This window comes from Myotis yumanensis, unplaced genomic scaffold (assembly GCF_028538775.1).
Source record: "Myotis yumanensis isolate MYYU_CA2020_CCGP unplaced genomic scaffold, mMyoYum1.0.hap1 SCAF_6, whole genome shotgun sequence".
Lineage (NCBI taxonomy): Eukaryota > Metazoa > Chordata > Mammalia > Chiroptera > Vespertilionidae > Myotis > Myotis yumanensis.
Window position 1 is genome coordinate 37,910,295 of NW_027223757.1, and position 288,358 is coordinate 38,198,652.

The window sequence follows — 288,358 nt, forward strand, 5'->3', positions numbered from 1 at the left end:
TGATGTGTGTGAAAGTACATTGTAAAAACTCGATGTTGTTTTTATAATTATCATTTTTAATGAGCCCAAGAAAGAACTTAGGGGGTGAGAAAAAGGGAAAGGAGCCAAAAGCATTCAGAGCAGGAAGAGATGAGAGGCGGCGGGAGAACCAAGTATTAATCCACAGAAGCCAGAGGAGAGAGGGTGTGGCTGAGGGGGCAACGTGCTGAAAGCTTCTGAGCAGCAGCAGGCCACAGAGCACAGGTTCTGGTCTAGACGTGATTCCCAGCTGAGTTACCTCGGGTCTTCATTTCCTCATGGGAAGCGGGAATGATCACACCTCCCTCAGAATTGCTGTGGATGAAACGATAGGGTAGGAGCAAGCGCTTTGTACAGAAGAAATCGTGCCCTAGCTGGTTTGGCTCAGTGGATAGAGTGTCGGCCTGCGGACTGAAGGGTCCCGGGGTTGATTCCAGTCAAGGGCATGTACCTCGGTTGCAGGCTCCCAGCCCTGGTGGGGGGCATGCGGGAGGCAATCGATGTGCTTCTCTCACATCAGTGTTTCTCTTTGTCTCTCCCTCTCCCGTCCACTCTCTCTAAAAATCAATGGAAAAATATCCTCAGGTGAGGATTTAAAAAAAAGAAAGAAAGAAATCGCTGCTGGTTTAGCTATTCTGCAGTCCGTGGGGGTGAAGACACGCAGGAGAGCCTAGGGAAGGAGGAGAAGCAGAGGAAGGAAGGAGAGGACCAGGCACGGGGAGGCAGCAGGGAGGTCAGCGGGATGCCAGAGTGTGCTGGGCCCCAGACCCTGAGCAGCAGCCTCTGCTCCGGGGGAAGCAGTGCTTTGGTGCGGAGTCAGGATACCCAACTAGGCCCAAGCCTATGTACTTACTGGTTGTGTGGTCATGACCAAGGCCTCCAGTTCGGTGGTTATTAACATCAGAATCCCATGCAGCATTAGCAAGTACTGATCCTGGGGCCCCACATCTGACCAGTTGCATCTGACTCGACCAGGGTGGGAGCGAGGCCTGGGAATGGTGCAGCTTTGAGAGCCCTGTGTGGTTCTTGGACTTTTTTTCTGTCAGTTTGTCCCACCGACCACAAGATGGGGCCCTCTTTCTGCAAAATCTTTGACGCTCACCGAACAGGAACAATCCATTTTCCCTATCATCCTGAAAGAATGGATTTGAATTTCAGTCTTCACAGCATCTCGTTAAGCCAGAATCCGGCCCCTTGGTGTCCAGCCACTTCATGTGAATGCTCCCTTCTGTGAGGAGCCGTACTGGGTTGGGATTCGTCGTCTACCCTTTTGGGTTCCTCAGGGGTTCTAACGCAAAGCAGAAGTGGGTCTTCGCTGTTGCTTTATGACCACAATCATTAGCATCAATAACAACTGTGCATTTATCTTTCACCATTTGCAAAGTGCTTTTCACCAACTATCCTCAGAATAACTCTATGAAATGGGTATTGTTCTCATTTATAGATGAGAAAAGGGAGCCTCAGAGCACTAGTTCAAGGTCACAAGTAAAAATTGGCAGAACCAGATCCCGAGCCCTTCCCATGCGCTCAGTGCGAAGAGTAGGCGCCATCAGGGGACCAGCGGCAGTCACCCGTGGGGACCTGGAAGGACAGCCCCGAGGGAGGAAACTTCTAGGACAGCCTCCGGCTGGCTTCCTACGCAAGCAAGAAAGATGAACAGCCGTCCTCCTGGAGTCTCACGCCATCTGAGACAACAGGTCAGCAGACACGTCTGACTGGGCTGAGTGACCGCTGAGGTAACCTATGTGAGGTTTCTAGTGCAAAGCTATACAGAATCAGCAGTCACTCAACAAGTGGACAGATTTTAATATTTTTAATTTTCTATTCCAGGAAAATGAACTGCTATGCCAATGGGAGAAGCGAATCTTAATTCCGCCTTAAGAAAAAGCTGTACACTCATCTCCAAAGAAAATCCTTTTCTATACCAGCAAGGGGTGTCTTGTGAGGTTAGTGGGCCTGATAAAGGTCATTTACAAGATCACTTATACACTTTCTGCCAGACAGGTTCCCAGTCAATCAGGAACCCAAATGTCAGGGCCCAGAGCCCCAACCCCCCATTTCCATCCATCGGCTGTCCATTTGTCTGTGTCCATCACTGTCCTTTTCTGAAGACACAGCACAATTGCCACAGAAAAGCCAAACGCTAAGACTGAAAGGAGAAAGTTAAACATTTTATATTTATTGAGTTAAAAGCAATAGTTCTATTGCAAACTCACCTTTACTGAGTTAAAATAATCAGTATTAAAAATGTCTCCTTTTTTATAGAGGTCATGTGGTAGAAGACATAATAGTTTTGTAAACGGAATCTCAGGTCAAGCCTCAATCTCCTTATATATAAACAGCAATGATTATATTAATTCCTTAGGATTAATTTTTTTCTCTGAGATCATGTAAATGTCTAACAATAAATTTGGCAATTATTTCCCATCCTTTCTCCTGCTTAATCTATTTAACCTCTTTTTGAACTCACTGTTTCAAGTCAATAAAAATATTTTTAGCCAGTTAAGTTTCTCTATACTTGGTACCTCTCTATTGGCTTGGCTTGGGTTAATGTTCAAAACAGACTAATGTGGATAGATTAGTAACTTCTAAGTTAAGTAGGTTCAAAGAGCTTACTTATGTTGATGACTGTACTCACTTATTTGAACGGACTCACCTGCACCTACCTCCAAAAAATATTTGATTTCCACCGGACTGGGGATCTCATTTTTTTTTTTCTTTTAAGGGGAATTTAGACTTTTGCAACAGCCTCAACTAAGAGTCTTTCTGTAACAAGTTAGCAAAGCCAGACTGTACTGGAATGAATCAAAGAGTGACCTTGATGCAGGATAAATCGAGTTTTATTTAAGTAGATTCGTCAAGTGTTCATTCCTATTTCCATCAGCCACTCTCGCAGTAGCAGCAGAGGCAGGGGTGGGGAGTGGCGTTCTGCAACCAGAGCCAATGCGCATGAGCAGTGGGAGGAGCGCTGTCCTTAGGGGTCCAGCTGGCCTCAGGTGGGCAGGAGACCACTCTGCTGCTTGGTGTGTCCAGGACTCGGCCCCTCTGGACACTCTCACAGGTCCCCATTCCTGGTACCTGTCCTCTACAGAGTTGGGGAGCCTGCCTGTTGGTTAGAATTTGACATCCTTGCGCCTTATCCCATGGTGTCATAATCCTCAATCTCTTCAGACAACTCTGTGTCCACTGCAGGTCACATCCCGCCTGCCAAGCTTGACCTCAGGGTAAAAAATAGATTCTCTGCTGTGAGAAAACCTGAAGACCTGGGAGATTTAGTACAATTCCTAGCCCCCCAATCACATATGGAAGCCCATATTGCAAAGTATTATTCCCTGTAGTTTATAGGAAGATCAGAATGCTTTCTTTGCTTTCAGTTGAAACGTAGGGTTTTTCCTCCTCTCACACAAGATGTGTTTCTATTGTGCGGCTGCCACACAGCCAAAGCTCGGACGTGTCTAGACACCCTGCCTTTACCGCGTGTGTGTACTCAAGGTTCACTCAGGTGGCTTCCTATGGAGCCAAAAGTCTGGTCATACCTTAACCTCAGCAGTGCTGGTTTTATTTTTGTGGTGCAGAAGTAAGGCCAAATAAATAGGCACAAAGTAGACTTATAGAAATGGCTTTAACTTACTAATCCACTACATCTTTGATAGCAATTTTAGATATAAGTGGTCCAGAGGACAAAGTGCATAATTAATGATGAGAAAATGATTTCTTCAAGTCTCATAATAAAGAGCTCTCCCTGTGGGAATCATCTGTCCAGTGTTTCATTCATGCTTAAGTGACGGTTACAGCGTGCTTCTGTCGCCTTCATTCCAGTACTGTTCAGTCTGCATTTCTGTGAGTCGGGAAATTGTGCGCTGAAATGCAAAGATTTCCTCTTCTCCGGTAAACATGGAGAGACCTGCTGAGTCCTGGTGACGAAAAAAAACAAAACAATAACCCATCACCAATTAAAACCACTTCAGTGAGAACTTACAGAACTAAGTGCAGGTTTAAAAAAAAAAAAACCTTCCAGGTTTGTGTGTTTGAATTATAAAATGTTCTCTAAATCTTTTCATGGACAATCTCTTAAATTAGACTAGAGAAACAACTAATTTAAATCAATAATCAATCAATAGAACAAATTACCAGGGAAAAAACAGAATAATTAAAGCTAAAAGGACACCCCAAAATACAAATATGAAAATTTTTGCTCAAAGTTCTCTGCAAATTCTAAAGGAAGGACATTCCAGATAGAGAAGGAGTTCTTCCGCCAAAACTGCACCCCAGAAGTAAGAAACAGCAAAAAGACAGTAGTTCTGGCAAATCAGGAAAAGGCTGGTGCTCTCCTCCAAAGCTTGACAGACAGGGCTGGCCTCAGGAGGGGAGGCCCTGAGGACGAACCCTGGAGTCTCCTCCAAGCTGGATGGCGGAGAGGTCCCGTGGGGCCTGGAGGCTGAGCTGGGGCTTACTTTGGGAAGGCCTGAGCTGCTTCTGGGCTTGAGTTGCTGGGAAACTTGGTCCTCCCATCTAGGGTGAGGTGGGGAGCGTCTGTGAGGCCAGTAAACAGCCTACGATGGTGATACCAACACGGACTCGCCACTAAGTGGGTGTTGAGTTTTTGTCTCTTACTTTGGGGGTTTCTCTTTCAGAGGAAAGTTCTGGCCTGCGAAGTCCATGCTGCCCACGGACCCCTGTAAAATGCAGGACCACGTGGTCACGTGTCCTAACTACTCCATTTATTATTAGGCCCAAGTGCTGCGCTTACTTTGCCTTATATCTGAACCCTGATCCTCTGGGGGAGGCAGGGTGGAATTCAAAAGCCAGTGATTTGAAGGACTTTAGAAACAGAAATGATGTTGCTCCTCAAGTGTGTTCTTTCAAACTGTCACACATCATTTAGACGTAAGTATTGCTCTTGGAGAAACCATCATTTCAAAAGGTGACAGCACATGGCTTTATAAGCAGCTCTTTATTTCTACGTGTAGGTTTAAGTGATCATATTTTCAAAGTTTGCTTTTTAAAGAATTACTGGCTTCATTTTCCCAAACTCCTGAGAACACATAATTCCTGCTCGGGTCAATAGAGAACTGTTTCCTCAGGCCAAACGGCCTTTACTCTGGGGTTGGAAGAATGGGGCTCCCCTCTTTTGGGAGGTGAGTGTTTATAGCTGGCTTTAAAATTTTGGCAATTCCTTTTTTCTTAAACTGATTGGGTAACACTGGTTAATGACAGCATATATATTTCCCGTGTACAACTTTATCATACACTCCACTGTGCGCTCACCACCCGAAGGCTAGTCTTCAGTCACCATCTGTGACCCCTTTACCCTCTTCCTCTTTCCCCCACCCCCACCCCCACCCCCCTCCTCCTCTGGTAACCACCATACTGCTGTCTGTGTCTGTGAGTTTGTTTTGTTTGCTCATTTGCTGCTTTTTGTTTTCTATCCTATATCTGAGTGAAATCATACAACTCCTGTCCTTTTCCATCTGACTTATTTCGCTTAATATAACACTCTCAAGACCCATCCATGTTGTCACAAATGGCAATGTTTCATCTTTTTATGGCTGAGTAGTATTCCATTGTACATATGTACCATATCTTCTTTATCCAATCATCCATCGAAGGACACTTAGGTTGTTTCTATGTCTTGGCTAATTGTGAATGAGGCTGCAATCAATGTAAGGGTACATGTATCTTTTTTTTTTAACCAACAGGAATTTATTTCCTCACAGATCCAGAGGCTAGAAGTCCAAGATTAAGGTGCCAGTAGAAGGGTACATATAGCTTTATAAATAAGTGTTTTCAAATTTTGGGGGTAGATACCCAGAGGAGACATTACTGAGTCTTATGACAGCTCTATTCTTATTTTTTTTTAGGAAACTCTATAGTGTATTCCATATGGCTGCACCAATTTACATTCTCCACAACCACTCTAACACTTATTTCTTTGACAATAGCCATTCCAATAGGTGTGATGTACATTTCCACTGTAAGTAGTGAGGTTGAACATCTTTTCATCTATCTGTTGGCCATTTGTGTGTGTGTCTTCCTTGGAAAACTATCTATTCAGATCCTCTGTCCATTTTTTAATCAAATTGTTTTTTTAAGTTGTATAAGATCTTTATACATTTTGGATATTATAGCTTTATTGGAGGTATCATTTACAACTATCTTCTCCTGAGGGTTGGCTGCCTTTTTGTATCCTTGATGGCTTCTTTTGCTGTGCAGACACTTTTTAGTTTGATGCAGTCCATTCATTTTTTCTTTTACTTGACTTGCCTTTGGGGTCAAGTTCACAAAAACCCCTTTCAGACCAAGGTCTCTACGTTTAGTGCCTATGTTTTCTCCTATGTATTTTTATTATTTTAGGCCTTATATTCAATTCTTCAATCCATTTTGAGTTAATTTGTGGATTGTGTAAGCACCGACTAATACTTCAATTATCTACAGTTGAGAAATATAACCTGACACACTTATTTATGTTAATACAGAAGAAGGAAATGCAGTCACTTCTGGGTGGCCTTGGGTGAATCACCAAACCCCAAGCACCAGGAGAAGGAAGCTGGCATTGGCTGGTTCCCCACAGGGTGTCCCCGGAGCCTGGCACCCACAGGCACTCCACACAGAGAAGAATCATGGGTTTCTTTGCAAGCCAAGGGCCTTGCTAAGCACTCCATGGTCCTGGAATAGCCGGCCCACATGCTTGGATGCTATATTATGCACTCTACAAACCCAGCAGACATGAACAGGAATGTCCAGAAAAGGCAGCACGTGGCCAGGCATCCAGCTCTGGGCTGTCATTAGTCAGAGGTATGACCACATGCCCATTAGTCAACCAATCTGTACTTTGGTTTTGTCATTAGCAAATACAATCACTAAGATTTCTTCCACTCTAAGACTGTAATTCTCTACATTTAGTGATATTGGAAGGAACTCTGCTATACCAGCTCAAGAAGCAGCGAATCAACAGTTAAATATATACTACATTCCTTCTGCAAAATGTAGCCATGTATCAAACCAAAAACAATTAAGCTGTTTTATAATAAAATGAGATTATGTTAATATAAGCTACCTGGCTCAGCCCCAAATCATCCATCATTATTCTGTTTTGCTCCAACTCACTGTCATGAGGCTGATGCAGAAATAAGCCTGATAAAGGAGCCGATGCAGAGCAAATTATGCGCACCTGAAAGAGAAGGAAACAAGTAGATGGTGTTACTCCTCACACTTCACGAGTTGAAGGCAAGAACAAATCAGAAAATAAATTCTGTTTGTCATAACATAGAGCTTAGATTTTGCTTTTAAAATGTCCATACTTTTCCTAATAGTTTGTATCTGTCTGAAGTGTGATTTCTAAACTGCATGGTACTTGTCAAAATATTTCCACACAGCCTATACCAACCTGTGAAAAAGGGAGCAAAGGTTTTATTGGGTAACTTCAAGCCTGGAGAGGCCTCAGCTTGTGATGCCGGGCCAGACCTTCCGGCTCTGAGCCCAAGGGTCTTCCCATTGCACATGAGGTGACGTGTATACCTGGCTGTGGAGCTGTCCCTGTGCATCAGAGACACTCCCCAGACGCACTGTACAGAGGTCACCATTGTGCTGGGTGGGTGACTGCTGAGCTCAGCGCAATGCTCCTCCAATTGCACCCTGAGTTTCCAGAACCTACATTTATATCGACATCCTGCCAAGACATTCTTCCAAAAGACTAAGTTTTACATGAATATTTCTTGATTGCGTAAGTGTTTGAGCGAGTGGGCATAGGTGAGAATCATGTTGGAAAGAGTTTTTATATCTCTACAAATATTGCGTCCACTAGGTTAAATACAAAACATACTCTCCTTGGTGTTTAAAGTCCTGAATTTGTTCTCAGGATTCACAGCAATCCTTTGAAAATCATCTATATATATAAAAAGCCAGTGACCAGAACGCTATAACAACTGGAAAGACTGGTGGCTATGATGCCCACTGCGGCCATCGAACCGGCCTGATTGGGAGGGGAGGGGCCCAGGGCAGCCGGCCAACCTCTTGCAGCCCTTCCCCCTGGCTGGCCCTGCCCCTGAGGAGCCCCCACCACCCCAATCAGCCTGTGGCCCCCTCCCCCCAGCCAGCTCTGCTCCCGATCAGCCCCCCCACACACACCAATTGGGGGTGGGGCTGGCTGGCCAACCTCCCATGGCCCCTCCCCCGGCCACTGACCCCCGATTGGCCCCCCCCACCCCATTGGGGGGGGGGGGGAGGCCGGCTGGCCCACTGCCCACAGACCCTCCCCATGGCCAGCCCCGTCCCCAATCGGCCTCCCCAATTGAGGGTGGGGCCTACTGGCCACTCACCCTTGGCCCCTCCCCCGAGCCAACCCGGCCCTAATCGGCCAATTGGGGTGGGCCACCAGCCAACCTCCCACCGTCTCCTCCTCCCAACAGTCCTGGCCCTGATCCATCCCGATTGGGGCCAGGCTGGCTGGACCCCACCCGTGCAATGGGCCTCTAGTTATTTAAATAAATATGGCAATACTTTAAAATAATGTATTCACATGTGGGGCTAGTTTTCCCATATCCAAATGGCTTTCCACCTCTTTTTATAAATTATTTTAATCACAAATGACACCTTTTTCATTATTTAGATGGGAATACCCTTATTTCACAAATTCCCATGAATACATTCTAGAATAATGTGTTTAATGCTCCCAATTTTGAAGTAAGATCATTTTGATGATTTTAAATGTGCGATTTAGTTGATGTAAATGTTAGGAGAGTCCATCATATTGCCAGATAAATCCTTTTTCTCTAATTAAGAGATGAAACAGTGGGGGAGAGGGAGAGTTAGGGGGTGGGGACCATAAGCTTTCTTCATTCTTTTTCTTTTTTTGAAACATCAATGTGAGAGAGGCACACTGATCAGTTGCATCCTGCACTCACCCTGACCAGGGCCAGGGATCAGCCTGCAACTGAGGTATGTGGCCTTGACCGGAATCAAACCCCGGACCTTTCAGTCCGAGGGCTGATGCTCTATCCATTGAACTAAACTGGCCAGGGCTAAGCTTTCTTTAAGGTATTCCTAGCTGCAGTATATGTTTTTTAAAAAAGTTTATCAATTCTACACTCTAAGAACCACCTCCTCATGCCCCTGCATCACCCCTTGTTGCAGCACTGGTCCTGTAAGAGCTGAGGGCTGCCTCCAGGCTCACTCCCTTCACTCCGGCCTCTGCGATCCTTTCAGAGCACTCTCTGATGAGTGACCAGGAGAACACTAAGGATGGTTGGAACTTGATCCCCTAGCTCTGGAGTCCTCAGCTTCAGGCCTCTCCTGGCTCCCCGATCACATGCACGCTGGCCCCCGGGGAGTGGGCAGCCGTGTGTGGGGTGGGCTCCGCAGCCCTGCACCAGAGCCAGGCGGGCTGCCCTTCGTGCTCAGGCGCGTTGCAGGGCTTTTGCTGCAAACTCCCCCCGGAGGCCCTTTTCCCCTGCCCTGGAGCTCAGCCATCTCTTCCCAGCATTTTAAGAAGCACTGGAGGAGTTCATGAACACGCAGGTTCCGGGCGCCATCCTCTGCCAGGTGGGGTGGGCTCTGGAATCCAGATCTTAGGTAGCCCAGGTGATTCTGAGGCAGGTGGTCCTCTGCCGGACTTCCATGTGTCCACCCCCGCCCCCAATGAAGATCAGTCTACTCTCCCCTAGACTCCCACGGCACCATGTTTCCAAGAGACCATCCCACAGCGGGGACTCACACTTAGTTCAGTGGACATTTGATTACTGCTTCTCTGACACTAAGGTGTGAACTCCGCGAAGGCAGGCACCACACCTGGCTTTGCTTGTCACTGAACTTCCAGCGCTCAGCACTGTGCTCGGCATGACGGAGGTTGGTGGGAGAATGAATGAGTGAAACGTTAAAGTCTCCCAGAAGATTCTGGCCTTTCCTCCTCCCACTAAAGTCCTTTCAATGTTAACATCACTGCTCTATTTCTGTATAAGAAATAGGGAGCAAAATTGTATCTAACAGTAAAATAGTATTTAATTAACTCCAATTTGAAATTGTACTAATACTTTTACTGAAAATATACAGTGGCAGGTGTAGACTATTAGTAGTGGCTCACTAAAAGCTTACACAGCCCCCTAATGTTCTAAGTGCTTTATATGCTCACTTAACGCTCACGACAGCCATGTGAGACGAGTACCATTGTTCCTGAGTTTTTCCACTGAAGGCAACTGCATCTCAAGAGGTTAAGCTGGTCTCGAGGTAGACAGCCTGACCCCGGGGCCCACTCCTTAACCAGGAGGCTGCACCACCTCTGATGAACGGACAATGGCTCAGCAATTCACGCTAAAACACAAGGCTGGAAAACAACAACAATAAGATGGTGCAATACTATTACTAGGTTTCTGGGTCATAGGGAGACAGAGAGCCAATACTGAGGAGGTTCTTTAGATATTCATTCATTTGTTCATTCAAATATTTATTGCACACTCAGTCTAGGCAAGGAACTGCGTTGAACATCGTCATAGATAGAGCACAGGATGTGTCTAGTTGAATGAGGGAATCATTAAGATAGCAGAGGGTCTTATGATGGGAGTTTTATTATACTACCACTACTCCTAGTACTATTACTACTATTTACACGGCACTCATTTTTTTTTTCCAAACATTTTTTTTAAATGCTTTACACAGATTAGCTTATTTTGTCCTCACAATTCTCTGGAGTAAAACATATTATTATCCCAATTTACAGATGAAGAAACTGAGGCACACTGAAGTAAACTAGGTGGTAGACCAGGATTCCAGCCTAGGCGAAGTAGCTCTACAGTCTAAAAGGTTCAGTTTTGAGAAAATACACATTTCATCCTTACCTTGAAATCATAGAGGGTATCAATGAGAGTTATGAATCTTCGAGCTTGACTCCTTTTTGACAGTGTAAATTGGGGAATGTTTCGCAAAATTACTGTATCAAAATTCTTTGATAGTTCCAAATAGTCACTGGCTCCAAGCGGCTGTAATTAAAATGAAATAAAGGATAGAAAATGAAAAGAAGCCAATTCTGGTTGCTCTTGGATTAATGTCATTGGAAAACACCTTTTTCTTGTCATGATGTGACCCAGGCGGTCGCTTGGGGGTAAGTTGACCAAACGGGGCAGTGTGTTCAGAATAGGCTCAGGATGGTATTCCACACTGTCATCGTGATGTAAAGGGGGCAGAAAAGAAGACAAGAGTATGGAGGGGAGTGAAAGAATACCTCTAGCCCCTTGGTTGGTAACTAGCAGGTCCCCATCCTAAACCTAGTCTTCACTCTTTATATTTATATGACACTAGAGGCCCAGTGCATGAGTGGGGTCCCTCAGCCTGGCCAGCGATTGGGGCTAATCGAGGCCATCTCGCTGATAGGGGCCGATCGGGGCCAGCTGGCTGGGGGGTTGGAGGGGGGGAGTATGGGGGACCGAAGGACCGTGGGAGGTTGGCTGTGGAAGCGCACTGACCACCAGGGGGCAGCTCCTGCATTGAGAATCTGCCCCCGGTGGTCAGCGCACATCATAGTGACCAGTCAACTGGTCATAACGGTTGCTTAGGCTTTTATATGTATAGATAGATAATTTTAAACAAATGCTTCCTAGGACTCAACCACAAACAGCACTGCTGTCAAATGGAGCTATGTTACAATGACATGCTGACTATCATGTCACCACATTAAAACTCATCAGAAAACATTTTTCACATAAGTTGAAGTACAATTATTCAGGTGAAATATAGGAAACATTGCTACCCTCTATAGGGAGGTAGCAGGGGAGTTTAATGACCAAAAGTACACTGAGACCTTAGCATAATTTGGCATGGCAGGCCACCTCTTGATTTGGGGGGGTTATAGACCTCAAGATACACCAAATTATTCACAGAGATGCCACCTATAGATATAAAGTGCTTATTCCTGAAACATGACTTTAACTCACAAAAATTATGAGACCGTCTGCAAACATGTTATTTGGAGTTAGGAATCTTCCCAGGAAACGTTACCTCTCCTCATTTTAAGTTGTGTGTGGACGACTGTACCTGAGAGCAGAAACTGTGAGCAGGGTTCAGGGGAGTGTTTCTGGCCCCACTAGAGGGTGGAGGGGACCAGAGGTCGAGTGGGCCGGGATCTCCGCTGAGGTCCCGAAGCTCCTAGGTCACCCTGGCCCACTCCCGGTGCCGGGACGCAGGCACTAAGCCTCCTCAATTTCTGGCAGGATCCGTCAATATCTCCTTGTCCAGAAATGTCCCCTCCCTGGGGGAGTCATTGCATTAAAACTTCCTTCAGGAATGCAGACCGGGCTGTGTTCCTGGGAGAACCGGGGAACTGTGAGGAGGGGAGTCATGCCCACCTTAGAGCCGGTCATTTAAGCCCAGCACTGTCCTAACAACCCGCTCAGAAGAAGGCTGGCTGCTCAGGAGGCCTGGGAGGTAGGAGAGAACTTGAGGGTTACGTTCTGGAGAAGTGGCTCTCTCAAGAGAGAGCCAGTCTGAGGAGGAGGCAGCAATTTGGAGACCTGGGGCAAAGGGGCAGAAAACCAGAGAGGAGCACAGAGAATGACCTGACTCCTCTGGGATCAGCTTAGAGACTTCCCCACCTCCTCTCACCAACAGGTAACAAACAGGGAAGAAGGAGACAACCGTGCCTTTCCCATTTCCCTCCCTTGCTAGAGAGCGTTTACCTCCAAACCCAGTGCCTGACCTTCCCTCGGACTCCCCTGTCACCTCACCACACAGGGGTGCGTGCGTGCGTGTGTGCGTGTGCGTGTGCGTGTGTGTGTGTTTAACCCTGACTCTCTTACAAGGAAACCTTGCTGTCAAACCTGATCTGGACCAGGAGCGCATGTTAACAGAGTAGCCAGGAACAGGCCTCTAGACTGCCTGGGTTTGAACCCTCAGTTGGTTACTTATAAACTGTGTGCTTTTGGCAAGTTATGTATCTTTCTGTTCCTTAGTTTTCCCATCAGCGATGTGGAAATTTGATTCCTATCTCCTAGGATTGTGAGGATTAAATGGAATCATACATGTGAAGCATTTAGCACAGTGCCTGGGGCATACATTAGCAATCAAACAATTCCGGCTGCTTTTAATTTTAACTATGTTGAGCTTAAATGACTGGGCTCTGTACAAATCAGCTGAGGATGTAAAGAAGTGTCATTTGCAATAGTGAGTTTGCTCCACCGCCCTAAACCCTAACGCAGCCTTTGTATACCTCCCCGCCCTCAGTCACAACAAGGACCAGAGGGGACTGTGGAGGCCCCATATAATGAAAACAGCTCCCAGAACGGGGGGTGGGGTAAGATATAGTGAAGATATAGTGTCTTCTTGCAAAACAGGATAACATGCAATAAAACTCTCATGCTCTGAGGGTGACACACACGACTTTTTTGAGATGAGTTAGAATTAGTGTCTCCTCTTTTGTAAGTAAGAAAGTATATGTAAAACCTCATCATCATACGTAGTTATGTATAATTAAGCTCACTCTTTATGCATGGATGTGATTTCTATCAGTATAACTACAAGCCCAAGGAAAATCATCATCAGAAGTGCACTGAAGTGCCTCGGGCAACTGAAAATCAGAATTCTGCCCACTCAGCTATTTTTACAAATTATATACCTTTGTCAGTAGGTTCTGCATTTGTCATTATATTAACAAATATCCCTTTTCTTCATATCCCTGAAACAATTATGTGCTCATTCATGAAAGAAAACTAAGCTTATTAAAGGTATCTATCTCCTTTAAAAACAATAGTCCTTGGGGAGAATGGGGAGGTAGTGTTCAGTGGGTACTGAGTTTTAGTCGGGGATGATGAAAAAGTTCTACAGATGGATAGTGATGACGGTGGCACAACAGTGCGAATGTACTTAATCCACAGAAACGTACATTTAAAACTGGTAAAAATGGCAAATTTTATGTTATGTGTTATTTTACCACAATTTAAAAAGCTATTAAAACAAGGAAAGGTTAATTGCCAAAGAAATTCCAATCCAGTCCACAGAGAGATAGCAATATATGAGAAAGAAGAATAAAATATACTAATTAAGGAAGTCTTTTCCCAAAAGAAAACAGCTCCACTAAGATGAAAATTTTAAATATTAAACAAAAGATTTTTTTTTTTTTTAGTAAATATTTAAAGAGTGTATTTTCTTGTCCTGGCTTCGATGTTAAAGTGTCCAAGAAGTAAAACTCAAAAAAACTTTCAGGCCCTGACTGGTTCGGCTCAGTGAATAGAGCGTCAGCCTACAGACTGAAGGGTCCCAGGTTCGATTCCGGCCAAGGGCATGTACCTTGGTTGCAGGCACATCCCCAGTAGGGAGTGTGCAGGAGGCAGCTGATTGATGTTTCTCTTTCATCGATGTTTCTAACTTTCTATCCCTCTCCCTTCTTCTCTTAAAAAATAAATAACATATATTTTTTTAAAAACTTTCAGGATTGAATTTGGTGACTGATGGGGATTTCTTATTAATCAGAAATGCTGTTTTCCATTAATTAATGAGGTTAAACAGTTGTGGGGAAAAACACAGTAGAGGCTTTGGTCCATCACTTCTTCATGTGACTTCGAGTAAGTCTCTCTGAATTTATGTGTCCCCAACTTGTAGGGGAAAGCCGGAGGCCCACATAATGAAGAGCCCCTAAGCCAATACATGACACATAGAAAGTGGTTAATATTTATTGAATTAGTGAGTCCATGTATGAATAAAACACAACATAGCCTGGGGAGCAGGCCTATTCCTTCTTTTAAACCCATTTGTCTCAAAAACATTTGAAACACTTACAAAAAAAAAAAAATCACACCCTTTCTTATCTGTCCCAAATTCTCTACCCCCAGGACACTGTTGAATGTCAGAGTATATTTGCAGGAAGAAGTCTAGAAAGATATAGACCAAAATATTAACAGTGATTATCTTTGGGTAGTAGAATAAAAGATGAATTTTGTTGCTTTGTTATACTTTTTTGACCCTCCCCCCTTGCCTCCAGTGAACTTGTGTTACTTTTAAACAGCAAATACAATAATGGTTGTTTTGAGAGGTCATTCTATAATGGGAATCTTACCATTTATGTCTCATCTGTGTGAAGTCATAATATCAGTTTTGACATGGACCTTTTGTTTTCTTGGTGTGTTTTTTTTTTAATGTGTTTTTTAAAATATGTTTTTATTGATTTCAGAGAAAGGAAGAGAGAGGAAGAGAGAATTACTGATCGGCTGCCTCTTGTATGCCCTGTATTGGGAATCCAGACCACAACCGGGGCATGTGCCCCGACAGGGAATCAAACTGTGACCTCCTGCTTCATGGATTGAGGCTCAACCACTGATCCATACCAGCCAGGCTGTCTTCCCGGTTTTTTATTCTACAGAATTAGAATTTTTTTCCCCCAGGGACATTTAAAAAGAAAATAATGTAAGCTGAAGACACATTTTCTCCTTTAAAGTTTGACAAAAGAATAAAGGATTTGATATTTGGGATGAAATCTGACTTCAGTTATTTGGTAACAGTCAACTAATGATTCTTTACACTAGAGCAATTCATGGAACAAAAAAATATAAAATTTCCAAGAGGCTAATAAACAAATGAAAAATATATGCTCAATATTAACCAATGAAAGACAAAAAAGAACGTATTTTTCATATAGCAATTTTGCAAAGAAAAATAAATTATACTACTCAATGCTGGCAAGCATGTAATGCTTGCATTAAGAGCCCTAAAAGAAGTCATAAACTTGACCCAATCACTTTACTTCTAGAAATCAATCTAAGGAAATGATGAGAAATTCAACAAAAGGTGCCATTGCCATCATGGCTTAGTGGTTAGAGCACCAGCCCACACACCAAAGGGTTGCAGGTTTGATCTCCTCCGTCGGGGCTCCTGCAAGAAACAACCAATCAATGTGAGACACACTGATGTTTCTCTCTCTCTCTCTCTCTCTCTCTCTCTCTCTCTCTCTCTCCCTCCCTCCCTCCCTTTCACTTTCTCTAAAAATCAATGAAAAAATAGCCTCGGGTGAGGACTACCAAAAAAAATGAGAAAGAAATTCAACCAAAGGCTATATACAGGGACTATTTATAATTATGTGAACCAAAACACAACTTTAAAATGGAATAATATGCTACCAACAAATAATGAGATTTATGAAAAAAAAATTTATGTAAACATGCTTATGATAAAAAGCTAGAAAAAGAATGCAAAATTACAATTAAGGTATCTGTTTTGCTCAAATATGTATGTAGGAAAAAAACTAAGTAACTATATAAAACATGCTAACAACTATTATCTTTCAATGGTCTGAGTGACAGACTTGGAGGTATTTTTATGATCTTTATTTTTTATATTTTTCTATACTTTCCAAAGGGGAGAGAAACAAAATATTTTATGACAAAGAAAGAGTGAAAACAGAATGATGCAGTGAACAATAATGAAGATCAGTGGATTCCAAATAAAGTATACTCTTTTGTTTTTGGCTATTTAGTCCCCTGCACTTTGCCTAATAATGAGAAGTGAATGCATAAAATATTCAACATACATGCATGTATTAAAGAGCTTGAAGAGTCACAAATCTGTTTAAATTTGCAGTTGCCTCCCTCACTTACTCCAGTGTACAAGACCGAGTCCCAGGTGGGTCAGTACTCTGTCCCTAGCATCTAGCACAGACCATGAAATGGAGTCTTGCATAAGACAAGATTGGTGAATAAATGAATGTACTATCACCAAGTCTTCTTCAAAATCAATTACAACTACTGAATGCTTAATAAATACAAGGCATTGTGCTAAATCCTACAAGAACTTCGCAAAACACAGAGAAGACACACTTCATTCCTTTGACCTCACTAATATACCACCAACTTACATGCACATGGTATCTATTGCAGTTGCAAGCATTTATACTTTTGTTTTGCACTAGTTCCGTGGTCGGCAAACCGCGGCTCATGAGCCACATGTGGTTCTTTGGCCCCTTGAGTGTGGCTCTTCCACAAAATACCACATGCGGGCGCGCACGTACAGTGCGATTGAAACTTCGTGGCTCATGCGCAGAAGTCGGTATTTTGTGGAAGAGCCGGTATTTTGTGGAAGTGCCACACTCGACGGGCCAAAAAGCCGCATGTGGCTCAAGAGCCGAGGTTTGCCCAGCCACAGTTTGCCAACCACTGCACTACTTGATCCTCCTATGTAAGTAAACCATAGCATAGGACACTTTTTGAAAGCATAATTAGTATTGTAAATTCATGCCTTGTGTCCTATGAATAATTAAAGCATGTGATTATTTTTGAGTACTAACTGGCACTTCAGTTAGTAGCATTCTTGAGTATGTTATTCTAGCTCAAAATTCAAGTAGCATTATTTAATGCGGACTCTTCTTATGACAGATAATGATGACATTCTCCATCTTTCTACCTGAGCAATTAAAAAGTTTAATAGTCTTTGATGTGGCTGGTTATCGGAATAATTTTCTAAGCAGGAACAATTAAAATCCACTTATTTGGTGGTGTGTGTCTTCTCAACTATTGTTTGAAACTCTTTGTTTTTGGAAAACGTAAAAGAACTTTAAGTCTATAATGAGTTTTCAAAGAGCATTTGTTTTCCTTAATTACCGAAAGTATACAGCTGGATTATATGCAGCACAGTTTCTCTAACAAACTTAGAGGAATAAAGAGCTTGCCTACTGTCTCCTTTCTCCTGTATGAGAAACGGCACAGCTGTCTGCTTTGGTCTGACCCTGGCGCCAGGAGTGGGGATTTTCTCAATGCCACGCCAAGGTGAAATGCACGCACTTTACCACCAGGCTGCTTTCTGCCCTGCAACGGGCGTTGATCCACTTCAGCACACACAAATGAGCTGTCAGCTTGAATGTCTTTTTTTCCGCTGCCTGGCTAACGCTTGTTCTGCAACCATTATTTCAGCTCAAGTAGGATGATGATTATTTCAAGCACTGTCTAGATTATACTGTCCTCAGGGTTACTCTTTATCTGTATAGACTCCTCTTTATAAATTCCTTGTAGTGATACCCTGATAGCTCCTCATTAAGCAAAGTATGTGTGGCATCTTGCGTTGTTTGCATAGAAATGACAATACCTCCTATCTTAAAGAGAAGTACCTTTCAATAGAAAAACATATGCTTGAATGGAATTAGAATGAATATGTCCCTTTCAAAACAAACTAAAAATATATCAATTGATGTTAACACAATTTATATGCACCAAGTTAATAAAGATAATAATTAGAAAAAAACAGAGCATGAAATGTGTATGTTTGTAAATCATTTCCCAAGATTGGTCATATGGCACTTTAATATGAGCAATCTCATTAAATGGAGTCTATAGCACCCAGCTGGGAAATACCTTGCCATTCCAGAAAATTCTACCAACTCTTGCACATTCTATTTCAGAAGGTGTTCCTTGGTGTGCTGAGGAAGGTTTTACTGGTTGACTTATATACTCTCATTGGCAGGAGGCTAGTTCTACCCAAATCTACCAGATCTTTGCTAAACTCTCTATCCCCTCTGTGGCTGCATAATAATGGTTAATACACTACTCTTAGTGGGGGCGGGGGAGAGTCATCTTTTTATTTTAACAGTGAGTTTGTAGAAACACACAACAACAACAACAAAATCAACATGGCAAACCAGAGGCAACTGCACCCTTTCCCTACCCCCATTTGACCAGCTCTGTACATGTAATAGATCTCCAAATTCTGGAAATATCTAATTCTGGAGATTCTGGAACTGGCAACCATCACAAAACATAAGCCGCATCCAACCAGATCTATTGAGTGCTTACTATGTGAAAAGCCCTAAGCTGGGTTTATTCCGGGAAACACTTCCAGTTCATTTGGGGAATAGAAAACCCCAACAACTGGCATAAAAACATTTGACGTGTAGCCTGTAGCATAGAAATCCAAAATGAAAAATGTGGAGAAAGGTTGAAAACATAGCATTAAAAGAATATAAAGAATTAGGAAATCATTATCATTAGTACCATCATTATACATAAGCATCATTGAATGTAAGCATCAACACAACTCCAAAGCACTGGTAAAAACTGCAAAATGGTGATGGAAGGAGACTTGACTTGGGATGGTGCACACACAATACAGTGTACAGATGGTGTGTGTAGAATTGTGCACCTGAAAACTGTATGATTTTATTAACCAGAGTCACCCCAATAAATTCAATTTTTAAAACTTCAAAAGAGTCTTTATGAGATGGTAAAAATTAGTGGAATGGGTTATACTAACCACCTGGGATTGAGTAAACCAGACTATAATTTGTTTAGCAATTAGCTGGCATCTGACAAGGAATGCAGTGTTCAATTGTTTAATAGATATGTAAGATTTGAGGGGAGTGAAGAACTTCTCTTTCTGGAAATGGGATAACCTAGGTTCAACCATACCAATAGAATCAACAGTGAATAAGTTAGTGTAGCTCAGAGCCCATTACTCAGAAAGACTCCAAATACTTCTGGAAGAGAAAGCCCTGCCTAAGTAGTTTATTTAGCCTAAATTTTCAACTTAACTATAATAGGATAGTCAGAAACTAGCTTAAAGTCTATGAAAAAGAGGACTGCTTCTTTGATTTGTAAGGCTGAGAAATATGGGCCCTCATAGTCATCCACTCAGACATTGGCTAATCACGTTCTGGAATTTATTCTCACCACGAGATTATTCAAACTGGCTACACCCACTTAGTTCTCATAGTGTCTACAGTTTCTGAATTAAGGTAATTAGAGGCTTAAGCTTTAGATTTTAATTAATCCTCATCCAAGGATTTTTTTTCCCCATTGATTTTTAGAGAGAGCATAGAAGGGAGGGAGGGGAAAAGGGAGGAAGGAAAGGAGAGAGGGAGGGAGGGAGGGAGGGAGGGAGGAGGAGGAGGAGGAGGAGGAGGAGGAGGAGAAGAAGAAGAAGAAGAAGAAGAAGAAGAAGAAGAAGAAGAAGAAAAAGAGAGAGAGAGAGAGAGAGAGAGAGAGAGACATTGATGTGAGAGAGAGAGAGAGCTATCCTGCAACCCAAATACGTGCCCTTGCTGGGAATCCTTTGTTGTTTGGGCGGGTGCTCTAACCATTGAGTGCACCAGCTAGGGCTAAGCTCTAAATTTTATAAGAAGCCATGGGGACGTTTTGGATTGCTAGGTTTTCTCAGGGCTCCCTTGCTAAAAAATATTTTTAGTGTCAAGCCAATCTAAGCAAACCAAGTTCTAGAGAATGGGAACAACACAAATGAGCTGAGCAGTGCATTATACTGAGCATTTAGCCCACCAATTTTCAACCTTTTTCATCTCACAATCTCACAGTACACATAAACAAATAACTAAAATTCTGTGGCACACCCAAAAATACATTTTTTGCAGATCTGACCAAGAAATAGGTATAATTTTGATCCATTCACACCGGACAGCTATTGCTGTGTTGGCTATTGTCGTTTTTTAAATTTGACAATATAAGGGAAAAGAGGTCAGTGGCCCTGATTAAACAGTCAGGTATTGCATGTTTTAAAAATTCTTGCAGCACACCAGTGTGCCTCTTGCAGCAACTGACTGAAAATCGCTGGTTTAGCCTAATAAGGGAACTGATATTCTTCATACCCATGAACACAGATTGTATGACACTTTTCAAAAACATGCCATATACTAGTATTAACCATGTGTAACTAACCGTTTAAAATAATAAAGAATATGCCCTAACCGGTTTGGCTCAGTGGATAGAGCACTGGCCTGCGGACTCAAGGGTCCCAGGTTCGATTCTGGTCAATGCCAGAAGCTGGTCCATCCTTGCTGCTTGACACAGTCGCTGCAGGAAACAAACATCTGCACAGCATGTTTCAAGGGACCTGGCATATATAGCATATTGTTCTTAATATATTTGCTCTCCTTAGTGCCATGTGTTTTAACCAAGGTCACCTCTCCGAGAAAGGTTGTTTCCCCAGGTGGGGATCTTTCCCTGAGGTTAGGGAGGGGATACAACCCCTTAATTAAGTGCCAGGCGGGTAGTTAAGCTACATAATCTTTACTCCCTGGAATGGAGATAAGAAACGCCCTAACCTTTGTAATAGAAATTGACAGGATTAAAATCAGCTGGTATAAATACGGATGTAACAAGACAATAAACATCAGATCCTCATCAGATCCTCATCAGTTCCTAACCAGAATTCCGACCAGAACTTTGGCTGGAGATCCTGGCTAGAGGTCCTGACTAGGCTGCTGATCAACTGAAGGCTGTCTCCGTGTCATTCCTTCTTCGCCGACTCTGTCCACACCTTTGGGGACCCCTGGACTCACTGGGATTGGACTTCAGCAGGTCAAGGGCATGTACCTTGGTTGCGGGCATATACCCAGCAGGGGATGTGCAGGAGGCAGCTGATCGATTTTTCTCTCTCATCAATGTTTCTAACTCTCTATCCCTCTCTCTTCCTCTCTGTAAAAAATCAATAAAATATATTAAAATAAAATAAAATAATAAAGAATATGCTCTAGCCGGTTTGGCTTAATGGACAGAACATTTGGCCTGTGGACTGAAGGGTCCCAGGTTCAATTCCAGTCAAGGGCACATGCCCAGGTTGCAGGCTTGATCCCCAGTAGGGGGCCGTGCAGGAGGCAGCCAATCAATGATTCTCATCATTGATGTTTCTATCTCTCCCTCTCCCTTCCTCTCTTAAGTCAATAAAAATATATTTTATTAAAGAAATAAAGAATAAGAAAATTTTATTTTAGCTGCATAACAACTAGTTCTTTAACAAGACTAATTTAGATATTAGCAATCCAGCTTATACTGAAAAAAAAAAATATTGGCAGGGGAAAAAATAGTCCATCTATTGCTAGAATTATTTCACAAACTCATGTACTAACTAACACAATGCTATAACAACCCCCTTCTTATTTCCACTGGAAAGGGGATTTTCTTAGCTAGTTCAAAACAAATGGACATTTAAACATTATGATTAGTGCCTCAGACATTATGATCTCTGTACAGACTACAGAAGGAAATAATGTGGCCACGCATTTGATATTTTTTGAATATGATTTCAATAAGAATGTATGTGTTAATTATGAAGTAATTAGTAACAACATGATTCTACCAAAAATCACTGAAACCAGGAACTAGCACTTGATCATTAACATAATCAAGCCATGCTGAGCATCCACTAGGTAGAGGGCAGTATTTGCTACACCTCCATGGGAGGAAAGACATGAATGTGTCTGGCTTTGAGATCTCTCCGGAGGAAGTTTTAAAGATTACCCACATGGTGCCAGATGAAGTCCTACACCAGTGATGGCGAACCTATGACATGTGTGTCAGAGGTGACACGCGAACTCATTTTTTTTGGTTGATTTTTCTTTGTTAAATGGCATTTAAATATATAAAATAAATATCAAAAATATAAGTCTTTGTTTTACTATGGTTGCAAATATCAAAAAATTTCTATATGTGACTCGGCACCAGAGTTAAGTTAGGGTTTTTCAAAATGCTGACACGCTGAGCTCAAAAGGTTCGCCATCACTGTCCTATACCCTTGGCTACTGGTCCTACATGTGCATTTGAAATGAAAGGTCAATCGATTTCCTTTTCCTTGGGAAATCAGAGCTATGAGGCATGAAAAGTGACATTTGGGACACTACAAAGAGAGGAAAGACTTTAGAATAGCAAAGAACTTATTTTAAGTTTCAGAATGAGGCCCTCTGAACATGTAAAAGTCTTACAAATGCAGAGATTTTGTTATTTTTGTTTTGCTTTTCCTTGTCAGAATTCTTCAGGGACAAACGAAATTCTTTTAGATATTTGAAAAAGCTAATCAGAGATGGAAAAGAAGTAGATATCAGAGAGTTATTCTTCTTCTCTTCTGCTTTCCAAATCATGAAAATACTGTGTGAAAATGCTAATTCATAATTCAAAAGATATTAAAAAGTGAATCAGTGCAAGGCTGAATGCCTCTGTCTGCCGCTGGATAAACAAAGGGCCAAATCCTTCAAACTGAATAAAACCAATAGAATTCTTTATTCCATCTTCCTGCCAAAAAGATGACCAAGAATTATATGCTGCCCAACTTTTTATTAAAAGATTCACCATTCGTTGCCCTGACCGGTTTGGCTCAGCGGATAGAGCATCGGCCTGCGGACTCAAGGGTCCCGGGTTCGATTCCGGTCAAGGGCATGTACCTTGGTTGCGGGCACATCCCTAGTGGGGAGTGTGCAGGAGGCAGCTGATCGATGTTTCTCTCTCGTCGATGTTTCTAACTCTCTATCCCTCTCCCTTCCTCTCTGTAAAAAGTCAATAAAATATATTTAAAAAAAAAAAAAAAAAGATTCACCATTCGTGAAGGGATTGAATATGAGTTTATCCAATTTCTAACATCTTTAAACTATTTCTCTGGATCAAACCAATGAGAAAAGCTTACTTTGTATAGCACTTTTTTCACCTCTCTAGTACGTGACTCATTGGACTGTACTTTGCCATTATACCCCCAGCTTGGATATAGAATCTGTTCAGTACAAAACGTATGAGCAGCAGGAATGGCGCTGACAAAACTGCCTGCCGGCACCTTCGGGAAGTCCCTTTATGAAAGGCCCAAGGGAATCTTTCCTTGTTTCTACTGTATCTTTGATTCGACTGCACTAGGACCTTGGCTCTGTTTCCTCCCACTGAGCTTTTCCAACCCCACCCTCATCTCTTCCTTTTTTATGTCAGTTCCCGTGATTTTGTTGATGCCTTTAGACTCCAAACTAACACATCTCTATAAATGACTGCCAGATCTGTACCTGCAGTCCTAAATTTCTAACCTTCATTCCTAGATAGCTGGAAGCTCCCTTCTCCAACCTCACGTATTTATCTTAAGGGTCCTGCCATTCCTCTGGTCATCCAAACTGAGAAGAGCCGTATGTGTCTTGTCCTTGGCCCTGAAACCTGTCTACATCCAATCCTATAGATTTCTCTCATATTCATTTTGATCTTTCTAATCTATCATTTTAAAGGGCAATTAGGAGCTGAAATCCAGCCTATGCTCTGTTTGCCAGGCAGTGCTCCCTGGTGAGGGGCAGCGTCCATCTAGACCAGCGGTTCTCAACCTGTGGGTCGCGACCCCTTTGGCGGTCGAACGACCCTTTCACAGGAGTCGCCTAAGACCATCCTGCATATCAGATATTTACATTATGATTCATAACAGTAGCAAAATTACAGGTATGAAGTAGCAACGAAAATAATTTTATGGTTGGGGTCACAACATGAAGAACTGTATTTAAAGGGCCAGAAGGTTGAGAACCACTGATCCAGACCAAGCATGTCAAACTCAAAGGCTAACACGGGCCAAATAAACAAGGTTTAAGTTTATGTGGACTGCAAAAAAAACAAAAGCTGCAATTTTCATAGGAACATATGTTTATTTTGATAGAGACATGCTGAATACAAAGAGCCAAAATAAATGAGTAATTGTTAACATAAAATAATAGAACATTTTAATAAAAATTAATATTTTGTCTTGAACCTTAACTTGCCAGGCACTGAATAATTAATAAGTGTAACGCAATGAAACCTATTTTTCTTGTTCTCCGAAAGCGAAATATTTCCTGTTGCACACACCATACAAGTCAGTTCAAGACTAATGACGTGGCAATCGGCTGCTAAAATATTCGCTGCTAGTATTAGTGGAGAGAAATGGTGCACCTGTGCGTAGGGAGCATAAGGGAAATGAATGCAACACGATTACAGTAATCAGTCATTAGTAAACGTTGTAGTTGGTTGTTAAAATTATATATAACAGGATATTATAAAAATTAAGTTATGAAATTTTTATTAAAATGTTTCTTACATACCATTATATTGGTTGGGCCACAAAAATATTCGTTGTGGGCCGCATGTGGCCCACAGGCAGCGAGTTTGACATGCTTGACCTAGACGAAGGGGCACACTTTAATTTGCTCACTGAGCTCCAGGCCCATCTTGAGGAGCGGTTTCAACTAATGCACACAAAGGCTCTACATTTGGTAGCCACAGTGCCAATCTTCACATCTTGACCAGACTATCCAATACAGGTCTGTTTAAAAAATACTACTTTGTTTTATGCTGATGAAAGGTCTAATCCAAACTCACCTGATATACAAACTCCTTACACTGACCTCAACCCATCTATCCTACCTGAGTGCACACCATTCTCCAGCATTTAACCTAAATTCCAGCAGGACTTAGATTCTCTAGAAAGAGAAATCTGGATTTTTCAGGGGTTTTTCTCCTCTCAGCACTTTAAAGATGTCGTTGCACTGTTTTCAGATTTCTATTGCTTCTGACGAGAAGTTAGCCTCATTAATCATATTATTGTTACCCTGACTGCTTTGGAATTTTCTTTGTGCTTGGTTTTGAGCATTTTGACTATGATGTGCTAGAAGTGATTTTCTTTCTAATAGGGGTTTGTTGAGCTTCTAAAATCTGTAAATTTAGCTGGGCCAGCATGGCTCAGTGGTTGAGCATCAACCTACGAACCAGGAGTTCACAGTTTGATTCCTGGTCAGGGCATATGCCTGTGTTGCGGCTTGATCCCCAGTAGGTAGTGATCCCCAGTAGGGGGCGTGCAGGAGGCAGCCAATCAATGATTCTCTCTCATCATTGATGTTTCTCTCTTCCTCTCTGAAATCAATAAAAAAAATTAAAAATAAAATCTGTAATTTTACATATTTCATTAAATATGAAAATATTTTAGCCATTATTTCTTAAAAAAAATCTTTCTACCCATTCTCTTTCTCCTTTCCTTCCAGAACACCAATGATGTAGCTGGACTTTTGATATAGTTTCTTATGCCATGGGGTTTTTAAAAATCAGTCTTTCTTTCTCTCTCAGATTGAATATTTCTATTGATCCATCTTCCAGTTCACTGACTCTCCTGTCATCTGCAATCTGGCATCAAATACAATGAACTCTAAAAATTTTAGGTCTAGAATGTTTAACTTGTAGTTTTAGAATTTCCATTTGGTTCTTTTTATACAGTTTTAATTTCTTTGCTAAGACTTCTTGTTTGTTCATTCACTATCAGTATATTTTCCTTTATAATCTTGAGTATAGATATCAAAGCTACTTTAAAACCCTTGCCTCTAATTCCAACATCTGTGTCATCGTGTGATCAGTTTCCATTACCTTTTCTCTTTAAAAATGGGTCCGGTTGTCCTGTGTCTGAATACTTCTAGTAAATTTGGATTGCATTCTGGATATTGCAAATGATGTGTTGTGGAGACCTGGGATTCTGTTATATTCTACCAAAGTATATTGATTTTTTGTTGTTGTTGCTATTTTGGCAGGTACTAGTCCCAAACTCCAAACTTTCTCCTCTGTGATGAGTAGGGACTGAAATCTCTGTTCAGTAGTTTTTAGCCTTTATTATGCATGTGTACTTCACAGGTCAGCCCAAGATATGGACAAAGTTTCTATAAAGAATTTTGACCTCTCCCTTAGTGATTCTCTCCTTTCCATGTTTTCTCCTCTATTTTCCAGCTGCTCTGGTTCCTCAAGCCAGGAAGAGTGCAGGTTTCTACTGAGTTTTAGATGTCGCGTATAAAGCCAACTGCAATCTGCTCTATGAAATTTACCAGTGTCAACCCTTTCTTCCAAGTGTTGACTGCGTTCCACTTTCTCCCTGCTTTTGGTTGCTCAACAGTGCCTTCCAGATAATTATTATTTTTTTTATTTTGTTCAGAGTTACAGTTGTGATCTACAGGTAAGTTGGTCAAATAGCAGCTACTCTGGCATAAATGGAAGTAGAGCCCGCCCGAGCCTTCACTCTGTAATTTCCTACCTCAATGTTTTTCGTAAAAACAAACCCTCAGAGGAGGAAGAGATCACAAAGGTTGCTCTCACCATCTCCTATTCTTAGGAACATGAAACAGCCACCCGTCACCCCCCACCCAGCAGACGCTCCCACACGCCAGCCCTCAAGGCCCAGTTCCTCTCTGATCCTCACCGCATTATGGTCAGACTGATCCTGCAGTGCTCACTGTAATCTGCCTCACAGTCTAGTGATCTATGTACTGACCACATTTCTCCTCTAAATGAAGACTGTAAGTGTGGAGACTGACTCTTATTCATCTCCCTACCCTCCATAGCACCCATACCCATGCCAGCTTTCCATTAGATTAAGTACTCAGCAAATATCTGTTGAGTACTAGGGAGCAGGGCCATAAAAATTTTTTTTAAAAAGGGTAAAGCGCTCTCTGCATAAGAGGTAATTTAAACAAATGTATAGCATGTTGGTTTATTTAACCAAATTTCCTTCCTGAATGGAGGGCATTCCTAAGACGAGATACTATTTGCTGACACACTGAAACATACTGGTGGAAGTTACCCTTTCTGAGAGTGTACTGCCTGCTCCATCAATCTCCCCACATTACTTACTGTATGTACCACATTCCTGCTCAAAACCTAAAGTGACTCAGGATCATGGTGAGAAGTCTGGTTTTTACAGAGTATCTATCTGAGATTTTCACTCTTACTTCCCTTTTGTTTCCAGCATGTGCTTTGCTCTCATTAGGCAAACATCGCCTGTTCCTCCTGAAACATATGGTGCCTAATTTCTGATCATGGCTGAAATACTTTTACCTGCTCATCTAAATTCTACTCACCTTTCAATGTCAAGATTGGTTTCCTCCTTAAATCTCAGGTTTCCTCAGAATCTTCCCAATACTTATTATCCTTAAATTTAATTCCTGATGCACTTATTATATGTACTTAACCAGTGAGCATAGCTCTTTAAAACACACTGTTACAGCCAAAAGGAATGACAGAAATGAGCCAATCACACCAGGCATTTTAGAGATGATGTACTTAGACCCTAAGGCCACTCAGCAACATAGTATCTGAGTAAAGATTGGAACTTAATCTCCAGTCTTTCCACTCTACTGCGCTGTCTGGTAGTTGGTTCATGTTTTTCCCCTATAAAGTGTACATTCTTTGTAAGAAAGTTTTTGCACTTCCTTTATATTCCTTACAATGTAGTGGCACACGGACATGAAAGCACTGAAGAAGTAGTTGTTGACCACTAAAATCAATGCAACAATCTTGGAGGGAAATATTACATAATATGTTTCTTGATTAATAATAAAAAATAGCCGAAACCGGTTTGGCTCAGTGGATAGAGCATCGGCCTGCGGACTGAAGGGTCCCAGGTTCGATTCCGGTCAAGGGCATGTACCTGGGTTGCGGGCACATCCCCAGTGGGGGATGGGCAGGAGGCAGCTGATCGATGTTTCTCTCTCATCGATGTTTCTAACTCTCTATCTCTCTCCCTTCTTCTCTGTAAAAAATCAATAAAATATATTTTAAAAATAATAATAATAATAATAAAAATAAAAGAATTCAGTAATATTTGACCCTAAAACACATGGAAATTTTGTAATTTCTTGATGTTATAGCTCATTTCTAGTTTTTTCTCAAAATATTTTGCCTGACTCAATAAAATCTTCACCAAGCTACTTTAAGAAATAAAAATAGTATATTCTGACAATTCTCAAACTTGTTCTTTAAAAACATATCTGAACCTAATAATATATCTATTGGAATATAGCTTATTAAATATTCTAATTAGCAACATACTAAATTACTAAATTTGAGTCAACTATCTAATCCAAGGGGCAGATACTATGAAGTATATCAAATCGTGCACTTTGAGGTGGAAACTGAAAATTTTGAAAATTACAAATCACAGGATTACTTGATAAAATTTTTTTTCTGTTTAAAAAAAAGAAGGGGGTGGGAAGGGGTAGGGGAGGAAGTGCCAGTTGGTAGGTAAGCATTAAAAAAGCCAGCAGTGTTAAAGCTATTATTTTTAAAAAGTCAAACAAGTAGCTGTAAAGTGTTTTATAGTCACTATCAATTGGTTGGCCTAGATTTTCTCAACTTTACCAAGCATTTCATCACATAGGTCTTCTGTTTAGAGAACTATTCCCAATTATTATTTAGAATTGTGATACATTTCTTATTAAACCCAAGTGAGATAATTTACTTTAAAATTAAAAACAAATTCTAATTTCAAAAAGCTAATGACCACTTTAATGTTAAAAATTTAATTCATACTTTTTAATCATTGTCTGGGTAGGTAAATGACACATTCCTCCCAAACACTGAAACAAATATTAAATATTACTTTATCATACTTTCTTAGAGATTTGATCCTAAAGGAATAGGAGGAGTTTCTTAGAGAAGTGACCCTAAAAGGAATAGGAGGAGTTTCTTACAGAAGCGATCCTAAAAGGAACAGAAGGAATCTCCTTCTACTGCTAGATCTGATCCACAAAATAACTTCCCTCCTACAACAGACACATATTGAAGGTGAACAGTTCTTAGCACACTTGTTCTTCTCTTGAGATCCTCTGGGAATCCCTAGGCACTCTCTCCCCCATGACAGGGACCATACACATTTTAAACCATTGCAGTTAGCAGGACAATATAGATATGCTAGTGGCCTGGTGCACAAATTTGTGCACGGGTGGGGTCCAGCTGGCCTGCCCCGATGGGGGCCGATTGGGGCTGGGCTGGTGGGGGGAGGGGACACGGGAGGTTGGCTGACCAGCCCCAACCCTGATCAGGCCGGTTGGCTAGTGCAGTGGGCGTCATAGCGACTGGTCGTTCTGGCGTTCTGATCGCTGGCTTTTTATATATATAGATTCACAGAAAGTGAAAGCAAGTTCTCTCCTTCCGAGAAGCCCCATCCAGCTGAGGCTGAGAAGGCTACGGCCGCAGTTTAAAATCTGTAGCCACCCCTGCATCATCTAAGGCGCTGTTCTGCCCTAGTTTGGGAAAAGAAGCTGAGCAAGACTGCTCAGCCTCACAATGTGTCCTGGAACAGAGAATTTCCCATGTGAAGGGAGTAGGTAGGTGTTCTCTGAACCCAGTTTTTCTCCATCCCTTCTGATTCTTCTTCACTCTCCTTTTCCTCATGGACATCACCACATTTATTCTAAGTGACTACAGTTTTTAAATTTCTAATCTAGTCCCTCTTTTATGGACATTTCTCTAAGTCCCTTTCTTCTCCCTTTAAAATAGTAAGACACAAAACACATCAACAACTTTTAACCCAACATAACGCTATTTTCTTGGAGGATACAAATCATCATCAACAATTAGTAAAAACTGATCCTTCAGCCAAACCTCCAACCTTGCAGAGAATTCTATTTTTCTTTTATTTACAAAATTTCAGAATAATTAAATAAATTCAGGTGAAAAATTACTAGTATACATCTTACATTTTTAAATCAAATTATGGTGTAGGTCAATTATGAGATTTTATCCCAAAAATCTTTCTTATAATACTGAGGGCCTATGTGAAACAATCTAGGTCAAGGTATGTATGTTGAAATTTTATTTACTTATCTGCTTTAATTTTTTCCCTTAATCCTCACCCAAGGACATGCCCATTAATTTTAGAGAGAGGGAAAGGAGGGGGAAGAGAGAGAGAGAGAAACATCGATGTGAGAGAGAAATATCAATCTGTACCAATCTGTTGCCTCCGGTACACACCCTGACTGGGAATGGAACCCGAAACCTTTCAGTGTACAGGAGGATGCTCCAACCAACTGAGTCACACTGACCAGGGCTGTATGTTGAAATTTTACATCTAACTGCAGTATCCTATGTTCCTTCTCCCACATTCAATAGCATCCTCCAAAATGGCATTATGAAACAATTGGAGGACAACAGTTTGTAAAAGGATTGGGATTGGTTGAATGGATAGATGACTTTTAAGGTGCCTTTCAAGATTAAGACTATGCCTCTTCATCTGAGGGGTTGAGTAGGAATATAGGCAGAAAAAGCTAGAGGACAAAAAGACTTAGGGCTCTTTTTTTTCTTTCTTTTGTTGTTGTTGTTGTTTAAAGTATTACATATGTCTCCTTTTCCCCCATTGACCCCTCCCTGGCCACTCCCACCCCCCAGCACATGCCCCACCCACCCCCAGTATCCGTGTCCATTGGTTATGCTTATATACATGCATACAAGTCCTTTGGTTGATCTCTTTACCTCCCCCCATCAACTTCCCCTGCCTTCCCTCTTAGGTTTGACAGTCTGTTCAATGCTTCTCTGTCTCTGGATCTATTTTTGTTCATCAGTTTATGTTGCTCATTATCTTTAGGGCTAATTTTTGACACTGGATTCACATTCCTCCCCACAAGAATCTGATCCATTCTCTACTAAACTCTTCAATCTCACTTCTGCTCTACCTGTCCCCTATGCTTTAGCCAGGCTGCCTGCCTGCCTCAGCTCTGGTGATTAATGCCCTTATTCCCTGATGCTAATCACCACTGCTGGCACCCGAACACCAGCAGACTTGACTCTTGGCCAAATAGCAGAGATAAAAGCTAATTCATCCTTTAGTATTTATTGAGAATGTACCAAGCACAGGGCATAAATCACAAGCAGTTTCCAACAAGTGGTTTCATTTGGAATACATGAAATGAAATAAAGCATAAAATAGATAGAGAAAAGAAGAGAAATATCTCTGAACTCCCCAAAAGGTATGGTTCAGTAAAGTTTAAGTCTAAAAATATATAAACTAATATGATATAATCAAGATTAATAAACAGATAAAGGCCAAAACATGCATCTGATGTACTTCTTTTCTTGGAATACTAAGAACCAAAAAAGAAAGCTAATGAACAAGTTGAGAGTGAACAATATGTACACCCATGCATATGCATCAATGATATATTTTTCTGCTCAGACTTTTTACAAACACACCTGGCCACCTGTCATTATTTTTATGACACAAATAACAAACTACTCCTGCAAAACAGTTACTTGTGAGCACAGTTATCAATTGAGAAAACAATTTTCTGCAGGTGTAAAAATTACATTTCTCAAGAAGGAAATTTTAGGTATAGTCAGTTTACTCATTAAGCTTTTAGAATTCTGTTTTTGCTTGTTTTCTCTGAATAGGAGCCTTTCATTTTGATCTACAGAAGTTAACCCTAAAGTAAGTGATTCTCAAACTTTTTGGTTCAGGATTCCTTTACACTCTTATTGAGGAGCCCAAAGAGCTTTTTGTTGATATAGGTTATCTATCATTGTATTTACTGTATTAAAAATTAAAACTAAAATTTAAAAAAATATTTATTAGTTTATTTAAAATAAGAATGATATAAGTATTACATGCACCCCATCAAATTAACATAAATAACATTTTAATGAAAATAATTATATTTTCCAAAATGAAAATAATTTAGTAAGAAGACTAGCATAACATTGTTCTACATTTTTTTTTTTCCAAATCACATGAAAGTCTGGCTCAATAGAAGAGAGCAGGATTCTCATATCTGCTTCTACATTCAATCTATTGTGATATGTGGTTTTGGTTGGAATATATAAGAAAATCTGACCTCACACAGATATACAGTTGGGACAGGAAAAAGAATTTTAATAGCTTTATCAGACAATTGTGGATATTCTTTTTTGATGCTACATGAAAACTCAATAAGAACTTCCTTCCAAAGAGCACACTCTGGAAAGAAGGAGAAAAGAGTAACTTCATGGTAGAGAAACCAGACAAACTCAACCTCAGACGAGCGTGATCAAGGTTAACATCAACAGTGATAAGTAATATTGATAGTATGTGCCCTTGACCTGAAGTCTGAAAAAAAGCACTTGACCTCTATGGTCTGCCTCACAAAGCCCATAATTTCAGTTTAATCATGAGAAAAACATTAGACAAATCCCAATTGAAGGACATTCTACAAAATAACTGACTAGTGCTCCTCAAAATTGTCAAGGTCATCATAAACAAGAAAAGTCTGACAAACTGTCACAGCCAAAAGGAGACATGACAACTAAAAGTAGTGTGGTATCCTGGAGCAGAAAAAGGACATTAGGTAAAAACTAAGGAAATCTGAATGATATAAAGACTAGTTAATGCCCTAGCTGGTTTGGCTCAGTGGATAGAGCGTCGGTCTGCAGACTGTAGGGTCTCAGGTTCGATTCCAGTCCAGGGCACATGCCCAGGTTGCGGGCTCGAACCCAGTAGGGGGTGTGCAAAAGGCAGCCGATCAATGATTCTCTCTCATCATTGATGTTTTTCTCTTTCTCTCTCCCTCTCGCCTCCTCTCTGAAATCAATAAAAATATATTTTAAAAAAAGACTAATTAATGATAATATACCAATATTGGTTCATTAATTGTAACAAGTGTACCATAATAATGTTAGATATCAATAATAAGAAACTGAATTTGGGAGAATATGGAAATTATCTATTTTCTCAAGTTTTCTGTAAAACTAAAACTGTTCTAAAAAATAGTCTATTTTAAAATTGTTTAAAACTTGACAAGAGTTTTTAAAATGTTAATTGCAATGTACAATCTGAAATAATATCAGTGTATTTTTAAAATTGTTATATTAAAATCCATGAGCCCTTCTTGCACTTTAAATGGATCTTTTGTCATGCACGATTTTGTAAAAGTATGCAATGGTTGTTAGAAAATATTGGTACAGTGAGATCTTCCAAATGTTGACATATTCAATTATACAATGTCAAAATTTTGCATTTGTTAATATCACCATCAATCTCATCAGGAAAAAAATGTATAAAAGTGGGAAGCTGTCAAGTTCATGGTGGTGGCAACAAGTCTTCCAAAATTCTAATTTTCACTTGTTTGCTCAAATGTTATCACTGGCAGCAACTACTCTTAGTTATTTTTCTTAAAGTGACAGTCTTACTTCATTCATTTTTAAGAAAATGTCTGTCAAACACTGTGAGCAACTATCTGCCAAGCCTGAATAGCCATAGTTTGTCCCTCATTTTTTTCAGGTAAAAATGGCATCCTATGAAAAAAGTGGCTAGTTCAGCTAGTGACTCAAACAATCACAAGGTGCTTTTCCTCAGGACAACAACTGTACTTGGTTTACATAAGTGCTTCAATGTGTCCTTCCTGCATCATGAAGAATATTAAAAGGTCATGTTCTTCAGAGGTGCTATTTAACAAAGTAATCATTTGTATTGCTTCTGCAATGACATCCTATCTAATAATAGACAAACATGGTAATTGACTGTACCTTCGCTATGCCTCCCATTGGCTAATCAGCAAGATATGCAAATTAACCGCCAACAAAGATGGTGGTTAATTTGCATACGTAGGCGTGGAGCGAAGGCTTGAAGGCGGCTCCGGCCAGAGCAGTGAAGGCTTGAAGGCGGCTCCGGCTGGAGCGAAGGCCTGGGTCCCGGGTGCCGGAGGAAAACCGGTGCCGGCAGCCAGGGGAAGGGAAGGCCTATTGCACGAATCTTTTCGTGCAACAGACCTCTAGTTCTTAAATAAAACTGAATTTTATTTTTTAAAAATTACATGGGCAATGAAGAATACAATATAGTTTAGTGCCACTGCCTTGATTCAGCTAAGGCTCCAGCAATTTTACCCACCATTGCTTTTGTACCATAACTGCAAACGTCATCAAGTGAAAAAGCAAACAGTGTCCTAGCATTATCATAGAGAGCTTTGACCACAAGGACTCCTAAGAACCACATTTTGAGAGCTGTTGACTTAAGTGACCATATTTCTGACGTCTCCGCCACCCTCCAATTAAGTCGAGGTGAGGAACGGACACCTGGAAGTCCATATCATATCCTCACAGATGAACCTGCTTCATTTTCCTTTTACCACCGCTCTGATAGGGAGGGGGCGACAGGGAACAGAGACCACCAAAGATACCCGCCTTTACCCTCCCACAGTTCTCTGAAAAGGGCTCCCAACCTTTTTCATATCATGGCGGGGGGGGGGGGGAATGATATTTTTATTAAGGAGTAAAGGAATGAGGCTGCCTAAGGCTTGAGGTCCCTAGCTTGGAGGTATAGGCCCCATATAGCCTTCCGGAGGTCGTAGGGGTTGGTAGCTGTGCCCACTCCCAGTGGGTATGCCAAGGCACATGAGTTGGGCAGTTCTGCACTAAGGTTCTCAGTTCACCTGGGGGTGTCAGACTGGAGGATCTCTATTCCACCCCCAGCTTCATGCTGCATAAGAGGCTCAAAGCGTATTCAAATGTTTGAATTCACAGAGTATCTGATTGTATTTCATGGTAGAACCGGAATTATGTTAATGTAATTTGATGAAACTTGTCCAGAACATTTTCAGATATAGTGTAGTAATTAAGAGCAAAGAATCTTATTCCCTGACTACAGAGAAGTTTAAAGCCCTGGCTCTGCCACTTACTAGCTGTGTGATCTTGGTAAAGTAACTTAAGAGCTCAGTGCCTCAATTTCTCCACCTATGAAATGGGGACAATAGTGCCTACCTATTTTAAGTATAAAGTGAGTTAATATATAAAAAATACTTAGAAGGATGCCTGATAGATGGCAATGTTTGCTCTTGTTAATATGCAGGTGCTATAGGGTCTCCTAATTGGGACTGCTTCTCTGAGCATGGCAGTGTTAAATTGCAGGTTTGCAAAGAAAGTGAACTCCTGAGTTACCAATAGGCTCCATGTTAACCTGTAGGATTCCAGGTCTGAAGTAACATACTGGAGCAGGGAGGGAGAGAGATGGGAGAAGAAAGGCCGTTCCAGGCCTTTCTAGTCTATTTATGGTATACATCCAGGGTTTAGAGTCAGTACCTTCTTTTACCATTAAAACACAAACAAATAAGTCTCTACCTAATATATATATAATTTTTCCCTGGGAGGGGGCCATCGGGAAAAAATAATCGTTACAGACTATCAACCCACCCATTTATCACCAAAGGTTTTTTAATGATGGTGTCAGGAGTTGTGGCTGGGTGAGCCTGGGACTTCAAGAGCCTTCCAGAAAGCTAGAATAGGTGACCCAAAGCTGGCACTGTCCCAAATACACCAGATGACAACTTCTTTACCTTGGATTGGACTATTTTCTTCACTGAATGTTTTTTGGCAACTGTTTAGCATGGCTCATAAGACCATTATAACTAATTAAGAGTTCAGGTTACATCTGAAGCTGAATGATTTCAAGAGTCCTCTTCATGTAAGTATTCAATATCTGAATTGCCACAGTTATAAAGTTGCAAAGAAACAAAAGATTATCATAACAAGAAAATAGTCACAATTGAACCGACTGCATAGAAATGTAGCCTGTCTTCAAACATCCCTCACAGCTTAGTACCAGTCCCTGACCCCACCCTTCACATGGGTATCTTTTGTCAGTCAGTCAACGCTTGTCTGATGTAGTAATCATCACAATTACAATGTATGTAAAGAGCACACCTATCCATGCAAAGCCACTGATCAAGGAGGATCTTGTCAACTTGAACAAGGAAAAAAAAATCAACAAAACTTTAAAAGAAAGTAATTGAAATATTCAGAAATTAAAAGGTTTTTAAGAAACTGATGAAATCCTGCAATATTTTTGTAAAAATTATTTCCTATGTAATTGAACAACCAAATCATAAACTTTGTCAAGAAAGTTATGCCAGAAATAGTTATTTGTTCATTGCTATTCTAGGAATCTAGTTCATAGTGCTATTATAATCCACGTTTTTGTCAAATAAGATAAAATGATTTATTTTAATGTTATTTTCACTTTTCAAGATAAAGTCCCAATTAATAATCTTCTCTACTACCTCCAGACCGTAGGCTGAAGATTTTGGTCCCTGGTTAGCAGCCTTTTCCTGGTACTAAGTCTCCTAAAGTCATCAGCACCTTAAAAATATATATAATGCCCAGCCCTGTGGCTCAGTGGTTGAGCTTCGATCCATGAACCAAGAGGTCCCAGTTTGATTCTGGGTCCGGGCACATGCCCGGGTTATGGGCTCAATCCCTAGTAGGGGGCACTAGGGAGGCAGCAATAATTCTCTCTCATCATTGATGTTTCTATCTCTCACTCTCTCTCCCTTCCTCTCTCTGAAATCAATAAAAACATTTTAAAAGAGATAGATAGATAGATAGATAGATAGATAGATAGATAGATAATTTTTATCTATTCAGTATCTGTCCCAAGAGACCATCTTGCCTTACTACCCAGAATACAACAGGTCTGTCCTTCCCCTCTCCTCACTAAGTTCCTTTTGTGAAGGAGCAGCAGCTTTGTCTTTGGGACACACAAGATTTTTCTCAAGTTTATTTCTCTGGCAAAGTATGCAAAACTTAAATGGAAGCTTTAATAGAATTTTCTCTGGAGATACTAGATTACAAGGACCCGGATAAGACTGACCCAATAGAAGTGTGAAAGGTCCATATTTACTAACAGAGACAGACATTGTCACCCTGTCAGATGATCCTACTTGATCCTAAACCTTATTGGTTTTGAAGTGCTTTATTTCTGTAATGACAGTTGTAGATTGGATTTATCTCACTGGTTTTAAAATGGCAAATGTAGTCCCACTGGCATGGCTCAGTGGTTGAGCATCAACCTATGAACCAGGAGGTCATGGTTCGATTCTCTGTCAGGGCCCATGCCCGGGTTTTGGGCTTGATCCCCAGTAGGAGGTGTGCAGAAGGCAGCCAATCAATGATTCTCTCTCATCATTGATCTTTCCCTCTCTCTTCCTCTCTGAAATCAATAAAAACATAACAATAATAATAATACTCTCTTATGTTTCACTTTTATAAAATATTCCTAAAACTGATTTTAGTTTTGCTTCCAGCAACAGTTGACAGTTCTCTCTGTATTTCTAATTTTTGTTTTAGAGTCCAAGTGCAAATTTTGTGCCAATATCTATAAAAAGCACATGGCATATACAGATGAGTATCTCCCTTAATGAGACTTTTAAGTCCATTCTGACTCTGTGGATAGTATTTTAAAGTCTGAAACAGACAGAGAGGAGAATCTGAAGTATTTTAACATGTGAAAAGGCCAATGAGTCTGGACGTGTCTAGATACTTACTCTTTCACACAGCTCTTCAAATGTGCAGTCGGCAATGGTTCCACAGGCTTTATTCAGCCACAGCTCTCTGCCTTGCACTTTTAGAATCCTTGGTCTAGTTACTATGGGAACATGAACAAAGACTCAATCTTGTCTGGATAATTACTATAAAATTCATCTCTTACAGATAGGAAATGCATAGCTTGATGAATAATAGCACATGATTCAACACATAAATTAGACAAAATGCTGATACAATGACTGCCACTTGAGTGTGGCATCAACCCATATACAGCAATGGAACTTATTAATTGGTCAGTGGAGATTGGGCATTGTGTTCTAAATGTATTCTCTTTCAAGAGAAATTAACTTACGTACAATCATTTTGTTTCTGAGCCAGCTCATCAAACAACTTATCCATGACAGCCTCCACATCAGCTTCACTTGTGCTACAGTGAAAAGAATAATAGAATATGAAATTAATAACACTTGAAGCCAACATCAAACAGCTGCCTGAGCCTGCTTAGCTTTTTGCCCATAAAAGAAGAGAACAGGATGTTATGTTCTAAATACAAACATTAGATTTAGAATACACTTAAAAGCAGAGAATATTAACTCTCAGGTAGATGATTCTGCCTTATTTGCATACACTGAAAGACTTCTGTGCTTCTGGCTGTTTCCAGTAATGAGACGATGCAGGCAGAGTAAATCCATTAATACTATGTGTACACAATGAAAAGAAAGGCTTCTGGCTCTCCCTTGCATGTAAAACAAGAGCAAATAGACAAGGCAGTCAAGCATCCAGCAAAGTATCCTTTGAAATCTCTACTGAGAGGGTATATGTGAAATTAAATATTGAAGCTGCTTTAAAAAAATAATAATAATCAAGTCAAGCCACTGACTGAGAGGATCAAACATCCAGAATTAAATTACTAGCTTCGAAATACCAACGAGATCTACACATCAATACCTTTATCAGACTTAGAGTATAAGAACAATTATAAGCCACAGAGCTTTTTCCAAAGTATCCTTGTCGAAAATTCAAGAGAACTCTTTCCTTCTGTGATGCCCACCATTGCAGTTACTATGAAGTTAGCCTCATCAAAGAATCTTTTGTATTTTAATTAGAAATCACCATATGGTTTAAGGAACCTACATATATAAATGTGATAATACTATGGCCTTTTTTCCTCTCACCTTTTTTTTTTTCCAAGAGGAGTTATTAAATTAACAGTCAATAAAATAAAATAACTGGCAGAGGAAATAAATGCTGTTAAAAAAAAACTTCAAGTGAAAATGGAATTTTATTCCAACTCTATCTACATACAAACTTAGACAGGATGACCCACCAATATGCTTGATTTTGACACACAAATCACTCTTAAATCTAGGTGTGGAAGCAATTAAACTCAATTCCGGGGATGCAAGGCTGGTACAATATCCACAAATCAATAAATATGACCCATCACATAAAAAAATTGAGAGACAAAAATCACATAATTATATCAATTGAAGCAGAAAAAGCATTTGACAAAATCCAACACCATTCCTTGATAAGAACTCTCAGCAAAGTGGGAATAGAGGGATCATAACTCAACATAATAAAAGCCTTATATGACAAACCTACAGCCAACATCATACTCAATGGGCAAAAACTAAAACCATTTCTCCTAAGAACAAGAACAAGACAGGGATGCCCACTATCACCGCTCGTTTGATATAGTACTGAAAGTGCTAGCCATAGCAATCAGACAAGAAGAAATAAAAGGCATCCAAATTGGAAAAGAAGAAGCAAAACTGTCATTACTCACAGATAACATGATATTGTACATAGAAAACCTAAAGACCCCATCAAAAAACTACTAGACTTAATAAATGAATTTGGCAATGTAGCAGGATATAAAATTAACACCCAGAAATCTATGGCTTTTTTATTCACCAACAATGAAGTCACAGAAAGAGAAACTTAAAAAAAGCAATCCCATTTACCATTGCAACAAAAAAATTAAGATACCTAGGAATAAACTTAACTAAGTAGGTAAAAGACCTGTACTCAGAAAATTACAGGACAGTTGAAAAGAGAGATAGTGAAAGACATAGACAAATGGAAGAATATACTGTGCTCATGAATTGGTAGAATCAACATCATTAAAATGTCCATACTACGGTTGATCTCTTACCCTCTCCCACCCGCCCTCGAGCCCTCCCCGGCCTCCCTGCTGTAGCTTGACAGTCTGTTCGATGCTGCTCTGCCTCTGTATCTATTTTTGTTCATCAGTTTATAATGGTCTTTATTATCCATAAATGAGTGAGATCATGTGGTGGTATTTTTCTTTCATTGACTGGCTTATTTCACTTAGCATAATGCTCTCCAGTTCCATCCATGCTGTTGCAAATGGTAAGAATTCCTTCTTTTTTACAGCAGCATAGTATTCCATTGTGTAGATGTACCACAGTTTTCTAATCCATTCATCTGCTGATGCATGCATATAAGCATAACCAATGGACACAAGACACTGGGAAGTAGGGGAGGCCGGGGGGATATCAAGGGGAAAAAAAGGAGACATATCTAATACTCTTTGTAATACTTTAAGCAATAAAACAAAATTAAAAAAAAAAGAAATGAATTCTGGCTAAAGATGACACCACTTAATTTACTCAGTGCCTTTTGACTGCTGTCATCTACAAATGTGGAAATAGTGTGATTATACACTTTTACAGTCTAGAATGTCTGCTCTCTCCATTGAAATAAATGTTTTCCTGAAATAAAAATAAAAAATGTCCATACTACCCAAAGCAATCTATAGATTCAATGCAATTCCCATTAAATTACCAACAGCATATTTCACAGACCTAGAACAAACTCTCCAAAAATTCATATGGAATAAAAAAAGACCCTGAGTAGCTGCAGCGATCCTGAGGAAGAAGAACAAAGTTGGAGGGATCACAATACCAGATATCAAGCTATATTACAAAGCTACTGTTCTCAAAACTGCCTGGTACTGGCACAAGAACAGACATATAGACCAATGGAACCGAACAGAGAACCCAGAAATCGACCCAAGCCATTATGCTCAATTAATATTTGACAAAGGAAGCAAGAACATACAATGAAGTCAAGACAGTCTCTTCAATAAATGGTGTTTGGAAAATTGGACAGATACATGCAAAAAAATGAAACTAGACCACCAACTTATACCATACACAAAAATAAACTCAAAATGGATAAAGGACTTAAATGTAAGACTGGAAACCATAAGAATCTTAGAAGAATCCATAGGCAGGAAAATATCAGACATACATTGTAGCAATATCTTTACCGATACAGCTCCAAGGACAATGGAAACTAAGGAGAAAATAAACAAATGGGACTACACTAAAATAAAAAGCTTCTGCACAGCAAAAGAAACCATCAACAAAACAACAAGAAAGTCCACTGCATGGGAGAACATATTTGCCAATGTTATATCCAATGAGGGCCTAATCTCCAAAATTTATAGGGAACTCATATAATTTAACAGAAGGAAGATGAACAATCCTATCAAAAAATGGGCAGAGGATCTAGATAGATACTTTTCGAAAGAGGACAGAAGGCCAAGAGACATATGAAAACATGCTCAAAGTCACTAATCATCCGAGAGATGCAAATCAAAATGATAATGAGGTACTATCTCACACCTATCAGAATGGCTATCATCAACAAATCAGCAAACAACAAGTGCTGGCAAGGATGTGAAGAAAAAAGAACCCTCATGTGGTGTTGGTGGGAATGCAGACTGGTGCAGCCACTGTGGAAAATAGTAAGGCGTTTCCTCAAAAAATTAAAAATGGAACTCCCATTTGACCCAGTAATCCCAGATCTAGGACTATATCCCAAGAAACTAGAAACACCAACCAGAAAGGATATATGCATCCCTATGTTCATACCAGCACAATTCACCATAGCTAAGATTTGGAAACAGCCTAAATGCCCATCAGCAGATGAGTGGATTAAAAAACTGTAGTACATCTACACAATGGAATACTATGCTGCTGTAAAAGAGAAGGAACTCTTACCATTTGCAACAGCATGGATGGACCTGGAGAGCATTAATGGTAAGCAAAATAAGCCAGTCAGAGAAAGATAAATATCACATGATCTCACTCATTTGTGGAATATAATGAACAACATAAACTGATAAACTAAACTAGATCTAGAGACATAAAAGCATCAAGTAGACCATCCAACCTCAGAGGGAAGACGGGGAGGGGGGAAGGTGAGACATCAACCAAAGGACTTGTATGCATGCATATAAGCAGAACCCATGGACACAGACAGTAGGGGGTTGAGCACATGTGTTGGGGGGGGGGGGGAAGGGGTGGAAATGACCAGGGAGAGGTCAATGGGGAAGAAAAGAGACATATGTAATACTTTAAACAATAAAGAATTATAAATAAATAAATAAATAAATAAATGGGGGGGGGGCGACGAATATGATAAATTATTTTCTCTTTAGATTAAGCTTAAACTAAACCAAACTAATTTCTCCCTTGAGGTAATTATTAGGTGGCAGGCATTTAACATGCAAGCACTTAATTCAACTGTTCTACAGCAAATGCCTTTAAAGCACACAGTCATTATGAAGGGTTGGAATTGTCATATTTCAAGTAACAACCAGTCCTCCTCAAAGGATCTTAAGAACATTATTTGCTATGGTTAACTTTGCAGGGGAAATGCTATTTGACTTACAAAAAGCTCTGTACAACATCTGAATAAAACAGTACTAAAATAATAAAATGACACCACAAAAAGAGTGGTTAAAGAGACAAAAAATAATTTTATTTTATTTTTTAAATATATTTTTATTGATTTTTTACAGAGAGGAAGGGAGAGGGATAGAGAGTTAGAAACATCGATGAGAGAGAAACATCAACCAGCTGCCTCCTGCACACCTCCTACTGGGGATGTGCCCGCAACCAAGGTACATGCCCTTGACCGGAATCACTGGGACCTTTCAGTCCTCAGGCCAATGCTCTATACACTGAGCCAAACCGGTTTGGCAAAAAATAATTTTAAAGGTAAGAAATCACATAAGCCAACTTAAATGGAAAAAAAAATGAAAGAAAGGCTGGAGAAACCAAGATGGCGGCATAGGTAAACACCGGAAATTGCTGCCTCAAACAACCACTTCAAAAATACAACTAAAAGACAAAATGGACATCATCCAGAACCACAGGAAGGCTGGCTGAGTGGAATTTCTACAACTAGAAGGAAAGAGAAAAGCACACTGAGACTCAGAGGAGGTGCAGAAGTAAAGTGCAGAGGTACGGAGGCGCGTGCGGAAAGGGCTGGCAACTGAGGACATGGTTGTCTTTTTCAATCGGGAGGGAGACACAAGCTCCCGAAGGCCCTGAACTCTAGTTCCGGGCGAGTCTCTGGGGACCCAGACTCATATGGGGAGAAACTGGACTGTCTGGCAGTGGGCGGAACTCGAGGGTGGCTTTCTCTCAGAGGTGCTTGCAACGATTACCCGGACACTGAGACTCGGTGCCTCTTAGGGCAGGACTGACGATAGGTCATAGCTGTTTGCACCGCCCTATTGATCCCCTGAGACCCTGCCCACTCAAGTTGTGAGCAGAGGCTTTTGCATATGAATGGCCTGGCCCTTTGCAATCTAAAATTACCTAACAAACTGCAGCTGGGTCAGAGAAACCAGAACATCCAAAAGGAGGCCCAAGGCCCCACAGCAGCTTGCATTGCTTCACAGGTGGGCCTCATCTGGGCACCTCCAAATCCTAAACAAAAAAAGAGGAATCTGCAGATCTCTCCATAGCTCCTGCTGGGTAGCCTCAAGCAGAGACTAAATTAGCACCTCCTTAGAGATCCAAGAGCCAGTGTACCCAGTGGTCAGAGTGGGACCATCCAGATTACAACTCCTCAGATCCATAAGGGACACACTCAGGGGGCAGACTCAGTGAGCACCAAAGCCCCACTAAAGCAAGTCTTGCCCCAGAAGGGTGTCTCCAGCACAGAAGTCCTCCCACTGCAGACACAGCTGATTCTCACAGCCAATTGGCCTGAAGGTCAATTCCTCCCAGTGATACCTACAACAATCAAGGGTTAACTACAACAAGACTGTGCACAAAGCCCACAAAGGGGTGCACCAAGAGTGTCCACCTCAGGTAATTGGGGAGGCTGAGCCACTGGGCCCTATAGGACACCTAGCACAGAAAGCCACTCTATCAACACAGGGAAGCAGCCAAAATGCGGAGACAAAGAAACAGGTCACAAATGATAGAAGTGGAGGAAAGCAAACTACTGGATATAGAGTTCAAAACCAAACTTATAAGGTTTTTCAAGAATTTTCTAGAAACCGCCGATAAATTTAATGAGGCCCTCAATAAATCTAGTGAGACCCTCAAGGATGTGAAAAAAGATCAACTAGAAATTAAGCATACACTGACTGAAATAAAGAATATTATACAGCAGCAGACTAGAGGATCGCAAGAATCAAGTCAAAGATTTGAAATATGAAGACATAAAAAACACCCAACCGGAAAAGCAAAAAGAAAAAAGAATCCAAAAATATGAAGATAGTGTAAGGAGCCTCTGGGACAACTTCAAGGGAACCGACATCCGAATTACGGGGGTGCCAGAAGCAGAGAGAGAGCAAGATATTGAAAACCTATTTGAAGAAATAATGACAGAAAACTTCCCCCACCTGGTGAAAGAAATAGACTTACAAGTCCAGGAAGCACAGAGAACCCCAAACAAAAGGAATCCAAAGAGGACCACACCAAGACACATCATAATTAAAATGCCAAGAGCAAAAGACAAAGAGAAAATCTTAAAAGCAGCAAGAGAAAGACAGTTAGTTACCTACAAGGGAGTACCCATACGACTGTCAGCTGATTTCTCAACAGAAACTATGCAGGCCAGAAGGGAGTGGCAAGAAATATTCAAAGTGATGAATAGCAAGAACCTACAACCAAGATTACTTTATCCAGCAAAGCTATCATTCAGAATTGAAGGTCAGATAAAGAGCTTCACAGATAAAAAAAAAAGCTAAAGGAGTTCATCACCACCAAACCAGTATTATATGAAATGCTGAAAGGTATTCTTTAAGAAGAGGAAGAAGAAGAAAAAGGTAAAGATAAAAATTATGAACAACAAATACATATCTATCAACAAGTAAATCTAAAAATCAAGTGAATAAAAAATCTGATGAACAGAGTAAACTGGTGAATATAATAGAACCAGGGGCATAGAAAGGGAGTGGACTGACAATTCTTGGGGGGAAAGGGGTGTGGGGGGTGCGGGAAGAGACTGGACAAAAATCCTACACCTATGGATGAGGACAGTGGGGGTGGGGGAGGGGGAGGGCAGAGGGTGGGGTGAGAACTGGATGGAGGGGAGCTATGGGGGGATAAAAGAGGAACAACTCTAATAATCTGAACAATAAAGATTTGATTTAAAAAAATGAAGGAAAAATAAAGTTTCCTAAAACTGACGGGCTGATTTTCTAAGGTGAAAAAGTCCAATGAATTCCCAGCACAAAGAATGGGGATGAAAGCTCCATTCCAAGGTACATTATCATGAAATCTCAGGAAATAAAGAATAAAGAAAGAGCCCTCGTCAGGTGGTTCCGGTAGTTGGAGCATCTTCCATACATCCCCAGTTGGGGCATGTATAACAGGCAACGATTGATGTTTCCCTCTCACATTCATATTTTCTCTCTCTCTCTCTCTCCCTCTCTCTCTCTCTCTTTCCTTTCCCTTCTCTCTAAAATTCAATAAAAACATATCCTTGGGTGAGGATTAGAAATAAAGAATATCTTAAAAACTCCAAGAAGAAAAAAACAGGTCAAATATAAAAGGTCACAACAATTCACATCAAATTTTGTAACAGCGATAATAGAAACTTAAAGATAATGGCTTAGTGTCTAAAATTTTCTAAGGGAACATTATTATCAAAATATCCATGCCCAGTCAAAGTATTAATCAAGCAAAATAAAGGCATTTTCAGACAGATGAGCCCTCCAAAAATATATTTCCCATTAGCCTTCTCAGAAAGATACTGGAGTGTGTGTTTGATCAGAATACAGAGAAGGGTTCTGTTTCTAGTGGGACCAGGTAAAGTCCGCCCCAACGGGCCCTCCTACTGATAGCAGCAATCAACTCTGGATAAAATACAAACGAGGCGGCCTGAAGACATTGCACAGTGAACAGAAAGGGGCAGATTCTGGAGGGAGCTGACACTTGGGAGAAGGGGAAAACATGGGGTGAGTTAACCATTTGACAGCTTTCAGACTGGAGACCATAAAATAAGTACTGCTCAGGGCAACTAAAACTCCAATGGAAAACTCACAATCCTTCTGGCAATGAGGAACCAGAAGAGTGTGGGTGTGGGAGTGGGGAAGGTGTCACCACACAGCTGGATAATCTGGGAGAATTCCAGAATAAGTGTTCCCAAGCTCCCAAAAGATATTAATCTTGAAATCCTAAGTTATTCTGTATTTATCTCAATACTTTGCTTTCAAATAACAATGAGTGTCCATAATAATAACTGTGAATCATTTTTCTATCATAGGGTTATATTAAAAGTTTCAACAGTTTTCTGTAAAACGACAATGTAACAATAAATTCATAGCTTATCACTGTGTAATATTGTGACAAGATTACATATTTTAATAACGTAAAATGATCTCTATCTGATATAGACTTTTGATAGTAGAAAACGTGAAAAGGAAATAAATTTAAAATAAAATTATTTTAAAATTTAAATACCTATTTACTATGTGAAAATTATTATTTTGTAAATTAAAGATTTTTATTTTTTTAACTGATTGGTTTTAGAAAGAGAAGAAGGAACAGAGACACAGAGAGAGAAACATCAATTTGTTGTTCCACTATTTATGCATTCATTGGTTGATTTTTTTAAAAAAAAATATCTTTTATTGATTTTTTACAGAGAGAAAGGGAGAGAGATAGAGAGTTAGAAACATCGATGAGAGAGAAACATCGATCAGCTGCCTCCTGCACATCTCCTACTGGGGATGTGCCCGCAACCCAGGTACATGCCCTTGACCGGAATCGAACCTGGGACCTTTCAGTCTGCAGGCTGACGCTCTATCCACTGAGCCAAACCAGTTTCGGCCCATTGGTTGATTCTTATATGTGGCCCTGACTGGTAATCGAACCCGAAACCTTGGTGTATTGGGATGACACTCTACCCAACTGAGCTACCAGGCTAGGGCCTAAATTACAGGTTTTTAAAACACAAGCAATAATTACCTTATCTGACAGTCCTGATCTTTTGCTGGTTGACAAACATTTCAGACATAAGAAAATGTCCTTTTGCAGACACATCAAATCATTAAGAGCGTGTCCTAAATCATTTCCAAGTTGGGTGTTAGGGTACATATTGCTTCATATAAGCTCATTTCCCTAATTAATATGAATCTGGCTCCTTCTGCTTAATATTACCTCCTTAACGGCCCTTTCTCCAAATACAGGCACGTTGCCGGGTTAAGGCTTCACCTGTGAATTTTGGAGGGACACAAAACTACACAGTGCATTTGTGTAGCTTACAGTTTGGGGTTTCTGTGAATAGTGCTTCTGTGAACATTCTAGTACATGCCTTTTGTAAGTTTTTGTATACATGCCCACTGTGTATATGAGGGTAGACCTATGTTCAGCTTAGTAGATACTGTCAGTTTTCCACAGTGGTTGTAGCAGTTTACTCTCTCTCCCTTGCAGTGGACAAAGAGTTCCACTGTGCCACATTCTTGCCAACACTTGGCATTTTCCATCTCTTCCATTTTAGTGATTATGGTAAATGTATTATAAATTGTTGTAATGTAAGTTGCCTCAAAGTGTTTTGGAAATGGGTGGGACATAAAAAAATACATATATAATTCAATCAATGCACCAATTAATCCAGAAGGATTTTCTTAGTAGCATGTGGTTATAATATACATAAAATTTTTAAATCCATTTTTAAAAAAATACCTAAGATCACTTGACTTTTTTAAGTAGGAAAAATACAGCAACCTTACCTTACACTAAAAATCTATACTCAGGCACTGCCCAGTGTGCTCCATGGTTAGAGCGTCAGCCCATGCACCAAAGCGTCCAGGCTTCGATTCCCAGTCAAGGGCACATACCTGGGTTGCAGGTGTGATCCCTGGTCTTTCCTCCCCTCCTCCTCCCATCCCCCCACTCCCCATTGGGTCAGTTGGTCAGTAGAGGTGAGTGCAGGAGGCAACCAATCAATGTGTCTCCACTGATGCTTCTCTCTCCTATCTTTCTCTGTCCCTCTCCCTTCCACTCTATCTTTTAAAAATCACTGAAAAAAATATCCTCTGGTGAGGATTAATAACAACAACAAAAATCTGTACTCAGAAATACAATCATGCCTGTGAAACTCTAAAAAAAAAACCAGGGTCAGCTAGTTTTTAAAAAAATCAAGTGTTTGGGACACAAGACCTAAGGTCAGCAATAGGCATATTCAGGAAACAAATGTACAAAAAAATACACATGGATATAGATTATAAAAAATACAAATAGTCATTCAAATTATTTTCAAATTACAAACATAAATTTAAAATAGTCTAGCCAACCAATAAAATTAGAAGAAGGGACGAAACCTGGTAGTCAATAGCAGTTGCATGAAAAAGTTACAACCTAAAGATGGCACTAAATTAAACATGATTTCTTTTTCAGTGTAAAAGGGAGCTAAAGTCAGTTTTCTTTTGAGGCTACCTGAATATCATGTCACACAGCATGGAAGAAAATGTTCTGTTCAGCTTTGTGTAGTTCCATTTTAACCACAAAGAGGCAGATCTTAAGGAAGAGTGACTTGGGTAACATCAAAATGATCAGGAGAAAACACAGGAATTAAGCTCAGATGTTATGAATCGTATCCCCTTTCCTTGCATGAGGAGAGAAACATAAGCTTCTACAACTGAGTAGTGATAAAGAATTTAAGTGACTTCCTTCAGTTCTGGGTAACTGCTCCTCAGTGAGATGCTACGTATAGTAGTCCTTTGTGCAGACAAGATGCAAAACAGATCATCAAAAGTTGAACACAATCCAGAGACAGAGAAACACTGATCAGACCATCAAACCTCTGAGAGAAGGTTAGGGGAGGGTCGGGGGGTATGGGGGAGAGATCAACCAAAGGACTTGTATGCATGCATATAAGTCTAACCAATGGACACAGACACCAGGGTGGTGAGGGCATGAGGTGGGGGGGGGGGGGGGGCGGGGGGTAATGGGGGATAAGAACACATATGTAATACCTTAATCAATAAAGAAAAAAAAGTGTTAAAAAAAAAAGTTGAGCACAGTATGAGAATTAAAGTCATTTCTGAAGAAGAAACGAAGTCACTCCTTTCATATGCTTCTTGTTGGGGGATGGAATGTCGGGGGCCCAAGCAGAGCACAGGCTCTTTTCCCTTTATCTATAGTGCTCGGTAATGTCCACCAACTCCATCGCTTCGTCACCTTTTGTTTCGCTCAGAAACTGCAGTGGAGGGGCAGGCTTCTATTTTCTGTTGAGGAGTACCACTGTGTCTTTAAGTCAAAAAATCCCTGGAACCAACCACTATTTTGTTGCCAGGAATCCTGTGAGTACAGTTCCCTGGATTAAAAGCCTGGCCGCTTCGGAAGTATGAGAATCATGATTTATTTTTCCACATCATATGAGTAAACAGAGAAGGAAGTAACCAGCCAGTCCAATTTTGAGAGAATTTCAACAGCTAAAATCAGGCATTCAACATAAAACTTAGACTCAAGAAATAGAACACATAAAAAAAAAAAAAAAAAGGCCTCATTATTGCTGGATCGTTTGAAATTCTCAACAAAAATTCCCAAACAAGTGGAGGCTTCTAGAAGAGGGTCACACATGAATTTAAATGGAAATTAATTTCTTCAAGAACCTCCCACTTCATTAGGATTGACTCAGGGGAACAGAATGCTACCCACACTTTGCCCCTTCATTCCCTTTTAAAAATCAACAGCTTGTTAAGGTATCAACAAGTAGAATAGGGTTGGCTTTCGCTGGTCCCTCTCTCTCCATGTTCTCTATTCCAGAGAGCCAAAGTTGATTCAACGCGGGAGAAATTTCCCCTTCCTCTTGGGGTTCTTGTGCCAAGTTTCCCTGGCAGCGAGCCTTCTCACTCTGCTGATTCCTTGTGCATTCATGCTGTACAGCTCTTTGTGCTCACACCAAACATAATCTGGGGCTGGAGGCAGGTCCAAGATTAAGTTGGTTTATACTTGCCTTCATATAAAACAGACTTGGTTGCATTTCAAATCCTGTAGTCTTGTTTTACATAACGGAATCCGTTGTTAGGATGGATTCTATCCTAGTATTTATCTTCTTCTCAATCACTCAAAGGCTTAATTGACTGTTGAGAGATCCATTTCAGTCTCCAAATTTCCCACCCTTCTCAATCGCCTGGAGAGTAACTTACCTGGTTCTATTAATCTTGACCTGCATTTAATACAAAAAGTGGGATCTAGCACCTTTTGCTCTCAAATTCCAGACCTTCACCCCTCCTCATCTGAGCCCCAAACTCCACATAAAATTTCTGTCAAATTTATATATTGCATTTCCTCACAAATAAATCAGTGATGTAACATGTAGAATTGCAAATTAGCAGATCCAAAAATATTTCTTTTTCATAAAATTTCAGAAAGGTTATAGTGTTTGAACATTTTTTAAAAGCTAGGGAATAAGAAGCTCTAACTCTCTCCAGGGGAAGATAGTCACATCACCTGGGGAAGAGAAGCCAGCGAGTTTTAATAACTAATAGTTACAGCAAGCAACTGAAGATCTAGGACTTTTTGTTAGGTCAGCTTTTCTAATGTTGAAGATTGACTGTTAGTTATAAACGTGATCTATTTGAAGATGAAATAACAAGAAGATAAAGGATTTTATGGAAATATAAAAACTTTATTCTGTACTTCTATAAGTACACATGCTATCTACTCATGTACATAGTATGTACATGGCCTATTTACACTTCACTAGATGAGTACAGCCATACAATTGAATACTTTGTCAATGTGTTCAGCTAGAAATGGTTGGCCAGCTCTATTCTGGTCCTTTCTGGCCTCCCAGAAAACAAATGCTGTGACTGTCAAATGACATTTCAATGAAGGCATAGAATAGAAGATAAAAGTTGTGCTAAGCTGACTGATAGAACCTGATATCGAAGTCTATACAAGATGAATTTCTTTTGCTGCTGTACCATTTTTTAAGTGGTGTTTCAAACCCTTGAAATAAATTTTAATTCAGTGGTCCTTGAGTTAACACAAAATTAATAAATATTTCAATGTGCATCTAAATTATGTCAAATGGGACGTTTTCATGATTTTAACAGACAAAATAAACAGCCAACCTGACTATACCCTACAGGATAGAAAGTAGAAAGTTGTTTTGTTTCTTGTTTTTTACTAATATACGTTATAAGTTTGTAATGTCACAGAGTCTTTCTCATTCACAAAATATCAACAGGTATTCCTATGAGAAAGATACTACTGTGCATCTACTTTTGAGAACAAACTATAGTGACCCCCGTAGCAGCCTTTTCCCTGCAGCTGGCCTTAGAGTACAGACTCATTACCATTACTGACCTTTGCTACATACAATGCTTCATTTTGAATTTGAAACATTTCAAAACGAATGAAACGTTTTACTTTATCCTTCTTATATGAATAAATACTTCTTCACTAAAAAAAAAAAATAGTGAAAAAGCCATTAAAATAATTTAAATGTAACATTAAAAAACATTCACTTATATGTGGAAATTAAACAGCACACCTAAATAACCAAAGGGTCAAAAAAATATCAAAAAGGAAATTAGAAAATACTTTGACAATGAAAACAAAGACACAATATATCAAACTTATGGGACGCAGCTAAAGTTGTGTTACGTGGAAATTTATAACTTAAATGCCTACATTAAAAAAAGAAGAAAAATCTCAAACCGACAAGTTAACTTTCCAACATAAGACTGGAAAAAAAAGAGAAAACTAATCCTAAAACAAGTGGAGGGAAGAAAATAATAAGGATTAGAAAGAGAATAGAAAAATAACATAGCAAGTCAATAAAACCAAATGGTGGGTCTTTGAAAAGATAAACAAAATTGATAAACTTTTAGCCAGATATTCCAAGAAAAAGAGAAAATACTAAATTACCAAAATCAGGAATGAAAAAGAGGACATTACTACCAACCTTACAGAAATAAAAAGGATTATAAGGGAAAACTATTAGTAAATGTATACCAACAGATTAAATAATCTAACTGAAATGAACAAATTCCTAGAAAGACACAAACTCTGAAACTGATTCAAGAAGAAAGGTAACATTTAACTAAAGAAGGAGGGCACACTTCCCAACTCGTTCTATCAGGCCAGTATTACCTTGATGGCAAAACAAGACAAAGACATCACCAGAAAAGAAAACCACTGATCAATATCTTTTATGACTATAAACACAAAAATTCTCAATAAAATACTAGCAAATGAAACCCACCTAAAAAGGATTATATACCATGATCAAATGGGATTTATCCCAGAAATACAAGGTTGATTTAAAATCTACATGAATAAAAGAGAAACATGCAAATTGGTGTCACTCCGCTATGCCCACTGCCAATCAGATGAGTATGCAAATTAATCCAACAAAGATGGCAGTTAATTTGCATAAGCAGGTGCAGAGCTTAGACTGAAGACAACTAGAAGGAAGCCAAGCGCTGCAGAAGGGAGCAAAGCTGCAGAGAAGCAAGCGGGGTGGTGGAGGCGGGAGCGAAGCCTGCCTTGGCAAGTTTCGCTCCCTTCTCTGCTTCGCTCTGACTGCAGGAAGCCCTATTATTGGGCCTCTAGTCCAATAATAAAAAAATAAACAACCCAATTTAAAAATGTGCAAAGTACCTGAAGACCCTTCTCCTAAGCTATACAAATAGTCAACACACACATGAAAAGATTTTCAACATCATTACCCATCCAAAGAAACAAAAATAAAAACAACAAGATATTATTTCACACTCACTAGGATTGTATTTCCCAAATAAAGAAGTAAAAGTCCTAACCCCCACTACCTCAAAATGTGCACTTATTTGGAAATAGTGTCTTTATAGATATAATCAGTTAAGTTGATGGGTGCTTTATTCAATATAATAATGTCTCTCTCTATAAGAAGAGGAAAGAGAGACACAAGAAGATACCATGTGACGACAGAGGCAGAGATTGAAGTGACATATCTATGTGCCAAGGAACCTCAAGTATTGAAGGCAAGCAACAGAACTAGAAGAAGCAATGAATGTTTCTCTCCCAAAGGTTTAGAGGAAGTATAACCCAGTCAAAATCTTGATTTCGGATTTCTGGCCTCCAGAAGTGTAAAAGAATAAATTTCTGTTGTTTTAAGCCACCCAGTTTGTGGTACTTTGTAACAACATCCCTAGGAAATTAATACATATGTCTATAATCAAAAAGTGTTGGCATAAATGTGGAGAAATGGGAACCCTCATCACTGCTGGTGGGACTATAACATGGCACAGCTGCTTTGTAAAACAGTCTGGAAGTTCCTCAAAAGACTAAACAGAGTTACCATACCCAAAAATTCCACTCCTAGGTTTATACAAGAGAAATCTATAATAATAAAAGTGTAATATGCTAATAAGACCGGACAGCCAAACAACCTTCCAGACGACCTTCCGGACGAAGCCAGGGCTGCAAGGGCTGAGGCAAGCTGACGTGGCTGCTAGGACCGAGTCCCTTGGATGAATTTTGTGCATCAGGTACATGTGCATCTAGTACAAATATAAGTCCACAGAAAAACTTGTACATGAATGTTCATAGCAGCATTTCACACAATAGTCAAAAAGTAGAAATAACTCATATGACCATCAACTGATGAATGGAAAAATAGAAGATATATATCTATACAATGGAATACAATAAAAAGGAATGAAGTAATGATACCTGCTACAACATGGATGAATCCTAAAAACATTATGCTAAGTGAAAGAAGGCAATCACAAAGGTCCACATCTTATTATAATTCCATTTATATGAAATATCCAGAATAGGCAAATCTATAGAGACACAGAGTAGACTAGTAGGTTGCCTAAACTGACTGGGGAGCAGGGGTATGTGGGGAGAAGTGGTGGCTAAGGGATATGGGGTTTCTTTTTTGGGTGATAAAAAATTTTTTAATGAATTGTGATAATGGTTGCACAATCTAGTGATTATACTAAAAGTCATTGAATTGTACACTTTATTATTTTTTTAAAATCCTCACCAGAGGATATTTTCCCATTGTTTTTTGAGAGAGTAGAAAGGAGGGAGAGAGAGGGAGAGAAAAACATCGATGTGAGAGAGGGACATCGATTGGTTGCCTCCTGCAGGTGGCAGGGGATGGAGCCTGCAAAAGAGGTAGGTGCCCTTGACTGGAATCAAACCCTGGACCCTTCAATCCGCAGGCCAATGCTCTAACCACTGAGCAACTGGCTAGGGTGAATTATACACTTTAAAAGGGGAATTGTATGGTATGTTAATTATATCTCAATAAAGCTGATAAAAAACAAAAATAATATCCTTGTCACATCTACAAAGTTAACAATAATTCTCCAACGTTATGACATATTCAGTTAGTGTTTGCATTTCTCTGATTATCCCATAAGGGTTTTGTTTGTTTGTTTGTTTCTGTTCTTATCATTTATTTGATTCAGGATTCAACAAGCTCCATATACTGCAACTGGTTTACATGTTCTTTTTTTTAACTTTTATTAGCATTTACTTGATGTTGAATTCTCTCCAGGGCATAAAATTTTTGTTTCTTCAGTTTCTTCTGGGAATCTTTTTCTTCTGTGCAATCTCTTCTTCTGGTTTAGGAACAATCTGCTCTTTTTCAGTAGGATCATCTTAATGTGGCAGGGAAAGCTCATGTTTGGGTTAATCTGCTCATGAGCTCTGTAAGTTCTGTGCCACATCTTGGGAGTTTTGTTCACCTGGATGTGCTCAACGATCAGAGAATCTACATCTAAACCCTTAAGGTCAGCATTACTCTCTGCATTTTTAAGTATGTAAAGCAAAAATTCAGCACTCTTTTTTGGGTGACCAACCCGGTATCTAGCCACATTGTTTGACCTGGGTACACCTACATTACAATGATGGAATTGAACACATTGCTTTTGTGAAGTGACAGCCTTCAGATCTGAGGTGGCTTTTCAGATATGCATGCCCTTGATGACCTAGGACAGGGGTGGGCAACCCCTGGCACGCATGCCAAACACGGCATGCCAGTAACTTTTTTTTAAAAATATATTTTATTGATTTTTTACAGAGAGGGAGGGAGAGGGATAGAGAGTTAGAAACATTTATCAGTTGCCTCCTGCACACCCCCCACTGGGGATGTGCCCGCAACCAAGGTACATGCCCTTGACTGTAATCGAACCTGGGACCCTTCAGTCCGCAGGCTGACGCTCTATCCACTGAACCAAACCAGTCAGGGCTCACGCCAGTAACTTTTGCTGGCACGCGAAACCCTCTCTTATAATCTTCCATTTACAATTTTTTTCTTAATATTGACTTTTTTATTTTTCAGATAAATTCAGTGTAGGTGCATCTTAGATAAATAAATAATTTTACATAACATGAATACATTAAAAAATAAATGTATTTTTCATCATCATATACTGTGTTTTTGTCGCTCGAATGAATTTAATTATTTCTTCAAGGTTCTTCACATACGTACACCTTAAGAGATATCAAGTAGGCGTAACATCTTCTCAAAAAATTAGGGTTGGCACGCATAAGAATTTTGAGTCAGAGATTTTACTGGTTTTGGCATGCACTCACAAAAAGATTGCCCACCCCTGACCTAGGCAGTTTCATAAGTATTCTTAAAGTGAACATGAAAATTTGAACTTCTTGATTTGCATGATTTTGTGGGGTTTTCTGGGTCAAGAAAATAGCAAACCATTTTCAGAGGTCAGCTCAGGCTGCTTATGGGACAAGGTTTGTATGACCTTTCAAACTACAGGTTCCCTCTCCAGCTCTTTTTTTTTCTTTTACTTCCCCCCGCCCCAAATTTCAGCTTAAAATGTTTTACTATCATTTAGATGTTTCCCCAAAAGAAAAAAACTTATAGCATAAAAATTCAAAAACTCAAAGGTTGTTTTTCACTTTGTTCAAGTTTTGTTTCCAGGAATTAAGTGTGTCATACAGTTGTTGCCATTGCTGTTTTCCAAATGTCTGATGTGTGCCATGACTGACAACTACTTTTCGCTGGTTCTAATCAATTTTACAGTAGACCACTTTTGTTTTCATGGCAATGAATAACAAACACTTCAATATCATCAGCTCCAATCTGAAGTTCGTGTTGCATTGTATCAAAAAAAATTTCTTTATTTTCCACTGCCATTCCCATAAAAGTAGTCTCATTTTTGCCATATTCTGTTCATGTACTAGTCCAAGTGCATCTATGAAGTCTTTATTATTCTGATAAAACTTGATATATGATGTCAATTTAGCATTCACAAAAATGGTTAAAAGATCATGAATAAGTTCACCTTCCAAAAACTTGACTGGTTTTAAAGTAAGAAGATGGTCAAAAGGAAATGCATTTGATCTTTCAATGCTCATACAATAAACCTGTGGGCATCAACTCAAGCCTGGGAAGCATTGTCCTCCGTGTAACTTCCTAGCAATTCTACCCTGACTTTTAAAGCGGCATCACTTTTCTTACAATCCACAAATGCCTTAAAAGGGTGTGTTTTTTCTCAGTGGTAAGATTCCAGAAGAGAAATACATTTTCTAACCTGATCCAGCTCAGCTGGAATATATTGGATGGCCTCACAAGATGCTGCCACTTTAATGAGGCTGCAATATACTGTATATCTTACAGGAGTACTCTTATCCATCCCATGGAAAAGGTTGCTTAGCAACTGCAGTCTCAGAGATGGCATTCACCTTCCCGAAATTTGACCAGCTTTTCGCAGAGATTTTCAATCAGAGCTTCTTGCTTTTCTGGCTCCAAGATCAACAGGAGGGATACCACGCTGTTCATCACACTTTCATCATCTTTATCATCTTCCTTTAGACATATATCACAGGCTTCAACAATTTGAGCTAAATCTACATGAAGTCCATCTCTGAGTTCTCTTCTGAAATTTCAGCTCCTTTAGATTTCAGATAAGCTCGAAGCTCAGCAGCCTGGTCTTCCTCAGTGATGTCGATGAAGGCCGGGACACTCGTGGTGAAGGCCCAGGCACCGCGGCAGCTACACTTGTAAACCACGCCCTCTTTTTTTCTTATTGGTTGTTGAAGAAGCAATTTATTTATGTAATTTTAAAATATTTTGATCAATATACTCCTGTGATATCATTCAACATATTCCATTGCCCCTAATATTTCCTATAAATTGATTAAATTCAGGTTTCCTTTCTGTAACAATTATTGTAGAACTTATGATCATTAACTAGATGTAATTATGAAGGTCTTTCAAAATGGTGATATTCTAGACCTATTCAAATTCTCTCATTCTTTTCTCATTAGTTATCTAGAAAACTTCTATAAATATCTCCCCACTGTTTTTTGTTATACTAAGGATCAGTTCTTCTAAAACAGGCAGGAAAAACACTTGGTTCTCTCCTTTTATTTACCGGTTTTTAGGATAATGGATTGAAGACTTCCACTTTGGGCCATTATTGAGTAGCAGGGCCCAGATTTACCCTCCTTTCTTAAACAACTACAAACTGCCTAAGATATATGAAACAGTGGTTGTCAGACACTGGCTATCAGAAAGCACAGGTCAGTGGTCCCCCGAGGGAAAGGAAACAAAGGAGGTGAGCCCCCAATTTGCTATCTGGTGAGAGCTTCTAGGCTTCCGGAGAGGGAACACAACCACATCCCCAAGGTCTCTGCGAGTTCAGAAAACAAAATTCAGAATTTGGGGAGGCACTAGCAGCTAGAATTTCCAAGGTAGAGTACTAAAATGAGAGCTACACACAGAGAGAAATAATTATAGTTGGAAATTTCAATACCTCTATCTCAATAATTACTAGAAAACGTAGAGGAAAAATTAGTAAGGGTATAAGAAACATGAGCAACATTATCAACCAACTTGAACCAAATGACATTTAAAGAATACAAACAACAGCAGAATACACATTGTTTTCAAGTGCACAAGAAACATGTTCCAAGATACATCAGATTCTAGGCCATAAAACAAGCCTCAATATTGTTTTTCAATTATTTTATTTTATTTTTTCCATTACCTTTTATCCTCTCTATTCCCTCTTCTACTTCTACCCATCCCCCTCCAACCCGCAATCACTGTTTTTAAAGCCTCAATAAACTTAAAAGCTTCAAACCATACAACATAGGTTCTCTGACCATAATAAATTAAATTTGGGAACCAAAAGATGTATAGAAAAATCACCAAATGTTTGGAAGCTGAAGAGTATACTTCTAAATAACCCATAGGTCATATAATATATTACAAGGGAAAACATGACATATTATAAATGTATGAGATGCAAGTAAAACAGTAGTTAGAAGAATATTTATAACATTAAAATGCTTATGTAAGAAGAGAGGAAAGGTTTAAAAATCAAGGACTTGGATTTCTATCTTTAAAAATTAGAAAAGGAAGGGTAAATTAAATCTAAATTATGCTGAAAAAAGTAAATAATAAAGAGAAGTGTGCAGAATTCAATTAAATAGAAAACAGACAGCAATAGAGAAAATCAATAAAGCAAAAGCTGTTTCTTTGAGAAAATCAATAGAATCAATAAAACTTTCACAAGCATGACTGGAAAAAATAGAGACTTTGTACCTTTAAAAAATTATCATTATGAAAAATTTCACACATAAATGTGGAGACAATAGTATAATAAAGCCTATATAATAATCACCCACTCAATACATGGCCAATCTTGTTTCATCTATACCTTCCCTTAATCCCCCCACACTGGATTATTTTGAAGCACATCCCAGATACTGTATTATTTTACTTGTAAATATTTTAGTTTATGAATATGATTTCTCAAGGTTGTGTTTGTAGTGAGAAACCTTGAGGGATGAGGCAATGTCTACCGTGAGGACACAATGTCTACCTTGCTTACTTACTTCTGGCTATAAAATAGTACATTCCCTAAAGTCGGAGTCCCTCTCCTAAAACACAATTCACTGCCTATGCAGGCATCCATCTGGGCCCTCAGCAAAACTCAGCATTCCCCGCAATGGGACTAGGGAGCAAGAAGGGAATCAACATAACATCCGTGCCAAGAGTAATAAAATCATTTGTCTCCGATCCAGATGTCTGCGTCTTCCCAGGAAACCACAACCTTCCCAGAAGTGACAAGGAAATGGCCTGCAGCAAATCCCATGTATCCCTCAGCAGTGGTATTTCCTTGTCTGAAAAGAGATGCTCATCATATATATATGAAACAGTAACTTCTATTGCCACCAGCCCCCAAGCAGATAGCTAATCTGAAGCAGTTAAATTCTCTGGAAGGCATGGGGTGGGGCTACTCATGGCAAACACCGGCCAATTCAAAATAAATGACTGGTCCAAGCCCCCATCCAAATGCAAAAGGAAGCCTAGTGTTGGTTGACCTGTTTGGATTTAGGCAAACTATATTCCACACATAGGGATCTACTATTGAGCCCAATCCACCAAGCAACCAGCAAGAAAATAACTTTGTGCTCATCTCGTGGTTACAGCGGAATGAAAAACTGGACAATCATGAGATACTTTATGTAAAAGTTTAGATATTTGCACTCAAGCTTGCTGTGGTTTGTAACTTGCTAATTTAAATTCTCTGGGTTTGTTTTATGTAAGACTGAAAATTTCTTGGGATAGGCCAGTGATGGCGAACCTATGACACGCGTGTCAGAGGTGATACGCGAACTCATTTTTTTGGTTGATTTTTCTTTGTTAAATGGCATTTAAGTATATAAAATAAATATCAAAAATATAAATCTTTGTTTTACTATGGTTGCAAATATCAAAAAATTTCTATATGTGACACGGCACCAGAGTTAAGTTAGGGTTTTTCAAAATGCTGACACACCGAGCTCAAAAGGTTTGCCATCACTGGGATAGGCTATAAACATCTGGTATGCAGGGATTTCTAAATGTAATGTGATATAAAACCAATGAAATGCCCAGCTGGCGTGGCTCAGTGGTTAAGCATCGACCTATGAACTAGAAGGTCATGATTCGATTCCCAGTCAGGGCACATGCCCAGGTTTTAGGCTCGATCCCCAGTGGGGGGCGTGCAGGAAGCCAGCAGCTGATCAATTATTCTCTCTCATCATTGATGTTTCTCTCTCTCCCTCTCCCTTCCTCTCTGAAATCAATAAAAATATATTTCGAAAAAAACTACCAATGAAATAAGATTACACACAAACATACAATGCCTTGTATGAATTGGTTCTTGTGTAAATCAGACAATACTATAAACCAGAGAAATTGTTCCATGTCAACTTTTTTTTAATATATTTTATTGATTTTTTACAGAGAGGAAGGGAGAGGGATAGAGTTAGAAACATCGATGGGAGAGAAACATTGATCAGCTGCCTCCTGCACGCTCCCTACTGGGGATGTGCCCACAACCAAGGTACATGCCCTTGACTGGAATCGAACCTGGGACCCTTCAGTCCGCAGGCCGAGGCTCTATCCACTGAGCCAAACCAGTCAGAGCCCATGTCAACTTTTTAGGTAGTTAAAAAAAAATCTTTGGATATTCTTGATATTATTTGAATTGTGTTTGGGGACATTTTTAATTGGCTTTGGAAAGTTAAACTAATAAAATACTGAGTTAATGAATATTTCTGTTAGTTAATGATCATATATGGCATTTTGCTTATATGAAATTCTGAGATAGTGTCTAGTGTTCCCCTGGAGGGAAGCTAGAAATTTTTTCTTTTTAGGCCACTAGGGTGCTAGTAAAATTGACATGGGGTAGTCTGGACTTGCATATTCAGGAACCAACTCCAGATGTTTAAGCAGAGGGTAATAAAATAAATACATGCTTTAATAGGGCAATATATAGCATAGCACATTAAAATCTGTTATGGGAAAAAAATTGTTTTCCTATAAGAAGAAGATGAAAAGAAATCTAACTATATCAGAAATTATTGTGACCACAGGAATTTTACTTTTTCTCTGCCTTAAAAGAAATTCTATCCAAGGGCTCATGTAAAGCAATGTAAATTATATCCCTAGGACCCTATCTTGGTATCTAATATTATTCTTCCACTTCTGAGATAATTTTAATTCCTAATTCTCCTTTGGGACACATATCTGTCTTATCCTCTGATTGAGGTATGCCCCCAGGCTCTCTCATCTTAGTTACCAAACTATGATGAAAGCCCCCCTTTTAAAAAGATTTTTTATTTTATTGATTTTTTAGCGAGAGAAGAGAGAAACATTGATGAGAGAGAGTAACATCAATTGGTTGCCTCCTGTAGGCTCCCTACCAGGGACTGAGCCAGGAGCCCAGGCATCTGCCCTGACCGGGAGTCAAACCAGCAGCCCTTTGGTACATGAGCCGATGCCCAACCAACTGAGCCACACTGGCCAGGGCTGATGAAAACACTTTTAATGTTAAATTTGTGACCAAATCTACCTTCCTTGAGGATTAAATGACTTTATATATTTTTTAGAAAGCTGTTCCAGAGTTTCATGAAATCCTTTGTAGATTCTAGTTTCCTGGACTCAGATGTTGTTAAATTATATTTCCTCCAGGACATGTTGTAACCTAAGCACAATCTGCATGTCATTGTGCTAGAATTGTGTTACTTTTATCAGGCAGAGGAAGGGGCAACACAAGGTAGGTCAGAGAGTAAACAGCTATGCTCCAAGCAAAAGCAGCCTTCCTACCTCCTGTAAATCCTACCCAGACCTCTCTGGCAGGATGAAGCAAATACCACAATTTAGATCCAGACTGCCGTCTTCACTTAGGGAACTTCCCATTACAAAAGTGTTTTAATTCTTCCACAGATGGATACATTTTGTGAGGAAAAAAAGGAATAAGAATTACCTTATTTGAAAAATAAAGACAGGGAGGGGGAGGAGGAGGAGGAGGAGGAGAAGAAATTACATCTGGAATAGCAAAAACTAAGTAGCTAAGAATCAGGAATATCAGAAGAATAAAAAGCCCAGAAAACACAAACATAAAAGAAACTGGGGGGGGGGGGGGAGGGGCGGGCGGCGGGAGGGAGTCTAAGTTAAAGCAGAAAAAAGTGCTATAAGAGTTTTTAAAAATTATAATGTACTTTAAAGACAAAGTACTTAAGGGCAGATGAAGAACCTCCTATAAATAATCATCAGAATCTGAATAATAAACTGAAATAGTTCCCTTGGTACACTGTAAAGTATGCAATTTTAATTATGTGATTTTTCTAGCTAATTTCTACTTCAAAAACAGTAAAGTGCTTCTACTTACAAGGTGGCAGAGATGAGAACTTTCTGAGCCTCTCATATGCACATTGTCATCAAAATTTAAATTAGCATAAACATGCCTTTGAGTTAAGTCACAATTAGCCCTTAACCAGCGATTTTCAACCATGTGCCATGGCACACTAGTGTGCCACAAGAATTTTAAAACATGCAGTACCTGACCATTTAGTCAGGGGCACCAATCTCTTTTCCCTTAGATCTGTGGTCGGCAAACAGCGGCTCACGAGCCACATGCGGCTCTTTGGCCCCTTGAGTGTGGCTCTTCCTAAGCCTTAGGAGTACCCTAACTAAGTTAATAACAATGTACCTACCTATATAGTTTAAATTTTAAAAATTTGGCTCTCAAAAGAAATTTCAATCGTTGTACTGTTGACATTTGGCTCTGGTGACTAATGAGTTTGCCGACCACTACCTTAGATTGTCAAGTAAAAAGAAGTAACAACAGCCAACACAATAATGGTCGCCTGCTGTGAATGAAAAAAAATTATATCTTTTTTTGTCAGATCAGTAAAAAAATAACATATTTTGTGATGTGCCGCAGAATGTTAGTAATTAGTGTACGTGTGCCATGAGATGAAAAAGGTTGAAAGTCACTGCCTTAGACAGATTTATTTACTGGGAACCCACAATGTGCCTAACTAACACTGACGGCATACACGAAACAACAGTTAGCATTTGTAAAGCGCTTTTCCCTTTTCAGATTCTCACAAATAACATTTTAAAACAAACTATATTTGTTTTTCAGCATTAACTGCACATGCTTAAGATACGTATTTATAAATTGGTCCTACAAAGGCAAGTTTTAGCTTTTAAAAGACAAAATGTATATCCAGTCATACTTGTGTATGTATGTTTTACAAAGTTATGTATGGAAGTCAATCAACAATGATAAATACAAACAGGTTGTCTGACAAAATAAAACAACAATTTTCAGGGAATAGAAATGGCACATTTGGCAGAAGATGTCCACAAATAATTAATTACTTTAGCACAATAAAGATATTCTCTTAATACTAGAGTGTCTTATAAGAGGATACTCATTACTTCCTAACCATCTGTCATCACTCCTCCCCAAAAAACTAATTAGGGTTTCATCTAATCACACGTGATAAATCATGCAAATGTGGATGGCAAAAAACAGTTTGAAGAAGTTAATATTATAACATTTTGTATTTTAAAAATCACAGGCTTCAAAACTAGCCTTTCCCGTTCTAATAACTAGCCTTTCCCATTCTAACCTGCTTATTTTTCTCATCCTTTCCTGATTAATTATTAGATAGCAAACTTACAAATTAAAATCTACACAAGAACAAACTTACAGGTAGTAGAGCTTCCCTGCAGCAGGAAGCACCCTTTTCCGGTAATCTATCCCAGAGTCCAGCTGGACCGTATTGCAGTACTCCTGCGATCAAACACAGAGGACATCTTTTTAACCAAGTGGTGGCTTAGAATTATAATTTTTCTGCTATCTTATTTTTTAAATTTTTCTCAACAAAATAATGAGTTTAGGACAACAATAGCTCTCATGTAAGAATCACAAAACTTGAATATTAAATATACTAGTGTATCAAGCCAAAAAAAAATCAGTTTAAAAAATTAAGATTTGCAGCATGCCTTCCTGAAACTTTGTGAAAACAATGCTGTCGGCAAATCCCCCATGGAACTGCTTCACACTTTTAAAAAAATCCCAATTTCTATTATCCAGTAATAAGAAGCTAGAGACTATCAAAAAGAATAACGATCGGTCGTACTTGTCGCAATGGAGAGAGACAGTCTAAAGCAAGTTGGGCCAGAATGTTAGCATTCACATTTTAAACCAGATGATCTTACCCAAGCGATGCTATATGTACTCCTGCCCTTCACTTCAAAATGCTTCTGCCCTTGACCTTGGTTCCCTCTCAGCCATCAAAATCTTCAGAGCTCTTTCCTGCAGTGAACACATCCCTCCAACCTGAGCCAGCCTGTGCCACTGATGTCCTTCTCTCCTCCCAATGACTCTTCCCTTTCTATGCTCTCCCCACGGTGCTGATGTGTATGGACACATCACACACACCCTAAAACTCTTACTACAGAAGCATATGAACTTTTGCTACATTTATCTTGGTCAGTTGGCTTTGTTTTGAAAGGGATATATATTAGATAGATAGATAGATAGATAGATAGATAGATAGATAGATAGAGCTATTCAGTCCGATAAAACAATGGTGAGCAAGAGATTTCAAACACAATTCAAGAAACATTTACAGGCTGATCTTTTCATTTTCATTCAAAATGAAAACTGCTTTATGAAAATTCATGAGGAGAAATTGTATTTTAATAACTTTACTGCTTTTATTAATGAAAAACTGCATTTCGGGGCCAAGGTGCTTGTGGCGAACTGTATTTTCCAAAGATGGCTGCAATAATCTCTCCATCCCACCACGTTGGGCCGTTGACATTCCAGCCATCAAGAAGTGGGATCTAGAACAACAAGAAAAGCCCAGAATGAGCAGAAGGAGGAGATAATAAAGATCAGAGCAGAAATAAATGACATAGAGACCAAAAAAACAATACATAAGGTCAATGAAACCAAGAGCTGGTTCTTTGAAAGGATACACAAGATTGATGAACCTCTAGCCAGGCTCAACAAGAAGCAAAGAGAGAGGACCCACATAAACAAAATCAGAAATGATAGAGGCAAAATAACAACAGACACCACAGAAATACAAATGATTGTTAAAAAAATACTATGAACAACTCAACTCCAACAAACTAGACAACTGGAGAAAATGGACATATTCCTAGAAAAATACAACATTCCAAGCTCAATCAGGAAGAATCTACAAATCTCAATAGGCCAATAACTATGGAAGAAATTGAAGCAGTCATCAAAAAGCTTGCAGCAAACAAAAGCCCAGGGCCAGACGGCTTCACAGGGGAGTTTTACCAAACATTCAAGGAAGAACTAAAACCTATCCTCCTCAGACTATTCCAAAAAATTCAAGAGGAAGGGACACTTCCAAGCTCATTCTATGAAGCCAGCATCACCCTCATACCAAAACCAGACAAAGACAACACAATGAAAGAGAATTACAGGCCAATATCCCTCATGAACATAGATGCAAAAATCCTCAACAAAATCCTAGCAAATTGGATCCAGCAGTACATCAGAAAGATCATACACCATGACCAAGTAGGATTTATCCCAGGGATGCAAGGATGGCACAATATCCACAAATCAATAAACGTGATACATCATATAAACAAATTGAGAGAAAAAACCCACAGTCATATTAATTGATGCAGAAAAAGCATTTGACAAAATCCAACACCTATTTTTGATAAAAACTCTCAGCAAGGTGGGAATAGAAGGATCATGTCTCAACATAATAAAAGCCATATATGACAGGCCCACAGCCAACATCATACTCAATGGACAAAAACTAAAACCATTTCCCTTAAGAACAGGAACAAGACAGGGATGCCCACTTTCACCACTCCTGTTCGACATAGTACTGGAAGTATTAGCCATTGTGATTAGACAACAAGAAGAAATAAAAGGCATCCAAATTGGAAAAGAAGAAGTAAAACTGTCCTTATTCACAGATGACATGATATTGTACATAAAAAACCCTAAAGACTCCATCAAAAAACTATTAGACTTAATAAATGAATTCGGCAATGTAGCAGGATACAAAATCAACACCAAGAAATCTATGGCATTTCTGTATACCAATAGTGAACTTACAGAAAGAGAGACTAAAAAAGCCATCCCATTTACCATCACACCAAAAAAAGTAAGATGCTAGGAATAAACCTAACTAAACAGGTAAAAGACCTCTACTCAGAAAACTACAGGACGTTGAAAAAAGAGATAGAGGAAGACATAAACAGATGGAAGAACATACCATGTTCATGGATTGGTAGAATCAACATTAAAATATCCATACTACCCAAAGCAATCTATAAATTCAACACACTTCCCATTAAGATACCAACAGCATATTTCACAGACCTAGAACGAACTCTCCAAAAATTCATCTGGAATAAAAAAAGACCGCAAATAGCTGCAGCAATCCTGAGAAAAAAGAACAAAGTAGGTGGGATCTCAATACCAGATATCAAGCTGTATTACAAAGCCACTGTTCTCAAAACTGCCTGGTACTGGCACAAAAACAGACATATAGATCAATGGAATAGAATAGAGAGCCCAGAAATTGACCCGAACCAATATGCTCAATTAATATTTGACAAAGGAGGCAAGAACATACAATGGAGTCAAGACAGTCTCTTCAATAAATGGTGCTGGGAATATTGGACAGATACATGCAAGAAAAATGAAACTAGATCACCAACTTACACCATACACAAAAATAAACTCAAAATGGATAAAGGACTTAAATGTAAGATGGGAAACCATAAAAATACTAGAGGAATCCAAAGGCAACAAAATCTCAGACATATGCCGAAGCAATTTCTTCACCGATACAGCTCCTAGGGCATTGGAAACTAAAGAGAAAATAAACAAATGGGACTACATCAAAATAAAAAGCTTCTGCACAGCAAAAGAAACCATCAACAAAACAACAAGAAAGCCCACTGCATTGGAGAACATATTCGCCAATGTTATCACCGATAAGGGTTTAATCTCCAACATTTATAGGGAACTCATGCAACTTAACAAAAGGAAGATAAACAATCCAATCAAAAAATGGGCAAAGGACCTAAATAGACACTTTTCAAAAGAGGGCATTCAGAAAGCCAAGAGACATATGAAAACATGCTCAAAGTCACTAATCATCCAAGAAATGCAAATCAAAACAACAATGAGGTACCATCTCACACCTGTCAGAATGGCTGTCATCAACAAATCCACAAACGACAAGTGCTGGAGAGGATGCAGAGAAAAAGGAACACTCGTGCACTGCTGGAGGGAATGCATACTGGTGCAGCCACTATGGAAGACAGTATGGAGTTTCCTAAAACAGTTAAAAATGGAACTCCCATTTGACCCAGTGATCCCACTTCTAGGAATATATCCCAAGAAACCAGAAACACCAATCAGAAAGGATATATGCATCCTTATGTTCATAGCAGCACAATTCACCATAGCTAAGATTTGGAAACAGCCTAAGTGCCCATCAGCAGATGAATGGATTAGAAAACTGTGGTACATATACACAATGGAATACTATGCTGCTGTAACAAAGAAGGAATTCTTACCATTTGCAACAGCATGGATGGGACTGGAGAGCATTATGCTAAGTGAAATAAGCCAGTCAATGAAAGAAAAATACCACATGATCTCACTCATTTATAGATAATAAAGACCATTATAAACTGATGAGCAAAAATAGATGCAGAGGCAGAGCAGCATCGAACAGACTGTCAAACTACAGCGGGAAGGCTGGGTAGGGTTGGGGGGTGGGGGTGGTAAGAGATCAACAAAAGGACTTGTATGCATGCATATAAGCATAACCAATGGACATAAGACACTGGGGGGTAGGGGAGCCTGGGGGAATGTCAAGGGGAGAAAAGAAAAGGAGACCTATTTAATACTCTTTGTAATACTTTAAGCAATAACACAAAAAGAAAGAAAAGAAAATCATAAGGCCTTAGCTGGTTTGGTTCAATGGATAGAGCATCAGCCTGCGGACTGAAGGGTCCCAGGTTTGATTCCGGTCAAGGGCACATGCCCAAGTTGTGGGCTCTATCCCCAGCAGGAGGTGTGCAAGAGGCAGTTGATCAATGATTCTCTCTCATCATTTGTTTCTATCTCTCTCTCTCCTTCTCCCTTCCTCTCTGAAATCAATTTTTTAAAAAGAAATAAAAGAAAAAGAAAATCATAAGGAAAAGAAAATAGTTATAATATTTATTGAATAAAGTTCACTTATATAAAAGGATCTAGTTCAAACCCGTGTTGTTCAAGGGTAAAATGTACATTAGCAATTGTGGATTTGATTAATATAAAATAATCCCCAAGTAGAAGCTGGTCTTCTGGGGAAGCCTCTAAAGCTGAACTTCTGAACGCCACATGAGAAGAACAACCCCTGAACCTAACAGAGTCACGGCACACTATGGTGCTTGCCCTGAGCAGCGAGTTGGCCTCCCCATACAGACATTCCTAGCTCATCATTATTCCAAGTTGCTCAAACCCACTTCCCAGGCCTCACTCAGGATTCAGGCCCTATAACCTGTCTCACCAAAAACTCAAAAATAAAAGCAAAAAACTCTTTTGCCCAAATACAATGCATTCCACTCTCCCCTAGCTTCAGACGACCTATAAAAATACCAACGGCATATTTCACAGACCTAGAACAAACTCTCCAAAAATTTATATGGAATAAAAAAAAGACCCTGAGTAGCTGAAGCAATTTTTAAGAAAGAAGAACAAAGTTGAAGGGATCACAATACCAGATATCAAGCTATATTACAAAGCCACTATTCTCAGAACTGCCTGGTACTGGCACAAGAACAGACATATAGACCAATGGAACCGAACAGAGAACCCAGAAATCGACCCAAGCCATTATGCTCAATTAATATTTGACAAAGGAAGCAAGAACATACAATGAAGTCAAGACAGTCTCTTCAATAAATGGTGTTGGGAATATTGGACAGAAACATGCAAGAAAATGAAACTAGACCACCAACTTACACCATACACAAAAATAAGCTCAAAATGGATAAAGGACTTAAACGTAAGATGGGAAACCATAAGAATATTAGAAGAATCCATAGGCAGCAAAATGTCAGACATATGTTGTAGCAATATCTTTACCGATATAGCTCCAAGGACAATGGAAACGAAGGAGAAAATAAACAAATGGGACTACATCAAAATAAAAACCTGACAGCAAAAGAAACCATCAACAAAATAACAAAAAGTCTACTACATGGGAGAACATATTTGCCAATGTTATATCCATAAGGGCCTAATCTCCAAAATTTATAGGGGACTCATGCATCTTTAAAAAAGGAAGATAAACAATCCAGTCAAAAAATGGGCAAAGGACCTAAATAGACACTTTTCAAAAGAGGATATTCAGAAACCCAAGAGACATATGAAAACATGCTCAAAGTCACTAACCATCCGAGAGATGCAAATCATAACAAGGAGGTACCATCTCACACCTATCAGAATCGCTATCATCAACAAATCAACAAATGATAAGTGCTAGTGAGGATGTGGAGAAAAAGGAATCCTCGTGCACTACTGGTGAGAATGCAGACTGGTGCAGCCACTATGGAAAACAGTATGGAGTTTCCTCAAAAAATTAAAAATGGAACTCCATTATATATCCCAAGAAACCAGAAACACCAATCAGAAATGACATATACACCCCTATGTTCATAGCAGCACAATTTACCATAGCTAAGATTTGGAAACAGCCTAAGTGCCCATCAGCAGATGAGTGGATTAAAAAACAGTGGTACATCTACACAATGGAATATTATGCTGCTGTAGTAAAAAAGAAAAAACTCTTACCATTTGCAACAGCATGGATGGGCCTAGAGAGCATTATGCTAAGCGAAATAAGCCAGTTGGAGAAAGAAAAATATCACATGATCTCACTCATTTGTGGAATATAATGAACACATAAAGTGGTGAACAAAAATAGATCCAGAGACAGAGAAGCATCGAACAGACCGTCAAACTTCAGAGGGAAGGCAGAGGAGGGGGGAGGAGGGTAAGAGATCAACCAAAGGACTTGTATGCGTGCATATAAGCATAACCAATGGACACAGACACTAGGGGGGTGAGGGCATGTGCGGGGAGGGGGATTGGCTGGGGAGAGGTCAATGGGGGGAAAAGGAGACATATGTAATACTATATGTAATACTTTAAACAATAAAGTATTTTAAAAAATAAAAAAATAAAGAATAAAAGGATAGTCATATATCTCTCTTCTTCTCAGCCTTGAGTAAAGTACTAAACCTGGGAAAAAATACTTCCTCCCCCTTGCCCATGCTATAATTGTGGTTGCTCAGTCATCCAGTACAAAGAAAGGAGAGGCACTTGTTTAATAGCACTCTGTTCTCTCTCTCTCTCTCTCTCTCTCTCTCTCTCTCTCTCTCTCTCTCTCTCTCATCTGTCCTGGTATGTAAGGGCCAATTATTCATAAGCTACTTGTACCACAGAAAATGTAATAAATAAAATAAATAGTACAGCAATATGTTCATATATTTCCCAATGTTCTCTCTTTCTTTTAAACCACAATTTATCTTACATGGCTCAATATTCATAATTTAGTCAACATTTTTTCTTCTCTTTTTTTTCTATTAAAAAAAATAAGGTTAATGGGAGCTATACAAGCTTCAGTTTCACTTTCTGGGTAACTTACTTCCCTCTCATATGAGTGATTAAGCCCTACCAAATGATTGCATTTGTACATTCACTAATCACCACCCAGGAATACCTAATCAGCAGCAAAGGAACTATAACCAAAACCCTTAAATGTTAGCTCATAATTGTCTGGAAAATAATAATACTTGGTTTATATTTTTAAAGAAAAATAAACCTCCAATTTTCAGATTTTATTCCCTCAAACCAAAGTCTTCAAAACACTTTGCAGAAGGTTGGAGGGGGTGAAAGCTAAGCTATTTCCAAGTTGAGGATGAATCTAGTCAAAGGAGCATGATCTCTTAACTAATTTCCTAATTTCCAGGAATATTACAAGACCTGTGACCTCTTATCATCATCCAATTCAAATGCATAAAACTAATCAGCTACCAAACAAAATTTATTTTAAAATAGTCTATTTATGTGTACACAAAGGACAAATACAATTACACAATCTAAAAATGAAATTAGGAAGCTTGGGGAGAAAAAGGAGGGATGTTAACACACCCCTGGGAGCACACTCAACAGTCAAAGGCCTTTGACTCTGGGAAAGAAAAATGTGCTACTAAAAGAAGCATATTCCAGCAGTTTGCATTTTCCTTAAGACCTATTCTGTGTATTTTTAGCAATTTTGAATAATACCATTAAAATAATAACTATCTCACAAAATAGCTTTATATAGCTTCTACTCTGACTTTTTCCTTCCCAGTTAGAACAAAAGAACAATAAATATTGTGGAGAAAAATCCTCTAAAACCACAATATATCAACGTCAACATAAACAAGAATTGAAATAATAAAGATTTGCCTACCATAAATACTCTTTATTTTAAAAGTAATATTGCTTACTGTAGAAAATTTGGAAAAAGAGAAAAAAACCACCAACCACATAAATCAGTTTTATATCTTACCTAAGTGATTATATTAAATAGGGATTCAAAGAATCAAATTATTGAAGTTTTTTTTTTACAATATTCAACTGATTGGTTTTATACATTTTTTTAAATATATGTTTCTACTGATTTTTAGATAGAGAGGAAGGGAGAGTGATAGAGAGATAGAAACTTCGATGAAAGAGGAACATTACTGATCAGCTGCTTCCTGCAAGCCCCCTACTGGGGATCGAGCCCACAGTTCCAGCATGTGCCCTGACCAGGAATAGAACCAGTGACCTCTTGGTTCCTGAGTGGATGCTCAACTGCTGAGCAACCGGCTGCGCTATACATTTTTTTAAAATATATTTTATTGATTTTTTTTACAGAGAGGAAGGGAGAGGGATAGAGAGTTAGAAACATCAATAAGAAACATCGATCAGCTGCCTCCTGCACACCCCCTACTGGGTGTATGCCCGCAACCAGGGTACATGCCCTTGATCGGAATCGAACCTGGGACCCTTGAGTCCGCAGGCCGACGCTCTATCCGCTGAGCCAAACCGGTTTGGGCTGGGCTATACATTTTTAATAAGCAAAAAAGAAAAAAAATAATAATTGAGACTTTTTCTAGTTCCAAGAAATAAAATATTCAAATAGTAAAGATCTTTTTACTTAATTCTTTAATAATGTATTTTTTTAAAATAGAAATGTGTGCCAAAACCGGTTTGGCTCAGTGGATAGAGCGTCGGCCTGCGGACTGAAAGGTCCCAGGTTCGATTCCGGTCAAGGGCATGTACCTGGGTTGCAGGCACATCCCCAGTGGGAGATGTGCAGGAGGCAGCTGATCGATGTCTCTCTCATCGATGTTTCTAACTCTCTATCTCTCTTCCTTCTTCTCTGTAAAAATCAATAAAATATATTAAAAATAATAAAAAATAAAAATAAAATAAAATAGAAATGTGAAACATACTCACTGTAAAAATTCAAATATTTAAAGTATGAAGGTAGAGCCCTGGCCGGTGTGGCTCAGTTGGTTGAGCTTCCTCCCATATACCGAGAGGTTGACAGTTTAATTCCTGGTCAGGGCACATGCCAGGGTTGTGAGCTTGATCCCCAGTAGGGGGCATACAGGAGGCAGTCGATTGATGTTTCTCTCTCCCTCTCTTTCTAAAATCAATAAAAACATATATATTTTTTAAAAGTATAAAGGTAAAGGTGAAAGTATATCCCCTTCTCACAAAAAGGTTTGCTTATAGCTTTATCCATCAAGTTTTTCCTACACACATAGAGATGATGATGATGATAAGATAGATAGATAATAGATAGATAGATAGAAGATAGATAGATAGATAGATAGATAGATAGGGATGTTATACACATAGTTCTAAGCTTAATTCTTTTTGATATCTTGAAAGTTCTAAGAGATAAATAACTTTGGATTTAAATACAGGTCAGTGCAACAAAAGATCTCAACATCTCAAACTAGATGCCCATAAGTTTATAGAGCTGGGTTTTCAACTCACATCTTGTAAATGAGGTTACATCCTTATCTTTTTGAGCGCCCCTATGATGTGGAACATTCCAATATTCCTCTAAAATAATGAGTTTCTGAATATGTCACCAAAAATATTTTCAAAGTAACTAAAATAATAATAATAATAATAATAATAAGACAAAGCACCAGCTTGCAGCAACTGGTGGCAACACACCTGCTCAACTTAGCAAAGAAGCCCAGCACAACAGTTGTAGAGTCTCTCTGTCACTGTCTGAAACTCTGAGACGGCACCATGGCCCTTCAAACACCCCACCACTCTCACCATCTACAAAAGGAAAGGTGGAACATCTGACCATGGCAACTGCTATTGTGTTACCAGATGTCTTGTTCAAAATCCCAATGACTTCCTTTCTCTTCAATTTCTAGAAAATTTGGACTCTGTATTTAAATCCAAAGTTATTTATCTCTTAGAAATTTCAAGATATCAAAAAGAATTAAGCTTAGAACTATGAGTATAACATCCCAACTTATCTATCTATTTATCTATCATCTATCTATCTTCTATCTATTATCATCATCCTTAGACGATCAGGAAGTAGGAAATTGTGGAGAACAAGAATCTATACTGACTTTGTCAACTAGGTCAAGACCTTGGGTGTCAACTAGGTCAAGAGTTAATTAATTTGGATGATCTAAGATCCAAATTTGCACCCTAAATAGCCATGTGCCAGGATAATGAGCAAGTCAGAATTGGTAAAGTCTTATCCTTATACTATCCAATTATTTTGGCATAGGGTTAGAAAACAAAACAAAGAATCCTGCTATTTATATGAAGATGTTTCTGTTTATTCATCAGAAAAGTGGTAACCTTCGAGTCATGAGATACTACATAGAGTTTATGTGTTTTCTATTTGTTATACAGGAAATGCCCCACTGCCATTTACTCCAAAAGATAAATATTTAATCATGCTTAGCTTTATAAAATTGTTACAGAAGAATAAAAACAACAACAGCTACCATTTATTGAGCACTTAATTTTACAACCTTTAAAAGTAGGGTTACTGGTCTCAATTTACCAATGCAATACTTGAGATTCAAAAGGATCACATATTCTGATCTCTTTTTCTCCAGAGTTATTTTGCTCACAGGAGGCAGAAGACCTGAACTCTGTGCTCTTCACCACTACATATACTTTCTATGTTCAGAATAAGACATAGTTCAAAGGTTCAAAAATTCCACAACCCATAAATATTTTGGTAATTATGATTTTGCAATAATCTGTTGCTGACTTAATATGTACAAGCAATCCTATATAATAAAAACCTAATATGCAAATTGACCGAACAGCAGAATAAAGGGTGGAACGACTGGTTGCTATGATGCACACTGACCACAAGGGGGCAGACATTCAACGCAGGAGCTACCCCTAGCCCGCAGGCCCCAGGCCAGCCAAGGTGGGTGCCAGCGGGGGCCCCTGCATCGCCCTGCCAGTCACCCCAAAGATTGGCCCTGATCACCAGCCAGGCCTAGGGACCCTATCTGTGCATGAATTTTGTGCACCGGGCCTCTAGTATCCAAAAAAAATTCCCAGAGCTTCATATCTCAACTCCACGTGATTTCTTGTCATTTATTAATTAATACTCCACTGTGTTCCAGAAGGTTTAATGTGGCTTCTTAAAAAATATCATCTTACTATTTGGAAATTCAGTTCCACCATTTAAATTTTAATGTTAGCTAAAACACAAGTAAAGAGTAATTTGATAAAATTTAACAAGCCTTTAATTGCATAGAACTTTTAACCTAGAAATTCCATTTCTATGCTAAAGGGAATGCTGTAAAAAGAAAAAAGAAAAAGGTAAGAAGGAACACAGGCTCAAAAAAATAAAAATGGCTACAAACAAGTACCTTTCAATAATAACTTTAAACGTAAACGGACTAAATGCTCCAATCAAAAGACATCGAGTGGCTGAATGGAAGAAAAAAACATGACCCATACATTTGCTGTCTACAAGAGACCCACCTCAGAACAAGGGATTCACACAGACTGAAAGTGAAGGGATGGAAAAATATCTTTCAGGCAAATGGAAATGAAAAAAAAGCTGGGGTAGCAATACTTATATCAGACAAAATAGACATCAAAGTGAAGGCCATGACAAAAGATAAGGAAGGCCACTTCATAATACTAAAGGGATCAATACAACAAGAGGCTATAACTCTGATAAACATACATGCACCCAATGCGGGAGCACCCAAATACATAAGAAAACTCCTGGAAGATATCAAGGGAGAGATCGACAACAATACAATCATAGTAGGGGACTTTAATACACCATTGACATCACTGGATAAATCCTCAAGACAAAAAATCAGCAAAGAAACAGCAATCCTAAATGACTCACTAGATCAGATGGACTTAATTGACATCTTCAGAACACTTCACCCCAAAGCCACAGAATATACGTTCTACTCAAGTGCACATGGGACATTTTCAAAAATAGATCACATATTGGGTAACAAGCAAAGTCGCCCCAAATTCAAGAAGACTGAAATCATACCAAGCATCTTAGACCACAATGGCATAATATTAGAAATAAAATACAATAAAAACAACCCAAAATACTCAAACACTTGGAAGCTGAATAGCAGGTTATTAAATATTGATTAGGTTACCAATGAGATCAAAGAAGAAAATAAAAACATCCTGGAAACTAATGACAATGAAAACACAACAATCCAAAACCTATGGGATACAATGAAAGAAGTCCTGAGAGGGACGTTTATAGCTCTACAGGCCTACCTCAAAAAACAAGAAAAAATGGTAGTAAATCATCTAACTCTCAAAGAATTAGAAAGAGAGCAACAAGAAAAGCCCAGAATGAGCAGAAGGAAGGAGATAATAAAGATCAGAGCAGAAATAAATGACATAGAGACCAAAAAACAATACATAAGATCAATGAAACCAAGAGCTGGTTCTTTGAAAGGATACACAAGATTGATGAACCTCTAGCCAGGCTCAACAAGAAACAAACAGAGAGGACCCAAATAAACAAAATCAGAAATGATAGAGGCGAAATAACAACAGACCCCACAGAAATACAAATGATTGTTAAAAAATACTATGAACAACTCAACTCCAACAAACTAGACAACTGGAGGAAATGGACATATTCCTAGAAAAATACAACATTCCAAAGCTCAATCAGGAAGAATCTAAAAATCTCAATAGGCCAATAACTATGGAAGAAATTGAAGCAGTCATCAAAAAGCTTGCAGCAAACAAAAGCCCAGGGCCAGACGGCTTCACAGGGGAGTTTTACCAAACATTCAAGGAAGAACTAAAACCTATCCTCCTCAGACTATTCCAAAAAATTCAAGAGGAAGGGACACTTCCAAGCTCATTCTATGAAGCCAGCATCACCTTCATACCAAAACCAGATAAAGGCAACACAATGAAAGAGAATTACAGGCCAATATCCCTCATGAACATAGATGCAAAAATCCTCAACAAAATCCTAGCAAATTGGATCCAGCAGTACATCAGAAAGATCATACACCATGACCAAGTAGGATTTATCCCAGGGATGCAAGGATGGTACAATATTCGCAAATCAATAAACGTGATACATCATATAAACAAATTGAGAGAAAAAAACCACATAGTCATATTAATTGATGCAGAAAAAGCATTTGACAAAATCCAACACTGCCGGGAGCCGGTCCATCCTTGCTGTTTCAAGGGACCTGGCATATATAGCATACTGTTCTTAATATGTTTGCTCCCTTTAGCGCCATGTGTTTTAACCAAGGTCACCTCTCCGAGAAAGGTTGTTTCCCCAGGTGGGGATCTTTCCCTGAGGTTAGGGAAGGGATACAACCCCTTAATTAAGTGCCAGGCGGGTAGTTAAGCTACATAATCTTTACTCCCTGGAATGGAGATAAGAAACGCCCTAACCTTTGTAATAGAAATTGACAGGATTAAAATCGGCTGGTATAAATACGGATGTAACAAGACAATAATCATCAGATCCACATCAGATCCACATCAGATCCTCATCAGATCCTCATCAGATCCTAACCAGAACCTCGCCAGAGAACATGGCAAAAGATCCTGGACAGAACCTGGCTACAGAACTTCACTGGAGAACCTAGACAGAACATGGCAAAAGAACCTGGATAGAATCTGGCTAAAGAACCTGGTGACTGAACCTGGCTGGAGAACCTGGAGAACCTAGCTGGAGAACCTAGCGAGAGAACATGGCACCAGAACTTGGTTGGAGATCCTGACCAGAACTTGGTTGGAGTTCCTAACCAGAACTTCGCTGGAGATCCTGACCAGAACTTTGCTAGAGATCCTGGAGGGAGAACCTCGCTTTGCTGATGAACCGAAACCAGTTTCCATGTCATTCATTCTTCGCCGACTCCGTCCACACCTTTGGGGATCCTTGGACCCGTTGGGATTGGACCCCAGCACAACACCTATTTTTGATAAAAACTCTTAGCAAGGTGGGAATAGAAGGATCATGTCTCAACATAATAAAAGCCATATAGGACAAACCCACAGCCAACATCATACTCAATGGACAAAAACTAAAACCATTTCCCTTAAGAACAGGAACAAGACAGGGATGCCCACTTTCACCACTCCTGTTCAACATAGTACTTGAAGTATTAGCCATTGCGATTAGACAAGAAGAAGAAATAAAAGGCATCCAAATTGGAAAAGAAGAAGTAAAACTGTCCTTATTCACAGATGACATGATATTGTACATAAAAAACCCTAAAGACTCCATCAAAAAACTATTAGACTTAATAAATGAATTCGGCAATGTAGCAGGATACAAAATCAACACCAAGAAATCTATGGCATTTCTATACACCAATAGTGAACTTACAGAAAGAGAGACTAAAAAAGCCATCCCATTTACCATCACACCAAAAAAAGTAAGATGCTAGGAATAAACCTAACTAAACAGGTAAAAGACCTCTACTCAGAAAACTACAGGACGTTGAAAAAAGAGATAGAGGAAGACATAAACAGATGGAAGAACATACCATGTTCATGGATTGGTAGAATCAACATTAAAATGTCCACACTACCCAAAGCAATCTATAAATTCAACACACATCCCATTAAAATACCAACGGCATATTTCACAGACCTAGAATGAACTCTCCAAAAATTCATCTGGAATAAAAAAAGACCCCGAATAGCTGCAGCCATCCTGAGAAAGAAGAACAAAGTAGGTGGGATCTCAATACCAGATATCAAGCTGTATTACAAAGCCACTGTTCTCAAAACTGCCTGGTACTGGCACAAGAACAGACATATAGATCAATGGAATAGAATAGAGAGCCCAGAAATTGACCCGAACCAATATGCTCAATTAATATTTGACAAAGGAGGCAAGAACATGCAATGGAGTCTCTTCAATAAATGGTATTGGGAAAATTGGACAGATACATGCAGAAAAATGAAACTAGATCACCAACTTACACCATACACAAAAATAAACTCAAAATGGATAAAGGACTTAAATGTAAGATGGGAAACCATAAAAATATTAGAAGAATCCAAAGGCAACAAAATCTCAGACATATGCCGAAGCAATTTCTTCACCAATACAGCTCCTCGGGCATTGGAAACTAAAGAGAAAATAAACAAATGGGACTACATCAAAATAAAAAGCTTCTGCACAGCAAAAGAAACCATCAACAAAACAACAAGAAAGCCCACTGCATTGGAGAACATATTCGCCAATGTTATCACCGATAAGGGTTTAATCTCCAACATTTATAGGGAACTCATACAACTTAACAAAAGGAAGATAAACAATCCAATCAAAAAATGGGCAAAGGACCTAAATAGACACTTTTCAAAAGAGGACATTCAGAAAGCCAAGAGACATATGAAAACATGCTCAAAGTCACTAATCATCCGAGAGATGCAAATCAAAACAACAATGAGGTACCATCTCACACCTGTCAGAATGGCTATCATCAACAAATCAACAAACAACAAGTGCTGGAGAGGATGCAGAGAAAAGGGAACACTCGTGCACTGCTGGTGGGAATGCAGACTGGTGCAGCCATTGTGGAAGACAGTATGGAGTTTCCTCAAAAAGTTAAAAATGGAACTCCCATTTGACCCAGTGATCCCACTTCTAGGAATATATCCCAAGAAACCAGAAACACCAATCAGAAAGGATATATGCACCCCTATGTTCATAACAGCATAATTTACCATAGCAAAGATTTGGAAACAGCCTAAGTGCCCATCAGCAGATGAATAGATTAGAAAACTGTGGTACATCTACACAATGGAATACTATGCTGCTGTAAAAAAGAAGGAATTCTTACCATTTGCAACAGCATGGATGGAACTGGAGAGCATTATGCTAAGTGAAATAAGCCAGTCAATGAAAGAAAAATACCACATGATCTCACTCATTTATGGATAATAAAGACCATTATAAACTGATGAACAAAAATAGATACAGAGGCAGAGCAGCATTGAACAGACTGTCAAACTACAGTGGGAAGCCCAGGGTGGGTGGGGGTGGGGGGTAAGAGATCAACCAAAGGACTTGTATGCATACATATAAGCATAACCAATGGACACAAGACACTGGGGGGTAGGGGAGACCAGGGGAATGTCAAGGGGCGGGGGGGAGGAGATATATGTAATACTCTTTTGTAATACTTTAAGCAATAAAACAAAATTAATAAAAAAAGAAATTCCATTTCTAAAAATCTTACAGAAACATTGACTCATGTGACTAAAAAACCATTTGTAAATAGGTTTTTTAAAGCATTATTTAAAAAGTAAAAACTAGAATAAACCTAAGTATACAGAAATAGTTTAAAAATGATAGTGCAGCCTGGCCAGTGTGGCTCAGTGGTTGAGTGTTGATGTATGAACTGGGAGGTTGCAGTTCGATTCCCAGTCAGGGGTTGTAGAAGGCAGCCGATCAATGATTCTCTCTCGTCATTGATGTTTCTATCTCTCCCTCTCCCTTCCTCTCTGAAATCAATAAAATATATATATATTTTTAAATGATAGTGCAGCCATACTGTGAAATAGAAAGCAGCCATTTATAAAAATGAGAGTTATATCTAATATCAAAAGGCCTCTAGGATATCTCCAAGGGATAAACGCACAATTCAAAATGAAACTATTACCCCATTAGTTGATGACATAACTACACGTTTATGCACATAGACAGATGTATATATAAATGTGCAGAAAAATATTTGAAAAGATACATTTTTTCCAGCTTTCTATGAGTTCAGTTTTTTTAGATTCCACATATAAATGATATCACATAGCATTTTTCATTTCAGTTTAAAGAATTTTTTTCAGCATTTCTTGAGAGGCAAATTTAGTAATGATAAACTTCCTCAGTTTTTGTTTACCTAGGGATAATTTTATTTCTGAAGGATAATTTGCATTTCCCTGATGAGTGATGTGTTAAGCATCTATACATGTGCTTATTAGCTCATTTGTGTATTTCTTTTGTGATGTATCAGTTCATATTTGTTCATTTTTAATTTTTCCGAGGGGTCATTTTATTATTGAGTTGTAAGAACTCTTTATGTAATTTGAATACAAGTCCTATGTCAGAGGAAAGTTCTGCAAGATAGTTCTCCTCTGTTTGTGACTTGTATTTGTAGTTTCTTAATGGTGTCCTTAGAACAGCAAAATTTTTTAAGTTTGATAAAGGCTAATTTGATTTTTTTAAAATAATCTTGTTTACAACTATGCCACCAAATGCATAACTGCAGCTCCTGTAAGCTTTCATTTTTTCCCACAAAAGGAACTGTGAATTCATCTCCAGACTAACAGGAACTTCCCACCATATATGCAGCTTTACAATATCTATTTTGTTTTCAAAATCCAGTAAATTTATCCACAAGATTTTTCCTTCTTCTACACAAATAAGCAGAGGTAAACAATAACTTTGCAATCTAAAAAAAGTATAACCATACTATAAATACACAAAGTCTATAATGCATGTGATTCATTTACACTATAATCACAACTACTGGAATAATAAAGAAAAACTAAATCTCAATAAAATATTTAGCTTAAACAATAAAGTCTAGTTTCAGAGACTTTGTTATTAAGACTTTCAGTATCCAGGAGAGCATTTATAAATATCCTAAACTCTGGTTATGCTCTTTCATCATTGTATTTGCTCAACTTTTTGTCATTTCACTGTTCATTAGCACTTTTATCTGAAGATGAAAAGAGGAAGAGAAAGAAGATGAATTCAGTAAATCTTGAAACTTATTCTTATCTCCAAAGATCTAAAGAGAAAATTCTAAGCTATTAGCTAAAACAAGATTTGGATATCACTACATTTAACTTATCATTGTGTATGACTAAAGCTAGATTAATAAGACTGGTTATACCTTATAAAAGAAAGATAAAGAGTTCCTTATTGATAAAAGCAATTGAAAACATAATTAATTCTACCCCAAACCAATAAAATAACATATAAATACAATGACTATGCAATATTAAAATGCACACGTGCGCGCACCTCCCCCCCCCCTCCCCTCCCCACACACACATTGTACAACATGGTTTGGTAGAAAGAACTCTCAATAAAAAGCAGGAAATCTGGGTTCTAGACCTGGTTCTGCCATAGCTGGATGATCTTAGGCATGAGCCTCAATTGTCTCCGCTCTACAACAAGAAGGTGGGATGAATGTTTCTAAGGCTCCTTCAAAGTCTGACATCCTGTGAGTAAACACACACATACACTTTCATCTACACTACAGGCAAAGCTAGTGCTCACTAGCACACACCAGCACGGCATGACTGACTATTCACAGTTCAGCATCTAATTGGTCTGTCAAAGCTGCACCAGTTGTTAAAGAGTTTGAATGATTATCCTTATTTCCAGGCACTCCCCAAATTATGAAATGTCTAACACGTATAACCCTCTGTTTGCATTCTGCCTTCCACATACAATGAGGATATTCCTCATTGTTAAATAGGCTCTCCTAACCTCTGGTTATAACTTAGAGTCCAGAACCTTTCCTACTACCTTTATTCCCTCAAAAAGAGTTTCTACAAATTCCTTGTTCTATATTTCACTCTCACTATTCATAACTTATTTAGTTTCAAGTCAGGTAACTTCTCCCACATACACTGAAACCATTTTAGCTTTGTTTTTCTGCCCTCCTCTTCTCCCTTCTAAGCCTTGTCCAGTTTTCCCAAGAAAATCCTCACTTCATTCTAGTTGAAGCAAAACAAAATAATAAACATGATTATTAAACCCGTGATGGCAGTAATACATCCAAATAAAGAAAACAAAAGTCATAACAAAGTTCTTGTTAATTTTATGTTTGTGTGTATATTTATTTGAAGAGGACATTGTTTTAACAACCTATGTTTACTATTTAACACCAACTTAAAAATGGGAAGTGTAGCCTAGCCGGTGTTGCTCAGTGGTTGAGCGTTGACCCATGAACCAGGACTTCACGGTTCCATTCCTTGTCAGGGCACATGCCAGGTTGCAGGCTTGATCCCCAGTAGGGAGCGTGCAGGAGGCAGCCAATCAATAATTCTCTTTCATCGTTGATGTTTCCATCTCTCCCTCTCCCTGTTTCTCTCTGAAGTCAATTTAAAAAAAAAAAAATGGGGGAAGTATAGACAGTCAATGGGAAAGAATCTTGTAATAAGAACCCCTAATATACAATAATTTTGAGGGAGAGAGAGATGCTAAGTTCACTATAACAGAAAAAGATTTCTTGGATGTCTTGAGGCCTCAAAAACTTAGTCAAACTATTGTTCAATGTGCACAGAGTTTGTGTCTTCATGCTCAGATGTTGTTGAAACAGGAGACTAAAGTAATGTCAATGAATCCTACCAAGCACTATACATGACCTCTGGGGTAATTAGCAATCATTCAAAAGCAATAAGACTAAAATGTTCTATTCTTTATTACTGTCAGCTCTTATCTTGATCAGCATTTTAATAAAGATGGTTCGTTTCTAAGACAGTTTCATGAATCAGTCATAATTACATTCTGACATGCAGTGAATAGTAAAGCAAAACTAAATATCACTTCATCAACCTTTCTAACCTCTATGCAAGTATTAACTGTAAATAATTTTTACACAATCCTACAACAGAAAATCTGCATATTTCTTAGCTTTGTACATACTTTACCCCAAATGAATTTCCTGTGACCTATACCTGAAAAACACAATCAGCCATAATTATCCAGTTTTGTGAGATGTTCAGGTGTTGCCTTTCAGAGTTCAAATCAACTTCAAGAATAAAAGGCTACTTTATTCCACAAATGGCACAATACGCAAAATGGGTTAAGTAGCCAAAAGCATCTCAGAGCATTGTGGCTTGAAAGAAGTCTAATCAGAATCAAACGTCAGAATAAAAATACACTAAAGCACAGCAACGCTGAACAAAAATAGATTCGTAGATTATACATTAAGGAATGGATCACTGATAACTACTGCAGTCTTATAATTAAAATATGTCAAGAATATTAATTAGAAGAAAATCTGAGCACTTAAGTATGTGAAGCGTATATTTTTAAAAATATATAATTCCAAAATAGCTGATGGAAGACAATTTATCAAAAATATAAAACTTACTTACAGATAATATATAAACTGTTTTAGCCCCTCCCCCAATACATAATTTACTTTAGAGCTTTGAAATAGCTAATTCTCTTTTTAAAAATGTTTTAGTCAAAGTGAACATAATTCAATTATCAGAATAAATTGATACTGCATTTTAGGTGATTTATTGTTTCAGGTCTTAGAAAATTTCAAAATAAATACAATGCTTTCTCAAGAAATAGTTCTTGTCTTCCCAGTAGTACAGAGCATCCACACAGACCTAGGTTCCCAAACCTGTATTTTTACTATGTCTCTCAAATAAGTGAAGTTTATGGTAAATCTACTGAATAACATCTTTAAGCAAAGTGATTTCCATTTAAAAACTTAACCACAGAGAGATAGGAACATATTTACTTTGTGCAATTTCAATTTAAAAACAAGTTCTTTCAAAAACCAATATAAAAATCATTCCTTTTATGTTTTCTTACACATTTTATTATACAATAACCTTCCTAGAATGTTACTGACCTGAAACAAAAAGAAATATAGCAAGCATCTTTTTCATCTGGGATTAAAAGCACAAAAATACATGTCTTTTCTGTGATAATTTTTGTTTAACTCTTTAGCTTTCATGATCATCATCCCTTCCTCTTATTGGAGGTGCCAAAAAAAAAAAAAAAAAAAAAAAAAAGGAAAAGAAGTGTTGATTTAAGAAAACAGATTTCCCAGAAAGAAAAAAACCGTGATTAAGATTTAAACAAAAGCTAAAGATGGCTTCCCCTGAGCACTGATGAGGTCCGCTACCTCATTACTAAACACTGAAAACTTGTGATGCATTTTGTTTCAAGAGAATCCAAAAGTCCTTGCTATAAAGCAGACAGGGGGGTGCAGAGTCCATTCACTCTTTCTGTACCACAACCATTATGTAAGAAGTATAAAACACTGCCTTTATGCTGCCAAGCCACAATGACTCTTCCTACATCAAAGGATTTTCACTACTAGAGTTTTTTCTTCAAAATTTATTCAAGCTAAGGGCAGAGAGACAACAATTCATACACGCTAATTATGTCTAATTATCTATTCCCTTTTCTGACCAGCTTCGGCCAGTGTTATTTGCTATCTGGATTTCTCACAACCTCCCTTTGCCCTGTCCATCCAGCCCAACAGGGAAGGCTTTGAAGAAAACAGTTGTGGCTTTTTAGAGTTTTCTCAATATAGAGTTCAAGCAAATTAAATAATTATTCTGTTAGTTTTGACACATTTGTGCTTTAAATATGAGGACCTCTTTGTTACTTTGGCAAATTCTTCACATCTCTTCATGGCTGGAATCATAGTAACACCCTCTCACACGGGAGCGTCTCCTCATGCTTTCTTTTCATGATCTAAGTGAAATGTTTATTGGATTAAAGTTCTTCTCTGCAGACCTTCATGGTGGCCTATGACAAAGAGCTTAAAAGTTCTATTAATTGGCTTGAGTTTTCAGGGAGGGGAAAGGAGAATTTTATTTCACATTACATCACTAGCCAAGGAAATTGCCACGTGTAATTAAACTAATTTATTTCATGAGTCAAACAAACAACTAACTCATATTTAAGACACACTTCCTTTAAACAATTTTTGTCATTAAAGAATTGACTTCTTATAATTTAACCCAAAATAGCTATGATTCTAAGGGAAAAGAATTCAAGACCTAAACACTACATATTTTACATATAAGCAATGGCTTGCTATATTCCAGTTTGATATAAATATATAATTATATATTGTATATGTAATTATACAAATACAGATTATATATTTCATGAGAAATCTTAAATTACTTTTCCATAGAAAGGCCCTGACTAATACTAGGTGCACATTCCTGGATGAAGAAAACAAGAATTGCATTTTAAATCCAAATCACAAAATTTTTTATTCTAGATATTTAATAATTTCAAGGACACAGTACAAAAATACCATCACAAAGTTTGATGCCTGTCACTATAGCTGATTTTCTCAAATATATTTTTTTCAAACATGGGTGAAATGGACTAGTTTATGACAATATATTCTTTAATTTATTTAGCCTAAAATTTGGTAATTATAGGAATGTTTTCTAAGAAAAATACTCATTTTTATATTTTAAAATATTAATTACTATAATTCAAATGAACAATTTAGTGGTTTGTGGGGGAAAGCCACAAGCCTTTTCAATTCAGGAATTCAGTCTACTACTTTTGTTCTGTCTTTTACTTCTTTCAATCTTATGTATTAAAAAGCCAACATGTAAGTAAAGACATTATCACACTAACAAGGGTTAATCCTTGCTAGGCTGCCTCAGGTGACAACACAGTGGAGGTCAATGGGGCTGACACTGACCTCAAAGACTGATTCTGATTATTTAGCCCTGTGAAAGCTCTAGTATTGAAAGTTATAACGAACAAACCGACAAATCAATTTCACCAATGAAATGAAAATTGCTTCAAGAAAAAATGGCAAATACACATTTAGCAAGTGCAGGTGGCTGGACAAATGCTGAACACTGAAGCATTTTATCTAAGGGTTATAAACAATGTTTCTAAAGTTTATAACTAGAGATCACACCATGGGAATAGTCTCAGAGTTCACTATATGTATAACATTCCTTTGAAAAAAATCCCTCAGGAAACAAAAACACAAAGGCTAATACATGGCTTTTTAAGTTTTAGAGAAAGGATGCATAACAATTGAAAAACTTTAACAACCAAGTAGAAGAAATGAAGTAATAACTTGAACATTAAGCAAATATTATAAAAGTAATAATAATCCTAACATAATTGTTACTGCCTTAGATTATAAAGTATTTTTATATGTTGCATATTTAAACCCAATAGATGTTAAACCACATCAGATTATGATGTTTTTCAAATGGACCAATAAGAAGAAAATTCATTTTATAAGAGTTAATACTAGTATCCTATTTTCCCCTAATTTCATCATCTAAATGGCATTCATCGGAGAGAAAATTATACTGTAGAATGCCTTGTCAGTTACTTTTGACCAGCTTATTGCTATCATTTCAGTAATCTATTAATCACCTAACTAATTTTAAACAGAAATCTTGAAAACTTAAGAAAAAGATAGCTTGCTAAAATGTTACTGTGAAATAGAGTGAAAGTGCTACATTACTGATAACAGAATCTATCACTGTATGGCAAAAACACTACATACAATATTGTACAGGAACATTTCTCATGGGGCAATTATTTTAGATTGGTACCTACTGTTAAACTAATTTAAAAAAAAAGCATAAGGAGAAAGTTAATAAAATTCACACGGAGAAATTTTTTTTTTACTCTAAAAATTATGAATAGCACTTATCTCCTTCAGGACTCATTATGGAATGAATCAAACAAAAAATGATAGAGTGAATAGATAGACTTTTACCCAAATATAATATACCTGTCTAAAATATCATGGATTGCTAAAACTTGATCAGATGGGAATAGCAATGCTTGGCAGGCAACCCATTAATAAGAAGGCCAATAAAAGTAGCTAGTTGAAATTAACCTAAGAATCCATCCCGATCAAATATCAATTGGCCCTCTTTTCCTTTCACAATAATTTTAAATAATGTTTACAATATAATGAGGTTGTGTTCAATGTATATTATTCAATGAATATACATTTAAGTTATTATTTTTTTTAAATAACTCTTAAGATATTTCTAAGAAAGTTGATCCTAACAAAGCTTATATTTCTCAAATTACCGAATTATTTGAAATTGATACTAAACCACCCTCTTATTTGTTGGTTCACCAAGTTTCCTCCCTTCTATCAACCATTAACCAGCAATCTCTTAAAATGCTACTTTCTCTAATACAAACTAAGGAAATCTTTGCTGAGACATGGTTTCCATCACTGTACTCTTTAGTTAACTCAAATTACAGAAGTTCACACTTATGAAAAAATTTTTACTGTCTGACTTACAGACCAGAGTAAGACAACATTTCATCAGAATCAATGACCACCACCAATGTTTTCTTACTATAACATCTCATTTATAAGTTATTAATTTGACTGGTGGTATAAAATATTAAAGTAGTTTGCTCAGGAAGCTTCATGAGGACTATAATGCTTGAATTACCATATATCCAAAAATATAATCTGCGACCTTAGAGTTTCATAATAGCCTAGCTAATAAGAGGGCACATATGCGAGGAGGAGGGACCAATGGGGGGGGGCGGGTGTAATGGGGACAACCGTAAAACTTCCAACAATAAAGATAACTTTTTTAAAAGGGCACATCTTTTTAAATTATATTTTTTTAATTTTAATATAGTAAAAACTATTCTAGTCTATCCTATTCTAGTATCCACTGTGGTGTACAAGTCTCAGTCCAGCTTGATTTTTCCCCCATGGATTTTTCTTCTATGTAATTATAGGATTCTTTCTTTATCCTTGAAGTTCAGTTAGGCACCAGAAAAAAAGTATTATTTTTCTATTTTATCTTTGTGTTGTGTTTTAGAAATATGAATTATGTGAATGCTTTATCTCTGTTGCCTGCTTTCCATATCTAGCACTTTCTCTGTAATAATTTTAATCTCTAACTATTCTATTTTTTATCCTTGACTATTCATTTTGCGTGATTTGTTTCATAAGTCTGGTCTCTTTATCACTGATTTTGTTTTTATCAGTGTTGATTCTTTAACTTGATTTTTCTAAAATGCTTTTCACTTTTGTAAAGGGTTCACCCTCAGTCTGTAAGATTCATCTAATCTTGCAGTCATTTCATCCCTGATCTCTTATTTCATTGGAACCATAACTGCTTTAAGTTCTTTTAAAATATGGAAAAGTTTTATCTAAAAAAAAGTCTCCCATTTCCTGAGTGAGTTCTTCCAGAGTATATTCTTCATGTGCTTCTACTTATTAGTTCATGTCTGCTTTTGCTGCTTCCTTCCTGCATCTGCCATTTCATTTCTTTTCATAATAGCCTACATAGCATACATAGGACACATGAGAAATCCATTTTACTTTTTGTTAATTTCTCAACTTTGAATATGGGTAGTCATATCTAGGTGTGCTGATTTCCTGAGAAGGATAGGCTAAAAATTACCTTCTAAAAAAGAGTTATTACTATAAAATAATACAAGATTGAGCAATCTTAGAATAAACTAAAAAGGAAAACTTAAATTGTCTATAATCTTATTATTCAGAAATAATTCTATTTACATTTTGGGATACGTATTTCCAGTATTTTTCCATGCATGTGTATAACTTCCATAGTTGAGAAAGTAACATATACTCTTGCATCACATTTTTTCACTTACATTATCTGTAAGCATTATACTACATTATCAAAAGCATTTTGAAAATATTTTTCCGGCCCTAACAGGTTTGGCTCAGTGAATAGAGCGTCTGCCTGTGGACTAAAGAGTCCCAGGTTCAATTCCAGTCAAGGGCATGAACCTTGGTTGCAGGCTTGATCCCTAGTAGGGGGTGTGCAGGAGGCAGCTGATTGATGTTTCTCTCTCATTGATGTTTCTAACCCTCAATCCCTCTCCCTGCCTCTCTGTAAAATCAATAAAAATATTTTTCCAAGAAAGGAAAATATACTCCCTCATGTGACTATACCATTAATTAATGATTCCTCTAAACACAGGAGAGAAAGATGTGCCCATCACTTTCTTTTATAGTTATCCTATTTATATTTCTGTATCTATGGGAACTATAACCGAGTGCCTGAAAAAAAAAAAAAAAAACACTGTGCCTTCTTCTTCTTTAAAATAAATGCCACTAAAGAGACACTCTCTCTGCAGATCTCTGGAGTGTCTGTAATCTTTGGCCAAATATTAAATTGCAAAGAGCAGGCCACACAAAGCTGGGAGATCTAAGCCGTCTACAGCCAGAGTAGAGGGCTTTGGTGAACCACAAGGGAATTCAGTGGAGAGCCTCGAAGGGCCCCAGCTGGAAGACAGGCTAAAGCAGTCCTAGAGAAAAGGCTACTCTAGACTCCCTAACAAAGCTTGAAAACAAGCTTCGATCAGATCAGGCTGATCTGTAAGAAACGTAATTACTTGCTGAAATAAAGTTCGACAGCTTTAAAGGAAGGAACAGGCATCCGGTCACAAAGTACTTGACTTAAAAAGACGCAGGAAAGTAGGACCCACAGTGAGGAAAAATATCAGACCATGGAAACAAAACCAGAAATGACTTCTGCTCTGGAAGATGGAGCAGATGTACTTTCCCTATTCCTTCCGCTTATACTATTTAAAATCTGGACATTACATACAAAACAATGTAAGAAGACACTGAAAAGTAGAAGGAAGGAAGAACAGCTAGGGACTTCTATTCCTGAGAAACAACAGAATGGGGAGTTCTCTGGTTTTCTTCTTGACTCATATACCCCAGGCTTGGAGACGAAGCCACCAGAAACTCAGAAATGCTAAAGGACACAGAAAAATGAGACCAACAAAAGCCTGCTCTCTTTAGTCAAAGGACCAAGAAAATAGCAGCATATTTAAGAGGGAAAAACTGTGGCACCACATCTACTCATTCCAGCAAAGGCTGAGGGGAGAGCCCCCAACACTCCTGACAGGGTCGTGTCAATGAAAGCTAGGTGGGGAGCTGAAACGTTCCTCCCTGCAGCCAGCAGTGAGCATCACCCCCACCCCCACGATGTCTGTGGAGACAGACAGGGCACCCTTGACTCAGGTGCCAATGGATGCTGAATAGGGAACCTGGACTTCTACGCCTATATCTGTCAGTAAGGTGGCAGTGCCTCTCCTCCTGCCAGAAGAGTGTGGAAAATAGCCAATTAAAACAAAAAGTTTAAATAAGGTCTACAAAGAAAATATACAAATGGCAAATAAGCACATGAAAAGATGCTCAACATCAGTAATCATGTGAGAAATGTAAATCAAAACTCCAAGGTAACATTTCATACCAATTACGATGGCTGTTGCTTTTTAAAAGAAAGAGAACAAGTGTTGGAGAAACTGGAGCCCTTGTGCATTACTGGTGAGAATGTAAAATGGTACAGCAGTTGTGAAAAACAGAATGGCAGTCCCTCAAAAATTAAACATAGAGTTACCATACGATGCAGCAATTCCATGTCTGGGTATATACACAAAAGAACTGAAAGCAGGGGTAAAGCAGACATTTGTACACAAATGTCCACAGCAGCATTACTCACAATAGCTAAAAGATGGAAACAATCAAAATGTCCATCAACAGATGAATGGATAAACAAAAATGTATAAACACACAATGGAACATTATTCAGCCTTAGGAAAGAATGAAATTCTGACACTTGCTATAGCATGAGGAAACCTTGAAGACATATGCTAAGTGATTTAAGCCAGACACAAAAGGACAAATATTACCTGATTTCATTTATACTGGGTACCTAGAAATGACAAATTCATAGAGACAGACAGTAGAATGGTGGTTACCAGGATTTGGGGGAGGAGAGAATGTGGAGTGATTACTTAATGAGCACAAAGTTTCAGTTTGGGAAGATAAAAAAGTTCTGCAGATAGGTGATGGTTGCACAACCATGTGAATGTACTTAATGCCACTGAACTGTAAACTTAAAATGGTTAAAATGGTAAATGTTGTGTATATTTTATCACAATAAAACATTGATTAAAAAATAAGATCCAAAGTCTCATGACAAATTATGAAAATGTCCAAGTTCTAGTTGAAAATCACTCATACCAAAAACCACGGAGACCTCGAAATAAATGTAAAAAGATTATCAATAGATACCAACATCAAAATGTTAGAATTATCTGATAAACATTTGAGAGCAGACATAATAAAAATGCTTCAACAGGCAATTATGACTATACTTGAAACAAAAGAGCATTACTACTTAAAAATAAAATTGATTAGAAAAAGTTCCATTCACAAGCAATATTTAATAAATCTCTATGCAACTTATAACCCTGTCTCCAGTGATTTGAGGTCAATGACAAAATTATTAGGAAAACAGACAAATTTATAATCCAAGTGGGGCATGCTTTCCTTAGCCTCTCAATAACTGATGTGAAAAATACAAAAGAACTAAGATTTAAACAGGATTTAATTTAAAAACCTTACTTAATGGATGTGTTGTTATACATATATATAACACACAACTAAAGAATAGTCGTTATGCTCAAGAACATAGAGAATATTTACCAAAATTGTCCACATTTTGGGCCATAAAGTAAGTTTCAACAAATTTGAAAGGATTTAAGTCACACAGAACATATTCTCTGACCACAATGCAATTAAGATTTGTTAAGAAAACAGTAACAAAAGCGTAACTGCAAAACTCTCATATGTTTGAAAATTAAGAAACATACTATAGGTAATTCATGGGTTAAAGTAGAAATCACAATGAAAATCAAAGAACACTTTGAACTTGATAGTAAAAATACTAACTATCAAAGCGTCATGGATGCAACTATTTAAAGAAAAATAAATAGCTTAGGAAAGAAGGTTGAAATGAGATAAAAATTAATCTCAGAAAATTAGGGGGGGCGGCAAAATAAACACAAAGAAAGTGAAAGTATGAGAAAACAGGAACCTCCCCACTTAAAAGGTAGTGGAAATGATATGTAAGGATTGGGGTTTTTGTTTTGCTTTGCTTTTTTCAAGGACTTAGTCTAGGAAGGCTTCCTAGGGAAATGTACCTGAGCATTCTGTGTATCTTTTCCAGTCCTGTGGCTTTCTTTCTTTTTTTTTTATGAATTGCAATAAAATATACCTAACATAAAATTTATCATTTTGACCATGTTAAGTGAATAATGCAATGGCATTTAGTGCATTCACGGTTTTATGCAACCATCACCACTATCTATTTCCAGAATTTTTTCATCATCCCAGAGACTCGGCACCCATAATACAATAACTCTACATTCCCCTCCCTCCCAGCCCCTCATAGGTATCTGAGGTACATATGAATTTGCCTTTCATATATTTGTCCTTTGTATCTGGCTTAACTCACCTAGCTTGTCTTTGAGACTCATCCATAATGTAGCTCCTGTCACAACTTCATTCCTTTTCATGGTAGAACAATATTTTATTGTATAACTATGTCATTTTTTTATTCATCTATTGGTGGACCTATGGCTATTAATAGCATGAATCTTTCTCATTATTACTGTCATCTTATGAAAATACAGTTTACTAATAGCTTATGTTTTTGTTATTTTTTAATACTTCAAGAAACAACTTGCAAGTTCTTATAGTGAATTACAAACCTGTCATCACTTGGTTTATAGAAGAAAATGTAAAGGAAAAAATGGACTTTATATTGTATTTTCCCAAAGTAAATTTCTCTCTCATTTATAATCTCTTTTTATTAAATTACTAGAGGCCCGGTGCACAAAAATTTGTGCACTCTGGAGGGTTCCTCAGCCCAGCCTGTGCCCTCTCGCAGTCTAGGACCACTCAAGGAATGACCACCTGCTGGCTTAGGCCCGCTCCCCGGGGGATTGGGCCTAAGCTGGCAGTCAGACATCCCTCTGGCAGCCTGGGAGCCCTCGGGGGATGTCCACTTGCAAGCGGGGAGCAGGCCTACCTGCAGTCGGACATCCTTAGCGCTGTGGAGGAGGCAGGAGAGGCTCCCACCACCACTGCTGTACTGGCAGCCGTCAGCCAGGCTTGTGGCTGAGCAGAGATCCCCCTGTGGGAGCACACTGACCACCAGGGGGCAGCTCCTGCATTGAGTGTCTGCCCCTGGTGGTCAGTGTGTGTCATAGTGACCAGTCATTCCCAGTTGCTCTGCTGTGAGGGTCAATTTGCATATTACCCTTTTATTATATAGGATAGAGGCCTGGTACATAGGTGGGGGCCAGCTGGTTTGCCCTGAAGGGTGTCCCGGATCAGGGTGGGAGTCCCGCTGGGATGCCTGGCCAGCCTGGGTGAGGGGCTGAGGGCCGTTTTCACACTGGCCACACCCCCTTCAGGGTGGGGGTCCCCGCTGGGGTGCCTGGCCAGCCTGGGTGAGGGGCTGATGGCTGTTTTCAGGCTCGCCACAGCCCCTTCAGGGTGGGGGTCCCTGCTGGGGTGCCTGGCCAGCCTGGGTGAGGGGCTGATAGTTGTTTGCAGGCTGGCCAAGCCCCCCAGCTAGGACACTCACCCCATGAGGGTGTGGCCAGCCTGGGTGAGGGGCTGATGGCTGTTTGCAGGCTGGCCACAGCCCCTTCAGGGTAGGGGAACCCGCTGGGGTGCCTGGCCAGCCTGGGTGAGGGGCTGAGGGCCATTTTCAGACTGGCCACACCCCCTTCAGGGTGGAGGGTCCTGCTGGGGTCCCTGGCCAGCCTGGGTGAGGGGCTGATGGTTGTTTTCAAGCCCCCCAGCAGGGACCCTCACCCCATGAGGGTGTGGCCATCCTGGATGAGAGGCTGATGGCTGTTTGCAGGCTGGCCACAGCCCCTTCAGGGTCGGGGTCCCCGCTGGGGTGCCTGGCCAGCCTGGGTGAGGGGCTAATGGCTGTTTGCAGGCTGGCCATGGCCCCCAGCCACCCAAGCTCTTAGTGGAGGCTGGCTGGAAGCAGGTATCTGGGATTTATTTAGCTTCTATAATTGAAACTCTGTTGCCTTTTGCAGACTCCACAGCCAGCCAGAGCAGGCGGGAAGCTTGGCTTCTTCCATCACCGGGGCAACCAAGCCTCCTGCTTGCTCCAGCTCCGTGGCTGCTGGCCGCCATCTTGGTTGGGTTAATTTGCATATAGTGGCTCTGATTGGCTGGTGGGCGTGGCTTGGGCGTAGCAAAGGTATGGTCAATTAGCATATTTGTCTTTTATTAGTGTAGAAGATTCGCTATTTGTTTTAAGATTAACTTCTGTTATACACTTCTCTCAGATGGACCAAAATGAAAGAGTAACACTAACATGAATAGGCAAAATGTCAGTTAAATTAATATGTTACAACCTTTCCTGACAATAGAAACTTCATCTGCCCCGCCTCCCCAAGCCTCAGGAAAACCAGCTCTAATGCACACATCATCAGGATGACCATCAAGATGACGTTTTGTTGCATGTGAAAAGTCTTTTGGTCCTAGCCAATTTGCCTTAGCGGATAGAGCAGTCAGCCTGCGGACTGAAGGGTCCCGGGTTCGAGTCCGGTCAAGGGCACATGCCAGGGTTGCAGGCTTGATCCCCTGTGGGGGGTGTACTGGAGGCAGCCAATCAATGATTCTCTCTCATCATTGATGTTTCTATCTCTCTCTCCCTCTCCCTTCCTGTCTGAAATCAATAAAAATATATTTTTAAAAAATCTTTTGCCCTAACCGGTTTGGCTCAGTGGATAGAGCGTCGGCCTACAGACTGAAGGGTCCCGGGTTCGATTCCGGTCAAGGGCATGTACCTTGGTTGTGGGCACATCCCCAGTGGGAGGCGTGCAGGAGGCAGCTGATCGATGTTTCTCTCTCATCGATATTTCTAACTCTCTATCCCTCTCCCTTCCTCTCTATAAAAAAATCAATAAAATATATATTTTTTAAAAAATCTTTTGAATAAATGAGACATTTTATGTCTTTTCTCATTCAATCCAGTATTTAGTTTTCTGGCAATTTCAGTCCATGTTCAATTTCAAATTGTGTATTATTTATCTCAGTTCTTTTTTAAAAAATAAATATTAATTGATTTGAAAAAGTGAAAGAGGGAGAGAGAGAGAGAAATATTAATTTGTTGTTCCATTCATTATGCATTCATTGGTTGATTCTTGTATGTGCCCTGACCTGGGATCAAACCCACAACTTTGGCTTATCTAGACGAGGCTCTATCTAACCAACTAAGATACCTGGCCAGGACCTATCTCAGTTCTTGTTTGATTCCTAATTTGAATTATTCATCTACTTGTTTTTTTTTCCTCTTAGAAAAACATTAAGGGTGGGACAGGGGTAAAAATTAAATTCAATCTGGCCAATTTAGTTACCTATTAATAATGCTATTATTATATATTGAAATATGACAAATTACTGGCCAAAAAATATTTGGTGTTAAAAAACAGTACAGCTACTAAGTTCCTTGAGAACCTTTTAACTTGTTTCATTCTGTGAACATTCTCTTTATATTTTGTGTATTTCATGCTATATGAAGATACTATTTTTAGTAGCTATTTTTCTTAGTTTCACTGTTTATAGTTTGGTATCTTCGTACACAATTTCACTTTGGATTTCCTGGCATGAAAAAAAATACTGCAAATCTACCTTCTCATATGCAGAACATGAATATAAAGGGGAAAAATTACTAACAGCAAAATTTTCAAAAAGTACTTTTCTCTACATCTATAAATATCACAGAGAAATTAAAATCCTCTGGGAAACTAAAGTTGGTTAAGGAAACAGATGTTTGAAGTCTCCTAAGTATAGTACAGGGAATAAAGTTTGGCGCCAACAACAATTGCAACTTAAGTATATTTCAGAAAAATTGTCTTACTGTATCTTTAGAATATTTGAAGATAAACTGTTTTTACTCCTCCTTGGTAAGAATCTTTGAGGTTTTAGATTTGTGGGTTTTTTTTTAATACAACTTTATCCTTTCTTCAGATATGTTATTATGGACTGAGAAAAATTATGTACCTAAGAATTATGGGAATTATATTTTGGCACATAAGTAAGCTTCTTTTGGTAGTTATTACATTTTGCTTTGTGTTACAGGTATTTGTGTATATACTGTATGCCCAACTGGATTATAAATGACTTGCAGGCAAAGTAACATAGTCTATTTCATGATTATATTTTTCCTTATGCCTCATGTTGCACTTTGCACATCGTAGATTATTAATAAATATTGGAAAAATGTGGAATTGTTGAATAATCATGTAAAAAATACTTAATATTAACAGTGAAAAAAGAGGTTATTTTATTCTTAATTATATTGTAATGAAGACTATTTTAAACTCTTTGCCATGATGATACACACAAATATTTCAATTATTTATGTGCCTCAACTTCACATGATTTCATGGTAACTTGATGGCAATCACATTTAAATATATTAGAATATTTTTGTAATAATGTTACTCTAGAATAGCAACTTTAATAGCTGGGAAAACATGTTAACCTGAAGGAAACAGAAAAATTAATCATTTTTTCAGAAATCAATGTATAAGTTTAAACATTCCACTATAATATTTATGAGCAAACTTCAAATTAAATTTTATAAAATACAAACTATCAAATGTTTCAGTTAGGTAATAATTTAGACTATATTTTGTAATTTTTCCTCTGTACATATTAATGAATGCTAAATAAAAAAGATTATTTTCTCCTCTAGTGTCTTTGACTAATACTACCAAAATATAAAAATGAATTGTGCTTGAATGCCACATCATAGTAATCTTTTAAAAGCCTTCAATTATCAACCAACATGATATTAATCAGTGAACACAAGTAAGTGATTTTCCTTACCTTCAGGACAGCTATGAATGGTACAAAGTTAGCTCTTTGTAGTCCATTTTTATAGAGATCTGAAAGAAAAAAATGGTATTGGCTTTTTTTCTTTTTTTACTTCAGAGGGGAAGGTAGAGGGAGAGAGAGATAGAAACATCAATGATGAGAAAGAATCATTGATCAACTGCTTCATGCATGCCACCCTCTGGGGATTGAGCCCGCAACCCAGGCATGTGTCCTTGACCAGTATCGAACTGGGGACCCTTCAGTCTGCAGGCCGACACTCTATCCACTGAGCCAAACCAGCTAAGGCTGGTATTAGCTTTTTACTTAGCCTAAATCATAATATAAGCTTATATATTAGCCTGACAAATAAAGCTTTCCACTGATTAAAAAAAAAAAAAAAAAGATAAAGGAACAAAAAAAGTATAACCAAAACTAATTTTTATTCTGGTACTAAACAAAATTCGTTATATTCTTAATAAGAAAAAAACATTAAGGATCAAAGAAAGATCAAAAGGCATTCAATCAAATTAGCTTTAAACTATAATAGTAATTTTTTATTGACTTCAGATATAATAGAAATATCAATGATGAGAAAATCATTGATCGTCTGCCTCCTGCAGGCCCCCTACTGGAGATCAAGCCTGTAACCCGGGGATGTGCCCTGACAGGAATAGAACTGTGACCTCCTAGTAGTTCATAGGTAGACACTCAACCACTGTGCCACACTGGCCGGCTCAAGCATTTCTTTTTAATAAGTTTACATTAAAACCTCTCCTCCATAGGGTTTATTTACCTTTTTCAGCATTTTATTTTATTTATTCTATTTCTACAAACTGGCAGAGCTTCCCAAGTTGTTTCCCTACATCACTAATTTCATTTTCTTTAAATTCTACACTTCAATTATTCTAATGCTGATTTTTATTTCATCTCTTTTCTTATCTTATTTAGCTTCCTTTTATTTCAGCTGATTTCTTAGCAAAAAAGATTTCCCACTGAATCTGTAGTCTTCTCTCAGCTTAGATCTTCTACATCACAGAGTCTATGTTTTCCTGATTTTTAAAAAATACAAAACAGAAATTTTCTCTTACTTCTCTTTCCTATTTATTGTTCCCATATTAGGGTTGGTGGTTTGTTTTTATAACCTTGAGAAAGGAGTGGTATGACTAATCTTGGTGAATCCCTGTAGTCAAAACATGTGGTTTTTTTCTTGGTTCCCCTCACTATCACCTAGTTATTCCTATAATCTTTGCCTTTATTGTAATTCAATGTTAAAAACTAATAGTTGACATCCTTAGCTTGTTCACACTTGTAGTAGAAATATCACAGTGTCTCTACTAAGCATCATTCTGACTTTTGAACTGATATACATATATTTGGTATCATATTAAAAAACTATCATCTATTTATATTTTGTGTGATTCTATCAAGAAAGGTGTTGCTTGGCTGGCGTGGCTCAGTGGTTTAGCATAGACCTATGAACCAGGAGGTCACGGTTTGATTCCCAGTCAGGGCATATGCCTAGGTTGTGGGCTTAATCCCCAGTGTGGGGCGTGCAGAAGGCTGCCGATTAGTGAATCTCTCTCATCACTGATGTTTCTATATTTCTCTTCCTCTCTGAAATCAATTTTAAAAATATGTATTTTTTAAAAAGGTGTTGATGCCCTGACCGGTTTGGCTCAGTGGATAGAGTGTCGGCCTGTAGACTAAAGGGTCCCAGGTTCGATTCAAGTCAAGGGCATGTACCTTGGTTGCGGGCACATCCCCAGTGGGGGGTGTGCAGGAGGCAGCTGATCGATGTTTCTCTCTCATCGATGTTTCTAGCTCTCTATCCCTCTCCCTTCCTCTCTGTAAAAAATCAATAAAATATATATTTTAAAAAAGGTGTTGAATTACGCCAAATGCTCTTTCAGCTTTTATGGTGAACACCACTGATTTTTTTTTCTCCCTAGAAGTATTAATATGATAAATTGTACAGGTTGGGGCAAAACTCGGTCTGCAATTATTCATATGGAAAATAATACAATAATTAATAATATTACAAGAATAAACTCTGTTTCATGTACTCAAAACTATAAACCTTTTACCCCACTCTGTAGTGTGTGTGTGTGTGTATGCATAATTGTTAGCCGACTTTCTAGTGATATCCAGCCTTTTATTCACTATGGATATGCTGGCTTAAGGAAGGATCACATAGCATTGTTGTCTGATAGAATCTAAGTAATATAGGATTATTCTTGAACATTCTAATATTAGAATGTTAGAGACAGGCTCATTGGTCAGCTGCCTCCTGCATGCCCCACACTGAGGATTGAGCCAACAACCTGGGCTAGTGCCCTGACCAGGAATCAAACCCTGGTTCATAGGTCGATGCTCAACTACTAAGCCATGCCAACCGGGCTATTACTAATTTTTAACTGCGTTAGGAACATGGTGTGCCTGGCACTTTGTGCTATACATAAGTATTGGCAGACTGCCTGTTTCCTCCTCTGCTTTAATACTCACCCTCCAAGATACCTTGTTGTTTGTTTTTAATTAAATAGGAGATACAGAGAAACAACACCTCCCCACCCCCACACTTGAGAAATGGATACCATTTCCTTTGATGTCCCTGCCGTGCCCCTCCGTGGCAGAGAAAACACTGTTGTCTTCATCATTCCCTGGCTTTGCTTTGTTATGTTATTATATGTTTGTATTGGTTTTACATGTTTTTGAGTTTTATATAAGTGGAATTACCCCACGTTTATTCTTCTGTGACTTGCTTTTTCACTCAGTATTATGTTTCTGAGAGTTGTCCAAATGAATGTGTGCAGCTATATAGAGTGATCATTTGAATATACCACAATTTATTTTTCTATTTTGTCCCACTATATCAACCCCCTGTGTTTGATTCCCTGAGATCTATTCTTGGTCCTTGCTCTTCCATATACTAGTAGATTTTAGAATCAGCTTGTCAAGTTCCACCAGTTATAAACCTCTGAGATTTGACTGGAACCCACTGAATCTATATATCAGTTTGAGGAAAATCAACATCTACATGAAATTGAATTTTCCAGTTCATGAACATGGTGTGTCTCTCCATTTCATGTTTTCAATACAATTATTTGCCTTTTTTCTCATTAAAAAAATCCAGCCTATAACCAGGTGTTATCCATTTTACCTCTTAAATATCTTTCAAATCTCTCCCCTCCATATTCATTGACATCACCTTATAGCAGGATTTCTCAACCTTGGGACTACTTACATTTTTTGGCTAGAAAATTCTTTGTTGTGGGAGGAAGCCCCATACATTATAGGATTTTTGGCAGAATTCCTGGCCTCCACCTACTGGATGCCAGTAACAGCATCCACCGCCTGCCTCGCCTACTTGTGACAACTAAAAATGTCTCAAACATTGTCAAATATGCCCTGGTGGGCAAAAGAGCCCCCCAGTTGAGAATCACTGCCTTATGCCACGCTATCACCATTTCCTGTCCAGTGTATGCAATAGCCACCTAATGTCTCCCTAAATCTACCAATCACTGCACCCCGTCCCGTAACCCATCTCTACACTATAACCAGAGTGATATTTCCAACTCCAATCTCATCAGTCCCTGCTTAAAGCACTTCAATGGCTTCTCATTTCTCTTAGAATAAAATTCAAAGTGCTTATGAGTACTTTCTGTGGTCTAGCTCCCACTATGCCAGCTGCATCCTGGACCTCACTGCATTCCCCCCCCCCTCCTTCCTCCCACTCCAGCCACACCAGCTACATTTCAGTTTCTCCAGTGAGTCATGCTCTCTCCCGCCACTGGGCTTTGCTTCAACCCTCTGCCAGGAAGGCTCTTCCTCTGCCTCTTGTAACATTCTGAGAATAAGTAAATGTTATTTAAAAATAATAACAACGTATCTGGGCCGCTACATTAAAATCTGTGACCTCAAAAAAAAAGTTAATTGCATTTTGATGGCTGGAAAAGGGGACACTCTCTATCTGGGACAGGGAAAACAAAGATCAGTGATGACCAAAAAGGAGGAAAGATAAAGAACAATGTGTTAATAGAGTCACAAACCCAGGTTAAGCCCCTGTTCTTCCACTCACTATCCATGTGATTTGTTTTTATACAGTAAAGTTAACGTTTTGGGGGTATACAATTGCATTGGTTTTAACACATGAAACCACCACCACAACTGGATGCAAAACAGTTCCATCATCCCCGAAAATTCGCCTATATTGCCCCTTTGAAGTCAAACACCTCCCCACTCCAGCTTCACAATCACTGATCCATTCTTTATCTGACAGTTTTGCCTTTTCCTACATCCACACTTAATCTGAGTCTCATTTCTTCACTCATACAATTATTTCTATATATTACTTATATAGATATGCCATCTTATTTATATTATATATTATTTAAAATTATATTCATATATAAATATGTATTTATTTATATATAAAGATATGCCATCTTTATATTAAAATATTCAGATATTTATGATGATCATTTGGCTGCTGTGGCTAAAAAAACTGATGTATAACAGGTGTTTCTTCTATGGTTTATATTTATAAACTAGAGGCCCGGTGCACAGATTTGTGCACATTGAAAGGAAATTCATTAGAAAGTGGCCAGCGGAGTAGAACTGAGCAAGATGGGCTGAACACACCCTGGAGCCAACCTCCCCCAGTCCCTTCCCGGCCAGCAGCACCTGGGGTGGCGCCAGGGCTCGCAGGGCGCCTGCAGAATGAGCGAAGTCCCTCTGGCAGGTGGGGTCCCTCAGCCTGGCCTGTGGGATTCGGGCCAAAGTCAGCAGTCTGACATCCCCCAAGGGGTCCCGGAGTGCGAGAAGGCAGTCTGCAAAGTTGCTGTCGGTCAGCAGCTCCTGTGTTGAGCATCTGCCCCCAGGTGATCATTGCATGTCATGGCCAGTCACTTAGGCTTTTATATATATCAATGACTTTCTTTAAGTTTGTGGCTAATGACCAATTTTTGCAATTCTGCATCTTGAAATTTCAGTTGTCTCCACAAGGGTGCCTCCCCCTTGGATTTCTGCACGCTGCCTTGGTGCGCCTGTAACTCTGTTCCTACAAAGCTCTGCACTCCAGGGTGCTCCACAACCTCTCCTTGTGGTTGTCCTTCCTCAGTTTACCACAGTACAAAAGCCTGAGAGCCAAGTGCAATTTTGTTCTCATTAGTCTTTGATGGGGGTGGGGGGCTAGGGGAGCAGCAAGCTTGTTCTGGTACCTTGTTATTTATTAACATAGCTTCTCTCTGAATATCTAAAGGCAATTCTGATGACACTGTTAGGTAAACAATTCAGCTAGAACAGAGTCAACCCTGGCTCCCACCTAGATAGGTGATCTAATATTAAAAGCTCACTGACTTGGCTCATAGGGTTCCAACAACAATAAATCACAAGAATTCTACACATAATCTTATATGGATTTTTAAATATATATATTTTTAATTTCAGAAAGGAAGGGAGAGGAAGAGAATCATTGATCAGCTGCCTCCTGCATGAGGGATTGAGCCTGCAACCTAGGCATGTGCCCTGACTGGGAATCAAACCGTAACCTCCTGGTTTGATGCTCAACCACTGAGCCATGCAAGCCAGGCCTTATATGGATTTTAACAAATGATCTGACAAAATCATTCATAATTCTCTTGTAGTATAACAGATTAGTTATAACTATAATTGTGTGAATAACTGACTCCAAAAGTATTAATTAGTTTATTTCTTTATATCACCCTAAAATTAATTGATATCTATCTCCCTAAAAGGCCTCTAGTGGTATACTACAAGGGTCTTAATTTGGTTCTATCTTATTTACAGATTTTAATTAATGGCTAAAGATATAGAAGTGTGATTACCAAGTTTATAATATTTAGTTAGTAGGAATAACTAAATATAATTTGGTAAAATCATATTTCAAAAGCTATCAATGTAAATTCAATTCAATGGAACAATGCAGATAAACTAATAAGATGAAATGTAATAGGAAGGAAAATCAACTATACAAAGGGGAGAGACCTAGTTTGACAGCAGTTCACAAAGTAAGATATGGGTGTATTAGCAGACTACAAATTTAATATGGCATCAATGTGACATGCTTATTTAAAACAAAACAACAAACTATTACATTGCTCTTTTCAGATTCACTAATAAACTCCATATTACCAATTCCCATAGTCAATTCTCCACCTCATTTTCACCACCTAGCTCCTAGCAGCATTTTAACAAACGTGATCAGCCCTCCTTTCTGTACCACTTTGCCTTTCCTGGCTTGACACTCCCTTGGTTCTCCCACCTCACTGGCTGCTGTTTCCAGCTTCCTTTAGGACTGATGAATCCACATGTATGTTTCCAGTCCAAACATTTCCATTGAAATCCAAACACATATGCATCTGCCTCACCATCATAGAAGCCCTCACTTTCACCTCCCTACCCAAATCTGCTTCTCCTGTAGTCTTCACTATATCAGTAAATAGCAATTTTATCCTTCCAGTTGCTCAGGCCAAAGCCTTGAGTCATTAATCCCAACCTCCCTCTTTTATTTTTTTCCATACCCTACATTCATTCCATCAGTAAATCCTTTTGGCTTTGCCTACAAAATACATCCAGAATCTGGCCACTCTCACCACCTGCCCTGCTCCATCATCCCCCTCAGGATTGTGGCAATCATCTCCTAAGTAGTCTCTTTACTTCCAACCTTGAAACGTCATCCCGACAATCTATTCTCAGTACTGTAGCCAGAGAGATCCTTTTAAAGCATGCATTCATTCAAAACTCATTCTAAGGCTATTTGCTGAAATCCATCGATAGCCTGCTTAAGTGCTTAAAATACATCTGTGAACAGAAGAAATAAGTCACTGCCCTCACAAAAGCTTTTGTGTCCTGAAAAGGGACAGACAATAAACAATAAATATAATAAGTAAATTATACTCTGGGTCCATAAGTGCTACAGGAAAAAAGTAGAGCAGACAAGGAGAAGCAGTACCAGAAAAAAGGGGAGGGTTGTAGATTCAAATAAGGAGATAAGTCTAGGCTTATTGGCAAAGTAACTTTTCAGCAAAGACCTGAAGGAGGTAAGGACCTGGCCTTGCAGATATCTGGAAGAAAACCATTCCAGGCAGAAAGCTGTTAACGTTAAGAATCCTATATAATAAAAGCCTAATATGCATTTGTCCCTTCAACTGGGAGTTTGACCAGGGGGCGGGGCTGGCCAGCCAACCACCCTTGACCTCTCCCTACAGCTGGCCCCGCCCCAGCCGGCAGCAGTGGCAGACACCTGGGAGAAGGGAAGAGAGGCCCCAGCCAGCAGCCATTAGGGACCTTACCTATGCACTGGGCCTCTAGTGGATAAAATAATTTTGGCTCACATGACTTGGCACTCTTTTTCCTTTAAATTAGCCAATCACACAAGAGTGTGAGCCTCACCAATCAAGAGTGAGGGACAGATGACGTGTGTCAGGCATAAAAGCCCAAGCAGACCACCTGCTCACTGTGTGTGCTGCCAGACCCTGTGCGTGTACACCCTCCTGCAGGAGTAAAGATATTTGCCTTGCTTAAAAAATAAAATAAAATAAAAAGATTGTATAAAATATTATTTGGGGTTCCTTAGACCTTCAACTGACCACATGGTGACCCAAATAAAACAAGATTTTAAACTTGTTTTTATTTAAATATTACTTGTATTTTACTTCTTAAATAATTTCCTAGTAAACCACAGTGCTTTTAGAGAAATGATATATAAAGTATTAGAAACTACTTATGCAAGTGAACTTCAATTTTTTTTTCTAAAATTTAATTAGGAATTTTGCCTTCGGTTTTATTGAGTTTCTTTTATGATCCATAAAAAGCAGTTAAAAAGGACTGCATTTTTTTACATGCACATAGGGCATAACTAATTCGTAGAAAAACAGCAAGTATGCATATAAGATTAACCAATGGACACAAGACACAGGGCGGGGGGGGTGCGGGGGGTAGGGGCCGGGGGAATGTCAAGCGGGGGAAAAAAGGAGACATATGTAATACTCTTTGTAATACTTTAAGAAATAAAAATTATTAAAATATTAAAAAAAATAAAATAAAATAAAAAAAAAAGAAAAACAGCAAGTGCATCAAACATAACAGATCACCTGGATTTAGCATGCAAGGAATATAAACATTTTTCAAATACAAATACTGAGCCCTAGCCAGTTTGGCTCAGTGGATAGAGCCTCAGCCTGCAGACCAAAGGGTTCCAGGTTCGAGTCCAGTCAAGGGCATGTACCTTGGTTGCAGGCTCCTCGCCGGACCCGGGCCCTTGTTGGGGCACGTGCAGGAGGCAACCAATCAATGTGTTTCTCTCACATCCATATTTCTCTGTCTTTCCCTCTCTCTGCCACTCTCTCTAAAAATCAATGGAAAAATATCCTTAAGGGAGGATTAAAAAAATACAAATACTCACTGGTTTTTCAGATTAAGTCAATTATGAAACTAATGATAAGCAAAGTCATCAGATTTATTCACATAGTAAAATAAGTACAAAATTATGGATTTTTAAAAGCTTGTTAGTTTCCACCTAATTGGATGAGATTAGCACAATGTTTTGTTTTTACCTTCTGGTGGCCTGTTGGATGTTGCCACAACGACGACCCCATTTTTGAACAGATTTTCAAAAAGCTGTTTCAGAATCATGGCATCAGCAATGTCAGTGACCTATGGACAACAGCACATTTGTTTTATTTTAATTTCACTTCTGCTCTAACAAATTTGCTAAAGACTTTTTTTTAAGGATGAAAGTGAATTCCAAGAGAAAAATTCTAATTATCATCATGAAGAAAAGAGTAGATAATTAAAAGCATGAAAAACTGTATAGCAGTCTTTTAACTTTTCTATTTTGCAAGCCTATCATTTCTACACAAATTGTCAAATGGTTCTTTATTAACTTCTTTTATAGAACTACAGGTGGAAAGCACAAATAATTGTACTAAACATTTATGAAGTCTAATTAATTAGAACTAACATGACCAACTCCCTTTTCCTACTTCCATCACAGCCCCCTTCTCCAAAAAATAAAAATAAAAAAGAGAGAGACATACACAAGCTGTTTGAGATTTCTAGTACCTTTGTGGCAAGGTCCCTCAAAAGGTGCCTTTAAATGGTCATGGAACTTTAGAAATAAGGACAAGTAGCCAGTGAGACATAATCAGCTGCTGTTGAAAATAGAATGATATGACATAGATACTATTGTGCAATTGTTGCACAAAACAATTCAACAGATGGCCCATCACAAAAATAAGCAATTTCATTGTTCTTTTTAAGTGCCTTCTATTACTGTCCATGAATAATCAAAAGGCACTGCAGTCACTTCCAGCACAGCCAGCCTCTGCTAACCTTCATAAACACAAATATTCCTTCTACAAAAAAATGTTTTAAAATAACAACTTATAAGAATGGTTAATACAGTATTTTTTTTAAAAAAACTTCTGACAAAACAAAAAGTGCAGAATGCATATAAAATTATTTAATCTAAGTACAGAGATACATATAACTAATAATCTTTTTTAAAATTATTTTTAATCCACAATGAACAAATAAGCTTAATAATGACTTTTTTTAATGCTTTTAAAAATCACATAGAAATACAGAAATTAAGGAGGAAAGGAAGTTGACTTAAAAAATAAATGTATAGGGAAGGCTGATATTAATGATCATACCTTCCCTTTTGAATATAACATGGGTTTTAGATACTCTTGATGTAGCAATGTTATGATCTTTCTTTAATAACACACTTTAGATAATCTCACTAAAACTTGTTTCATGTTCATAAAATATATCACACAATGTATATCAATATGTATATGTTATTTTTAAATCATGTTAGAGCACATAGAAACTAATGGAATTCTTTCAAATTAAATCAAAATACTGAAAGTAAACAACTAACTGGTTCTAACACAACTAACAACAACCTGGCCTGGACAGGTCCCAATCACTTTCTCTTTACAGCTGGTATCTTACTCAAAAGTTTAATTCTTTCCTTCCCACCTGAACAAAACAAAACAAGGCCAGGATATGGGGATGCACAGATCTTTCTTTTCTGTCTCAAACTGTAACTTTAAAATATTAACCAAAAACCTACTGATGGTTCTTATATTAAAAAGACTTCAGGAACTTACAAAGCGGTGATTAAAATGAAAAGGAAAGTGGTACTGATACCGTATTAATTAATTTGGAGCTTAGGATCACTGTCAAATTTTGCTTCCGCAAAAACACTCACAGAGAAGGCCCTTTTCAAAGGCTTAAATACCAGTGGCATTTCTGATGAGAGGACAGAACAAGCTAGCAAATTTTAGAAGCAACTGCACGTTTAAATTGGATTCCCAATACACTGACTTTTAAAAAGAATACCAATGAAGTTACCCAATTTTAGAGAATAAAAATCATCATCTGCCTATCTCACTGGTGTTTTTGAAAACATTTAAAATAGCTTTTGTGCCCTAAGATTCAGAAAAATGAAGGGACATTTAGCTTATAACACTGTGCAAAGGTTTCAATGGGAGGCTGGAAAAAGCAAACAATAAAGATTTGTGGTTGAATTATCATATGTTGTTTCTGTATTTCAGTGTTTTTGCTGTATCGGAGTAAATTTACTTGGAGAAGCTGTGGCTAATTAAGAAAGCAGGAGTCACTTGGTGCAGCCGGGTGCCAATGTATACTCTTTTGATCTTGTCCCCTTTCTTGTTCAGCTTTGCCGGGGAACAGTAATTTTACAGTATAAGTGAACAGAAGACAACTGGCCACACATTCTTGAAGAGCAGGCTTTTTCAGCACCCAGCATTTCATTACTACCAGGAACAAAAGAGAAGGCTACAGATTACCAATAAGGGTAGTCTGCTAATACAGAGAGTGGAGACATTTCATTGGCATTAAAGAGAAAAGATTTTTTATGACCTAGAGTTGCTTTCCATTATGACTCACTTAAGTAAAAAAGGAAAAAAAAAAATCTAGCGGTTAATTTACATGTGTAAGTGCTTGAGTCTCAGTCAATCCTCTGATTGGTACAGTGCCATGCAATGACTGACAAACATAAGCATGCATTATCAGTAATTAGTATTAGCACAAAAATAAGCACCTATTTTTTATTAACAGTTTTTAATAGCTTTCCTGTTTTATAAAAACGGTCAAAACTATTTTTAAAATGATATTGATAGCTATAGAGGAGAATTTTGCATGATATTCTGCTCATTGGAAATCTTTTTTTAAAAAAAACAAACATATTAGTAAAACATCTATCCAGTGTCCCTAAAGACAGGAAGAAATAACATGTTTAAAAATCGCTTTCCTTTCGTATTTTGATTATCTTCAGAATCATTTTTCAGAAACAGTTTAATAAGAAATATAAATATTCAATGAAGGCATAAAGAAGTCCCTAAAGAAAATCTTAAAGAAAACCTATTCTTTTATTTTAGCAACTAAAACACATAAAAACAATCTGTCTAGACAAATTCTCAAACAAAATAAAAATAGTGTATCTGATACCACAGGTAAAGATGACCAAACTAATGAGGAATATATTCTGCAGATACAATCTGAATGCTATCATAGCAGTCTTTAAAATGCCTTAAATTCAAGAGCATAAAAAAGAAAGAATATATTCTTGTTTTTAAGCAGCAATAATTCATTCAGCTTCCCACTAAAATAAGTATTACATTAAATAACATCAACTAAAAGTTGATAATAACTAGTTAAAAATCAAGACTACTAATAGATTCAATTTTAAAAGTGAAGTGGTGTTTGTAGATATACTGTCATTAAGGTTAAAGTACCTAAAAAAATCTTTTCTAGTAAATCAGTAACGCACTGTATTAGGCTTAATAGGCTTAATGATAATTTTTGGGTTCTAACTTTAAAAATATCTACTAAAAATCCACCCAGCTCTAGATCTATACATTTAAAAACATAATAGAAGATATCATATACCAAGAGAAACATATAATATAGCTGTTATGACCAGTGACTAAGAATACTGATGATGGATTCAAACTGAGTTTCCAGCTCTTCAACCTTGGACAAGTTACTTAATCTCTCTGATCCATAATTTCCTCATCAATGCAATGCAAAATTGTTATGATACATATAGTAAATTCTCAATAAATGGTAACCAGGACTATTACCTATGTATGGTATTTATGCTAGTACAATTCCTTATTATTTATGTATAGCTATATAGAATTTTAGCTGTAAATGTAATAATAGAGCACAATAACATAGGCACAAGTACTAAGTACATAGTAGCTAATATTACAGAATATATATAATAAAATGTAAACATTCTAATAAATAAATGGGCATTGCCTCAAACAGATAGTCATAAAAGATGGCTTTTAATTAGTAAGTAAACAAACAAGGAAAAAATTCAACCATTACTACTTAAAGTAATATGCATTAAAACAATGAGATACTTGTTAAATTAGACAAAAGTGTTAAGATAATTCAAAACATTGACAAGAAAAAAAATGTGGATTGTTACTATATATAAAGGAAGTGGGACTTAGTTGGGGGACTACTTCAATATACCAATCATTTCTCTGATTGTTTAAAAATTACATTTTTAAGTTAATGATTTGTAGATGCTACCTACGAAATTCTAATGTTTTACATTCCTCATCTATATGATGAAGATAGTAACAATAACTACTTTACAGAATTAAATGAAGTAAAGATATAAAAATACTTTGTGAGCCAAAAATCACTTAACAAAGGTTGGATATTAATATACTTAAAATTTTTTTAACTTCAGTACCTTAATCAAAAATTTAACTGTGCCAATTCAATTTTATTTAGCGGTAATTTAAGGAGACTCGTAATGATAAATCATGCCAGATGGCCTTCAGTGACTCTTCACTGACCTCTGTTGCTGAAGGCAGCATAACTGTTAACTCGATGCTACTTTGCCAACTACATGATGCCCTTCACTTCCTGAAACAGTACATTGGTGTACTTAGTATACCTCTTCAGAGTAGCAGGGGAACATCTCTTTTCCATAAGCCTTTCTTTTGAAGACCTCTGTACAAAGGGTAGATGCCAGGCTGTCTTAAAATGACTAAAGGGAGAAAGAAATGAAGATTCCTCTTCCCCAGATGGTTCAGTGCAACACCACGCATAGCTAAAATTCCTCTTACTCCTCTATCATAAATCAAGATTGCTGTTAGCTATGTGGATTAAGTTGCCTCATTTGGGATAAAGGCATCCTGGCTACAACATATTTCCACTAACCCAAGTTTTTACTGAAAAAAAGTTTAAAATTTAACAAGGGCAATTCCCTCACTTCATCACAAATATGAAAGGAGTTGTGTGAATCACCCAGCATCTACCTACGAGTAGGCACACGCAAATGTTGGCTTCCTACCCTTGAAAAGGTCAATGGGCCTTTATTCTAGGCAATCAGACACAGGAGTTTATGCACTCAGCTCCAGAAATATTTTTCAAAAGCTTTGGTGTGAAGCTCTATTTTAAGTTCATATTCAGTACTTGTGGATTTTCCTGTTTTCATTCCACTGATCAGTTGCTCTTATGATAAGCATTATAGAAAAATCAACTACAGTATTATGCTTCGGAACTACTAAAGAAAGAAGTCTACTAAAGAGAAAGTAATTCTTAGTCTAAAGTATTGATTATTACTATTACTCTGACTACTACTACTACACTGGGATGGCATAGGATACATAATGAGCATAAGACTTGGTGTTTGCCTTTATCCCATATTTGCTTTCATCTATAATAATAAAAGCGTAATGTGCTAATTAGACCAGATGTCCTTCCGGACATCCTTCTGGACGAAGCCGGAGCTGCAAGGGAAGCCAGTGCTGGCAGCCAGGGGAAGGAAGGCTTACTCTTGCATGAATTTTGTGCATTGGGCCTCTAGTAAGAAATAAAGATCAGGAAATAACTCACTACCAATTTAGAGTCACAATTTCAAAGAATCCTAAAACTAGAAGAAATTTTAAAAGTTTAAGACAATTCTCTCCCTTCATCATATGTAAGTTGTGAGATATGTGAATCAAATAAAAACATTTTTAAAAAAACCTCAAACACCTTTAAAGACATTATGTTGTAATCATTACACTATCTCCATCATGGTGTGTGTGGGGGTGGGGGGGGGAGCAGGGGGGGAGAATGTGGATTCACTGACTAGAGTATCAGGGTGGGCAAACTTTTCCTATAAAAGGCTGAACAGTGAATATTTTAGGCTTTGCAAGCCACAAATGGGCTGTGTTGAATTTTCTTTTTCTTTTGAAATAAAGAAATATAAAATATTTTTTATATTTAAAAATATAATTTAAAAATATAAAATATAAAAATATATTTTTATAATATATTTAAAATATATTATAATACATTTTAAAAATATAAAAACTATTCTTTTCTCACTGGCCATATAAAAGCTGATGGCCAGATTTGCCCTCAGCAAGCTGAGGTGGTTGTGCTGACCCCTGAACCAGATAGTAATATTAAAGTCATAAGAGATAATTCAAACCAATTTATAAAACAACTAGAGGCCTAGTGCACGAATTTGTGCACCAGTGGGGTCCCTCGACCTGGCCTGCGGAATCGGGCCGAAACTGGCTCTCCGACATCCCCTGAGGGGTCCAGATTGTGAGAGGGCAGGCCAAGGTAAGGGACCCCACCGGTGCACAATCAGGGCTGGGTAGGGACATGGGAGGTTGGCCAGCCAGGGAGGGACCACGGGAGGGCTCCGGGGCGTGACCGGCCCGTCCAGCTCAGGCCCGATCGGCCAGACCCCAGCAGCAAGCTAACCTACCAGTTGGAGCATCTACCCCCAGTGGTCAGTGCACGTCATAGCAAGCAGTTGAGCGGCCTTAGCATATCATTAGCATATTACGTTTTGATTGGTTGAACAGACGACCAGATAACCAGACACTTAGCATATTAGGCTTTTATTTTATAGAATGATAAAATCAGGAACAGACCGTAAATCTTCACACTTCATTCAGTATACCATTCTACATCTAGAAGCATTTCTACCTTACCTGAAATTCATCGAAACATAAAAGACATGCTTCTTCGCTGATTTCTTCAGCTATAGGAGCTATTGGATCATATGATTTAGCCATGAATCCTGGTTTCCTTTTTGGCAAACTCTGTTTAAGGCGGTGTATTCCTTAAACGGGTGAAATTAAATACAAAATCAACTACTGTATTAATAGTACATTTCAGATAACTATAACATATTTTTAAATCTAAATAAATGAAACTTTAGTGTAAACATCAGTTTAAAGTCCACATATAATCATATATAACCACAAATGTGATCATTGAAATTGGTTGCATTTTCTCTACCTCAAAATAAGTTGCTCATGCCCTAACCGGTTTGGCTCAGTGGATAGAGCGTCAGCCTGCGGACTCAAGGGTCCCAGGTTCGATTCCAGTCAAGGGCATGTACCTTGGTTGCGGACACATCCCCAGTAGGAGATGTGCAGGAGACAGCTGATCGATGTTTCTCTCTCATCAGTGTTTCTAACTCTCTATCCCTCTCCCTTCCTCTCTGTAAAAAATTAATAAAATATGTTTTAAAAAAAAGTTGCTCACATATTATATTCCCATGATTATAAGGATATTTGTAATCATTCTATCTCTATTCTTCAATCACTTTGGAGATGACAAAGTGATAGACTAGATGACTAGATGGTAAATAGATGGACCAAAAAATCAATCTTAATCCTGAGAATCTCAGGGATGTGCACTGAAGAGACAGTCCTGCCCTATGTCTAGCATATCTAACCAGAATGTTCTTGTCTCCAGCCTGATACACTACAGCCAGTCCCATTTCATGTATTATATGTGTACTAAATGCTGAAAGTATTCTAAGAAAAACACAATGTTCCTACTCTGGGGAGGTTACAATGTAGCTGCTAGACAATGCAAAAATGAGATAATATAAGAACACCAACAAAGCAATAAAGCATACATACAAGTACAAACTGCATGCCTACATGCTAAGGTGGCACAGTGGAAATGATCTAATCAAGAATAACTTCATTTTTAGTTAAATTTATTGGAGTGGCACTACTCAATAACATTATTTAAAACTCAAGTGTACAATTCTATAATACATCACCTGTACATTGCATAGTATGCTCACTACCCAAAGTCTAGTCCCCTTCCATCACCATATATTTGACTCTTTACCTTCTTCGACCTCGCCCTACCCACCTTCCCCTCTGGTAAACACCATACTATTATCTGTCTATGAGTTTGTTTTGTTTGTTTGTGGCTTTCTGTTTTACTAGTATATTCCATATGTGAGTGAAATCATATGGTTCTTGTCCTTTTCCATGTGACTTACTTTGCTTAATGTGATACTGCTCTCAAGACCCAACCATGTTGTCACAAATGGCAATATTTCATCTTTTCTTATGGCTGAGTTGTAAAGAATAACTTTTGAAACAGGTGAGACTTTCACATTTCTTATTGATCCTTAGCAGAAAGAAAAAATGCCTAACCTTCATATAGTAACCTCTGTTCTCATATTTGGAAGTACTGATGTATCTTTAGGACCAACTCTGGACACATTACTATTGTTTCAATATAGCACAAAACAAATAAAATCTTACTTTAAGCAAAAATATATTTTTAAGTATTAAAAAGTTCAGAATTTCAAAAGATGAGAAAAATTATTTTGTAGTGTTTGCCCACTTAAAAACCACTGCTTTTCCCAGATAGTTAACTTACTTTTGTGAACATCTAGCATGAAACCATGAAAATGAACCCGTTTTTTCCTCTTCATTTCCACATAAGTATAAAACATGTCCATCACCATTGTTTTCCCTGTACCTTAAAAAAAAAAAAAGGATACCATTAAACAGTGTTACTGATTGCTCTAATGATTGTTCATTAGCTTTCAGATAATGAAACCACACTCTTCTACTGGGAAGATTAAGACTACGTTACTTTTTTTTAAAGAAGTGTTTATTTTTTGTTAAACCAGAAAAAGATAAAATATTATTCTTTTCTGTTAAAATCCTGTTTTTAGGATATATTATTAAATATATATATGTATTTATATATGTAATATAAATTAGTTAATATTAGAGGGGCTATTTGCCCCTGAAAACTATGTTTATAAACTGGCATAATTTACAAATTCTTCATTCTTCAGATTCTCTTTCAAAAGGTACCAGTATGAATAAAATAATTTTATTAATTAAATATTTATATTGGGCCATTACTAAGTGTGAGAAACTATCTTAGGCACTATGGGAAAATTCAAACATGAAAAATAAGAAAATAAAGATTAGTATCTAACATAAATACTGAAAAGAAATAGATGTAGATTAGAGCTGGAGGATTGCCAAGTATATAATACTTTTTCAAAAATCTGAGAATATAGGTCTTGCAAAATGAGGTCTACTTGAAGAAATTCTGATAGTCAACTCTTACAATTAAATTATGTAATTTTCAACACTCTGGAACTTTTCATCACTATGATTGCATTAATAATTGAAGAGTCAATGGCCTGGGCCTTTAACGCAGGCATGCACAGAAAGCCTATTCCCTACAGTGGTCGGCAAACTGCGGCTTGCGAGCCACATGCGGCTCTTTGGCCCCTTGAGTGTGGCTCTTCCACAAAATACCGACTTCTGTGCAAGGGCCACGAAGTTTCAATCGCACTGTACGTGCGTGCCCGCAGGTGGTATTTTGTGGAAGAGCCACACGCAAGGGACCAAAGAGCCTCATGTGGCTCGCGAGCCGCAGTTTGCCGACCACTGCACAGAAAGGCAGAGCTCAAGCTTGGTTCACACCAAGCATTCCTTGCAGGCCAGGCCCAGGGATGCTGGCCCTGTCTCTTATCCTTCTGAGTTCTCCATTCCCCTTCCCCCCACCAGGTTCTCCTAAGAGCTGCAGCTCAGGAAGTGAGATCTGAGTTTTAAATGGGGGGGGGTGGAGGGGATTGCTCCATTCCATAGATAACTTTGGGCCCATGCTGTTTGAATTGCCAGAAAGTTTTTGTATATGAAAATACGATTTGTTAAGAGATTTTTTAAAATATATTTTTATTGCCGAACCGGTTTGGCTCAGTGGATAGAGCGTCGGCCTGCGGACTGAAGGGTCCCAGGTTCGATTCCGGTGGAGGGCATGTGCCTTGGTTGTGGGCACATCCCCACTGTGGGGCGTGCAGGAGGCAGCTGATCGATCTCTCTCATCGATGTTTCTAACTCTCTATCCCTCTCCCTTCTTCTCTGTGAAAAATCAATAAAATATATTTAAAAATAAATAAATAAATAAAAATAAAATAAAATATATTTTTATTGATTTCAGAGAGGAAGGGAGAGGGAGAGAGAGAAAAAAAAAAAATCAATGATGAGAGAGAATCATTGATGGGCTGCCTCCTGCAAACCCCCAGGTGGGAATCGAGCTCGCAACCCAGGCATGTGCCCTGACAGGGACTCAAACCCTGACCTCCTGGTTCATAGGTCGACATTCAACCACTGAGCCATGCCAGCTGGGCTGTCAAAGAGATTTTTAATAAAGAGACCATTCAGACTGAAAAGTAATTCTTTGCAAAAATATCCAGTACAATATCTCTTGATATAGTGAGTGGCAGCAGATTTTAAGTCATTATATTTACCTAAAAGAGTAAATCAATAAAGTTTCAAATCCTGCTGCATAAAGCACAGTATACTGACAGGTCGAGAAAAAAAGTCATGAGTTATCTAACCACAAATGCGAACAACATATATTTGAAGTGACTTTTGTGCTAACTCTAAAAAATGGGCTTAAAATATAATGTGACCATCATATAAAAAGTTTCTGAAGGTAACAGAAATCATAAAAGAAAAGGACTGATAGATTAGGCTACATGCAATTCAACTTTCTAAATATAAAATTCACCATAAGTAAAATTATTGTCTTTATTCATTTAATCAATATATTTTTACTGAATGCCTACCATGTGTGAGGTCCTAGGTGTTTAGGATATCACAGTGAACAAACTTCACAAAAATCCATGCCCTCATGGAACTTGGTGGTTTAACCTTAAATATCTTTAAAGATATAAAGAGCTCTTACAAACTACAATGAACTTTTTGTCCTAAAGCTCTTCCTTCTGGAAACTTCTCTACTTAGTATGGTTCTATGATGAGAGTATCAATCACAAGGTGGACCAATAAAAATACCCCACTACCCTACACACTGTGATTGCCCCTGCCGTGAGCATATGACCCAGTTAGGTAATATTTTGTGGGAGGAGTTAATATGGATTCCAAGAATAAGAATCATCCCTTCTCCTTTTAAGAGAGCAACCTAGAAGATCCCAGGGGCCTTCTTTCCTATAACATCAAAAAATTATTACCAAGAATGAAGCCAACAAAAGAAAACCAGAACCAAGCGATGAAGAAGGGGAAGGGAAGGAAGGAGAGAGAAAGATCCCTAAAATATTACTTAATCTCTCCTCTCTACCCATAGCTGAATCAGATCATTACTTGATTTCACAATTAAACCAACTATTAAATTCCTCCCCTAGTTTAGCTACTTCAATGAACTCCCCTCGCCCCACTCCAACTGAAAGAGACTGAGCAATACAGAATTAACAAGGGGGGTGGGGAAAGATGATCAAGTGCAAAGAACATGAGTATTCAAATAACACACAAAATGTGGGGCGCAGGTACAAGTGTTTTGGCCAGGTTCAAGCCTCGGACTAATGAAAGGACAGGGTCCTCTCATTGCCACGTGCAAGTCCCAGCTGGAGGGCAGGGCCCTCCCAGCACAATTATAGCCAACAGCTATGGTTGTAAGCTTAAACCTATGGTCCAAACACGTGGTCCCACGTGCCTTGTGCTAGAGTTCAGGTGCATGTAGTTGAGTAGGGTTGGAACTCACGAGAATGCTGTAAACAACTTGATCACGCCCCTACTTTGCCTCGTGGCATCTGCTATAAAATAAAGACACGGCTTGTGGGCGCTGGCGCTGTCTCCTCATCAGGGAGCAGCGTCTCACCGAGACCCAGCTTTCATTCTCTTTTCTGTCTTTTCTCAATCCTTTCACCGCCCCCCACTCAGGATCACCCTTGGCTGCACTGGCACGGCACAACAAAATATATAAATAGCTTTAAACACATTTTTTAAAGTTTAACTACATCTGAAATATAAAAAATACAAATTAAAACACCAATGATATACCAGTTTTATGTTGGTGAGGAAATGGGAGAATCCAAGTAAATCACCGAGGTCTCGCTAAATTGGATTAAGAAACTTCAGAATTATAGGAGTCCAACATAGGTGGAAATTTCAAGGCAAAGCACCAGCTATATAATGAAAAGAGCTCCTGAAACCAACATGTGAGTACTCTTGAGTCTTTGGCTGAAGACTAGCTACTCCTATGTAGGGTGATACTCCATGATGTGAGGCAAAGAATAGCTATCAGAAAACTATAAGATAAACAATTTCCAGTTGTTGTATGTATCATATCTCTGGAAATTATGGACAACACAGGGATTCTTGTAGAAATAGAATTGTTCAGTATCTTGACTATGGTGGTGGATACATGAAACTACACAGGTGATAAATTGTACACATACATGAATACAAGTAAAACTGGAGAAATTTGAATAAGATCTGTGAACTGTATCGATGTCAATATCCTGGTTGTGATATTTATACTATAGTTTTGCAAAATGTTACCTTTCAGGGCAATAAAATAGAAAATATCAAAATATATCACATGTAAGGGTAAGTTTTCTTTCATGAAACTATTTTTCAGGCATGTAGGGGTGTGTGTGTGCGAGTGCACTCGTGGGCACTGGTGCTTTGCCTTGAAATTTTCACCTATGTGCACTCAATGAGTCAGGGCGTAAAATATAGTGCTTACTCTGGATCATGTTCAAAACGTTTCAAAGCCATTGCAATAGTTTGTGAACTTAGGGTGAACAAAGGCTGCCTGTTTTTATTCACAAGTATATCTCCAGAAACAATATAAGGCAGATGCTCAATAAACATTTGTCATGTGAATGGAAGAATGAGGACAAAAGCTGTTGGGAAAAAGTAGGGAAGAAATCTACAGTACATTTTACCGACCTCACAATTTGCTTTAGTCTCTACAGAATCCTAAATAAAACCTTGTATATACTGAGTGGCCTGATTATTATGACCACCTGACGTTTGTAGGCAAATTAGCTCTAATTTTGCACTGAAGTTGCTAGAGGGCCAGATCATTATAAACGTCTGAATAGCACAACATACCTAAGTATCGTTGCGGATCAAGTTCATCCTATCATGTTGATGGAGTATCCCAATGGAGATGGCTTCTTCCAACAAGACCATGCGCCATGCCACAGAGCTCATATTGTGCAGGAGTGGTTTCAAGAACATGAGGGAGACTTTACCTTGCTTAGGTGGCCCCCACAATCACCAGACCTCAATCCAATTGAGCATTTGTGGGACGAAGTTAAAAGAGCCATCAGGCAGCTGGTTCCACAACCATCAAATCTCACAGGACTGGACAGTGCTATTCATCAGGCATGGTGTCAGATTGCTCGCATCACCTTTCAACATCTCGTAGAATCAATGCCAAGAAGAATCGCCGCAGTATTGAAGGCAAAAGGTGGCCCAACAAAGTACTGATGGGGTGGTCATTATAATCTGGCCGGTCATAATAATCTGGCCACTCAGTGTATTTCTTAAAAGGAGATTCTTGCTAGGGGACTAATTTGTAAAACCTAAAACTTTTTTATGTTCTAACTTTCACGCATATAGTTAGGAAAACAAAAATGACTACTCAAGAGCCCCCTGCACCCATGGTGTCCTTTTCACAGCCAACTCCCTGGAGAAGGAGCTGTACATATGTAGTGGCCTCCATCATGGCCTCCAAGTCCAGCAGAATTTTGCTTCCCAACTCCTAACCTTATTACCAGCCTAACTTTGAATAGTGAAATTATCAATGTGAAATAGGTGAGGCTAAACCAAGAGTCAGCAGAAAAAGGACTAATAAACAAAAATGAACTTTTATTATCTCCTCATATACCAGAGCAATCATTAAGCGCAGTCTGTTTGTTAGTCAGAAGCAGGAACCTTGCTGTAGGGTAAGAATGAAGCCACAAGAAACTACTGCAGCTTATGGTCTCTGTATGGTTTGAGCTAAGCATTTTATTAATGAATACGATTTGTTTCAAGATTGAACCATGATGATAATCCCTTCAATTTATATAGCAACTCCACTAGGGTTCCCTGGATTGGGTGGTCTACCTGAGTCAATCATCTCAACATGTCTACGAAGAAAGGGAGTACAGTTGAGCAGGCATGACAGAGGGCAAGCCAAGCACAGGAACAAGGAGTGGGAAGGGGGCACTAAGAAGCAGACACCCTCTTTCCCATCACTTCTGAAAATGTAAACCTGTTTCCCAAGTTTAAAAAAGGAAACTAAAGAATAAGAGCTTTTCTCCCAGCCAGAGAAGCTGACCTGTCGCTGATCACCTTCTGTAAGGATTCTAAACTAAACTGAGTATAGCCACTGAAATGTTCATCTCACTTCCTGTTTCATAATTCCTTTCTCTTTTCCTCTTTACGTTATAAAAATGTCCCTAACCAAAGGTTGCCCCATACCCAGCCTATGTGAACATCCTATGTTATCACATCTTTTCTGATTCTTTCAAGCATTCAGATGATTTGTTTTTGTACTTCCCTTCAATCAATTAGAATATGGCTGTGTTTTTCAAACTACAATCCAACAACTTTTCATAAGTTTTTTTAAGTCCTTTGCAGAAGTAGAAGTTGTGCTTTACTAACTATCTCCATTTATGGTTAAGTGGCTAAAGTATCAGGAGAAACAAAGATATTGGTTTTAGCAATGACTGATTGTGAAAGTGAAGGTATAGGAAGGACATGTTCTCCAAAGAGGCAAAGAATGAGCTCTGACTACAGGCTGAGATTTGCTGGCAGTGCCCAAAGGTACTGACAGGTAACACTGATCATGCACCTGGTATAAAATGCTTTTTAACTATGAAGGAAGCATACCTTGATCTAAAAAATACCAATTCGATATTTAACTAAGAGGACAATAGTTTGAGCTTCTTTCACATTTTCTTTAACTGTAAGTTTCAAGAACTTGAAGAATTTTAGGGGCAATCTGTATCATTAACTTTTGTGAACCAAATTCTCTTTTTATTAGGTTCAAAAAATCTGTAAATGTAAAACAGGAATTTAGCAGCATTTGTAAACAAATCAGAAAAAAAGGAGGACCCTCTTAAAGATGAAAAGCTAAACCCTTAAAGTATTATCTTTAAGGTACTATAACTATTTATTCAACTATTTTATTTCTTGTCCTAAATATATTACTAACTTCTGCCATCACTCCACAATGCAAATTCGTTATGGTTACAGCGAAAGCGGAAGCGTGTTTATCAGTCTAGGACCAAAACTGGTCCGATTATATGTAAGTGAGAGTTTTTAGTATCGCACTATAAGAAATGAGTGACAAGCAATAAGGCCAGGGAAAGTAAGAGCCACCTTCGTAACATTAGTGAATGTGGGTAACCAGGGAGAGGTTTAGGAAGGATTTGTTTGAAGGAAATGGAAAGCAGAAAACAGATTGTTTCAGCAAAACAGATGAAGTCAGAGAAGAAGCAAGACATTAGCTGATTAGGAAAATCTAGAAGGTAAGTGACTGCTCATAAATTTTCCAAGAAAATGTGAGTCTTTGTGCCGAATGTACAGAAAGGGGAGACTAAGCCCTAGCTGGTTTTGCTCAGTGGATAGAGCCTCGGCCCAGGGACTGAAGGGTCATGGGTTGGATTCTGGTCAAGGGCACGTACCTCTGTTGCAGGCTAGATCCCAGGCCCCAGTTGGGGTTTGTGCAGGAGGCAACCAATCAATGTTTCTCTCTGTGTCTCTCCCTCTCCCTTCCACTCTCTCTAAAAATCAGTGGGAAAATATCCTTGGGTAAGGATTAACAATAACAACAAAACAAAACAAAGAAATGAGAGACCATGGAAGTATTACCACTCGTGCATTAATAGTATCTACTAATAACTAAATTGAGGATAAGGGTTTGCATTATGAGTAGAAATATTAGTGGAAAGTAAAAGTGAAAAAGAAAAGCTTTTTAAAAAAAGTACATCCTAAGCTGAGTCAAATAGCAGTGAGCAACAGGATTCTGAATTATCTAATAACCTACCTATAGATGATTTCCTTCCCCGAGATGAACTCACTTTATTCATTGAATAATGTTTGCACCCTAACATGCTAACTAACACTGCCTTACACTACAGGCGCACCCTCTGAGAAGTAAAAGTGCAAACTAAGATGCCTACCCTTCCCTCCCCCTATTTTACCTCACCTCATCCTACTCCCTTGCTGGTAGTGGATTGAAGGATTGAAGGATGGAAATGGAAGTTATCTCTGAGCAAAGCTGGGAAACGTTTTGTTTGTACCACCCAAAACTTGTTTTAACACACTTACCAACATCTCCATAAACATAGAGGCCCTTTGGAGGTTTGCTCCTTGAAAAAAGCTGCAAATTAAGAACAAATTATAAATCTCTAACATGGAAATCATTAAATATCATCATATACAGAGTATTCCTAACTATGCTATATATACAGGGCAAAAATGGACTATTATGCACAGTAAGTAAAAAAACAAACAAACAAACAAAAAAACTTGATGTAAAAGGCTGGGAAACCTAACTTAGGTTTCAATACAAGAGGCAAAATGCATAGTGGTCCAGAGCAGGGGCTCTGAAGTCATGCAAGTTTACATTCCTACACCATCTGCTAACCATGTAATCTTCCCCCTCTTTCCCAACCAGCTCTCCAAACAATGGCAGCCTGGCTCATTCTCAGCAAGCAACAGATTAGAAGAATTTTTCAGGAAAAACTAAATGATATCCAGCCTTATTTGCTGCCCTAGGCCTGTCCTGCCCATGACTCTCAAAGTCGTTTCTTGATTCGATCTTTATTTGAAACATCTGCCGTGAACTGCTTCCTGCCAGGACTCAGATACACACCCAACCCCTAAAATGCACAGACATAACATTAGACAAACACTTGAAAATGTGAACATGAGTAAGTTCCTCTAATGACCAGTGTAAGATCTGTTCTGTTACTTGTATCTTAGGAAATTTGTAAAGGAGGAGGTGAAGGATACCTTTCTACAGGGTTTTTGATGAGTCCAATAACACTGCATTGTACCACTGAGCCACACTGGCCAGGCCATTGTAAATTGTACAGATGGAAAACTTAAGGATGATGTTGAAAGATTGGGGTAACCTATCTCCTCCCTCTGCTAAGCATAAAAGATACAACACAAGAGTACTGGAGTTGGACCCAAAAGATCTGGTACAAATTCTGGTTCTGCTACTTATTAGCTATGTGACTCTGGGTAAGCCTCATCAACCCTACAATCTGCTATTTCCTTATCTATTGGGTGCAGGGCAGAGCGCAGGGGAGTTCCCACTCACTGCCTACTTCTGCATACCTAATCACAAGGCCCACTCACTCACAATGAAGGCTGAAAGCTACGTGTGCTTACTGATACCTGCTTCCATCCAAACTTGGGGCCATGAAAAAAGAAACGTTGCACCCTTTGACACACTCATCTCAAAGACCTGAATAACACTAACATACACTCAAGATATTATATTTAAAACTCTATACCAAATGAATCAAGAATTCAAGACAGGTAGCCCAATTTCAAATATAGCCCATGTGCTAAGCCATAAAGGAAACCTCAATAAATTCCAACGAATCAATGTACTCCAACCATAATATAATAAAGTTAGAAATAATGGAAGAATTGCTAAAAATAGAAAAGCCTCATACTAAGATATTGACCTTCCCATCACATGCACCCAAACTTCTGAATACTGCTGAAAAAAGGTCTGAAAGGCTTGCAGACTGCACCCTCTCACCAGCCCCTCCATATTGTCAACAATTGTTTCCCGGATTAGTTCACTCTCTTTCTCCACAATGATGCTCTAGATTCTAGAACCTTCTCAGCTCCCTTCATGCTAAACTATACTTCCTCTATCACTTTCAGCAGATATCTCCTACTTCTTCATAGGGAGAAAACAGAGGCAGTGGGTTGGAACACCTTCAACTTCCTATATGAAAGTAATCCCACCCATATCTGTGCCCATCCTTTCCTCTCTTCCTCCTGTGACAAAGGAAGATGATTCTTCCCCCAGTACAACCTTCTATCAATTTCTGGATCTCAGCCCCTCCCCCCAACCTTCTCAGGAACTGCGGCCCATTAAATTAAGTTTTTCACTTCTCTTGTAATCCTTCTCTTCAACATCTTTATAACTATCTTTCTGTGAATGTATTTTTACAACCTTGAAGTGTGATGTTTTATAAGCAAAATACAAACCCAAAAACTATAAGGGGAAAGATAGCTACATTAAAAGAAGTGGAGTTAAACATTTCTGTTTGGGGGGGGGGGGGGGGGAATATAAGAAAGGTAAAAAGATAAACTGCAAAAAAAAGAAACATTTATTATAAAAAAGAATTTATTTCCTTGGTAAACAAAAAGCTTTTATAAATCAATAAGAAAAACAAATACAAATTGCTTAAACATATAAAAAATACTTCATTTCATTCACAATAAAAGATATGTGATTTATGCCCTAGCCGTTTTGGCTCGGTGGATAGAGCATCGGCCTGCGGACTCAAAGGTCCCAGGTTTGATTCCGGTCAAGGGCATGTACCTTGGTTGCAGGCACATACCCAGTGGGGAGTGTGCAGGAGGCAGCTGATCGATGTTTCTCTCTCATCTCTCATTGATGTTTCTAACTCTCTATCCCTCTCCCTTCCTCTCTGTAAAAAATCAATAAAATATACTTTTTTAAAAAGATATGTGATTTACAATAATAATGACAAACCACCATGACAAAATTCTAAAAGTCTCAGAGAATACAATATTATTAAAGATGTAGACAGACAGGCAGGCTCATAAATTGTAAGAATATGAATTGCTGCAGTTTATTTTTTAGATAAATGTCATTGTCTATCAGAATGTAAAGTTCATATACCCTTTAACTGAACAATTCCATTTCTAGAAATTTATCCTACAGGAATAACCACACGTACAAGATATATTAGTATATTCATATGATGGAGTACTATACCACTGTTAAAAGCTAATGAATTGTTGCATATTCAAATGAAAGAATTTTAAAAAATGAGGTAGCTCTTATAAGAAGTAGAGACTCTCATTATTTGCAGATGATATGATATTGTGTATTAAGAACCCTAAAGATTCCACCAAAAAACTACTAGATCTGATAACTGCATTCAGTAAAATAACAGGATACAAAAAAAAAATTTTTAATCCAGACATCAATGGCATTTTTATACACCAATAATGAACTATCTGAAAGGGAAACTATGAAAATAACCCCATTCACAATTGCTTCAAAAAGAATAAAATACCTAGGAATAAATTTAACCAAGGATATAAAAGACCTGTACTCAAAAATTATAAGACACCGAAGAAAGAAATTGAGGAACATAAAAACAAATGGAAGCATATAACGTGATCATGGATAGGAATAATTAACATCAATTAAATGTCCATAATTCAAAGCAATCTACAGAGTCAATGCAATTCCTATCAAGATAATAATCTAGTATATCACTAAACTAGAACAAATGTTTCAAAAACTTGTATGGAACCACAAAAGACCTCAAATAGCAACAGCAATCTTGAGATAGAAGAACAAAGTTTGAGGAATCACCCTACCTGATATCAAACTATACTATAAGGCCATAGAAATCAAAACAGCATGGTACTGGCAAAAAACAACAACAGACATATAGATCAATGGCACAGAACAGAGAGCCCAGAATTAAATCCACAACTTTATAGACAATTAATATTGAACAAAGGAGGCAAAAACATATAATGGACTAAAGATAGTCTATTCAATAAATGGTGTTGGGAAAATTAGACAGACACGTGCAAAAAAAATTAAACTAGACCACCTTCTTACATCACACACAAGAATAAACTCAATATGAATTAAAGCCCCAGATAGTTTGGCTCAGTGGATAGAGCGTTGGCCTGGGGACTGAAGGGTCTTAGGTTTGATTCTGGCCAAGGGCACATACCTCAGTTTATTGCAGGCTCAATTCCCAGCCTGGTCCGGGCGCCTGGGGAGGCAACCAATCCATGTCGATGTGTCTCTCTCACATTGATTATTTCTCTCTCTGTCTCTCCCCCTTTCTTCTACTCTCTCTAAAATTCAATGGAAAAATATCCTCGGTGACGATTAACAAATAAAATGGATTAAAAACTTAAATGTTAGACTCAAAACCATAAAAACCCTGGAAGAGTAATACTTTCAACAATAAAGATTTTTTTTTAATCCTAGAAGAAAACATAGGCAGTAAAATCTCAGACATTCTCGTAGCAATATTTTTCCTGATATATCTCCTCCAGCAAGTGAAACAAAAGAAAAAATAAACAAATGGAAATACATCAAACTAAAAAGTTTTTGAACAGCAAATGAAACCATCAACACAATGAAAAGACAACCCACTGAATAGGAGAACATATTTGCCAATGATACATCTGATAAGGGATTAATAATATCCAAAGTTTAAAAAGAACTCATAAGACTCAACACCAAAGAAACAATTTAAGTGAAAAACGGGCAGAGGAACTAAACAGACACTTCTCCAAAGAGGACATACAGATGGTCAATAGACATATGAAAAGATGCTCAACATCACTAATCAAAGAAATGAAAATTAAAACCATAAAGAGTCCAGCTGCATGGCTCAATGGTTGAGCACTGACCTATGAACCAGGAAGTCATGGTTCCATCCACGGTCAGGGTACATGCCCCAGTTGTGAGCTCGATTCCCATAGGGGTCAAGCAGGAGGCAGCCAATCAATGATTCTCTTTCATCATTGATGTTTCTATCTCTCTCCCTTCCTCTTTCTGAAATCAATAAAAATATTTTTTTTAAGAAAACCACAATGAAATGTCACCTCACACCTCTCAGAATGGCTATCATCAATAAGTCAACAAATAACAAGTGTTGGCAAGGATACGGAGAAAAGGGAACCCTCATACACTGTTGGCAGGAATGAGGATTGGTGCAGCCACTGTGGAAAAGAGTATGACATTACCTTAAAAAATTAAAAATGGAACTGTCTTGCCCTAACCAGTTTGGCTCAGTGGACAGAGCGTCGGCCTGCAGACTGAAGGGTCCCAGGTTTGATTCTGGTCAAGGGCATGTACCTTGGTTGCAGGCACATCCCCAGTAGGGGGTGTGCAGGAGGCAGCTGATCGATGTTTCTTACCCGACGTTTCTAACTCTCTATCCCTCTCCCTTCCTCTCTGTAAAAAATCAATAAAATATATTTTTTTTAAAAAAAAGGAACTGCCTTATGACCCAGCTATTCCACTCCTGGGAATTTATCTGAAGAAACCCAAAACAGTAATTTGCGCCCCTATGTTCATTCAAGAATTTATTTACAATAGCCAAGACTTGGAAGCAGCCCAAGTGTCCATCAGTAGATGAGTTGATAAAAATGCTGTGGTAAATTGACACAATGGAATGCTACTCTGCTGTAAAAAGGAAGAAAATTTTACCCTTTGTGACAGCATGGATGCTAAGTGAAATAAGCCAGTCGGAGAAAGACAAGTATACCATATGATTTCACTCATGTGTAGAATTTAATGAAACTGAACTACCAAGCCAAACAGAGACAGACTCATAGACACAGAGAGCAGGCAGACAGCTTTGGATGGGGGCAGGGAGGGTAGGGGTGAAGGTACTGCGCAAAAAAAGAAAAAAAGACAGAGAAGACACAGACAACAGTGTGGTGATTGTGGGGGCAAAGGGGAATCGGTGGAGGTGAAAGAGGGCACGGAGGGGATAAATGGTGATGGAAAAAATTAAATTAAATTTTTTTTAAATGTGGGAAGATTTCCAGAAGTGTTAAAAAACAAAAAACAAAACAGTTTGAAGTTGGCAACTAGAAAAATTTTATTGAACCTACACTTTGAGTAAATCCTGGCATTAAGTTGGACATTTTCAAACAGCCACTAGTTCCAAAATATATCAGCCTTTTTTATGTTTATTACTTTAGCCATTGCCATGCCTAAATGGACTTGATATATACCTTGAGGTGTTGGTGACCGTAGCATAGGATTCTTACTGCATTAGAATAGGAGATCTGGCCCTGACGGGTGTAGCTCAGAGGGTTGAGCGTCATCCTGTGCACTGAAAGGTCACCAATTTGATTCCCAGTCAGGGCACATACCCAAGTTTCAGGTTTGATCCCCGGTCAGGATGTGTTTGTGGAAGACAACCAATGGATGTTTCTCTCTCTCTCCCTCTCCCTCTACCTTCCTCTCTCTAAAAATCAATTTAACATCTTTTTAAAACATAAAATAGCTGAAACCGGTTTGGCTCAGTGGATAGAGTGTCGGCCTGCGGACTGAAGGGTCCCAGGTTCGATTCCGGTCAAGGGCATGTACCTGGGTTGCGGGCACATCCCCAGTGGGAGATGTGCAGGAGGCAGCTGATCGGTGTTTCTCTCTCATGATGTTTCTAACTCTCTATCTCTCTCCCTTCCTCTCTGAAAAAAATCAATAAAATATTAAAAAAAACATAAAATAACCAACATCACCCCCTTCACCCCAACTTTAAAAAAAGTGAAACTGCTGGGTTTTTCTTTCAGCCTATGGCACTGTGAAAAAGACATAATGAAGCTGGGAGCCAAGAGGTTAGAAACCTCTGTGAGAAAAGCAGGAATAGCCCAGCCGGCATGGCTGAGTGGTTGAGCATTGACCTATGAACCAGGAGGTCACAGTTCGATTCCTGACCAGGGCATATGCCCGTGTAGCGGGCTGCAGAAGGCAGCCGATCAATAATTCTCTCTCATCATTGATGTCTCTATCTCTCTCTCCTTCTCCCTTCCTCTCTGAATCAATAAAAATATATTTAAAAAAGAAAAGAAAAGCAGGAATTAGGGGCTTAAAGAAACCAAAAGGGAAGCAATTAATTTTGCATGAGGGTGATTAAGGAAAAATTATAGAAGGGAGATAGCCTGTGAGCTTACAGGTTGAGTAAAAATAGAACAAGCTATTCTAGTCAGATGTAAAATAGAAAAAGCTATTCTAGTTTGGAGGAAAAGCAAAGACATTCTAATAAAAAGGCAGAATGTCCAGTTAATTGTCTTGGGTGTGATAAGGTAATATAGTTATGCAGAAGAATATCTTTGTTAGGAGACACATACTGATGTTTTCAGGGTCAAGTGTTATGATGTTGTAATTTACTTGCACGTGATTAAAGAAAAAATATATTTCAAGAGAGAGAAAGAACAAATGGAACATAATGTTAACTGTTAGTGGATTTAAGTGTAATTGTGAAATTTTTTCAAAATTAAATAGTTGGGGGGAAATAAACCACAAAATTTGAAAAGGTGACTAATTAGTATATGACTTTTACTTTTGAATTAAATCTAAATTATTCCAAAAGTATCTGAATATTTGCATTTTAGACAACTGCTTCCAAAACTGTTACCAAAATTATTCATTTAACTACTGCAGAGTAAACATTTGTCATCCATCATTCCAAATATTTTGATTGAATCATTCTAACTTTATCCATTGTTCCTTATATCAAAATTCTAGTGTTAAAAATAATCCAACATAATTTTCATCAAAGCTATAAAGTAAAATAGCATGTCCTCGGTTTTTCTGGGAGACTATCCACCTGCTATTGTGGCATAATTTCCATTAGGACAAGTAGATAATAAGGTTGGTCCTGTTAAAATAAAAAGAGTTTTTGAGCCCAGCCAGTGTGGCTCATTAGTTGAGCGTCACTGTTCTATTACCGGTCAGGGCATATGCTGTGGTTGTTGGCTTGATCTCCAGTAGGGGGTGTGCAGGAGGCAGCCAATCAATGATTCTCTTTCATCATTGATATTTCTATCTCTCTCTCCCTCACCCTTCTTCTCTGAAAAAATATATTTTTAAAAAAAGTTTTAGATTTATTTAAAATGCAGAAATACTACTTTTCCTGTTACTTCCCACTCTCTCCGCCATTCCACTATTATCTCCTAAAATGACAGAATTAGAGACAATTATTCCAGCTGGAATGCTGAGCATAATTATATCTTTTAAAAACTAGCATTACATCACTCTCAACATAGATCACTTTTTGATAAAAGTATATCACCAGGTTTCTAAGATCTTTACAAACTAAAAACAGAACTATATGTTAGCACCCATAAATTTTCTACAAATGAAAATCTTTTTTTAAATGCCTTCAGCAGATTTGCAAGAGAACCCTCTTAACCTAAAGTACACCAATTTGTTCAGTTTACAAGTATAATTAAGTCTATTTAAGTACCTAAGTAACTAGCAAATGTGTGTTGTGGAGGGGGGAGGTGAGCTTAAACCTCTAAGACAACTAGCATAAGAAGTGGCTCAACTTCTGATTATAACAGAATTTGAAGATGCAAATTACTTTTTAATGTCTCATGCATTCAAGCAATGAGCATGTATGTGTAAGGGCCTACATGTGCCACTGGGAAACAAATGACAGGAAGCAATTTCTTCAGCAAACCCTTCCATGTCACTCACTCCTAACTGATAACCTGATTCTGGACTAGCTGAGGTGAAGCTGCGCTAGGTATGATCCACTCCAGTTCACCACTAATTCAGAGGGATGCCCGGGACATAAGCATAGTTCTCAAATCAATGTGGAGTTCCTCAAAAGAAAGATGTGGACAATAACCTTCAGTCTGAACCTGGTTGAGGTTCTGAATTTGAGAAATTCAAGCAGCCTCCCAGGCTTCCTCTGACACTAAAGAGGGAATGAGAACTCACACACAGCCACGGAGAGGCAAATGGATATAGGAACCTAACCTAACCTCTCACACAGACACAAGGAGAGGCTGACAGCAACCAGGACAACTGTTTTCTGAATCAGTGGGAAATTATTGTGTGAATCTTCAGTGAAGAAGGATAACCTAGAAGATGCTTCCTTCACAGAGAATCATCAGGAACGGCACACGGGAAGGGCAACGGTGAAGAGCTCGCTAGGTATAACTCTGAACTTAGCTAAAACAGATTTTATGGGAAAATCACTGAAGAGAAAGGAAAATCTAACTAGAACATAAACCAAAATCTATCACATCCCACCACTTTTCCAAACGCAACGTGCCACACACATATGTCCTTCACCAAACGATCGGCCTTCATCTGAAAAGAGATCTTTTCACTCCCCTCTACTCAGATTCTCACCCTGGCTGCCTTGTTTTCCTCCCCACCTCCTCCTCCAAATCAAAATCCTTGTTGCCGGTGATTTCAACAGACAATTCTTGAAATGAATTCTTAAAATTTCCTACTCCATAAATACGTTCTGCCAAGGCATTTTTCTAGCCGACTATCTATCTACCAAGAGGTTTTCCTGATTTTCTCTCCTTTGAGCTGTATTTTCCATGGCCATCCTCACATTGTGAAAATAGAAAATTACCTTTAGAGTTGACTCAGTCTTCATACAAACCCTCTACTGAACATCCTGAACTGAGTAGAAACATGAGACTTTTTGTCTCTCTTCAAAAGTAATTTTCAATTCTCAATATTAGTTTCAAAAAAATTGCTATTATTTAAGTAATATACTTTGCACAAATGGAAACTTTATACAATAATTCTCAGAAGTGTTTTTATAAAGTTTATTTAAATTTTAATCTTATTGAGTACATTATTTACATTTTATTATTATCTCTAGACAGTAAATATTGCATATAATTAACAGTCCAATACTACAGAAACAATGCAGAATTTATGTAATACTGAAACTGTTACATGACAGTTCAGATATTGGACACATATGAAATGGCAAAGCCACTCTATATGCCAAGAGCAGTATCTTATATTTATTTTACCAGTAATTATAAGACAAATGCAAAAATAACTTGAATATATTTTTAATTGGTATTTGTTTAAAAAAACATGTTGAACAAATTGTTTTAAACGTGGTGATCTGATATTTCCCAGGAGCAAATAGTTAATACATACAATCTTATTTATATAAATTTGTACCATCTATATTTTGTAGTTTTATATTAATTTCAATGTATATAATCACATTTGGAATCTAGTCCAAGAGTAAATCAATAGTAATGTGATTCATAAAATTTCTTCAAAAGAATCAGAATTATAAGTGCTAAGTGAAGCAATAATATAGAGTAGAATAAACTTATATCCTTTTAAAGTGGGCACTCAAAGACAGTTCTCATATGTATTTTATACCCACCTGAATTTTTGTACTTAATTTACTGAGCTATAAATAACTGCTTATGATTATTCTCTATGCTGAACAAGGTATCACTAAAATAAAAAAATTTTCATCTTATTCACATATGTATCCTTGGCTCCTGCATGGAGCCTAGCACATAGTGAGGAACAACTCTCCTTGTTTAATGGGATTTCCTATATAACAAAAGCCTAATATGCTAAGTGTCCGGTCGTCCTGTTGTCCAGTCAACCAATCAAAGCATAATATGCTAATGATACGCCAAGGACACTCAACCGCTTGCTATGATATGCACTGACCACCAGGGGGCAGACAGTCGACCAGTAGGTTAGCTTGCTGCTGGGGTCTGGCCGATTGGGACTAAGCAAGACAGGCCGGACACAACCTGGAGCCCTACTGTGGTCCCTCCCTGGCTAGCCAACCTCCCGCATCCTTCCCGGGCCCCAATCGTGCACTGGTGGGGTCCATCATCCTGGCCTGTGCCCTCTCGCAATTTGGAACCCCTCAGGGGATGTCGGAGAGCCAGTTTCGGACCAATCCTGCAGGCCAGGACCAGGGACCCCACTGGTGCACAAATTCATGCACTGGGCCTCTAGTATATACAATAATTCAGGGTCCTTGTTAAACAAGAAATACATATTCTAGCTATGATAGATGTTTCTGTAAAACTAAAAATCACTTGCTTTTCCCAGCTACACAATGGAACTACTTTCCTCAGGACCCATTCTGGGGATATATCAATTCTCCTTTAGATGGCAATAAGACACTGGCTAATTATTTCCCCAGTACATGAAATGGGCACATTACCTGGAAGACAAAACTTTGCCATACATGAGGTATAAGGCTAATATTAAATGGAGACATAACTATATACTATACATAGGACTTAGAAACAGCTGACATTCATGAAAAAGATTTAAGGCCTAGAAAATTCAGATTATGAAACTTTAGAGAGGGAAAATTCCATTGCTAAAAACCTCTAAGATATTTACTATGCCTGCCTTTTTGAGCACTGTGCTAATAATTCCCCTTCCTCTGACTATTTGCAAGAAGCAAATGCTTACTATCAGAGTCTAGAATTATATTATCTCACAATTACACTGAAAAATATTTTTACTATGGAATATAAACAGGCTAAATTGGAGAAAATATTCAACACCTGGTTATCTATCACCCAGTTTTATCAAATCTTTATATTTTAACATATTTATTCCAACATTTCAGTAATTAAACATTAAGTATAGTTGAAGTCCTACTTTATGCCCTTCTTCCTCCAAGTTAACAATACTGATTTTGACATCCCTAGGCTATTCTATTCCAGAAATACATTCTAATTTATTTATCAATTTTGTGGTATCCATTAGTTATCCCCCCAAAATTGACTCTTGTTTGTCCATTATTGGTTTGTTCAGCTTTTTTCCTATTATTTGGTAGGAATCCATTTTATATTCTAGATAGTAATCTATAGGCAATTATTTTTATGCAAATATTTTCTCCCATTGTGACCTGCCTTTTCACTTTTTCTCTGGTACATTCTATTGACTAGAAGTTTTAAATTTTAGTATAGTCAAATATATCCCCCTTTGCCCTTATAATTTAGTATTCCATATCTTGTATAAGAAATACTTTCTTGTCCTAAATTCATAAAGAACTTTACTCTGTATTTTCTTCAAGAAGTTTTACTTTAAATTAGTACATTAATTCTATCGAATTTATTTTTTGCTTAGAGAAGTAGGTATTTAATTTTATTTTACTTTCAATGTAGATAATCAATTGTGTCATCTCTGTTTATTGAATAGTCTATCTTCCACTAATTTTCAGTGCCAACTCATTTATTTATCAAGTTTCCATGTATGTTATGAGCTATTTTGTTCCATTTTTTCTGTTTGCCTCTATAATGGAACAGTGAACAAAATAGTTCTGCTGACTATAGCCTGGCATATATAAAGGGAAGTAATGGGAGATAGGTTGGAAAGCTAGACTAAGTACAGTTCAAGTAGAACCTTAAATACTTAATGGTCTCCCACCAGCTTCCGAATCTAGCCAGGTAGCAGTCATCTATAATAGAGATCAAATTATGGCCTGTGGGCCAAAATCAGCCTGACACCTGTTTTTGTAAATAAATATTTATTGGAATACACTTACATATGTATTATCTGTGACTGCTTTGACAATGGCAGAACTGATCATTGCGACAGAGATCATATGGCTCCCGACGCCTAAAAAGCTTTCCTATGTGGTCCATTACACAAAATATTTGCTGAACCTTGACCCAGAGACCTAACTATAATCTCAGCATCGATTTCATGGTACTGATGCTTCTTTATGGCCTACATAAATCAGCTGCCATAACCAAAGTAGTCAGTCAGCTTTGGTTGATAATGACAGATAAAATTCCAGGAAACTGGAAATAATAATTTCTCATCAGGAAAAACTGAAAATTATTTTGTGGAGAGCAGGAGAAAAAGGAAAGGAATTTGTGCTCCCCCTCCCTCATTCCTAAACTATTAAAATAGGATTATACCCCTTTCTCTAAATTTAAGGAATGTACTTAATGAATTATTTATTGTTTCATAAAGTATTAATCATTTTTAAATTAATAATTTATTAAATTCATTTAAAGGGATTTATTCTCATCCATCTTGACGAAATAATTTCACCTTTTGGAACCATGAAAAAACTTAAGATGTAATTGACTAGAGAGATGCAAATCAAAACAACAATGAGGTACCATCTCACACCTGTCAGAATGGCTATCATCAACAAATCCACAAACAACAAGTGCTGGAGAGGATGTGGAGAAAAAGGAACACTCGTGCACTGCTGGTGGGAATGCAGACTGGTGCAGCCACTATGGAAGACAGTATGGAGTTTCCTCAAAAAACTAAAAATGGAACTCCCATTTGACCCTGTGATCCCACTTCTAGGAATATATCCCAAGAAACCAGAAACACCAATCAGAAAGGATATGTGCACCCATATGTTCATAGCAGCACAATTCACCATAGCTAAGATCTGGAAACAGCCTAAGTGCCCATCAGTAGATGAATGGATTACAAAGCTGTGGTACATCTACACAATGGAATACTATGCTGCTGTAAAAAAGAAGGAACTCTTACCATTTGCAACAGCATGGATAGAACTGGAGAGCATTATGCTAAGTGAAATAAGCCAGTCAATGAAGGAAAAACACCACATGATCTCACTCACTCATGGATAATAAAGACCATTATAAACTTATGAACAAAAATAGATACAGAGGCAGAGCTGCCTCGAACAGACTGTCAAACTACAGCGGGAAAGCCGGGGAGGGTTGAGGGGCGGGAGTGGGGCAGGTAAGAGGTCAACCGAAGGACTTGTATGCATGCATATAAGCATAACCAATGGACATAAGACACTGGGGGATAGGGGAGGCCGGGGGATTGTTAAGGGCGGGGGAAAAAAGGAGACATATGTAATACTCTTTGTAATACTTTAAGCAATAAAACAATTTTAAAAAGTGATTAAAAAATAAAATAAAATAAGACAAATCAAACCAAAAAAAAAAAAAAAAGAATGCACTTAAAAACAAAAAAAAAGATGTAATTGACTACACTGGCTAATTATTCTAGATTCTGAAGCAGGCCCCTACACTCTGGTTTTCAAATTTCAGATTTTCTTTTTAAACATATTTTATTTTTGTTTGTTTGTTAAACCTCACCTGAGGATATTATTCCATTGATATTTAGAGAGAGTGGAAGGGAGGAGGAGAAACAGAGAGAGAGAGAAACATTGATGTGAAAGAAACACATCGATTGGTTGCCTCCCACACAGGTCCGACTAGGCCGGGCGAGGGTGGAGCCTGCAACCAAGATACGTGCCCTGGATGGGAATCAAACCCAGGACCCTTCAATCCGAGGAGCAATGCTTTATCCACGGAGCCAAACTGGCTAGGGTTCAAATTTCAGATTTTAAGTGAGTCTTTGGCATATGTAGTTCTCCAAAAAAAATCTTAGTTTTATCCCCAACCTTACTTCTTTACAGATAATACCATCACTGGGTTAGGACATAATGCTTTTCCTTCAGCTTTCATAAAAATTTGAGACAAGAAACATTCATTTTAAAATATTTCTAGTCTTTAACAAAACTGTAGCTTACAATTTTCTAAAGGATAAAGTTCCAGAGATGAGGGAAGCTGTACCTAAATCACATTGCTCAGCTCCCTTTACCTATAGCAGTGGTTCTCAACCTTCTGGCCCTTTAAATACAGTTCCACATGTTGTGACCCAACCATAAAATTATTTTCGTTGCTACTTCATAACTGTAATGTTGCTACTGTTATGAATCCTAATGTAAATATCTGATATGCAGGATGGTCTTAGGCAACCCCTGTGAAAGGGTCGTTCGACCGCCAAAGGGGTTGGGACTCACAGGTTGAGAACCGCTGACCTACAGGAAATGCCAGTTCTAAGAAGAGGAATGAAGGAGAGAACAAGCTCACTCTCTTGGCAGGAGGGATAATGGGAGGAATGGAGGAAAAACCAGCAAACTGCCTAGAGGGCCTTCTGAAAAATCTTGGATAACTAACTAAAGGGATCCAGAGAGAGAAACCAAGATGGCGGCATAGGTAAACACCGGAGATTGCTGCCTTGCACAACCACTTCAAGAATACAACTAAAAGACAGAATGGGCATCGTCCAGAACCACAGGAAGGCTGGCTGAGTGGAAGTACTACAACCAGAAGGAAAGAGAAAAGCATACCGAGACTCAGAGGAGCTGCGGTGCGGAAGTTAACTGCACAGGTACGGAGGCAGACGCAGAAAGGGCTGGCGGCTAAGGTCACGGTTGGCTTTTTCAATCGAGAGGGAGTCTCAAACTCCCAACTGCTCTGAACTCCAATTCCGGGTGAGTCTCTGGGGGCCCTGACTGATACGGGGAGAGGCTAGACTGTCTGGTATTGTTCGCATCTTGAGGGCGGCTTTCTCTCAGAGGTGCTATTAGCGATTACCTGGACACTGAGACTCGGTGCCTCTTAGGGCAGGACTGACGATAGGCCATAGCTGTTTGCACCGCCCTATTGATCCCCTGGAACCCCGCCCTGCCCAAGCTGTGCACGGAGGCTTTTGCAAGCTGAAAATTACCTAACAAACTTGCAGCTGGCCCAAGGCCCCAGGGCAACTTGCATTCCTTCACAGCTGAGCTCGGCTGAATAGCCTCAGGCAAAGGCTAGATTAGCACCTCCTGAAAGATCCAGGAGCCAGTATACCCGGTGGTCAGAGTGACTCACTGAGCACCAAAGCCCCACTGAAGCAAGTCTAGCCCCAGAGGGGTGTCTCCAGCACAGAAGTTCTCCCACTGCAGACACAGCTGATTCTCACAGCCAAATGGTCAATTCCTCCCAGTGATACCTACAACAATCAAGGCTTAACTACAACAGGACTGTGCACACAGCCCACAAGGGGGTGCACCAAGAGAGTCCACCTCAGGTAATTGGGGAGGCTGAGCCACTGGGCCCTATAAGACACCTAGCACACAAAGCCACTCTATCAACACAGGGAAGCACAAAAAATGCAGAGACAAAGAAATAGGACACAAATGACAGAAATGGAGGAAAGCAAATGACTGGATATAGAATTCAAAACCACACTTTTAAGGTTTTTCAAGAACTGTCTAGAAGCCACCAATAAATTTAGTAAGACCCTCGAAAAGACGGGTGAGACCGCCGATAAATGTAGTGAGATCCTCAAGAAATCTAGTCAGACCCTCGATGTTATGATAAAGGACCAACTGGAAATTAAGCATACACTGACTGAAATGAAGGATATTATACAGACTCCCAACAGCAGACTAGAGGATTGCAAGAATCAAGTCAACGATTTGAAATTCGAAGAAGCAAAAAACACCCAACCGGAAAAGCAAAATGAAAAAAGAATTCAAAAATACGAAGATAGTGTAAGGACCCTCTGGGACAGCTTCAAGCGTACCAACATCCGAACTATAGGGGTGCCAGAAGAAGAGAGAGAGCAAGATATCGAAAACCTATTTGAAGAAATAATAGCAGAAAACTTCCCCTACCTGGTGAAAGAAATAGACTTACAAGTCCAGGAAGCACAGAGAACCCCAAACAAAAGGAATCCAAAGAGGACCACACCAAGACACATCATAATTAAAATGCCAAGAGCAAAAGACAAAGAGAAAATCTTAAAAGCAGCAAGAGAAAGAAAGTCAATTACCTACAAGGGAGTACCCATAGGACTGTCAGCTGATTTCTCAACAGAAACTTTGCAGGCCAGAAGGGAGTGGAAAGAAATATTCAAAGTGATGAATGCCAAGAACCTACAACAAAGAATACTTTATCCAGCAAAGTTATCATTCAGAATTGAAGATCAGATAACGAGCTTCACAGATAAAAAAAAAGCTAAAAGAGTTCATCATCACCAAACCAGTATTATATGAAATGCTGAAAGGTATCCTTTAAGAAGAGGAAGAAGAAGAAAAAGGTAAAGATACAAATTATGAAAAACAAATACACATCTATCAACAAGTGAATCTAAAAATCAGGTGAATAATCTGATGAACAGAATGAACTGGTGATTATAATAGAATCAGGGGCATAGAAAGGGAGTGGACTGACTATTCTTGGGGGGAAAAGGGGTGAGGGGAATGTGGGAAGAGACTGGACAAAAATTGTGCACCTATGGATGAGGACAGTGGGTGGGGAGTGAGGGTGGAGGGTGGGGTGGGAACTGGGTGGAGGGGAGTTATGGGGGGAAAAAAGAGGAACAAATGTAATAATCTGAACAATAAAGATTTAACTAAAAAATAAAAATAAAAATAAAGGGATCCAGACCATTATAGGCCTCCCACATCTCCTGAGAGAGTGTCCACAGCCCATATTCCAGGATCCTAACCACGGCCTCCAGGTGCTAGAAGCCAGAACAAGTCAAGCAATATGACCTAAGATTAGCTGAATTGAAGACAGGATGGTTCTTTTCTACCTGTTAAATGCATTGTTCTTGGGAGGTAAGGAAAGGTATCCAAATAAAAAATGGTGGGATGTATGAGGAAACTGGAAATAATAATTTCTCATTGGGAAAAACTGAAAATTATTTTGTGGAGAGCAGGAGAAAAAGGAAAGAAATTTGTGTCCCCTGCCCCGCTCCCTGCCAATTCCCAGGTCTCTTGGGCTATGATGTCTCCCCTCAAAAGATAAAAAAAACCTGGCAGTCTGTGTACCCCTGATTAATGGAAACAGATTTTCAGAGTAGCTTCACACTCCATTTAATTGTCTCCCTCCCTGACTCCAGAAATGCTTGATTTGGCTGTGTAAAAGTAATTCTAATTATAGTGATTTACATGAACTACTTACCATTTATGCCTAATTACCTCACAGCACAATAACAATTATGCATACATTAAACGTGTCAGATTAACCTGGTTGTAAGTCTTATTTGATAACAAAAGTAAAGTGTTCATACATGCTCATTCTTCATAGTTTGTTGCTAACATAACATGGTCATCTGCATGTAACTTTTTCAAATTTTTAGTATTTGAATTTTCACCTTGCTATGTAGGTAGGTGAAAGCAGCCAAACAATATGCTACCAATTTTATCTCATTAATTAACAATTTTGGCATCTTGGGAAGGTGTACTTTATTTTAATATTATAGATTAGCCTTACAGAAAGTTTCTTAGGAGTACAATGAGGAAAAACATACAGTCCACTATAATGAATGTTTAAATATCTGTATTAAAAACAAAGTCAAGCCCTGACCAGTTTGGCTCAGTGGATAGAGTGTCAACCTGCGGACTGAAGGGTCCCAGGTTCGATTCCGGTCAAGGGCATGTACCTTGGTTGTAGGCACATCCCCAGTAGGGAGTGTGCAGAAAGCAGCTGAATCGATGTTTCTCTCTCATCGATTTTTTTTTTTTTAAATATATTTTATTGATTTTTTACAGAGAGGAAGGGAGAGAGATAGAGAGTTAGAAACATCGATGAGAGAGAAACATCGATCAGCTGCCTCATGCACATCTCCCACTGGGGATGTGCCCGCAACCCAGGTACATGCCCTTGACCGGAATCGAACCTGGGACCCTTCAGTCCGCAGGCCGACGCTCCATCCACTGAGCCAAACCGGTTTCGGCCTCATCGATCTTTCTACTCTCTATCCCTCTCCTTCTCCCTTCCTCTCTGTAAAAAAAATCAATAAAATATACTTTAAAAAAAAAGTCAAATGTTCATAAAACCATAAATTTTATTTACCAAAATTAAGAACACTATAAATAAAGTTCTTCTATCGCTGGAAAACCTAATAGTCCAATTTTCCTTCTCTGATAATCAGCATATCAGTGTTTATTTTTTATAAGAAATAGGTTTGTGGCATCTTACAATCTTCAAAAACTAAAGCTTTATAGATGTCTTACTCAAATTCTGTTAGATGATTGGGTCATTTTCTTTCTTTCTTCTTCTTCTTTTTTTTTTTTTCTTTTGTTAATCCTCACCTGAGCATATTTTTCCATTGATTTTTAGAGAGAGTGGAAGGGAAGGAGAGAGACAGAGAAACATCAATGTGAGAGAGACACATCAGTTGGTTGCCTCCCGCACACACCATGACCAGGGTCAGGGATCGAGCCTGCAACCAAGGTATGTGCCCTTGACTGGAATCGAACCCAGGACCCTTCAGTCTGCAAGCTGACACTATCCACTGAGCTAAACTGGCTAGGGCGCTGATTGGGTCTTTTACAATGTTAAAGATTTGGTAGACTGAAGAAATTACAGGACAAATATTACCACAAAGAGATGTTTGATCTAACAACTAAACATTTATTCACATATGCATTAGCATTTAACAAATATAAGCTTTCGTTAAACACATTGAAAGCTAGCTGACATGTCAAATCTCCTACTTACATAAGATTACAATTATACAATTAAACCAGGGTTATTTACTAGGTAGACCCATCATAGCCAATTCAGAAATCAATGGTGGAAGTGTGGGAGAACACCTCTAAGAAAAGCCAAACAATATTTTTTTTTTTTTACTTATGGGTTTTATTTTGCCAAACAAAAATTTTAAAGGGAACAAATATTGTTGAATTGGCAACCAGATAAGTTAATGATTTAAGGATACTTCTGATTGGATGGGAAGTTCACCAACCACAGGGGGGTGAGCCCCAGAGATGATACAGAAAGGGGAAGAGGAAAAAAGACTGTATTTTAAAAAGGAAGAGGACTAGAAAGGGAACAAGATATAAATTCATGAGACTAAATTCTCAGATAACAAAAAAATCCCATTAAGTAAAACATCTTGTTTCCTAGCTATGACACATAACCAAGTTATTGTTTTATTTGCAAGACCACCTATATTGCAGTTTTCCAAACTTTTTAGTACTTTACTCACTTAAAACTTTGGATATATGGTTAAAGGAGAAAAGGTTGGCCATCAAAAGGGGTGATTCGTCATTATTTCCAATAACTACTGTGCTGGACTAATCAATCATAGTGCTACTATACTTGTGGTCTACTTCTGAGGGAAACAGCCCTGCTCACAGGAGGTCTGAATGGAAACTTATGCAGAGATCCCACCGTTACACTGACTAGTGGCCTCTGAAAAACCCGGTGTGAAAGCTCTACCCAAACACTGATGAAGTGATTGGTGATGAAGTGATCAGATTCTTACAGGGCAATTTAAACCACAGATTCAGGGAGAGAATTTAGAAGCTGGTAAAACAAACAGAAGTGAAAATGGACATGGCGGGGAAAGGAACAAAAGAGGAAATGGATTTCATGAGTAGGAGAGCAGTGGAGTAACTAGTACCTGCTACTACTGCCTGTCAACTCTTCAAAGCTTTCAGAGGCACTGGTTTGAGGCTCAAGCTCCAGGAGGCCTGGCTGTGTAATGGAGATGCCCTTCATTTCTATATGCATATGCAGTGTTTCTAAATCTCCATTTCTTTCTGTAACCTAAGTGAATCTCTATTCCTTTTAACCAAAAGATATTAACACAATGACAGCCTTTTTCATTTCACTATACTCTGAGTGCTTTTTAAAAAGTAAAATTACTTTCCATCATTTTTAATAAAGCACTACTAACACATATTATACAGGACCTTTCTCCTAAAGACCACATAATAAACAAATATTCATGTGTGGGAGCAGGGGATGGGCGATTTGGCCAATTAAAAGAAAACTAGTTCCTTTGATTAAACCACTTTCTAACTCTTATTACTATTAATATCCTTCATAATTTGAAGATGACACCACTGAGGACATTGACTTCTATAATGAGATAAGGAATGGGAGTTTTCCTGTCATCTTAGAATTTCAGCAAAAGCTCAAAGCTGAGGATAAGGGGAGATAAGGTTTCCTACACTCTTAAGAGAGGCACTATTCAGATCCATGCAGGAATTATTTAAAAGTGGGGGAGATCAGCTCTAAAACCAAAGTAGAACTGAAGAAAGTCATCAAAAGTGAAAGCTGTTAGCTGGGTAAGAAATGCTGTGGCATTTCCCCCAGATAAACCTCATGCCAAGTGCAGGGGTAACCTAAGAGAAGCATCTAAAAAAGTAAGAATTGAGTGTAAGCAGAATGCTTGCTTAGCTGAGGAAATCTATAGTCAGCTATCAAAGCAGGGTGTGGAAGAGTTCATGGAAGAACTTGACATGTCCCCAGGATCATGGGAGTACACAGGACTAAGACAGAGACTGATGTCTACTTCTTATCAGCAGAAGTCCAAGGGCAGGAGGCTGACTAAAGCTGCCCATGCAGTGGTGGGAGGTATTCTGATACAGTCATAAGAAGTCAAAGAGTGGAGCACTGGGGCGGTCCTGAGGAACCCACCACTGTGCCCCTCAACAAAGAACTAGCATGTCAATATCTATCACACCAAAGGCCCTTAACTGGTCACTTATGACTGCTATTTCACTCTAATCTTCTATCCCTCCCACTCTGACCCTAGAGAAGGCAGGCAAGCAGAGAAAGAAGGAGGGAAAGGAGAAGAACAAATCACTCCACCTTCACTGCGGATCCTCGGCTATGCCTCAGCAAGAGATAGGGAAACATTTGAAGGGCACTGAGGTTTTTATTCTGACTGGATGGCACCAACTATTATGTAAACATGAAGCAATCTGAATCCCCCCAAGGTGAAGAAAGCTATGGAACATCAAGAGGTCAGATATGGGGATCAACAGAGCTTATTTAAAGGAACTGGTGGGAAATTTTGAAGCTGTTTCAGATTGTACCCGACTGCATCTAATTCATTTTATAGAATGCTTATACTTTTAACTGTTTAATCTTTAGCATCACACAACCTCACCTTTGAAAAGATGCCTTCTGCCTCTATACTGTATCCTTTAAGGTCCTCGTGTAACTTCTGCAAACACTGTATGACTCTTCTCTGATGTGCATCCTCCTTTATCTCATGATTTTTGATCAGAAAGTCATAGTGGTCCAGAGGTCCATGGCAAAAATCCAAGGCTTTCACATAAGTTTCTGTGGCCACAGAAGGAGACATACTCTCGGGTATCTGAACTGTATAGGCTATAAACAAAAAAATATATAAAATGTTAGACTTTCTTAAATGGAGATGCTTCATAGTGCTACTATACATGTTTCTTAATAGTCACATTAAAACTTGTAACCTGTTACAGATACACATTTGAGCAGTTATTGTAAATAGCATTCTGATAAAAACAATTTTACACAGTAAATACATTTAAAACCATCTCATCTTAATAAAACGACCCTGGCTGGTTTGGCTCAGTGGATAGAGCATCAGCATGCCGACTGAAGGGTCCCTGGTTCGATTCTAGTCAAGGGCACATGCCCAGGTTGCAGGCTCGATCCCTAGTGGGGGGCGTGCAGGAGGCAGCTGATCGATAATGCTCTCTTATCATTGATTTTTCTATCTTTCTTTCCCTCTCTGTTCCTCTCTGAAATCAATAAAAATATTTTTAAATAAATAAAAGGAAAGAAATCCAAACCCATAGCTATAACTGTAGCCCCTCTTCTACAAAACCTACCTGCTGTAGAATCTCTGCTTCACCCCATCCATTGAACAAGAGCGCTGGGTTCATCAGCTCTCCCCACAGCAGACTGTCCCTCTCTTTGAGTCAGGCCTAGTTATGGTTCTTAAGCACCAAGGCAGAGATGTACAGGCTAGTCACAAAAGATTCTCTATTGCATTTTTACTCTCTATCCAAAACCACACAGCATCCAGACTTCACCACATGACTCCAGTCCTCTGTTTATGAGATTCCTTCCCTTTTCCATAACCTTTAGGTAGAACACAAAGATTTGGAACACAATAGTGTCCATTTCTAAGCAGGGTGGTGTTCTGATCTCTCCTTTAGCCTTCCTGAGAGAGAAATGATTGGCCATGGTAAGGTCCAATCATAACTGCATCCCTTATCTGGGTAGGTGCAATGAGTAGGTAACTATTTTTTAGAAGCATCAATAAACAGCAGTCAATGGACACATTTTTTAGAAAAAGATTTTGCACAAGTACATTGCCAGTGTTTCTCTTATTTGATTGAATATCATGTTTCCTTTGTTTCAATATAAAGATTACTTACTTTAGAAAAAAATTATCAGTGACAATGTTATTTCCATCTTTTTCCCAAGAGAGAAAAAAAAATCTAAATAAATCATGAATGTCCAGGATAGGGCAAGGCTATCTTCTAATAGCTGTTCTTTCTGAATAGAAATTTTGGTTAAGTACAAGGCTACCCTGTTAAATATTCCATGTCCTGGCCTCTCTTGCAGCCAGGGTGGCCAGGGGACGAGTTGGAGATAAAACTGTCTTTGTTTACAGATGACATAATCATCTATATAGAAAACACAAAAGAATCAACAAAATAAATCTTGGAGCCCTGGCCAGGTGGCTCAGTTGGTTGAAGCGTCATCTCGTACAGCAGAGGTTGTGGATTCTATCCCAGTCAGGGCACATAACTAGGTTGCAGGTTTTATCTCTGGTTGGGGCAGGTATGGGAAGCAAATGCTTGGTATTTCTCTCTCTATCTCTCCCTCTTCCTCTCTCTCTAAAATCAATTTTTTAAAATATCCTTGGGTGAGGATTAAAAAATAAACAACTCCTGCAATTAATAAGCAATTGTAGTAAGGTTGTAGGGTACAAGGTTAATATATAAAAGTGGAATTTTAAAAAAAAAACAAATTTAGAAAACATTGAAAAAGAAAAATAAAAGTGGAATTTAAAAATACAAACAAAAAGATAAAATTAAAAATACAATACCATTTACATTACCAGCCCCCCAAAATAAAATACTTGGGTATAAATCTAACAATATATGTACAAGATCTATCATGAGGAAAATCAGAGTTTTATAGTTTGGTTCATCAGAATTTTGTAGTGAACCAAATGAAAGAACTTAAAAATGGAGAAATATTCCATGTTCATAAATAGGATGACTCAATACTGTCAAGATGTCAGCTCTTTCCAATTTGATCTATACATTAAATGCAATCCCAGTCAAAATCCAAGCAAGTTATTTTGTAGATACTGGCAAAATAATTCTAAAGTTTAAATGAAGAAACAAAAGACCCAGAATAACCAACACAATATTGAAAGAGAAGAACAAAATTGGAGGACTGACACCACCCAACTTCAAGTTATGATAATCAAAAGAATAGACAAATAGATCAATGGAATAGGATACTGAGCCCAGAAACAGACCCACATAAATACAGACAACTGATCTTTGACAATGGAGCAAAGGCAATACAATAGAGCAAAAATAATCTTTTCATCAAATGGTGCTGGAACAACAAGGAAAAACAAAAAACAAAAAAAAATGAATCTAGACACAGACCTTTCACCCTTTACAAAATTTAATTCAAAATGAATCATAGACCTAAATGTAAATCATAAAACATATAACTCCTAGAAGATACCCTAGGAGAAACATAGGAGACATAAAAGAAACCTAGATGACTTTGGTATATATGATAACTTTTTAGATACAACACCAAACGCACAATCCATGAAAAAAAAATTGATAAGCTGAACTTCATTAAAATTAAAACCTTGGCCCTAGCTGGTTTGGTTCAGTAGGGCACATGACTGGGTTGCGGGCTCAATCCCCTGTAGGGGGTGTGCAGGAGGCAGCCATTCAATGATTCTCTCTCATCATTGACGTTTCTATCTCTCTCTCCTTCTCCTTTCCTTTCCTCTCTGAAATCAATAAAAATATATTTTTTAAAAAAAAATTAAAACCTTGTGTTGCAAAAGACAATGCCAGGGTCTCATTAAAGGACAACCCACAGACTGGGAGAAAATATTTGCAAAAGATCCATCTGATAAAAGGACTGTTATCCAAAATATACAAAAAAACTGTTAAAACTCACAACAAGCCTGGCTGGCATGGCTCAGAGATTGAGCATTGACCTATGAACCAGGAGGTCATGGTTCAATTCCTGGTCAGGGCACATGTCCAGGTTGCAGGCTCAATCCCCAGTGTGGGGTGTTCAGGAGGCAGCCAATCAATGATTCTATCTCATCATTGATGTTTCTATCTCTCCATCCCTCTCCCTTCCTCTCTCTTTCACTAAAAATCAATTTAAAAAAATTTAAAAACTCACAACAAGAAAACAATCTGATTTTTAAAAATGGACCAAAGACGTTAACGTACAATTTATGATGGATAGGACTATAGAGATACAGTCCTAAAAAGCACAGCTACCAATAAATAAAAGTGGGCCAATGCCCTTAATAGACACCTCACCAAAGAAGACATATGGGTGGCAAAAAAGCATATGAAAAATTCTCCAAGGCATATGTCATTAGGGAAATGAAAATTAAAATAATAAGATACCACTATACAGCTATTTGAATGGCCAAAACACTGACAAATGCTGGCCAGAATGTGGAACAACAGGAGCTCTCTTTCATTCCTGGTGGGAATGCAAAATGGTATAGCCACTTTGGAAGACAGTTTGGTGGTTTCTAACAAAACTAAACATAGTCTTTTTTTTTTTTTAAGGGAGTTGGCATCTTTTTTTTTATTATTGATTTTTTACAGAGAGGAAGGGAGAGGGATAGAGAGTTAGAAACATCAATGAGAGAGAAACATCGATCAGTTGCCTCCTGCACACCCCCTACTGGGGATCAAGTCCGCAACCCAGGCATGTGCCCTTGACTGGTATCGAACCCGGGACCCTGAAGTCTGCAGGCCAACACTCTATCCACTGAGTCAAACCGGATAGGACAATAATAAAGTCTTTAAAAGAGAGAGAAAGAGAGACTCAGTCAGGCAAGACAATCAAGGCTGAGAGATTGGCCAGCGTAGGCCTGGATAGCAGCTGTATAAATTGAAACACAAAAGACTTCTCAAAAGCTGCACTAAATTAAATCTGTTACTACATCAGTGTACACAAATTATGTGATGCTGATGCCATATTATTTTGATTTGTATTAATTTGTCTTATTGTATTCCAAATGGACAGTGGGAAAATGCCATTTTGAAGATCCACACATTAATCTACACACATAAATGGAAGATTTTAAAGGCCCCAAAAGTCTGTACTGTTCAAATTCTTCAATTTTGTTCTTTATTCACTATTTTCTCCTAAACTCAATTTTAGGAAGATCCCATTATAACCCAAAGCCAACCTGCTTTAAGATTTAGTCAATATCATGATATCCTAGAATCTGAATAATCTATTATAATAACTTCCTAGATAGTATTTTAACAATTACTTATATTTTTCCGCTGGGGTGGAAAAATGAGTTTCCCCAAGGCTTTTAATATATTTGTAATTATTTCAATTTCCCAATTTTTTTAAGTGAACATAACCACAAGATTTCACTGTCTTCATAATAAAAATGGATCAACTGGCCCTTTCTCTTATCTCCTCCCAGTTTAAAATGCTTTCGTCTTTTTTTTTTTTTTTTTTTCAGGGAGGAAGGGAAAGGGAGAGATAGAAACATCAATGATTAGAGAGAATCATTGATCCACTGCCCCCTGCATGCCCTCTACTGGGGATCGAGCCGGGGTATGTGCCCTTGACCAGAATCAAACCCGGGATTCTTCAGTCCACAAGCCGACACTCTATCCCTGAGCCAAAGCATGTAGGGCCAAAATGCTTGCATGTCTTAATGGTCAGCACTCCTTAGGTCTGCAGTTGGGCTCAATGCATTCAAGCTTCAGCACAACTGATCTCCTTTGCAGTTTTAGCCCTTTTCCAGAAAATCGACATAGTTTGCTCACCATAGTCACTGTTTCCTGTCATAGTTCCTTTCCCTGGGCATACAGATTCCTTGCCCTTGTCCTGTGTCACTTTGGGGGTTTAATGCTTCTTCTTATAGGCGACGGTGGGTTTTAGAAACATGGGTTTGCTTGTAGGGTCACTATTAGCAGGAAATAAAGCAATACCCACCAATTTAAAAAATGAAATTATTGATTGATTTTATAGAGAGAGGAAGGGAGAAAGAGAAACATCGATTTGTTGTGCCACTTACTTATGCATTCATTGGTTGCTTCTTGCATGTGCCCTGACCAGGGATTGAACTGCAACCTTGGCGTATTGGGATAATGCTCTAACCCAGTGGTCGGCAAACTGCGGCTCTCGAGCCACATGCAGCTCTTTGGCCCCTTGAGTGTGGCTCTTCCTAAGCCTTAGGAGTACCCTAATTAAGTTAATAACAATGTACCTACCTATATAGTTTAAGTTTAAAAAATTTGGCTCTCAAAAGAAATTTCAATCGTTGTACTGTTGATATTTGGCTCTGTTGACTAATGAGTTTGCCGACCACTGCCCTAGGGCCTCTGACCAACAGCCCTAGAGACATCTTCAGGGAGCTTAATAGAAAAACAGAATCTCAGGCCCCACCCCATGGATCTGAATCAAAATTTGCATTTTTAACAAAATACCTAGGTATTTCAGATGCATATTAAAATATGAGGAAAAGACTGCCTGTGAAAGTGACATTTAAGTTGACACCTGAATGCTAAAAGAAGTCAGCTCTGAAGAAGATCTGAGAGAAGAACATTCCAGGCAGAGGCAAGAGCTCTGGCAAAAACCCCAAAGTGAAAATGAAAAAAAAGCTGCACATTTCTAAGGAAGAAAAACAAGGCTTACGTGGCTGATTTAAATGAACAAGGTTGAGTCTGTCACCAAATGAAGCTGGAAAGGAGAGGCAAGACGTGATCATATAGGGTCTTGTAAGCCATGGTAAATACTGTTTTTAAAGTAGAATTAAACACAAGTGGCCCGAGCGGCGTGGCTCAGTCACTGAGCACTGATCTACGAACCAGGTGGTCACAGTTCGAGTCCCAGTGAGGGCACATGCCCAGTGTGGGGCATGCAGGAGGCAGCTGATCAATGATTCTCTCTCATCATTGATGTTTCTATCTATCTCTCTCTCTCCCCCTCTCCCTTCTTCTCTGAAATCAATAAAAATATATTTTTTTTAAAAAAAGAATAAGTGGATGGCTCTGATCAGGGATGTGACATGATTTATTTTTTTTTAAAAGATTACTCTGCAGAAAATAAGATGGTAGAAATGCAAAGTAAACACAGAAATGGGTGAATTGTGTGGTACGTGAATCATAGCTCAATAAAGCCATTACTATATACATTTTTAAAGTAGAACAGAGAAACTATTTAGGAAACTATAATAACAGTCAGGTTAAGAGAAGTCTGTAATTTGGACCAGAGTTAGCATTGCAGGTTAAGCGAACTGACCAAGATCATGAGGCTACTAGCAGCAGCAACAATTGCTAATCTTTACTAACTACTACTAGTAAGTGCCAGGTACTTTTCTAAGTATTTTACATACATTAACTCACTTGATCTTCACAACCACCCTATGAAGTAGGTACTACCAGTATCCCTACTTTAAAGCTTAAGAAACTAAGAAACAGAGGGGCTAGGTAACCAGTCCATGTCCCCATAGCCAGGCAGTAGCAGAGCCAGCATTTGTACCCACAGGTACAGCAGAAAGGTAGAATGTTACAGTGGAAGGAAGGTGGGCTCTGGAGTCACATACACCCTCTACATCCATCTCCTGACTCCACCATTTGACTCTCAATCACCGTAATGTCGTTCTCCACGGTGACTGGCACATGATCACCATCCTAGCAATGATGCCCAAGGGAAAGTCAGCTTCTGCCCAAGTTTCCTCACGTGCTCTTCAGAAGGAGAGCAGGACAGGAACTCATTCCTTCCTGCATTTGCGTGTCAAACAGGGATACCTGGACTACTACAAGCATCTTAGAATATTTCTGGGTATACAACTGCTTAGGAATGAATAATGCAAAAAGATAAATGAGGGGAAATGTTGTTACCACATGGAGGACAATCATACTCTTGATACAAGTTGTGATGGTCAATTTAATGTGTCAACTTGACTGGGCCATGGGGTGCCCAGACATTTAGTCAAATATTATTCTGAGTATGTCTGTGAGGGTGTCCCTGGATGAGATTAACATTTGAATGAACATCTCTCTAATGTGGGTGTTTCTCCAATCAGTTGAAGGCCTGAATAGAACAAATGGCTGACCCTCCTGTGAGTAAGGGGGAACTCCTCCTGACCCGCCTTTAAGCTGGGACATCAATTTTCTCCTGCCTTTGGATTCAACCGAAACATCTGTTCCTCCTGGGTCTGTAGTTCTTTGGACTAGAACTACCCCATTAGCTCCCCTGGTTCACCACAGACTCTCCTGGGTCTCTAAGTCTCCAGTTCTCTGACTGCAGATTTGGGGACTTGTCAGCCTCCATAATGTGGGAGCCAATTCCTGTAACAAATCTTTTCTAAGTATATTAGTTCTGTTTCTCTGGAGAACCATAACATGTATGTCATAAAGCTTAATTGTACTGACACTGTTTCCATAGAGCCAGAGGGATAATAACACACAGTGTGATATGTGACCTTCGTGTTCTTAGGTGATTTCACTGGAATGGATTTCTAATTCTACACATTAAGCAAAATGGTGGAACAGACTGTTTCAACAGAAAGCACTTCTCTTTAAGAAATGTTATTTTAAAGGTTTGACTCATCCTTAAGGTTTTTTAATACTGGAGGTTAAAACTTTTTTTTTTTTTTTTTTTTTGGACGTTAACATTTTTGAGAACCCATCATCAACTTCTTACTCAAAATCAGTAAAGACGTGGCTTACAGTGCAGAAACTTTACAACTTGTCAGTAAGTAGGATTCAACTCAAAAACATTCTGTAGCCGAAACCGGTTTGGCTCAGTGGATAGAGCGTCAGCCTGCGGACTGAAAGGTCCCAGGTTCGATTCTGGTCAAGGGCATGTACCTGGGTTGCAGGCACATCCCCAGTAGGAGATGTGCAGGAGGCAGCTGATCGATGTTTCTAACTCTCTATCTCTCTCCCTTCCTCTCTGTAAAAAATCAATAAAATATATTTAAAAAAAAAAAAACATTCTGTAATCATTTCTCAGCTCAAAAATATCCTATGATTAGCCCTAGCTGAGTAGCTCAGTTGGTTAGAGCATCATCCCAATACACCAAGGTTTCAGGTTTGATCCCAGGTCCGGGCACATATAAGAATCAACTGATGAATGCATAAATAAGTGAAACAATGAATCTCTCTCCTTTCCTCTCTCCCTAAAACCAAATAAATTTTAAAAAAGCCTATGATTAAAGAAAAGAATTAAAGAAATGTCAAGATGACACATGATCATACAAATTTAAAGAGTTTCCAAGGTAAAGAAAACTATCTTTTTGCATTATTTATTCCTAAGCAGTTGTATACCCAGAAATATTCAATACAATTTGTGACGAGTCTATTTCAAGGCATTATGTGTGTTTAGTCCAACAGAATAAATAAGAAAGTTACATAAAATCAACAAACTATACAAGGTATTTATGTAAACCAGGAAAGCTATGTGTTTTATGTCCATTTTCACCACTTAAAGTTTTCTTTACAAAACTGGGATCATTTGAAAATTCATGAGTGACAAAATTCTGAAAGGTAAAGAGAAAGAAAACTAATAAATGCCTACTATGTATCCAGCACACAAATAGTACTTTCTATATTTTTATTTTCATCTAGCATCTTTATTTTATTTTAATTTATCTTTATTATTGAAAGCACTTTCTATATATTATCTTCTCAACTATTTGAGTTCCTCTGAAAACAGTATCCATAAATAATCTTACTAAATATATTTTACCTTAGTGACTTACCTGAATAATATAAATCAAATTTCAACAACTTTCTTTGAAATGTCATGAAGAAAGCAGCAATTTTTATTTTCTAAAAACCTCTAGATGTTTGGAATAGCCAAAGAAAAGGTAGTTACATCCAGGAGAACAAAAACCATCCCTGGTTTTCTACAGAGGCCCTTTGCACAGTCTTTGAAAAATCAAAACTGCATTTTCTAGAATTCAAAGCACTGAAATCAAACTGAGCCTTTGCCATTGTTAATATAGGTGAGGCATCACCCAGTTAAAATGGTTTTAGTAATTCTATAGAGTTGAGTCCATTCCATTTCTATTTACCAACTGTAACCCACCCTCTACCATTTCAGTATTATTTCAATTACTCCTAGCATAGCCCTATATTTATATAACATTTCTTCAAAGTTTTCAAAGGACTTTCTCATATGCTAATCTATTTGAGCCTCATAAATGACATGTAAGAAAGGTAGTTAGGATAACTATTCCCCTTCTACAGATGAGAAAATGGAAATACCAAATTAAATTATTGATCCAGTACTGTAAAATGAAACCAATATCACAATCTAGTCTTTTCAGGTCATATTTTATTATTCATCTACTAGAGGCCCGGTACACAAAAATTTGCGCACTCAGGGGGGGTTGGGGGGAAGTCCCTCAGGCCAGCCTGTGCCCTCTTGCAGTCTGAGATCCCTCGAGGGATAACCACCTGCTGGCTTAGGCCCACTCCCCGGGCCTAAGCTGGCAGCCCTCGGGGGATGCCCACTTGCCAGTGGGGAGCAGACCTAAGCTTCAGTCGGACATCCTTAGCGCTGCTGAGGAGGCAGGAGAGGCTCCCACCACCACCGCTGTACTGGCAGCCGTCAGCCTGGCTTATGACTGAGCAGAGCTTCCCCTATGGGAGCGCACTGACCACCAAAGGGCATCTCCTGCATTGAGTGTCTGCCCCCTGGTGGTCAGTGTGTGTCATAGTGACCAGTCATTCCCAGTTGTTCTGCTATTAGGGTCAATTTGCATATTACCCTTTTATTATATAGGATAGAGACCTGGTGCATGGGTGGGGGCCAGCTGGTTTGCCCTGAAGGGTGTTCCAAATCAGGGTGGGGGTCCCCGCTGGAGTGCCTGGCCAGCCTGGGTGAGGGGATGAGGGCCGTTTTCAGGCTGGCCACACCCCCTTCAGGGACCCTCACACCATGAGGGTGTGGCCATCCTGGGTGAAAGGCTGATGGCTGTTTGCAGGCTGGCTGGAAGCAGGTATCTGGGATTGATTTAGTTTCTTTTTTTTTTTTTTTTTTTTTTTTTTTTTTTATATTTTATTGATTTTTTTACAGAGAGGAAAGGGAAGAGATAGAGAGTTAGAAACATCGATGAGAGAGAAACATCGATCAGCTGCCTCCTGCACATCTCCTACTGGGGATGTGCCCGCAAGCCAGGTACATGCCCTTGACCGGAATCGAACCTGGGACCTTTCAGTCCGCAGGCCGACGCTCTATCCACTGAGCCAAACCGGTTTCAGCTGATTTAGTTTCTATAATTGAAACTTTGTTGCCTTCAGCGGAGGCCAGAGCCCGCCGCGGTAGGCAGGAAACTTGGCTTCCTCCATCGCCCGGACAACCAAGCCTCCTGTTTGCTCCAGCTCCATGGTTGCCGGCCGCCATCTTGGTTGGGTTAATTTGCATATAGTCGCTCTGATTGGCTGGTGGGTGTGGCTTGGGCATAGCAAAGGTATGGTCAATTTGCATGTTTCTCTTTTATTAGATTAGATATCCCATATGTTTACCAGTTCTAAAATAAAACTGATCCAAATTCTTCAAAGTAACAGTTATGGAATAAAAGGAGTTTCACGTCTTCACAAAAAGAAATAAGATTGTTGCCAAAAAGAACACGCTCAGTTAAATGAAATCAAAACTATATAAGAAACCGAGATTTCCAGTTTAAAATGTTTACCCAACTGCTGTGAGAAAAATGCACAATCAGGAAAAGCACATTTAATATTTCTAAAGGGCTGGATTAAAATTTCAGCTGTAAACTTCATTACTATAATTAGATTTTAATGCATATTTATTAAACATCCTTTCAAATACTGTGTTCACAATTCCTCATGAGTTACTTGTACATGTGTAGATTTTAACAAACTGTAAACAGTGGCCACTGACCAGAAATGTCCCCCTACAATAACAGAAGCCCATGCTAAGGTCATAAGCAGCCTATGTATGCTCTCTTATGTCTAATCATATGCCGGAAGCTGGTCCATCCTTGCTGCTTGACACAGCTGCTGCAAGGAAGAAACATCTGCACAGCATATGTTTCAAGGGACGTGGCATACCCCTTCTTAGAGCTATGTGTTCTAACCAGGGCCACCTCCCCGAGAAAGGTTGTTTCCCCAGGTGGGGATTTTTCCCTGGAGTTAGGGATTAACAGGACTAAGGAAGGGAATAAATCAGTAAAACCCCTTAACCAAGTGCCAGGCGGGTAGTTAATCACCTTAACTACGAACAATCACGCTTAAGCTACATAATCTTTACTTAGGATAATCTCCTTTAGTTACTTCCTTGTAGCTTAACAGAACAGTAGAGTAGTGACCTTGGAATGGAGATAACAAACTAGCCCTAACTTTTGGAATAGAATGGATAGGATTAAAATCAACAGAACTAGATGGAGATGATTTTTGGCAAAGGTCAGTTAAGAAACTATGGACATGAAACAAGGAACTGTATAAGGTCAAAGGAGGACCCAAAACATACCATGCTTTGATTATAGAGGCATGCTTTTAGGATCAAATGGTATAAATACAGATAAAAAGAGAACCTGGCTATGCTGATCATCTGAACGCTGTCTCTGTGTCATTCCTTCTTCACCGACTCCGTCCACACCTTTGAGAACCCCTGGACCTGCTGGGGCTGGACCCCAACAATCATACCCAAAAATAAAGTTTCAGCTGCTTTTTTGAAAACTGCAATGGTCAACAATGACCCAAAAAGGCAGACTTACCAGTGACATTAAAAACCTATGTTTGGCCCTGGCTGGTTTGGCTCAGTGGATCGAGCGTCAGCCTATGGACTAGAGGATCCTGGGTTCAATTCGAGTCAGGGGTACATGCCTGGGTTGCAGGCTCGATTCCCAGTGTGGGGCATGCAGGAGACAGCCGTTCAATGATTCTCTCTCATCATTGGTGTTTCTATCTCTCTCGCCTCTCCCTTTCTCTCTGAAATCAATAAAAATAAAAAAATTAAAAAAGACCTATGTTTGATTCAGTGATGAAAACACAAAGTGCAGAATAGAAGAAAATCAAATTTTCATAAAACTTTCTTTTTTTTAATGTATATATTTTTGTATTTATTTCAGAGAGTAAGAGAAAGGGGGAAAGAGAAACATCAATGATGAGAGAGAATCATTGATTGGCTGTCTCCTACACATTCCCCCCTCTGCAGATGGAGCCTGCAACCCCCACCAGGAATCAAACCGGGACCTCCTTGTTCATAGGTCAATGCTCAACCACTTAGCCACACCAGCCAGGGCCATAAACTCTTTCTTTAGAAAAACAACATAAGCCAGCATCAAGGAATGCATCACGAGATGATGTGCCTTATTTATAAAAGGCTGATTTAGGAGCTTTTAAAAGACTGCTTTTTTTTTTTCTTTCTAGCTCTTTATTGGCTAATTGTATTCCTTTTTTCTTTTTTTTTAATTTTGTTTTATTGCTTAAAGTATTACAAAGAGTATTATATATGTTTCCTTTCCCCCCCCTTGACATTCCCCCAGCTTCCCCTACCCCCCAGTGTCTTATGTCCATTGGTTATGCTTATATGCATGCATACAAGTCCTTTGGTTGATCTCTTAACCCCCCCTCCCGCCCCCCAACCCTCCCCAGCCTTCCCGGTGTAGTTTGACAGTCTGTTCAATGCTGCTCTGCCTCTGTATCTATTTTTGTTCATCAGTTTATAATGGTCTTTATTATCCATAAATGAGTGAGATCATGTGGTATTTTTCTTTCATTGACTGGCTTATTTCACTTAGCATAATGCTCTCCAGTTCCGTCCATGTTGTTGCAAATGGTAAGAGTTCCTTCTTTTTTACAGCAGCATAGTATTCCATTGTGTAGATGTACCACAGTTTTCTAATCCATTCATCTGCTGATGGGCACTTAGGCTAAAAGACTGCTTTTGTGTTACAAAGAAAAATTATGAAAATTAAAACTAAATGCTTGCTGGGGTTCCCCCCCCCCCCCCTTTAGGAGCTAGTTAATCTTAAAAGTGACAATATGTATAATTTTACAAAAGAAAAAAATTGTACTTTAAATTTCATGATAACAAATCAGTAAAACACTGCCCTACATATCTGAATAAAGCTATTCTGAAATAATTACAGGCATACTGAGTAACTCCTTAACATTCATCCTGTCCATACACTATTTAATAATAAGATCTACAAGGTCTATTTTCCTTCAAAAGATAAAGAAAAGTAACATCTATGTTATGTTCATTTATTTTAAATTTTATACCTTCACACATATATAAATGAGAATTTTAAAATGGAGTCTTATAGGAATTACATTTAAGACATAAATTGCACCAAAACCGGTTTGGCTCAGTGGATAGAGCGTCGGCTTTCGGACTGAAAGGTCCCAGGTTCCATTCCAGTCAAGGGCATGTACCTGGATTGCGAGCACATCCCCTGTGGGAGATGTGCAGGAGGCAGCTGATCGATGTTTCTCTCTCATCGATGTTTCTAACTATCTATCTCTCTCCCTTCCTCTCTGTAAAAAATCAATAAAATTTATTTTAAAAAAAAAAAGATATAAATTGCATCATGAAACTATGAAGGAACTAAAAATTGTTGAGAACTACTGCACCTAGCCAAAAATATGGATAGATAATGTATTGAAAAAGTAACTTCTGGGATAAGCTGAATGGAGAGAAGAAATAAGAAGGGACAATCGGGACAATGAAAGAGGTTATAAAAAAAGATCCTGGAGATTAAAGTATCAGATACCTCCGGTGTAGAAAAGGGACCTCAATAGAGGACATTAGGCCAGAAAGACAAAACACAGCAGGAACAGACACATTCAAAAGGCTCTGAAGAGAGAAACTGAAACAAAGCTTAGTCACAGGCCAGAGAAAATATGAGTGACCTAGGAAAAAAAGTGTTAGATATGTTCAAACTGAGGCTAGATGACCTTTCATCAGAGAATTTATAGAGCATCTTACTTCACTGGGAGCAAAGGCTGAACTACCAGTTTCTAGACCTTTGATATCCATTATTTCTGTGGGACTGTTTGTGAAAAGACAAATCCAAAATAGTTATACTCCATTTATATTCATCATTTACTTAAAGAGAATGAAGCTCTTGAGGTATGAAGCAATGATAATCTATAGTATATCATTAATCCATTTCTGGACTTCTAAAGTTCCTTTCTATCACTTCTACTCTTAGACACACCCTATTTCATCTGCCCCACCTCCACCCCAGAACTACATCTAGGGCACTAGCTATGCTTATAAAAGTTGTGCTATGCTTTTAAAAAAATTAATTGAAGGAAACTGTTATCATGAAGTGAGTCTCATGAAGTTAGGCATGAACATTCTTTTATAATCTATATATATAAAAGCCTAAGTGATGCTATGACGCACACTGACCACCAGGGACAGACGCTCAATGCAGGAGCTGCCCCCTGGTGGTAAGTGCAGTCCCACAGCCAACCTCCTGGCCAACCTCCCGCAGTCTCCCCTCCCCCACCACCCCCAGCCAGCCGACACTAATCGCCCCTATCAACTCTCATCACTGGCCAGGCCAAGGGACCCCACCCGTGCACGAATTCGTGCACCGGGCCTCTAGTATAATAATAAATGTTAATGGAGATCCAAGAAACATGAAGTTTCACATACGGGTCTTCATCTTATTGGGTAATAAACATCCAAAGCCCATTCTCTAAACCACTAATCTATACTATGAATAAATTATACCAACCCACATGGCTGAGATGGGGTTAGTTCTACTCATATTAATACTTAATCAAAATCACCTATGTACATATACTAAAGAAGCGATTGTGGAGCTAAAGGTAAATATGAATCATCATTTAAGAGAGACATCTAAAAATATAACATTGAGATACAGGACACTATAATAATAACAAACCACAAGATGTGACTCTCATATTATCTTGCCTCTATGAAGTAAACAAATTCTAAGACTAGCTTAAATAAAATAGAATTTCAGATATGCTAATTTTCAGTTTCAGAAAACCTAGAAACATCTTCCTTCTTGGCTTCTTTCCCAGTTTTCCTATGACCTAATTGCTCTTCGACAAGGTCACATTCTTCTGCTCATGTCCGTTTTCACAAGGACTCCTCCTCTGCCTTTTCTCCTTTCACTCTACAAATATTCCCAGACTAGTTCTTCCATTCTCATGGCTCTCAACATCTCAAATTTTTTAAATCTAAGCTATCCACATTTCCTAGAACTAATTAGACTTATTTACCTGCAATCATCATAAACACCTCAAATTTAACAAATTCAAAATGGGATCTCCCCCTAAAATGCCTCTGGCCTTACTTTTTGTTTGTTTTGTTTTCCTTGACAGATAGATGGCAATGCCATTAAATTACCCAAACTAGGAAACCTAAGTTGATCTTAATTCCTGTCTTTCCATGTTTCCCCCAAAGTCTGTCAATTCTACCAAAGCAGTGTCTCCGAATTCCCCCCTTGCTGCCCTGATCTCCATCTTCACCAAGGCAGTAATTCAGACCCTATACCAGTGATGGCGAACCTATGACACGCGTGTCAGAGGTGACACGCGAACTCATTTTTTTGGTTGATTTTTCTTTGTTAAATGGCATTTAAATATATAAAATAAATATCAAAAATATAAGTCTTTGTTTTACTATGGTTGCAAATATCAAAAAATTTCTATATGTGACACGGCACCAGAGTTAAGTTAGGGTTTTTCAAAATGCTGACACACCGAGCTCAAAAGGTTCGCCATCACTGCCCTATACGGCTCTCCCCTGTACTACTACAGCTTCCTTAAATCATCACACAGCTTCCAGTATTCCCCAGCCACATCCTGATCTGTTTTTCAGGCTGCCACAAGACTACTCATGCTAAAACCGATCTGATCACCTCATTTCTTAAGAAAACTCCAACAGCATCCCACTGAGCTTTTGCTTAAGAAACCCTCCCAGCTACAAGCAGAGCTGCTTTCTCTGTAGTCCTACAACACTTCAGGTGAGCCTAGCTCATGCTGTTATTATTATTCATTGTTATGATAAGGAGCTAATAGAAGTTAGTGGTTAAGTTTGTGATTCTGAAGCAAGACTCCCTGGGTTCAAATCCCAGTTGGGTAGCCATATCTGATTATTCATTTATGAAATAGAGATAATTTTATATATCTAGTTTTTATGAAGATTAAAATATGAGAGAAATGCCGAAACCGGTTTGGCTCAGTGGATAGAGCGTTGGCCTGCAGACTGAAAGGTCCCGGGTTCGATTCCGGTCAAGGGCATGTACCTGGGTTGCGGACACATCCCCAGTAGGAGATGTGCAGGAGGTGGCTGATCGATGTTTCTCTCTCATCGATGTTTCTAACTCTCTATCTCTCTCCCTTCCTCTCTGTAAAAAATCAATAAAATATATTTTAAAAAATAAATAAAAATATGAGAGAAAGAAACTGCTAGCAGACTGCCTGGAACAAAGAAAGGGCTCAATAAATGTTAACTATTGTAATTGCATCTCCCTTCCAAGACTATGAGCTATTCAAGGGCTAGAACTAAATTCATTCACTTTCTCACAGACACACACTTAATACCAGGCTTCAATTGAATTAGCAATTTTTCAGCATTTAATACCCACACTATGGCTACTCTAATTCCTAATAAATGCTTCTCCTTAACTATCTGGAGGTTGAATAACTGTTACATTAAATGGAGATACATTTAGACCTAAAAGAAAACAGACAGTGAAATCAAAATTAAGCATATATATTTAAATTATATAATTAGGAATTTCACTTTCAAATTTTTAATAATCTTAGTAATGGAAATACACACATCCCAAAATGGAATTCATAATGCTATTATTTCCTACAAAGTTTAAAGTTAGGCAATCAAGTAGGTGATTTGGATGAAGAGCATTTTAGGACCCTTAAAGTTTTTATAGTTCCAGTTTCCAACATGGCTTGGAGCCACAGCTGGCATTAAAGCTGAGATGAGGCATAAAAACCATGCTCTTTCTTTTCCCTCTTTCTTTTTCTTTATCTATGTCCTTGTTTTAACTTTAAAGCAATGCTCCCCTCACATTACACTGTAGTCAATAGTAGACTTGAAAAGATGAAAAAAAGTAGATAAAATATAAACAGTAAATAACCAAAATAATTGAAAAATGCATAGAAAAATTGTAAATGAGAGTATAAATACTAAATAACATTTCAACTTAAATTTTCCTTTGGTTTAAAAGGGGACGGGAACATCTTCATAACTGCATTTTCATAAAATCTCCACACTCAGTTAAATTTTGATTATAGGAGGTAATATGAGTACAGGATAATAGCATAGCCTTTAGGGTCAAATGAAAGTCCAAGTATAGCCTTTACTATATAGCCTTTACTTGAACCCACAAGTTGTCATTTAATTAGCCTTATAACTTTTGCAACCTTGGATTCATCAACCCCAAATTGAGGATAATAAGAATTAGATGAGATAATGTATGTAGAAAGCACTCAGCTTATTGCATGACACAGAATAGACACTCAGTAGATCTTATATGTCATTATGATAATGTTCATTAAATCTTACTTTTCATAAATTATGGTTACATGCAAAGAATGAAATTCTATTTTAACCATTTAAAACATGAAACAATTCTATACTTATTGACATGGAATGATCTCCAAGATATACTAAATTTAAAAAATAAAAGGAACAGAACAATGTGTAGAGTATGTTCCACTTCTTTTTTTAAATTATGTTTTTATTGGCTTAAGGGAGGGAGGGAGGGAGGGAGGGAAACATCTATGTGAGAGAGAAACATAGATGGACTGCCTCCTGCCTGCCCCCCACTGGGGATCAAGCCCACCCACATGCCCTGACCAGGAATCTAACTGGCAGCCTTTTGTGTTTGTTTGTTTGTTTGTTTATCCTCACCTGAGGATATTTTACTATTGATTTTTAGAGAAAGTGGAAAGGAGGGGAAGAGACAGAGACACACTGATGGGTTGCCTCCTGCATGCTCCCCCAAGCAGCAGCCGGTACGTGCGTGCCCTTACCTAACACTCTAGAGCAGGGGTGGGCAAACTTTTTGACTCTTAAACTGGACCGGAGGGCCGGAACAAAAGCATGGATGGAGTGTTTGTGTGAACTAATAAAAATTCAAAGTAAACATCATTACATAAAAGGGTACGGTCTTTTTTTTTTTTAGTTTTATTCATGTCAAACGGCCGGATCCGGCCCGCGGGCCATAGTTTGCCCACGGCTGCTCTAGCCACTGAGCCAAACTGGATAGGGCGTTGGCGGCCTTTTGGTGCATGAGAAGACGCTCACCTGTGCCACAACAACCAGGACATGCTTCTATTTTTTTAATACTGATATTTATATACATATGTTTGTATATGTGGGGAGCCGGCACGGCCATGGCATACTCAGCCCCAGGGCGCCTTATGTGCCGTGCCAGCTCAGCCTGGTTCAGTGACCCTGAGTCAGGGGGTGAAAGGATTGAGAAAAGACAGAAAAGAGAATGAAAGCTGGGTCTCAGTGGGACGCTGCTCCCTGATGAGGAGACAGCGCCAGCGCTCACAAGCTGTGTCTTTATTTTATAGCAGATGCCACGAGGCAAAGTAGGGGCGTGATCACGTTGTTTACAGCATTCTCGTGAGTTCCAACCTTACTCAACTACACGCACCTGAACTCTAGCACAAGGCACGTGGGGCCACGTGTTCGGACCATAGGTTCAAGCTTACAACCATAGCTGTTGGCTATAATTGTGCTGGGAGGGCCCTGCCCTTCCAGCTGGGACTTGCACGTGGCAATGAGAGGACCCTGTCCTTTCATTAGTCCGAGGCTTGAACCTGGCCAAAACACTGTACCCGCGCCCCACAGTATAGATACAGAATGTCTCTATAAAAATATTCCATTATAAAGCGGATTATGCTAAACTCTGCAGAAAAACCTTAGGTGACTTCCATAGTTCTAGTACTCATTTCAACACTACTGACCATCAGTGAGAGTCAATTAAGATATATAAGAGAGGGTGCTTGGAGATGAGAAAAAGCATAAGTATGTGGACGGAAAAGGCAAAAATAACGTCATTCATTCATTCAAAAACCACATCTGCGCAACAAACATTGTGCTAAGAGCTGAGGAAACAATGACACCTGGTCCTTGCGGCGAAGAGCCCCAGTTTAGTGGGAGCATACGAATACAACAGTAAAGTTAGCACTCCTGTGGGTTTGGTTATCAAAATATGTGTGCATTCTGACCGGCCGGCGTGGTTCAGTGGTTGAATGTCAACCTAAGAACCGGAAAGTCATGGTTTAATTCGGGGTCAGGGCACAGGCCGGGTTGCGGGCTCATCCCCGGTGTGGCGCACGCAGGAGGCAGGCGATCTGTGATTCCCATCATCGATGTTTCTCTCTCTCCCCCTCTCCCTCTCTGAAATCAACAAAAATATATTTAGAAAAAATACGTATGTGCATTCATTCATGAACCCATAACATTTAAATGAATGGAGCAAGCCAGGTGACAGCATATACTCCACGCCTCTAGTGACTCGAACAGAACCAGCGCATCTACCCCTCCCCCTGCGAATGCGTGCGGGAGAACCAGAGGTGCCCCGGGGTCCCCGGCGTGGCTTCTGGACCCGCGTCTGGCCACCAGCCCGGGCGGCGTGGGGAGGCGCAGGGCGGGGGCCCCGCCGTCTCAGCCCCACACCGGCACCCCCCCAGCCAGGCCCTTCCACGCCGGGCTCGCCCGGCCTCCGCTCTCCAACAGCCGGGAGGGAACCGGCGCTGGGCCGACCTCTGACCCTCCAAGTGCCAGCTGGGCCAGCTCCCTCCGTGCAGCAGCAGCACAAGAACGAGAGGCTGACACTAACCCCTCCAGGGCTCGCACCCCGTGACACCAGGAGGAGGCTTCCCTGGTCCTGCGCACCGTCACTGACCTTTCCAAAAGGGGCTCCCAGGGGCGGTGGCCGGAGGGGTCAGAGCGGCGGCCCAGGCTCCGCACCCAACACATCTCCCCCTCAACCGGCTCCGCACTAATCGCAGGGTAACCAAGGGCGGCCAGGAGGCCGCCATCTTGAGCTCCGTACAAGAGAAGGAAGAGGAAAACTTTATTGAGACCCAGAAGAGAGACGGTGGCACAGACAAATCCGACGGTGCTCACGGAAGGCTCCGCCCGAGAGCACGAAGGGAGCGGCCCAGGAACGCGACCTCCCGTAGAAAAGGGGCGGGCTGGCCTCCTCTGCCCTTTCGTCCCTCAGGTCGCGGCCAGGCGGGACTACGACCCCCAGCATGCAGTGCGGCGGCGCCGAGGGCGGAGGGCGGGGCGTGGCGGGGCGGGGGCGGGGCGGGGCGGGCAGCTCCAAGCTTGGTGGGAGGGGCAATTCTGAGCCCGGCGCTGGATGCCGAGGAGCCCGGAATGTTTTCATGGAATTGGAACTGGAGTACGACGTGTAACCAACCCTGAACCTTTTTTAATTAGCGTACTCTAGCCAGATTCCGAAACCTAAATAAAACGTAGGTGACTCAATGGTAGCCCCAATTTTTTATTTATTTATTTATTTATTTATTTATTTATTTTTGCCTCTAGCGCCCAGTTCATCTTTGGCAGGATACCCGAAGTTTTCTTACCATTTTTATTTTCTGTATTAGATTAGCATAAATCTTTTTCAAAATGACATGCTCAAATGTTTTGAAAGAATTCACAAGTGACATGAGAAAGCCAAGGGCCTGAGATGGACAGTGAGTTAAGGGAGGAGTGGCCATGGGTTAGGGTATCCAAAGATGAATTTCTAAGTGATCTGCCCTAATTTTATTTAACAAAAATGTTTTGAGATACTATGATAAGTGTATTGGGAATACAAATTGCTGTCCAGAAAAGGCTGGCAGTCCAGTAGGAGGGGTAAAGAAAAAGACAAAAGATTCTACCAAGTGCTGCGAAATCAATGAAAAGGCACTTTGGAAAATCTGGAAGGCCTACTAGAAGCTTTTTTTGTTTTTAATCCTTACCAGAAGACATGCTTAGAAAGAGAAAGGGGAGAGAAACATTGATGGGAGCCCTCCTTAAGTAAGAATTATATATTTGTCAACCTTCCAACAAATGTTACCATTTTTTCCTCTGCTGAAACATTGTCTAACTTGTAACTAGAGACTGGCTAAAGACAATATTTGAAGTCAAGTTCAATGCTTAAATCTTTTTTTAGTTTCTTTCTACTTATTTTCTACAACAGTTTAAAAATAACTGGTTCTTTTTGTTTTCCAGCTTTGAATATCCTTTATGAGCATATGCTTTTTCAATTTTTTTTAAGATATATTTTTATTGATTTCAGAGGGAGAGATAGAAACATCAATGATGAGAAAGAATACCTCCTGGGTATTGAGCCCACATTCTGGGCATGCACCCTTGACCGGAATCAAACTCAGGACCCTTCAGTCCTCAGGCCTACACTCTATCCACTGAGCCAAACCAGCTACAGCAGGATATGCTTTTTAAAAAAATGTTTAACCCAATGATAATGTGTATGTATTTACCTGCATATTTCCTTCATAAATACCACTTGCCCAAATGTTGAAGGGGGAGGAGAGACTTTTCTCATATAATTTCTCCACATGACCTTTCTGCCATCTTTCTTTTAAAAATAGCAGCAACCCCCAACTAATTCTAACTGTCCCAACTCCACATGCAAATTTGAAATCTTGGAGCCATCTTCAATTAATTTATTTTCCTTCTCACTCAGATCCAACCCTGCACCAGATATGATTAAATTTATCTTCTTAATATGGCTTTAATTCATCTACTATAATTGGATCTTCCTCCTCCTGTCTTTACTAGGCTAATGCAGTCATCTCCTAACTGGTTCTGTCTCTTTCTCCTGGCTCCATCCTGCTGTCAAAGTTGTCTTAAAAAATGTGACCTAAAAATGTGATCTAAACTTGCAATGCCTGCCTACTGTCTACAGAATTTCTTTATTATGGACCTTTAGAAAATCAAGATCTGGCTCCTATCATCCTTACTATCTCATATCATTCAAATGTCGCCGGTGATTTACCGAGTATCTCATTTGAGTTCATGAACCTCCATATGTATTATTTTGAGATAACTGGAAAAATGATCCCATTTCCTCTCTTATGTATTTCCTGTGTTCTCATAATTTTTTAAATTAGAGAAATAATCACTTTAATGTAAATAATTATAAAACCTAGTAATTGAATTTTAATATTTGCAGGGCAACTCCAGTGATGTGCCAGGTTTAATATTGCACATGTTTTTAGTATTCATTATTATAAAAGAAAAATAAACTTCATGTAGATGGATATCCAGACTTCGTAAGAAAAATCATTTTTAGAGCAAATTGTTCTATATGTAGAACATGAGAGGAGGTGAATTCAGGATCTTCCTACATTACCATCTTGAACTGGCACCAAAAAAATTACTTGTAGATCCTCAAGGGACCTTAAAGATCTTCTGATTTTAACACAGCAGTTTGCATATTAAGACTCAATGATTCTGAGCGATAAAGTAACTTCCCCAAGGTAGCACAGTTACTACCCCTTCTTAGTATTAACTGAACAGTAATAGGGACTGAAAGCTTGTTTATTCAATGAGATAGTTCTTTAAATGGCCCTTAAATCAGTTGTATATCTAGACAAAAGTGAACCGTGCCACATAGAATTTTAATTATCACTGAGTGATGGTCATAAGCAACCTAGTTTTGTTGGTTAGACATAGTGCATCTAGGCAATCAAATAGACTGAATATTTTTCAGTTCTACGGACTGCTTTTTCTGAGGAACTAAAGATGGCCTAAAATGCAGCCAATCTTCAAAACTCAAAGATGGAATGATAAAACTATATGAACTCATTTGTTTACAAGTATTAGTACTTGTACCAGTTGCCTATGCTCATAATTAGCCATGATTTGGCCTAGACCTCAGAGGAATAAGCTGGGTGTTGTGTTGTGTTGTGTTTGTTTTCTAATGGACACCTTGGGAAATTACTTGAATAAGTTTTAAATCAAGATGAGTTTTATTTACCCAAGTTTACTAGTAACAGAGCAGTTCTCAATCTAGAATCTCTAGATGATAAAACCTGAGTACCTTTTAGTCATGGGGCATATCTAATTCAAGAAGGATTTATTACAAAGTTGAACGTCTTCTGCAAAAACCAAGCCTGGATAAAACTAAGGGACCAGATGATAACAGTGTTGAGACCACTAATGTCTATACACACCAATTGTAAGGGCCCAATTTTCCCAGCATGTATCTCACTTAGGCCAAGAAATTCTCATCAACTTCAAAGGGAGAGATGGTCACCCACAGATCTGAGTTTGCAGTATCCAGGGCTTACTCAGCAGGAATACATGCTATAATCTATGGTACCAGGCTTCATTTCTTTAGTTCAAATCAACTCAGCTGGATTTTGAAGCTTTAGTTCTTGGAAATAATCAACTGTCCCTTACAATATCAAATCCTCTTGGCTTTATTTCACACAACGATTCTGTTGGTTACCTAGGATAAGTATAGTTTAGATTTACAGATTGATATGCAAGACATGTAATATAGAGCTGTATGCTATACTACTATGTAGCTTTATAGTATCAAATTACCAAAATTTAGTCTGTAGGTAATTTGATGCATAGTAAAGAGAGAAGCTGTAAATTTAATTTCTTGTTTTGCTGTTCAATGATGTTTTTAAAAGTATAATTCTGTTTACAAGTACTGTTTTTCATCTTTAATTTGATACTTTACTATGAGGTAAATTATCTTTTAATATAATTAGCTTTATGTAATAATTATGATCTTGAAAGTCTGCAAAGTGATTAAAGGGCATTTTCTAAGAAATAAATTTCTGGATGCAAATTATGCAATTTTTCTGCTTATAGTTTTGGTGTTATCTAATTTATTATTATCATTATTATTATTACTACTATTAAATTCTTATTAATTGGCAGGTATAAAGGTAGACCTTTACAAATATTAGACGTAAGGTCAAAAATATTTTTAATCACAGATTTCAGTAGTTGACAAGTATATTCCTGTTATCTTCTTTTAAAAACATTTATTAGGCCCTGCCAGCTTGGCTCAGTGGTTGAGCATCAGCCTATGAACCAGGAGGTCACGGTTCAATTCCGGATCAGGGAACATGCCCGGTTTGCAGGCTCAGGCTTGATCCCCAATGTGGGGCATGCAGGAGGCAGCGGATCAATGAGTCTCTCTCATCATTGATGTTTCTGTCTCTCTCTCTCCCTCTCTATTTCTCTCTGAAATCAATAAAAATATATATATATTTTTTTAAAATTTATTAGTTTTAACTCACTCTAGCACGTTATACACATCAGCACCTGTGCCCATTTAGCAAAGAATTTCAGTACAAATCACTCTGGATTGAATAGACATCTCTAAGAAGCATTACAATTGTTGCAATATTTTTAGAAACTGAAACGAGGAAATAAACAACTTCAGTAAAAGTGATTTAAATAACAAATAGCATCTTTATAAACAGCTTATCTCCTTGAGAACAAAGAATAAACAAGGAGACAAGGGGTTTTTTTTTTTCCTTCCACTATTAAAGCAGATCACAATATGAGTGGGTGAAATGTCATGAATAATTGGAGAAAATCACAGAGTAATCTTCGACAAAAACATCTGATTTATTTAAATTGTCGCTGTTTGTCTTATTAGAACCTTTATTTAACCTTGTTATACACACTGCAGTATTCAAGCTGGTTTATCAAAAAATGTACTTTGGAACTAACCATATCTTGAAAATTTTGACTTTTTCAAATGCAAGTTATGGTAATGTGAACTCTCTGGTGGCAGCTGTTTTACTTGAGACCTAATTAACTGACATTGCATTAGACTGAAATGCCCGTGAAAACCAATGTTTTGAATCTGAAGCAACAGTGAATAAATCAAGGCTTTGAATAATAGATTTAAGCTCAGGTTTCTGGTCAAGAGATCGTCAGGCTTCCAACTATTACATTCATATAGATATAACATTCATTCAATGTCTTCTACTCACAAACCTAGCTCAACACCACCAGGCATTCCTTATCACAGCGTTCAAGGCCTCATTTTTGTGATTTTCCAACCACCTTTTTTCCTAGATAAGATTATGTCCCTATTAACTCCTATGTAGATTCTATGTACTTCAGGGCTTACCATTGTGTCTGGCACTGTTCTAAATGCTATAAAAACATTAACTCTTTCAATACTTATAACCATGCTATGAAGTAGTATTGTCGTGCCCCCCCCCCCCCCCCCCCCCCCCGTATACATAAAGAAATGAAGGCACTGACAGGTAAAGTAACTTTTCTAGGGTTAAGTAGATACTAAGGATTCTGCCCATCTCCTCTACCAAGCCTTGATTAAATAGATTTGCTCATAGTATTATCTTCAACTCAGATATACTTGTATAAAATATAAAATTCTAGCCAAGAGCTAATTAATGTAAACATAAGACATAACTGGATGGCAATAAGTAAGACAAGCTAGTATTGTGCATAAGAGATAAGAGTGATCAAGAAAATAGGGAATATGAAGATCTCTGCAGTCTAACATTACCTAAAACCAAGACGAAGGGCAGATGAGAAAGAAGGTACAATATATGACTCAATGTAGGTGAATAATAAGCCCAAGTGGTTTGGAAAGTAATGATGATATTTATACCCAAAAGGATGTAAGTAATGGGAATTGCTTGAGGGTAAATGGGATGAGACTAATTTTAGACGTGTGAGTTTGATTTAGTCAATAGGACAACAAACAGAACTAGCATATGGGTGCCTGTATGAGTATGTGGTGTCAACATAGTGAAATGCCTATACTCAAGGTTGAGGGAAGTATAGATTTGGAAGCATTAGAAGCTTAGTGGATCAAGTCTTGGTCTAGCAGGCCTGTCAATCTCTCTACCAAACCCAACCCACAGGTTCTGGACAAATACACCTTCTATGAGAATGTGTTCCCAAATGAATAGTTAGAAGAGCTTACTTCCTTTGCAAATACACGTAGAATCAAACCTGGTATGCCTGGATGTATATATCTCTGTGGCTAAGGTCTTGCACTAGAACATTAACACCAACCCACAGAGACCTGTCAGGCCCCTCATCTCCCAATAGAAGTCTGGTGGTATTTGCATGCTGACATCCTCCTCTGACCTGGCATCTCGCAGACTTCCTTCGGAGCAGTCCTCAGTTGCTTAGTGCAGTGCCTTCTTTGGGTCAAGCCAGAGAAATAGGGGCAGCTATTTCTCAAGTCCATTCATTTCTCTGCATTCCCACTGCTATTATCTTAGTTCTGCCAGAGTGATTTTTCTAAATAAAAAATCAAGTCACTTCCATTCCATGATTTCCTTTAGAATGTTTTTAGATAATGTCCAGAATCATAAATATGGACCATAATGCCCTTCATGCCTTGTCCCTTTGGCCTTAGTTCTTGACATAGTTTCCTTTTATTCCAGTAGTACTAAGTCAAGTGTAGCTCTTTCTTTCTTCTGGCCTCTGCAAGGGTTTATCTCTATCTCCAAAATGCACCTCCCACACACAGGCACACCCAAATCATAGGCACTTTGCCTGTCAAATACCAACTTCATGTCTCAGTTTTGTTGTCGTTTCCTTCTGGAATTTTCCCCTTCTGCCCCCAAGACTGGGCTATGTGACTCTCATCACACTCTACTGACATGTCTGTATGACCAGACTAAAAGATCCTGGAAGCAAAAACTGTATCTTGTTTACCACCATCCCTCTTCTCCGTGCTCCCTCCTCCCTCAGCACCTAGCACAGTGCCTAGTTTATTGTAGCTGCTCAGTACATATTTGTCATATGAATGGCCAGAAGGGTCTAAGAGTCCAACATATCTGTTCATCTAAAGAGACCACATGATACCCTTGGTTCTGGAATGGATCCCCCCTTTCCCACCAGTTAATCAATATATCTGGCATTCCTGAGATTCTCTAGATCAGTGGTTCTCAACCTTGGCTGCACATTAGAATCACCTGGGAATCTTTTTAAAATCCTGATTTCTGGGCCTCATCCTCCGGATATTCTGTTTCTTTGTTACTCATGTTGTGGCCCCATCCCATAACAAAGAAACAGAATTTCTGGAGGATGAGGCCCAGAAATCAGGATTTTAAAAAGATTCCCAGGTGATTCTAATGTGCAGCCAAGGTTGAGAACCACTGCTCTAGATCCTTGTTACTCAGTGTGGTCTGGGGACTAGCAATACTGGAATTGCCTGGAAATGCAAAATCTGAGTCCTCAACCTAGAATTTCTGGATTAGAATCTGCATTTTCACAAGGTTCTCAGGTGATTGATATGCACGATAATGTTTGAGAAACTCAGTGCTCTAGATAACATTAGTGGTTCTTTACTCCAAAAGTTGGTAATCCATTTTCTTGAGAGAAATAATGCAAATTTCTGGTTGCCAGTGTTCTGGAAGCTGAGGACTTGCCTGAAACAATCCAATCTTTGTTAGAAATTTCCTCCCCTCCCCACCTTGCCCCCCCCCCCCCACACACACAACCTGCTTCTGCCTATAGAAAGAAGCCTTCTATTTTGATTTTTAAATATATTTTTATTAATTTCAGAGAGGAAGAGAGAGAGATAGAAACATCAACGATGAGAGAGAATCGTTGCTTGGTTGCCTCCTGCATACCCTCCATGGGGAATTGAGCCCGCAACCCTGGCATGTGCCCTTGACCGGAATAGAACCCGGACCCTTCAGTCTGCAGGCCAACACTGTATCCACTGAGCCAAACCACCTAGGGCCATTTTGAATTTTTAAATTTAAAATAATTTTAATTGATTTTGAGAGAGAGAGAGATGGATTTGTTGTTCCACTTATTTATGCATTCATTGGTTGATTCTTGCATGTGCCCTTTGTATGTGCCCTGACTGGGGACACAACTTTGATGTATCTGGACAATGCTCTAACCAACTGAGCTACCAGGCCAGGACGGAAGCCTTCCATTTTGTACAGCTCCTCAGAGAGCCTTTCTATTTGCTAGATGGAATTCTGCTAATTCATGAATCATTGAATAAAGCCACTTTGATCTTTAAATGTACTTAGTTGAATTTTGTTTGTTTTTAACATAGGTCACACAAAAAAGAAAATAGGAATGGCTTGTAAACATATTGAAAAGATGCTCAAACCTGGCCAGCATGGCTCAATTAGTTGAGAGCCATTCTGTGCACAAAAGGTTGCTGGTTGCATTCCTGGTCATGGCACATACCTGGGTCTTGGGTTCCATCCCCAGTTGGGGAGCCTGCAGAGGGCAAGCGATTGATGTTTCTTTCTCACATCAATGTGTGTCTCTCTCTCCTTTCCTCTTTGAGCATGTCCTTGGGGGTGAGGATTAAAAAAGAAAAGGTGCTCAACTGTACTCATAAAAAAGATTAAAAGGAGGATATGATTTAGGATATTAAAGATTAAAAAGTTTGCTAACACTTGGTGTTGGTAAAGCTATGGACAAACAGGCACTTTCATCCTTTGCTGAACAGGGTGTAAACAGGTAAAACATGTACAGAAGGAAATTTTGCAATAGTTCATAAATGCATATATCCTTTGGCCCAGTGATTCCATTTACAAAACTTTATTCTACAAATTTAATCCCAAGTTTGGAATGACGTCATTGTAAGTATTGTAACAGTTAAAAGGTTGAGATCACCATTATATATATATATATATATATATATATATATATATATATATCAGTAGAGGACAAGTTAAATTATGGCACATCATGTAATGGAGTACTTGGGTGCTATACAAATGTGAGTCTATCTTCAAGATATTATTAAGGGAAATATGGTACAAAAGTGTATCCTATGATGCTATTTCTGTTAATATGTATACGCACATGTTTTACATGCTAGACTTTTTCTGGAAGGATACAAAATTACACAAGAAACTGGTAACAGGGGAACTAGATGGCTAGGGATAGGGATAGAAGGTAGATTTTTCAGTGAATACTCTAAATGCATTTTGACTGCTGATTTGTTGTTTATTATGTGAAAAACATATAGAAAAGTACTTTGCCTATTTTTCTGTGGGGTTATATTTTTCTTATCAATTTATGATCTCAATGAGATCAGAGAATTTCCATGTCTTACCCTTATCTCTTTAGTATCTAGAACTGAAAATATCTATTGGCCTTCAATAAATATTTGTTGATTCAATAAATGTACTTTTTGGAAAATAATCACATCATTTTAAAGTAATTTCTTTATTTCAACTGTTCTCAGTATTATTAGAAATGGTTGCTAATGATCTGGACAACTTTTAAGTTTAAGGGACAGAGCATTTAAAGTACATTGGGCCCAGCCAGTGTGGCTCAGTTGGTTGAGCATCATCCCATGCATCAAGAGGTCACCAGTCCCATCCATTACTGGTCAGGGCACATGATGGGTTGTGGGCTGAATCCCCAGTAGGGGGCATACAGGAGACAGCTGATCCATATTTCTCTTTCTCTCTCTCCCTTCACCTCTCTCTAAAATCAATAAAAACATATTAAAAAATAAAGTACATCAATTTTGCCCAATGTGCTCAGTGGCTAGAGCATTGGCCAGCACCCTGAAGGGTCCTGGGTTCAATTCCCAGCCAATGGCATGTACCTGGGTTTCAGGTTTGATCCCTGGCCCTGGTCAGAGCAATGGGGGAGGCAACCAATTGATGTGTCTCTCTCACTTGGATGTTTCTCTCTCCTCCTCCTCTTCCTCCTCCTCCTCCTCATCTTCCACTCTCTCAAAATCAATGGAAAAAAATATTCTCAGGTGAGGATTAACAAAAATAAAAAATAAAGTACATCAGTTTCTGAAAGAACACAAAAAATTCAGAAATAGTTGTGGGGCTATAACATTAAGGGAGATAACTCTCCCGGCAGGGAAATAAATTTATCCTTTACCTCAATGTTCAAAACCTGCATTTGGTAGAAACGAACTACGATATACTTGTTTTGTCTTGTTTTCATTTCTTATAAAGGTTTATCTGCATTTCATTTCAAATGCTGTAGAGATAAGTTTGTCACTTTTTTATTTTTTAACTTACTGTGTTACCGGCGGGGACCTTGATTCTCCCTATCAATGCAGAAAAGATTTTAAGGTCAAGGAAAATGAAAATAAAGCAAAGAGGGATTTATCGAAGATACACTCCAAGGGAGCAGCAGCAGGCCAGTCAAGAGAGACCATGGCCCTGAACCCCTGGGTTATATGGTTTAAACCAAAAAGATGTTCCCAGGGAGAGGAGGAGACCTCAGTTCTTGTCTTCTTGAGGAAACGATTTCAATCAAGAGACAAAAGTGTAGAAAAGCAAGCAAAGAATTTATTGACTACAGCAAAAATATACATAGAAGAGTGAAACGAGGAAGGGCATAAAAGCAGCCACAGGAGAGCCTAGGCTGGGCTGCTTTGGCTCACTGGGAAGTCAGAGAAAAGGGGGGAAAGGAGCCTTAGAGACAGGTTCAGGGGTTAGACCCGGATGGGCTGCTGCTGCCCATTGCTTCCCTGGTTGCAAGTCTCAGGGGGTCACTTAGAGGTTAGGGGATACATGGGGGGGGGGGGGGTAGGTAAGAGAAGGAGCGGTGGGAGGGAGGAATGGCCAGGGGTGTGCTTCCTGAAGGGAGAGCAGCACTGGGACCTTCATTTTCAGGGGTTTTAAAGGCTGGGCGGTTAAGACCTGGGAGGTCTTAAGGGCAGATCAATAGAATATTCATCTGCTTTAAGCTGATGTCCCAAAATGAGATTTATTCTCTCAATCTGTCTGTCGTTGGGTGTGGCTGGCAAATGGGATTTAATTGGATTTCTGTTGTCTGTCTCCCTGAGTTGGAAGATTTAAACTATTGACCCTCTAGTTGGGGAGGAGTGCAAACCATTTACTCTTGTGTCCTTGGTTTAGGGAAGGTAGGATTTACGAGGCGGCCATAAACTGTTGTTGAACCGTCGGTCTCAGCTTTCCCATTCCACTCCTGAAATTTTCCTAGTTTCTTACTATTCTGTAACAACTGGGACTGTGTGGGAACTGAAGGAACAAGTTGCAGGTCACCCAAACATAGGGCATTCAAGGCAGGTTTCAGCCTAGCTACTATATGTTATTTTGTTTCTGAGAGCCCACCAGTCAAAAACGGTTTAATTCCACTCCTACTTCACAGCCTTCAAGTTACCAAATCAGACACGTGTCTGGTGAAACTCTGGAAGGTGATGTCAAAGTCACTGAGGCATTTGCTCAGGGTTACCACGAAAGCACAGCCCGTGGTACAAGGGGAAGCGGTGGGTAGGTTGGCACCGAGTTAGCGTTGGCAGCTCGGTTTCGAGAGCCAGTAAAGCACTCATATCTCGCCGTTTAACTCTTGTCCCGCAGTTCCCCGGGGCGAGAAGAGCCTTCCCCGCGTTTTCCCCACCGCTCCAGGCCCAGGAGGACGCGAAAAGACAGGAAGCGCCGCCCCCGCTTCCCTGGGTCCCGCAAACCCTGCCACATTCCCACGGCGACGCGCTCGCCCGGTGCATTGTGGGCGCTGTAGTCCGGCCGGAACCTGTTCCTGACTACAAGTCCCGTGACGCCGCTCCTCCTCCGCCGCCTCCGCCTCCTCCTCCTCCGTCTGGTCCGCAGGCCCCTCCGCGGCCTCAGCAAGGCCTCCCGGGCCGGGCGCGGCATTCCGGCGAGTCAGCCGTCTCTTCCCCGAGCACGAGAGGCGGAAGCCGGAGGGGCGCGGGGAGGAGCTTCGCGCGCGGGGTGAACGCCCGCCCTACGTGCTCGTTCGCCTCGCGACCGCTGCGCGCGAGCCAGGTGTCCCCGCGGCCAGCAGCAGCGGCGGCGGCGGTGGAACGCGGCGGGGGCGGAGGGAGCCCGCGGAGGCGGCGGCGGCTGCACCAGCGACATGGCGGAGACGGTGGCCGATACCCGGCGGCTGATCACCAAGCCGCAGAACCTGAATGACGCCTACGGGCCGCCCAGCAACTTCCTTGAGATCGATGTGAGCAACCCGCAGACGGTGGGGGTCGGCCGAGGCCGCTTCACCACCTATGAGATCAGGGTCAAGGTGAGGCCGTCCACCCCTGCGCACAGTGGGACCCTGCCGACCCAGGAGCGCATCCCCTGGGGCAGCCCAGACCGGGATCCCCGGCTGACTCGGTCGGGCTGCCCTGTCCGCGGGCGGGGTCTGGGGCCGGGCTCCCCGGAGGGCTGGGCTGGGGGCTGCAGCGTGAGCCGAGCCCCGCGCTGGCGCTTGGGGAAGGTGCACGGAGATGAGGACGGGGGTTGGGCGCCGCTTGCCCCTCCGGCAGCTGATCTGGGAATGACATTCGAGTTGGAAAGGGGTAGATCTTTCGAGAACACAGAACGCAGCCTTTCGGGAAGGGAGGTAGATGTGACTGAGATAGGGGGTTTGCGCAAAGTTGAAACCTTCCCAGTGTTTTTTTTTTTTCTTGGACACTTTTCCCAGCGGTGGCCGAGCCAAGCTGGTTGGTTTGCGCTCTTCCCAAGCCACCAGACTAACCTCGGTTGTACACTTTTTTGAACAGGATCTAATGGGAGTTCACAAAAGTCTGACCAATTTGGTGTGGCTGAGCCCGGTGAGGGGTGATTGGAAACGATATTGACCTTAGCGTTCAGGGCCACCGTGGTCGGAGGTGTGGGTGGGGAGTGTTGCTACCTCACAATCCAGGACTACGACGCTTTGACAAAAGCCTGTCCGTTAGGGATCTTGCTCTGTTAATTTAGAGGTTTGCACTTCATTGAATGAATGAACCAGCTGAAGTAGAAAAACACTTAATAATTTCATGACTAGTATTTCTTGGCAATAAGTAATTCAGATGATTTCAAAGATGCTAATTGAGAATAATGCTTCAATTATTCAAATACTTTCTGTAGTTCATGCTCATGTATGGAAGTACCTTTAAAAATTAACTACATAAAATGAATCCGGCTGTTAAAGGTGACAACAACAAATTATTTTATTAGAAATTAAGCATAATAAGAATTTAGCTTTAGAGTAATCAAACTTTACACAACAAGTTACTATTAACATTTAAATGGAATAATTTCTTCATTGACTTACCCACTTTTTCTGTGGTAAAAAACACAACATGAAATTTATTATCTTGACCGTTTTAAAATTCACAGTTCTATAGTGTTAAATATATTCACATTGTTGTGAAACTTATGTATTTTAAAAAATGATTTACTTATGTAGGTGTGCTAAATTAAATATCATCAAACTTTAAGATATGAAACTAACAATTTAATGACACAAGCTACTCATACCTCCCTACAGATATGTAAAATGTGACCCATAAGCAGTCTTGTTATAGTGAAACTGCAAATCCAGGCTCCATGTACCTAGGGAAGTACATTACCACCTAAGCCTACTGAACAAGTGAGGTCTTTTTTTTTTTTTTAACTTTTGGAATTACTTTGGATTGTCTTAAGTGGCTTATTGTTCACCAAAACGAACTTCCTCTTTTACCCTTATTCGCCAAGCATGTTTTCCTTTCTTTCTTTTGCTGAAACAGAACTTGGTATTCCTGTTTCTAAACTTCCATAGCTAGTACTTCCTGTCACACAACTGAAGTGGAATCTCCTGCCTACACTTCCTCCATTTAATAACTGAGTTTATCTTGCTGAGTGCATTATATTAAGTAGACTCTAGTCTAGCCTGATAACTTAATTATTTTAAAAATATATATATGATACTTGGTTACCAAATAGCTGATGTGACACTTAAAAATATAAGGTGTTCTTATGGTGTGATCATTTGCATTTTAAAGGCAATAATCTTAAGAACGATTGCTAAGTTATACAATTAACCTGTGTGCACATACACAGGTTTCTATTATCTAAAAGTTTGTTGTATATTAATGACTGTTACAGTCATAAATGCAAGTGCCCTATAAGAAAATGTAATTGAGTTTCTAATGCTTATAAAATGCCGTTGTTGCCCTAGCCAGTTTGGCTCAGTGGATAGAGCAGGTGTGGGCATGGGTTCTTAAACTGGACCGGAGGGCCGGACAAAAGCATGGATGGAGTGTTTGTGTGAACTAATATAAATTCAAAGTAAACATCATTACATAAAAGGGTACGGTCTTTTTTTTTTTTTTTTTTTTAGTTTTATTCATTTCAAACAGGCCGGATTCGGCCCTCGGGCCGTAGTTTGCCCATGGCTAGGATAGAGTGTCCGCCTGTGGACTGAAGGGTCCCAGGTTCAATTCCTGTCTAGGGCACATGCCCAGGTTTGGGCTCTATTCCCAGTGGAGGGCGTGCAGGAGGCAGCCAATCAATGATTCTCTCTCATCATTGATGTTTGTAGCTCTCTCTCCCTCTCCCTTCTCTGAAATCAATAAAAATATATATTAAATAAATAAAATGCCATTGTTGTTTCTCATAATATGTAATGTGTTACTTAAAACTCAGGATACCATGTAGTAAGATATTAGTCTTATTTTAAGCAGCATATGGTTTTTGAGAACAATTACAGTCTTGTATTAAGGCAGAATGGCCAGTGAAATGAATAGGTAAATCATTTTGTAATGATTTTTTTATATATATTTTATTGATTTTTTACAGAGAGGAAGAGAGAGGGATAGAGAGTTAGAAACATCGATGAGAGAGAAACATCGATCAGCTGCCTCCTGCACACCCCCCACTGGGGATGTGCCCGTAACCAAGGTACATGCCCCTGACCAGAATCAAACCCGGGACCCTTCAGTCCGCAGGCCGACGCTCTATCCACTGAGCCAAACCGGTCATGGCTTGTAATGATTTTTGTTACTACTTTTCTACACTATTGCTGCTCTCCCTAGTCCCTACTACCTGCCTTTTGCTATTAATTTGCCATGTGGCAGACCATTTTATGTCTCAGAGTTTGGGCCCTTAAACCATATTATAGTTACTCTTTAATTCTGGTCTTGAGAAAAATGTTCAGTTTTATAGAATCTGATTGAAATTACTCTAATTCACAGAGTAATTTTATCTGGATGGTGGCACTTTAGAATGCAAGTTTCCCAATCTCCATTTATCTTTTGGTTTGAGGATAGTGTTTAAGACTATTAGGATCCCTTGATTAGTATCTTTGGGCTTTTGAAAATAATTGGTGGTGGTAATGTTTTTTTAAATTGTTCTAATGGGTAGGTATAGCAGAAAGCACCATAAATGATTAAAGTTTAGGGAAGCTCAGGGTCTAGAATTACTTTGGCATATTAAAGAGAAGGCTAAAGGGGAAATTCAGTCATCGTTTATGAAGTTTGTGCTATAATGTAACTTTAATTTCCTGGAGATTTTAATTAAGATCTATTGTACCTAGAGACAACTGTTTTGAACAGGAATGAAGTTAAGGATCTTTCTTGAGCTCTGAGTTCAAAGACTCGATTTATTATTTATTAGCAGAGTAGGGTACAAAATTTAAACTCTACTTCCCCTTGGTAGAATAGTTATGCTAATAAGAGTGCCTCCGTCATAGGATTAAGTGAGATAATGCACATAAATCTCTTTAGCACAGTGACTGGTACATAATAAGCACCCAAATATTACCTCTTTCTCATAAAAAAAAATTATTGACTTTATTGGGGTGATATCAATTAATAAAATTTACAGGTTTCCATTGTACAGTATCATCTGTATAGTTCATCGTGGTTCACTCCTTAAAGTCAAGTCTCCAAAAGATTACCTCTTTCTAAATACAGATATTTTCTAAAAGTTAGTAATCAGCATAGCTCTGACCAGGTAGCTCAATTGGTTAGAGCAAGGATGTCAAACTCAAAGGCTAACACGGGCCAAATAAACAAGGTTTCAGTTTATGTAGGCCCCAAAAAAACTAAAGCTTCAATTTCCATAGAAACGTAGGTTTATTTCGATAGAGACATGCTGAATACAAAGGGCTGAAATAAATGAGTAATTGTTAATATAAAATAATAGAACATTTTAATAAAAATTAATATTTTTTTCTTGAACATTAACTTACCAGACACTGAATAACCGCACAAATTAATAAGCATAACGCAAATAAACCTATTTTTCTTGTTCTTCAAAAGCGAAATATTTCCTGTTGCTCACACCAAACAAGTCAGTACAAGACTAATGACGCGGCAATTGGCTGCTAAAATATTCGCTGCTAGTATTAGTGGAGAGAAATGGTGCGCCTGCACCCAAGGCGTGTAAGGGAAATGAATGCAACACGATTATAGTAATCAGTCATTAGTGAACGTTGTAGTTCATTAATAATTATGTATAACAGGATATTGTAAAAATTAAGTTACAAAATTTTTATTAAAATGTTTTTTACATACCATTTCAGCCCGCCGGCCGCGAGTTTGACATGCTTGGTTTAGAGAGTAGTCCCGATACACCAAGGTTGTGCATTTGATTCTGGGTGAGGGTACATACAAGAATCAACCAATGAATGCATAACTAAGTGGAACAACAAATTCATGTTCCTCCCTCTCTCCTTCCCCCTCTTTCTTTCCCTCCCTCTTTCTCTCTCTCCCCTCTCTCTCTAAAATAAGCAAAAAAATAAATAAAAGTCCGTGATTAGCTACATTTTCTGTGTTAATATGCAGTTGAGTTATTAAAATGTTAGATTATCTTATCAAGAAAACTACTTGGAAAAAAAAGAAAGTATGAAAGTATACTTGGCATGAAAGTATACTTTCATTGAGGCAAATGTGATATTTTTAAAAAAGCTATATTGTCTAGTACTTAATCAAGTAACCTTTTTTTCTTTAATGTTTTACATTTTTATTATATTTTGTGTGATTCCATGTGGAGAGTTGTAATGCCATTTAGAACAGTAAATTTTACATGTAAGATTTAAAAAATATTGGAAAAATACTCCATATTTTAAGGTAAGTATGGTTCTTATGATTTTACTGTACTAATATTTTTTCCAGTTTTATTGAGATATAATTGAAATATAACATTGTATTTAGGGTGTACAATATAATGATTTGCTATACGATGAATTGTGAAATGATCATGACAGTAAGTTTAATACCACCTCACATAGTTACAAAAGTAGCCTTTCGAAGTTGAGGCATATCCTATATAATAAAGAGCTAATATGCTAATTAGACTGAACAGCAGAACGATCGTCAGGACAACCTTCTGGACGAAGCCAGGGCTGCGAGGGCCGAGGCAGCTGGGGCTGCGAGGGCCAAGCCCCTTGCACGAATTTCGTGCATCGGGCCTCTAGTTAAAATATAAAGCTGAACAGTACAGTTTGCTAATAAAATTATGACAAAGATGGTTAGTAAAAGTAACAGTGTTTGCCTTTCTAAACCTGTGTTGGTGATTTTTCTTTGGGTAAATCCTCTAATTTTTTTTGGTGTTGTTTATTTGTTAATCCTCACCTGAGGATATTTTTTCCATTGATTTTTAGAGAGAGTGGAAGGGAGGAGGAAAGACAGAAAGAGAAACATCAATAAGAGAGACATGTTGATTGGTTGCCTCCCACATGTGCCCTGACTGGGGCTGGGGATCGAACCTACAACCCAGGTACATGCCCTTGACTGGATGTCGAACTTGAGACCCTTCAATGCACCAGCTGATGCTCCAACCACTGAGCAACACCAGCTAGAACTACAATTTAGTTTTATTTGCCCTAACCGGTGCTCAGTGGATAGAGCATCGGCCTGCAGACTCAAGGGTCCCAGGATCGATTCCAGTCAAGGGCATGTACCTTGGTTGCGGGCACATCCCCAGTCGGGAGTGTGCAGGAGGCAGCTGATCAATGTTTCTCTCTCATTGATGTTTCTAACTCTCTATCCCTCTCCCTTCCTCTCTGTAAAAAACCAATAAAATATATTTTTTAAAAAAATACAATTTAGTTTTAATGAAAGAAGGGAAGCATTGACTATTTTCAGCCAAACCAAATCTTTTTGCCTGTCTTATACCATCCATGTCCATATTCCTAAGTAATAAACATGGAAGTAAGCCAGAAGTCAAGGAAAGATGAAATATATATCCATTTAAGAAAGAAATCTACATTTTATTTTTTAAATGTATTTTTATTGATTCCAGAGAGGAAGGGAGAGGGAGAGAGAGATAGGAACATCAATGATGAGAGAGAATCATTGATTGGCTGCCTCCTGTACACCCCCTACTGGGGATCAAGTCCACAACCTGGGCATGTGCCCTGACCGGGAATTGAACTGTGACCTCCTAGTTCATAGGTCAATGCTCAACCACTGAGCCACGCTGGCCAGGCTATTTACAGTTTATTAATAACACTACTCTGCACCTTTAAAGTGGAAAGTCTAAAAGGGCTTAACTTTTAGCTATCATGGTGATTCCATGTAGTTATAGAGATTTTCCCCTACTCACCTTCATAATCATGCTTACCCCCCAAAAAGGCACTCAACTGTTTTTAGACACTTTGACATTTGTACTATATTATGCTGCTTCCCTGTAAGCAGAGCCAGCAATTTTTTGAACATTAGATAAGAAAGATGATGTGTTCAATAAAAAGCAATATTATAATCTTGTTACTGCTATTTATTGATTCCTTAGATAAATGACTTAAAGCTTTCAACCAGAGTCCTACTTCTTTAAAGAAATATTTAACTTAGGAATTTGGACATGGTAGTAAAGTGTGACATTGGCTGTAGCTTGCTAGAAAAGTTGTATCAATTAGAATATAGTTTTGGCTATTCTCACAGAGACCTCAAAAATAGAGTTTGTTTTTTTTCACATTGAAGAGGTCTTGGGGGCAATCCATGGCTTGTATTGTGGCTTCACCACCAGCTTCCAACATTACATCCACATTCTAGCCAAGGGAAAGGTATACCCCTGCCCATTGACACATGTAGCCACAAAGGAAGTTGGAAAATTTAGTGTAACCTAGCAGCCATGTGAAAAAAGGAAAAACAGACACTGTTCTTTGCTTTCCCACAATAGCAAATACTAAGTGATTGGGATCGGCTTTTATAAGGTGTAGCTTTAGCAACATTCTGGTCATCTCCTAATTGATCTTTTTTGCTGATATCTGCAATTTCAGAGTTTTGAGAATGTTCACTGGATATCGAAGAAATAAAGTTGAGCGCTCATTAGTTTTGTTAATCTTTTTTTTTTTTTTTTTAGTTTTGTTAATCTTAAAATGTGAATGAATTTTGATCCTTTCCTGAGAATTAATTTTGTTGAGTAGAGAAAGGAGGCAAGCATGAAGAAATGGCATATCTGATAGTGGTATATCATGGGACTGAGTTAGGTTAGAGGTACTGAAAGTAGATAATTAACTTTTTTTTTTTTTGCCTTCAGTGACTGTTTAAAATTATGTGGGAATTTTTACTTAGGACCAGCATTTTAGTTGATGACATTAACTGATGGAGTATGTAATTTGAGCCACCAAAATAAGTGAGATCATTACCTTTTACCAGAAAATCTTAGGAAGACTTCAGATAATTTTTATAAAAGCTCTTTGTGTCAAATAATATTGGAATGATCACTTTCCAATTCTTTGGTTTTAGACTTTGATTTTGTCACTGATGTCTCTATTTGCTTGACTTTTCTAAAGTTATTTCCACCCCTGTCCCTTACAGCTTGTTTGCTTTTCATTCCTGCCCTTGTGGTATGAGCTTTTCTGTTTTATTGTAAGTTTAGGTATTCTAACCCATATAGAGTAGGGGTGGAGAATTTTTTTTCTACCAAGGGCCATTTGGATATTTATAACATCATTCCTGGGCCCTCCAAAATTATCAACTTAAAAATTAGCCTGCTCTTTTTTTTTAAATTAAATCTTTATTGTTCAGATTACATTTGTTCCTCTTTTTTTTTTTCCCCTCCATAACTGCCCTCCTCCCAGTTCCCACCCCACTCTCCGCCCTCACTCCCCACCCACTGTCCTCATCCATAGGTGCACGATTTTTGTCCAGTCTCTTCCCGCATCTCCCATTCCCCTTTCCCCCCCAAGAATAGTCAGTCCATTCCCTTTCTATGTTCCTGATTCATTATAATCACCAGTTCATTCTGTACATCAGATTATTTATTCACTTGATTCTTAGATTCACTTGTTGATAGATGCATGTTTGTTGTTCACAATTTGTATCTTTACCTTTTTCTTCTTCCTCTTCTTAAAGGATACCTTTCAGCATTTCGTATAATACTGGTTTAGTGGTGATGAACTCCTTTAGCTTTTCCTTATCTGTGAAGCTCTTTATCTGACCTTCAATTCTGAATGATAGCTTTGCTGGATAAAGTAATCTTGGTTGTAGGTTCTTGGTATTCAACACTTTGAATATTTCTTGCCATTCCCTTCTGGCCTGCAAAGTTTCTGTTGAGAAATCAGCTGACAGTCGTATGGGTATTCCCTTGTAGGTAATTGAGTCTCTTTCTCTTGCTGCTTTTAAGATTCTCTCTTTGTCTTTTGCTCTTGGCATTTTAATGATGATGTGTCTTGGTGTGGTCCTCTTTGGATTCCTTTTGTTTGGGGTTCTCTGCGCTTCTTGGACCTGTAAGTCCATTTCTTTCACCAGGTGGGGGAAGTTTTCTGCCATTATTTCTTCAAATAGGTTTTCAATATCTTGCTGTCTCTCATCTTCTGGGACTCCAATGACTCTGATATTAGTCCGCTTAAAGCTGTCCCAGAGGCTCCTTACCCTATCTTCGTATTTTTGGATTCTTTTTTCATTTTGCTTTTGCGGTTGGGTGTTTTTTGCTTCTTCGCATTTCAAATCTTTGACTTGATTCTTGCGCTCCTCTGGTCTGCTATTGGGTGTCTGTATAATATTCTTTATTTTAGTCCGTGTATGCTTAATTTCTAGTTGGTTCTTTATCATAGCCTCGAGGGTCTCATTAGTTTTCATGAGGCTCTCATCAAGTTTATTGGCAGCTTCTAGCACATTATTGCAAGCCCTCAAAATTGCGTTTTTTAGCTCTATATCCTCCATTTCTGTCATGTTTTTTTGTCTCCGCATTTTTTATGCTTTCTTGGTGCGCTCCCTTGTGGTCTTTGTGCACAGTCTTGTTCTAGTAAAGCCTTGATTGTTGTAGTTAATACTAGAGGGATTTGACCACCAGGCCGACTGGCTGTGAGAATCAGCTGTGTCTGCCACAGGAAAACTTCTGTCCTCTGGAGAGGTGCTAATCTAGCCTTTGCCTGAGGCTATCCGGCAAATGGCTCTGCGCAGGGCTTGGGTGGGGCAGGTCGCACGGGATCAACAGGGCGGGCGGAGGGAGCAGTTATGGCTGCTCTCAGTCCCGTTCCCAGAGGCTCTGCTTCTCAGAACCCCAGCAATGGCTGCAAACCTCGGAGAGAAAGCTGCCCTCATGTTCCAACTGATGCCAGACAATCCCGCTTCTCCCGTTTGAGTCTGAGTCCCTAGAGACTCGCCGGGATCTGGAGCTCAGAGTCTGAGACTCCCTCCTGATTGAAAACAACAACCACGCCCTCAGCCACCAGCGCGCTTTGCACGCACACCACCGCACCTTTATATTTTCCACACTGCGCCTCCTCTGAGCCTCGGTATGCTGTTGTCTTTCCTTCTAGTTGAAGAGTCTCTCCTCAGCCAGCCTTCCTGTGGTTCTGGGTGATGTCCGTTCCGTCTTTTAGTTGTATTTTTGAAGTGGTTGTTTGCGGCAGCAGTCTCTGGTGTTTACCTTTGCCGCCATCTTGGTCTCCTTCTAGCCTGCTCTTTTAGTCAAACATTTAATAAACTTACCCCTAATGCCTTGGCAGGGCCAGACCAAATGATTTCACGGGTCTTATATGGCCCACGGGCCAGACATTCCCCACCCCTGATATAGAGGAACAAAATATGATATACTAGAGGCCCGGTGCATGAATTTGTGCACCAGTGGGGTCCCTCAGCCTGGCCTGCGGGATTGGGCCGAAACTGGCTCTTTGACATCCCCCGAGGGGTCCCGGATTGCGAGAGTGCGCAGGCCAGTCTGAGGGACCCCATGGATGCACGATTGGGGCCGGGGAGGGACCATGGGAGGGCTCCAGGGCGTGTCCAGCCCGTCTCGCTCAGTCCTGATTAGCTGGACCCCAGCAGCAAGCTAACCTACCAGTCAGAGCGCCTGCTTCCTGGTGGTCAGTGCACGTCATAGCGACTGGTCGACCGGTCAACTGTCTGCCCCCTGGTGGTCAGCGCATGTCATAGCGAGCAGCTGAGCATCCTTAGCATACTGTTAGCATATTATGCTTTGATTGGTTGAAGAGACGACCGGCACTTAGCATATTAGGCTTTTATTATATGGGATAGAGTCTCAAAGCCTCCCCTCCTTGTGTTTAGTTCTTAATATCTCAGTATCTCACTCTTGTCTTGCCTTGCCATTATTGGTTATCTTCAGGTGGAAACAGAAGTATGTAAAAACTTTATCACTGCCCTAACTGGTTTGGCTCAGTGGATAGAGCGTTGGCTTGCGGACTAAAGGGTCCCAGGTTCGATACCGGTCAAGGGCATGTACCTTAGTTGTGGGCACATCCCCAGTAGGGGGTGTGCAGGAGGCAGTTGATCGATGTTTCTAACTCTCTATCCCTCTCCCTTCCTCTCTGTAAAAAAAAGTCAATAAAGTATATTAAAAAAAAAAAAACTTTATCACCAATAAATCAACAAACAGCAAGTGTTGCCGAGGTTGTGGAGAAAAGGGAACCCTTGCACACTGTTGGTTGGGAATGCTGATTGTGCAGTCACTGTGGAAAGCAGTATGAAGTTACCTCAGAAAATTAAAAATTGAACTGCCTTATGACTCAGTGATTCCACTTCTGGAATTTATTCTAAGAAAATCAAAACACTAATTCAAAAGAATATATGTACCCCTGCCTAACCGGGGTGGCTCAGTGATTGAGTGTTGACCTATGAACCAGGCGGTCGCTGTTCAATTCCTGGTCAGGGCACATACCCAGGTTGCAGGCTTAATCCCCAGTGAGGTGGCATGCAGGAGGCAGCCAATCAGTGAATCTCTCTCATCATTGATGTTTCTATCTCCTCCCTTCCTCTCTGAAATCAATAAAAATATATTTAAAAAAATAAAAGAATATATGTACCTCTATGTTCATTGCAGCATTATTTACAATAGCCAAGATTTGGAAGCAGCCCAAGTGTCTGTCAGATAAGTGGATAAAAAGGCTGTGGTACATTTACACAATGGAATACTACTCTGCCGTAAAAAGAAAGAAAATTTTACAATTTGCAACAGCAAGCATAGACCTGGAGAACATTATGCTAAGTGAAATAAGCCAGTCAGAGAAAGACAAGTATCATCTGACTTCACTCATGTGGAATTTAATGAACAAACTGAACTACCAAGCAAAATAGAGATAGACTCATAGAGAACAGGCAGACAGCTCTAGTAGGGAGTAGGGGTGGAGGGATTGAACAAGAAAGAGAATTCATGGACATGGACAACAGTGTGGTTCATTGGCCTTGGGGTCTCTCGAGAGGTGCAAAGTCAGTCACTGCCTGTGCCCTGCCTGGGGCCACATGGCATGAGCTACAGAGGGATCTGCAGATGGCTGCTACCTGCGCTGGAGATGCCCAGAAGAGGCCAAGCTGCCATCCAAGGCTGACTGCTGCTAGTGCCAGGCCTAGGGCCACTTAGCAAGAGGTAGCAGGTAGGCAGAGGCCAGATGCTGTTTGTTTGAGAGATTGTAGAAAGTTTGAAGCATGAGGCAAGAGAGGTCATTTGTGTGGAAAAGTGACTGGGAATGGCTTGCGTGGGTCCTCAATTTGAGTGGGACAGGGTCTCAGGGAATCACTGGGGCTGAACCAGGTTGATGGAGACTTAGATCTGGTGCCTACATGCTGGCTCAATGGGGGTGGGGATTCAGAAAAGGAACTAATGGCCTTTGCCAGCACTTTTGTCTGGCAGAAAGCTGCCTCCCAACTCTTGCCCTGATGCCAGACAATTCACTTACTCTCATTATATCCCTGGTTCCTTTCAAGCTACTGCCCAGCGCTGGAGCTCAGAGGGAGTGAGTCAGAGTAAATCCATGCTTGGGTCCTTTAAGAGGAATGCCCTAGGACTCCAGCAGCCCTCTGTCTCTCTCAGCCACAATCCCTGCTGGGTTTTATAGTCAGAAGTTATATAGACTTCTCTTCCTGGCTCTGGAACCCTGGACTGGGAGGCCTCTTTTGGGGCTGGGACCCCTCCTCAGGGGACTTCTACAGCCAAGATATCCTTCCCAATTTTAAACCACTAACATGGTTGTGTGACCAGCCCAGTCTGTGTTTCCACCCCTCTCACCAGTCTCGATGTCACTTTAAATTCCTAGTTGTAGGACTTCCATTTGATTAGATTTCAGGAGGTTCTGAGTGATGGTTGTTCTGTAGTTTAGTTGTAATTTTGTTGTGGCTTCGAGTATTGCATTTACCTACACTGCCATCTTGACCAGAATCCTGTATGTAGCTGTCTTTAGCTGGAGAGTTGGCATGTCTGGCTCTCACTTGGATTGCCTTATTCTCTTCCACATAACCTGTCATTCTCCAGTCAGCTAGACCAGCTTCCTTATATGGCAGTCTTAGAACAGCAGTCGAAGAGGATGAAGATGGAAGTTTCGAGACCTCTTGAGTTTTCAGCTCTGAAACTTGCTTATCCCTTCTATCACATTCTGTTGGTCAAAGCAAGTCATAAGGCTAGTTCATATTCAAGGGGTGGGGAAATATTCTCCATCTCTTGAAAGGAAGGAGCTTCAAAGAATTTGTGGCAACATTACTTACTGGGAATGTCCAAATGCCATAGTTGGTGGTGGTACTTGTGACTTGGGTGACTTTGTAGGCAGAATAATGACTCCCCAAAGATATCCACTTCCTAAACCTCTGAACCTTACATGCAAAAGTGACTTCAAATCTGTGATTAAGTTAAGGGTCTTGAGATGGGCACATTGTCCTGGATTACCTGGTTGGGCCCAGTGTAATCACAAGGGTCCTTGTAAAGTGAAACAGGTAGGAGAGTCAGCCTTAGAAGGAGATGTGACAGTGGGCACAGAGGTTGGAGTGCTGTCATTGTTGACTGTAGATGGAGGAGAGGCCATGAACCAAAGAATGCAGCCAGCTCTAGAAGCTAGAAAAGGCAACGTAACACATTCTCTCTGATGCAGCCCTGATGATACCTTGATATAGCCCAGTGATGGCGAACCTATGACACATGTGTCAGAGGTGACACGCGAACTCATTTTTTTGGTTGATTTTTCTTTGTTAAATGGCATTTAAATATATAAAATAAATATCAAAAATATAAATCTTTGTTTTACTATGGTTGTAAATATAAAAAAATTTCTATATGTGACACAGCACCAGAGTTAAGTTAGGGTTTTTCAAAATGCTGACATGCCGAGCACAAAAGGTTCACCATCACTGATATAGCCCAATGAGGCCCATTTTGGACTTTGACCTCCAAAATTGTAAGATAAATTTGTGTTGTTTAAGCTACTAAGTTTGTGGTAAGTTGCTACAGCAGCAATAGGAAACTAATAAGAGTGACCATGCTCCTGTCTTAAAGATCATTTCCAACAGAAAGAGACACTCTAGACTCCAAGAGAGTGAGAGTCAGTAGAGACTTGGTTTCAGCCTGACCTGATCCTTGGTCATATGCCACAGCCTTATCTTTCTTCTTTCCCATCATAATCTAGCACTGTTGGCTCTCATTATCACTCCTTCTAGTCTGCCAAGATGCTTTACCAAAGGTGTGAAAGATATTTTTTTCTCATGGAAAAAGCTGAGTGCCTTACTTAAGTTAATAGGCTGTAAAGAATTATTTTTCCAAACTAAAGAGAAAATTACTAAAACACTGAATATAAGAGAAAGAACCACATAACCTTTGATAAAGTTGTTTATGCTTCTGTTGTGATCTAGTGCCCTTGAATGAGAGAGGGCCAACTTCTGAGACTAGACAAGTGTAAAATTATGTGTACCAGGTGATGAATACTTTAGGTTATGGGCTCTTGATTAAAATTTAACTTAGAAATGTTACATTCTTTGTCAGGCCTTTGACCCTCCATAATTCCAAGTAAGGTCTTAGAAGCATGGTATCTTCCATTCACCGCACACATTAGGAGAAAAGTACTTTGACTTTAGCAATTTATAATTCTAGGGCTCAAAGTCTAAAATATACTTAAGTATTTCTGGCAATAAATGTATAATTTCACAATTTCTTTTGATGTCACAGTACTTTTTTGAATTTTGAGTTGGAACCTCCATCTTGACCTCAGGCGGTCATTTAAAATGAGCAAGAACAATGTTTTCTAAAACGTCTATATCCATTTGTGATAAGACAAATTTTATCTTTTTTTGTGTGTGTGCTTTATTTATTTACTGTATTTTTCCGTTTATAAGATGCCCTCATGTATAAGACGGCCCCCACTTTTCCAACCCAAAATTAAGAAATCAATATTTTAAATATAAAACAGAACAAATTTTTATTTAGTAATTATTGCAGGTAATGTTTATATACCAATTTTCAGTCTAACAATTTTAGAAAAAAATAGCATCTTATATATGGAAAAATATGTGTTTTTTTTGTTCTGTACTTTTTCCTGATAAGACAGATTTTAAAAATCCAACTTAAGAAAAGATGATGAAGAATATGAAAATATGTATCAAATATGTAAGGCATTCAGAGCTTTTGTATGAAGAATATTCAACAATGCCAAAACCAGCCTGGCCTTGTGGCTCACTGGTTGAGTATCGACCTATGAACCAGGAGATTCCCCATTAGGGCACATGCCCAGGTATGGGGCTCGATCCCCATTGAGGGGCGAGCAAGAGGTAGCTGATCAATGATTCTCTCTTATCAGATGTTTCTATCTCTCCCTCTCCCTTCCTCTCTGAAATCAATAAAAATGTGTTTTTTTTTAATCTTTTTTTAAAAATATATATTTTATTGATTTTTTACAGAGAGGAAGGGAGAGGGATAGAGAGTTAGAAACATCCATGAGAGAGAAACATGGATCATCTGCCTCCTGCACACCCGCTACTGGGGATGTGCCCACAACCAGGGTACATGCCCTTGACCGGGATCGAACCTGGGACCCTTCAGTCCGCAGGCCAACGCTCTATCCACTGAGCCAAACCAGTTAGGGCATGTGTTTGTTTTTTTTAAAAAAAGAATGTCAAAACTAAGGGAGCATAGTAGAAAAATTATAACTGTAGAATATGACAGAACATTCATAAAATTAAGAAGAGCTTTTTAAGTTGAATTAAGTGATCAGTTCTGAATATAGTTAAGTGGATTATTTAGAAAAAATATGTTCTTTCATCTGCCTTACTCTAGAGCTTTTTTATTTTTTTAAAAAATATATTTTATTGATTTTTTTACAGAGAGGAAAGGAGAGGGATAGAGAGTTAGAAACATCAATGAGAGAGAAACATCGATCAGTTGCCTCCTGCACACCTCCTACTGGGGATGTGCCTGCAACCAAGGTACATGCCCTTGACTGGAATTGAACCTGGGGACCCTTCAGTACGCAGGCCGATGCTCTATCCACTGAGCCAAACCAGTCAGGGCACTCTAGAGCTTTTGATCTGCCTTTGTCTAAAATTGGTCTAATACAATAACCTTTAGCCAAATGGAGCTGTTTGAATTAAAATGTTAGACTCATGCTCTAGCTGGTTTGACTCAGTGGATAGAGCATTGGCCTGTGGACTGAAGGGTCCTAGGTTCGATTCCGATCAAGGACACATGCCCTGTTGCAGGCTTGGGCCCCAGTAGGAGCTTGCAGGAGGCAGCCGAAGAACAGTTCTCTCTCATCATTGATGTTTCTATCTCTCTCTCTCTTCCTTCCTCTCTAAAATCAATAAAAATATATTTTAAAATGTTAGACTCAAACTACCAGACATTTGTTTGTCCAGTTTTCCTGGAATTGAAGTTGACTTGTTGGTCTTGTCTTTAGTTGATTATAAGTTATATTGGCCTTGAATATACAGGGGGTCATATATGAAGGGATCAGTGTACACAGGGCTTTTTCTATTGAGTTTCTTTGACCTTTTTGCCCCATCTCACTGTGTTTCTGGTCAGTCACAGTCTGGTCACTGTGACCCCTGTGACAATCTCCAACGTGTGTACCAACTTCACACAGACCCCATTTTCTGTGACAATTAAGATAGAAAAACTTTTAATCCAACCAAGGAAAGGTTAGAGACTTATTTTTTTTGATAGGATCATTTATTACCTTAGGAAATTGCTTAACTAAAGTGAACTGGGATGAGAAAAATAGTGCTTTTCAGAGTGCATACTAACTTTCTATCTCTTCAGTCCTGTCCAGAACAGTCCAGGTTGGATGTAAAATCTGTGTGGTCCCTGACAGAGTTCAGTTATATCTGGACAAGTCTGTAGGATTATATAAATATTCATAAGCAAATATGAGTGAATTTTGCCTTACAGTAGAATTGTTATTCCACAAGTCCATTAATGGTTGCTCATTGAAAAACCTTGCATGAGCTTGTAAATGAGTCTTGTTGCCAATTCACAAATGAAGAATATAGACAAAGAAGGAAAAGTATATGGAATTACTTGGTTCGTGCATTAAACCAATCTAGATAATTTCTTCTCTATTGTTTTGGAAATTATACCATAAAGGATACTTCTAAAATAGCGGGAAATTGTATCACTGGAAGGCCATGTCCTTTTTTTTTTAACGAAACTAAACCAAATACCTTGGCTTAGTGACAATCTACATTTCAAAGGTTCACCAGACTAAAAGCTTATTCTTCACTTAAATGACTTCTCCCCAGACATATTTAGAGTTCATCTAGGTTATAAACCATATCTCCAGTTATTCATGCTGTTCCAGATTGGGTAAAACAAGTATCAAAAGTACTGAAGGGAGAGGTAATAGCTTAAGCACTTCTCAGCTTATCCTTTATCTCTAGATGTAGATATTTGGAGAAATGCAACCGTTTAATGAGAACTGCAGTGGGGCATCCATTTACATCTCTTAGGATTGGTTGAATAGAGTATGGTCTATTGAGTATACTTTTGATGTCGTTGCCAGTCTCTTTTTTCAAATGTACACGTGACACTATCTGAAGAAATACTAGAAACACCTAGTAAACATTTTTCTAATATCTTTTGTTAAGCTATATTCAGGTGATCACATTTTGAGGCTTGGTTTTCTGCTTAGCTATCAGTGCTAATCGGGTTACATATAGGGTATCTGTGAGCTGCTGACTTTAATAGGTCAGCCTGTGTAAGTGTGTAAGACTCAGTTCTTTGGAGACTAATAATGTGGCAGTTTCCTCCGCTTAGATGTGAAGGGCGCACTTGTTTTAGAGCTCTGTAACATGGTTTCAGAAATCTGTTCTTTCTTATATAATGTCTGGATTCCTGATGATTTTACTCCATGTGATTAGTAATACTTTGTGGGAAATGGCTGGTTTCCCTTTAATTAAAAATAGCAGTTTAAGGATATCAGGCAAACAGACCTCTTATAACATTTCATCTTTTTGGAGTTTTGTTTCTGGTACATTATTAGAACAAGTGTACAGTAACAAAATAATATTGAACTGTTTTCTTCAGATTTTTAGTCTTGTTTTTTTCTAGTTTTCTGAACATCCCAGGTATCTTACGTAAACAGTCCATCACCTTGTCATGAGCTAGGCAAAATGCACCCTCCTCTTGGAAATGAAAAGGCAAGATGCACAGAAGCTTGAGAGTTGCCGTGAATTTCTCCTAGGGCAAGTACAACTACTCACGGCTCCATCCTAGCCATGTAGACTATAAATCCTCTTCTGGTTTTGCATTTTCACACTGTATTTGGCAGAGTAGAGTTTTCCTACAATAAGCCAGTCTCTCTCCTAATGGTTAAATCAGGCAAATAACTTCACCTAGAAATGTGAATTTTTCCAAGAAGCAGAATTCATTCTGTGCTTTAAATTTAAAACTTCATTCTGTAAGTTTTTTTTTTTTAATTTAATTTAATTTTTATCTTATTTTTTTTGTTAATCTTCACCTGAGGATATTTTTCCATTTATTTTAGGGAGAGTGGAAAAGAGAGGGAAAGACAGAGAAACATCAATGTGAGAGAAACACATTGATTGGTTGCCTCCTGCGAGCCCTGACCAGGGTTCGGGCCAAGGAGGAGCCTGCAGCCGAGGTACATGCCCTTGACCAGAATTAAACCCAGGACCCATGGGTCTGCAGGCTGACGCTCTATCCACTGAGCCAAACTGGCTAGGGCTCATTCTGTAAGTTTTAAATTTAGTTGGGTATATTCCAAATAGCACTAAATCCTATATAATAAAAGCCTAATACACAAATCGACCGAATGGTGGAACGATGACCAGTCGCTATGACACACACTGACCACCAGTGGGCAGACACTCAGTGCAGGAGCTGCCCCCAGCCCACAGGCCCCAGGCCAGCCAAGGCGGGTGCCAGCGCCTCGCCCCCCCATCACCCTGCTGGTTGCCCCACAGATCAGCCCTGATTGCCGGCCAGGCCTAAGAACCCTACCCGTTCATGAATTTCGTGCACTGGGCCTCTAGTTTTATTATAACAGGCAGGTGCAAGAATAAGAAAAACTTACAATAAAGAGGAAAAAAGGTAACTTCATTTTGGAAAAACCTGGCTTACCTAACCTTAACCAAGTGATTCAGTAATAGGACAATATGCCATCTGATGTGATACACTGAGAAGGCCAACATTCTTGCATTAGGAACATTCCTGCCCCAAATGCAGAACATGAAGCTGGTCATGAGGAAACGGGTAAACTCAGGCCTGCACTCTTTAAAATTGTCAATGTCTTGAATGGCTAAAAGGCGGGAGGACTGTTCTAGATTGAAGGAGACTAAAGAGATAATGAGTCCTTGATTCTTAAAGGGATTCTGTTTTAAGAGTTATGAAGGATGCTATTGGGACAGCTGGTAAAATTTGAATATGGGCTGTATGTTAACATTTAATGTGCTGTATTTGGTTCTTGTTCTGTGGATATATAAGAGAATGTCCTTAGGAAATGCACACTGAAGGACCTAGTGGTAAGGGGTTATAATGTCTGCAGTTTACTCTCAAATGGTTTAGCAAAAATAACTAGAAGATTTACAAAGTAAACATAACAATAAGAATTGGTTAAAAGTATAAGGAGAGTGTTATAATATTAGAACTTTTCGCTAAGTTTTAAAAAGACACAAAATGGGTAATATAAGAAAAACAAAGAAATAACTTAGACTTACGGTGCAATTATTATGTGACTGGTATAGTTCTAAGGATGCTTTATGTATTACCTCATTTTATCACTGCAACTGTCTGAGATAGGATTATAAGAATATGGTTTCCCAGCATTACAGATATTAATTTCAAAATATTTATATGATTTCCCAAGTAGTAGAGAAGAAATCATCTAGGTTAATTTAACTTCTAAACCATCTAATTTGATATACTTTCACACTATTATTTCCAGTTTATAGATGAGCAAATTAAGAAACAGGGAGGAGATTAAGTTACCCGTCACATAGCTAAGTGGTATGGCTGGAATTTAACCCTAGACAGAGACTGAGTTCTTAACCACTGTAGTATGGAATATTAGAAAATGTATACTCATATACTGAATGAATCTCTGAGATATTAAGGTAAGAATGAGAGTTAGTAAGGTTACTGACTTTGATTTTCTTTTTTTTTTTTATTAAGTCTTTATTGTTCAGATTACATTTGTTCCTTCCCCCTCCCCCCATAACTCCCCTCCTCCCAGTTCCCGCCCCACCCTCCGCCCTTACTCCCCACCCACTGTCCTCATCCATAGGTGCACGATTTTTGTCCAGTCTCTTCCCGCATCTCCCATTCCCCTTTCCCCCCCAAGAATAGTCAGTCCATTCCCTTTCTATGTTCCTGATTCATTATAATCACCAGTTCATTCTGTACATCAGATTATTTATTCACTTGATTCTTAGATTCACTTGTTGATAGATGCATGTTTGTTGTTCACAATTTGTATCTTTACCTTTTTCTTCTTCCTCTTCTTAAAGGATACCTTTCAGCATTTCGTATAATACTGGTTTAGTGGTGATGAACTCCTTTAGCTTTTCCTTATCTGTGAAGCTCTTTATCTGACCTTCAATTCTGAATGATAGCTTTGCTGGATAAAGTAATCTTGGTTGTAGGTTCTTGGTATTCAACACTTTGAATATTTCTTGCCATTCCCTTCTGGCCTGCAAAGTTTCTGTTGAGAAATCAGCTGACAGTCGTATGGGTATTCCCTTGTAGGTAATTGAGTCTCTTTCTCTTGCTGCTTTTAAGATTCTCTCTTTGTCTTTTGCTCTTGGCATTTTAATGATGATGTGTCTTGGTGTGGTCCTCTTTGGATTCCTTTTGTTTGGGGTTCTCTGCGCTTCTTGGACCTGTAAGTCCATTTCTTTCACCAGGTGGGGGAAGTTTTCTGCCATTATTTCTTCAAATAGGTTTTCAATATCTTGCTGTCTCTCATCTGGCACCCCTATAATTCTGATATTTGTACGCTTGAAGCTGTCCCAGAGGCTCCTTACCCTATCTTCGTATTTTTGGATTCTTTTTTCATTTTGCTTTTGCGGTTGGGTGTTTTTTGCTTCTTCGCATTTCAAATCTTTGACTTGATTCTTGCGCTCCTCTGGTCTGCTATTGGGTGTCTGTATAATATTCTTTATTTCAGTCCATGTATGCTTAATTTCTAGTTGGTTCTTTATCATAGCATCGAGGGTCTCATTAGTTTTCGTGAGGCTCTCATCAAGTTTATTGGCAGCTTCTAGCACATTATTGCAAGCCCTCAAAATTGCGTTTTTTAGCTCTATATCCTCCATTTCTGTCATGTTTTTTTGTCTCCGCATTTTTTATGCTTTCTTGGTGCGCTCCCTTGTGGTCTTTGTGCACAGTCTTGTTCTAGTAAAGCCTTGATTGTTGTAGTTAATACTAGAGGGATTTGACCACCAGGCTGAGCGGAGGGAGCAGTTATGGCTGCTCTCAGTCCCGTTCCCAGAGGCTCTGCTTCTCAGAACCCCAGCAATGGCTGCAAACCTCGGAGAGAAAGCTGCCCTCACGTTCCAACTGATGCCAGACAATCCCGCTTCTCCCGTTTGAGTCTGAGTCCCTAGAGACTCGCCGGGATCTGGAGCTCAGAGTCTGAGACTCCCTCCTGATTGAAAACAACAACCACGCCCTCAGCCACCAGCGCGCTTTGCGCGCACACCACCGCACCTTTATATTTTCCACACTGCGCCTCCTCTGAGCCTCGGTATGCTGTTGTCTTTCCTTCTAGTTGAAGAGTCTCTCCTCAGCCAGCCTTCCTGTGGTTCTGGGTGATGTCCGTTCCGTTCTGGGTGATGTCCGTTCTGTATTTTTGAAGTGGTTGTTTGCGGCAGCAATCTCCGGTGTTTACCTTTGCCGCCATCTTGGTCTCTCCCCCTTGATTTTCTTCTATAAAAGGAATAGTATGACTTGTGTCAAAAGTTTTGTAAAACAGTATATTAAAAAATAATCTCAAATTTGATTAGTCTCCTGTTTATTTCTTCTTCCTTCTACTTGTTTTGTGTTTAGCTTGTTCTTTTTCTAGTTTCCAAAGGTGGAATGTTAGGTTATTCATTTGAGATATACTTCTTTTTTAATGTGGACATTTGCAGCTGTACATTTCCTTCTAAGCACTGCTTTAGCTGCTTATTGTGTGATCTTTTAAACCAGTCTGATGTGGTATGGTAATAGTTTCTATACTTGTGTATAAATCATATGGGGAATTCTTTTTATTTTTATTTTATTTTCCAGTATGTTTGTTCACCAAACATTTTTTTAAAATAATTCTTTATTATTGAAAATATTACCTATGTCCTGTTTTCCCCCATTGACCCTCTCCAGCAGCCCCGCCCCACCCCAGGCCCTCATTGCCCCAATTGCCTGTGGCCATGGGCCATGCATAGATGCATACAAGGTTCTTGGTTGATTATGTCCCACCCACCCACCCTCCTCTGCCTTCCCTCTGAGATTCTGCACTCTGTTCCATGCTTCCATGTCTCTGGAGTCATTCCATTCATCAGTTTATTTTGTTACTTAGATTTGGGGAACTCTTTTTAAAGAGCCCATTCCACTAAAAGCTGGTTTAGTTGTTCTGAGATATGAGGTAGGACTCAGGACTTTATTATTATTAATGACTACTCAGATTATTACCATTGAAAACTTATTGAGCTGTACTTCAATGTATTTGTGCACTTTTCTATGTTTGTGTTATACTTCCACTTCAGAAATTGTTTTAAGCTACTCAGGAAATTCTGAAGTTTACCAGGTTGAAGAACCACTGATGTCTTTGATTTCAATAGTTGAGGTAGGATATGGAGTAGAGATTTTTGATTGACTTCTTTTTGCTCTTTTAACTTTGTGTCCCATATTTAGATGTTATAAATGTTATATTTTGTAAAAGCTATATAAAATTTCATTTTACGATTGTAAGAATTTAGTTATGTTTTTTAGTTTTGTTTTGCTATTACATAAACACTGCTAATGTAAACCTCTGCACCAATATCTTTTTGCATGAGGAAATATTTGTAGGATTAATCCTTAGTGAACCTCTTGGCTCAAAAGATATATGCATTTAAAGGAATGATATGGGGATGTAAAGTACAACATAGGGAGTATACTCAGTAATGTAGTTACTGTGCATGGTGTAATATGGCTACTAGACTTATCAGGGTGATCATTTTATAAGGTATGTCAGTGTCTACTCACTATGTTTTACACCTGTAACTAATACTGTATGTCAACTCTAATTGAAAAAGAATTTTTTTGAAAAAGGGGTGAAAGATGTCACCAAAATGGTCTCCTTACAGGTTGTGCCAAATTTTCACTACCATTAGCATGTATTTGTATTTATTTATTTTTCTTTTCAATGACTTTTTTAAAAATATATTTTTATTGATATCAGAGAGAGGAAGGGAGAGGGAGAGAGATAGAAACATCAGTGACGAGAGAATCATTGATTGGCTCCCTCCTGCATGCCCCCTACTGGGGATCCAGCTCACAATCCAGGCATGTGCCCTGACCAGGAATCAAACCAACATCTCCTGATTCATGGGTCAAGGCTCAAACACTGAGCTACACAAGCCAGGCATTAGCGGGTATTTTTAGTTGTTTATCTCTCTACCCTATTGTCACTGGGAACTAAATTTTAATGCGTGCCTGTTTGATATATGAAAATTGGGATCTTACTGTTTTAACTGGCATTTCTTGTGTGAGTGAAGTTGGGTGTTATCGGCCATTAGTTTTTCTGTGTTCTGCCTATTTTATTTGTCAGGTTATTCATCTTTATCTTTCATTGTTTTCTACCTTCTTTACCTTTTAATGAAATTATCTCTTTGTTTTTTAAAAAATATATTTTATTGATTTTCTACAGAGAAGAAGGGAGAGGGATAGAGAGTTAGAAACATCAATGAGAGAGAAACATCAATCAGCTGCCTCCTGCACGCCCCCTACTGGGGATGTGCCCGCAACCAAGGTACATGCCCTTGACCGGAATTGAACCCAGGACCCCTCCGTCCGCAGGCCGACACTCTATCCACTGAGCCAAACCGGTTCGGCACCTCTTTGTTTTATGTTGCAGATATTTGTCTACAATTTGTTCTTGATGTTTCAACTTTATTTTTGTTTATGATGTATGGTATTTTTAAGCACATAAATTTATATTCCCCACCTTACCTAGCACTATACTCTAGTATAGATGCTCCCAGGATGTAATAATAGTTGAATCCTCCCAAAACTGTTGGAAAGAATTATTATCTTTGCTCCTCTTTCTTTAAAAATAAAACAAGCCCTGGCCGGCTTGGCTCAGTGGATAGAGCGTTCGCCTGCGGACTGAAGGGTCCCAGATTCGATTCCAGTCAAGGGCATGTACCTTGGTTGCAGGCACATCCCCAGTAGGGGGTGTGCAAGAGGCAGCTGATGGATGTTTCTCTCTCATCGATGTTTCTAACTCTCTATCCCTCTCCTTTCCTCTCTGTAAAAAATTAATAAAATATATTTTTAAAAATAAAACAAAAACACCAAAGTAGAACATTTTATAAGTGTTTAGTTGAAAGTGACCAGTGAGAAGAGTTTGTAATCAGTGGTGATAGTTCAGTGGCTTAAACAAAAAAAACCTGTGCATTTTCCATTTGTATTTTGATCAAGTTGAATTGAAATTCCTTGTGATGATCAGGAAGTCATTGACAGGCAAACTTACACTCTAAAGCAATGAGCAAATAATATTAAGAATTACTTGATGTGACTATCAAAAGCAGGGGTCCTCAAACTTTTTAAACAGGGAGCCAGTTCACTGTCCCTCAGACCGTTGGAGGGCCGGACTATAGTTTAAAAAAAAAACACTGAATAAATTCCTATGCACACTGCACATATCTTATATTGAAGTAAAAAAACAAAACGGGAACAAATACAATATTTGTATTTGCATGTGGCCTGCGGGCCGTAGTTTGAGGACCCCTGATCAAAAGTATGGCAGTCTTTATACAAAGAGAAATCATAGCCAGCTGAGAAAACTAAATAAAAGAATTTTCTTTAAACTAACCATGATCCTTTTTTAATGTATAATCTGTCAAACTATTAGCTAATCATAGAAAGGATTGGATTTTTTTCTCCCTCCCACTCCCCTACTATTAAAGTGAATCAGATATAATCATGATTGTGTCAAAAGTTCAAAAGGGAAAATGGGAGGTAAAATGAGCCAGATTGGCACTCTTCCCTCAACATTGTACCTGTAAGCTTGATATGTTGTTTCAGAGATTAACTTTATAGACTTCCGTACCCAGAAGTATGAAAATTCTTAGGGAACTCTTTTCACAAGCTTGATCTTAACATACTGAATAAAGAGAGCAGCTAATCCCCTTTGTAAAGTAATTTGAGAGGAGGGAATTCAAAATGTAAAATCTCACCTGCATAAAACACTCAATTCTGTAAAGGCCTTTCTACCTGTAGACACTTACAAAGACTTAATATTTTAATGCGGAAGGGTGAACTTGGTTAAAAAGCCAATGAGTGAAATTAGAGAGAAATAATCCAGTGCTTTCTTTCTGGGAATTATCATCCTGCTCTCCAGGGGACCTAATTTTATTCCCTGTGGGGAATGAGAATACCTCTCTGTACAGCAAGCCAGCATCTCTAAATATAAGCTTGACTTTTAGTATAATAAGAGTCTTGTTAGGTGCAATTTGCTCTTAGTCATTAATACAATGGACAAATGTTGTGGTTACCTGGGAAAGAAAATTCAAGTGCTTTTAAACCTCTTGTGAGATTTGGTTTCATGCTTGAAATCTATACAGTGTTATGCCCAATAGCATCTGTAGAAGATTCCAAGCTATAAGGTATACAACATAGAGAAGTTAATACACTTTAGAAAAAGCTTAGACCACTACAAAGTGGGTTTAAGATCCTGAATAAAAAGCTTCTCTTTAGCTGAATGACAATTACCAGTGGCATTAAGTTTAACAAATGATTGGAATTTTCTTACGAGTGAATTTTATATGATGATTTGTATACAAAATAAGAAGGCAGTCTTTTCTTTTAGTGGCAGTTAACTTTGTTTTTCAGCTCTAAAACAGTTTATAGTTCTATAAGTGCAAAGGTTGAAGTAAGGACCAGTTATAATCTGAAAATATACACATTTGACTCTTGAACAGAACTGGCGGTTGGGGTGCCAACCCCCCCATGCAGTTGAAAATCCTCCTGCAACTTGACTTGCCCAAAACTTAACTCCTAATAGCCTACTGTTGGCTGGAAGCCTTACCCATAACATAAATAGTCTATTGACACATGTTTTGTATGTTATATGTATTATATACTATAATCTTACAATTAAGTAAGCCCGAGGAAAGAAAATGTTACTAAGAACATCATAAGGACAATAAACTACATTTACAGTACTGGGCTGTATTTATCAATACCGTAAGTTCATGTCATTTGTTTAGCAATGAATCGTCTGTCACAACTTACATCAATATTGCCTTATCTAATACAAAACACTATAGGTGTTACATGTATTACTCATACTGGATACTAAAAATGTAAAGATATTGTGAAAAAGAAATTCATATTTACAGGTATAAAGTTTCATGAATTGATAACAAAGAAACATATATGACTGTTTTAGGGTAACCTAGTATAGTTGATATAATAGGTCACTATGAAATTATTACAGTAGCACAGTATTACTACAGTTCATTTTATGCAGTTATGATTTAATCTTTACATTTGTTTACATTTCTCTCAACAGCCAATGGTGTGATGTATGGTCTGTAATTGTGTAAGTTTTAACATTTTACAATAGATTTGTAGATATTTTATGATAGTAAATGATAAAATAGACTAGTATCTATATATATTTTATGCATTCATAGTGTATCTAACTTTTTAAAATATTTTTCATATTTCTAGGCTACAAGGCTTGTGAGTTTTTTCAGATTATTGCAGATCTCCATGAAATTTTTCTATATATTTATTGGGAGGAAAAATGCCCAACCAGTGTTGCTCAGTGGTTGAGTGTTGACCCATGATCGCTGGTTCAATTCCGAGTCAGGGTACATGCCCAGGTTGTGGGCTTGATCCCCAGCAGGGGACATATAAGAGACAGCTGATCAATGTTGATGTTTCTCAGTGATGTTTCTATTACTCTCTTTCCCTCTCCCTCTCTCTCTCTCTAAAAAGTCAATAAAAAACATTTAAAAAAACAAAAACAATACTTTAAAAAAAGAGAGGAGAAAAAAAAAAAGCCAAGCCTAATTGGAACCTTGCAGTTCAAACCTGTGTCGTTCAAGGGTCAACTGTAGTATTAAGTATCATTTTCAGTATGATATAACATTAATTGTGTTAGGTAATTCTGTTCCTTACAAACATTGTGATATGTGCATTTTAAAATCTGTTCTTTTTAAAATTAAACTTATTGGAGTGACATTGGTTAATAAAATTATATACTTTCAAGTGTGCAATTCTGTGATACATTATCTGTATATTGCATTGTGTGTTTACCACCCAGAGTCACATCTCTCTCCATCATCTTGTATTTGATCCCTTTTACCCTACTACCTCTCTCCCACCCCCTTTTCCCTCTGGTAACTACCATACTGTTGTCTGTGTCTGAGTTTTTGTTTGTTTGTCTTGTTTGTTCATATTTTTTTTTATAGTTTTATTGATTTCAGAGAGGAAGAGAGAGATGTAAACATCAGTGATGAAAGAGAACCATTAAGCCGGGGGAATGTCAAGAAGGGGAAAAAAAGGAGACATATATAATACTCTTTGTAATACTTTAAGCAATAAAACAAAATTAAAAAAAAAAAAACCAGTTAATATTCCAAAAAAAAAAAAGAAAAAAGAAAGAGAACCATTACCCGGCTGCCTCCTGCATGCCCCATACTGAGGATCGAGCCTGAAACCTGGGCATGTGCCCTTGACTGGAATCGAACCTGGGACCCTGCAGTCTGCAGGCCGACACTCTATCCACTCTATCCAGACTAGTTAGAGCTTGTTTGTTCATTTGTGGTTTTAAAAATTATTTTATTTTATTTATTTATTTATTTATTTATTTATAATTCTTTATTGTTTAAAGCAGTGGTTCTTAACCTTTCTAATGCCTCGACCCTTTAATACAGTTCCTCATGTTGTGGTGACCCCAATTTCATTGTTACAAATTGAACATAATTAAAGCATAGTGATTAATCACAAAAACAGTATGTAATTATGTATGTGTTTTCCGATGGTCTTAGGCAACGGTGACCCCTGTGAAAGGGTCGTTCGACCCTGAAAGGGTTGTTTGACCCCCAAAGGGGTCGCGACCCACAGGTTGAGAACCACTGGTTTAAAGTATTACATATGTCTCCTTTCCCCCCCCATTAACCTCTCCCCAGCCACTCCCACCCCCCTGTTTGTTGTTTTCAGTTTTATATCCTACATCTGAGTAAAATCATGGTTCTTGACTGTCTGTCTGACTTACTTTTTTTAGCATTATATTCTCAAGTTCTGTCCATATTGTTACAAATGGTAGTATTTTACCTTTTCTTATAGCTGAGTAGTATTCCATCCTATATATGTACCACATCTTTATCCAACAATCTATCGAAGGACACTTTGTTTTCATGTCTTGGCCACTGTGAATAATGCTGCAATGAACATAGGGGTACATATATTTTTACAAACAAATGTTTTCAAATTTTGGGGGTAGATACCCAGAAGAAGGGGTTGCCATATTGTTTTCCATAGAGGCTGTACCAGTATACATTCCCACCAGCAGTGAATGAGGGCTCATAAAATTTATTCTTAAAAAAATTATTCTTGATAATAAAATTGTGATGCTATACAGCTTCCGCTAATTGTCCTTAATCATAAACCACTTTTTATTGGATTTGGTATTATGTTCTCTCTTTTTTTAGGGATCAGTAAAAGAGAACAGAAGTCTTTCTTGTTACTTTAAACTTAGAAGTTGACAGAAGTGATTTGTGCAATCTCTAAAAGTTTTCTTCCACTCGATGTAACCTCCAAGTACTGGGCACTATGTTTCTCATTGTTAATTTTCCCCTCAGCCTGTAAAACTCTGGATCTGTGAATCTGATCTAAAGTGTATGGTTCTTGGTTCCCTACTAGTGTCAAGAGTGACTTTTTGGCATTTTTAAAGATCATTAAGAATAATTCTTTATTTCTTCCATTATGCAACATCTAATCTAGTAATAATAAAATATTTTGTATTTCATTTCAAAGTAGTTAAGGTCTATTTCTCTAATGAGCATTATATACTGAGGTGCTATTTAAACTGGATTGCAATCAGCTAGCTGTATCTTCACCCTGTTCAGTTGACGTTTTTATAAATCACTGAAATAGAAAAAATCTATTTGTTTATGTAAAACAAAACAAAATCTTTTGTTTATGTAACTAACCTCAGACAGAATGACATCCAATAGTATATGTGCAAATGTGCATATAGGAAGTGTACTGTAGTGTAAATAACATACTTTTTTAACAGCTAAGCTTCATTTTGCTAAAGATAAAATGACATCTTAATAACTTTGTGACTTTCTTATCTTAAGGTCACCAGGTTTGCCATGTTATTAATTTGACAAACAGATCTCACCACTCCTTATTTGAAAGTCCCTGTAATATGCTTCAATTTAGGAGTGATCTTTTTTGTTTCAGACAAATCTGCCTATTTTCAAGCTGAAGGAATCTACAGTTAGAAGAAGATACAGTGACTTTGAATGGCTGCGAAGTGAATTAGAAAGAGAGAGCAAGGTAAGAATTATTTGTAATGCAACTTGAAAGCAAAACATTCCAAATTTTAATATTTACTATTTCTCAGAAAATTACTTTGAATAAAGTGGGTAAAACAAATATGATTTCTTTTTTTCAAATAGTTTAGTTTTTTCTTATTTCATGGGAGATGGAGGAAGTCTGTAATTTTTCCTCAGAACTCTTCCTTCTCTTGTCTACGTTAGTGGCCTAATTGAGGCCTTTGCTGACTCACAGTTGGATAACACTTACTTCTTAGCATTATCTTACTATTGCTTCCTTTCCTTCTTCCTATTCTACCTTCCCCTCCACACCCCTTGCCAAGTTTCTCTTCCTCAATACATCTCATATATCATTGTATTTCCAGTGTTTTTACTGACTCTTAATAAGTACATTTTTCATCATTATACATTTATATATAACAAAAATTTCTTAGCCCGGCTGGTGTGGCTTAGTGGTTGAGCTTCGACCTATGAACCAGGAGGTCACAGTTCGATTCCCGGTCAGGGCATATGCCCGGGTTACAGGTTTCATGCAGGATGCAGCTGATTAATGATTCTCTCTAATCATTGATGTTTCTATCTCTTTCTCCCTTTCCCTTCCTCTCTGGAATCAATGTTTTTTAAAAAGTTTTTAAACCAGAATTTAGCATACTTTGTGTGATATATGCTGATATTCTTCAGATTAGCTTTTTTGAAAAATATAAAGAAAATTTAATCCCTAGTTGGGTGGCTCGGTTGGTTGGACTGTTGTCCTGTGCACCAAAAGGTTGTGGGTTCAATTCCTGGTCAGGGCATATGCCTAGGTTGCAGGTTCGACCCCTGGTTGGGGTGCATTCAGAAGGCAACTGAACAGTGTTTCTCTTTCACATCAATGTTTCTCTCTCTCCCTCCTTCCTTGCCTTCTCTTTCTAATCAATTTAAAAAATACATATCCTCCAGTGAGGATTAGGGGGAAAAATTTTTTACTGAAAGACAAAAAAAGACTGTAATAAATAGAAATACTACATTCCTGTTTTGGAATATTCACTTTTTTCTCTCTTAAAAAAAATCCTCACTGGAGGGTATGTTTATTGATTTTTAAAGAGAGGAAAGAGGGTAGCGGGAGAGAGAAAAGGGAGAAACATCAATCAGTTGTCCCTGTACATGCCCCAACTAGGATTGAACCTGCAACCTAGGTATGTGTCCTGACTGGAAATCCAACTGCAACCTTTAGGTGGGTATACAGGATAATGCTTCAACCAAATAATTCACTTTTGAAGATTTATTTACCTTGTAAACATTTGAGAGCTCATTCAGTGTGTTCTTTGAGTAATAGAGTTGTGAACAATTAATGTCCCCATTTTTATGATGCTTACATTCTCTTGGATAAGTAGGGGTGGTGGTGAGGGAAAGGCAGAAAAAATAGTGAGATATATATATAACATCAAATGGTGATGTGCTCTAAAACAAATTAAATTAAGAGTTTAGCCCTAACCAGTTTGGCTCAGTGAATAGAGCGTCGGCCTGCGGACTGGAAGGTCCCAGGTTCGATTCCGGTCAAGGGCATGTACCTGGGTTGCGGGCACATCCCCAGTGAGGGGTGTGCAGAAGGCAGCTGATCGGTGTTTCTCTCTCATCGATGTTTCTAACTCTCTATCCCTCTCCCTTCCTCTCTGTAAAAAATCAACAAAATATATTTTTTTTTAAAAAAGAGTTTAAACTAAGAGAGAGCTACTCATATAGGATAGTCAAGGGAAGGCCTCACTTAGAGGTGGCATTTTAGCAGTAGACCTGACAGAAGTAAGGCAGTATCCATACTTATTTATCTCTAATAATAAAAGCGTAACATGCTAATTAGACCTGATGTCCTTCCGGACCACCTTCCGGATGAAGCTAGCGGCAGGAGGGAAGCCCGGGTCCCGGCCTGCCCGCTGGCGGCCAGAGGGGAGCCTAGGTGCCGGCAGCCAGAGGGGAGCCCAGGTCCTGGGTGCCAGAGTGAAGTCAGTGCTGGCATCCGGGGGAAGGCCAACTCTTACATGATTTTCATGCATCAGGACTCTAGTAAATTAATAAAATTCTTATAAAGGTATCTGTCAGGGTCTTTATAAACTTACAAATTTATATATGAACTTTAGAATCTGACAAAGCTCAAAAATAGCCAGAAATTATTTTCAATGTATATTTAAGCACCTACAGACACCAGAACATATCTTTAGACTGTTCTGAAGGGCAAGTAGATTAGTGGATGTAATATAATTTAGAAGCTGACCCATGTGTTTATTGGAAATTTAGTTCATAACAAAAAAACACTGTTGATAAGTGGGGAAAGGAATCTATATTCAGTAAATGGGGTTGAAACATTTGGCTGTCTATTTGGGAATAAAGATTTATAACTCATTGTATGTAAATTATAGATCTTTTGATCTGTAAATGTACAAAACAAGTTAGGAAAGTTTTGGAAAACAAAGGAAATTTTTTATGACTATAGGAAAGAAGTGTCTTCTCCCCCCCCCCCCCCCCCCAGCTTTATTGAGACATAATTGATAAATAACATTGTGGAAGTTTAAGGTGTACAACATAATGATTTGATGTATGTATATGTTGTGAAATGATTACCACAATACATTGATCAGATAATAATAGCTGTTACCATTTTATTTTATTACTAGAGGCCTGGTGCACGAAATTGGTGCACTCTGGGGGTTCCCTCAGCCTGACCTACACCCTCTCGCAGTCTGGGAGCTCTTGGAGGATGTCCGACTGATGGCTTAGGCTGTCAGTCGGAAATCCTTCATGCTGCTGTGGAGGCGAGAGAGGCTCCTGCCACTGCTGCTCTGCTCGCTAGCAATGAGCCTGGCTCAGGGCTTCTGGCTGAGTGGTGCTCCCCCTGTGGGAGCGTGCCGACTACCAGGGGGCAGCTCCTGCATTGAGTATCTGCCCCCTGGTGGTCAGTACGGGTCATAGCGACTGGTCGTTCCACCATTCAGTTGATTTGCATATTAGCCTTTTATTATGTAGGATTATTTTTGCTAATCTGTATGAAGTTGTGTTGCTCTTTCCCTTTTTACCCTGTTGAATTATTGTTTTAGGATAACTCCTAGTTATAGAAACTCTGCTTTAAGGGTTTGAAGTTTTACATCTTAGAATACATATGATTTGTATTACTGTTGTTTACTATTTATAGTTCTCCTTTGTGTTGTGTGATTACACCTTTTTTTCTGTTTTGGTGTAAGATAGGTTCCAGCTAAGTGGTTGGTCATTTAACAGCTATTTGAGCTTCTATTTTGTATGCCCAGCTTTTATTAAAATGACCATAAGTAATCTAAGAGGGTTCTTGATTGAAGGCATTAATAGTCTAGATTGGTGGTTCTCCACAGAGGCAGTTTTGTCCCCCAGGAGACACTTGACACTTTAGGAGACATTTTTTATTGTTGTAACTAGGGGTACTACTGGTGGTATCTATGCTATTAAGTATTCTATAGTGCAAAAGAAAATCCGCCTCCAGTACAAAGAATTATGTAGTTAGTGCCATGGTTGAGAAACTCTCAGATAAAGAAGCCAAACTAACCTGTGAAATAAAGAGCTAGCTAGCTGCTGTTTAATTCAAACAAACATTTGACCTCCAAATAATTTCCAGAAGAGAGATACAGTATAAGTTGATCCTAGAGGATAGTTAGGCTTTGAAGGGCAAAATTTGGGACGTTCCTATAGGGTGGGAAGGAAGAAATGACAGGTCTTTGGGGAAAGATAGGATAGCAGATGTGGGAGAAAGTTAACATGTTTCTTAGCCTAGGAAATGAAAGTGGTGACAAGTTGTTGATTATTTTATCATCACCTCAGACACAAGTAGGATATACCATGTACAGGATGGTCTGAGGTAGAAGAAACTGTTCACTTAATTCTTACTTGCCTATGTCAACATTGTTAATATTTTATTTCTTTGTTGAATTGAGAGTTGATTTTGGTCCCTGCAGTTTCCATCAGAATAAAGCATTGTCTTTCCCAAGTGACATCAAAACTGTCTGGTGGGCGTGGCAGCTTTTATTTCAGTATTGCTTGAATGTTCTCTTTGTATAGTTGTGCTTTGCTAATAAGTCCAGGAAAAGTGATAATTAAGCTAGGGGCCCAGCCATTAAGGAGCTTTGTTCTGATGAGCTATTTTGCATTGAATATTTTTTCATTGTGTTTTTTGCTGATTCCCTTTTATATTTAAACAAGTTTGACAGTGGGATGGCTGTCATAGTGAGGATATACTGTATCTTCAGGTTGTGCTCTATAAATGTTCACAACTTAGCATGTTGAGAATGCTCTTTCCTTATGTTGTTTTAGGTTGTAGTTCCCCCACTCCCTGGGAAAGCATTTTTGCGTCAACTTCCTTTTAGAGGAGATGATGGAATATTTGATGACAATTTCATTGAAGAAAGGAAGCAAGGGCTGGAGCAGTTTATAAACAAGTAAGTGCTTTCTGATTCTCAGGTGTGAGAGGGAACGGTGTTCTGAGACTACCTTATGTGACTACTAGTAATTTTTATATTAAGCTAAACTTTAGTGTCGCTTTTCTTTTTGGCCATTTCCTAACTAATTTTTTGTATTATTTAAACAAAGTAGCAGTATATAACAAGCTGAATATCATATGATAAAATACACTTGAGTGATTGAAAATGAGTATCTTTGTTTTGACTTAAGTTTTGTATTTGTTTTTCTTGGTTAATTTATGCAAATTGCATTTAAAATTATAGCATTTAAAAATACAGTTTTACTTATGATTCTTTCTGATTTAAGGTATGTTCGTTCTAGTAGGAACAATAAAACTTAAAATACATTTGAAATAATTTTGTTTGATTGCAGATGGAGGTATTATCAGCAAGTCTTGTAAAAATGCACATTTTTAAATTTTTATGGCAAAATACATTATTTTGGAAATGCAAGAAGATTTAGGGTTGTTTATCTTTTATTTTAGAAACTCTTAAGCTCAAAGTAAAATTTATAACTTAAAATTTTATTTCCACTTAAAAATGGGAATTTTTAAAAGGCCAATAGGGAGAGTCATGCCAGGAAAGCATTCAGAATAATTATGTAATGTCTTAAGTTTAACCAAATAAGGCCAAATCCTAGAGAATATGGTTGTGTGAGCTATTTATTAGAAGCACTTTAATTTTATCCAGTGGTTTGAAGATCTGTGAGTGGTAAGTAAACAGAAGAAAAGTTATACAAAGCCTTTAACTTCTAGTTACTACTGTAGACATGACCTTCGTTGTCTTTTTATGAACATACTTTCCTTTTAGAGAAGGCATTGCTAGATTAGATGTTTTTAAATTCTGAAATAGAAGTCTCTTTGCCCAGTCTCATCTTGTATTAGGTCTAGTGCAGCCGTGGGCAAACTACGGCCCGCGGGCCGGATCCGGCCCGTTTGAAATGAATAAAACTTAAAAAAAAAAAAGACCGTACCCTTTTATGTAATGATGTTTACTTTGAATTTATATTAGTTCACACAAGCACTCCATCCATGCTTTTGTTCCGGCCCTCCGGTCCAGTTTAAGAACCCATTGTGGCCCTCGAGTCAAAAAGTTTGCCCACCCCTGGTCTAGTGGAAACCTTTAAAAGCAGCCCTGGCTAAGGTAACTCTGTTGGTTAGAGCATCATCCCAATATGCCAGAGCTGCAGGTTCAATCCCCAGTCAGGGCACGTACAAGAATCAGCCAAAGAATTTGTAAACAAGTGGAACAACATATCAATGTTTCTCTCTCTCTCTCTCTCCCCCTCCCCACTCCTCTCTCTAAAATCAATAAATAAAGCTTTTAAATAAATAAAGGCACCCCCCCCCAAAAAAAAAAAAAAAAAAACACACCCTTTGTACATTGGTGCCTATTTCTTACTATTTGGGGCTTTTATTGAACTCCAGTGTATTTCTAGCTCTAATCCTATATCTTTTCCTTCTTTAAAATGGATTCTCAGAATCAGGTCTTATTTCACTTTTAATATTAAAGTTAATTTAAGTTTTTATAATATACTATCTAATAGGTAAAGAGGCTGACTGGGTGCATAATGCCAGAAGCAGTGCAACGCTAGTGATTGAATGTTTTCAAATTACCTTGTGAACCAAAGGAAAGAAAATTTACCATAAACTTTGGTAACATTGTTAGAGCATACCTTTATGGGCAGTTCCGAGTAACACCTACAATTACTAAATTGTATTTGCTTACTAACCTTAAACTATGTGTTCGACAACTCCTCCCACCTCTTTTTATAAAAGATTGGACTAAATTTATCTCTTTTATTCATAGGGTCGCTGGTCATCCTCTGGCACAGAATGAACGTTGTCTCCACATGTTTTTACAGGATGAAATAATAGATAAAAGCTATACTCCATCTAAAATACGACATGCCTGAAATTTGCCGAGAAGTGGCAAAAAAAACTTTCTGTGACTATGAATGATCGTATGCGCCAGTGAAGAAGTTCTAACTAACTTAGCATGCTGCACAGAAACTGGTCTAACATGCCTGCAGTATACTAACACTCATGCGCTCTGCTCTGTTTTGTTTTGCTTTGGCAGTTGACAAGAAGTTAATTTGCTTTAGTGAAATCCCTCATTCCAGCCTTTCTATATAATAGCTCTTCCTTGCTCTTTAATGTGCTGCACACTATCACCTCACACACCTGTTACTCCAGCATTATCCGCAGTGTCCTGACTAAAGTTACTGAACTCGTCTCAGCTGCACAGTTTTTGTGTCATGTTTGCTTCTTGAATCTGATTAACTAGAAATCTCTTATCCCCTTTTTAATATGTGATGTCCTTGACCTAACTTACGTGTAGGAGCACTGGACCACTGGTTGCCAGCATCCTGCACACAAGATACACACTCGTATGCAGAATGTGTCCCTTCAGGCTTGTAATGCCCTTCACATGGAAGATCAACGAGGGGAATCTTTATATTCTGTACAAAAACAAAATCAAATTTATATACTAAAATCATTTGTCTAAAAATTTAAGTTGTTTTCAAATAAAAATAAAACTGCATTTCTGATATGCACTGATTGTGTTGCCTCCGGCTTTTCTTTTCTTCCTTTATAACTTTCCTACTTAACTCACTTGTTGAGAGGGATTATTTACTAATTATATACTTCTCATTCCTGTAACTTCATTCCTCTTTAAACAGTGGTGATATCAAATATGCCACCACCCTTTGAATGGGGTATTTTCTTTTACACAACAAAAAAAAGTGATGTACTAAGAAAAAGAAAGCATTCCTTAAGGCTTATTGAGTCATTATGAAGTACTTTGTGTATTTGAAAAATGCTTTATAATCTCAAGTCATTCTTTTTTTGAAGGCCTTTTAAGATAAGTCAATACCATGTCTCCTAGTTTATAGAAGAATTTTTTTTTTTGTAGTTCATCTGAGTGACTTAAACTTAGCAAGGGTGTAAAAACTTTTTTTGTAGTCGCAGATTCATGCTCTCTAATTTGGTTTGGGATAGTGGCACTCTTGATCTTCTTTAACCAAGACAAACTTGTATAAATGATAAAAAAACCTGACTTGTATCTATATATATATAAAAGCCCAGTGACCGGAATGATGGACGACTGGAATGACCGGTGGCTATGACGTGCACTGCAGCAGCCAACCAGCCTGATCTGGGCCCTGATCGTCCCCTGACCCCTGGCCAGCCCGGTCCCCAATTGGCTCCCAATACCCCGATCAGGGGCGGGGCCAGCTGGCCAACCGCCCATGGCCCCTCCCCCCACCGGCCCAGCCTCGATGGGCCCCCATCGGGGCAGGCTGGCCCGATGCCACCCGTGCACAAATTCATGCACCGGGCCTCTAGTGAATGATAAAAACAAACAAACAGAAAATACATGACTCCTTGCTGCGTAGCCTGTGGTATGGCCAGAGCTTTGCAGCCAGAATGTGGTTTTTAGTTTGACTCTGCACAACATCCGGTGCTTATGGGACCCACAGTGACCCAGAGTTCATCCCCAAGGTAAGGCAGGTTTGTCCTCCCACACCAGAGCAGCACCTAGAGACACGTCTGTCCATTTGAGAGGAAACGAGCGTAGGTCTCAGTCAAATTAGGTTTTCCACCAAGAAGATTGGAAATCACAGGGCAAAGTCAGAGCTGCCCTATAAAGCCTTAGTATTTCACAATTCCATAATATTGGAGCTTTCACTTACTATAAGACACAAAGCTAAACAATGTGAATTTTATTTCATTGAGCTAGGGAAATAAAGTCTGTTTTCGGTATTCAGAACAAAGTAATGGTAGCTCTGCTAAACTGAATGATACCACTAAAGCAGTGGTTCTCAACCAGGGATGACTTTAACCCCAGGGGACATTTGGCAACATCCTGAGATGATGTTGCTCGTCACTACTGGAGAATGCCACCGAAAACCAGTGGGGCAGGAGTTAGAGATGCTACAGACCCTGTGAGGCACAGGATAGCTTCTCACCGTAGAAAAATGTCAATAGTGCTGAGGTTTCCACTCACTGTGGAATTTTGATTTTGGTCATTCATATATGAGGGAATAATGTGGTTTAGGATGCGCTGTATTGGCCTGCTTACTTCTAACCACTACAGTTTCCTAAGGGCCAGCATACTCCAGAAAGCTGAAGGTTTTAAGTTACTCGAAAAGTTACCTATTCCAGGTAACATGTTTTTGCCAGGGATGGTATTCTTCAGTGTTGTCTTTCAGAGAAGTGAAACCATGGTTTATGTTAAAATTACATCTTTAACCTGTAAAGTAAAAATGCAGGGGCTGTTAACTCTAACCACACAGGAGGATGTTCTAGAAGCCCTTAAGAGTCTTCCTAAAAGAATGGAAGTGAACTTGGCAGTGGGTTATGCAGCAAGAGTCGTGGGCTCTGTGTCCTAGTAAGTAATTGCTTCGTCTCAACTCCTGCCAGCTGTAGAGGGTCAACATCAGTGGGACCTTGAGTAACTTAGAGCTGTGAAGTACTAAATGTCAAGTCCATAGAACACCAATGTCTGGGACGTGTAAAGGCTTAATACTAGTTCTCTGATGGCAGTGGTAATCACAGATATATTAGTAGTAACAGCAGATGGTACCACTAAATCCATGGCAGTTTTTGGGTGGATTTATCTGGTATTTGGTTTTTTCTTTGGAGGTTCTGCCCATTATGATCCTCAGTAGTGATGATGACCTCTGGTGGAGGTTGCCGGGAGCATCTTTTATTTATTACATCCTGTGGCTTTTCAGCTTGGCTCTCTTATGGCCCACTCTACGTTAAAAGTCCTATACCGGTTGCCTTGGCTTACTTTGCCTGTTTTGGTTACAGGAGTGAGGATGAATATAGCCGATGAAAGAGGGAGGCCTTTACAGATAAGATTTGTTTGAAATGTGGATGGACAGGTAGAGAGCTTAGCACACTGCCTGGCATATAGATGAACCCCTCAGTAGGTGCTAGCTGGGATTATTACATTATGCAAGCGTTTGGACTGGGAACAAGTTAGAAACTTTTAGAAGGGTAGAGTATGTCTTCCTCAATAGTTCCTTTGTGATCTTTGTCAGAGAACTTTCCTATGAAATAATATTCTCCTTTATAGATGAGAAGACTGAGGCTCTGAAAGGTTAGCCAGGATGTGATGGCCCTGGAATAAGTGTATCTGACTCTTCTTGTGGACAGGGGCTGTGACTTGGTACCCAGGCCTTCTTTGATGCTCAATAAATTTATTGAGTGAATGAAAGGGTGAATTTTCAGTAACATTTCCTGTGTCCGCTAGGCAGAACATAAGTGATTAAATGGCTGGTTTTGTTTTGTTTTTTAGTTTGACTTTAAGTGAGGTATCAAAGCACTTTTTGACCTGAAGAGCTTGCTGATTAGAAGTATCCTATTTTCCCAAACTTAGCTGTATACCATAATTACTCTCAAGATTGGGTCCAAGACTTTATTTTAAAAAAAAAAATATTCCCAGATAATTTGGAAACAGCCAGGTTTGGGCACTTAGCTAGAGGCCCTTTGATTTCTAGGAATTTGGTCAGATTTTATTTTTTATTTATTTGGATATTTTTATTGATTTCAGAGAGGAAGGGAGAGGGAGAGAGAGATAGAAAAATCAATGATGAGAGATTATCATTGATCGGGTGCCTCCTGCACACCCTTCTCCTGGGGATCGAGCCAACAACCAAAGCATGTGCCCTTGACTGGAATTGAACCCGGGACCTTCCAGTCCGCAGTCCAATGCTTTATCCACTGAGCCAAACCAGCTAGGGCAGAATTTGGTCAGATTTTATCTTGGCTACTTTAACCTGGCTACTTAAGTCATTACAAAAAGAAATCAGAAAATTGAGAAAATGTCAGGACTTACCAGATGTTGAGAAGTTACTTTTGTAAATCTTGATTTACAGTAAGTAAAGTTTGCCTTGGGAAAATTCATTCCAAAGCCCAAAAGGGAGTTCAGAGGACAGGGTGCTGGGGAACACCGCCCCACGAAGCTTTTACTGTTAGATGAGTGCCATGCGTGGAAGTGACCAGTAAAATCAATGCGTTTAGCATTTTATATGGGCAAAGTGTTACATAGACAAGGGGTTAAATATGGGCCTTTTTCTCAAGAAACTCAGTCTTGTTAGAACACTGTCATGGAAAGTTCATTGTGAGTACAGCCAGATAGGAGACAGGGCCGGTATGGGACAAGATGGAGGGAAGGGAATGGCCATTCAAAATAAAATAAAGGGGACTCTGGTTTCAGCTCTGACATGTAAGGAGCTTGAAACATGTAAAGATCTTGTCCTTATAACAAGAGATAGCCGAACAGACTGAAATTGACCTTTCCTGGACCCACCCATCAGAGAATTGAGGTTGCAGGGCAAATTCCCGCCCCCAAATCTGGAGAGACAGTTAGAATCTGTATCCCTGGAGCAGAAACTGCTGGAGCGATAAGCGGGTAGGAACCCATACATGGTAACGTTGATGAATTGCTGGAGGTTGAGTGTGGTCGCAGTCTTAGAGGGGTCTCCGCAGGTTCCTGGGCTTTCCCTCCAGGAACCCCACCAGATCCCCACAGTGAAGAACAAGAAAGACCCCCTATGGCTCTGGCAGGGAGAGGAGATGAATAATCATTGTAAAATATGCCTAGAACTTCATTACAAGGGCCTACTCTGAAGGGTAAAAGACTGCCAGAGCCTTATCCCCGAGGGAAGGATATTCTCACTCTAGCGGCGGCTAGCCCATCTAGCCTTCCTGTCTCACCCAAGGGGAAAAAGAATACATCAACAGAGGTGAAGACGTCAAGGAAATGTATTGGGAAAGCTTCAGGCATGGAGGGAGGAAGGTGCCAAGGGGAAAGCTATACCATCAGGGAAACACTCGTGAAGGTTACAGGCCCACGGAAACACTGAGATTTGACCTGGAGATCATAGAACCCCATGCCCCATTATTACCCCACACCACCAGGGCTCCAGTATAATCATAGTGGATTACAGCTGAAAGCTGCAAGACAGACTCTTGAGGAGGAATAATTAGGGAAAACCAAGTTAAGATAGAGACAAAAGGAAGAATTTGCAGCCTCTGGTGCTATAACTACAGCAAACATTAAACACAGTCCACTCCCTCGCCAGGTAAATCCTCACATGTGAGGCCTGTTTACCTCGGTTTCTATTATTCAGTAAAACATGTCTGGCTTTCAACAAAAAATTACAAGGCATGCCAAAAGGCAAGGCAAACACAGAAGGGAGAGAGCAATCATCAGAACCAGAGTCAGATATGACACATGTTGTAATTATCAAACAGAATTTTAAATGACTGATTAATGTGTGAAAGGTTTTTAAAATATGTATATTTTTATTGATTTCAGAGAGGAACGGAGAGGGAGAGAGAGATAGAAACTTCAATGATGAGAGAAAATCATTGCTCAGATGCCTCCTGCATGCCCCACACTGGGGATCAAACCCGCAACCTGGGCATGTGTCCTGACCAGGAATCGAACCATGACCTCCTGGTTCATAGGTTGACGCTCAACCACAGGGCCATACCGGCCTGGGAATGTGTGAAAGGTTTTAATGGGAAAAGATAATGTGCAAGAGCAGAAGGGTAGTTTAATCAGAATCAAAAGGAAATGCTAGAAATCAAAACCACTATAACAGGCTTGAAAATGCCTTCCATGGGCTTATGGGCTCGTCAGTAGACTCAAAATAATTTAGGAAAGACTCGGTGAACTTCCCAAAGAGAAAAAATAATAAAAAAAATAGAAAAAAACAGAACATCCAAAAACTGGGATCATTTCAAAAAGTGTAACTTAGATGTAATTGGAATACCAGAAGGCAAAGACAACAAGCAAAAGGAATGTTTGAAGTAATAATGGCTTCAAAATTAAAGAGACCAAAACAACGATCCAGGAAGCTGAGAGGACACCAAGCAGGAAAAATTCAAAAGACAGAACAATACAGGCATCTCCTATTCTCACTGAAAAAAAACATTAAAATGCCAAGAGCAAAAGACAAAGAGAGAATCTTAAAAGCAGCAAGAGAAAGAGACTCAATTACCTACAAGGGAATACCCATACGACTGTCAGCTGATTTCTCAACAGAAACTTTGCAGGCCAGAAGGGAATGGCAAGAAATATTCAAAGTGCTGAATACCAAGAACCTACAACCAAGATTACTTTATCCAGCAAAGCTATCATTCAGAATTGAAGGTCAGATAAAGAGCTTCACAGATAAGGAAAAGCTAAAGGAGTTCATCACCACTAAACCAGTATTATACGAAATGCTGAAAGGTATCCTTTAAGAAGAGGAAGAAGAAAAAGGTAAAGATACAAATTGTGAACAACAAACATGCATCTATCAACAAGTGAATCTAAGAATCAAGTGAATAAATAATCTGATGTACAGAATGAACTGGTGATTATAATGAATCAGGAACATAGAAAGGGAATGGACTGACTATTCTTGGGGGGGAAAGGGGAATGGGAGATGCGGGAAGAGACTGGACAAAAATTGTGCACCTATGGATGAGGACAGTGGGTGGGGAGTGAGGGCGGAGGGTGGGGCGGGAACTGGAAGGAGGGGAGTTATGGGGGGGGGGAAGAGGAACAAATGTAATCTGAACAATAAAGATTTAATTTAAAAAAAAAACAACACAAAAAAACAACAACAACAAACAAACAAACAAATACCAAAGAGCAATAGAAAATCTTAAAAGAAGCCAGAAGGAAAGAGTTAAATAAAGGAGTGCAAGCTTGACAGTTTTTAAAATATATATATATTTTTTTATTGATTTCAGAGAGGAAGAGAGAGGGGGAGAGAGATAGAAACATCAATGATGACAGAGAATCATTGACTGGCTACCTCCTATGCACCCCACACTGGGGATCGAGCTGGCAACCTAGGCATGTGCCCTGACCAGGAATCAAACCGTGACCTTCTGGTTCATAGGTCGACGCTCAACCACTGAGCCACACCGGCTAGGAAGCTTGACAGTTTTGAAACACCTTTTGTCAGTAGTCTTGAGACCAGAGATGGTGATATTTTATAACACCTGAGTTAACCTGGAGTCCGGATTTGGGCGGGGAAAAGTCGCATCTTTATACTTAGTATTCTCTAATTGAAATGTAGCATTTCTTCCACTATGAATGTAGGAACAAGCCATAAGAGTAGTATAAACAGAACTTGTGAATATGTCATATCACATTTGTTGTTGCAGATCTTGAACTACGTACACGCACTATTTGAAAATTATTGTAGTTATAGACCAGCCCTAAGATCTTGTTTCATGTGTTACAGAGACACATTTTATCTCCAGGTTTTAAACTATACTTTAGTAAATGTATTTTAACAAATTGGTTTCTTTTGTAGTCCTATATATTTCACTTTACTCTTTTATAAACACCCGAGAAGGGATCTCTGTTACTAGAAGTAACGGATTCGTGTCGCAGAGAGTGGTTCGGACGTGCCGTGAGTCTGCACGACACGGAGCCGGTTTGCTTGCCGTGTGTGCAGGAGGAGCGGGAGGGCGGTTGGAAAACAACCGGCCTCCTGTCTCCAGAGCGCTTAGGTTTCAGCCGGGCTTTAACATGTGTTCCCTCATTCGATTCTGAAAACAACCCTGTGGGGCGGGTATTGTCCCCACTTTACCAGGCGGAGGACTGAGAGCTGAAGTAATTTGCCCGAGGTCACGCAGCCAGGAAGCCATGAAACGGATTCTTCCTGACTCTGCTCCTGTGCTGTGCAAGGCTGGGCTGCTGGCAGTTAGGCCCGAGCCCTGACAGCGGGTGCCTGCAGACTGGCGAGCCGGGGCCTCTGCCCTCCTGGGCATCGGTGCCCCTGGTCCGGACACAGTTTGCCTGGACACCAGTGTTGTTATCAAAGAGGCCATCGAGAGCAGAGGCTCCTTATCTTGATCTGAGGGAAAGTTAAACATTTAAGAGAGTTTGGCTGTAAAACTGGAGCGGCCATCCCTGCTTGGCTGATGTAAACACTGCCGCTTTGTCATACTGAGCGTTCCTGGTACATTTCCCTTCCTTTCTGCTAGATTATACTTAATCCAGTTGTTTTCATGTCCAGTAAATTCAAACCATGTTTAACCGGTTTATTCATTGGAGAGTCATGAGGTGAAGAAAGTTTTGTCCTTTCAACTGCCCTGGGGATTTGCTGTCTTCTTTCTGCAAAGGGATTTTCTTGTACCTGTAACCTGAACACTGTGACCTGTGGGTCCCCCCGCACCCCCACCATGAGCAAAATTGTGAGGCTTGACTCTTTGTGTGCTGTGCAGCAGGGACGATGCCCACTGTGGACATCTCCCGAGGACAGTAGCAATTGGTGTTAGGAATGCTAATCATCCGGCTATCACCTGGAGGCTCCAGCCACTGCAGCTGCCCCTGCTTGCCTCCGCTGCGTGCTTCAGAATGGACCCCGTTCTGGGATTGCATTCTAGAGAGGTTTGCTCGTGAGCATTTTGGGAGTTGACAATCTCATTTAAACTGCAGTGAATTGGTCTCAGACAACAGTCAGCATTGGTGAAATGACAGGTCCTCATACACATTGTCTGGGAGAATAAATTGGCACAGTTTCCATGGAGGGCAATTTGGCAATAACTATCAAAACTATAAGCCCAGCCAGGCTGGTGTTGCTTAGGAGTTGAGCATTGACCTCTGAACCAAGATAGCTCTGAAAGGCTGGATAATAAACAGGTAACATTGATTGTCTGGTTGAGGGGACTGGGTGGCCCCAAGACAGAGGAGAGAGGTAAACATTTCACCTTATACTCTAAAAAAAACACCACCACCAAAAACCAACCAAACACAACTTTTTATTTTGGATTCACAGAAAAGTTATAAAAGTAATACAAACAGTTCTCATATACCTCCTCACCCAGTTTCTTCTCATGTTGACATTTTATATGGTCATGGCATTTTTGTCCAAACTAAGAAGCCAGCACTGGCACATTACTGTTACCTACACTCCAATTTATTTGACTTTCCCATGTTTCCCACTCATGTCCTTCTTCTGTTCCAGGGTCCAGTCCAGGAGACCACACTGCATTTAGTCACCACACATCTTTAGTCTCGCCTGGTCCTTGACATGCATACCATCAGGAGTGTTTTGAATTTTGTATCATGTGACTACTAACTAGTCAAAAATAAGTAAATTTTAAAAGAGAATTAGACTTATAGAGTCCCAGGATGTTAGAACCATAAGAAATCCTATGAGCAATCCAATTCAAGTTTCTCATTTTTCAGACACAGGACGGGACTTGTCCAAGGGCCTCCCCAGAGCCCAGACTAGAAGGGAAGGGGGATGATGGGGAGCCAGGGGTCCTTGGGGAGCAGTAGAAAGAGGATAAGCTTTTTTTTTTTTTTTCGCTTAAAGTATTACAAAGGGTATTATATAAGTGTCCTTTTTCCCCCCCCGCCCTTGACAAGCCCCTGCCCTCCCTTACCCCCCAGTGTCTTATGTCCATTAGTTATGGTTATATGGATGCATACAAGTCCTTCAGTTGATCTCTTACTCCCCTCCCTCCTGTCCCCCAACCCTCCCTGGCCTTCCCACTGCAGTCTGACAATCAGTTTGAGGCAGCTCTGCCACTGTATTTATTATTGTTCAAAAGTTTGTAATGGTCTTAATTATCCATGAAAGAGTGAGATCATGTGGTATTTTTCCTTCATTGACTGGCTTGTTTCACTTAGCATAATGCTCTCCAGTTCCATCCATGCTGTTGCAAATGGTAGGAGTTCCTTCTTTTTAACAGCAGCATAGTATTCCATCATGTAGATGTACCACAGTTTTCTAATCCATTCATCTACTGATGGGCACTTAGGCTGTTTCCAGATCTTAGCTATGGTGAATTGTGCTGCTATGAACATCTGGGTACATATATCCTTTCTGATTGGTGTTTCTGGTTTCTTGGGATATATTCCTAGAAGTGGGATCACAGGGTCAAATGGGAGTTCCATTTCCAATTTTTTGAGGAACCTCCATACTGCCTTCCATAGTGGCTGCACCAGTCTGCATTCCCACCAGCAGTGCACAAGTGTTCCTTTTTCTCCACATCCTCTCCAGCACTTGTCGTTTGTTGATTTGTTGAAGATGGCCATTCTGACAGGTGTGAGATGGTACCTCATTGTTGTTTTGATTTGCATCTCTCGGATGATTAGTGACTTTGAGCATGTTTTCATATGTCTCTTGGCTTTCTGAATGTCCTCTTTTGAAAGGTGTCTATTTAGATCCTTTGCCCATTTTTTGATTGGATTGTTTATCTTCTTTTTGTTAAGTTGTATGAGTTCCCTATAAATTTTGGAGATTAAGCCCTTATCAGATATGACGTTGGCAAATATGTTTTCCCACGAGGTGGGTTTTCTTGTTGTTTTGTTGATGGTTTCTTTTGCTGTGCAGAAGCTTTTTATTTTGATGTAGTCCCATTTGTTCATTTTCTCTTTAGTTTCAAGTGCCCTAGGAGCTGTATCAGTGAAGAAATTGTTTTGGCATATGTCTGAGATTTTATTGCCTTTGTATTCTTCTAGAATTTTTATGGTTTCCTGTCGTACATTTAAGTCCTTTATCCATTTTGAGTTTATTCTTGTGTATGGTGTAAGTTGATGGTCTAGTTTCATTTTCTTGCATATATCTGTCCAATTTTCCCAACACCATTTATTGAAGAGACTGTCTTGGCTCCATTGTATGTTCATGCCTCCCTTGTCAAAAATTAATTGAGCATATTGGTTCGGGCTAATTTCTGGACTCTCTATTCTATTCCACTGATCTATATGTCTGTTCTTGTGCCAGTACCAGGCAGTTTTGAGAACAGTGGCTTTGTAATACAGCTTGATATCTGGCATTGAGATCCCACCTACTTTGTTCTTTCTCAGGATCGTTGCAGCTATTCGGGGTCTTTTTTTATTCCAGATGAATTTTTGGAGAGTTCGTTCTAGATCTTTGAAGAAGGCCATTGGTATTTTAATGGGAAGTGCGTTGAATTTATAGATTGCTTTGGGTAGTATGGACATTTTAATGATGTTGATTCTACCAATCCAAGAACATGGTATGTTCTTCCATCTGTTTATGTCTTCCTCTATCTCTTTTTTCAACGTGAAAGAGGATAAGCTTTAAAGTCACCAAGACTTGGGTTCTAATCCCAGCTCTGAATCCTTGGGCCAGTAGGTACTCTCTCTTTCTCTTCTTCTTCTTCTTATTCTAATTCTTCTTGTCTGGATTCTCTTGCTCAACATGTTTTAAGATACAGCCATGCTGTTGCATATATCAGTAATTTGCTTAAAAGACCAAATAAACAAAAACTCAGTTTTTTGGGAAAGTAGTTCTGATTGCAAAGAATTTATTGAGAAAATTGTGTTTTTCCATCCTTGATCTCTACTTCTGGTGCTGAAATGTAACACCACTGGCCAACACTCCCTTCCTGGGAGCACTTTGAGTCCTCAGGCTGAGGGGAAGGCCCGGGAAGGCCCAGGGAGAGGCAGGCCACAGGGCGAGGGAATGAGAAGAAAAGTAAGCTCCCAATATGGGCCCCAAAACTCATTCCACATGAAGACACAGGAATGGATCTCCTTTTATATGGAGTGCAAAACTCAGCTGTAGAAGCGGAGCTCTGGGTCCAGAGCAGCTGTGTGACCTGGGAAAGGTCGGACAGCTCAGCTCTGCACTCTCTGCTATGTCCCACTGTCACCTCTCCTCCCTCACAGTCACCTCTCTTTGGTTCCCTTGCCCTTGTTTTCCCTGCAGGTATATTTCCTGTAGACACAACAGATGGGCAGGTTTTAACTGAACTTGCATAGGGGACTCCCGAGAAAACAGGCACCTCCTTACTACCTTCCAACTGCATGTCTCTCCACACACCCTCCAGCACCTGTAAGTGCCCTGCAGTCGAGACTGAACTAGCCATTGCTCCAGCTTTGGAAATTTTAAATAAATTTAACTATAAAAGAAATATAAACAATAAAACACCAATATAAGTATAAATACAATAAATATGCCATGCTCGTCAAAATAATTAAAGAATAAATAAAACCATCTGATAGGTTGTTTGGCAAATAGATGAAAAAGTAACTTACCCATAACCCCCCCCCCCCACACACACACACACACACACTTTTTCCCACGCATATTTCCCGGTAAGAATAGCGCCACAATAATCTCGCAGGTAACAATGAATGTGGAGGGCATACAAAACGTGCCGGAAGCCGGTCCATCCTTGCTGCTTGACACAGTCGCTGCAGGAAAGAAACATCTACACAGCATGTTTCAATGGACCTGGCATATATGGCATACTGTTTTTAACATGTTTGCTCCCTTTAGCGCCATGTGTTTTAACCAAGGTCACCTCTCCGAGAAAGGTTGTTTCCCCAGGTGGGGATCTTTCCCTGAGGTTAGGGAGGGGATACAACCCCTTAATTAAGTGCCAGGCGGGTAGTTAAGCTACATAATCTTTACTCCCTGGAATGGAGATAAGAAACGCCCTAACCTTTGTAATAGAAATTGACAGGATTAAAATCGGCTGGTATAAATACGAATGTAACAAGACAATAAACATCAGATCCTCATTAGTTCCTAACCAGAACTCCGACCAGAGCTTTGGCTGGAGATCCTGGCTATAGGTCCTGACTAGGCTGCTGATCAACTGAAGGCTGTCTTCGTGTCATTCCTTCTTTGCCGACTCCGTCCACACCTTTGGGGACCCCTGGACCTGCTGGGATTGGACCCCAGCAAAAACGGGCTTGTGCTACCTCCTGTTGGAGATGTTTATTACCGCCAACATAGAAGTCGTATAAATAACACTGTGGTGAGCATCCTAATGCATAAAGCTCTTGCTGAATTTTCGGTTTTTCTCGAAGCCAGAGTTCCGGAAGTGAATCTGAAGACTTTGGCTTGTGACACATGTCGCTAAATTGTCTTTCACAAGAGTCGTGTACCCACTGTACTGTGACGGCCTACGGTGAAAATTCACTGTGGCATCTTCCACTTTGGGGAAGAAGCCTCGCTGCCAGGTGTATTCTTTCAGCCGGGCGCTGAGGTTGGCATTCTAATTCCGCTGCTGGCTTGCTCTCTGGAAGAGAGATATGGTTTCCAGGCCTTCGCCAGCTACTTAGGCAACATAACCTGCCCACCTCATCCCCTCCGGTGCTGGCTGCTTATGTTTCCAAACTCTAACATACAGTGGATGGGTTGCTATCATTTTCTTTCTTCATAGGGTCTGAGTTTCACTTGCAGATGAGATGAATGTTTTTAAACAATAAAGTGTCCAGATGAACCTCTCACTACAAATTGTATAGATACTCGATTTCTTTTGTTTTTCTACTCTTCACCTGGTCTTCTTCACAAACTCACACCTGCTGCCTAAAGATAAAAATCAACTTTTCTTCCAATCTTGTGGGGTTGCTTTAAATAGCCCTTTAGGCGATTTGCAGTCTTCCAAGGAGCAAGCCCTCCCCCCTAAGACAGAATCCCCTGTCGGGGGGTCAGTGTGGAAAGATGTGCTCCTGGCGGTAGCCCTCAGGCACAGAGCCCCGCCCTGCTGGTCTGGGGAAAGGCGTCCCTGCTGCCCACAGCAGGCGTTTGTGCGGAGCTTCACTGCAACTGTAATTCTGGCCTCCACGTTTGCCCAGAGCCAGTGGCGGTGCCTGGTTGACAGGGCCCCTCTTCAGCTCTGCCTGGCTGCTGACCCCGGACTCTCTTCCCAGTCCTCAGACAGCCACAGGCCCAGGGGCCACCCCGACCCTCTGCTGAGTGGTCTGTCAACTTGCGCTGCCATGGTGACCTCTAGCTTTTGGGTTAGCTCCCACATCACAGGGGATTAAACCTTAGGCCCTGGCTGGTTTGGCTCAGTGGATAGAGCACCTGCCGGCAGACTGAAGCATCCCAGGTTTGATTCCGGTCAAGGGCAGGTACCTCAGTTGCGGGCTCGATCCCCCAGCCCCAGTTGGAGCTGGAGGCAACCAATCGATGTGTCTCTCTCACATTGATGTTTCTCTCTCTGTCTCTCCCCCTCTCTTCCACTCTCTCTAAAAATCCATGGAAAAATATCCTCGGGTGAGGATTGAAAACAAAAATAAAAACCTTAGGACCTCGCTTTTCTTTTTGAGGTGAACAGGTTGATGTGGTCACCCAGAGCGCTGCAGGAGCAGTGTCAGAGCACTGCGGAGTACCAAATCCAAACAGGCCTGGGGGCAGAACGTGCCTTCTTCCCCTAAAGTTATCCTCACTCCTCCAGGCCCCGCCCCTGCCCCAGCTCAGAGATCTGGGAACTGGGACATAAACCTCAGTCTGGTTCTCTCTGCTTCTCTCTTACTCCGTTTTTCCTTCTCCCATCATATTCAAGAACGAGAAAAGCAAGGAGATTTTTTTAATTCCTACTCCCTCCTTTACCTCAACCCTCAGGTAGCTCCCCTCCTGGCTTCACTCTCATGGGCCAAAGCAGAATTCTCTCTCTATACTACAAAGCTCTGTGAACTGGGTTTTCTAAGCTCTGCATTTGAAAAGGACAGAATAAAGGATTTTAAAAACTCAAAGTAATAGTCTGGCTTGTAATGTTATTTTTTTAAAAAATATATCTTTATTGATTTCAAAGGAAGGGAGAGGGAAAGGGAGATAGAAACATCAATGATGAGAGAGAATCATTGATTGGCTGCCTCCTGCACGACCCCTACTGGGGATCAAGCCCGCAACCCAGGCATGTGCCTTTGACCGGAATCGAACCCGGGACCCTTCAGTCCGCAGGCCAACGCTCTATCCACTGAGCCAAACCAGCCTGGGCTTGTAATGCTATTATATCGGTGTATAATCTAGGAAAAATAGGCAAAAATGAAAATTGTTGTATTAGAGAGGTGGAATTACAGATGATTCTTTCCCCTCAGATTTTCCTATAGCATTATCTTAAAAAAGAAAGTCAATGTTAATCTATATATATATAAAAGCCCAAGTGTCCATACAACTGGTTGCTATGATGTGCAATGACCACCAGGGGGCAGACGCTCTACACAGGAGCTACCATGATGCACTGGCCATTTAAAAATAAACTGCACTGCAGACCTGGCGCTGACAAACCAACTCTTGGCTTCCCCCAAGTGGGACACAGGCCCCGCCACCACCCAGAGCGACACCCCACCAAATCGCAGCCAACACTGCTGACACCCCATGGCGCAAAATGTGGCCCAAAGCCCAGAAATGGTTGCTGTGGGCGCCGGTTAATGACATCAGGTAGCAACGCCCAGTTTCCTCTCCCTAGCAACTAGCCTCCTTGGAGTTTCTTCAGCCCAGGAACCAGACTTCTTTTACAGCCAGGTACAAACATTTTACAGTTTAACCAAATGTTTGTGAAGCGTTTTCCCATGCCTCATCTCATTTGATCCTCACAGAAGTCCCGGAGTAGGTAGATAGGAGACTCGGTAGAATCCTATTTTCTTTTTTAATAACTTGTTTCTTACCTTTTTTTAAAAAATATATTTTATTGATTTTTTACAGAGAGGAAGGGAGAGGGATAGAGAGTTAGAAACATCGATGAGAGAGAAACATCGATCAGCTGCCTCCTGCACACCTCCCACTGGGTATGTGCCCGCAACCAAGGTACGTGCCCTTGACAGGAATCGAACCCAGGACCCTTCAGTCCACAGGCCAACGATCTATCCACTGAGCCAAATCGGTCAGGGCTAGAATCCTATTTTCATTAGCAAGGCACGAATAGGTATATTAAAATATTTCTTCTAATTAATTTCTTTTCAATGTGCATGAATCCGTGCACCGGGACACTAGTGTTTTTAAAATGTTGTATTTGAAATAAAGCAACTACCCCTCACCTGTGGCTCACATGCTGCCTACCACACATGTATGACATATTCCACTGGGTGCTTGTGTTAGAACCTGAACCAGCCAGTCCAGCTCTCCCAAGAGGGAAAACTCAGCTACAGTCCCAGGGCCACTCTGATCACAGGCTCCCTGCAGGTGGCGGAAGCCTGGAGTTCCTCTGGGCTGAGAGAGGGGTATGGAGTGTGCACTGCTCCAGGCTCAGCTGCTCTGGCTTCTAGGGTATCTCCAAGGGGGTTGGGAGAGAATGTGTTGCTCCCTTGGACTTGATAGCCTCAACCCCACTTCTGAAATACAGATAATCTGGACCCACTGCCCCTCCCCACCAGCCTGCCGTTGCCCAGTGTGTATAAAAGAATCCACTGATCTTGCCCACTTCCAGGTTCTGAGGAGACCTTGCTTTCCATTGCACAGAGCTCGGGGTGGGCAAGGAGTAGCCCACAGCACTGCTGGCAAGAACTGGCTTCCTCCTTTTGACATTCAGTGTGGACAGGCTGGAAGCTTGCTGGTCCCTGTGGGGAGCAGGCCATAAAGAGCTCACAGTCAGTTCAAGGGGCACAGCCCCTTCCTGCACACCCGGCCCTCCCCTCCCCCCAACTCCCCACAGCCCCTGGAGGCTCTGCTCTGAATCACAGGCCGCTGCCAATTACAAAAGGACTCTTAACTCTGTTTCGCAGCTCCTTGATTGATCGCACTGGTGAGTGAAATTATAAGCCTTAATGATCACGTTAATTTCTGGGGAAAGGAAAGGGTCAGAAGAGGTTCTCAATCATAAGCACCACAATCAGCTGGGTGAGTTCAATGACAGGCCACAGCAGGGAAAGAAGGAAAGAATTAACTTCTTTAAAGGTCACCAGGGAGCAGGGGGAGAGCAAGCAGACATGAGGGATGAGGGGCACAGGCGATCCTGGAGCCTGCACACAAGGTAGCATGCTTATCCTCGGTGCATCCTGGAGGCATCTTGGGGCTTTCAAATACTGACGTCTGGGCCCCGCCCCAGAGACACCGCAATGGGTCTGGGACGCAGCCTCCGCACTGAGAGTTGTGGAAGCTCCTCAGGTGACTGTATGTGCAGCTCAAGCGGTTGAGCAGCTTGATTAGATGAAAGGATGTAGGGGCAAGAAGTCAGGGCTCTGCACATTTGGAAATGCGCATAATCTGATTTGTTCTTGCCACCAAGGAGACTTTGTTCTCATGGTTGGCTGGCCCCACTTAAAGATGATGATGATGAGAAGAGAAAGAGGGAAATTAGGCATCACTGAGCCAAGTGCTCCTTTGCACAGATGAAAACACTGAGGTGCAGAGAGATGAGCTGACTTATCACAGTGATCATCGCTAGGGCCCCAGCCTCTTCACCCTGGCCAGTGCCCCTTCCACTGGGCTCATCGCTCTGCCAGGCGAAGAAGATGTCCTGGATGACACTTGGGGGACAGGAGCAGGAGCCGTTCTCCAGCTTTCAGTGTCCTGGGACATAACGATCACAGTTACTAGAGATACCAGGGCACAATAAAGCCACCCGGCTCCTCTGAGGGTCAAACCTGTGACCCTACTCACGTTTTCCCAGCAGAGCATTGCAACACTTTGGCACGTCAGAAAGGTGCCAGGCTATGTGGCAACATCCTGGCTTCCTCATCAGAGAGACTGCCCTCTGCACACTGCTGATGAGCTCACTGGGCAGCTGAAAGCTCTGATGACCCTTCCTAACCGTCCAAATGCTGGTCAGCAATATTCGGAGGAAAGAAAGTCACTTCTGGTTCCAAAATGAGCTTCAAAAATCCAACAACATGATTTGAAAAACAAAATACATGAAAAATAAAATTGCTTCATGTTGACCAATGTCACCCCAATAAATTTAACAAAAAATAAAATATAATCATCATTTATGGTAAAGATACTAGAGCTATTCAGTTAAAGTTATTGTTCTTCAATTTCTGTAAGTGATTATAAAAATTTTATTGTAAAATGAGTGGGTTGAGATTCTTAGAGCAGCATCTTAGCAGAAGAAAGTGTCTGCCAACTGCTTCTACATTTTCATTTATCTCTTCACTGTGATGTGGGCACTCCCAAAAGTTCACAGAAGTGGCCTGGACTGAAAAATTTGGGGAACCAAGTTCTAAACCATGGATACAGTGTGAGACCTACTTACCCAGTCCAGTAAGCATTGTAGCAGAGGCATATTCATAATAGAAACATATGCATCCTCTGTATTTTTCTAACAGCCTCTGAAGTGTTCATCAAGCCTGTGTCTGATTAAGCACTTTTAAATTCTGAGCAATGAAATGGTTCCTCTCATACCCTCTTGGCAGGAGTGCAAATTGATGCAACCCTTTTGGAGAGCCATTTGGCCATATGTATAAAAATGAAAAACCCAGCCCGGCCAATGTGGCTCAGCAGTTGAGCGTCGACCCCATGCACCAAAAGGTCTCTGGTTCCATTCTCTGGTCAGGGCACATGCCCAGGTTGCTGGCTCTATCCCTGGTGGGGGCCATGCAGGAGGCAGCCGATTGATGTTTCTCTTTCATCTGTGTTTCCGTCTCTCCCTCTCTCTTTCTAAAAATCGATAAAGACATATTTTTTAAAAATTAAAAAATGCATATAATCTGTGACACAGAATGCAAATACCCTCTCAAGACCACAGAAGTGTGTACTAAAGGGTGGTTCTTTACAGTTTAATTTATTAGTGAAACACTGCAAGCAACCTCAATCTATCAATAAGGAATTAGTTGAGCACACTTTAGGTCATCCATAACATGAAATACTAGGGAGACGTTAAAAAGAATGAGTCATGGTCATATGTACTACCAGGAGAGACACTAACACATGAAAATAACTTGCAGAAAAATAGAAGCTTTTCATTTTTATATAAATGATTAAGAATGGCAACCACGGAGGAGGTCTCTGGCCAATGGGTTCAGTTCTTGAATTCCTAAAGTGGATTATAAACTTTGAACTCTAAATGAAATAATCTGGGAGTCTCAATTCAGTTTCTGAACTCATCCTCTGTTCTTTTTCTTCCCTAGCAACAAAGAATAACTAAAAAGTAACTGAAAACAAATGTAAGACTCCATCCCTAGTTGTGCCAGAATATAAATGATACCTTTGAAAAGCAATTCTTTCAGACTTGGGAAAACCATTTGTCCAAGGAGAAGCACTAATGACTGGTTTTTGACCACAGTAATCCCTTGGCTGGGTTCAGCTCCTCTTGTTTGTATATTCAAGTTGCATATATTGGGACTGTATATCTTCAATTTATATATTCACAGACCACTGTGGCACCCCCACCATACCGGCCTTAACATCCAGGCAAGCAGTGAGGTTCTTAAAATACCCAGGCTGCATCCGGCAGAAACTCCCAAATCTCAGGAGAGACAGCTATTGGGCTTTTAATCCTGGGTTTTTCAAATGCAGGCCATGCTTGATTCTTATTTGTAATGGCTGAGATGCCCAAAGAAAAGGCAACTCCAGTGGGAACCAGTATTTGTGGTGTGTCCCAGGAAGCTTACTCCCTTTTAATTTTACTAAGAATATTTAAAATAGATGAAAGTGGATTATGATTGTGACAAATTTCATTATAGGTCAGTGGTAGTCCCCCTTCCCTCCTTCATGAGAGGAGTCCACGTCTCGGCCCACTTGAGGCTGGGTTTGGCCGTGTATCTGGCTTTGGCCAGTGGAAAGTGACCAGTGTGACATAAACAGCAGCTTTAAATGAGTGTGCCTGGATTGGCTCGGCCTCTTGCACTTCTGCACTCTGTCAGGCACAGTTGTTGCTTTAGGGAAGCTGTCAATCAAGAATGGCAAAACACTGGAGCACACTTGAACCCAAACCGCAACCTGGAGCCAGGCCTGGCTGAGACTCTGGAGACTCCGGTAAGCAAGAAATACAAATTTGTTGTTGCATTTCCAGCACATTGAAGCAAAACTTGACCAATACATGGGTGAACAGCCTTGAATCCATCACTCAGCTTTATTAAATCTTGTCATTTATCTCATATGTGTTTTTGGTCTTTTACTATCTTATAAAATAAGCCATTTCAGAAACATTTGAGGGTTCTCTTGGTACCCTTCCCCAATCCCACCCATCCCCAGAGGTAACCACTCTCATGTAGTTAGTGTTATACTCATGTTCGTTTTAAACATTTGCTTTATATTTATATATCTACTAGAGGCCCGATGCACGAAACTGGTGCAAGAGTAGGCCTTCCTTCCCCCAGCTGCCGGCACCTGCTACCCTCTGGCACCGGGACCCAGGCTTCCCTCGCAGCCCGGGCTTCATCCAGAAGGTCATCCAGAAGGATGTCTGGTCTAATTGGCATATTATGCTTTTATTATTATAGATAAACATGATCTATTTATAGAAATACCAAGCTGCATGTATCCTCTGCAATTCACTTCTCACCCAACCAAAACACTGTATTTTAGATTTACCCCTGTTGACATGTTGGCTCTAGTCTATTCACTTTAACTACTGTAACACTGTCTATATATACTGCAATCTACCTATTCTCCGTTGATGGGCATGTAGAGGTTAAATATGAATAGTAGTGCAAGGAACATTCTTGCACACATCTTTGAGTTCCCGGCTTTTCGTTAAGACTAACTTCTCTGTGGAATCAGTAGACGAGAGGTACATGGCTGACTGAGCTTCCACACATGCAATCTGCAAGGTCAGTTTAGCCAACAGTTGCTCGTGCCTCTGCTCCAGACTCTCGCTGGAGCTGCTCCCCAGGAGGAACCCACAGTGTCCGTGGCCTTGGCACTTCTGACTTCCACTACCAACCTCTGGCCGTGGGGCCAGTGCCCTGAGATTTCCTGGTAACATCTGAATGCACTTCCTACTGCTCCTTCTGCATCTTACTCCCCAATAAAGTTCTTCACACTTTATCTTTTGATCATTAAATGATTTTAAGTTCCTGGTTAGGATTGAGATGTTGGCAAGAGAGTTAGAAACAGAGGAGTAAGTGAATGAAGACTCTGTTAATCGTCCTCTTTCTTCCTCACACAGCAATTTTTCTAACAGATGCAATTATATTTGAGAGCTGCAGAGAATGGAATCTTGTTTTATTTCTTTATTCATCATTTTACAAATGGGATTCACTGTAAAAAGGAAATTGCCTTTGTAGTTCAGTTCTTCAGGCTGGAGTGCTCTGAGCTTCAGTTTTTACACCAGCTGCTGCCACCACCTTGTATCTGGTGGGTGAGAACCAGCCAGGGAAGGAGGCTAAGAAACCAGGCAGAGTTCAAATTCATTTAGATTCAATATATTTTTATTCTTTGTAAATACAATGAAGTACAACCTTTTTAACTTCACAAATCAGTTAATTCACTTTGTACAAGAAAAGTTTTACTCAACCTATGATAGTCCAAGTGCTGAATAGTTTTCCTCAGTGCTAGAAACTACTAAATCAAAATGTGAAAAGTACAGCAGCTATTTTAAAATGTTTGTTTCTACATTTTCATAAGTATAGTTTCCTACCAAAGGAGCAGCTTACAATGTAGAATGGGGTGTGTGTGTGTGGTGGTGGTGGTGGTGGTGGTGGTGGTGTGTGTGTGCGTGTGTGTGTTATGTGCATGCACACACACATTCAAGGCTTTACTAGAAACCAGTTTTCTGAAAGGCATTTAAGAGTCTCAGGCTGTTAGCAGTGGATCAATCGAGAAACCTCTTAGTGCTCATCTCTTTGACGTTCCATTCAACATCACATCTGTGTCGGTCTCCTGTCTGATGTGACTCACTGAAACACGAGCTTGGACCCTCGTTGCCTTTGGTTTCAGCACTATTTTAATGGGACAGCAGTCTGCCTCAATCTTTCACCTCCGCTTTATTTGGTTTTGCTGTTTTTAGTCTTCCTCCCTCGACTTTTGTTCTTTTAGTAAAGCTCTTCTATTTTTGAGATGTTATCCAAACTGAAGTTCTGGCGAGAATTTCATTTTCGTCCACCAATCCTTTGACAAGGTTGCCTGGCCTATGGTATTAAAAAGAAGAAGAAAAGAAAGAGAAAGGAAAAAAAGATAGAGAAAAAGCAAATCTCACGGCATAATCTACCTTTCACTTATTAACTCAGTTCTGAAGGCCACTTAATGATGTATTACAATAGATGGGAAAATTTTGATAAAACTTTTTTATTTTAAACCTAACCATTGTTTTTACAATAAAGTCTAGTTCATAAGATAGTTCTCAAGGCTGCTGCATGGTGTTATACACAGAGCTCTATTTGGTTACCCAACTTTATACACTAAAAACGAAAAGGAAGTTCTACTCGTGTTTCAGTGTTTGATAGTTCAGACGGATCTTCCAGGTGAGAGGCAGAGTGGCACGGCCAGTGGCAACCCTCGATGTGTGCCCTCCCAGGGCGTGGCAGCAGCGAGTTCTCTGCTCAGGCGGTCCTTCTGGGCTGCCCTGCCCCGGATGAGGCAGCAGCAGGTCAAAGCTGCTGGAACTGTTGTGTCCATGGATGTTTTCTCCGGAAGGCTCCACGCCCCCAGATGTATGCTTCCGGAAGGGTTGGTTAGTTGAAGCGTGTTCTCCGTGGATGGAAGTTCATCAGAGACTATCCCATACTGGAAAGTGGGAACTTGAAGAGCTTAGATATCACTGGATTTGTACATATCTGAAAGCAGTCTTGTAATTGGCACATTGCCGATGGTTTTTTTGAAAAACACTTCTTCTATGGTTGATGGGCTAATAGAACGTAAAGCTGGCAAAAGCAACAGAAGCTTTCCAAAGCGACAGGGTTGAGTGGGATATCTGGAATAGGAGGAGCCGTGAAAGCAAGGTCAGATCCATTACCGCTGGGAATTAAGAGCTCATACTTAAGCACACACCATCTCCAGCATAGTTTCCTGACTGGGCCTCATGAATAACACACTACCCCTGCAGCCGAGTCTGGGACTCGGGCCCTACTTATGGTCCTGGTTCTACAGCCAGAGGTGTCCAGGCCTGCAGAACACACGGTGTCAAAATCACATGGTGACTGTCTCGACATTAGCAAAGGGGTTGCATTTGGTTTGGAGGGGGAAAAATGAAGAAACAAGGTACTAAGTTTAGGCTAGTCAATAAATATAAGGGTGCTAGTGCAGTAGCTAGCGGTAGTATCCATGTTTTCTGATTGTCAAGGTTTCTTCCTTTGCAAGGCAATTTCCCTCAAATAAAATGGATTCCTTTTCTAGGAAATTCTCCAAATTATTATTCAGGCATTATACTTAGTCACTTTCAGGAATAATTCCATCCTTATTACACTGCAAATTGAAGGCTAAGTTCTGTTGGGTGGCAGTGCCACCCAACTTTCATGTCAATGAAATTGACATATAATTAAAGATGTGGGAAATTGCTTAACAATTTCCTCTCTTAATGTCCAACACACATCTGTGTTCAGATGTGCACGTTTCATTTCCTATTGCCTTCAGATGCCTGTAAGCCACCTCCTCACGGTAGCCCTGATGCTTCTTTAGTCAGTTGCTTGGAATCAGGTATCCATACACTCCCCAGGGAGGGCTCCTTCCACTGAAACAAACCATCTAAAAGACCGAGGTCTGGGTTCACATACCTGTGACTGAGCCAGGCTCCACCAATAGCCACAAAGTGTTAGGAACTGATGGACATCAAAATTCCTTCCCAAGAGTCAGGTGGCTGAACACTGAGTTTAACTGCCCAATAACCCCACCCTGCAAATAAAATCCGGGACAGCAACCGTCCCTCTTGTCTCCTGGCTTTGAGACATGAAAGTCCCTCTCTTCAACCTGATACGAGGCTGATAAATCATTCTGGGCCTCTGAGAGCCTCAATTGGTTCTTTGACTACCCAGCTTCCTGTGCACCCATGGATGGGGATCACCACCCCACACTGACTAATGCAGTATGGAAATGGTGAAGCTTATCTACATTTTCTTAAAGGCCTAAATCCCACCACTTGCTCTCTTTGCTAAAAGCTTCTCCTAGGTTTCCTGGAAAGAAATCCCAAGACCCAGGTCTCCCTTTCACCTGGCCACTTACTCTTGTCAATAGCTTTGTTTCCCATCCCAGGATTGGGCAGAGGAGAGAGAAGCCTGCAATGGGTGGGACACAGCTGAGCCTCTACCATGTCTGCTGCATTGACCTAATGGGCTAGAGCAGTGGTTCTCAACCTTCTGGCCCTTTAAATACAGTTCCTCATGTTGTGACCCAACCATAAAATTATTTTCGTTGCTACTTCATAACTGTAATGTTGCTACTGTTATGAATCGTAATGTAAATATCTGATATGCAGGATGGTCTTAGGTGACCCCTGTGAAAGGGTCGTTCGACCCCCAAAGGGTCACGACCCACAGGTTGAGAACTGCTGGGCTAAAAGTTTCCAGTGTGAGGAACCACTGGGGGAAGTGGTTACTTTGAAAAAGGATGGATTTTGGAGAATCCATAGACAATTCTTGATTTTTGGTAAATAAATAATACATTCACCTTCTCACCCACTTATTTTATTCTCTAATTAAGAAGGGGTTGGTTAGTCAGTCAACAAGAATTGTCTATTATATGTGAAGTATGGTGCTACCGAGAAATAATAACAAAGTGTGTATATGTGCATGTGTGAGAGAGACACAGAGAGAGCATATGTCTGACTGCTCAAATTTAATATTTTAGAATAGCTATGACCTGGTATCATCCATTAGTAAAAATAACTGGAAGTTTTTACTCAGGTGTAAGTGTTTTGAGCCTGTCAGAGATCCATGTATTTGATCTTCAGTGGTAACATATGGTTTGTGTGAAACGCCTATTCCAAGCCTTCTCCTTATATAACACATAATTAGAGAAATAGCTCACACGGCTATAACAATGAGCTCAGTTTGCAATGTTGACTATTAGTTGTTCGCTGTGTTAACTTTTCATTTTGATTTCAGATTTTATTTTTCTAGACAGGAAAGTGCTAGAGGAAAATGACCCTGATTTGAAGGAGCTAAGAAATAAGGCATAGTCAGTTTTGTCACATGCATGAGTCTAGATCTTAATATATTAAATTATAGCTGTGGCAGATATCATGAAACAAGAATTCCATGTCAAAGCAGATGAGTTCCTTCCATGAATAATTTCCTTGTTTTGAGGTTGAGGGAGAAGTAGTATACTCGCCATTTCTTTAAAATAGACTTTTGTCAATTTGTGGTTTAATTTCCTCAGGCTTTCTCTCTCTCAGATTCTCCTCAATCACCTCTCCGGCACCTCCCTCTACCAGCCCCTCTCCCAGCTCTAAGGAGTACCCTTCCTCCCTGCCATTCAAGGACACCAGCTCCTGTGTGGTCCCCTCCATCAATCAGCCTTTCCAGACTCTCCCTCACCCGCCTCCCCCAACTAGAATTTGTCTCTCCTACTCCCCACTTTGCTTTTCTCTCTTTTCTGGTCTGAATTGGAGTAATACTTCTACCTACTTCGTGCACCAATAAGGGACAGTGTCTTGTTCTCTGGTGTCCCACAGTGCTCACCAGCGAAGGCTGGACTGAAATCATATTCTTCTTGGTTTGATGTTCCTTAAACCTTAATGGCTCTAAATGTCAGAGGTCAGTTCTAATATACAAATTAATTTTTAGTGGGGAAATTATGTACTCCTTCATTCAATAATTTTGAATAAATATTCAGTGCCTATTATATACATATTAAAATTTAACATGGATTTTAAATTTAAAAACCATGGCACTTTAATTTAGAAAAACATATACACATTGCACCAGCACACAACACAGTTTCAATGATATTCCATGGACAGGGAACAGTTTTATTCAATAGAATTCAAAAGAGGATTTGTAATAAAAATAAGAAGATCCTAGCAGAAGTGGTATTACTCCAAATGGATACAGTATCAGGGAGGCATTAACAGTCTCCCTTCATCTGATTAAGTTATTCAGCACAGTGTCTGTGGTGACATTGGGATGATAGAGACAGGCTTCCATGGGCTTCCCTTTAAGACCAGCTTTCTTGTTCTCTCTCTCTTCGCCTCTTTCCTCCCTCCAGGCCTAAAATTCCCATTCTCTCTCCATAGCAATCATTTGGCCCTAATAACCGCAAATAAATAAATAAATAAATAAATAAGCCAGCCTAGAGAATAAACAAGAATAGTAACTCTGTTCTAACCTCACGTCCACCACAGAACTAGCCAGCTCCACAGCTCTTTAAAGTCTTGCCTTTTCCCTCTGAAAATGGAAGCAGAAAGGTCTATACCTCCTGGAGGACTTCCCCATCGGTGGGCCAGGAGGAGGCCTGCTGAAGCCCCTGTGACTGAGAGTTTCTACAAATAGACAAGAGCAGCCTCTGCCCACAGGCCCTGCTTGGCCAGACATAACCTGGTTCGTGCAATGACTCCAAGTAACTCAACAGATATCCATCAGCAGTTATGATGGAGGTACAGATGGCCTCTCTAGAAAGTTCTCTGGTACTTCTATTTGGGATTGGCATCCAAAGAAAAGCACTTGCCTCTTTTTAAAGGATGACTTCACTACTCTCTACTGTATCAACTGTAACACTTGGCCTTCGTTTTTACCTTTCCCACAACTGGGTCCATTCATACAAATGTGTTCAACTATTATGATGGATTAACTTGTTCAACCAGGTCAGCTGCAAGGCATCTGGCAATCTAATTGCTAATCTAATTTTATTTGCTCCTCTCACGCACCATGTGATATAGGTGAGCACATAATTCTAAGTAACTTTATTGGTTGGCAACAGAATAATTAGTCAGGAAGGTTGAACTGGCTTATTACCCCCTGCTCACACATTCACAATGGGAACAATATTCTTAAGGACACCTTCAGGGCAAGCAAGAGTCACCTGGTATGGATGTAGCTGTTGAGAGTTAGCTGAGCCTCGTCTTGAAGAGCTGCAATGGCAGCAGCATTCCGGAAACTTCTCAGTTCAGAGCCACTATGTGTAGGAACTAGAAATGAAGACCAGGAAACCGTGATAGACAGCACAGGAAATGCAGATGGGAAATCTCCCTAAAGTGAATAGCCAGCAGGACAGCGCACAAGTCCCCATGGCTATCAAAATGAGGCCAGACTAAGAGTCTCAGCACTCTTCAAAACTATCACTTGTTTTTGCAAAGGTAAATCTGGAATTTGAGGTGGCTGAATTAGTGATGTGGCAAAAGTGGGGAAGGAGAAGAGGCAGGGGTTTGCGTCCACTTACCAGCTTTGAAAGTGACGATGCATTTCAGACAGGCAAATTCAGTAGCATCTAACCGGAGTTGTCTAAACCGAGCCACCACCTCTTGTAAAGCCTGTATTTCAGATATAATCTTGTTCAGCTTCTGGGAATCTGTGTTGTCACCATTCATGCCTAGAATTAAAACATGGAACAAATGCTATCATATGAAGGCATTTTCATAATTTAATATTGATTTTTGACAAAATCCTGCATATCAATATCTATTCAATTGTCAGTCTAAGATATCTGATTCCATGTACACTGGCTATATTGTATGAAAGTTAATATAAAATCGTCTCTTGGATGATAACAAACACAGTAATTTGCATTTAAATAACAATGCAAGCAGTCATGAATACAACAAAACAACATTATTTGCATTTAAATATAGATTTATAAATGACAGGTATACTCTATTGTTCAGTGGGAATTTGTTATTCTTTACATGTTGTTCTTTTTTCAGTAATGTATTTTTATGGTAATTTCTACAACAAAGTCATTAAATTGTGCAATTCTTACCAGATACAGCCAGTAGAGTGTTAGCATCAACCGGAATGGCCCATTGTGCTATTCCTAGAACAAACAGTTCTCTCCAAGCATCTTCCAAAAGCATCAGCTGTCATACAATAGATGTATAATATAATATAGTGTGTAATTTATAAATTTATAAACAATTTCAATATGTAAATTTCCATTATTTTAAAAAGTGTTTTAAATGCTTGTCTTGGTAATTTTTCCTCTGAATATTTTATCTTTCCCTTGTTTTCCTTTTTCAAAAGGTGCCTACAGATAAGCACAGGCATTGGAGAGTCAGCCATTCTAAGCTCCCAAAATTTGCTTCCCTTGGGAAAGGGTTTACCCTTCTGGTCCTCCCATCTATGTGTTTCTGACCACCTAGAAACTTCTCCCAGAGACACAGTCTCAATGAAATGCCACCAGCCGCTCAGCAGGTGGATACCCCGCCTATAAAATGCTGATATTATCAGGGTTGAAGATTCCAGAGTAAGCTTGCAGATCTGGGCCCCCATCGTCCTGGTGGGTATAGGGGGCTGGGCAGAGAGAGGGAGAGAGATCTCACTAATTCCCAAGAGGCATGCAGGGAAATCAGGGTGTAATTATGTTAATCGGGCTTTACTGAGTTTACCTCATCTCACTGACTGATTTTTCTGAGACTCATAAGTGGACAGCATCAAGGTGCTTGTCATTTTCATTCTAATAAAATGTGCTTCTGAATATTTAAAATGAAAATCTGGCTCCTTTTCCAAATGAATATACTGGATTCCACTTCACTGCAGTTTGCTAGTTGTTGAAAGGGTTTCCATCGAAGGGTTGAGTAGCAGACCGTAAATAAATTTTGTTTGAATTACAGAGTCTACAAATACTTGTTTTGAGAAAAAAAATAGCCAATTCACACACACACACACACACACACACACACACGGCAAATGATCAGAGCCAACCAGTTAACCTGGTCAAAGATAGAACTTAACCATCTTGAAAAATCTGTTTTTTGAAAAATCTATAAAAATTCAACCTATTCTGGATGATTTATACGGAAGGATTTCCTTTCAGAAGCTAAGAGCTAAATTGTGAAGGCTTGTAACCAAAATCAAAAGATTGAATTTTCAAAATGCTTTATTTTTATTACATCAAGTACAAAAAAGAATATTTAAAAAATGCAAGGTAAACAGTATCTAATTCTGGCCATGTCTGAAAGTCCAGGCCATGAAAAAAAGAACACTCCATGCTAGAAGATTAGATGTTTTTAGCACATTGCCAGGTCTTTCTGTAGGAAATGTACTTTATATGAAGGGGCCCTATTATTCTTTAATTAGGTATAAGATGAATTAAAGACATAAACCCTTTGCTTTTAGAACTACTTATTAGCCTTTTGGGAAATTTGTCATTAATTCCCAAGAATGCACTGGTAACAGTCAAGGTTGTGAACACTTCATTCTCTTCCTTTCCCTTAAGTTTAGAAAAATCCTGGCAGAGGCCATTTCTGATGTTCCTAACAACAACATTTCTGGGTTTTGGTACAACACAGTTTTTAGCAGCACAAACTTTTATTGCCTCGGAATATCATTTACAACCACAGAACTATGCACAATGCCCATTTGTTTACAAAATCTCTAAAAGACTTAAAGAATCTAGAGAGAACTTAGCCTGCAACACACCCTTTAATCTTATATGCTGATAAATTAGTGGCCCCAACTCTATCACGATGAAAAACATAAAGCTCTGCATATAGAATAGTGAGACTAGCTCCAAAAATCTTAAGAGGAGGATACTCTTCTATTTCTCTCAGTTCCAGTGTTCTAAGAAAGCACTGTTTTTAACAATTTTTTTAAAAGTCTTTAAGAATTTGTGATTAAATTTGAAGTTTCAATTAAAATAAAAAAGTAAAATAAAATAATGCCCTTGTTTGCTTGTTTTTCGTAAACCAGATCCGAAGTTCCCAAAACAACATAATTACATTTCTTAGTAAGGTCCGTCGCTAGATATTCTGAACCCATAGGAAGAAGCTAGTAAAGATAGATTCCTTGTTGCTCTTAAGAACTGATGCCTTGCCCTAGCCGGTTTGGCTCAGTGGATAGAGCCTGCGGACTAAAGGGTCCCAGGTTCGATTCTGGCCAAGGGCTCATGCCCAGGTTGCGGGCTTAATCTCCTCAAGTAGGGGGCGTGCAGAAGGCAGCCAATCAATGATTCTCTCTTATCATTGATGTTTCTATCTCTCTCTCTCCCTTCCTCTCTGAAATCAATTTATATATATATAACTGATGCCTGACCTTGGCAATTTATCCAGGTAACCTACAGTTCCATAAGGCTGACTCCTGTTGCTTCTTCCCAGCTCCCTTCCCTCAAGACCTCTGGCCCTCTTGGTCATACCTGGTCTTGCAAAGACAGGGTGGAGAAAGCTGGTACGCTCTTCGCCCACTTGATGCTCATAAAGAGAAGCCTGGCAGCGGATTCACACACTGACTCTGTGGCCACTTCATAGAGATACATGGGGGCCCCATTCACCTCATGGGGGTACTGGGTGGGGAGAAACAGAGAGACCAGGGAGTGAGGAAACCACAGCTTTGCAAGGAGAGCCCAACTTTTTAGTTTTCTAATTAGAACCGAGAAGGAGATAGGAACTTGGATGTTCTGCTTAAATGGGCAGTTGCCATACGGGCATAAAAACCAAACATCCTATCTACAGAGTTCGGGAAATCGTTGGGAGAGACCCATTTCCACTCTGTGGGCCTGTTCCTTCCAGAGGGGCATCTGGCTTTTTATCCCCTACAGCAAATTTTCCTTGGGCTGAGCCAAGTGCCAGGCCTGTCTCCCAATTTAGATAGCTGCTCACATTTGTGTACATAAAAATAGATGTGAAAAAAGTACAAATTAATAGGCATCCCAAACACAAATATGCATGTGAGTATTTTTAGAAAGGATTAGTATATTATGGAAATATTTCAATTAGACATCTTAATCATTCACAGAGCATTCCCATTCATAACTGACAACATATTCATAACACTACTTTCCCAAGCCTATTATACACATCAAGGCTAAGGAAGCAATATTAAATATTGTGCGTGCGTGTGTGCCCAGGTGTCTGCTTCCCTGCCGTGTGCGGCTGCAGCTGGCCCTCCTCTGGGGAAACCCAGATCCCTTCTTGGCCTGGAGTGGGAGCTGTGGGTAGGTACCAGCTGGACTCCTGAAGGGTAGTCCCTAGGTGGCAGCCTTTTGAGGTGGTTCTGGCTGTGTCCCTGCCAGTAGAGGGCCTGGTGTAAATCCATCCATGAGGCTCAGAAGAGAGTGAGAGGAGACTGGCAAATGTCAGGTTCCCCAAGCTGTCCAACCGGGTGAGTTCCACATTCCTCTCTTAGGTTAGAGACCCACCGCTTTGCCCAAGACAATAGACCCCTAATATTTGCAACTCAAGGACTCTACTCCTCCTTCTCAAAACAAATGTCCACTCTTCTGACCTGCAGGGGACTCCCTAGACAGCCTGCTCTGCTCAGACTGGGGGCTCCGCACCAGGGCCGTTTCCAAAGGTGCAGCCTCCCTCCCCCGCCCCACATCAAACGGGCTGAAAGGGCCTGGGCGGGGGGGGGGGCGGGGGGGGGGGCGCGGAGGTGCCGGGAGTCCACATCCGTAGCAACTCAGAGAGTGACTGAACTGCACACTCAAGTGTGAGCAACCGTGGCTCCACGGAGAAGAGCAAAAAGGCCCAGAGCCCCCTGCAGGGCTCTGCCAGTATCCTGCGAGGTCGCCCCATCTTTGGCCCGTCCCCAATCCAGTGCAGAAGGAAGAGGTGCCCCTGTCTCCTCCCTCCACGCTTCCCGGGACTCCCAGCAAGGCCCCTGACCTTGGGCGTGGGCTGAGCCAGGCTCACGAGGGTCTGCCGCTCGGGCGTGGCGGACACCGTGGCCAGCTCCAGGCCGTGCGGCTCCAGCTGCGTGACGGTGGTGAAGAAGGCCGGGGCGGGCAGCGCCGCCGAGGGGAAGTGCGCGGCCGCCCCGTTCTCCTCCTTGTGTCCGCGGAAGTAGAGGGCCACCTGCTTGCGGATGGTGGACGTCCGAGGGCCCCGCTCGTGCTGCACGGCTGCAGAGACAGACGGACACGGGCGCCGGGTCAGAGTCTGGGAGACACACGGCCACTGCTGCGCTGCAGGGCCACGCGCCACGGCAGGGCAGGCAAGGTCACCGGAACGTGGGGGCGGAGGGCGCTCTGGGGTGGGCTGTCAGCCACTCTGTTTGCGTTAGAGGAGCCGGGCCCAAAGTATCAGGTTAATGACATGCCTCCAGCAAGACTAGGCTTTCTCTGTCGCTGAGAACCCCCTGGGAGGGGATAGCTAGGCACCCCCGTCCCCCCTTCCCTGCAACTAGTCTCTGCACAGACTTTCCCGCTTGGCCCTAGGATGGCTTCCCCACCGCCACCTCCCCACCCCCGCCCACACAGAAAAGTCAGAGAGGGCCACAGAGGCAAGGCCCTGAGCCCAGGGACCCTGGGGGATGGGACAGGGAGAGCCCACCTCGGAGTGTGCTGGAGGAAGGCAGGGAGATGTGACAATTACCACCAACAGCTTAAACAAACAAATTAATGCAGGGCAATCTTCCTTTCGCCTAACTTGACAACTTGTCAATACACAAGTTCATCAGGTTGGACGCACTCTCCTGCTTCGCCCAGGGCGACGGCGGGAAGGGGGGGAGGAAAGCGCTCTCCCCAATGAGCTGCTGTGGCTGCCACCTGGGCCGCCAACGCAAAGCCCACTCCACACCCGGTGCTGAGGCCCCACTCCTCCCTCCAGGCCATGACTACCCCACCACCCCACCCTGCTTTGCCCCGGCCTGGGGCACCCTTGCCAGGCCACCACCTGGCATCCAGAATCCTAGTTCTTGCTGTGCATGTTTAAGAGCCTTCTGGGAATTGGTGTCCGAGACACCCACAGTCCTCACCCAACCCTCTCCAGCCCCTTTCTGTTAAACCAAGGGAAAGCGCTGGAGAAGCCCAGATCACCACACTGGCGGTGCCGAATTTGGAATCCTGTTGAATTTGCAAATAGGGACTCAAAATTCCCTGTTCTCCTGTCTCTGTCCTCCCTCTTCCCACACACCGGTCTCCTAGTTCCTGATCTCCTCCTTCCCCAAAGACTATCCATCCAGACTGTGAGATCCTGCAGGAGGCTAACAGGTTTGGGAGTGGCCACAAAAGGGCTGCAAGGAGGGTGAACTGAGTAATTAAGAAGGGAGGCAGAAAATACCGCGTATCCTCAGCAGAGCGGGGTTCCCAGGAATGCTGCCTTCTTGGGGGTGACTGTGGAGCACAGGTTTCCAATGTGGGCATGGGCCTTGCTCTAGGAAGTTCAAGGGGGTCGGGGTGGGGCTCATGCTAAGAGATCGGGAAGGATATGACTGAAAGCCTGAGGCCAATTCCCAGCATCTAGAACAGTGGTTCTCAACCTGTGGGTCGCGACCCCTTTGGGGGTCGAACAACCCTTTCACAGGGGTCACCTAAGACCATCGGAAAACACATATATAATTACATATTGTTCTTGTGATTAATCACTATGCTTTAATTATGTTCAATTTGTAACAATGAAAATACATCCTGCATATCAGATATTTACACTACGATTCATAACAGTAGCAACATTACAGTTATGAAGTAGCAACAAAAATAATTTTACGGTTGGGGGTCACCACAACATGAGGAACTGTATTAAAGGGTCTCGGCATTAGGAAGGTTGAGAACCACTGCTCTAGAAAGAAGTGCTGGGGAGATGGTTGACATGCCTAGGAGTGCCATGTATTTTCTGTACATATCATTTACTTATCAATCAACATTGTTAGAGCAAAAAGATGTACTGATTACCATCTTTGTTCATGTTGACTTCCAAACACTTCTTGAGCCGACATGCCCTGCACTGGTTTCTGTGCGTCTTGTCCACGGGGCAGCCTCCCTGGAACAGAGCGCAGGCAGTCAGAGGCCCGTGGGCCTTCAGATGGTGACACAAAACCTGCCACCTACACCTGGGTCCAAGAAGCAGTGAGGTTCTCGGGCACCAGCAGGGCCAGGTAGAGAAAGGGCTGGGGTTCCCGGGGATACTTCAAGAGGACCAATTCATGACTCTATGAAAGCGCGCTCAAGTTGGAAAATCCTTCTCCAAGCAGGTGAAGGGTCACAGCGCCTGGTGTGCCAGACTCTGCTGTGCTGGGAGGAGAAGCTGGGGGGCGGGGGGACTTCCGTGAGTGGAGAAACTGGGGTGAGGCTTTTTCAGGACCGAAGACAGCAACCTGGCCCCATAGGAGGAGGCCTGGGCGCCCCTTTGGGAGTGGGCTGGCCTGGAAGGATCCCTGCTATGGCCCCCTCCCGCTAGCTATCTTTCCGCTTAGGGTCTTAGTCTTCCTCTCTCACTTTCTGGGTGAGCCCATTTATTTGTCAGATAAATATCTCTCATTTATTCTCTACTCTCCTGTTTTCTCACTCTTGCCTTTGTACTGAAAGCCATCCTTATAAGCGGCATGGTGAGAGTTATCTTAAAGCCTCCTCTCAACTCAGATTCGTGGACACATAGTCATTCTCAAGTGTTGAGGCAGAAGCCAGAGTGGTTAGGAGGGCAGGGCCCCCAGAAGAAAGGGTGAGAAGGGCAAAATCTGATTTGCTCAAGGCCTGAGCAAAATCTAAAAATGCTCTCCGTGTAAATATAGCCAGGAAGATAATGTAATGAACTGTCTGACAAAATGATAATATGGGTTGAGAATATTAGTGTGATAACTGAGAAAAAGAGGTAATTGCTGACTTAGAAATATTTATCAAGGACACTTGAAAAAAATAAATATTTTATCTAATGCATTTTTATGGGGAAATGTTGGCCATTAAAAGAAGAAATTTACAGAGAAATTTTCTTATAGAATTCATTCAGTATTTGGTGTTATTACTGAGGAAACACATACAAAGCTATATAAAGAGTCATATATATATTATACACAGACAATATATAAGTTTGGTGCTCTCTGGTGTTTATATGAGTTGTTACTGTTAGATTTTCAATGAGAAGAAAGAGAATAAAGTAAATGTATTTTTATTTTGCTTCATAATACCAAAATGTTATATATGTTGAAGTTAGAGTAAGTACATTTTCTAAAATATCCCTTGGGAATAATTACACATTAGAAAACACAGTTTTATAAGATCACACCCCTCTGGTTTAAAAATGTTGAATTATTTAAATAAATATAGGGCTGGGGGTTGTAACAATTTCTAAAGGTCCTCATTGCTGTTAATAATAAGTTGGAATATTATTTACCTAATCTTAGAATAAAAGAGAGAAAGGAAAATTTTTTTTGGTTCCTAAGTGAATTCTTCAGGGCATCTTTGCTGGCCAGTGTAATAGCTTAATGTAAAAAGGCTTAAAGAAGTTATTATTAAGTGCAATCATATGCCTATCATCAAATGTTATTCCCCAAATGTATTCTGTTAACATGTTAATGCAAAATGGAAGCCTTCATTAGTTTTTAAGAGTGTCTTCAAATCAGATCATATGTATATAAATATCTGGAGCCCGGGGAGAAGGATGAGTGCCTCTGCTCGGTGCATTTATTCTCTCTGCAAGGAGACAACCACCAAGCCTGATGAGTCTATTATCGCTCCTTTACAAATACTTGGACTGACATCAGCATGTTGACAGCCAACCCCTTTGAAAATATCAAGCCATTAACATCTGAGGTTTTGATTCCCCAATTCTGTGCGTTGTATAAAAGTAAAAGACAATTTAAGTAGAAACTTGCTCGAATCTGACAACCCACAGTAATCCCACATTCCTGTGGAGCGATTGGGCTACAGTGCTGGGTGTGTATAATGTGATGTGTCCATATGGTAAAGCAGAAACTGATACAAAGCTGTGAACCCAATAAAACAAGAACAGGGCAGGAGAGTTCCAAATAACTTATCCAAATACAGATGTCTTCTTGTTTTTGTTGATAATCCAAATCTATCAGAAACTGACATAAGCAGACATGGCTTCAGAAAAAGATTAATCGACTAGCACCAAACAATATATGTGGAGTATATATGTGTGTCATATTTATATATAGATATTAATTAGTGAAAATGGTTTACCAGTTTGATTACCAAGGGATGACTTCTGACTAATACACTCTCCAGGGTCTTCTTGGGAGTCAGGGTGGTGGCTCTGTGCTGGAGCGCCTGTGTGTCTGGCTGAGAGGGCAAAGAGTGGGACCCAAAGGCCGATCCCTTAGGTTGAAATAAGCCTGTTATTGGGCTGGAAAACGGGGCAGGGGGTTCTAGTCGCTCTTTCTGGCAGCTTTGGCTCACACTCAGTCCATGCCCTGACTCCCCTGTTTCTTTGAGACAGTTCAGCCTGCCCAAGACCAAAACGCAACCAACCAGGCACATCTTCTAAGCAGAGAAGGAGGAGATACGGGAACCTGGGAGAAGGTCCCCCTTCCTTGGGAGCCTTCTCTTCCTGCTCACTCAGCCCTTTTCTGACAAGGCTCCACCAGACTCAGAAAAGTTGAAGGGCACAGCCTTTCACAGAACACATCCTCTCCGTTGCAGTGGCTAGCACTCGCTTTGAGTCTGAGCCTTGAGTAGGATGCCCTGTGCCCTTAACTTCTGCCATCCCAGGCAGTGGTGGAGACACTGCGCTGCTAGGGGTGGGTGTGGCGGACAGACAGCACAACCTAGCCCTTTCTCCAGGTTACATTTGAGGTTTAGATTTTTAAGTCCCTTAGGTCCCCTGGGCTGGCTTTATCGCCGCTAGGAGAGGGCCTTACCCAATGTCAAAACGTTAGAGGATTAAAGTGTTTGGGGGTGGGGAGGAGGGACGCTGGGATTTCAGACTTCCTACTGCAAACTCACGGGTCTTCCCTTACCCTCCACAGCGTCCCCCCCCCCCCCTCCACCCCTTCTGCCCTGCCTTGCCCAAGGAAAAGGGCCTCAAAGAGTTGGGTCTGCAAAGAGAGAGAACCGGAGAAGTCAAGGTCTGGTCTCTGCTGAGCAGAGTCGTCCTCGGGCACAAACAAAGGAGGGGCAGGCGGCAGAGGGGAGCTGAGCATGCAACCCGGCTAAGGTACCTGGTTTCCAGATTTGCAGACGTACGTCCTATTCCTTCGGATACTGCGTTTGAAAAACCCCGAGCAGCCGTCGCAGGCGTAGACCCCGTAGTGTTTCCCCGAGCTGCGGTCGCCGCACACTTTACAGGGGATATCTAAAATGCGGCCTGAAATCGCAGGAAAGACAGGGAAGGGGGCCAGGGGCGAGAAGGAGAGGAGGGCGGAGGAGAGGGGGGGAAGGGGAGAGGGAGAGAGAGATGCTAAGCAATCTGACCTCTGAGGGGATTAGCACCGAGGCTGCGGTAAAAGCAAATAATGAAGTGATTTTATAGTCAAACTTTTTTTCCTTGAGCAAGTGTCAGTTTCCTACAATGAGCATTATTCATGCACCGCTACATGTATTGGGGCCTCCTCTAAGCGCCCAGGCCCGTATGGGAATGAAAGATGACCGCGGGCCTAGGCGGCAGCGCGGCCGCCACTGCCTCTCGGCTCCGCGCAAAGTTTGGCCGCCTCCCTCCCCGGCTCCTGCATTGAACAGACAAAGTTGTTGGCGAGCGCGCGAGGAGACAAACTGGAAACGCAAAAAGGGGAAAGAAGAAACACAAACACGGCTGCAACCAGGGATGGTAGCTGGGAGGCCAGCGAGTTTTCCTGGAGCTTCGGGGCGGTGGTGGTGATCAGGAGGATGATTGCAATGCTAATCCTAGGATAATTAATGATAAGAAGAGTCGTGGTCAGTGCCCAACTTTCGCTTTACCTATGTTTTAAAAATGCTTGCCGGAGGGACGCTTTTGAGAAATTACTTCCTTTAGGAAAAAAATCTCTCCCCAAAGTAACGAGCACTGGGCTAGGCGAGTCCGAGGAGGTTGGTGCAAGTGTGCGGCTGCCTGGCAGGTCCGCCTGGGACAGCGCCTCCTCGCCTTCCTTCCCCAGCTTCGTCCTACAAGACCTGTTTCCATCCCTGGATCCTCTGCGGCCCCCCCCTTCCCCCCCCCACCCCCCGCCACCCCCGTTTTCCCGCCGGCTGTCCGGGGCTAATGTTCTAAAGGGCCTGCCGGATTTCTCTGGACTGTGGTCCCCCCACACCCCCGCCATGGGCTTCCACAGTCGCCAGATTGAAGAGAACTTTCCCTGAAATCCCCTCAGGGCTGGGGTGTCCGCAGACTCTGAAGGAATGTACAGGAGGGGGTAACATTCAAAAACCCCGTAGGGAGGGAGCTATTTCCCCCTAAGAATGGAGAAGAGTCCCTCCAGCCTGAGACACTTCCTCCCACAAACAGGGGGAGCATTAAATAAAGTGTTAACTTAACACTTTAGTGATCATGGTAGTTCATAATAACTAACTCCTTAACATTTAATTTTCCTTTGCTGCCCAGGCAAAGGCCTACAGTCTGGACCCGGCGGCCTGAGGCCCGGGTGAAACTCCACAGCTGCCCCCTGGAGCGCTCAGCGGGGGTCGGGGGAGGCCGGGGTGCGAATGGCGGGGCAGGGAGTGGTGGTGGCGAGGGCGCGGCGAGGGGACGCCTCTGAGCCGTCGGAGGGGGAACTTGCTGGTGGATTCCGCGCGCCCAGTCGGGCGGGCACCCCGCGCGGTGGCCTTGGCGGAGTGGCGGCTGGGGGCCGGGGTGGAAGGAAGGGGGAGTGGAGGGAGGGCGCGGGCGGCCCTCGGGGGAGGGGTCGGTAACCACCGGGCTCGGCCGGGGTAATTACAACCCCGCGAAGCACCTGCCTATAGAGCCACCAGTGACCCGTCAAAAAGAGTAGCATGGGAATTCGGGTGGTGACAAAGGCCGGCGGGGAGGCGCGCGGCGCAGCGACCACCGCCTGGGCATTCCCCCCTCCCTCCGCAGGGTGGGAGGAGAGGCTGTGCAGGGGGAGGGGCTGGAGAGAGCGCGGGGCGACCGCAGCGGGGCTTGTCCCTCACCCCTCCGTCTTGTCACGGCGCCCAAGGAAGCTCACGGCCACCCAGCAGGGACTCGCGCTCAGCTGCACCGCCCGCAGTCTGGAGGCAGTAGATTTGGTTTCCATCATTTGCAGCCAACCTCTTGTGCACAACTCAGCCCTCTGCCTCAGCTGGGGTCCACGCTCGGGGTCCCGTCCCCCAGCTGTCCTCTTGTTCCGGGGGTACTTTAGAAGACGCCCAGATGAGCGCGCGCGCGGGAGAAGCAGGGATGGGGTTCCTGTCCCTGCTTCCCATCCAGAGGAGGCCAGGGCCACATCCCCAGAGGACCCCGAAGTGGGGAGGAAGCACTCGGTTCCCGCGGGCGGGGCTCCTAGACCAGCACCCCCCGCGGCCACGGCGGCTGCGGGGAGGCCGGGCCTTTGCCTGAACTGGGGCAGATGGGAGACCTGCTACCCGCCTGGGGCGGGGCGCCGGAGGGAGGAATGCAAAAATTCCAGGGCCCGGCGGGCCTGCGCCTTAGACCCCGCCGCCCAGCCACGTTAAGGTGACTTGGGGTCAGGAGACAAGCTGGTTGAGCCCGTTGCAAAGCTCCTCACGGAATAAGCCGAGCGAGCTCCGACGTGAGCAAGCGGGAGTTTCCTGGGGCTGGAAAACCGTTCTTCACTCCCCTCGCCAGGGGTCCCCTCGGGGCTTTTTGTGCATCACAATTGCCTAGAGATATATGGCAGCTTCGATTACTGTAATTACCATCACAGGTTGTTGAAAGAAGTTAGTCTGGGCTGCAGGGGTGACTGGCCGGGTCTTGCTACCACCCAGGCGGGGCTCCCGGCGGACAGCGCTGTGCTCTCCAGCCGCGCACGGCCGAGCAAGGCGAGGGCTCCAGACCTCGAGGCCCGGCAGGCCGGGACCTCCCCGCTGCGCGGGCCTCCTCGCCGACCCGGCGCGCGGGCTGCAGGTGCCGGCTGGGCAGCCTCCGCCCTGGGAGAGCCCAGCTGCAGCGGCGTGGCGGGCGGCCGGGGCCTGGGGCCTGCGGATCTGAGAAACCCCAGTAGTGGAGGCTGGAACTGCGCAGGGGCTCCAGGCTTCCGTGGCAAACTCAAGCTTTCGGACAGTTGGAAAGATCCAAAGTTTTCCCGATGATCACACTGTCTTTTTTCTAAAAGCCTGGGGGCGGGGCGGGGGGGGGGGGGGACCACCGCGTCCTAGTCCTTAGCACGCAGGCTGGTCCCCAGAAAACGGGCTTCGTGTCCGCTCCCTCTCTCGCCTCCGAGGCCTCACCTTTCACAAACACCCCCAACCATGGCGGCTCTGGACCCCAAGTGGGTGCAAGAGTCCGAGACTCCTTACTTCCAGGGAAGGCGGCGAGGGCGCCTGTCAGGGTGAGCGAGCAGGAGGCCTGCAGGGCCCGCGGGCGTGGGTTTTGGCAGTGAGGCTGGGAGTGCACAGGAGAGGTCTCTCTCCGAACCTCCTGAGAGGGACCCTGCACAGGAACACCGGCCACAAAGAACAAGCTCGCTCCCCCTCCCAGAGGGTCCAACAGCCAGGCCAGAGTAGGCCAGTTTGCAGGATCTAAACGTGTCTCCTTTTCTCTTTTTGTTCACGTTCATTTCGCTCTGATTCTTAAAAGGGCAGCAGCACCCAGGCCAAAACCATCAGACAAAGTGAAAACACAAGCCATGTGGGACGGGCAGGAGTTGCATCCCACTGAAGTGGGACTTCGCTCTCAGTTCTCAGAAGTGGACTCTGCCAACTTTCAGGCTCCGATCAGATAAGGAGAGCCAGGGAGGGGAGAAGCGGGGCCCCGCGGAGGAAAGCGCAAGTCACCAAATACGCTGTAGGTGAAAGCAGCCAGGGCCGAACTCCGGGACCTGGGGACGGCAGCAGCGTCACCCCCGGCCTGGGACCCAGGATAGGGCACCCGGGCCACCGGAGGGCGGGAACTGAAACGCCCGGGGAGATCCCAGCAGTGGGGCCGCGCCCGCCCAACAGGGGCTCGGGCCTGCACGTCCTCGGCTCCGCAGGCTCGGTGCACTCAGACGCCCTGCAACTTCCACCTCGCCCCGCACTAGGCCGTGGTGCAGGGGCGGCTGGATATCCGCCTCGGCCTGGCTGGCGAGGGACAGCCGCCAGCTCAGCAAGTTTAAAGGAGAAAACCGCGCGAAGGGAGCAGGCCTCACACTCCACCTCTGTGGAGCTCCCGCTCGAAAAGTCCTTGGGCTTAGGGATTTGGTCCCCTCTCTGCTAGAGCGGTTCGCCATACTTTAGATTCCCCAGTTATGACCTATGCGGATTTAGGATTAAGGAAAATGTGACTTTTAAATGGTTTCTGCTTCCCAGTTCGCAGGATTATTTGCAATAGCTAGAAACGGGGTGCAAAGCATTCCATTCAAAATCCGCTTTTCGCGGAGTTGCTTCTGCGCGCCTTGCCGGAGCTGGGAGTTTGGAGCGAGCGTATTCTGGTGCCGCCGCCCCGGGCTGAGGCCTAGCTCCCGCCCCCACCGCCCCCTCCGCCCCGCACCTGGGGATAAGTGATAAGTGGAGGGAACTCGCGGGACTGGAGGGCTGGCTGCATGGGTTGCAACCTTCCCACCTCACCGGAAAGAAGGAGTGACCAAGAGAGTCAGAGGTAACAAATTGCTCTTCCCTCACCACCAAACGCTCCGACTCGCGGTCTACCAGAAGCTGGGCCAAAGCACACGCGCCAGTGGGGTACCTCTCCCGGCTCCCAGTCGCTGTTCCCGGGGCAGCATCGCCCAGGCCTCCCCGCCTCCCCCGCCCCAGGCAGCGCGCCTGAACCCAGCAGCCGACCGAAAGGTACCCACTTGTTGATCCGGCCGGCTTGCTCATGCTGGCGGCCCCGGGGCGGAGCGGCTGGTGGGCGCTGCTCGAGTCCCGGCCGACAGCGCCAGCCTCGCCGCCGGGCTCCGCCGCTCTCCAGCCGCCCTCCAGCCTGCGAGGCTCCCGGGCCAGACAGGTGGGTGTCGGCGCGCGCCGCTCCCCGGGGTGGGGGTTGGAGGGGCTCAGAATTCGTTCCGCCGTGGAAATGTCAGCATCCTGAAGTTTCTTCCCGGCTCTTGCAAAACCGCAGCTTTGGGGAATGTTGCCTGGTATGGACACACGCGTGGACAGACAAATGGGGAGACGGAGGGGGCAGGCAGAGGAAGAAGGGAGAACAAGAGAGGGGTATTGAAGGACAGAAATGGAGACACACGAAAAGGGTCTTCCTACGGAGCCAAAAGGGCCAAATTCCTCTCTTCCTCCATTCCCGTCTCTCCGTCTTCAATTTCTCCCTCTGCGTTAGGCATGCAGAGTGCGGACAGTCCTTTGCAGACTGCGGGTCTTCTAAGGACAGAAGGAAAACAACCGCAGTCTCGGGCAGACCCAAGCGCCGAGGGGGACCGCTAGATTGCCGGGGAGTCTCCCGAAGGAACGCGCGGCCAGCTCCTGGCTTCCGGGGAGAGCCGCGCTCGCAGCCGCACGGGGTCCCCGAAGTTCATTACCCCGTGACTTTGTGCCTGTCGCGGCGGACTGGGTCCCCGGTAATATCTCCAGAAGCTCTCTGACAGGCAGCCGCGGGGAGGGGAATAGGGCGTCCCTGGCCCACTTAGCTTTTCCCCCAACTCCTGGCGGGGTCTGACGTCAGCCATGTGCGGGGAGGGGATGGGGAGAGGGAGGGGGTTAAATGCTAATGATATTAATGAACCTCCCAGCGGCTCCCAAAGAAAATGCAGGCGCTCTGGGAGCTGAGAGTGAGTGTGAATATGAGAGTGTGGCTCTGTGTGTGCGTGGTGGGGAGGACAGTGCTGCGCTGGTAACAAAAATGAATCATTGTATTTCATGGCAAGAGTGAAGGGGAGGGGAGATGGAGCTTTCTCAAAAACGCTTTTCCCCCTTCTCTCCAGCGTTCCAGACAAATCCGTGGAGGAAACGAGGTGACCGTGTGTGAGTGTGAGTGTGCGTGCCGGATGTAGCCATGGCAGTGGGTTCATTCTTGGTCCCGCGCCCTTTCCGTTGGGTAAAACTTGGATCTGGCCCGAGGTGAGTACTCATTCATTTGCAACTATCTAGGGAAGGTTGTAGCTCAGGACGCGGTGTGGGGACTGGAGGTCTCCGATGGGGTCTGCGGAGGCTCCGCGTTTCCCAAAGCGGACTTCGCGAGGTCCGCGTGGGCGCCAGCCTCGGTGGAGGAAGGTGCCGTCCGCTTCCCAAAGCAAAGCGCGTCCCAGGCCGAGCAGAGCGGAACTGCCGGCGCGCCCACTGCCTGCACTGGAGCGGCAGAGGGCACAGCTCCCTCCCGCAGCTCGCCTCCGAGCGGGCTTGGCTGGCCCTCCTCTCCAGGCCGAAGGGTTCCGAAGCGCTTTCCCGCCTCCGCGCGCTGCCCCCACCCCCGCCCCCCGCGATGCCGGTGCTTCTGCTGCTGGGCCCCGCGCAGCTCTACTGGGAGCGCGCGCGCCAAGGGGGCCGGCGACTCCCGATCTCAAAGAGATTACTTCTTATTTAAGCTCTCCCAGCGGCTTGAACTTGTCCAACAAGGGCCAGCCTTTCCTCCCCGCGTAGGCCCGGCCAGAGGTCAGGGGTCACACCTCCTGCTTTCCAGCCCTTCGCCGCAGGTTGGGGAGCTGGGGGGGGGGGGGGGCGGGGGGTAGGGTGGGAGGGGGGAGTAAGAACCCAGGCCAGCACTCTGCAATCCTCCCTGCCCAACCCCTACCCCACGTTCTTCAGACTCGGAGTCAAACCGGGCTTTGGGTCACAGTCAGTGTACAATGAGTGCTTTCGCATGTCCCACCGCCCTTCCCCGGGCCCAGCCCTAAGCGGCCGCATCAGCACCTCGGTTTCTGGGATGCAGCCGGACCCTCCAGTCCGGGGCCACAGCGCGTGACAGCAACTTCTGCAGCGGCCGGGCTGGGCCTGGAGCGCGGCCGGTGCACCGCACACCTCAGAGCCCGCTGCCCTCTCTAGGGTCGCGCAGCAACCGGGGCTGGGGTCTGGGGACCTCCGGAAAGACCGGGAAGGGGACGACTATCTCCTAACTTACCCACCCTCGGTTTTTCAAGGTGGGGTAAGATTAGGAAACCGTGGGGCAAAACCACAAACCTGAGGGCTTTTTGTTTCTGTTTTTGTTTTAGGCGGCGGGACAAGACATCAACATTTTTTGACAGCCAAGTTGGGGGGACGCTTGAGCAGCGAGTCCCGCCAGCGACTTAGTGCAAACTCGAACTCCGTGCTCAGAACGGGAAGTTATTTCCCGGCGAGGTTGTAAAGACCCAGCTACTGCTGTGCCAGGCTGGGGCTTGCAGCCTGGGGTTCTGGTGTCCCGCCAGGAATCCACTTGCTGCCACCACCAGCCTCATGTGGACGCGGGGGTGGGGAAGGGGGGGGGAGATAAGTACAAAAAGCTTCAAAAGTCCAAGTAATTTATCTGAAGCCGAAGGCTGGTGTCAAAGAGTAGACCTGGGCGGGTCTCCCGGGGAAAGTTGAGACTTCTGTGGTGAGGAGACCTAGACGCGTCTCAGTGCCTGCAGGATTTGCAGGTAGGAGGACCGGCTCTCCAGGGCCCAAACTCCCCAACACTTTCACTCTGCTGGTGTGTTTGTAGGCATCAAAACTTTTGGGAAATACTCATGAGTCTCGCCTGATTGTCTCCCAATCGAAATGGCAATGTTCCCTCCTTCTCCTGTTACCAGACCCTAATCAAGAGGAATGTCAAGAAGTCCCCTCAATAGAAACACACACACACACACACACACACACACACACACACACACCATCCAGCCCTGGCAAAAGGCACACACCAACAGCCTGTTCTACTGCGTCTGCCCTCCCGCCTGTAATTATCCTCTTGCTTTGCATAAATCACAATGCAGTTCTGAAATCATCACGATGACTTTCTGGCATGATTGGTTCGTGGCAAGAGTAGCGACAAGATCCAGGGTAGGTGGGAGGGGCTGGGGCTGGAGTCCACCAGGCCCCAGAGGAGCTGGAGCCCGAGTGATGGCTCACAAAGCGGCTGCAGGGAAGTCGGATGTAAGGTGCAGACACCTGGGGCTTCCTAGGTGCAGGTCAGAATAGAAAGCCTCTGCAGGCAGGAATTGTTACGTGTCATCATCCTATCCACAGGCTCCAGCATGCTGCTTGATTCTTAGCAGGTGTTGCATAAATGTTGGGTGAATGAATGAAGGACAGTCACCTGCAGATTCCCCAAGAAGCTTTTGGAGGCACAGCAAGGCTAAACTACTGGAAGCCAGAAGAAGGTGGTGTGGTTCAGGCTCTGTCCCAACTAGTTGTGTAACTTTGGGCAAGTGACTAGACCCCTCTGGGTGCCAGATCATTATAATATGTAAGACGACTATGCCCTGTTCAATCTTAACTTTCACAGATTTTTCCTGTGCGTTCACTAAGGGAAGTGATTGATAAGCAGCAAATGTCACCTATCTCAGGTATACCTTTTAACAGAGGCAAGATCTATAGCAGTGACTTTCAACTAGTGTGCTGCAAGAATTTTTAAAACATGCAACACCTGACTATTTAGTCAGGGGCACTGACCTCTTTTCTCTTAGATTGTCAAATTAAAAAATGACAACAGCCAACACAACAAAAGTCATCTGGTGTGAATGAGTCAAAATTATATCTATTTTTTGTCAGATTGGCCTTGTGTTAGGAAAATTTACTGCTGCTGAAAACTGTGTTGTATTGTAGTTTACTCTTCTGCTAATGCCACTTCCCATCTATTTTATTTTTATTATTGTTATTATTTTTCCAATCCTCACCTGAGGATTTTTAAAGAGAGTGGAAGAGAGAGGGAAAGCCAGGGAGAAATATCGATGTGAGAGAAACACATTGATCGAGTGCCTCCTTCATGAGCCTGATATAATTTTGACCAAAATTAGATATAATTCTCTCTATATATAGAGAATTTTAGTAATTAGCTTATGTGTGCCATGAGATGAAAAAGGTTGAAAATCATTGGTTTATAGTGTTTGCTTGGGAAGCTAGTGGACTTCTAACCAGATCCAAATGTAGCCTCTAACTTCCTCTTCAGCCTCTTATGAGTATGGAACTCTCTAACAAACCAAAGCCAAAAACACAGGGGTGGCATCTTTTATTCGAGGATGTTTACATTTTGGTCCAGAAGGTAAGAAATAAGAATAGGAGAAGAACCATGGAATCTAAGGGTCTCTATGTCCATCAACCAATCCACACCATTCATCAAATACTGAGCATCCCCATGTGCCAGACATTAATGACATGACCCCCTTCTCAAGGAGGTCATAGAGGGAGCAGATATATTAAAGGTGATATGTGCTGTGGAGTGGATTAAAACACAGGACTCTCTGGAAAAATATACAAGGGACCCTAAACCAGTGTGGAGTGGGGTAGGCTGTCAGGGAATGCCCTGGAAAGCTGGCCTTGTGTTAGGAAAATTTACTGCTGATGAAAACTGTGTTGTATAATAGTTTACTCTTCTGCTAATGCCACTTCCCATCTATTTTATTTTTATTGTTGTTATTATTTTTCCAATCCTCACCTGAGAATTTTTAGAGAAAGTGGAAGAGAGAGGGAAAGACAGAGAGAAATATCGATGTGAGAAAAACACATTGATTGAGTGCCTCCTTCACAGAGCCTGACTTGCAACCGAGGTACTTGCCCTTGACCTGACTCAAACCCACTCTATCCACTGAGCCGAACCGGTTAGGGCACTTCCCACCCATTTTAAAAGGGAAGTAGAGTCCTGTTAACTAAGACTGTATAAAGGCACAGTGCATTGTTTGAGTCTGATCCCTAGCTCTCTGTTCACAAGCTTCTCTAAAAATGTTGTCATCTTTCTCCATTAACTGTCCCCTCATTCTTCTAAATTAAAACAGCAAAGAAGAAAGAAAAAGCTTTCTTATTAGCAAGCAGAGCTGATGAAATTGGTGCGATACAGAGACCCCTACCCCAACCAGTGATCAACCCGCCTTCAGAGGCCATTCTACCTCTGGAGACGCATTTCTTTAAAATGACCTTCACTCCATCGATGAGCAGAGTTGAGGAACATTCAGACCCAGGAAATGGCGGTGAAAACTTACCAGTTGAGCTTGGCTGAGGTTTGATGCTCACTCTCCACAAGACACTGACATGGGACTTTTCACCTATTTGCTTACTTACATGAGGAAGAAAGTTGGTTTTCTCTCGCTTCCAAGTCATAACTTAACCGATGGTTGGTTGTTGCTTCCCCCAGTGGGTGGTGAGTGAGAGAGAAGGTGGGTCAGCAGGTGCTCAGTGAGGGCTTCTAAGTGGCAGAATGCAAGATACCGTCTCAGCAGGCTTGCCCCTGATTCTGCTGTGGGCCTCTCTTCAAGTTGTTTGTCTCCCATCTAACTCTACTCAGAAAAGGAACACTGAGAACGAGCCAGAAAGGAGACACGGGTGTCTTAGAACCCTATGAGTAGCATAGTTTTCCTTGACACTCCCCCGGACTGTGTTGGCTAAGAGTTGTCAGTGGGAAGACAGCAGGGCTATGTGTGACAGACCCCCCCCCCCTCCCCCGCCCTTCACAAATAACAAATCATGTTTCCCTCAAGGCTACATCAGCAGAAGAAATGCAGGTCTACAAGCAGGCTGCCATTAGCACCTTCTAGAGCAGTGGTTCTCAGCCTTCTGGCCCTTTAAATACAGTTCCTCATGTTGTGACCCAACCATAAAATTATTTTCGTTGCCACTTCATAACTGTAATGTGGCTACTGTTATAAATCATAATGTAAATATCTGATATGCAGGATGGTCTTAGGCGACCCCTGTGAAAGGGTCGTTCGACCACCAAAGGGGTCGTGACCCACAGGTTGAGAACCGCTGTTCTAGAGGGTCTCTGCACTTTGATATACTTCTTGCCCCAAGAATAATCAAACAGAAACATCTTCTCCCATCTGTTACTTTATTTCTTACATTAAATATGTTGTTTACTGATATCCTGCCTTGTTCCAGAAAGAATTCACTATGGCCCTCAAGTCAAATTGCTTTCATTTAAGACCTGGGCTCCCTCTCTAGGGGATGACTCACCTGAGATGTATTTATTCATTTACTTTATTGTTATTTTTCAATCCTTGCCTGAGGACATGTTCATTGATGAGAGAGAGAGAGAGAGAGAGAGAGAGAGAGAGAGAGAGAGATGGACGTGAGAGAGAAACATTGATTGACTGCTTCTCTTGTAAACACCCCAATTGGAGACAGAAAGGCAGCCTAGCCATGTCCCCTGTCCAGGAATCGAACCTAAAACGTTTCCACGTACAGGACCATGCTCCAACCAACTGAGCCACGCCGGCCAGGGCCTGAGATGCATTTAAAATGAAAACAATCAGAATATTACCAGGCGCAAGGAAAAAACATAGTCTTCTTTTCTTCTCCCAGGAAGATAGGTCAACAGAGACAAAGCTGCCTGTTTCTTATTTCCTAATGGCAAGAGTGAAAAGGAGACAGGAGGGGTACCCAGCTATCAAACTAGCCGGGGAGCTCCTTGAGACAGAGACTGGTTCACCTTTGGATCGCCAGCCCCTAACTCTCTGGCACGCAGCGGGGCTTTATAAACGTAGAATGTATGAGTATTGCGCCTGATGCCTGCCGCTACTCAAAAGCTGAGGCTTGAAGTGTGTGTGTGTGTGTGGGGTCTTGCCTTTTCTGTGCCTCAGCAATGAGGGGGGTTTAAGGGGTGGAGGGGGAGGACTGGGAATAGGTCCTTTAGACCACTAAACCTTGGGAAGCTGTGCAGGTCATTTTTGGCTAAAACAAAAGGATGACTATAGAAACAAGAAAACAGACTACATCCAGGAAAAGAGGCCACCAAGCCTTCTCCGACCTTCCAATTTCCTATGAATTACACAGTCTGATTTGGCTCAGAATCACAGAGCACACAAGTGAAAAGAAACCTTATAGATCAATATTCATCCAATTCCATCATTTTACAGATAAGGGGATGGAGACCTGTAGAGACAAAGCTTGTCCTAGGTCACTCATCTGGAGAAAGGGCCATCCCCAGAACCTGGGTCTCTTGATGCTGTGTCAAATGCTCTTTGAAATACTAACTGCACTGCATTGAGCTATCTCCTACTTCCCATACATAAGGGCTTCTAGAAGCTCCAATTAAGGCAATTTCACCATCTTAGGAGTGAAGTAATCAGAATTAAGAAAAGCGTTTTGTGCATCTTGAAATAAGAGTTCAGTATTTCCGAAACTTCAGATTCTTCCACTTCACAGGTTTTTCTTCAAATTCCCCTCTCTGCCAGTATTAAAACATTTCTGTGCCAATGGATGGAAAACCTGTGAGGTCTCTTTCTGTTTTGTAGAGGGGATCATGTGAGCAACAAAAAGAACTACTTAGAAACACTAATAGTAAATGCTGAGAAAAATTTGATTAATCACCGAATTTGATCCTTGTGGATTGCCAATCTGGGCCTTTCCATTTTAAAACACCTCTCTATCCCCCCCCCCCCCCAAGCAGGTTTAGGACCTGCTCTACCCAGATTACTATGTCAACACTAGTAGAATCCACTGTTATATAATACAGATTAGCCTGGTGTTAATGTGGCTAACATATTTGAGACTAAGATAGGATTCTTTATTCCATGAATAAGTATATCGGGACCACATAGTTGATCTCTGTCAATGCGGTGAAAACATCATAGATTCTAGTATGCTTTGTTTCCAAATGATCTAGTTCACACAGTACTCTGTTATCCTATTCTAGTAAGCAATTTCAGAATTCACATCACTTAACAAAGATGCTGAGTGGCTGTTTAGAGAAGTCTGATAAAAAAAAAAAACACAAACCTCCAAAACAAAACAAACCTCCCCCTCTCTTATCCCTCCCCCCAACCCCACGTGCTTTGTGCAAGACGAGTCAACCAGTGGGATTCACAGGAGGTCCCCAAGTCAAATGCTGCAGCTGCGTTTCCAAAAAGGGTTGGATAAACTACAGCCGTTAATAACATCTGTATCTATGCAAGCTAAGATGATGATAGGGGTAATCAGATCTCATGCTTCAGGGCATAAGATGATTGCCTGCTGGGAGGGTTTGGCCTTCAGGTATAGCAGTTCAGAGCTCAGGGGTTAGGTTGCAGACTTCTCCCAGTCTCAAACATTTCAGGTGTAATTGACATGATTTTGAAGTAGATGAAACAGTGATTTGGAATCTAATGTTTCCATGAGATTAGGACATTGAATAATGAAATATTTGAAATACCCACATGCACCACACACAACACATATGTATCTCTCTATAGATCACATATAAATATTTAGATGCCTTTTTTTGAAGGTTGAGATTCTTTGATATGTTTCCACTCTCTTTTAGTGCAAAGAGAGTGCTTAATAAATGCTAAATAGCAACAATGAAAACAGTGGAGGTAATTCAACTTTAGTCCATGCATGTATGCTTAGCTAAAACAATGTATAATTACCCAAGTATTCATAGTTAGATCCCTAAATATGTGTGTTTTCGGTTGCATTAGCTGAATAATGATTAGAATTGCATGTTTGGAGTGTACAAGGAATGCATTCATTTTAGTGTCCTGATCACCAAAGTAATTTTTAAAACTTAATATTTGTCTGGAAGTGAGGAAGGAATGATGCAAAATAACCTTACCTTCTTTTTGATTTCTTTAATAGTATCCAACTCCAGGAGTGGTACACTTTAGTATAGTTCACAAATTAATCAATTTGTAAAACACTGCGCAAGAGTGAGTGGGTCTAAATAACTGCATGTATTTAGACATGTACTGCGGGGCATACAGCATCAGAGAGATGTTGACTCGTTTGAAGGAGTTGATTTTTAGCAGAGGGTTAGAGTCCCTTTGGCATGAAAGACATTCTTGCTACTGGCTTCATCACTATTACTAAACCACTCATTTCTGTTTCAGACAGAGGGACTATTCGGAAGGATATGGCTGTTAAATGCAATGTTTAAAATGATACTCGTCAAGGAGGCAAAATCCTGCAGCTGGTTGGCTGCAGACAGGCATGGGAAATTAGAAGCCCAAAGCATCATAGTTAATAACTCTTATTCTGTTGTCTGGGATGTTTGTTTGAATACGATTGACATTGTGTATGCATTGTTATTTCCTCTAAATTGTAGCTCTGAGCCACTGAAATCTTGTTAAAGACCACCTAGGGTTTCCTCTGTGTGATGCTGAAGTGTGTATTCACCTGGTGGATAAACAAAAACAGATTTTTTTCTTGTTTCAATTTTTCTCTCATGTGCAACTAGCAGGGAATTTTCTAGAGGCAAGAAAGCGGTTGCCTGAGTGCAGTAGAAATAGATACTGTGGAGTCCCAACCTTTGTATTTCAATTCCAGGGAGAGAAAATGAACAAACCCATCAACTGATTAATACAATTCAGTTCTGCTTAAAATTCACAGTTCCGTTTGGTAGGAGACTGTATTTTAAAAGACTCATACTTGCCATTAAGTGTGAAGAAATCAGCAACTATTCTTTTCACCCACAGCGTGTTGGTCCCCCCCTCGCCCGCTTTAGATTTTTGCTTATTAAGTGAGGTCATTGGGGAGAAGAGCGGCTCTGGTGGGTGGGGAAAAGAATCTAACAGGCCGACTCCTAAGTTGAGAGTTCCAGACCCGGGGCCATTCAGGACAAGCGGGTTATAGCTGGGCTTCGGAGGGCACAAAAGCTGGCCTCGCAAAGGCACCACCTGTGATGTGCACGGCTGACGTCTTTGTTAAGGGGGAGCGGGAGGGCAGAAGGGAAGCGGCGTGTGCACTCTCTGGACCTTGCTGCCCTGACCCACCTTCAAGCCTGTGTCACCGCATCGCTGAGGCCTCGCCAGGTTTTTTGGTGACAGTTTTTAAAATATATATTTTACTGATTTTCTACAGAGAGGAAGGGAGAGGGATAGAGAGTTAGAAACATCGATGAGAGAGAAACAGAGAGAGAAACATCGATCCGCTGCCTCCTGCACACTCCCCACTGGGGATGTATGTGCCCGCAACCAAGGTACATGCCCTTGACCAGGATCGAACCTGGGACCCTTCAGTCCGCAGGCCGACGCTCCATCCACTGAGCCAGACCGGTTAGGGCTGGTGACAGTTTTTAAAAGGAGGTGCGGGGAGGGAGGGGACATGAACGTCGTCCAGCCTAATTGACCCGAAGCTCCGGCGTCACGGCTGGCAAGCACCCAGCTGTCCCATTTTGCAGATGGGTAAATGAAGGTCTAGCTCAGCGTATGCTGGGGACCAGGGGCCCCCGCGGGGCTTCGGGGAGCCCCCGGCTGCGGGCGCCGACGGTGCCCCGGGTGGGACGTCCAGTCTCCACCTCCGGCCCAACCTCAGGCCAGTGGCTTTTTGCTTCCTTCCCGAAGGTCGCTTCTGACAAATCTATCTATTTGGGGCAAATTGTCAGTGAGAAACTTCCGCTCGAACTGCCCGGGACAAAACCGGCTGTTTGAAAATGGTAAATCCCGCGGCCCGGCGAGGCCGAACAATGGGGCGCTGGTGCGGCGGCGGCGGGGGCGGCCGCGCGGGCCCACAAAGGGCGGATTAATTGGGCCGCCGCTGAGCGGTTCGTGCTCGCTCCACTCAGCCCGCGCCGCGGGGCGCCCCATTGACTGGGCCCCGAGCCCCACTTTTCACCAACTCCAAACAAAAGTCAATTTCTTTTTTATAAGGCGGGGGAGGGGGCCGCGGCCAAGATTCTCCGCTAGCTTTGGGGCGGGGGTGGGGGGAGGTCGGAGGGAGAGGGGCATCGCTGGAGGGAGAGGGGTGTGGGCGTGAGTCGTGCCCTTCGGCCGCCGGCACCTACCTTCCCGGCGGGAGCTGAGATCCTGGCCCGGCCTGGTGGCGGCGAGGACCGAGGTGAGGGCTGCGGCACCGCGTTGGGTGAAGTGCAGGCAGGTGATTTAGGAAGAAGGAAAAGAGCCGCCTCCTGAGTGTTCTAGGCCCCCCGGAGGCGTGACCATTCATCAGATGTTTATTGAGCAACTACTACATTCCAGACAGGAGAAAAAGCGAGTTTGTCCTCGATTTATACACTCGTTTGCTCTAGGCTGGTGGATGGAAGTCTTAGGCAGCTAGACGTCAGTAGAGAGACCCTGCCTCCAAGGCATCAGGTCATGGGGGACACGGTGAGAGGAGAGCCCTGAAGGCAGGCAGGCTCAGTAAACAGTGAAGAAAGCCTTCCAGGCCAGGCTGAAACAGGGCTGGAGCCAGACAGCAACAGCAGCAGGTGGACCTGCCAGCAGCATCCAACCTGGGCTCCCTTTAAAAGGAGGTGCGGGGAGGGAGGGGACATGAACGTCGTCCAGCCTAATTGACCCGAAGCTCCGGCGTCGGGTTTAAAAGTTGTTGCTTTAAAATGATCTTCTCTGGGCCAGTCTGTGTACCCCTATAGATTTCCATTGAATCAGAGGCTGTGAAAACCAAGTTAAAATATTTATCTAACGACGTCACAACTTGGACTTTCAATAATAACTTATCTGCTAGTCTCCGATGGAAATCTAGAACAGCCATTACTCCATTGTGTATTTTGAATTCCCAAAAGGTAAATTTGGGAATCAGCATTTTTCCTCCACCAATTCCCAGTATGCTTTCTTTCAGTTTATTGATGCCTTTGCACTTTCAAAACAAATAAATGACAGGACCTTTTGTTAATTATGAAACGTATTAAAGCCTACCAAAAATATATAGTGTTTGACATTTATTGGCAAGTGTGATAATGTTGAATGTGTCCATGCCAGCAAAAGTTGAGTGAGGGTATAAAGATTGAAATACTGCATTATTAGGAAGAAAAAAGAAAATACAAGTATGAGTCAGATGACACTTCCACATTAAAGGATCATTTAACAGCAATCTGTAGGTTTAGGCAGATAGGCTCTCCTGCCTATTACTAGAAAGCATCTAACCACAGCTTCTAAGAACAACCGGCACACAGGTGATTGCTTATCATTTCTGTTTTACAGAAGAAGATCTTGGGGGGCGGGGGCGGGGAGGGGGGGGCACAGTAGTGATGGTGATAAGGTCCACCTAACCAGGCCTCTCCACCTCTTCCTCTGGTTAGCTTTCAGGGCCTTGAATTACTCTGTCTTTCAGGAAGAATTATTTTGGAGTCACACAAAGTGAACATCATTAGAGGAAGGAAGCTCCTGGGGATCTGATTATAATTAAACTTTTTTTCTGTTACACTTGCTGGCTGAGCAAACACTGCTGGAAAGGGAAGATGATGATCTTGTTCCCCCAACTTAGGTGGCCAGAAAAGTACAGAAATCTGACTGCTGGTAATGGCAGAACAGGGGCAAGTGTAGCACCAGATCTGAAGTACAGTAGTCATGAGCCAAAAAGAAGGAGCACTAGATCCAGGGATGAACTAGGTTTAAATCAATAAGAGAATGATGTTTTTTCTTTTTTTTTTAAAATATATTTTATTGATTTTTTACAGAGAGGAAGGGAGAGAGATAGAGAGTTAGAAACATCGATGAGAGAGAAACATCGATCAGCTGCCTCCTGCACATCTCCTACTGGGGATGTGCCCGCAACCAAGGTACATGTCCTTGACCAGAATCGAACCTGGGACCTTTCAGTCTGCAGGCCGACGCTCTATCCACTGAGCCAAACCGGTTTCGGTGAGAATGATGTTTTTCTAAAGGCAAAGGAGACAGGCCAAGATCCTGGAAACAACATATCTAACATTTAATGTATCATACATATAAAATACCATGTGAATGTATGTGTACAATCTAAAGAAATAAAATGGATGCACATATCCTAGCAGCTATGTTTTAAAAAGCAGAATCTCAATATTATCTGTAAGGAGACTCCTTTGTGTCCTCTTGGATAGCATCTCTCCTCCCCACCAGCACACACCAGGGCCATTGATCACACTGACTCATTTGCTTGCTTGCTTTACACGTCCACTACGTTTGTATGTATCCTTGAATGCTATAGTGTGTTTTGCTTTTTTAAAACTTAATATAAATAGAAGCAAACATTACATCATCTTTAGTGATTTGTTTTCTTCTCTCAACACTATGTTTAATGTTGGTATTAAATTAATTTTGGTACATTCACACAATGTGGTTTCTTCATTATCACTGTTGTATAGTACTCCACTGTGTGAGCATGTTATATGTGATTGGTCCTCACTATGAATGGACATTTAGGTTCTCTCTCCCTTCTTTTTAAAAAAAAAAAAATATTTTTATTGATTTCAGAAAGGAAAGGAAGAGAGATATAGAAACATCAGTGATGAGAGAGAATCATTGATCGGCTACCTACTGCACGACCCCCAAGGGGAATGGAGCTGGCCACCCAGGCATGTGCCCTGACCAGGAATCGAACTGTGACCTCCTGGTTCATAGGTCAATGCTCAACCACTGAGCTATCCCTTCTTTCTTTCTTTTTAAATATATACTTTATTGATTTTTTTACATAGAGAGGAAGGGAGAGGGATAGAAAGTTAGAAACATCGATCAGCTGCCTCCTGCACACCCCCTACTGGGGATGTGCCCACAACCAAGGTACATGCCCTTGACTGGAATCAAACCTGGGACCTTTCAGTCCACAGGCCAACACTCTATCCACTGAGCCAAACCAGTTAGGGCCCTTCTTTTTTTTGTAATTATGATAAGTGCTGCTATGAGCATCTCAGTGCCTCCTGGTACACACATACAAGAATTTCTCTAGTATATTAACCCAGCAGTAGAATTCTTTTTATTCAATCTTAGTTGGTACTATCAAATTGTTTTCCTTAATACTTGTGTTAATTTATGCTCCCAGCAGAAAGTGATAAAAGTTATTGTTGCTCTCTATCCATGTCAACATTTACTATTGACTTATTTATAATCTTTTATTCATGTAGAAAAATATCTTTTTGTAGTTTTAATTTGCATTTCTCTGATTACTAATAGGGTTGAGCATTTTGTCAAGTGTCTATGGGCCATTTTTATTTTCTCTTCTATGAAATACCTGCTTTTGATTTTTGTCCTTTTCCTATTGGGTTGTTTTTCTTTTGATTCATAGAAGCTTTTAAAAAATGTATTTTGATACTAATCCTTTGTCCCAATTATGTGTATGGCAAATACTTTTCCCTTTTATGATTGTCTTTTTACTTTCCTTCTAATGCCTTTTGATGAACCAAAGTTTTAATTTTGTGTGGTAGAATTTATCAATATACTAGGGGCCCAGTGCACGAATTCATACACCTTAAAAGGAACTGTGGGCCCCCCAGGCTGCTGTAGGCACAAGGGCGGTTCTCGGCCCATCCTTCATGCCCCTACCTGGCCCCTCCCACCCTGGCCCCCTGTCTGCTGGCAGCCCTGCTTCCACTGGCAGCCCTGCTCCCACCGCCACTGCTGCTCCCATGCAGCACTGATGGGGCCGGCCCCACTCACACCCACTGACAGCACGGAGTGCAGAGGGATTGGGGCCGGTGTCAGCAGCAGGTGCGAGTGGCGGCTGCTGCCCCAATTGCCCCTCAGGAGCAGGGGGAGGTGGAGAAGCCCAGAGGGGCGATCGGGCTGCCAGCAGCCATCACTCACACCTGCTGACAGCACCGAGCAATCAGGGTTGGTGCTGGGCGCCGGCAGAGGTGGGAGTGCCAGGAGGGACCACAGCACATGGGAGCAAAGAATTTTCAGTAACCACCAGAGGCTCACCCCGATGACAGGGACCAGTGCCCCACATTGGTCTGGCGCCCAGACTCATCTGCTCCACCATCCACTGTGGTTCATGTCCGCCATGTTCTCCTCTCTACCGCCTGCTGCAGATGCCCACCATGTTCTGCGCATGCCCCCTGGTGGTCAATGCATGTCATAGCGACTGGTTGTTCAGTTGTTCAGTTGTTCCTTGGTTCAGTCTATTTGCATATTAGCCTTTTATTATATAGGATTTTTTTCATGAGTTGATTTTTTGAGTCTTGTTTTATAAGCCTTTCCTTATTATGAGGTTGTAATGATGTTCTCCTAAATTGTTTTCTAAAAGTTTTATAGTTTTGCCTTCCACATCTAAGTCTTTAATCCAACTGGTATTGATTTTGTGTGAGGTAGGGCTCCATCCAATTTAGTTTTTTCACTGCTGTTTAATAAATTTTTCTAGTACCACTGACTGAATTTTTTATCTGTTTATCTCTAATGCACACAACATTATAAAAGCAAGTCTACCTATATACATTGATTTGCTTCCAGGTTCCTTATTATATCACTAGAGGCCCGGTGCACAAAAATTTGTGCACTCGGGGGGGGGGGAGGGGAGGTCCCTCAGCCCAGCCTGTGCCCTCTCGAAGTCTGGGACCCCTCAGGGGATGACCACCTGCTGGCTTAGGCCCGCTCCCCAGGGGATTGGGCCTAAGATGGCAATCAGACATCCCTCTGGCAGCCCGGCAGCCCTCGGGGGATGTCCACTTGCCAGCGGGGAGCAGGCCTAAACTCCAGTCGGACATCCTTAGTGCTGCTGAGGAGGCAGGAGAGGCTCCCACCACCACCGCTGTACTGGCAGCCATCAGCCTGGCTTGTGGCTGAGCAGAGCTCCCTGCTGTGAGAGCACACTGACCACCAGAGGGCAGCTCCTGAATTGAGCATCTGCCCCCTGGTGGTCAGTGTGTGTCATAGTGACCAGTCATTCCCAGTCTTTCTGCTGTTAGAGTCAGTTTGCATATTACCCTTTTACTATATAGGATAGAGGCCTGGTGCACGGGTGGGGGCCAGCTGGTTTGCCCTGAAGGGTGATCCGGATCAGGGTGGGGGTCCCGCTTGGGTGCCTGGCCAGCCTGGATGATGGGCTGATGGCTGTTTGCAGCTGGTCACACCCCCTTCAGGGTGGGGGTCCCCACTGGGGTGCCTGGCCAATCTGGGTGAGGGGCTGAGAGCCGTTTTCAGGCTGGCGGGCGACTGAAGCTCCCAGCCTCTTTTTTCTTTCTTTTTTTTTTTTATTCTGGGATTTATTTACCTTCTATAGCTGTCACTGGAGCTGAGAGCCGGCTCCAGCTCTGAGGCTGTGGCTGGCTGAAAGCAGGTATCTGGGTTTGTTTAGCTTCTATAATTGAAACTCTGTTGCCATCACTGGCGCTCTAAGCTCTGAGCCCGCTGGCAGCTGAAAGCAGGTTTCAGGGTTTGTTTAGCTTCTATAATTGCAACATTGTTGCTTAGAGTGCAGCTCAGAGGCCGGCAGCAGCAGGCGGGGAACCTTGGCTTCCTCCATCACTGGAGCAAGCAAGCCTCATGTTCGCTTCAGCTGTGTGGTTGCCGGCCGCCATCTTTGTTGGCAGTTAATTTGCATATCTCGCTGATTAGCCCATGGGAAGGGTAGCGAAGTTACGGTTAATTACCATGTTTCTCTATTATTAGATAGGATTTTTAAACTTTTAATATGTGTTTTTCTTCATTGATTTCAGAGAAAGGAAAGAAAAGGGAGAGGGAAAGAGAAACATCAATGATGAGAATCATCGATCAGCTGCCTCCTGCATTCCTCCTACTAGGGATCAAGCCTGAAACCTGGGCATGTTCCCTGACCAGGAATCAAACCATGATCTCCTGGTTCAGAGATTGACGCTCAACCACTGAGACACACTGGCCAAGCTCCTTATGATATTCTTTTGGCCCTTTTGTCTAGCCTTCTGCCAGCATCCCGCTGTCTTACTATGGGGGAGAGGGACAGCGGCGTCAATTCTCCTTACCTTGTACTTTTTCTTAGGAAGACTTGACCATTTCTGACCAATTACTCTTCCATTTCAATATTAGAATTAGCTTGTCAAGTTCCATAAAAAATATTGTTGGGATTTTCATTGGAATTACATTTAATCAATTTGGGGGAAATTGCCATCTTCATGCTTTTGAAGCTTCCTACCAACAACTTGGTAATTCCCCATTTGGTAAAGTCTTCTCTAATGTTTTTTTCAATATTGTGCAATTTTCCTTTATAAATGAGGTGCACAACTTTTGTTAGCTTTATATCTAGATCTATCATATATTTTGCCTGCTTTTAAAATTATATTTTCTTATGGATTGTTTTTGCTGTATGAAAATGTATATTGATGGAAAAACTCTACTAATTCTAATAATTTATTTATTAGTTTTCTGAGTGGCCAATAATACTATGTACAAATATGATGGTGTTTTATCTTTCTTTTCTAATCCTTAAGCCTTTGTTTTATTTTCTGTTTTTGTCATCCTTATATGGGTTAGGGCTTCAAATACAATATTGAATAGCAGTGGTGATGGCAGTAACTTTTCATTTTTTTCTGATATTAAAAGGAAATATATGATTGTGGGTGCCTATGAGTATAGAATTGGCATATCTGCTTGGTGAGTTAGGTAAAAACTTTTGTCCTTTTTAGTGTGTGTATGTAGAGAAAGACAGAGAGACGGAGACTGACAGGGAGAGAGAATTTAAGAATTGGCCCACAAAATAGTGAGGGCTGACAAGTCCAAAATCCACAGGACAGGCAGGGCAGGAAGCTGGAAATTCCAGCAGAAGTTGATGTTGCAGCCTTGAGTCTAAAGGCAGGTCTGGAGGCAGAATTTCTTCCACTTCAGGGGACCTCAGTCTTTTTTCTTGAGGCCTTCAAGTGGATTAGGCCCACCCACATGAAGGAGAGTAATCTTCACGCAAAACCTACTTTAACCACATCTAGCATATACCTTTACAGCAACATCTAGATTGGTGGTGGACCAAACACTGGCACCACAGCCCAGACAACTTGCCACATAAAATTAACCATCACAACATGTAATCTGTTAAAGTGATGCCAGAGCTAGAATTTCTTGTGATGAAATGATAGCACAAAGGGCACAATAATGCCATGCTTAGCGGCTTCAGTGAAAGTAGTTCTACAGAGACACTGAACATCCTCTTAGGAAGCTGACTGGCTGTTCCGTTTTCATAGTCTAGTGCTTACTGCAGTCTTGTAGTGCTTAGAATAGGCATTATAGGTTGTGCCAAATGTCTTTTCCATATAAAATTACAGGAAAAGGAGGAAACATTCAGTTGTCTTAAATTCTAGGCCACAGCCCTAACCAGTTTGGCTCAGTGGATAGAGCATTGGCCTGTGGACTCAAGGGCCCCAGGTTTGATTCTGGTCAAGGGCATGTACCTGGGTTGCGGGCACATACCCAGTAGGGAGTGTGCAGGAGGCAGCTGATCGATGTTTCTCTCTCATCGATGTTTCTGACTCTCTATCCCTCTCCCTTCCTCTCTGTAAAAAATCAATAAAATATATTTTAAAAAAATTCTAGGCCACAATAATGCATGCTGTTCTTGAAAGCTGTATTATTTACTCAAACTGGCCAACATTTATTAAATATTTTAAACTAAAAAATACAAAGATGGCTGGACTGAGCAGAGTAACTACTACATTGTAGGGGGATCAGAATATTGCTCACTCCTGTTTTAGAATCTAAAGGGTGTTTTCAGGTGATTAAAAATATTTTTTTCTCCTTCTCCCCATCTCCTCCTTCCCCAATCCTCTCCTCCTCCTCCTTCTCCCCTAGATAATCATGATTTCTTAGAAACCTAGAAACAGGTGATAATAGAAATGCAAAATCCCACAAATTGCCTAGCTGTCCACATACAGAATGTTGATATTTTCTTCACAAGGAAGAGCAGTAGGCTCACTGATGCTGGAAAAGCTTTTTTGTTCTATTTGAGAATTTGGGGGATGCCTCTGGGGGAGAGAGGGATGGGGAGTAGTGTCAACAGTCAGGAGGAAGGGAAGCCAGAGAATCCTGCAGCCTTCCTGTTCTTCTTTCTTGATTTCTCTCTTGTTTTTTTTCTCCCTATCATGAAAAGTCAAGCCATGCCTCAGCATGAGCATTATTGCTTAAAACAGAACAGTGAACATCTAAAGAAAGCAACTTCAAAATGTATGCATAGTCAAGAGCCTGGAAGAAAAAAATGAACAGTGGTTATCTCGTGGTGGAATTATCAATTATTTTCATCTCTATATTTTTCAACGTTTCTACAATAACTACAAATAACTTTATACTCAGAACATAAATTATCTTTAAATTTATTTACCAAAGCAAGAACCTAAAATATCTTGAATTTAAATGTTACATGCAAATGAGTTTTCCATATGTTAGTGTCTAATACTAAGCCTTTGAACTGTATACACCCATATAAGATACTCTAGTGTTGAAAAAGTTATTTTCAGCCTGGCCGGCGTGGCTCAGTGGTTGAGTGTCAGACTATGACCTAAATCACCGTTCAATTCCTTGGTCGGGTCAGGGCACATGCCCCGTATGGGGCATGCAGGAGGCAGCCAATCAATGATTCTCTCTCATCATTGATATTCCTGTCTCTCTCTCCCTCTCCCTTCCTCTCTAAAATCAATAAAAAATTTTTTAAAGTTATTTTTATGTTAGCAAAATTAAAACTCACCAAATGGTAACACATTTGAGCCCTAGCTGGTTTTGCTCAGTGGATAGAGCCTTGGCCAGAGGACCAAAGGGTCCCAGGTTCAATTCTGGTTAAGGGTTAAGGGCACATACCTTAGTTGCAGGAGGCAACCAATGTCTCTCAATCGATGTTTCTCTCTGTCTTTCCCTTTCTCTAAAAAATCAATGGGAAAATATCCTCAAGCAAAGATTAACAAAACAAAAAAAGAACCATTGATAAATTTGTATGGAAAAATTTAACACTTTAGATGAATTCCTCCAGAATTTATGAATTTTTCATTTTATTAGCAGATTTTTTAAAAAATCTGCTTTGTTAAACAAAAATATCTTGCAAGCTCCTAATTTTAGCTGGTATTTTGTTTATGAAATTTCTAGCTTACAAAGCTACAGTCTTTAATATTCGTTACCTCTTTCAAACCTATGTAGTCTATATTCAGGTTAACTGTAGTTAGAGTTCTTAGAATTCCCAGTCAGGAGTCAAGTTCATTTGTAAAAGTTAGGATTCTTTGAACTGCATAATTATGGAAAGGCCGGAAAGATCAGTGTAGAGCAGAAGAGCTCAAGGCAGTTCCTTCTGTGGAGTAATCACATAAAACAGGAAATGTGTAAATCTGTGAACACAGATACATCCATACGTTTCTCTGCAGAGGGTAACAAGTGACTGAACTAGAGAGAAATTAGCATTAGTGGCAAGACCTCCTAGGACTTGACTGGCGTTTCTTAAAAAGAAAAAAAAAGAGTATACTAAGAGGTTAGGTAATAAAAAAAATGGTCCCGCAATGGCATGCCATTGTTCCTGTCTGGAGGGTTATAAGGATGGTGCTCAGTGACCCCTCCGAAATGTCACAAAGACCAGTGGCATCTGGATTAGTAGGGAAATGAACACGAGGAAGGGACTTCAAAGTACCCTACAGAGACCCAGAGAATTCTTTAATGTGTATGTATCATAAATTGTGTATATTCTGAATTAAGCTCTACAACACATCTCTTGATAGACATATGGACTCCTTGTTAGGTGCATGGATATAAGAAGGAATGCTGGGCTACCTGTAGCTCTTAACATTGAACGCATCTTTCGTCAGGCAAAATGAAATTCAGAGTCAGGACTTTAGAATTTCAGAATCAAGATGTTGTCACTTTGGTGAGAAACATTAAATACACTTTAAAGATTTGTGGTATGTGGACTCTAAAGAACAAACTAAATGAATGAACAAAACAGAAACTGACTCATAGATCCAGAGAACAGCCTGATGGTTGCCAGAAGGGAGGCCGTTAGGGGACTGGGTGAAAAAGGTAAAGGGATTGAAAAGTATAAATTGGTAGTTAAACAAAATTGCCAAGGCAAGAATATTGTAAGAACCATGTACGGTGCTGGTTGGGTATTAGAAATATCAGGGGGGAACACTTTGCAAAGTATATGATTGTCTAACTACTATGCTGTATACCTGAAACTAATACAAAATAATATTGAATATAAACTGTAATTAAAAAAATAAAAATAGAAAAAAAAGGATTATGTGATAAAAGGGACAGGAAGGAGAGTTGAGAGGAATAAAATAGAAGTGCAAAATAGGAAGAAAGAGAAGAGAGGAATAAGAAAGTTAGGTAAAGGGGGGAGGAAAACAAAATGTGAACTGAACGAGGGAATTAAATTGGAGGGAATGAGGGATACATCTCCACAGGCCCCTCTCCTATAGAGAACCCAACCCATAAACAACATGTAACCTTTCAGCAGAGAAACATCCTACTTTCTTAGTTGTTAGGAAGTTTCTTCACACTGGGAGGTACGTCTTACTGATAATGAGAACAAAGAAAAAAGAATTGATAGGAGGGATGGTGAGGTTGTCATCCATTACTTCTGGCCCAGTTTGGTGATATCTAATCCTATTAATGCCTGGTATTAGAAGGCTCTCTATTTGTGTGGGTGAGGTGAGGAATAGTAGGTTGTTGATGTGAATACATAGAATTAATTCTAACAGATTTTCTAATCTCTCCAGCAAATTACTTACTTATTCATCTCTTTCCCACTTCTTCCTGGCCATTGTATTTTTTTTTTCCACAAGAGCAAACAAGAAGACTAATGAAGCATATTGATCTAATGGAAACTCTTGACCATATAAATGCTCAAAACTTGGATTGAAACCTGGAAGAACGCACTTGAAAACCATGAACTTTCCACTTTCCTTGTCCTTTCTTATAATATTTGATGTTAAACTTCATGCAAAGTGAAAAATACTGCCCTACTTAAAGGTGTGTTACAAATTAATAAGTGGTGAAAGAAAAAGATGAGGGAGGCAATTTAAAACTTGTAACACATGCAGAAAGCTGATCCGTTAACTAAAAGGCCTTTGGTATTTTTAAGCTTAATGGAGTAACAAAAAATAGAAGTTTAGAAAAATGATATTTCTAAATAATTTATAGAAATTCAAATCTATTATAGCTTAAATGATTTTTAATGTACACATAGACTGTTGTAAAATCTTATGATTGTTGAATCTGAATTTCCAATTATTTTTGTTTCAGAATCTGAAAATTGCTAATCCTTTCTTCAATTTTGTAATAACAAATAAATATTTTAAAAGTAATCACTCAAGATTTTTCTATCTCTTATGATGAGCAGACATAAGGTCCCTAAATACGGTAATAGTCATAATAATAACAATAAAACAAATCAGCAATGACTCTTATTGACTCTTCTTATGTCCTGGGAATTTTACAGTTTTAGCTCCCTTACCCCACTTAATCCTCATTTAATTCATCTTATACGGTAGTTACAGCTGTAGCCTCATTTTACAGATAAGTTAACAGAGGGCTATTTTAGGGACTAAAGCTAGAATTGCTCATAAGAAAATGCATGAAGATCCATTCATTCACTCATTTTGTAATATGTGCAGTCCAGCTGGACATGCTGGTACTAAGACACAGATATAGACACTGCCCTCATGAAGTTTACAGTCTATTGGGGACAGTATCTTCAATCATTTTTGCTTCAATGACTGCAAAGATGCAGATCTAATTAGATAAAAATAGTATTTCTTTTAACAAATTGGTCATATGTATTTTTGAAGGTTGGCTCTTAGTTATATGGTAATTCTGGGATTGTTTAAAACAATTATAATTGAGACATTTATTTTAAAAATTTTTCATAACAGCTTTATTGAGATATAATTGATATACTATGAAGTTCACCCTTTTAAAGTGTATAATTCAATAGTTTTAAGTGTTTTCAGAGTTGTGCATCCATCAACACTGTCAAATTCCAGAATATTTTTACCACCCAAAAAAAATACTCCATTTCCATTAGCAGTCACTTCCCATTTCCCCTTCCCACCAGCCCCCAGAAACCACTAACTTACTTTCTGTTTCTATGTATTTGCCTATTCCGAACATTTCATAGAAGTGAAAGCACCCACTACGTAATCTTTTATATCTGACTTCTTTCACTTAACGTGTTTTCAAGATTCATTCTGTCATAGCATGTATCAGTACATTATTTCTTTTTATTGCCAAATACTATTCCATTATATATGTATGGCACATTTTTTTTATTCATTCATCAGTTGATAGACATTTGAGTTGTTTCTACATCTTGGCTATTATGAATAATGCTGCTATGAATATTCCTGTCTAAGTTTTTGTGTGGATGTATGTTTTTAGTTCTCTTAGATATATATCTAGGTGTAGAATTGCTGGGTTATATGGTAACTCTATGTTTAACTTTTTGAAGAAATGCCAAACTGTTTTCCAAAGTGACTGCTCTATTTTACATTTTCATCAGCAGTGCATGAGGGTTCCAATTTCTCTGCATTGTTGCTAACACTTGTTATTTCCTATCTTTTTATTATAGCCATTTTAGTGGTGTGAAGTGGTATCTCAATGTGGTTTTCATTTGCATTTCCTTAAGGGCTGAAGAGGTTGAGGAGGCATTTACTTTTATGATTTAAAATAATCAAGGAGCACTACGAAACTATTTGAGCTTTTACAAGACACTACCTGGGCTTCACACCATGTAAAGTGGTGAAAATATTTGCCAGGATGGTCTATTGATATTTGGAATGTAATAGAAAACCAGTTCAAAATGACTTAAATAATAAGGAGAAATATTATTTCACATAACAAGAAGTACAAGGTCAGGGAATTACAGAGTTGTCAACCACTTAGAACTATCATATGGAGATACACAACTTCCTTCCTTTTTCCCTACTAGCAAGTCCATTTTGTCTGCACACTTGCCTCCTCTGTAGTAGTAAGATGACTACTGAAATTCTGAGCAGTCCATCTGGGCGTGGAAATGTCCAGTGGAAGAGAAATATTTCTCAGAAGACTTTATCTGTCTTTTCTTCTATCTCATTGGCCTAGAATTATACCACATGCCCAAATCTAAGGCCATCATCAGCAAACTAAGTGGGAATTCCATGTATATGGTTTAGTTGAAGTGAGATTTACTACCTTCCTAAATAATAATTAAATGGGGGTTCTGCTAACAGGGGGGAAGAGAGAAATAGATGTTGGACAGGCAACTAACAGCATCCCTGTTATGTAGCTATAGGCTACAACATCATGATAATGAAAAATATTAGGTTGAATCTTGAAATTGCTTCTATTGGACCATTGACACAACACTAATTTTATATGGTTTGATCTAATAATTCCAACGCCATTTTCACAGATTGGGCTGAAGAGTGAGGAGAGGATAATATAGCTCCAGGTTTTAGTTCAATCACTTAAAATAGCTCATAAATTGTGAATCACTTAAATTGATTGATACAAGTAAATCAGACTCGTGAGCAAGAAGAATTTGTATAATATGAAATCTTATTTGATTTCTTTATCTCTTTCTTGGCACATCTCAAATGTTAGGAAATATTTCCACAATTCTGAGGCCTAAAGATTTTGTCCCAATGCATGTGCTAATGAAGCCTGTGAATGTTTTATTTATACAGACAAACAGTTTGTTGAATTTTAATCTTGAACAATTAAATCACAGAATGCATTATTCTGTTTTCATTAAAAAATGTTTAAAGATTTCAAAGAGGTGACTGTATGCCTTCCATTTTAGGGCTCTCTTTTAATTTGGCAGACTTTGAGAAGTCTAAATAAGCTTAGGGTATGGAAGTGAACAGGATGATTTGAAGACTGGGCTACCCTTGAATTGTACAGAGCTACGCACAGAGCAGATTGGAAAATGGCAACCTTTCTTTTTCTAAAATTTTAAATGTATGGTTTTTTAAAATAGGTAATGCATTCACATAGCACAAATTCAAAAGATACAAAAGCTATAGCGAAGTCTCCCTCCCACAGCTTTCCCTCAGCCACTCAGTTCTCTCTCCTAAGACAACTACAACTAGAACAAAGTTTTATGGATATTCAAACCACGCCTTTCCCTACAGATGGTGGCATACTTTACACACTGTTCTGCTCCTTCTTCATGTTGTTGCTTTGCCTTTTACCTCCCAGGCTATTTTAGAGACCATTCTAAATTGGTATATAATGAGCATCCTCATCTATTTGGTTATGGCTGCATAATAGTCCACTGGGTGGATGTACCACATTTCTTTAGCTAGTCCCCCGTTTATCAACATTTAGAGTGCTTTTCATCTACTATCAACAGTGCTGCGAAGAATAACTTTATACATGTGGCATTGGGCACATATACATCTCTACAGAAAATTTCTAGAGAGGAATTGCTGCCTCAAAAGATGTATGCTTTGTAATTTGATAAATAATGCCAGATTACCTCTATTCCAGAGAGGTTGTAGCAATTTAAACCCCCATAGCAATGCATGAGAGCACTTGTTTTCCCACAAGTGGTAGCTTTCCAGAAGAGAAATGTCATAAAGTTGCCCCCCTACACCTTCAATATGAGTGTGTGGGCAGGACCCCAAAAGGATTCTGTGCCCATTTTTATTTTAAAAAAAATATTTTTATTGATTTCAGAGAGGAAAGGGGAGGGAGAGAGAGAAACATAGAAACATCAATGATGAGGGAGAACCATTGACTGGCTGCCTCCTGCACGACCCCTACTGGGGATGGAGCCTGCATCCTGGGCATGTGCCCTGACCAGAATCAAACCATGACCTCCTGGTTCTTAGGTCAACGCTCAACTACTGAGCCACACTGGCCAGGCCCCGTTCCCATTTTTAATGACACAGAGTAATACTCATCATATGGTATTAAAAGAACAAACAGGAACCAAGATGGCGGCGTAGGGAGCGGACCTGTGTGTGCTGCTCTCTCACAGCATCATTGAAACTATCAACTATGAAGTAAACAACCGCCACTCAGAACCATGGGGAAGTTGGCCCAGTGGGAGATCTACAACTGGAGGAAAAGAAAGAAGCGCAGTGAGACTGAGTGGGAGCTACGGAGGCACCAAAACCAGAGGTACGCAGTCACACGCCACGCGGGCTGCAAATGGATTCTCGGTTTTTTACGAACCCTCGAATCCTCTGGGCTTGCTCGGGGCGGGTCTCTGAGGCCCCAGATCCCACAGGGAGAGGCGGCCACGGCCTTGCAGTGGTCGGAGAGCAAGGGAAGCTCTGATACGCGGCTGCTCGCCGGCACCGAGGGACAAGAAATCCTGGTGTCCCGGGGATGCGAGGGGCGCGGAGACGCCGCCATCGCTATTTCATCCACGCTGGTGACTCCCTGTGACCCCGCCCTACCCTCAGGGCTGTGCCAGAGGCACAAGAGGGAATGACTGTGCTTTTACAAACTCTCAAATCCACTGAGCTGGTTCGGGCGGGTCTCTGAGGCCCCAGGCACCAAGGCGAGAGACAGCACGGCCTTCCAGCGGTCAGAAAGCGAGGGAGGCTCTGGCGCTCGGCTGCTCGCCGGCACTGGGGGACGCAAAGTCCTGGTGTCCTGGATAGGCAAGGGGCCGCTGAGTCTCCGCCCTGGCGACTCCCTGTGATCCCGCCCTACGCAATTTACATTCCCATCTGGGCTGTGCCAGACCCACAAGTAGAAGCGCCTTTTCTTCTGCAAACTTTCAAATCCACTGAGCTGGTTCAGGCGGGATCATGAAGCACCAGACCCTACGGGGAGAGGCAGCACGGCCTTGCAGCCATCAGAAAGCGAGGGAGACTCTGTTGCACAGCTGCTCGCCGGCACTGGGGGACACAAAGCCCTGGCAGAGAGTCAAGGGGCCGCGGAGACTCAGCCAGTGCTATTTGCTCCGCCATGGCGACTCCCTGAGTCTCAGCCTTAATCAATTTACATCCCTATCCAAGCTGTGCCAGGTGCACAAAAAGACCCACCTGCGCTTTTGCAGCCTATCCCAACAAATTGCAGACTTCAACTGCTCGCAGCCATGGGAGACACACTCAAGAAGCAGACCCAGGAGAACCAGGATGGCGGCATAAGGAAGAGACCTGTGCGTGCTACCTCACACAACAACATCGAAACTATCAAATATCAGACAAACACCTATCATACAGAACCATGGGAAACTTGGCCCAGTGGAAGCTCTACAACTGGAAGGAGAGAAAGAACATTGAGACTGAGTAGGATGTGACACCAAGTACAGAGCCCAACCCAACAAACTGCAGATTTCAACTCCTCGCATAGAAAGAAGCGCATTGAGACTGAGTAGGATGTGCTGAAGCACCAAGTACAGAGCCCATCCCAGCAGGCTGCAGATTTCAGCTCCTTGCATAGGGAGGGACGCAATCGGGGGGCAGAGTCGGGTCCAGGGCCGGCCAGGGCTGGGCCTGACTCGGCCGGCACTGTGGAACTGCTGTACCAGCAAGCGCACAAACATGCCCACTGGTCCCAGTCTCTGGTGGGGCGCTGCGGGTCAGCAGACAGGCAGTCTGTGCACTTGGTGGAGGGCAGGAGCGCTGGATGTGCAAGCACCAGGAATGCCTGGAGATTTTGTCTAGTGGGGAGCCTCCGGCAGGGGACAGAGGGCCAAACTTCCTGTTACCCCGGTAAGGCTGGGATGGCCCCGGTGAGGTTGAAACGGCCCGGGTGTGGTAGGGACGACCCCAGCGAGGTTGAAACAGCCCCCGTGAGGTAGGGACGACCCCAGTCAGGTCGCAACGGCCCCGGTGTGGTAGGGACAACCCCGGTGAGGTTGAAACGGCCCCCGTGAGGTAGGGACGACCCCAGTCAGGTCGAAACGGCCCCGGTGTGGTAGGGACGACCCCGGTGAGGTTGAAACAGCCCCCGTGAGGTAGGGACGACCCCAGTCAGGTCGAAACGGCCCCGGTGTGGTAGGGACGACCACAGTGAGGTTGAAACAGCCCCCGTGAGGTAGGGACGACCCCAGTCAGGTCGAAACGGCCCCGGCGTGGTAGGGACAACCCCGGTCAGGTTGGAACAGCCCCGGTGTGGTAGGGACAACCCCGGTGAGGTTGAAACGGCCCCCGTGAGGTAGGGACGACCCCAGTCTGGTCGAAACGGCCCCGGTGTGGTAGGGACGACCCCGGTGAGGTTGAAACAGCCCCCGTGAGGTAGGGACGACCCCAGTCAGGTCGAAACGGCCCCGGTGTGGTAGGGACGACCCCGGTGAGGTTGAAACAGCCCCCGTGAGGTAGGGACGACCCCAGTCAGGTCGAAACGGCCCCGGCGTGGTAGGGACAACCCCGGTCAGGTTGAAACGGCCCCCGTGAGGTAGGGACGACCCCGGTGAGGTTGAAACGGCCCCCGTGAGGTAGGGACGACCCCAGTCAGGTCGAAACGGCCCCGGTGTGGTAGGGACGACCCCGGTGAGGTTGAAACAGCCCCCGTGAGGTAGGGACGACCCCAGTCAGGTCGAAACGGCCCCGGTGTGGTAGGGACGACCACAGTGAGGTTGAAACAGCCCCCGTGAGGTAGGGACGACCCCAGTCAGGTCGAAACGGCCCCGGCGTGGTAGGGACAACCCCGGTCAGGTTGGAACAGCCCCGGTGTGGTAGGGACAACCCCGGTGAGGTTGAAACGGCCCCCGTGAGGTAGGGACGACCCCAGTCTGGTCGAAACGGCCCCGGTGTGGTAGGGACGACCCCGGTGAGGTTGAAACAGCCCCCGTGAGGTAGGGACGACCCCAGTCAGGTCGAAACGGCCCCGGTGTGGTAGGGACGACCCCGGTGAGGTTGAAACAGCCCCCGTGAGGTAGGGACGACCCCAGTCAGGTCGAAACGGCCCCGGCGTGGTAGGGACAACCCCGGTCAGGTTGAAACGGCCCCCGTGAGGTAGGGACGACCCCGGTGAGGTTGAAACGGCCCCCGTGAGGTAGGGACGACCCCAGTCAGGTCGAAACGGCCCCGGTGTGGTAGGGACGACCCCGGTGAGGTTGAAACAGCCCCCGTGAGGTAGGGACGACCCCAGTCAGGTCGAAACGGCCCCGGCGTGGTAGGGACAACCCCGGTCAGGTTGAAACAGCCCCCGTGAGGTAGGGACGACCCCGGTGAGGTTGAAACGGCCCCCGTGAGGTAGGGACGACCCTAGTCAGGTCGAAACGGCCCCGGCGTGGTAGGGACAACCCCGGTCAGGTTGAAACGGCCCCCGTGAGGTAGGGACGACCCCAGTCAGGTCGAAACGGCCCCGGTGTGGTAGGGACAACTCCGGTCAGGTTGAAACAGCCCCGGTGTGGTAGGGACAACCCCGGTCAGGTTGAAACGGCCCCCGTGAGGTAGGGACGACCCCAGTCAGGTCGAAACGGCCCCGGCGTGGTAGGGACAACCCCGGTGAGGTTGAAACGGCCCCCGTGAGGTAGGGATGACCCCGGTGAGGTTGAAACAGCCCCCGTGAGGTAGGGACCACCCCAGTCAGGTCGAAACTGCCCCAGCGTGGTAGGGACAACCCCGGTCAGGTTGAAACAGCCCCCGTGAGGTAGGGACGACCCCAGTCAGGTCGAAACGGCCCCGGTGTGGTAGGGACAACCCCGGTCAGGTTGAAACAGCCCCGGTGTGGTAGGGACAACCCCGGTGAGGTTGAAACGGCCCCCGTGAGGTAGGGACGACCCCAGTCAGGTCGAAACGGCCCCGGCGTGGTAGGGACAACTCCGGTCAGGTTGAAACAGCCCCGGTGTGGTAGGGACAACCCCGGTGAGGTTGAAACAGCCCCAGTCAGGTCGAAACGGCCCCGGCGTGGTAGGGACAACCCCGGTGAGGTTGAAACGGCCCCCGTGAGGTAGGGACGACCCCGGTGAGGTTGAAACAGCCCCCGTGAGGTAGGGACGACCCCAGTCAGGTCGAAACGGCCCCGGCGTGGTAGGGACAACCCCGGTCAGGTTGAAACGGCCCCCGTGAGGTAGGGACGACCCCAGTCAGGTCGAAACGGCCCCGGTGTGGTAGGGACAACCCCGGTCAGGTTGAAACAGCCCCGGTGTGGTAGGGACAACCCCGGTGAGGTTGAAACGGCCCCCGTGAGGTAGGGACGACCCCAGTCAGGTCGAAACGGCCCCGGTGTGGTAGGGACAACCCCGGTCAGGTTGAAAAGGCCCCGGTGTGGTAGCGACAACCCCAGTCAGGTTGAAACGGCCCTGGTGTGGTAGGGACGACCCCGGTGAGGTTGAAACGGCCCCCGTGAGGTAGGGACGACCCCGGTGAGGTTGAAACGGCCCTGGTGAGGCTCAGACGGCCCTGGTGAGGTTGAGACTACTCCAGTGAGGTTGGGACAAATAAAGGGGACCAGTATGGACTGAAGAACAGGGGTAGATACAGAAGCAGAGCAACATTGAACAGAATGTTAAACTACAATGGGGAGCCTGGGGAGGGTTGGGGGGGGGATTAAGAGACCAACTGAAGGACTTATATGCATGCATATAAGATTAACCAATGGACACAAGACACGGGGCGGAGGGGGCGGGGGGTAGGGGCCGGGGGAATGTCATGGGGGGGAAAAAGGAGACATATGTAATACTCTTTGTAATACTTTAAGAAATAAAAATTATTATAAAAAAAAAAAAAAAAAAAAAAAAAGAACAAACAAAAAGATACAAATCTGAACTGTGTAAAAATGTTGGGGTGCATAGAAAAAGGAATGGAAAGACATCATTAAAATCTTGACAGTTTTAGTGCTTTCCTACAATGACTTCTGGTTCTACTTATAACAAGAAAAACAATACTAAAGTCACTGCTGCTCTTGTCCTTAGGCTGGGAATCTCCGAGGAGCTCCCACCAGCAAAGCCCTCCTGTAAAGGAGCCTCCATCTCTGTACCATTTTAGGCTGAGCCCCTGCTCTCCCCTCGGGTGTCTCCTCAGCTTGGTCAGAGATGCCAAGGAGCTGGAGAGGCAGCCTCAACGCATCTGTATAGTCTGGCAAACCTACCAAGACTAAGGCTCCAACCGATTTATATCTTACTTTATTATCATCCTGGTTTACCAATTTCACTGATCACAGCGGGTTTAATCTTACTTTCTGACTTTTCTACAATCATGGTTTCTGTTTTCACTAAGACCATTAAAATGTTTCTGAACCCCTCAGAGATAACTTTATCCAGAAAAAGACCTGTTCGTTTGCTAATAGTCTTTGGGTCCCCCAGGCAGCTCACCCCAGCCTGGGCCAGGGCAGCATGCTTGCAGCATTTCTTGGGGAGGTGACTTGGCGCTATCCAAGTCCCTGGCCCTGTCCTGCATTCACGCTGCATAAAGGCTGGTGGCCACGGCAGTTGCCATTTTCTCTCTAAACCCCATTCCTTTTGTTGACTTGCAGAGGCTTACATTCCAAAAAAGGTAATTTGAAAGTGCTGCTGAATTTAGATGCACTTTGCTAATTTGTTTTTATTATGCATAGAAATATTGGTATAAAAGGTGTTTCAATTATTTTCTAAGGGAGGGTCCTATGCATTCTCATGGGCTACAAAGCTTTTAAATGAAGTTATTTTTCTCGACCTATAATCGTTCTCTCTTTTAAGTGCCTGAGCAGAAAAAGTAAGTTTACTGCTCCTCACACAATGGGCCTCTTCACTTTTTAGGTTTGGGAGACCTGGGTGACCTACGAAAGTTAATTAGAAGGTTAACAAAGACGAAGACAGAGTCGAATCCATCGCCTCTCCTTCAGCCAAAGATGTCATCCATTAATTAGGGAAATCGTTAAGGTGGCCTTTATAGAATCCATAGAAAATCTGCCATTGGCAGTCGACAGTTTTGATCAGATTTTCCTCTCCCCAATAATGCTACCCTTAATGGTACGAAAAGCAGAGGGCTGGGGTGGGCAGAGGGGCAGGAGGAGCGGGTGGGAAGGATGTGTTTCAGCAACATTACAGTTAACCAGCCGCTGATTGTGACGGCTTTGATTCTCAGGCTGCCCCGCATACTTGCTCCATGATGTAATCCTATTGAACCTGGAGGCCGAGGAGCGGGAGGGAGGCTGCTGCTCCAGCCTCGCAATCACAGGAGGCCCTGGGAGGCCCCGAGGTGGACCGCCGAGGGCCAGCCAATCTCCCCCGCAGCTCAGCGTCTGCTGCCGCCCCGAGGACCGCCTGGGCGCGGGATGGGCAGCATCTCTTGGGGAGGTGATTTGGAGCTCTGAGTCCCTGGCCCTGTCCTGCACTCACTCTGCATGAAGGCTGGTGGCTGTGGCCCGGGTAGGGGGTGGCTGCCTGGCTCTGGTGGGCAGCCCAGCCTTTTTTCATTGCTTAGAGGGAGATTTCTCCCGGTCTCCCTCCCCTATCCCTGCTCTACCACTAAAATACCAGCTCAACCAAGGGAAAATTTGTCTGATTAGCTCTTTGCCATCTTGAGAACAACCCTGCTAATAGCAAGTCTGGGTATTTGGGGAGGTTGTACTTGAACCTAGAATTTCTGATTTAGACAGTTACTAAAGCCTTCGGTCTTTTCATTTTGGTATTATATATTTAAAGATGGCATTAATTCTAAATATGAAATGCCTTATTTTTTAATGTGGGACTTTTAAAAAAATCATTTTGAAATGTACACTGGCCTTAAGCACATTCCCAATGTTGTACAACCATCACCACCATCCATCTTCCCAAACTGAAACTCTGCATTGTGGGACTTATTCATAAAACATTTCAGGGTTGGCTCCATGGTTTTTCAAGTTATCAGTAAATTCTCTTTAAGCAATCAGTATCTTTTAAGGAGTTGGGAGTTTTTGCACAACTTCATGGCCAAATCTGGTCCAATATAATGTAGCCCTTCTTTGCCATGCAAGGCATTTCTAGGTACTTTTGTCTTTCGCTGGATTGAGCAAACACTGTACAAAAGCTCCCTCAGACAGGAAATTGCCATTTTGGTTTGCCTTTTTCGCCCCCCGTGGCAGAGTGGGTAAGAGTTGCTATGCCTCATTCTCAGCTCTTAGCATCACTGATGGAAGGACCAGAACTACTATTCCAAATATATAGTCATATCTGGTGACTCCACCCCACACGCAGTCTCTGGTTCCTTCCTCTGCCAGCATGGAGAGGAGTTTTTCTTGTCATCCAGCCTCCACTCCCTCCCGCCCCACAGCAGGCCAAACCCCAGGCCCAGATCAGGGCCCTGGGACAGCAGCTGCCACACAGGCTCTGCCAGCAGCTCCTTCAGTGGAGTCCTCATTCCTCCTTTCGTGGGTGTGCCCACAGCCAGGAGGAAATTAGAGTGATGTGCCCCTGATATCCCAGAAGAAAAAGTGGTAAATATTTTAAAAATCAGCTAAATGATTAAAAGTGCATAAAATTGAAAGTACACAAATTATGAAACATAAGCCATAGCTCTCTTTGTCACCAACACCAAAGTTTAAAATAAAACCTTTATTTGGACTGGAACCTTTAGTCTTCCTTGCTGCTTGGAGTAAAATGCAGGAGGAGTGATAGGATGATAACCATGTATGGTGCCACCTAACTTGTCTGCTTTCACAGGTTTACAGGAGGAGAGGAATTTTGCCTTACCTAGAGTCTCAGCCTATCTGATTTAGATAATATTTATATGATACTTTAGACATTAGTTTGGTGGCACAATGAGTTAAGACTTTGGGACTGTTGAAATGGAGTACAAGTATTTGTATGTGAGAAGAACATGGATTTTGAGGGAGCATTGTGGACTGAATGTGTGTGTCCTCCCTACCCCAAATTCATATTTTGAAGCGCTAAGGCCTTATGTGACTGTATGCTGAGATAGGGCCTATGAGGAGGTGATATAGGTTAAATGAAGTCATAAGAGTAAGGCTCTAATCCAATAGGGCTCGTACCTTTATAAGAAGAGGGAAAGTCATGAGCTCTCTCTTCCTCAACCGAGAACAAAGAGAGAAGACAGCCCTCAGTAAGCCAAAAAGGACAGGCCTAAGAAGAGTGCAGCAATTAGGACCTTTCAGGAGCAAAGGTCAGCGGGGATGTGGGACAGGAATGGGGGTGGGGGGGTAGTTAAGGAGTTGGGGAATGCTGGACCGGTTTGGCTCAGTGGATAGAGCATCGGCCTTCGGACTCAAGGGTCCCGGGTTCGATTCGGGTCAAGGGCATGTACCTTGGTTGCGGGCACATCTCCAGTGAGGGGCGTGCAGGAGGCAGCTGATCGATCTCTCTCATCGATGTTTCTAACTCTCTGTCCCTCTTCCTTCTTCTCTGTAAAAAATCAATAAAAAAATATATTTAAAAAAAAAAAAAAAGGAGTTGGGGAAGGTGAGGAAATTGAAGGATGCAAAGCAGACTTAGCTGGCATTGCAGTTTTCCCCAGGACATTGATCATTCAGACTCTCCACCGTTTCTCATCCAGTTCATCTTGAGGGTGGCCTTTGTCATCATTGTCCTAATCAAAGCAAATTTGATTGTAAGGATATAAAACCCATTCAAACTTACTAGTACATATATATTGGGGAGGGCTGGTGGTTATTGGATGGATATCAGGGAATATAGCTGAACTTCTTGGAAAACTACAGGTATTCCCTAATCTCTCTCTCTTTCTCTGAAGCCCTGTACTAGTTTAGCTGGGCAGGTCTGCCCATCTCTCTGCCACCACAAGGTGGGATGGGCCTGGGAGAGGGTATATGTCATCAAGCATCTACTAAGGAAAGGCATGCTGAAATTTTCTATTCAGATTATTAGAAATATCCAAAAACACCTTGTTTTTTTTCTATTTTAAATCCTACATAATTAGATTTAAATTTAGATTAATGGGTATACTGAGGAGTGAAGTATATTGACTCATTTTCTGATAAAAGCTTTGTGTTAATCAGAAAATGCTTTTATTAAAAACTAGAGGCCCAGTGCACAGATTCGTGCACCGGTGGGGTTCCTTAGCCTGGCCTGTGGGGATTGGGCTAAAACCGGCTCGCCAACATCCCCTGAGGTGTCCCGGATTGCGAGAGGGTGCAGGTCAGGCCAACGGACCCCATTGGTACACAATCAGCGTCGGGGAGTGACCACAAGAGGGCTCCAGGGTGAGTTTGGCCCATCTTGCCCAATCCTGATGGGCTGGACCCCAGCAGCAAGCTAACCTACAAGTCGAAGCATCTGCCCCTTGGTGGTCAGTGTGCATCATAGTGACTGGTTGAACAGTTGGAGGGACAATTAGCATATTAACCTTTTATATATATAGAGAGGCCTGGTGCACGAATTTGTGGGGGGGGGGGGAGGGACTGTGGGAGTTTGGTCGGCAGGCCCTGATTGGAGCTATTGGGGCCTGCCAACCGGGGAGAGGAACTGCAGGAGTTTGGCCAGCCAGGGGGAGGGACCATGGGAGGTTGGCCACTGGCCCCGAGGAGGCAGCCGGCCCTCGGCACCCCAGGAAAGGGGCCATGTCCGCTGCCACCTATGCTCGGTTCCCTGCCCCAGCCCAGGGCCCAAAGGCCCTGGTGGGGTCAGGAGAGGAGGTGATGATCACCAGGCCAGGTGCAGAAGGGATGGATGCTGATGTTGCCATCAGGGCCCCGCCACCTTGAGGTTCCCCAGATCCCTCCCTCCTCCTTCCCTTGCTGCTGCATCGCCACCTCGGTGGGTGGGCGGGCCCCCGGGGAAGGGAGAGGATGGGAGTGAGACAAACACTTGTATCAAGGGCTGACTTTCAATAGATTGCAGCGAGGGAGCTGCTCTACTATGTATGAAACCCCAAATCAGAAGCAGGTCATCTACGAATGGTTTAGCACCAGGAGCTGATGGTGGCCCCGCCGGCCAGGGGGAGGGGCCATAGGAGGTTGGCTGTGGGAGTGCACTGACCACAAGGGGGCAGCTCCTGTGTTGAGTGTCTTCCCCCTGGTGGTCAGTGCGCATCATAGTGACTGGTGACCGGTCATTCTGGTCGTTCAGCCATAATGGTTGCTTAGGCTTTTATATATACATATATATAACTTCACTGGAAAGTGTTTCTAAAACGTTTACTCTCTTCTCTTTCTAAGACTGACAATATCTGCTCCCTCTTGATGACATGTGAGTCATGACTTTAAATAGCAGTTCCAGTGGAAGAGATCCCAAGGAGAACTGGATTAGGGATCAGAACATCCCCTTCCTGCCAGCTGTATTGCAGAGGAACCCCAGGCACCTCATGAGCCTTTCTGAGCCCTCGTTTCCTCGTTTCCTCGTATGACAAAGAGGAAATGGAGGTGGTGATGCTTGCCTTTTTTTTTTTAACCTTGGGGGGTAATTACTTTAAATATGTGTGAAATGAATTAGTAAATTTAAAGCATAAGTTATTTCAGTTTTTGGCATATAGGACTTGCTCCATAAATGTTGAATGACTTCTATGGTGCTAAGAATCTCCATGTAAAAGATATAGGAAATTGGGCTGAATCTGTGCAAATCCTAATCTCATTAACTATTAAATTGAGGTTAGTTTTTTTGATACTAAATTCCTCATAAGAGCTAGTTCTGTTAGCTTCTTTCACAAAGTGTGATATAGGGAAAGAATCAGGTAAATTGAGGGTTTCATTCATTGAGTTCAGGTTTATCTGAGCTGCTATCATACAAGAAAGACATTAGTAATGCATGCATTCTTTAAACTTATTCAACAAATTTTTACCAAGGACATTTGGGATATATAATTGAACAGAAACAGACATGATCTTTGCCCTCAAGGAGCTGACAAGGAGCCGGTACTTTGAACTCACTCACACATCAAAAAGGAGTGGGGAGAGGCTTCATCTTCCTTGACCAGTTTCCTTAGTCTCTGCAAATGTCTCTTTGACTGGAGCCTAGGAGGAGGTGGGAGAAGCAAGACAAACACGAAGATCTAGCAGTCCAGAAGAGGGCTGGGGCCTGAACATAAACCCCACATAAAGGTTTTTATTTTATGTTTATTTTTTTCCCCACATAAAGGTTTTTAGATCACTGCCTTGGCTGGCGGTAGGGGAGAGTTGTTTTTCCACCAATGCTGAGACACCCTCAGTGACTTTGACATTTCATCCAAAAGAAATGCTTTATTTAAAACGCCTACGGCAGTTCCAAGTTGGTGAGATAAAGATTACTAGCATGGGTGAGGCCCCGCTCTCCTCACCCCCACCTCGATAAGCTTGAGACCTGATTCCATCCACAGTCTGATTGAATGCATCCCTCTCTCATTGTGCAGAGTTCGACCTATGCAACGGTACACAACAGCCCTGAATTCCATCCATCGTTTTTTGGCTTATGACCAAAAAAATGCACCAAATTTAGTTTCTGTTCCCACATGTATAACATTTTCCACACTCTGCGAGTTC

At 41.0% G+C, this 288,358-nt stretch overlaps 3 protein-coding genes and 1 pseudogene across 3 annotated transcripts; 1 reads left to right on the forward strand and 3 right to left on the reverse strand.

Annotated features, from left to right (window-relative positions):
- Nucleotides 1-2,176: 2,176 nt before the first annotated feature.
- AFG1L (AFG1 like ATPase) lies at nucleotides 2,177-162,714 on the reverse strand. Its single transcript, XM_070417977.1, has 13 exons — nucleotides 162,399-162,714; nucleotides 142,404-142,627; nucleotides 121,289-121,340; nucleotides 113,571-113,672; nucleotides 111,869-111,999; nucleotides 105,431-105,530; nucleotides 96,870-96,928; nucleotides 63,542-63,624; nucleotides 38,138-38,208; nucleotides 37,781-37,881; nucleotides 10,848-10,988; nucleotides 7,076-7,189; nucleotides 2,177-3,932 (listed from the first exon to the last, which is right to left on the reverse strand). The coding sequence occupies exons 1-13, from the start codon at nucleotides 162,532-162,534 to the stop codon at nucleotides 3,807-3,809; spliced, it is 1,440 nt and encodes a 479-aa protein (XP_070274078.1). The 5' UTR covers nucleotides 162,535-162,714; the 3' UTR covers nucleotides 2,177-3,806.
- On the reverse strand, nucleotides 55,804-57,100 carry LOC139012783 (eukaryotic translation initiation factor 3 subunit M pseudogene; annotated as a pseudogene).
- An 11,363-nt stretch (nucleotides 162,715-174,077) lies between the features above and the next one.
- SNX3 (sorting nexin 3) lies at nucleotides 174,078-210,587 on the forward strand. Its single transcript, XM_070417978.1, has 4 exons — nucleotides 174,078-174,484; nucleotides 203,482-203,577; nucleotides 207,885-208,009; nucleotides 209,840-210,587. Exons 1-4 carry the CDS (start codon nucleotides 174,323-174,325, stop codon nucleotides 209,943-209,945), a joined length of 489 nt encoding a protein of 162 aa, XP_070274079.1. The 5' UTR covers nucleotides 174,078-174,322; the 3' UTR covers nucleotides 209,946-210,587.
- A 20,529-nt stretch (nucleotides 210,588-231,116) lies between these two features.
- On the reverse strand, nucleotides 231,117-251,943 carry NR2E1 (nuclear receptor subfamily 2 group E member 1). Its single transcript, XM_070419292.1, has 9 exons — nucleotides 251,270-251,943; nucleotides 246,566-246,711; nucleotides 243,342-243,429; nucleotides 241,336-241,571; nucleotides 239,865-240,011; nucleotides 237,495-237,591; nucleotides 236,958-237,107; nucleotides 236,601-236,706; nucleotides 231,117-232,560 (listed from the first exon to the last, which is right to left on the reverse strand). The coding sequence occupies exons 1-9, from the start codon at nucleotides 251,292-251,294 to the stop codon at nucleotides 232,398-232,400; spliced, it is 1,158 nt and encodes a 385-aa protein (XP_070275393.1). The 5' UTR covers nucleotides 251,295-251,943; the 3' UTR covers nucleotides 231,117-232,397.
- Nucleotides 251,944-288,358: the final 36,415 nt, after the last annotated feature.

What these genes read in the sequence shown, in the direction of transcription:
- AFG1L (XM_070417977.1), bottom strand. Translation starts at nt 162,534, where the DNA reads ATGGCGGCCTCCTGGCCGCCCTTGGTTACCCTGCGATTAGTGCGGAGC. An exon ending in GGCTCAGAAACAAAATGATT is followed by an intron (nt 37,882 to 38,137) that starts GTACGTAAGTTA and finishes ATGTTCCCATAG; the next exon opens with TAACTAGACCAAGGATTCTA. An exon ending in ATACCCTCTATGATTTCAAG is followed by an intron (nt 7,190 to 10,847) that starts GTAAGGATGAAA and finishes CTTCTCTTTCAG; the next exon opens with GTGCGCATAATTTGCTCTGC.
- SNX3 (XM_070417978.1), top strand. Translation starts at nt 174,323, where the DNA reads ATGGCGGAGACGGTGGCCGATACCCGGCGGCTGATCACCAAGCCGCAG. An exon ending in CCTATGAGATCAGGGTCAAG is followed by an intron (nt 174,485 to 203,481) that starts GTGAGGCCGTCC and finishes TTTTTGTTTCAG; the next exon opens with ACAAATCTGCCTATTTTCAA. An exon ending in AATTAGAAAGAGAGAGCAAG is followed by an intron (nt 203,578 to 207,884) that starts GTAAGAATTATT and finishes ATGTTGTTTTAG; the next exon opens with GTTGTAGTTCCCCCACTCCC.
- NR2E1 (XM_070419292.1), bottom strand. Translation starts at nt 251,294, where the DNA reads ATGAGCAAGCCGGCCGGATCAACAA. An exon ending in CCCTGTCTTTGCAAGACCAG is followed by an intron (nt 237,592 to 239,864) that starts GTATGACCAAGA and finishes ATTGTATGACAG; the next exon opens with CTGATGCTTTTGGAAGATGC. An exon ending in CATCGTCACTTTCAAAGCTG is followed by an intron (nt 236,707 to 236,957) that starts GTAAGTGGACGC and finishes CTTCATTTCTAG; the next exon opens with TTCCTACACATAGTGGCTCT.